The sequence below is a fragment of the Aquila chrysaetos genome, chromosome 17, assembly GCF_900496995.4.
Source record: "Aquila chrysaetos chrysaetos chromosome 17, bAquChr1.4, whole genome shotgun sequence".
Lineage (NCBI taxonomy): Eukaryota > Metazoa > Chordata > Aves > Accipitriformes > Accipitridae > Aquila > Aquila chrysaetos.
Window position 1 is genome coordinate 14,546,267 of NC_044020.1, and position 243,793 is coordinate 14,790,059.

Consider the following 243,793-nt stretch of genomic DNA (forward strand, 5'->3'; position numbering starts at 1 on the left):
TGCATGTCTAATCATTGCAAAGTGTAGACTTCAGTAAGAGATTGACAGTTGGGGTATTTTTGATGAAAATAAAATAGCTGAAGAATGATTTAATAGTTGAGATAATATTCCCAGTGCTGACAATTTTTGCTGTGTTCAGTAGTACTTGGTGTTGACATAACTCTTCTTCAGCCCAGAATGTTACCATGTACTTGCAGAAATACCAGTGGTGATTTCGCTTCAGAGGATTACGTATTTGTGGCAGTTGTCATCTTTCCAGAGACAAGCAGATCTGACGACCACTTATGTGTATACCTCAAGTCTCCCTGACTGCTACTTCTGCATTTTCTTCCCAATAAAGATCATGAAGCTGGCACTTCAAGTTACCTCAGTATTTCAGGTAGCTACATCCTTGAATATGAAGGTGGAAAAGGAACTGCAAAAGTGTGTAGAACAATATTATGGGAACTTGACACACTGTCTGGAAAATATGTCTGGAAAGCTGTGGGTTTCCTTTTTACTCATATGTCTCTAAGTGGATTTGCTTTATTGCAATGCCAATAAATAATTTAAGCCATTTATATTAGACAGCTTGTGATCCCATCCATTAGGCTAGGTTTTTTTTCTGTTTTGGTAGAAATTTGCTTTTTTTTATCTAGTAGTTCTGTCATGGATAGCAATCCTCTACAGTTTTTTTTTTAGTCTTAATTGGATGGATGTCTTGTGCCTTACCAATGGTCTTGTAACCTCTGCTGAGTAGAGCACCCATAAGAGTCTGTTACCATCTGTAATGGAAGAGATGAGTAGTCTTGTTGCCATAGTACGCAAGATAGGAAAGTGGGAGTTTGTTCCCAGTTCTACTAAAGATTTCAGGAGTAGTCTTCAAGCTCTTTCAGTATCTGAACCTCTTTATTTGCAGAATGGGTGTAGGATCTTTACTTTCTAGAAAGTTTAGAAAAGCTTTCTGGATAGAGGTTAGGAAACTGTTCAAGAATGCTTGCTCTTGAGAATCTTTTCTGGAAATTGCTCTATCATTGCAAAATACAAGGTTTTTTTTTTTTTTTCCAAAACTGATATTGCTATATATTGACCTTACAACATTTTGTTGCTTGCCTGTATTTTTTGCTTTTTTTCCCTACTTGGTAACATCTTGAGGATCAAGAGATAACAGTATCATCCCCAGCATCTGATTTTTTTTTTTTTTTTGGTAGCTTGTTCTGTTTTGTAACAGTTCAAAAGCAGTGTTTCCCCACCACCATCCTTCTTCAGTAGTGACTAAATGATGGGGTGGTTCTAATTGTTTCTTCACCTCACCTAAAGCATAAACTTTGCTCATGTCTAAAGCAGGATCTTTCACCATCCAACAAATGGTCTAATTTGTTATGACAGATTTTATGTTTCTATCCAAACTGCAAATTCACCATTTTCCTCTTCCTCTTCACACACTCAGAGCAATGCACACGGTTCTCATTTGTCTATATATACATATATATCTGTCAGGTTCATTTCTGCTATATTTGTCATAGTTGTCGTCTCTGGAAATGCTAGGATAATCTATTCTGGTTCTGGGATGGTGAGGAAAGAGGAGCTTTATTAGCTCTTTTGAGTGAGAGACAATGCATCAAAGTCGCGTTGTGACAATAAAAATGCGCTAGCATTCCTGGTGGCTCTAGCTATGTCTAAATATAGCTTAAAAGCCTATGCAAGATTTGTGGCGAGCTAATTAAAGACAGTATGGCGGAAAGCACTAAAAAGCTGCCAGTCCCAAGGGAAAGTAAGTTATCTCAGTGTTTGCAGTGTTCTTTGGTATTCCTGTTTACCATGTAACTCTTAATTACTGCAATTAGGGAATTGTTTGAAATCTGAAGACTTACTTTAGGGCCTGACCTCTCAGTGAGCTGTGTGTAAGCAGATGGATCCTGCTACTTCATATGGCTCCCCTGAATTCCACAGGCTTATTGACAACTCAACATAACTTCGTTGCTGGTTCAACACTTCTGTTAGCTGAGCAAGTTCTGAAAGGCCATTGTTGTGCTATCCTGATTTAAAAGCTCTTTTGTATTTGTTACTGTCTTAGAGAATCTTGTTTTGCCTATTTTACCTTCTAGATGAGGTACAAATATGTGCTATTCCCTCTAGTAAATTCCTGTTGGCAGTATTTTCCTTGTTGTTTATGTTGATTAGTGTTTAGATCTCTGACTTTTAGCTGAGTAGGAAAGTAGCTAAAGTGCAATCAGATCTCTGACTTGGTCAATTCAGTATGTTGCTGTGCATTTGGATTTGATGGAGGGATGTGAATGCAGTTGTGAACCCACAGTCTGTTCCAAAGCTCAGTGAAGACAAGGATTTTGAATCTTTAGTCAGCTTCTGTCATGATCAGTGAAAATTAAACCTACTTTCTTCTGTAAGAGGAAGAACTCTTCTGTAAAGACTATATTTCTGAGTGGTTTTTTTCTGACTTTCATGGTTAAATGCAGTAAGATACTCTTAAGGTACCTACAATTTTTTTTAGATTTGGATAGCTGCTGAAATAAAAAGCCAAAATACCTGAGGATAGCTATTCTCTACTCAGGGCAATATGTGAATAAAAGACTAAATGAAGTAGGAAGGAAAGGTTGTATATCCACATAGAGCTTCTCTGGTTACCCTATCTGATTTCCACAGGCAAATCACAGTGTCTTCTCACCCTTTGCACAGTTTCAGGTTTGTTTCCCATGTGACCAGAGTAAGAGTGAGCCACTTCCAGCTATCTCTGCTGCAAGAAGGCAGTGGGAAAAGCTCCAGCCTGGCTTTAGAAAGCATGCTATAGATATGTCAGTTGTCAGCAGCTTCCTCTCCTCTGATACCCTACTCCTCTCAGCCCTAGAAAGCCCTTTCCTGAGTATGCAGTAGTGTCTGTTCTCTCTCAAGCAAATGCAACTGTTGTCAGAAGCCCTGGAAGGGAGATGATCCTGTCTGTTGCCCTGATGGGCTGTTGGGGTAAATGGAAGGAGTTCCTCTGAAGTCACTGTGGCTTTGCTGATTTACATGCAAATAATTTGTTGACATATTTTCATAGACTATTTCCATGTTGTGTCTGGAAATAAGAATGATTAATATGTGTGTCATATTTCCTGCTGATACTTGCTGACTTCACCTCTTGTGTTCTAGTTATGGTAATCTTCTCCCTGCAAGACTAAGCTGTTGTAACAATTTTCCCTTTTCTCTTAGTTTTTCTGAGTTAAATGATCTCCTACAATAAGGGCATTTTTGTTAGGACTACAGAATGTTTTATCCCCAGTCTTTTCTCTTTCTTCCAGAAGCTGCTGATTTGTGTTGTTTCTTACCCTTTTGCCTCTTCTCTTCTTGGTTTATGCCTGCTAAATCCCACTTTGCATTACTGTCGTGAAACAGCAGAAGCTGTGCCTGTTCTGAGTCACCAGTGTCATCCTCTTTTATTGTATCGTTCAGAACACTGAAACAAATGGTGAAAATTTTTTGGTTGATGTTTCACTTCACTCAGCGTAGGGTCCATTGCTTACTCTAATGTTCTTCTTGCTGTACTTCAGGGCCCAAATAAGTATCTAGATTGACTTTCCTGTTCCAGCATTCCTCTACAGTCAATAGTACTTCGAGAGGAAGTCTTTATTCCAAAGTAGGATGAATAATCCTCAGGAGGTGCCTACCTCTCTTAAACTGAAATCTAGGACAGCTGTCATCCTATGGCGGGGGGGAGAGAAGGGCACATGTCTGGGATTTCACACGGTAGGAAAATCCTGTGAGAGCTGTTGCCATAAGAAGTGAGTGAAAGGCCATAGTGTGGATCAGGATGCACAGAACCATTTCAGCTGTTTTCCAGTTTTGAGGTACCAAGGTGAGGCACTTCATTATTTTGGGGAAGGTGCTTATAAGGTTTCCCTGAATATAATAAGAGTTTATATCGCTCTGCATGTAGTCTTGCTTATAATAAAGATAAAAATGCAGGGAGAAATTGCTGATTGTATAATCAGGAGTTACAGCATGCTGTGAGTGCTTAGCACTTGGGTCTCCTTAGTCTGCTCCATGTGAGACAGAAGCATTGCTGGCTCTCATGGCCAAAGGGTGTTGCTGTGTTTGAACAGAGCATGCAGTGTGAATAATAGCAGGAAATGAGGAACAAAGAGCATTTGAACTTCTGATAAGCAGTTCAGCTATGCACCAAAATGTAAACATTTGGCAAAACTGTCTGGTGCACATGTTTTGTATTTCAAAAGATGAGTTACAATTTCTAAAAGCTTAAGGGCTTTGATGTTCTCCAGTTCCTTCAAGATGAATTCCTCCTAAATGAATCTGTGAGGAATGGATTCTCTCTTCTAAGAACTTATGAAATATTTTGGAATTTTTACTTTTGTCTTTACTAAAGCAAAGTGTTGGGATGTGCGAAACAAAAAAAAATAGAAATATACAGAGAGTATCCAGGTTAAAGCTTACCAAAAGTTCCAGAGTTCTTGGCTGAAGACAGTTTCCATACAAACAACAGAAATTAAAATTAAAAAAGAGAATATTAACTGTCCAGGATCACTGGTCCTTGATCAAGTAAAACTACACGTACAACAATTTTGCTGAATAAGTTATGAATGCATCAAGTCCTTGCTGTCCTTCATAGGAGGAATTGGAGAAAGGTCTACCCAATGTTCATGGAAAAAAAACCCCCACAAGAATATTTCACATTGGTTATTTTCTCCATGAGGAAGCACTTTAAGACTAAAACAAAACAACATTGCCTGACTCTAGTGCTAAGCCATTAGGAAAGACCTTATATCCAGGAAAGATGTGTCATGTAGAAGTGTAGGCAGCTTTTGCTCTACCAGCACAAGGGATCTGCTGTCTTCTACAGGGCAGTCAAACCCAATAACTTTGGGCTGGGCTCCTTTCTTTCTTATCAACTTGAACCTCAAGGTAGAGCCCTGAGAAGGAAATATTCAGTACAGTCTGCTAGTGCTGACTCTTTCCTTTCAATGTATTTCCAAATGATAAGGGAAATCAGTTTGATTTTGGGCCTGGGATACTGATGGTTTCCCTTGAATCCCCAAAGTTGAACAGATCCAGAGGAAAGTCTATATGTGGGCAGTATTTTGCTACATTTTTTTGGTGATAGCTGTGCAGTGGAATTCAAGGGAAAACTGTAATTATCAATATATTGCAGTAAAAATAATTGCAACCTTATTTTACCACCAATCTGGAGATAACACAGTATCAGACACAAACTTAGTGGGCTGCCTTCAGTGCAGGCAAGCTGATAGACTGAGGTGTAAAAGACTAGGCATGCTTGAAACTTGCACCCCAGCTAACATGTGACTCTTCCTTTGGCAGAAACTACTAGGTTCTTCTTGTGCCTAAAGATCCTCTGCTACGGACTTACTTACCTGTTCTAGTGCTTTTAATCACTACTTGAAAATAAATAACTGACAAAAAAATACTCAGCCTACCTCTGTAGCTTGGAAATGCTGCTAGTTCTGTGTGCAGTGACAGTGAAAGGTTTAGGCTTTCCATGGAGAGGAGCCACAAATGAATATACAGAGTATTCCCCAGGACAGACTAGCAGAGAATGCTCTCTTTACTTGAAAAACGTCTGAGGTCATTCAAAGACTGCTGAGGATCCCAAGCCAGCAAGAACCATCCTGTCTGGCATCATGTGGTAAAGTGAGAATTGTGGTTCAGGACCAAAATGGGTTTTTAACTTGTACTGGTGCTGAAGTCTACTGAGAATCTGCCCAGAGTAAAGGAGGTGGGTAAGGTGATATCCACAATAGGTCCAGGTGTTTAAAATGCTTTTTTTCCTAACATGTATGTTTTTTTGTCATAGACTTTCAGTGTTATATGTAGGGGCAACTCAGAAGAATAGCATAGAGCTGCTCTCATACAGCTAGTTATGTACAATGAAAAAAAGGTACCTCTTCTCTAATTTAAATTGGTCTTTTGCTTGGGAAGTAAGTAGTCATAAGCAGAACCCCCAATATTTAGTCAGTCTCAACTCATCAGCTCAGCAGCAGTGTCCTCTGACGGCAGCCCCAGCTTGCTTTGCAGGCCTGGCTACAGAAGCAGATTCCAAAAAATTAGTTTAGCATGTCAGTCCAGCACAGACCTCCAGGCTTTGAGGGGAGGAATGAATGGAGGCACAGTTCTTGTGCAGACCATGTGGATTCAAGACAGCCCTCTGATTTACACACACACTGAGCTCAGGGGAGCTGCACAGGTGTACGTGAAGGCAGAAACAGGCATGTTTGTGTTTGTTTTAAAAGCAGTGCAGAGCTGGACTACGCAGCCAGTTCTGTACTGCTCAGATGCATGCTTTATGTCCAACCAGAAGCTAACTTCATACCTGAGGCTAGATTACAGAATATGTTGTTAGTTCAAAGTGACTTTGTACTGTTGCCAAACAAGGAACAGGCTCATTGCTTATTCTCCAAATCAAAAATATATTGTGAAAAGCAACATAACATGGAATTAGGGTTGCATGGTTTAAACATTAAATAGTCAGCAGAAGCAAAAGGAAAGATTTCTGCAGCAGTGTTAGCCCTAAGCCAGGCTATTTCTGTTACTGTTTTTCCAGCTAGACATGCAGCTTACTACCTGCGCTTGCTCTTGCTGAAATCAGCAGTGGCATTTTTGTGTGATGGGAAGCAAATGGAGCCTTAAAATGGGCTGGCATGAAGCGGTGCCAACTTGTGACTGTAAACCTCACCAGTGTGCATCTGGTTTAAATTGTAGCTTGAACTGACCTAAAACCATTTCACAGAATGAGGGGTGTCTCTAGAGGTGGTGTTTATGCTGTATGGCTGGACACAAAAACCGTAGTTTGGTTTCCTTAGAGAGATAACACTTGTAGTATCTGAATGACTAAGCCCAAAGTATGTGTGCAGATCTGTCCAGAAGTTACAGAAACTAATTTTTTTTGTGTTTAAGTTAATAGATATAATTTGGAGGTATTGAAACACAGTAAGTATGGCTGCCTGGTAATGACAGCTGCATCTTGAGCCCAGCCCTACTCTTCTTTTTCCAGCCAGATAGCTGAGCTGACTCTGGCAACAAGTTCAATTTGACCCTAGCAAAAGCCAGGCTGGCTGGAAGAATTAAAAACTGACTGATCTTGTTCATGCCCAAGAAAGGTCGTAACTGAACTTCAGGGCCTTCAGTGAATTGAATTGCACTTACGTATGTTAACACAACTTGAGACATTGACAGTTCTTTTAAGTATTTCAGGTTTTTATCAGTGAAGAGTTGGCCTTGCCATGAGTTATGTAACATGCTTCTAAGACGTGCTCTGTAAATTGGTTTGAGAAGCATGAGCCACAGATTGTAGATCTCTCCCCAGTCACTGTAAACACTGGTTTAAGTATGCAGTGCTATAGATTTGCAGCCCTGTAGTTGCAGCTGGTCTTGAAAGCTGGTCAAGAAGAGCAAGAGCAAAAGCCTACATTTGGCAAACACAGCCAAAGGCTCTGCTTCACTGTTACTTGCAGATCTTATTCTAGGCCCTATGGGTTTGACAAACTCATAATTTAAGATTCCTGATTAATGGTCCAAGAAATAAAGTTTGTGTTTCTTTCTCTTCCTGTTCTGTTCCATGCTGCTTATTTTCATTTGGAGCAGATCTTTTTCTCCTGGGGGGGGGGGGGGAAGCCAAATCTGGAAGAGTCATGGCTGCTAAGCTTGTACAGTAGCTCATGGATAGGGGCTGACGCTGCAAAACTCTGATGTGGGCAATGTAAATGCCTTCAGGAAGCCATCAGATGTGTTGGGCTGTGCTGCTGCAAAGAGCAGCCTGTGGTAGGAAAGCAGGAAGGGACAGAGATGGGAAAGTGGCAGCTTCAACACTTTGAAATCTCTGAAGATGGAATTTATTAAAAGATATCAAACCCCAAACCCCCTTTTGATTATCAGTCTGAGGAGATGGACCTTGAGGATGAGTATTGGGGTAGAAGATATTACTGTTAATCCTAGCTTAAGCATGTCAGTTTAGGAGCAGTAGGCTTTTTCTGAGACTGATTTGATGAGTTACCATTTCTTTGCTTTTTCTGTGCTTGCTGTGAAGCTCAGGCCAGGTTGTCAGAAGCCATGCTTTGTTCCTAGTGAAAGTGGTTGCAAATGGTTTCTTTCTCTCATCTCTTTCATTGAGACAATCGGAAGGAACTGCTGTGTGTAGTCAGATTCTTGTTAGCACCTTGCTCTGATAGTCAACCTCTCACTTGCAAGACTTTGAGTGAATTAAATTGGGGTGATTTTCCACGTGGATGGGAAAAGCCCAGATGAGGAGTCTGTCTTTCTATCAAATATGAAACTTCTGCTCTGAAGCCTGGAGCTTCTCTGTGAAACAGCTATAAGAACATTTTTCATGTGGTCCAAATATCTTTTGTGGTCTAACATTTCCCTCTAACTTTTGGAAGCAAACCCTATTTTTTTCTTTAAATTAAAAAACAACTCCCCCCAACCAACCAACTGAAAAAATCTCCCCCAAAACCTATCATCGGGTAGCATGACACAGATGCATAGCATGGAAACTTCTACTCAAACAGTTAATAGTGAGCAAAGTTATAAGCTACTGCAAAGGGGGTGTCCTGTAATGGAAAATGTTATGCAGGATGAGCTAGATGTGACGCTGCCACTGGTATGTAGAACTGTAAGGCCATGGGTGGCTTGTTTTCCCTCTGCCTTCCCATCTGAGTTGTACAAGCAGTATTTGTAACCAAGGTTATTTTTGCATAAAACTTCAAACTAAAAGTAGAATTTATGAGCTAGTTTTTGGTTGGGTTTTTTGTTTGCTGGTTTTTTGTTTTGTTTAAATTATAAATATACGTAATTTCAAGTGGGACCTTCCAAATTTCATGCCAGGGGAAATAATTCATACTCAGATTCTGCAAAGGGTCTTTTTTTTTCTGAAACAGGGAATCAGAGCTGACATTTTACATACTGCCTTTTGCTCGGTCACTAGAATTACTCTCAAAGGATGGTCTCATCCTTTTCACCTCCAGGAAGACAAAGAGAGAGAGACAGATTTTACGTGACCTATTTTTCCGGTCTAGCAGTCTGCAGTTTCAACCTCTTCAGCTCTTGCCTGTGAACCCGGAGAAGATAAACAGTCCAGGGCTTAGGGACCCCTCGACCCTTTCTGCCTTCCCCTCAGCAGCTCCCCACACCACTGGACAATATATCTAAGGAGATGGTGGCAGAAGAGCAGCTGTTAGGGAAAAGAGGTCCTGGGGTAGATTGGAGGGCCTGAGTATCTTATTTGCCAGAGAATCCGAACAGGCTTTCAGCTGCCCTGCTCCTCCCCTCTTTTTCTTTCTGGTCTCCTCCACAGAGGGTGACATAATTTCTCTGCAAAGTGCCACAGTGGCCATTTCTCCAGCACGGTTCCTTCTGGGAATTTTTAGACCTTGTTTGAAGACTCATAAAGGTTCCATTACTCTTCTAATTAGGAAATAAAGAAGGCTCGTTATTTTGTAAGTGGCAAAGGACTTAAACCTTTTAAGCAATTATTTCCATGGTGCAATACTGCCCATAATTGTGAAATTAAAATTGAAGCCAAAGAGATTAAGATCCCAACAATTGGTTTGACATGAAAAAGAAGGGAAAAAGCCCACAAGATTTATGATTGCCCCTTTTGTAGTAGTCCTTCTTGCCAGGATGCAAGAACTCCCAAACATCTGGAAGAATTAGGTTAGCAAGAGTGAATGAAAGAATTTAGACACACATTAAGGGTTACAATAACAAGCAGAAGATTATTCATAGAAACTGGATGTGCAAAATGCCCTGTGCATATGAACTGGGAAGGAGAGGAGTAAGAAAACAATGACCCAGTTCTGCCAACATCTTCAAATTATAGGAGTGAGGAGTACAGATATTGCTTAATATCAGAGCTTTCCTAGTTTATTTCTACCACTGCACTAGGTAAGTCTGGCTTTCTTCCTCTGCTGCTTTTGAGCATAATGAGTTACTTGCACAGGAATACAGTGACGCTTCCTTACTTTAAGGGCACAGGAGAATCTAGGAAAGGGTAAAAATCTGTAGGATGTCTTCAAGCCTAGATGAAAGCTTGCTGCTTATCTCTTTTTTTTTTTTCTCATCTGTACAACTTCCAGTAACAAAAGGAGCTGATTTAAAATTGATCATAATAAATTGATATATCATTGACTGATTCAGGAACCAGCCTTTCCAGTTTACTTCATAAGAAAGAGTTTGAAAGTGAAAAAGGTTTTTCTGGCCAGCCACTTCACAGTGCAAGCTGTACAGTGAAAGCTGTGCATCCACTTAAGAGAACATGGTGTAGCCATGCAGAAACTGCTGCCCACCAAAATCTGTAGCTCTTTAGCCATGGAAAGACTTGCACTTGTCTCTCCTGGGTTCAGCTCACCCCCTGAGTTCAGCAGAGCTCAGAATCCCCATGGGGGTTTCACATCCCTATTAGCATCCCTCCACTCTTTTAGATGGCTATACTTCTCAGTGCTATATGTCGAAGATGGTAAAATAAGTTGGTCCAGTAGTTGATTCTTTGATGCAGTGGATAGGTGTGAAAGAGATAACAATGTTGTTGGCATTGAGCAGAAGAAATAACATCCAATTTTATTAACAGGATATGTTTACAATAATTAAAAGAATTGGTCTAGGCTCTGCAAACTCAGATGGAAGCTGCATGGTTTATCTTTTCTTTGCAATCTCAAAGTATAGACACTTGGTTTTTTTGCTTTTTGTGGGTTTTGTTGTTGTTTTTTCCCCTCCTGTTTAAAGAGAGGCTTGCTGAGTCTAGAGGCTCTGTGTAAGGCCTGAAGGATGTCCTGGAGAAAATTAAATTCATGGTTAAGTCCTAACTCTGGTGTGTGTAACTGCAGTCCCCACCATGCACTGTAGGGTATCCTGTTGGGGCCTGCACTGAATATAAACATGTTTGTATGTGATGGAGGAGGAGCAAGTGTAGTGAGGATGAAAAATGGTGGATGGGACACAATACAATTGAAGGTGTTTAGAGAGCTATCTTTGTCTGGGCAGGATGCACCTTTTTCTAAAAGCCAAACAAGGTTTCGGGTGGCTAATGTCTGGATGGGAGACCACCTGAAAAGTCCTATAAATCATAGATGCTCATCAAGGTAGGTTTCAAAATGAGTCATCTTGAAAATCTGCATTTGCTGTTGATTTAACAGGAGGAGGAGGGGGATACTGTATCTAGAGACTTAGAGTCTGTTCTCAGCAGTTGTCATGTTTGTGTGCATGTTTTATAAGGAAGGAGTTAAAGCTGAAAATAATCTCAGGAGACTCCATGCACAGGGGGTAGGGGAAGACAAAAATCCAGCTTTCCATTTGCTTAGGAATATTCTACACCTTCAGAAGAGGGAATATAAATGTCTTAAAACAACAGGGAAAGAGTTCAGCCAGTTCCTCAGAGTTATAAAATCCTTCATCACTCACTACTGTCCCACTTGATTTACACTGCCTAAGGTGGGCCAGCCACACTTGAGCAGTATGATAGCCAAATACATAACAATAAAAAGCTAAAAAAGTCATAAAAGTTTTACACAGAGGATGTGACCAGCATAAACAGCTCACAACATGTGTCTAACTCTCAGAATAGGTGTCTGGGGCTGAGCAATCAGCGTCTGTGGAGCAAGAAAATAGCCATTGTTTTAAAAAAAAAATAAATCATATGCTACACTACACAATCTAAATGCATAATAGTTCTGACCCTGGTGCCCCCCTCTGGTTATGTACTGGGCTGTAGCAGCACAAAACAATTTTGCACCAAAATTTTGGAGTGTTTCCATTCTGGCAAAAAGTGCTGTTTGGAGGAGACAAGCTGGGTTGCTAAGGTACCGGGATGTGGGAGAGACTGGTCCAAGTCTCTGCTGCCTTCCTTCAGGTTGCAGTTTTTCTTCCCAGATTTCTCCCAGCTAATTAGAGCAGGGACTGGACTCCACTTGCCTACACTGCAGGTCAGGTTTAGAGATTTACTTCTGCTATAGCACAGAGGAAACCCAACAACATTAAATGGAAAAAAAAAATTTAAGCTTTGCTGAGCAAGGTGACATTTCAGCTGAGAATTGCCCTTTTGTGCACATTCCCACTGAAATATATTATACTAGCAAACCTTCACCCCTTCCCTTGAACGTCGCTTGTTGTAGATGAACTTACTGCTAGTGTGTTTGGGAAGCACAAAAGCCTTTATGGAGGAATTAACCCCACTCTCCAATGTTATCTGTTTACTTGGCTGAGCAGAGCCTGCTGGCTGTAGGATCTGCTGCTGTTCTCTAGGCAGAGAATACTCACTGGGTAGCCTTGGTTTGTAAGCAAGTGGACTTTGGCTAGGTGTGAGGTCTGACGTACTTGACACCTCACTAAGGACTGCGGTGATCTGAGGCACAGTGCTTTCTGCATGTCTTCATTTACAGTGCTGTATATAGAATATCCTTAGTTTGGTTTGGGCTGCAAGATCTCTCAGGTGTTTGTTATGTCCAGAGGAAGCCTGCAACACAGAAGCAGCAGAACTATGCACTTTTAAAGGGTTTAGGTGAAGGCTTTGCACCTCTGGAAAGAGAAAGAGACACAGTGGCTTAGTAGCGATGACAGCAGGAATAAAATACCGCATTTTTATGTACTTTGACAAATAGAGATTGACAGTATTAAAAAGGAAAAGGTTTGGAAATTGCCTGACTTGATTTATTCCTATTTTATATAAGGTCTAAGGGTATATTTGTAAGCACTTTCTCATATCTACTGGAGGCACTGTAAAACACTAAACTATATAGCTAGTTAGTTCTCAGTAACTGACCTACAGTCTTACTGGACCTCTTGCATTGAACAGGATACACATCTAGCTGCTGTATTGAGCTTCAGCAGCCTGTTGACCTTTAACCTTGTTGATCCTGGATGATGTTCACATTTGTTGGGTCATATGTATACATATGGCCTTTCAGCAAGTTTCTGGGCTTCAGGATCTGTCTCCAGTTCCTTTCGGGGGAGCTATGGCTCTGACATGTAGTTTTCTCCAACTTTGTACAGACTAATCTCTCTTTTTTGTGCCATTTCTAGATCTCTACTCGTGTTCTTTTTGGACTATTGTTTTGTCCCGTGGGGACTTTGTGATGAATGGTGAAAGCAAGAAACATGGGTATTTTGCAAAGGTACTTTCAAACCACATGTATGCTGTACTCATGGGCACAGTTCACGGTAGATGCACAACTATAGAAAAAAGCAAATACTGCTTTGCGAACCTGGGTTCATTTTCCTCCTACGACTTGACAGGCCCCTCTGGGGAGTGTGGTTGCCTCCTTTCTCTCCCTTCTCTGTCCTGATTTCTGTTAGTTTCTGGTAGTGGTTTTTCTTTTAGCAGCCATAAGATAACCTTTTTTTCTCATCTGCCCTGGGGATTGATCATGCTTAGCCTGCTCCAGCCTGCACCTCTTCTTTGGAGCTTTGTCCTTACTGAGTCAAGGGCTGCAGGCCAGCAGATTCTTTGGGGCTGAGGCAGAAGGACAACAGCTCTTGACAAGTGCTGTTGCTCTCTAAAGACTTAATGACTGGGCCATCTGCACCTGTCATCTACCTTTCCACAAGTCCCAGGGCCCACGTTAACTCCTGTGCCCATGCTGCACACATGACAGTAATACAATGGACATGATGTCACTTAATATCAATAGTCTAGATGTCTTCTGCAGCCTTAGCAGGTGTTAAGGTTTTGTAAATGTCTTTTTCCATCCATGCACCCCGGTAATATTATATGTAAACTTAATATCCCTGATTGCCATACAAGCTAAACAAAGATCAGGAATGATTTATGTTGGTGGGAACCCTGATGATCCTGTCTCCATAGAGAGTGGCTGTTTGGGAATATTTACAAGTTACAAAGCCAGGGAAGGTAAGAAAGAAAGATGATTGAAAACTCAGTTTAAAGAGCATATCTGTGGACACGTGGATGGATACAGTTATAGTATACAGTTTGGGCAAGTGTTTTCCAGGGACAAAAAAAAAAAGGAGACACCTGTAATGATGTTTGGAAAGTGGCATTGTGTATAAATTATCAGCACTCTTTAGAAATAATCAGGAATGGGTAAATCTGTGCTTCAGAACAGGTAGCTATGGGTAAGGCATTGCTTATGGCATGTGGTCACGTACCAAAGTCGTTACTCTGAGTCAAAATGCCATCTCCTTCTGAGGCCATGTTCCAGGCCTTCCAGCCCTGCATATACATAAGGGCTGCCCAGAGTTTGGATCTGAGCCCGTAGCAGTGTGGTGGAAAAGGATGCTTGTAAAGATATGTGACTTTAAACAGGGAGAATGCACTGAAGCTGAGTGGAAGCCAAGGAAGGAAACTGGCATTGGAAGTCAGAATGGTTATTATTGGGGAATATTGTGGAAAAGGGTAGACTCTTTCAGTACTTTTCTTGATGCTCATAGTTTTTCTTTATGAATGAATCAGAGGGAATAAAATATAGCTAAAATAAGCAGCCCTATAATAACAGAAAAAAATCAATATAACAAGACAGTAAAACTGAGACCACAAAATTCAGAAACAAGTTGATGACTGAACTATCCAAATACTTGGACTAGCTAAAATTATGTACTTTCTGCATTTGCACATTCCTGCATGTGATATTTATATCTTTGAGAATAACAGGAAAAAGAGGCTGGAGAGAGATCATGTGAGGTTGGGATTGTTTGGCCTTTTTTTTTTTTTAAAAGATTTTTCTATAAAATTCACATAAATTTCCTTACAGAAAATGTGAGGAAAACATGATTTTTGGTAAAAGTAGAATCAGTGCAAAGACTTTTTGAAAAGGTAGACATTTAAAAAATAACTGAACTTTTTAAAATTAAAATGCTTCTATGTGAGTAAAGGCGCCTCTGATGGCATGGCATTGCCTTGTAACTGGGGGAAGCACAGCCATCTGGGTTGTTTTTGTTTTGTTTGTCTGTCAAACCAGTCTCTCGTGATATATTCTGAAAGCTGCCAAATCCTCTCAAATCTTGGGTGGCCTGGGCCTGAAACAATAAGCAGTCCAATTTCCCATACTGTTGGAGTATGTAGCCACCAATATATTTTTTTTTCCTGATTGAATTTGGACATAGAGATTATAAAAAATATTCTCTTCCTTGGAGAAAATGAATCAAAATGTCTTTTGCTAATCCTTCTGAGCATATGAAGTCCATGTTCATAAGCCAGAACTTGTACTGTATGATTTTTATAATCGATCACAACTAATCTGGAAGACAAGTTGAAAAAGCAATGGGGAGATCGGTCACTGTACCAAAAAGCTTAAGCTAAACACTTTTCTGGATATTTCTCTGTGCTTCTTCACATGTCCTTGGTGGCTTCCAAAACAGACTGTGGTAGTAAACAGTGAATGAATAATATTACTGCAGGAGCTAAAGTTTCTTCCACTGGAGTCTTTTTACAGATTCTCTGAATTTCACTGGAATATATTTCACAGAAGTTGATTTGTGTCTCTTTTGATTAAACGTTATTGAAGAAATTTTGAGAGCAGTTGAAGCATGTTGTTCTAGCATTCACCTCTTTCTGATAATTTATATTAAAGTTCAGTGGGGAATTAGAAAGGATGTCCTTTAACATTGTCAAGAGAAGGTACGTCTGAAACTTCATTTAATTGGAAATTTTTTTTCTTCCAATTAAATAATGAACTTAAGGATAGTCCTGAAATGTTGGAGTTTCCCTGGAACAGACATATGGGACTTTGACCACCCCAGAGAAGTGTTTGAATAGAATTTTGCACGTTTATAGCATTGTGCAAATATTAGTTAATGCTCAGCGTGCCTCTGGCGGAGGTAGGGGATGGAACAGTTCACATCCACTGTGAGGGAGAGTATGGCTTCTTTGTGTTACTTATGTCACAACAGCTCTTCATGGCTTCAGGTGGGTGCTGAGCACAGCAAATGCTGGTGGGATTCTGCAGCTGAGCACAGTGCAAGCTGAGGGGTAAGCCCTGCTTACGTGAAGGAGCGAATCCTTTCACTGTGATGTTACAAGTTCCTGACGTATGCTGGAGGCAGGATGACAATAGTTGAAACAGAGCTATACATTCCATTGTGCGTAGCAATCCTACTGCCTAGTTATGCAGTTAGCAGCTTAATTGTTTTATAGTCTGGTTCAGGGTCTGTCAGAGGTGGTCTGGTATCTCACTGAAGACTGGTGAATTTATCCGTGATCTGATCAGAAACGGGAAGTCTCGCCAATCAGACTGTGCGGGGACTTGAGTAAGCTGTTTGTTTCTTTCATATTTGCATTGCAAGCATCTGTGGAAGGAAACCCCTTGTGATTTTTGAGGAAGCTTTCAATTGTATATAACTGCTCAGAAGCCAAGTTAAACAAGCCAAGTGTCAGTTTTTTCAATCAAATATGGAATATTTGAGACTTGCTTTGAATGCTAAAAGATGGAAAGCAAATGAAGGAATGTGTTTCTGATCCATGATCAGTTTAAAGTCTCTTTAAAAACTAAGGCCACTTCTTAGAAAACCTAGCAACTACGATTATTTTTTTTTTGCTTGTGGTGTTATAGTGTGCTAAGTTCTGGAAAAAGTCAAACTTGTGATATTTCTTCTAATGAATCCAAACAATAGCTATTAGTTAGGAATTCGTGCATGCATTCTGACACTCAGAAGCAGCTCTGGCTCGAGGCGTATGGATGTTTATCTTGATGGTTATAATATCATATGTGGTAGATGCTGGCAAGAACATCCCTTTCCTTTACCCAAAAACATTCAACAGTGATGAAAAGACTTTTGTAAAGGCAGGCATAATTCTTTCCATATTTGTGTTTAGAAAAATTTAATTGATTATTTTTTGTTTATGGAAGTTGTCTTTGTGGCTGAAAAAAATAAAGATATTAACCATAAGCCACTGGTGACTGCTTTACATCATTGGTATCTAAACTTGCAGTACTGGGAATTGCTCTTAATGGCTTGTGAGACTGAATATTAGAAATGAGAAGAATGTGGTAATGGTGCTGCCTTAATAAAGGGTAGCATATGGTAATCTATAGAGTTTCATGGAAAAATAAGTTATTTTCTTTATAGGAAAATGTAATGAATGCTCAGCCAAATGTTCTTAAAGATGTGTCTTTTCAATCTCTAATATGAAAAAGTGCAACCTTTCAAAGAGTGCTTTTTTTTGAGCTTTGTATCCTGAAATCCCTATTTTATCAGGCCAACTGCAAGATCTACTTTGAGAGGGGTACTCTGTGTATTGCATGGGCATGCCCATGCTAATTTTTTGTGGTAAAAAAACAAACCAGGAATACAGTGCTACAGAGCATGCATGACGGCAAAGATCATGCTTTATACTCAGAGAAATCTGTGACCTGCTTGCATTACAAGGTTCCTATTGACATTGCTAAAGAAAAGCAGTGCTTCCTTACAGGAGTTATTCAAGGTATCTGGAAGCAATTCTTGTGTCCACTGTTACCACTGCAAAAAGATACAGGAGCATTGCAGTCTTCCCTGACGTTATATGGCTTGTCTGAGGAAGTGGTACCTGTGGAGATACCATGAATTACAAAAGAAGAATTCCAGAAACCCAGTGGCAGCATTAGTATGCATTTCCATTCATCCTCAAACAGAATTGGAGGAAGAACATTATAAGCACTTAAGAAAAGGACTTCAAATATAAGTTCAAAGGACTGAATGGGGAAAAGATGGAATTATTCCCCCAGCATCATGTATTTTTAATTGGTGTCAGTGTACTTCATACAGCTGGCACTTAGTGCTTAATTGCTGCGAATTATTCTTGAAGGAACCAGAGAAAATCTGACTCTCTGATTTTCATCTGTCTTAAAGAATAGGAAAAAATATAGGATATTTGCACTTAATGTGCAAATTCACTGAACTTCAGAAGTTCAGAGCTTGCCACAGAAGTTGAGCATAGGTCATTCTGGAAATGGAAGGGTCAAAGAAATTGGAGCCACTCAAGAGATCAGATATTTTAATGAGTATTTGATGAATGTTGATCATAGGAGAGCCAGAAGGTCACAAAGTAATGTTTTCAGGTAAGTATGACCCGTGCCTAGAGAATTAAACCTAGCACTTCCAATTTCACTTTCTGACCAAAGGGCAGGCCAAAGTAGATTTGATATAATGTGCTCAAAACAGAAGGCTACATTCTACATCAGCCTCGGTTTTGCCATAAACTGTGGCTACACCACTTGCATAGCAAAGCACAAGGATTTAATCTCTTGGAAGCAAAGTCATTTTGAAGTGCAGAGGAACTGGAGACTGGAACTGTGAAAAACATATGAGCTGTTACTCCTCTTTTCTGTATACTTCTGTAGTTACCTCATGATGTGTTATACCAGTGATTTAGTTTATATAGACAAATAGCATAGCTGTCTGCAGTTCAAAAACCCAGCTGCCCCCTGATAGTTTCCCCTTGAGAAATTCTGTCATGCTGCTTCATCAATACAAATGATTGAGACATACTGGGAATATTAGAGGATAGGAAATGTAGAATGAAATGTAATTTCAAAATACATAGTATGGAGGCTTCTGTATTGGTCCTATTTTTTAATTCATATTTCATTTCTTTTATTTAAATGAAGCTGCTGCAGGAAACTGTCTGTCACAGTACTTTGCCCAGAGCTCTTAAGGGGAAGCTGGGTGTGTCTAGATTTGGAGAGGAGCAAATGTCATGCTGAATAGTTAGCAAAAAAGCCACTATCCCTCTCATTCCATGTGAGAGGGTGCAGGGAAAGACATTGCACTATGTCCACTATTGCACTAAATGCTGCATCCTTCAGAGAAACTCCTGCAGGTGTTCATACTTCCCTAGGATTGCTGGCAGAGAGTCCTGCCTGTGCATGAATGATTTGGTACTTGGAGATCCCACCAGTACAAGTGTCTCCCACAACCTGCTGCTGGGGTGTAAGCAGAGGAACCACCTCATGGGAACCTGAATCCTGACTGAGATTATTAAGCAATGTTGCATTAGGAACAGCCATCATTTCAGTGACGCCTATCTCGACTTTGGGATAAGACGGCTTGGCAGTATGTGCTGCTACATGAATGTCAGGGACTTTGTGCACTCCAATATCTAGTTCTCAAATTTGGTCTGTGGTATTATGTAAGCCATATTGCTAATGTTTCTTCATTTGCTTCCTCTTCTGCTTCTAATTCTTTCTTTTGAGGCAGATACTGCAGTTCCTTTTCCCTCCACTGGATAAACCAAAGGGCAGGCAGACGTTTTGGTTTAGCAAAATGCCTGGGACTGCTGCTGAGGCTCTGTCTGCCGTGCCTGCTCCCCTTTCCTATAGATTCCTTGTCACTGGTGATGACAAATTTGGCTTTTCCAAGGAAGTGGCAAAAGCTTGCTCTTCCTAGAGGGACTGCATGGCTGGAAGATTTCGGGAGGGATGTACTCTGACTGATGCGTAGCTCCTTCCACAGAACCATTGTGTTACTTTGGCACAGCTACAATCTGCTCTAGCTGTGGCTCTGCAGTTGCATCATGCAAGCTGGCAGGGTGTGATGCAGGGCACTAGAGATCTCATTTTAAACAACTTTGTTCGCAAGCACCAGTAGCCCTAGCACAGCATGCGTGTGCTCAGAGCGTGGCACAAAGCTGCAACTGGTTAATTTGTTCTGAGCTGGGACAGTGCAGCTCTGCCCTCTGTGTGTAATAGCAATAGGAGTGTGAAAGCAGAGGCTGGGTGCTCTTGTGTCTCCCCTTTTTCACCGTGTAGTTCCTCTTTGTGCTGTGTCTGCTGAGGTATCTAACAAGTCTTGTCCTGAGGCTTTTGCCATGCACCCTGTTGCCTGTTTTCTCTGTCCCCTGCAGTGTCATACCTTCTTCCTGCCTAACAGTTCTTCCTCTCCCCCTTCCAGCTCTCCAACTTGCCCTGCGCTCTTGCGGTGAGTGAAGCGACATGCTAGTAGCCTTGTGTGAGCTGCCTTGGCACAGCCAGTCTTTCAGCAGGAGATCTCCTGTCTTGATAGGGATCAGAGCAAGTTGGAGACCTTCTGGGTTCCTTTTTTGGCTCTGCCAAACAGTGACTTCATGATGTTATGCAAGTTGCTGAGAGCCACGTCTACATGGGACTGAAGTCTTAAATGATGGGGGACTTAACTGTGTAAATATGAGCTGAATGACTGAATACCTGTGTGGATCTAAGCTGGATCTACATGGATCTCTTCAGTAACTTGTTTCCCATCTTTAAAAAGGGAGCAATACTCCTTGCTTTCTAGCATTCTGGTTTTTTACCTGTTTGAAACTGAAGCCTATTACCATACAGAAACAGAGGTTGGGTTCATTGCATGCATTGTGGCCTGAACTGGTTAGAGCTTCTTGGGTCTGGAGGAGATATAAGGATATATATGACAGTAAGATATAGCATGAATAGGCTGGAAGGTGGTGACTGTATTCAAGCTCTTCCCCTTATGCATGTGCTGCATGGATAAAATGGGGACAGTAACAGATTCAGTGTTTGAAGCAAATACCAATGGAATCAGATATTCTTGCCAGCAGCCTACCAACTACCTCTACTTGATTTTGTTGAGTAAGCACAGCCTTCAGTTGCCTGAGGTGCGTTTCTCTCTCCATGGCTTGCCATTCCTAGGGAGATGGCCACGGAGAGGCAGCTGCAAGTGTTGAATTCTGTTACAGCAGCCAAAACCACACAGGAGACCTGAGTGAAGATTAAAAGTATTGTTTGCAAACATGGGCATGTGTGGGACTTAAATGGACTTTGCCCACTAAAGCTGTATTTTTCATTTGAGCCCAAGTTAATGACTGAGACCTAACCTTTGCTCATTGCCTGAGCCAAACTGCTGAAGCCGAGTAGTTTATTAGCGTCAGAGCACAAGGGGGCCTGGTTCTCACATTGCTGTAACAATAGGATATGTCAGAGAATATTGATTTGATTAGGCTGACACTTGGTTTACCCTAGCCTAAGTGAGAGGAGAATCAAGGCCAAGGAATATGCCTCACCCTCAAAATGCCTGTACCAGTAGCTGTGCAATTTGTAACCCGGTTGCAAAAGTAGATGATGGCACTATCTTTTCTGCCTGGAAAACAATACTCAAAATAAAGCTAAACTTACAAAGAAGGAGCGTGTACAGTGTAATTGTTTTGAGCAAATGCACTGATTTTTCTCAAACCAAGGCTAATTGTGAATGTGTGCAAATTTTGAGCACTGCTAATTTCATTGCATATAATTTTTCGTGGCTGGCAATGGAAAACAAGGGTGTTTGGGAAAAGATATGCATCTGCTGTTCGTAGTTTGTACTCTGTGTGAGAGAAGTGGTCATGCCCTTCAGGAAAAGGGGTGACCCTGAGGGCAGAGTTCCCCTACCATATGTTAGCCTGCAGAAAAAGTTTGTAAAAGTCCTACTTTCCAAAGCAATCTAGAAGAGCTTTTTTTTCTTTTCTACTAATGAGTAAAGGTGCTGTGAAGTCTCTGTCTTTGGGGGGCACTGTGTCCTTGTAGGTAGGCTTAGTTTTGTAGTGGAAAAGTGTAGGTATTCTGTTTTCTTTGGAATATGGGCCACTGTGTTGTTTGTTTTGCTTTTAGTGAAGTCATTGTGTCCATGATTAATTCTTTCTTATTGTGGGTAGAATATCTCTTTCCAGCAGATTTTGGGATTCTTTTTTTGTTTTGATTATTCTTTTTAGCATATAAATGTGCTTTGCGTATATTTAGCTGCCTAAACCAAGAGAAATAAAATATGACACCTAGCAGAAATGGGCAGATATGCTACACCAAAATGAATGGCAATGATACATAATTATAAGCTTACCTTTTCATTTCTTTAATCCAAGGTGAGGGAGTGCTGCTCTTGGAAATATTGGACTGATCCTTACTCTCAGAGTGCTAGGTAAGTGTCTTTCCCGTAGTAGGGGGGTCTCTTCTTTCCCAATACCTTTTTGCAAGCTGAAACTGTTTCCATCTTCTGCCCTGCATTCCTTGCTTGGTTATCATGGTGTGGACTGATGCATGGCATGCTTTTTGATTCCTGCACCTTAAACAGGATCCACTGGTTTTTTCATTTATTGCTTTTGTTAGTACCCAGAAGACTCAAAATGCCTTTCAGGAAGGAAAGAGAACACAGTCTTTGCCAGTCGTGAAGGATTTGTGGCACTTTGAGTGGGAGGCTCGGTGCCTTGGGTTTCCTACTTGTCAGTGCAGCTCTTCTGGACGTGCTAAACATCTGTGATGTGAATAGCCTGTTGGAGGGCTCTCCCTCTTCCACTGGATATACATGGATCCTAGGGAGACTGAGGCTGGCAGCTGTGTTAAAGACATGCGTTCCTCTTGGTATCTACATTCTAGTCCTTGTTACTGTGTCTAAGCACCACTAGCTTTTTATTTCCAGCTGACTGACATTGTACTGTACGCAACCCTGTGTTTGAAGAGATGCTTGTATTCCTCTGCTCTCTTTTGTGGTAGCTTTTACACCCTCTTTGAGCGCACTGGTGGCTTTGAAGTCCTATGGATTGTGCTGTTCCAGGCCAAAAGATATTGCCTGAAGCAGCATGTGTAAAATTTTCCTAAAAAGTTACCTCTGCCTCTCTAACATAGAAGCAGCTTGTCTGTGCCCAGGAGGTAATCATAAGGATGACCAAATCTGCTCACGGTGTGTGGGCTTCTCCCTCATGCACTTTGAAGCAATCCCCCAGACAGACCTGCCAGCTGGGTGGCTTGCTCACAAATTTAAGCTTACTCACCTTCATGTCGGACGTGCACAGCTGTGAGCACCACCATCTGGGCTGTATCCTCTGTATATAAGATTAGGCTGATTTCAGATGAGCTGTAGAAATGGCATAGCCATACCATCATTTAGAAATCGTCTGCTGGGTTGGGGGGAACTCACACTGTGCCCTCTTTATGTTATGAGGGGGTATGAGAAAATGTGCAGAGCCAAACCGTGCTTTCTACTCTGGGCTGGAGCACTCTGGTACGTTTCCTGCCTGCTGCTCTCTTGTGCCAAGGGAGGAAATAAACAAAATCTGCTGGAGAGGGTGCCCCTGTCTATTGCCCTGCCTCTGACCAGGGTACAGAGGGCAGAGAGCGTACATGTAAGTTGGTGTCCCATCTCCTCCACTGTTCCTAGTGCTGACCTTTCTCTGGGTATGCTTCTCATCCGACCCAGTTCCTAGGGCAGTTGTGTCCTTTGGGCGCTAATGGAGGCTTAGTCCTCATTCCTGTTCACACAAGCAATGTGCGTCTTGCCTACCCTGGTATATGCAGCAGGACTGCCTGCAAGATCTTGTTAGCCTGGACATCTTGTGTAATCTCAGAACAGTTCCCCTCATCCTTGGTCATGATGTTCCATTTAGAGAGCACTTATATTCTGGAGGGGCTGAAAGTGAAGAATGATGCAGTTATGACGGGTATTTCAGGGGTGTTTGGAGATATTAAACACTGTTGAATGTGCCAGTGTACATAGATGAGGAGCAGGAGAGGTTTGCTTAATGGTGCTAGGGAAGGGAGTCCTACCTCTCATGTCAAGATGTAGTCTTTTGATACTTCCTTTAGACTCCCTAGAGGGTTTACAGGGTAAGACCGAGGCTCTGCCCATGGCATATGCATCCACATGACCCTCCAGGGATGCATTTTGTCATTGGTAGTGTTAAAACTCCTTTCCCTCCCTGTCCTGCTCAGAGGCAAAGAATGGCAAACTTCTATTTACAATAAACAGTACTGCATAGCTCTTGAAGAGTGCTGCGAAGGGAACCTAAATGTGAGAGATAAAAGTGCTACTGGTCGGGTCCGAGGGCGTTTGCTAGAGTGAAAGCGATGTTCAGCTGTAGCTGTGGTTGCTAGGACTCAGCGGATGCTGACCCTTGCTGCTGACAGCATTATAATCTTTTGTATCTGTGACTCATGCCAGTGCTCCAGCCTGTCACACCTTTGTTACTGGTACCAGGATTGGAAATAAAGACTGCTTTTTTTGTCAGCAGGCCTGAATGCCACACATCTTCATTACCCTGGTGTAGGAGGAAGCCTGCCTCTTTGTGTCTGTGTCTGCATTAGGGAATAGGGTCGGTTACTCCTAGCATAGAGCTCGCTACTGCGATTCTCCTAAGCAGAGCTTTGGTCTCCCAACCTAAGCACAGAGCATCTGTGCTAGTTGCAGGACAGAAGCTCCTTTCTAAAGATCTCTATGCTGTGAACACTAGGACTGTTTGACCCACTGTTAGCTATGGAGACCACCAAAAAATTAGATTTTGGGGGTGTGAAGCGATGGCCAAATTGATTGGGTACAGATGGAAAGAATGGCTTTCCCCATGGTGTATTTGATGCTGTACGTGCATCTTGCTGTATTGTGGGAATGTGCAGGGGTGGTAAACATTTCCTCTTTGTTTCTGAAACAGCAGCTGAAGACGTTGCAGCGACAGTGGTGGGAGACTCAGTGCTACTCAGTAATGGCCACGTGCACAATGTCAAATAAAGAGAAGAAAAATAATTCCGGGAAGCTCAATAACAAAAAGTGTCTTCATTTTGAAAAGCAGAAGATTATCCCTCCCCAAATACCCCAAAGACTTTTTCCAGGCAGGGAGCACAGCTCTACTGTCATAGCTGCTTTGGGAAGAAGGCATTTGGAGGACTGGAACAGCAATAATCCAAGTGGCCCCTTTGGCTACTGCTGCCTGCTGAGTCTTGAGGGCTTTGCAGTGCCAAAATGGAAGTTCTTCAGAGTAGCTGTATGCAGCAACCAGACCTGCTTCCCAGGGGATGATTTATAGTGTACTTTCTAGACCACAGACTTACCTCAGCTTTAGATTGTAAATTTTGTAGGAAAAATTGATAAACCTGTAAGAGCCACAGTCTCGACAGAGATTTCCAGGTACTTCTAACATGATTTTTCTGAGGGAGTGACTGCAGGCTTAGGTCTCCAAGAACGCACTAAGTGTCTAGCATGTACAAGCACTTTGGCTCTTATCACAAGCAGTCCCACCCTTGCCCTGAGTTATTGAGCTCAAGAGCTTAGCAATGAGCACTTGCAGGGCCCTTACTTACCATGGTAAAGTATTGATATTAAAATTGTGCTTGGTTTGGGGGTTTAATTTCTGCATGTACTTTTTTTTTTCTGTCTTACATGTGCAGTCATAAAACAGGAGTTGGGTTATTCAGCTCCCAAAAATGTTTTTAGCTCTGTGCTATGATACAAAGAGTGTCTGATTGTTGAAGGGGATAGGAAGGTGTGGCTAGAGTGGCAACCCTGGTGATGAGGGCAAGGACCACCATGATAGTTTTCTAAATTCCTGTACTTGAGGATATAGGCATATTATAACTGCATGTTTACGGTAGGCATTTACAGGTGTCTCCTAGTCATAGAAGTCAAACGGGCACCCACTAGAATTTAACTCTGCATTCTTCATAGCTCAGGTTTCCAGTAATACCTCCAGGAAAACTATGGTATCTGTGCCAGTTTGTTGGCCTTGAATTTTCAAGTTGTGGAATTGAAAAGTTTCTCCAAGTGAAATTCAGCTCAGTAAGAAGGATGCAAACTTTACTTTTCATGATGTCATTTCCCCAAAGCAAAATTGGTCTTTTCTGCAGCGTTTTAATGGAAAAGTGACTTGGAACACAAAGTTTGGGATGCTTTGACAAGTGAGCATCAAACTCATGGTAAGTCTCTCAAAAAACCCCAGACAAACAGTTGCTTTTGGCTTTAGGTAGTGTATACTTGCTAGCTCCCTGTTGCAGTGGACACTGAGATTTCAGGGGTTGATGGCTATGCTGGAACAATAACCTGAGGGTACTTCTAACGTTCAGTTTTCTGTTCTGACTGTCAGCATCCCTTAATCCCATTTACTTCTCATCTTGGGTTCTTCAACGTTTTATGTTCTGAAAATCTAGGGGATGGTAAGATCCAGTAGAGATTTGTAATTTCTTCCTAAATAATGTCACTACCTCTTTTTATTTGGTCACTGATACATAGGCTAATAATTTCTATAGTTAATGGAATGACTAAGAACAAGGATTTTGTTCTCCCTTATCTAGTAAACCCTGCAAAACAAAGTTACATGTGCTGTATGTATTACTTTTAATATTTAAAACCTTCACAGCCACGTGGTGGGAGATGTCTGGCATCAGAAGAAGTTTCCAAAGGGCTGTTAAAATGAAGAAAAAGAAGGTGCCTTCCAAAACCAAACACCACTTTTTACTTCATCTAATAAGCTGTGAAATTTAAAATGATACTAAAATAATTATGATTGCTTGCTGTAAATCTGCATAGATTTAGCTCTCTTTTTTTTTTTCTTTTTAATGCTATAAAGATAAGTTTACTGTCTGTGGACTGCATCCTTCTTGCACTACACATGTGACTAAATCTGTGGGGCCCAGTGGCCAAAAAAAAAAGACCCAGAAAGGCATTAAAATAGTTTAGCCCATTTAGCTGCAAAGTCACCTTACACATATTTTCCCCCTAACTGGTTTTGTGTATATTATTGTCAAATCTGAATCTGCAGAATATCTCCTGGTCTGGAATCCTGTCCTCTTAGAGCAGTCAGCAGTTCTCCTGCAGCCTTGCTTAGTGGCTGGTACATGCACATGTTAGGACCTATGTACTGTGCTGTTTTCCCAGGCAATAATTTTCATATATATTTTCACACTTAATTAGTTTATGTAGCTCATTTGTTTCTGGCACCAGTCTGCATCTGTTCTTTTATTTTTTAAGATGCCCGCATAATTTGTAAAGTTATCAATAGCATGTGATCACTAAAGCAAAACAAACAAAAGATAAAAATTAATCTAAGCTTACTTTTATCTATGGTATTCAAAGACAGTGAAAAGTATTGGTCATACTATGTAGATGTAGGGCTATCCTCACAGTAAATGAACCAGTTTTAATGTCTAGATAAATAGTTGTATACCTATAAACTAAACCTGTGTATCCGACTAGTTCAACTTGCTAAGGATCATCATCAAAGTTTGGAATCCCTTTAAAAGTTATTTTTCAGAACACAGATAGTCTATATGTAACTTCTGTTGTACTATTTGAAATGGAAACGGGCTGCAAAGCCTGCCAACTCATCTTTCATGTGCCTTTCCCACTGGTGTCTGTCTCTCTCTGCAGAATCAAGCTTGCACAGCACAGCGTTTCTGTTCCCTTTTACATGTGGTCCTCGTTAAAAAAAATACAATGAAGTTTAGCTGTGGTGAAATTATTTATTTGATTTTTTTTTAACTGGTGCAAAAAGTAAATATGTTTACTGTGTCCCATTCCATTCAGTGTATTTCCTTTTTTAAGCTCCATTTGTGTTCAACAAGACAGCCTCTTTCTCCAAGATTAACATTTCTTATGATTGTTCCTGACAGAGGATTTACTTTCAGAGGCCCTGCTAAGGATAACCAAAAAAGGGCATGTAGCAAGACAGTTTTGGCAGCTTGCATGAATTTTCGGAGCTTTTTAGGTCTTGGTTTTCTGATGAGTGGCTTCCTGAGCATGCCTAGGGAATGACAGGCATCTCTGCAGGCAGGCTGAACCCACCTTGGCTTGTGCGTAGTCATTGGCTGCCTATTAGAATAAATTGAGGACAATGCATACCGCTGCCTGCCAATTGTAAACATAAGGGATATGTATTCACTTAGCATTGACTTTTGGGAGGGGCCAAGGAAAAGCTGTAGTTTTATTGAATAGGGCTGTGTGTGAGGCTGCTGGTGTGCCTTTCTTGCTGTGCTCCTGCCCAAGCAGCCAGTTATTCATTTCCTTCCTACTAGTTGAAAACTTTTCAGCCAGAGGTAAGGGCTTAAGATATGTATTTGTTCGGGAGTGAGCTGGTCTGACTGCATTTGCGTTACAGCTAGAGATTAAGCAGCATGCGAAATCTAACGAGCTGAGGAAATAGTGCGAAAGTGTCGGATACTATTTTTCCTCCCTTCCTCTCTCTGTGCCCCCCTTTCCAGATGTTTGTGGTGAACTAAGGGGGATATCTGTGCCGGGCGGGTGGAGGGGCTGCGTGCTTGCCCACCCCAGTGGACCCTAAAAAGGAGGTGTGGGGGCAAGGCTTTGGGTGCAGAGCAGGGTCTGTGCTGGTCCTATTCCATTTGAGATCCTGCAGCAGGCTTGTTAGGGGAGCAATAAGCTATGTGGTTGGTTGTTTTTTTTTTTTTTTTTCTTTTTTGAAAAAGCAATTGCAATGAAAAAGTTTTTAGCATGGTAACGGCTGGTGAATTGCTTTTAATTTTGCAACTTAATACCTGGGCTTTCAGAGCAGCCTGACTCTTAAGGCAGTCTCCCGGTGTAACTGATACAGCTACAGTAAAGCTCTGGTTAATGTAACTGATCTGATACTTGCTGAAGCAGATGTCCGTCATGGCAGCCTTTCATAGAAGTATTGTTGACAATAGATGGCATCCGTTTTTGTCTTCAGCCTTCAACATGCGCAGCAGCATATTGCCAGAATGTTTCTTGTGAAGTTGTCTTTCCTGTTAAAAGGGGGAGAAGAAAATGCACTTGGGTGGGACCGGAGCTCTTAAAAGTCTGGGTCTGTATTTGTGTCAGTCAGAGCGCTGCTGGGGAGAGCCAGCGAGCAGGCTTTCCTTCCCAGCTCCTTTGACATGCTCGGACAGATTGAAAGCATTGTGCAAGGCTGGCTGCTGATAGCATGATATTCTGCATAGCAGGGAATTTCTCAGAGAAAGAGCTGGGAAAACGAAGGGAGGGATGAAGTTAGCTGCAGATGGATACTTGGGAGCAGCAGACTTTGGCCAAACTAGTAACCTCTGGCGAGACCTGCAGCAACAGAATTGATTTTTCTCATATATATTGTTTGGCAGAATGGGCAAGATAACTGTTTTAAAATGACTTTTTGTGGAGTATTGTTTTCAGAGGAGTACTTATTTTCAGAGTATGCAGCTTTTATGCAATTTTGCCTAGCTGAGAAGGCTTCTCTTGCTAAAAGGCGTACAGGAGAATTATTTGTGAAAATAACACATTCCCTCCTTGGCAGCAGCTCAAAGAAAATAAGGAGGCAGAGTGTTTCTTTTGTGAGAACTGTGTATTTATTATAATTTGTCTATTTTAGGTACCATACTGTGAATGATTGTGCTTGTATGGTTTGCTATCAAAAAACACTGGGACCTTACATCCATTCTTTCTCTGTCTCACTAAATGTAGCAGTAGGTTCTGTGTGAGTGTATGCATCTTCAAACAAGTTTCATATCTTTTTTTCTCCTGCCATGGAGAGACAGGATGGGGTCCTAAAACTACATACACCAAAACCAATGAAATGTACTGTTTTAACATAAATAACAAATAGAGTGATACTTCAAGTAAGTGGTCCATTTGCTTAATTAAGTTGCTTTTAAGGTAAAGAGGGTCTGAGCTATTCTCAACATATTTGAAGAATGTACAGGTCTGTCTGTCTTTGGCAGATATCTTTCTGATAGGCAGGTATCTTAGTCAATAAAACCTGCACACGTTAATGTAATATCTAAATTATGATGGCAGGGGAGAAAGACCGGATAAGATGCCTGTGAACAAGAGACTGAATCGAAATAACTTGTATTTCCTGAAAACTCCTCTTTGTTGCAGCATGTAATGACAAGAGGATCAATTCCACAGCCTTCATTCACAGGATTAGTCTTGGTGAAATCAATACCATCATTAACAGATGCAGGATCTGATGCAAGGGGAGTCCTGTGTACTCTGAATACACTTTGACAGTGAGTGATGTAAGCATGTATTAGGAGAATAAAGGATTTTCCACAATTGTTACTACTTATGCTCACAGCATTATTCTGACACGGAGCAGCCTGAGAAAAGAGTAACTTCCCCTGTGCTTCTATTTCTTGTCCAACACTGATACACAATGCAATAGTGACACTGAAAACTAGGCAATTTGAAAGGAGAAGGGGGCTGTAAGTTCCTCTGGCTGGCGTTAGAGGAAAAAGTAAAGTGCTTTAAGATGGGAAGATTTCTTATTCCTCAAAGTCTCATTCATAGGCCCACATGTGGCATGGAGGCATGGTGGTCAGCATCCGTCTGGACCCACATGGGGTTAGGGCACAGTGCTACTGATTCCAGATGGTGCGACTAGAAAAATAGAGCAAGGCTTTTTTTGCTGGCTGCCTGCTGGGAGGTAGCTTCTGTCATATGAAGAGAAAGATGACAGGGAAGGTCTGTCAAGAAATCTTACTTGTTTCACCCTTCCTTGTGTGCAGCTGGAGTGGCCCTGCCTAGGGGGGTGATTTTTTTCATTGCAGAGAAGTGGGAGCCTGCAGGTCTTCCCTCCTGCAGGACAAATAGCACTTGAATGCCCTGGGACTGTTTAAAAATATTCTTTCTCACTGGTTGCTTACACGAGACCTATTCTGTTGGCTGCCTGAGTTATAATTTGTATTAAAGATTGGTGCAGTTGTTAACCCCTATCTGCCCAGGGTACAACTTGGTGCATTTGATTGCTGAGTGTGAACAAAGAGGGACAGGAAACCATATATGCCTAAGAAAGAGAGGACCAAGACAGCGGCATTAGCTGTCCATCTGCAGTGCTTGTCTGGACTCTTCTGAGTATCAGAGAAAGCACCAAAAAAGGTAACGGGGCAGAATGGCAAGCACAATCCTGTGAACCTTTTGTTGCCTTTGAGAGGAGCTTTATGAGGAGTTTGCAGGATTGGGCTCCAGGTGTACAAAGCCTGAGGCAGACAGGCCTGTGAATGCAAAGAGTGGGAGTCTATCTTCAAAGCAAGTTTTCATTCTTTAAAAATTGTCTTTTCTTAGTAACTACCCCCTGGCAGCTTGTAACAAGAAAGCTGCTTCTTTACTAGAGCTCTCACCTTCAGAAATGTGTGTGTGCAGAGGCCAGTTTGCTGGTTTTGTTCATAGCTCCTGGGGGGTTTAAAGCCCCATGACCTGGTGAGAATGGCTCTTGGGGGCATCTGTACTGGAAACAAGGCACCTACCTACATGCTAGCACTTACTCTCTTGGTGCTGGCGTTTGCTGGGACGCTGTAGCTGTTGCATGCCTCCAAACGGTTTGTCAAGGATTTGGCTAAGGCTGAAATTTGACTCAAAGGCATTTGAAGATCAGATTAGGTCTGACCTTTCTGGATGAAACACTGAGGTCATGGGACAGTTGAACTATGTAACAATTTCTTTTGGCCTTTCTTGATGCTCTTGTACAGTTCAGCTAGCCCAGTGGGGAAGGATGCTCAGTACATTGTAATTTGGGATCCCTCCCACCCCCAGGGGAGCTTGCTCCTACTTTTCTTGAAACAGATTTGATTAACCAAAAAGGTTAGGGCATGTAACACCGCTATTTAGCTGCCAGCCCTGGTATGTTAGCTGCATGGTTTACATCTGGTGTAAGAAAGTGCTGCTTTTCATGTGTTTTTTCTTTGGAACTGTGCTTAGTGCTGGTAAACGGTGTGGGGCTGGCAGCCTGGCTGCCAAGCAGATACCAGCGTTGGCAGCATGGTCCGTATCGTGTCCCTCTCCCTGAGCATCACTAGCTGTCCCTGCGAGGAATGCAGTCTTCTGGACTGTTTCACTTGCAAACCTCCTGGCTACTGCTTTGTCTTGCAGCAGCTGCTGTGCATCCAGCTACAGCCGTGACCAGGCTTGCTGGGCTACCTGGCGGTGAGGCAGGTGGGCTCTGAGCTGCGGTACCCACCTCTTCCATCTATGGTCAGCAACCACCACTGCTAACTGATGCCTCTTTCCCCCTCCCTGCCCCTTGTATCTGCCCCTTGAGAGAGGAAAACTGTCCACGAAGCATAGGGGCACCTCCTGATCAGAAGATCCTGCCGATAGCAGTGCTTATGGGACCTTGGGTTGAAGCCAAGAAGTGTTTGCAGGGACTGTCCTGCTGGCTTGCAGTGGGGGTAGGAGCAAATAACTGAGGAAGCAGGGGGAAGAGAGAAAGGAAAAAGGCAACCATATCTTAAGCCACTGGAGTAATTTCTCCTTTGAATTTTTTCCTGTGGTCATAAATAGCTGGTGAGTCACTTAATGCTGTGTGTCTGTTTCTGTATCTTCAAGTAAAGGATAATCTGTGCCTTTTTGTATTTAGCCTGTGGGGCTGCTGGGGCTTAGTTCATTAGTGTTCATGAAGAATTTGTAATACCAAAATGCCAAGTTTAAGCACTGGCCAAAACGTTATTTTTGACTGATTTCCCAGCAAGAACATACACTTTTTTTTGTTTGCTTGTTCACGCAGATATGTATTCTACTAGAAAGTAAATTCTTCTAGATAGTGCATATAAAACTGCTGAAGCCTAGTGAATGAGGTGCAAGGTGGGCCAGGCTCAGTAGTGACACTACTCTGCCATGTCTGGAGGGAATTTCTTGGGTGCTTGCTGCATCTGAGACAGAGCCTTCCTGCGAAGTTTTCGTGCGTGTACCAAAACCGCGAGATGGCAGCTTTTGCTTACAGACCCGCCATAGTTTCATAAGCTTGGAAGAGAAACTACTAAGCGAGCTGCTGAACCTTATCTGCTTGTCCAGTTTCATGTTGATGAGAGCATTTGAAACTGTAACTCCTGGGGCCAGGCCAGGCTGCAGTGGGGAAAATATTAGGGAAAGATTTCAGGCGATGGAAACATTACATGTTTCCACACCCTCTTGTGTACAGAATACAAATAAAGAGCATTTCCCTTGAGACTTGCTGTGGAGGGTGTGAAGCAAAGTGGAACCCACCCGTTTGCACTTTTTCTGGTTTATGTCCTTAAATGGCAAAAAATATCTTTGGAATTTATCTCATAGAAGGGTTATAAATAGATTTGTGGAGATAAAGTTTTGCTGTAAATGCTCTGGTTTTGGATCTATTCAGAAGAGTAACTCTGTAGGCCAACAAATATGAAAAGGGGTGGTATTGCTAAATGCAGGAAGACAACTTCATTGCACATAGATGTACTTGTACGTGCATGTTGTGCATGCACACCCCTCTCCACCTGCACGGACCTTCCCAATTTTCCTTCAAGTATGTGGAAATCTAAGGGGCATGGAAATCACCGTGTGCACCTTTTAAAAGTTAAATAACTTGGGGTGAGAGAGAACTAGCATTCATGATTCATCAAACTGCTAAGGGAGCCTGAACCTATGACAGCTCTGTAAACAAAGGTCCTGAGATTTGTTGGCAGCTTGTGTTACGTCCTCCGAAGCAGCTGGCTCTGGCTAGGGAGAAGCTCTGTGGGGCTGGATGAACCCTCACAGAGCGAGTGCAGGAGCAGTGGTTCCTGTGCTCCTTCAGAAGTCAAGGTTCAGTCCTGCAGGCTCGTGCCAGTTGGATTCCAGTCATCTTCAAAGGGAGCTCTGCTCAAGTGAAGGAGTCTGTGATCAGGCCCTTGTTTGTTTCTTATTTGCAAGGCTTTGATGTTCCCGTTGTCTTTCTGACTGCCACAGGGCGTGTTACTACCCTTTTCCCACTTCATTCTTTTCTTTGACAGTGAGCTCTCTAATGGTGAAATGGTCCTCCTCCCTTCCCCAATATTTTTTTTTTTTTGGGCCACAGTGTTCACCCTGGTAAAATCTCTCTCTCTCATCCCAGAAGCAAAGGCAGGACCTTTTCTAATTCCTCGCTGTTTCAGAGGACATGGCATTGCTCGTTTGATAGCCCAGATCATCACTTTCTAATACAAGCTGTTGTACAGAGGAAAACTTCTGCTCACTCTTGTGGGATCAGCTGCAGATAGAGCAAAGGCTAAGGACTTTCTGTCTGCATCTTCCTAATGACCTAGTGATAACCTGCTTTCTCTCAGCAATTTCAAAAGCCACTGAGCCAGGGGAGAATTTGGCTTTGCTCTGGCCTAGTTAAAGCTTGTAGGTTTGGAAAAGAAATTCCTAGAGCTTGGCTACAATGTTTGGAAATGGGAGCAGGCAGGGTTAGCTCCGAGATCTGGGGGAGAGTTTGGTCAGCTCTCATTTACCTGCATAGCTTAGCCTGGTGGTGCTGGAGGATGCTCCCAGTCAGCATCCTTCATGGGAGGCTTTGGAGTGCTGCACCCCTGGGTCCTCAGAGAGGAGTGAGTTTGCTTTGTATGGCTTTGGGGAGCAGCTTAGCCCCATACACAGAGCCACACCCCTGCTATGAAAATGAGGAGTTTAATTCAGATGTCTGATAAGCCACAGCTGTTGCTTTGCCACTTCAAACAAAACTTGGATTATAAAGACTGAAGTGCAGCATTTTAATTGCTGTAAATATGAATAAGAGTGTTTAGGCAATCCAGATGATACTGAGCCAAGCGTTTCTGTGGCTAATGTATATTACACTGACAAAAGCAGGCCAGCTGAGAATTTCCCTACCGCTATCCCAGTAACTTAAAACATCAATTGTCTGTTTTCTGCTGCATTGGTGAAGATGAGGGAGAAGTTTTAACCTGGGCATCAGTTGGCCTGAATCTGATCTTGCTTTCAGCAGCTGTACAGTGATGTAAACCGTATTGTTTAAAAAAAAAAAAAAATTGGGTCTGATCTCAGTTATCTTAGTGCAAATCTGTTTGATTTCCTTGAGTTACTCAGAATTCACAGTGGGCTGCTTGCTATCAGAAGTCAGTCCTTTTTGTTTGGCTTTCTACACATCCCCTGAAGGACAACAGCAGCAGGAAACTGGGTCAAAATCCCAGTAACGAGCATGCACGGGGAAATGATATTTCATACAAGAGAGGGCACTGCAAACCCAGAAAGCCAGTAAAATTCCACTGCTCGTTTGCTCCCTGGTGATTAAAAGGCCCTGCCATATATGGGAAAGGTCTGAGCTTCATTCACTCCAACCACAATAGTAAATGGCTTATTCACTGGACACAGTATGCAATCAAGGAGCAATGCCTTATGACAATAAAAATGAAAAGCAGCAACTTTTGCTTGCAGTTTGTTTGCAGTTTTCTCCACTGTGTGTTATTAAAAGCTCTGTAACTAATTTTTTTTTTGTTGTTGTTCCTTTATTTAGAGCCCTGTAAACTGCAGTCAGTTTGGTTTGCCACTTAACCCTCCCCCATAAAACCAGACACACCAGCCTATTTCCTCTCCTTCCCCCTATATAACCCAAACAAGAAAAAGACATTTTCTATACCAGTATATATATAAATGTAGCTCCTCTGTCTTCAGTGCATCTACTGTGGATTTATATGACTAAAGGCTGGGATTAGCAGACAAAATCTTATCCTCACCAGGTATAAAGCACTAGCTTTAGCAAAAGCAATGATTAAATGCCAGTATTTCAGAGAGTGTGATGGGACCACAGGAGCGAAGCAAATAGGAAATGTGTTTGTATGAATAGGGATGAGTTTGGGGGGGGAAGGGAGCAACATGCTTTGGATGAGAGTTGCAGAAGGGGTCCCTAGTGCTCCATACACCCGTCAGAGATTTTCCTTCCACCACATCAGTTTCTGCAGTGAAACCCTACACAGATGACATTAAGATGTGAAGTCATTGGAGCACAGTTGTGTTTACATTCTTGCTTTTCAGTTTATTTTGTTTAGGGATCAGTACTCTCTCTGCCATCAAAATCATGGGAATAAAGCAGTTGGTCTAGTTGTGTTTTGTTTCATAAGGAGAAAGACAGTTAAGTGACTGAAGCAATGGAGCTACATAAGGTTCTTTGCTTGCTGGAGAATTTCTAGAGGTTTTATTGTTCGTTTGTGTTACATTGAGTCCCTTAAAAATATGCTGTTTGTGTCATATTGGTAGATTTAGAGGTTATGTCTGGGATCCTACCTCTGTGTAATTTTGATGAAAACCCACATCTTTGTGGCCAGAAGGGCTGATTGATCAGTCTGATCTCCCAGACTACATGCCTCGTTGCACACCGTCCAGTTACTTATGTTTTGAGGCCACTTAAGCTGAGACAGTTAAACTGGATGTTGTAGTCAGCCACAGGACAGGTTGGTGGGATTTGAAGCCAGTCTTCTGCTCCTCCAAAATGCTGTTGTGCCTCCCAGGAAGGACCACACCTCTGTGACAGAGGTGTGGTTCAGCTTCTATTTTCATATATATCTGGGTGCCTCTACAATTTTCAACACGTGTAATTTTTGTCCATGTCAAGAAAGCAGAGTTTCTTGCGGGTGACCTGCCATGGGGTGGTAACAAATTTACGTGGCGGTTTAGGTTAGCTAGACTGGCAGTCTTCAAGTGGTTTGGCTTCTCAGTACCAGAAAAGTGCTTTTTGACACATGGCACTGCTTCTGTTGCCAGTGTTAGGGAAAACTGACCTTTCTGTTTTGTAGTCCTTTATATCTGATACCTCTCTTCAGCAAGAAGAGGTGGGTTTGGGTTTCTTTAATTATTGTTCTGCTAAAGGTGAAACTGGTTCCCTTAACTGCATCTGAAAGGTCCAGATCTTTTAAGTCAGAGAGGGAGGGTGTAAATTAGGCTGCCTTTGAGATGTTGCTGCTTTTCATTTGTGGACAGCAGTACTTCTGAGGAGATATCATTTGACCGTTACCATGAAGTCATGCTAAGACATGCCCACTGCAGGACCCTAATGTGGCCGAAAGCAGCACTGTCAGGTTGTGACAGCTGGGTAATGCAATAGTAACACACGTGAATACTTCTGTTTTCCAGCTCTTGGAAGGATCAGGGATAGTGAATTTGGACACCAAAATAACTAGATATCTAATCTCCTTCATATTTCTTCATTCAGGATTTGGTTTGTGAGAAACCTTGCATTATATCAGCTTCTTAAGTGGCATCTGGAACCTCTGGAAAAAGTCCTTGAATAATAAGCACATTGAATGCAATAAATATTATTGCATGGTTGAAAAAACTTTTTATTTTTTCTATTTTTGCTATCTTCGATCTTCCTGAGCCTGCATGGAAGATGTGAGACTGCTTTGTTTTTCTTTTGCCTCTTAAAAGAGGAAAGTGTAAATTATGCATGCTTTGGAGTAATTTTTCCCCTGCTTTTCCCTCCTCTAAGTGGTTTTGTGGCCAAGCTCAGTGTTTGTGCAACCTCATCCTGGCTACCTGTAGAGAAGCTTTGCAGAAGTTCGTGATGTTCAGCTCTGCTGCTCCACACAGGCCACAGCTGGGAGCTCCCCTTCCCTCTGTTTGTTGGGGTCCTTCAGTAAAGGCTGTCAAAGTCATCATTTTACAAGATAAGTTTTGATTTCCATTAATGTTTTTTTAGAACAACACCCTTCCCTATTGTGCTGCTTGTGAACTGCCTTAAAGCTTCAGTCCATTGTCTAATAAAGGACTTCTATGGTCAGTAAAAATGCTTGCTGCTTTACCTGTCAAACCAAAAAGTTAGTTTGTCATTCTTGGGCTATCTGCTCTAACCACCCAATTGTTTTTCCAAAATAAGCAGCATTTTTTCTTTCTATTCACTACCTTGTGTAATAGATGTGAACTCCTCTCTTGGAGTCAATATATAGCAAACTTAATATTAACAAGAGGGGAGGGAGTAATGCTGTGTTTGCCTTCTGTATCAGCATATCTGATAAAGATCAGTTCATCTTAGTAAAAAATGAAAGGAATTTACTATATGTGTAGGAAATATGTTTCATTATAAATGAACAGATTGAAGTGGTGACAGACTATGAATCTGACTTATATGACAGAATACAGTTATACAGTTCTGAAAGCCTGGAGACTGGTGTGATTAACTGGAAAAAACATTATAATCAGAGTACGTTATTTCTGTCTCTCCTGTGACCCTTCAAGGCAATGGAAAGTCACTGATGGAAAGGCTGTTGGCATTAGCAGGCATAGAATCGGTTTCATCAATCTTGGTTCAGTGCTTACAGGTCACTGAGGCTGAATTTAAATATTTACATTCAAGGTTTTCCCTGATTTAGAATTAAATACCAGAAGCTATAGGCACCCCCCGCCCCTCCCCAACCAAATCCAAAACTAAAAATGAAAACCTGCTAAAGACCTATTAGGTCATCTTGTCCCTTTCCTCTAGGCACTGCAGGATGATTCCCTAAAGTATATTCACACGTGTTTTGTCCATAAACACTTCTGTTTATTAACAAAATACAATAAGCTGTAGTTTTTCAGTGAGGATTGGGATAGTTTGCTGCACTTTCTAGTTTTTAGCAAGGGGAAATAGCTATCATTCTAAAATGTGTTTCTTGGCCCATGGATATTGCTCATGTGAATTCGAGCAAAAAAACCCTAATGAATGGAAACTTGTAGAAGAGTTAACAGCAGCTGGTTTTATTATGGACCATGGCTCTGACATGATCTCACACGAGTTTAATACAAGTGTTACCTCACTGACTTCTATGGAACTGCTTTTCATTTGCAAGGGAGTAAATGAGGCCAAAATGAGACAGAGACCTAGGGAGACTCTCTGAGAGGCTTTTAGTTTGGGGAATGTGCTTTACATACATATAAAATACATGGGCATATCTGCACATTGCAGTAAATGTGTCAGGCTGCCTGGGAGAAAGGGGCCAAATTCTGTTTTGAATAGCACCTGTGTAAATCCAAAATGAACTGTAGGGGTAATGTGCCAGGGAGGGCCAAAGAAGTATCTAATTTTTCCAAGTGCTGGGCTGAGTTTCCTTCTCATTGGATTTCTGATGTTTCCTTGAAATATGGCAGAATAAGACTGTTTTGTAGGGAGCTTCGGTTTTTTCGCTGCTTAATTTGAACCATATCAAATTAAAAGAGCAGTTGTGTTGACTATTGTGAAGCCGTCTCAGAAAAAAGCACCACACGTGCCATTATTCTGCCTTGAAACTATCAAAGGAAGCAGTGAAATAAGGACAGTACATTTCTTGAGTCAAACCTCCCTTTAGAATTGTGCAATATTACATTCTCTTTCAAGCTCAGCCTTCAGCTTAGCTAAATCTTGCAAAATTGTAGGAAGGTGGCTGTGCTCTATTGAAAGTGTAGCTTTGGTCTCAAAAGGGAGAAGAGCTTTAAAACTTCTTGAAGTCCAGTAGAGGTGTTATTTGAAAGCAAGTTGCTTGGGTGCTACAGCAACAGTCCCAACAGTGAGATGGGCTTTGCTGTTGCTCTGGGTATGAGGAAATGCAGCTGAAGATGTGACAGGTATTGATTAAGAGTGAAGAAAGGCCAGGAGCGAGGTTTTGTCATTTGGGTTTCTTGCTTCTTGTGTTTTGGTGGTTTGGCTTGCTGTTCTCCTGTACAGCAGCACCTGAGGTACAGGCACATCTGGAACCAGAATCTGCAGCCTCTTCGGTGTGAGTTTTGAAATGTTGTGGTTTAGAGTTAAACACGGCTCCCTTGATTTTAGCAGGATTTCCCGCCAGTGTAAACACTGGTTTCAGATGCTTTTTGCTTTGCTCCGTCTTTGAAATGGTGATGTTTACAGGCATATGGCGTAAAGGTTCATTGTAATGTCGTTTGCAGTGTGATGCTGTGCACTCCCAGTGATGGAGGGAAAACATTTTAAGACTATGAAGTTATGTAGTGTTAACTTTCATTTTCACTTGAAGTCTTGAAGGAGAGCAGAATGATGGTAATTTAAGCTTGATCTGTAGGCCAAAATTGAGGGGGGGAAGGCAGTAAAGTATGGGGAATGTTTTAAATGGCCCTATCCACTTGTTTAGAAGGCAGTTCTTATGGAGTGGGGTTACAAGTCTCTTCTCAGTCTATTATGGGGTTCTTGCTGTTCACTATCTGAGCCAAAGCTAGTTATGTTGTCCACAGAAAAAGTGCAGCAGAAGCTAGTGTCCCTGTGGTTCATACAACTGCTAATTATTCCCAGTGGTGATGCAGAAACATATTCTTACAGAACCGGTCTGAGATCACCAACTTGTTTCACATAGGATGCTGTTCTGCCATCAGACAGAAATGACTTCTGCTAGCTGCAATGCTTTGCCAGATTCACAGTGGTTAGCATGAAGTAGAGGCCCTGTTGCTCAGAGGATTTGTGATGAGATTTTTAGTCCTCTCTGGATCTTCCTCCTAAGCAAATTAAGTGCTGCTGAGAGAGAAACTCCAGTGGGAGAGCTCTCGTTTGAATACAGCACAGAAAAGTTTTCTCCTGCTTGCTTCCAGCGTGCTTGTGTCCTAAAGAACGCTCCCTATTCCTATTTTAATACCGTCTTTAGCTGAACAGAGCTTGCCAAATTCAACCTGACCTGTATACGTTAAAAAATGTTGTGCATGTTGTAGGTCCCTTCACTGAGACAAAAATGCCCGAGGTCATGTGGAAAGACAGTGAAAGAGGTAGGGGCAGAGACCAGGACTTCTGTCTCCTACAGCAAGATGCACAGGTCTAATAATAGACCAGGGCATATATTTGTAGGCCTACTATTTACTTACCTTTTTTCACGTAGCTCCTGGGACTACCGTATTGACCACAAAGGAATAGATAAGTAAGCAGGAGAATTTTTGCCTGTGTGAATGATTAAAATTTAAGAACAGAATGATTAAAATTTAATGAATGATTAAAATTTAAGAGCAGTTTAAATACATTTAGAGGTGTTAGAGGAGGGAAAAAAAGCCCGATGCTGAATCTGCTGAGCATTCTTCTATGAGAAGAAGACCTAAATAGATGTTGTCTAGTAACTTGGATGTCATGAGATGTGATGCCTTTCAATATATGCTGAATTTCCCCTTTGCTGTTTAGTTAAGTATAAGGCTATTATGGAGTGTTATGGTAAACCTGTCCAAAGTAGCCTGGCCACCCTTGATCAGTTTTATTTTTGATCAGTAAAAGTACAGGGTAAGAGATGCTGAACCAGATTTCTGCTGCTGGATACTTGCTGCTGCTGGGAATACTAAGATGGTCTACATCCATGTAGCTGTATTAGTACCACACTTATTGTATTGGACTGCTTTTAAGAAATTCTTTTATTCATAATTTCCTGGAGGTATTCTCAGTAAATGGGCAATAGACTCTGTTGGCAGTGCATCTGTCATGCTGGTTTCAGAAAGCAGAGGTGGCACAAGGTTCTCTGGCGCTAGAATGGGACTTCAGTGCAGGAATGAAAACTGTGGGATGGAGAGATAGCAGAAGCTCAGATGGGTGGTGTTGCATCCATTTTTTGCCATGTCTAAAAGCATCACCTTAGTTGAAATGAACATGTCAGAAATGAACAATTGCAATTTTATGCTGAAACATGTCTATGACAGAGACGGACAGGAGGCCACATGGTAATAGCTGTGTTCTCCATACCAACTTCTGTGTTGCCTGCTGCAGAAGGAGCATAAAAGTATCTTTCTGAAATACCAGAAAGAAAAGCTTTATGTACTGAATGTGACTTTGCATTTATACAGGTGCAACTGGCTTCAACTGAAGGGCCGTTTTTGATGAGAGATGGAATGTCTCATTTATATCATTGATATAAATTACATTTTGACATTTACACCAGCGGTAGAAAACAAACACACTTCACTTGTGTTGGCGTTCTTGTTGTGTGCATAAAAGACGACCTGTCCTCCTTACCCGTATACATTTTCTGTAAGGACATAATGCCCCTATTCAGTATTCATAAACACGGTAGTGGCTACCCAACTTGGCTGCTTGATGAAGAGAGGCAGTTGCAGAATTCCACCCAGCTGAAATCACTGATTTTTGCAAATGGAAATTGTTTATACATTTTTTCTTCATTAAAAAGAAATGCAATTAGTGGTTTACAATGTTTATATGGATAGCATCAGCTGAATCTTGTTCCAGTCCATTGCGTGCTGTTTTAATGTGACCTAGAATACGCATTATGCAAAACATCTGACTGGGATGCCCAATGTTAAGTGCAAATTCCCAATGCAAATATGAAGCTTTGTCAAGCTGAATTAAGCTCTGTAGGTAATATCAGGAAGGGTTTTTTTTTGGTTGTGTGGTTTTTTTTTTTGTTTGTTTTTTTTTTTTTGTAAGGAATAGGGATGGAGGAGACTGGATAGAAGTAATATGGTATGCTGCAACTCTGAAGGATTAGATCTTGAATTAGACTGTTGTATTAAATCTAAAGACTTAAATCACTGCCCAATGTTCACCTTCTCAATTTACTGATCCCTAGAAACTCTTTTGGGGAGCCAGCTGTGCTCTCAGCAAATTTCTTCCTAACAAGAAGGGTGTCAATTCAAAACTTTTGGGTGTGCCAGCAGTACTAAAAGGGCATGAACCCTGAAAAGGGCTGGTTTGTACAAAACTGAGTCACAACGCTATCCCAGATTACTTCCTCTTTTACTGGATTGCTTTATTTTGTATGTGTCTTGCTTCACTTCAGCTTTATTGATCAGATATTATTTCTGGTTTAGTAATATCACAGCAATATAAAGCTTCTGGACAACTTATTTAAGTAGCTTTTGGGCAATTGTAGTGTTTTACTGCTTATTGCATTTGAAACCTGAGCGATCTCAGGCCAGGTTTACCTCTGTCGAAGCTTATTTCATTTCTAACTACTTGTCACACTACAGCATACATCTCTGGAAGTGATGCAAAAAAAGCAACTGTCTCTCCTCTCCCTCAAGATTAAAACAAGCTATTGCATTCACTAGACTACTAAAGAAAGAGTTTACTAAAGAAAAATGCCTGTTCTGAAAATCCCCATCATGTTATTCAGAGATGATGCATACAGACAGTGAAATACCTTATTAGAGGTGTTGCACATCAGAAGTGAAAGGTACTCTCCTATTTATATTCTGAGGCATGGTATTTCCAACAGCTTTTGGAAGTAATCATTCCAATTTTGGGGTGTCCCCATGACACATGCACAATAAAATCTGAATTGCCCCAATACAGTACTTTTAGGAACTTTTAATTGTCATAGTTTGGATTGGGAGTTACTCTCATAGAAGAGCAGTTCTTTTGCTGTTGTGGGGGTTTTCATCAATGCCTGTTCAATTCTGTTTCAGCACTTCTTCTATAGCTGATGCAGGCCTCCCAAAGAAACACGTGCCTGGCTTTGACTTTTACCCATCTGAATGTGGTCAGTGGCTTTACAGTTCCTAGTTTGTAGGTGTGCTCACCACTGGTGACTGAGGGGAACAGGACCTGAAGTTTCATTTTGAATGCTGCTTTGCCATCAAGTAGTTCAGTCACTGCTCTGTCGCCAGAAGTACCAGATTTTGTTAGGAACCTCAGGTGTTGACTCAGAATAATGTCATTGCTTGTGCATAAAATTATGTGGATTGAAAAAAGCTTCATTTAAAGGAGACCAAAGATTTAGACATTTAGATAATTGCTGTCTAATTATCATAGCCTTGTTAATGTGATGAGAAAAGAGAGAAAGGAATATAAGGTACTTTGAGCTAGCGGATAAGAAATATAGATTCTCTAGTACATGCTAGCTACAGTATTTCACTTTTTAAAATGTGCGTATGGTTAGCAGCTTTAAGCACTAGATGCTGTCTTTGATTATAATAGTGCTGAACTTTATCTGCAAAATTGAAACCTCTGATTTTCTAGTACATCAGTAAGTGAAACCTAAGCACATGTAATCTGTAAAAATAAATGTAATTACTTTAGCAAATGTATTACAGCTGGCCAGGTTTAACATTAAGATACCTGTTTCTTATAGCTGACTAGTGTCAGAAGACAGAGGTGATGGCTTGAGCTGTGCTGTGCAGACAGAACGGAGGAGAAAAATTATTGCCTTGTATTCTTCTGCGTGTACATTAAAGTGAATTAAACTGAGTTGCAGTTCTGACCTCTGACATTTCTTCCCACTATTTTTTTCTGTTTAAAGCATCTTGGTGAGAGTAGCTGTTTCAATTTCAAAAGCTCTGCTAAAATTGTAGCTAAGTGGACTGCTTCAAAATTGAACACTTGATAAAATCTTCAAGAACACCTAAAGCATCTGAAAGCTGTCAACAATTTCTTTCAAGGTGGTAGTATGCTGGAGCAGGAGATGGGACTCTTGCCCTCCATTTCTGGTGCTGCTTCGGTTTTGCTTTAGCGGACGTTTTGGCCTTGTCTTGTTTACTTATGTATAAAACATGTTTCAGATTTCTGTAATAGCAGAGGGGTGAAGGACTGACTGCAGCAAAGCACTTCAGTGTTGGTCAATGATTGCTACGGTGATAACGATAAGCTCATGAAAGGCTGTGGAAGATCTCTTTCTGGTCAGACCACTGGCATAAAGCACTGCTTGCATGGGTGTAGCGCTCTTCATTATTCTCCAGATTCTCCCCAACAAACTTTGGTGTCATTTCCTATTGTGGGTAGGACCTTATTCATCTGCTACAGAAGTATACATATTTCCTGATCTTTTGGAAATTTCAACAGCTAGAAATCCTGTTTCTCACAGGAATATTGTGACTTGAGGCTTAAATTAGTGTCTACAAAGTGTTTAGAGGTCCTTTAATGAAAGATGCCCTGGAAGTGGTAAGTGCATTGTGATATCGTTGATGCCCACAAGAACTAGTGTCTAGATAAGGCTATCATCAACTGCTAAGCTTTTTCTGTTCCTACTCTTTGATCTTGCAGGTTTCTAATTCCTCCTTTTCAGCAGTTTTAAATCCCCCTTTGCAAAGAATGCATGTTGCTGAAGTAATGGGGACCAACTGATTTTGGGTCACCAATCCAAACAATCGGAGCAAGTTATTAGGTTTATAATTTCAGTCTCAACTTAGAGCACTGGGTTTTTTAGAATATGCACTCTGGGAGGCTTAACAACATTTAGAAATTACTGCCTTGAGTAATTTCAATTCATGAGTGTTACACTGGGAGGGGGAAGCATCATTCCTGCTGTGTGGTCCATACTGAGGCACAGGTGCAAAAAGGTGCAGCCAGTTCATCTCTTACCCCTACAGTAATTCTGTTCCCTGATGAGGCTTCTGTGGCAGTAACATAAGCAATAACAGTCCTTAGGGATCCCCTGTCTCTGACTCAGGGGTGCGTAAGTTGCTACGTCTCTGTCTTTGCTCCAGTCTTGGCTCTAGGACCAGGATGGACTTGGCCTCTGGTGCGTTAGAGTTGAGGCTTGTGTGGCTCATCCCTCTTTGGGCTACTCTGTGTGGAGTTGGAAGAGAGAGGGTACACATGGGACCTCGCTGAAAGGTGACCTCTTTCTTGTGCTCACATATTCTGGTCTTTCCAAGACTCGTTTTCCTTCTGTGAGATGTTACTGGGAGTGTTTTGTGGTATTAGTAGCAACTCTGTATCTTGATCTTAAGTCCCAGGCCTCTCATGCAGCATCTGGAAAGAAAAGCTGTAATGGAGGCGTAAAATTTGTGGGTGTGTTTTTGTTTTGCTTTGGGTTGCTTTTTTTTTTTAAGAAAGAAAACTGTAGTTTTTGAATGACCTGCAGACATTATGTGGGCAAAATTTCTGCTTTGAATGGTTCCCAGGGTACTCTGCATTGTATATGGCCCCTAACACCAAGCAACTTGTAGCTGAGATTTGTTTTGTTTGCTTGCAAAAGAAAATTAATATATCATGATGGGTAATGAATGCATGGCACATAAGTCAAACTACACAAACAACTGAGGATTTTTTGTGTTCTTATATCTGTCCATGGATAATATTTAGAAAACAAAGTCCTTTGAAAACCTTAAAGAATTTTGGCTGCCTTTCAGAAATGGTAAAGTCAATAAAATGCTCAGTAGAGATTGTATGTCCCCAAACATATTTTATCTTGACAGGTTATATACTATTGAGACCTGCAGCCATGACTTGAAGCCAAGTTAGGAAAAGAACACTTCTGTTACAGGGCTGCATTTGATGGGAATCTGAGGAGGGGAAGGGAGAGAATAGCGTGTGCTCTGAGAATGCCAAATGCAGAAAGCTTCTCTAAGCTGAGCTCCTCGGTTGTATAAATCATTGTAACTGCTGGCATCAGTAGGTCTTTACTGATTTACATCTCTTGGGCATCTGGTTTGTTGTTTTTTATTTTATACAAACCTAATTGCTCTGGATGCGCGAAAGCATGGGTTTTAATAGAAGTTATATTGATGGGTAGTAGCTTGGAGTCTAAGTATTAAAATTTCTAATCGGTATCATTTGCCTTAAAAAAAAAAAAAAAAAAAAAAAGGGTAAATGGGGTAATGTCTAGCCTCCAAGACCTCTGCCTGAACCAAATCCATACACCCTGTTACTCTGCACTGAGTGGCTTTATTGAAGTTTGCTCATCAAAGAGCTTGCTTTTATGTAAGAGTATGACTGGAAAGAGTAGGCTTTCTGGGTACGAGACAAGGAGTTACTAGTTATGTGACAGTAGAACAGACACTTTATTGCCCTTTGGGTCCTCCCATCTGGAAGGAACATGAAGAATTCATTCTAATAGCAGGGAGGATAAAATCTGGCTCTCGGTGATACCTGTTAAATGAAGCTCAATACATCTAGTCACACTATTGCATGATTATAAGTCTTTGGGCATATAGAGACAGAAAAGTGGTGTCTGTGTAGCAGCAAATGGCCTAATCTCTGTTCTGTTACATCTAGCCTGCAAATTAGTAATGTGAAGGCCTGCTCTCTTTTCCTAATGAGAGATCTAATGTAAAGGTGGTAGTTGCACACTGGGTGTTGCATCTATTGATGGGAAGGTGTTCACTCATCTCTTTTTTTAGGAAGATGGAATTCACTTAGCAGGTACTATAGGAAAATTATATGCAGGCTGCACGGAATATATATATGGGCTATAACAGCTTACTGTTGAGGGTAGGGTAACTCTGAAGTAAATTTGGATGGTACCTTTGACCCACTTAATTAGCAGAAAATGGAACAGTTTTGGGTTAAAGTAGTGAAAGAATTACAGAGGATTTAAACTCACTTCTCAGCCATTCTATATAAGCATTGGCAAGACTTTTAAGAACGGAGTTTAAAAAGTTTGATTTTAAGGGAAAACTGGGCTCCTGAAGGCCTTTGGTGCTTTGGGAAATCTTTAGTATTTTAGATCTTTTAAGAAGACACAATGGACTGTTGGTGGTTGGTGACTTCTTTTGCCTGTCCCCTCAGAAGCCTGACTTCTAAAAGACCCTGAGCACTCTTAATGTAAGGAAGACCTCTACAATGTGAATGTCTATCAAGCTGAGTGTCTTAAAAACAAGTATGACCATAAGTCACACAGCAGTATGTACTGCCTTATAGGGTTATGTAGAAAAGGTGGTATTAAAAAATTAGTCAAATGATATTTACTCTTATAGGCTGAATTGGTTTTCCTTCGTAGAAATACTTTGAAAGGATGTGGTTTCGTGTTGCTACTGTTAAAATAGATATTTTTGACTTTTATACTTCATTTGATTTAAAAGAAAGTTGGAGGAATATTTATTTTTTCCTCCTTAGATGTTCTGTCCTTGAGGCAATGAACAGCAGTTTGAAGCTGATAAGGGATGCAGTTGAAAATGCAGCTGTTGACTGCAGTGCGGAGGCAGCTGTTCAGAATTAAAAACCTTCAAGGGCCAGCGCTGCAGCTGGCATAAGATGGCAATAGATTTTGGTGGCTTTGCAATGTAATTCCAGTGCTCAGCAGAAATCCCTGTATTTTCAGTTCTCTCACATTTTCATTTGAAGTTATCATATAATTTATATAATTGGAGCAACTTGGTCTCTTTGGAAATCTGCTGGGAAGAAACGCCATAAGTTAGAAGCGTCTTCCTTGTCTGCTGCAAGCTTCCCAACAAGTGACCTGAAGATTACTAAAGTGTCTTTTTTCTTTTTCTTTCTCCCACACCCTTCCCCTGCATGGCTATTCGTGTTGGGCTGGTAGAAGGTTTCGTCTTTCTCTTGAAGTCTTCCTTTATCCACTTAGGTTCAGTCAGATAAATTCTGTGGGGGGGAAGTTTGCACATAAGTGAGATTGACCACTGTGAAATTAATTCTCCCCTATGTAAGAGGAGAAAGAAACACATATGACTTGGAAATGTATCTGAATTAAATATAACACATACCTGTTCATTTGTTTGGGGATGGGGGGCATCCAAAGCTGGTGGTGACATGACTTACAGGGAGATTTTAACAGGATGCAAATGATAGCTTTCCCCGCTCTCCCTGAACTCAGCTAGTGCTGTGTGGTGTGGTGTGCTCTCTCTGTGTCATGAGGTAAGTACCAGATAAGCTTCTCTTCTTCCTTCGAATGCTTATGGAGCGGGGGCAAAACTGGACTGTGCCAAAGCCATTTCACAAGGGCTGGGGCATTTGTCTTGTATTGTATTGTACTGACTTCAGCTAAAGCAGGATCAATTCCTTAAGGTCCAGGAGTAGCAATTATAGAGCATAGCATGTTGAATAAAGTGCTATTTTTTTGCTTCGTGGAGTGGTCCTCCATTTGAATGAGGAATTCTCACTAGCCAAAGACTTTATTGAATCTTCATTGGGTTTTTTTCTTCTGATGATTCTTGATCTTGAAAAATACTTAATTGAATTGGGTAACTAAAAGACATTAAAACATACCAGGAGCTTGTAATTAGATATTGCTCTTGAATTGTATTCCTGACCTCTACTTGGATGGCTCATTTTTAGAGAGATATCTGCTGAATGAGACTACATGATCTGAAGTTCTGAGGACTGAATGGCACAGTGTGGTGCGGAATTGTAAGGTCAGATCCAGCTGATGTCAGAGAAATTACCAAAAGTTGTTGCTGTCTGACAGCTCCACAGTGATTTAAGGCATGCAAAGCAATATATTCCAGCAATGTTCAGGAAATGCTTTTGAATTGAGTTCTTAGGACATATTCTTCCACTACACCCATTTATAGTCATTCTAATCATTAGTAGATTATAGCTCAGGATTTAGTTTTGTCTTTAGGGAAGCGTAATGAAATCTGCATTGCTTAGCCTCTGCCATAACTTTTTCTGAATAGGACTTCACCTTCAGGTCCATCTATCCAGCATCTTTCATCAGCACTGAATTCACTCAGTTTGTCATGCCACAGTAACCTCTGAAGCATGCATGTTCAATGAGGTTGTTTTCAACATTGTGCTGAAAGAGTGAAACCTGTAGTGCTATGAAACAGCAATATAAAGTCAGGCAGGTCCCCCAGAGAGAAAAGAGTTTATTATAATGCATGTACTTAAACAGATATGGCTATGGTTGCATAGGACATGACTGGCTGTTTTACTTTTGAAGCAACTTACTGATTTTTGTTTTCACAGTGCCATTTGGACTAATTCCTCTAAATGCAGAACTTTCCATTGTTGGACAAATTTTGCACTTGGCTAAAAATGTATGAATATTATCTGAGGCTTTCATTCCTTCACATGTTTTTTTCTTCCTAGTTGTTGAGAAATTGCACGATGCTGACTAGCAGGGTAAAGAAAATCTAAAGCAAAAAGGCTGCAGTGAATGATTGGTCTATTATTGGTACAGATTTTTAAATGTGAAAATTGCCACTATGAGCCAGCTGAAGGTAGTGCTGTTATTGCTGAAAGTAAATGAGACCATCATGAACCAGTTTAAGTGAAGTGGCATTTTGGGTGTGGAGTCAGGGTTTTTCAGAAGTCACACCTCACCAAAAGCAGACATTCTTTTTTTGCTTTATCTGGTAAAAATCCAGATGCATGTTTTAAAACTCAGTTTACTCTGGATCTGTACTCAAATAAGCAAAGACAGAATATTGGTCCAGATGGGGATGCTTAAATCACCAGCCCACATCTTCATTTCTCTTCTTTTCCTTCAGTTTATTCTCGCTTTGAAATCCTGGCCACCCAAGAAAGTTTCTGAATGCTGTGATCTGGAATATTCTCTTAAAACAATACCTGCAAAGTTATTTCAGATTGCTGATTCATTGCCATCCTTCCTAGGGTTTTTTGCTTTTCAATTCCTTCTGCAATGATTCTTGATTGTTGGCAAGTCCAATGCAGTAATAAAAAGAAGCAGCTAGTCTTTCGCTCAGTACTTGGTTGTCCTGTATACTCTAATTTCCCTCATGGCAGAACTTGCTAATGGCAAGGTACCCCGGTACTCAGCATGACCATTCATATCATGTTTCTTTAAAAATACAATTTCATGGAAGCTTGCTTATAAGTAGTGCTGGACGAGCTGTGTTGAAATGAAATTAATTTTCTTTCTAGAAGAAGATAGCCTAAACAGAAGCTTTTATCAGACTTCCCTCCTGCCCTGAAAGAGCCCAGCTGTTAGGAAGAAGGAAGGGATGCGTGCAGACTTCATACTCATGCAATGGTTGGCTTTTTTTATGCAGACTGTCAGTAGGACTGCTCATTTATAACAGCTACAGTTGTTTTTCTGGTCAAGTAAAAAACTGTCATGTTGTGTCTAAGGAAATCACGTTCCATTGGCACAAAGCATCATCAGGTGTCATGAGGTAGGTTAGAAAAAATAAATCTGCAATTTTTTCCAGCCATTTAGCCCTTGACTGTTGTTATAAAAAGACTAAAGATACTCAAAATACACATTCCATTGGGTTCTCTTTCCAAATCTGAAAAAACAAATAGTCTATCTAAAGCCTCTTTAATGGTAAACGATTCCCAAGGGAATAGAAAGCTTCTGGGTTTTTTCCAGTAACTAAAAAGTTAGCATTGAAACAGGAAGTGCATATAAATACCTACTCAGCAAATATGCTACACATTTATATAGTTAAGAGCATAGAGGTTAAGAGTGTCCAGTTGGCACTGGGAATGCTCCAAGTTCTCCAGGCTTACAGTTTCATTATTGTGTTTGAAACCTTAGGGAAAAATATAAGTACTTATCAAATATTTGCATTTATCCACCCTCTTGCAAATCACTTGCAAGAATGATATTTTAAAGTTTTCCTTGAGCTTACTTGGTGGTTGTCGAAATTCTGTGGTTTGCCCTGTCCAATACCTACAAGTTTTGGGGTTTGTTTAATTGCTACTTTTTAGATTTCCAAAATAATTCATTAGAAAAAGAAGAAAAATTAACACACTGGAACAAGGAGAGAAGCAATCTCCTTACCATGTCCCCTACTGAAAAATGTTTTTACAGAGCGGGGAGAAGTGGGGCTTGGAAGGTTTGTACGTAAAATCAATGGTGGGATATATTCCAGGGTCAGCAAAATATAGTGTGGATCGACTTCTGTAACCCATAACTCCCATAAATGCACCTTTCTGATATGAAAAGTACCACAGCTCTGGTGGGATTATTCAAGTGAAATGGGTTAGCAGGGGAGGCTTGGCTCTTTCTGACAGTAGTTCTCTTTGGTAATCTTAAAGCAGATGGTCCCTCTGGAATTCAGACGTGATTTTGGGAAACATGTATCAGACATGCTAGTCTTTCTTGAACAGTTATTATGATAACACGCTAGTACTAGAAACCTCAGGAAAAAGTAAAGCGAGGAGCAAAAGTTAAGGAGAGCTACTACTGGGAGATACTACAGCTGCTACTATTTATGATTCAGATAAAAAGCACAGATGATACCAGGATCGGGACAGTGGGGGGATAGTGAGCGGTGATGAAGATAAGGCAGCTGTATAGTGCAATCTGTATCACTTAATAAAGCGAGTCTGTTCAGATAAATTGTTGTAATGCAGCCAAAAGCAAAATCATGTATCCAGGAACAAGAAAAACAGAATGAGGGATTGTATCTTCTGTGTATGAACAATATAGAAGACTCTAATAAAAATCAAATCTTGGTGCCTCCTCGGGGAGACATATTGGCTACTAACAGGCTCTATGATTCTAGCAGAGAAAATCCTATCTAATAGCTGGAATCTGAAGCCAGACAAGTAAATTAGACACACATTTTTACACTCAGGGTGATGAACCACTGGAAGAATAAGGTTTGGTTGATTCTTCATCTCTTGGTGTTGTTAACAAAATATGACATCTGCTTTATGTTGCAATGTCCCACAATTCTTTTTCTTCTTTCTTTCAGTTCAGTAGTCCCCTCAAGCATGCTATGTAAAAAACTGATTTTGGGGCTACGTGTGCACTAGGGTCATGAGTCCTGCTAGAGAAGTTAGAATCTTTCTGATCACGCCTAAAGTGTGAGTGTGTTGCAACAGGAGTGTTAAGCTTGTTTAATTAAAACCCCGATAGGAATACTTTCTTACAGTGATTAATAAACTGAGTGATAGAGCCTGTCTGGAGGAGTTCTCACAGAAAAGTTGTCCAGAGACACCTGGAAAGACAAGTAACACAAAATAAAATGCATGGAAAATAATGAGTTCTTACAGAACAAACAGAAAGGCTGATAATCGGCCTGTTGCAAAATGGCTTAGAGGTCCCGTGCATTAGGGAACCAGAAATTGGGAGCAACCAGCCAGGTACACACTAGAGGCTTTTCTGAATGGGTGCTCTCATGGGAGTTTTTTAGACTGCACTTTATTGTAGATTTAACTTCACATTAATGACTCATATAAATTAGAGAAAGATAACAATGTAAGTGAGATGTGCTGCTCTGCTGCATCTCCAGAATGTGAGCAAGCCATTTTAATAACTAATAATGAGATAATCTCTAATTACAAAATGCTTCAATAGACAGTAGGTACCTCAGTGACATAATAGAACAAGAAACTGTTATTTAATACTTATTTTAATCTACAGCTTATACGGAATGGAATGAATTCACTTTGAGCTATCTGCACTCTTCATATTAATTTTGCTTTTAGAGTTTTAGGAATAAAGTATTACTATCTTGCACTATGTATTTATCACTAGACCCAATTAGTGACTGCTGATTAACAGTTCTATAGCACAATGTGGCCATGACTTAAAACAGAAAACCAAACCCCATTCTTTTTAGAATATATACTGTCTAACTTTTTTGCAGAAATCAGGGTGGATGCATTTTTTTTGTAGGCTTTTTCATGTGTGATATGGTCAGAAAACAGGAGTGGGTGGGAAGGAAAGCTAATTCTGCTGTGGCATTTAGAATCCCAAGTAATTGGGAAGGTTGCAAAGAAAAGCAGCTATTAAGAAGAATCAGCAAAGTTTATAGTGTGGTGCGGGTTTTTTGTGTGTTTTTGTGTTTTTTTTTTTTTTTTTTTTTTTTTTTTTAAAGATAACATTCATACTCCTGAGGAGGACTAAGAGAAAAGAAACGTGAGGAAATGGCAGTGGAATTTGGCAAGACACTGTTGAATTTGAGAGGAAAGGTGAGGAAAAAATGAAGATAACATTGGATCTGCAAGTCTGGGAGAGAGGAAGGAGAGCAGAGCTGTCAGGAGTGATGGAGAAGGCAGGCAGAAACAAGAAAGATGGGTGCAGTTTTTGAAGAATCAGTCTGAAATAATGCTGTGTAAAAGAGAGTAGGAAGGAACGACTAGAAGATGAGCAGGTGATTGGAGTGATTCATGGAGCTGAGATCAGAAATACCAGCTCTGGGCACTATTGGAGGTGACAAACTCTAACACAGATTTTGAGGGCTGTTGTATTTCTGTTTAAGTGTGGTTTTATTCAGTATGTTGTAGCCTAGTAGTGGCCATTTTGTTAATTGTGACACTGTTCCACCTGGTGGAAAATATATTTTTCTTGTTTAGCATGGACACTTTACATATCTGATGGTAAAAAGTGATTCTGAGTAGAAAAAAACCCCATATTTTTATGGACCAAAAGCAAGTCATAACACTTTCCAGTTCTGGGGAAAAAAAAAGTGCAAGACAGATGATGTTAGATATATGTTTTTATATAAATTCCCTGCTCTCTACTCCAAAAGTTTTTGATAATTATACACACTATCTTCCTACTCATCATCAGTCTTTTGATAATGTAGGTTTGTGTCTTGCACTTTTCTGTAAACTCCAGTCGATTGCCAGTGCATTACACCTGCATGTTTTGGCAGAAGTGGAGGCAATCACATTTTGTAAGTCCAGGACAACCTTTGCCCAGTGGAGCGAGTCATTATTTGAATGTCAGGATTTCCTTTAGTGTCAGTTATCTGGTTATAACTTGAGTGTGGCACAGTGGGCTTGCACTGCAATATCATCTCCGGTTCATGCTTGATGATAGCTTGCCATGCACAAGAAGTTGGAACAGATAGGCTTTCGATGAGAGAAGCTGGATACCATGAGCTTTGTCCTTGTATGTCCTTAGCATAACAGAGCTGATCCTTGTGTTCAGTGTTACCTGTCATTGTGCGCTTGGTGTATGTAGGCAGCATTAACACTTGCTATCTTCTGTGACACGTCTGGTTGTAGTTCCCGTGTTTGTAAGCTCAGAAAAAACTTGCTGATAACACTCTCTTTACAAAATTTTAGGGTTTCCAGCTTTTTCTTTCCTTGAGAAGCACTAAAAGATGTACAGGCTAAAATGTTTAATCTGTTTCTATGAATCTGGCCCCAGGTGAGTGTTCCACTTAGTTGATATACTGGACAGGACACATCATGACAGAGTATCAATCTTCCGCTCTGACCATGACTAACTGGCTAATTGTGGACCTCATGCAAAGTAACAGAATGTGGATCTGCCATCACATGAGACTTCAGAATTAAGTTTTCATCAGAGTGGTTTTGGGTTAGCTTGAGACAGACAGACCCATGTTTAATGTAGAACTTGTCATCTTCTTTGTATCTTCAGAATTTTTGCTTTCATTCTCTGCCCATGAATTTGATGAGGCTTGACTTCTCGATAGGACTCCATGACACATTTTTTAATTGTTCCCTTGTGACTCGAAGCTATATTTTTAAACGAGTGCTTGTATAGGCTTCTCTGTTGCATCTTTCATCACTTTTTCTTGATGTGTCCTTGTAAATGTCAGGCAGTTCATCAGTTCTGTGACTTCACGCACCTTCATGCAGGGCTGGTGACCTGGGATGTTCTACAAGTCTGCATATGTCTTGTCAACACCAGTCGTGCTTTGGACTGGGCCTGCTCCTAAGCAATGTATTCAGATGGCTGGGAGTGATTTCAACAGAGCTCTTGTTCTGTGCCATCCCTCTGCCTAAACTTGCCTTGTTTGTTTTGCCTACTGTTGGATCTGACAGTGCTAGTGTCCCAGGAACAAAGACAAGGGGAATATTAGCCCCCTGTGACTGTTAGTTGGATAACATGTTTCCAAAGAAGTTTCTGGCTGCTTCAAGTATGATATCATCTTAACATCTCTGTAAGACCTGTCACTCTGTTGAAACTTGTGATGCATTCAGCTTTCTGTTTGGCCATCTTGCTGTGAACTCGGAGGCTTTTTCAAGATGATTCATCTTGAATTTGTTGCACGTCATCCTCTGTTTGGTTTCAGTAGGTCATCACACAATGATTGGCAGGACTACTGAAGTGGTAACAGTGTGATAAGATCCATCTAGTCAGCGCTGCTTGGGTTCATGTGGTCCCTCTCAGCATTTCACAGAAAGCTTTGATGTCTTTGTGCTCTTTTTGAATCCTAGGTAGCTGCATGGTTTTAACCAGTTATTACCCAGTTGTACTCAATCAAATTCTCCTTGTTCTCTTCATGTATTGCCAAGCAATACATACAATTTTGTTGCTATCTTCCAGTTTATATAATATGCCTGGATCTATGTGTCATATGACATTGTAGTATATATTACAGATACATACCTTTCTAAGCTTTGTAGTCTGGCAGAAACAGTACTGCAATGTGGATTGGCTGGCGTTTTGTTGGGCTGGATGTAGCGAATAGAGACTGATCATGCGAAGCAGTGTTCTTCCTTATAGATTTTCAGTCAGGTTTGGCAGTGTTGTTTCAAGTTGAAGTAGTGGGCAAATATTTGCTGGACTTGGAGTGACTGACACTGTGGTATCTCCCATTTTTAATGAACACCTAACTACAAGGGATGAAATGGAGAAAGTAGTAAGTGTAAAAGACATGATTTCCCTCTGCTGTGGTGGTTTTCAGTTCACATAGGAACAGCAGTTGATGCTGACTGGAATTAAGCCTCGCTTAAAATTTGGACACTAACTGCAGTCCACATGCGTGGAAAAAAATAGAGAAATAAATTCCTTCATGATAGCTGATTTTTGCAGAAATGCCTTTTGGTTTAAGTACTACATGCATTTCACAAAGTTCATGTACCTCTGCAGTTTATTTTAAGAGATCTGAATGTATTTGGTGTAGATTTATTTCAATTATCTAATCAGAAGCAGACACATAACTTCTTAGGCTGTCAAAGGTATTCGGGAATGTATGACAAACTTCAAAGGAATGCATAAGATCTTGCTACACATCTTACCATACATTTTTATAGAAAAGTTAATTAAATTTTCTCTTTCTGCCCAGAAATTACTTTTAGGCTAAATTAAATATGTGGGGTTGTAAGGCTTTTGAGTGTTCTCTTTTTCTGCTTTAGCTTTGTGACTGATTAAACAGCCAAATGCTTATCTGGATCAAAGAAGTAATAAGCAAAGGGGCATCCTTAGGCCAGTTATCAGTTGAAAACAATCTTAACTGTCACGTACCCAAGTTTTAAAACACATACTCAACTGAATGGATTAAGCAATGGGGACTATGTGTAATACTATTTATTTGCAATGAAGAAACTTCCAGGGGGAAAGAAGTGCTGTTTCCTAGTGGATGTTTCTGCAGGCATGGGTTTCTGGGAACAAAAGGACTGTACCACCCTTGTGAGTCCTGCCTGGGGTGGCATGTGGTCCCAGTCGGATGAGACACGAGTTTCTTGTTATAGCACAGCCTTCTTTCCTGCCTCCAAATTGGGAATGCAGCTTATTCTTGGGTTAATTCCTGTGGAGACTTAATTTATGTTCACTCACTGGGAGGGAAGAAAAAAAAAAAAGAGCTCTGGTTAGCTAAATATACAGCATTCAAGCACGTTTGCAGGGACAATATTTCAAGTTATTAGTCTTAGCAATTTAGATAAGAACATGTACTTTCCTATGAAAGACAAGGCACGGTGTCTTAATATTAATACCTGACACAGAGTAACCCTATGTAATAAAGTGCTTAGACAGCTCAACAAGGGGTGAATTAGGAATGCCTGGGAAGATATATGATGCCATTAGTAAAACATACAGATTTATGTGTGACATTAACATCTCTAAGGTGGCAGAAGCAGAATTGTACTACTAAAGCTGCATAAATGTTTTGCTTCCCCACAGATGCAACAACAGAGGTCTCAGAGAAAGTGTTATCTAATGGGTAAAGTACTGCCTACGATTTGGCAGACCTACCATTCCTTTCAAGTCTTCCTGTGTATCCTCTGGCAAATGACTAGGATTCAAATTTTTTAAATCTATGGCTGATGGCCATAATGATAGTGACATTTTTGGTGTGATTGAACACAAGAGTTGGGTTGCCCTTTCTTGTCATTTAGATATCTCAGTACCTGATGGGAATGCCTATGTACATCGCAGGGAGAGTTAAGCAGAAAGGATGGTCCCAGAGGAACAGGGCTGGCCAACAGCAAGCACCAAGCATAGAGGTCTTCTGAAGTCCACTTCTTGAGCTCTTCCACACCAGTGCCAGGAAACAGATGAGTGTTAACTCTGCTAGTCGGCATTGTGGCGTGCTTCATCTCCAATGGCTGCAGGATCAGGGGGATGAGAGAGTTGCTGCATCCTCTCTGGATGAGCCCTTTGCTATTTTATATTGACTACTGCTGCTGTGAATTACTCGTGTTCTTTTTGTCATGCCCAGTCAGGCTCTGTTTTGCATGCCCATGGAGTGGGTCAGTAGTGACGCATCCTCATTCAGCCACGGGGCAATCCTGTACCTCCTGCCAAGAGAGAGGTTTCATTGTCTCGTATTCATTACAATACAGAGAGATGGAGCCACAATTATAATCCTCCCACAGCCCTGGAGTTTGAAAATGTTCTCTTTCCTGTTGGGAATTTCTTGCTGTACAAACTGAATTTAATTGAGCAACAACTTATTTTTTAAAAGATACTTTTTCTACAATGCAGAGAAGGAGTTAATGATCTAGGATTGTAGCTCTCACTTGTTTAGAGCCAGTGTGAAAATCAGCAGTCGGTCTGTATTGACTTAAAAGCAGAGGTATGAAAAATTGTCATGGTGCCTTGAGTATGGAAAATTTGAGGAATAGCTCAAGCAGAGAAAGCGGATTTCTCTTGAGCAGACCATCAGTCTGTGGTAAACTGAGGCATAATTATTTATTGAAATTTTTTTTCCTCTTTGAATCAACTGTTAACATTTATATATAAATAGAAGTTCTGCTGGTTTTGAGGTAAGGCAGTTTAGTTTTGATACAAGGTATCGGTCATTTGGGGAAAATAGGTGTGCACCATGTTAAAGAGTTTTTGTTGAAACAGTTGTTAAATGTCCCTGGAAATTTGGGGATCAGAAGTTAAAGCTGACCACACCCTTTCAAGCAGGTGGTTAGTTTGCTGAAGGAAAAAAAAAAAAAAATGCTGCTTATAATAAGAAAGAATAATCTTCTGGCATTCAAATATAGAGCCTTTTTACATTTGGTGAAATGTCATTAATAATACATTACATGTAAAAACACTTTTCATCTAGAAGGTCTCAAAGATCTTTACAAAAGTGAATTTTGTGCCTAACTGCATTGAAAGTATCATTTGGATTACACAGAAGAGACTGAGGCATAGTGAACCTGAGGATTTTGTCTTAATTTACACGTGAAATGGGAAAGGGAAAACTAGAAACGTGATTCAGGACTAGTAGGCTAGTTACATGGTAATCTTTGGGGGTTTTTTTCTGTCAGCTGGAAAACAACCCTAATATATGCAGCTGCTGCATACAGAAAGGGTACAGATAAGTTGACAAATATCAGAAATGCTGACTTTGCACATTTCTGATGCATTTTTCATTTTTTTTAATGAGGAAAGTTGACCAGAAACAGCTCCATGGTGCATAACCCTTTATTGTTTAGGGGTTTGTAAATTCTATTTTATTGTTCATGGCATAATTTTTTTAATCTTGTAGTCTAAAATGGAACAAAACCTCACTTTTATGATGTGTAAGCACATATTTTACATTTATTTTCATAACTTCCAATGTAAAGAATCTCTCCAAGGAGCTGTAGTTGGGTTAATAGAGCTGGAGTCTGAGGCTCCACAGAGCAGGGAAGTCCTTTAGCTCTGTTCCATAGCATGGATGGTCCTGGCTGCTTTACAGAAACAAAGCTGTAAGGGTGTAATTTGGCAACGCTTGTTCTCAGTAGTCGCAGGATGAAGGGCCTGATGGAAGGTCTTCAGTGAGTTTTGGATCAGATTGTGAAATAGTTTGCCTGTGAAACATCACAGAATTTAGATTTAAAAATAGATTTTATTGGAGACCAAGCTTTATATATATATATATATATATATATATAAACCTTAAAAAATATGGTCAAAATAAGTATGCATGATTCCTTTAAAATCAAGAAATGAAACTATTCTAATGATTTCTAAGAAAAGTGTAAGTTAGCATGTAAGAAACAGATGCTGAGTTTTTGGCCCTGTTGAAATTGATGACGAAGCTTCTCTCTTATGCATTTGTAGTCCATTCTGAGTGGTCCATTCAGTGAGATTTGGCAGTCTCACTGATTTTTGGCTGTTGACTGTTTTTAGCAATAATATCTGGCCATAATACACCAGCTTTCTGGATGTCTAGTACCCTAGGCTACTAGATGTCTAAATCCTGTATGAATGTTTAGTGCATAAATGCAGAGCGTTTTCATTTCACATCTTAGTATGCCTGATGCTTCAGATTGATTCCAATTGAGTGCAGTGTCAATCAGTGCAGTAGATAGTAATTCTAATATAGAAACATTTTGGTCCTACTTATTTTGACTTGTCGTTGTTGGCAGATTTGAGAACTCTGCACAGAAATTGCAATGGCTTAATCAAAAGTCACCATTCTTCTAGAGTAAAATGGGCCAGTTGAACAAAAACCCCATAAAAATCTTGACCCCACCAGAATGAGTGTACGTGCATAATTTAAAGCTCCCAAACAGTCTTGTTAAATTCACATTTTATACTGTCACAGACAGTCATGGGATGTAAAACAATAGTCTGGCTCTTGTGATAGGTCAAAGGTCTGTTTGCTCTTTCATATTTCTCCTTACTTAATTTGGCAAGTGGACACTCTTTCTGTCAAAGAGAAGAGACCAAAACAAAGGGCAGGTTTGTTCCAAGTTATTTTTGAAATGCCTTGATTCTTGGATGTCCGATTAGGATATTTTAGACCTGGCTGTCATTACCCTGGAAATCAAATGCTGTTACAGCAGCTTAACACAGGCAGCCAAAATCATTAAAAGCTTTTGAAAAAATTAATCTAAACATACTCAGGTTTTGTTCAACAGTGCAAAACAAGGCACTAATTATAAGCTTAACAGAGGATTCATATCTTTTCTCTTACATATAAGTTTTTAACCAAAATTAAAGTGTGTCCTTTAAAGAGCTAAAGATCGAGTCTACTGTGTTCTCCTTTCTGTTGTTCTCACACACATCCATACACCTTTTTCCATATCAGAAATCTACTTTTGTCCTTGGGTTATTTCCTCATTTATGTGTATATATAATAAACCAAATAATGAAAAGCTGTGTACTATGCTTATCTGACATTCACACAAGGCAGGGCTTGAATTCTGTGGGAGCTTGAGCTGCAGGATCTAGCCCACCGTAAGAAGCTGGGCTGTGTGCTTCCCCCACCCAGTGACGAGGAGTATTTCCGCGGGGTAGAAGCACCTTATTTGATGTGAATTTTGTTAGCATTGTCAGGACCCTAATGGTCTGAAAGTCTGAAGAAGTGAGCTCAGGTCTGTCTGATGCTGCTTTTTTTTATGCTGGTCCTCAAAATTCAGCCTGGGATTATTCATGACTTGTCACAGATCTGACAACATAGTTGCTTCCTGCGTTTTAAAGCAAATGTTGCTCTTTGAATACATTTTTCCATAGACTTTTTTTTCCCCCTCAGCATTTCTGCCATGTTTTGCTTTCTGTATCTGCCCTTGGCATAAAAACACGAAGCTGAACAACTCTAATCAGAATTATTTGTTGGGGAACTGACAAAACAACAATTTATTTGAGATATAATATCAAACTCTCTTTTAGTCCCAAAGCAAGCATTGTTACAGTGAACGTCTTTGGGTTTAGAAAATTTCCTATACACTGATGCCAATTTATCTCACTTTGGACTCCGGTAGGTCATCTTTCCTGGACTCAGGTTATCTACCTGCAGAGAATAGGTGGTTATTCTCAATAACTTTCAACCCTATGTAGCTATAATATGTTAAATAGCTTTCTTATTATTTATTTTTAAAGAAACCTTTAAAAGATACCTTCTTTCTGTAGTGTAAAATGGCATTAAGATCAAGCTGTCAGGCATTGCTTTTTCTGTATTGATCTCAAAGTTCTCTACAAAGGAGCTTGGCATTGTTTTCCCTTTTGTCAGTCTGAGAAGTTGAAGCACAAAAAAGAAAAATGACTCCTGCGACAGCACCAGGCTGGAGTTGATGCCAGTCAAGTGCTTTGTCCACTATGTCAAGCTGTGCTTTGAAGGGCACTAATCCAACAGTCCAACTAGTATCAAACATGCTACTAAAACCATTGAAATATTGTTCATCAAGGAGATAGATGGGATAGGAAAACAGGAAAAATACTTTTTACAATAGTCCATGGCCTTATAGAGCTGTAGCAAATAACAAATCTTTTGAAAAATCCAGCAAAGGACAGATTTAGATTAACTTTTAAAAAGAGATTCAAGTAATAGCATAACTTGCGCTCTGTCACATGACATTTCAGTGTGCACAAGTGAGCCAGACAACTGTGTTATTTTAACCCATATTCAACATTCCTATCAGTAAATCTGCACAAAGGGCCCCATATCCCTATCTTGTGCGGTACTATCATTAAATCTCTTTCTTTCTCTCTCTCTCTCTCTCTTTTTTTTTTTTTTTTTTTTTTGCTACTGCCTGAAATTTCATTATGAAGCATTAGTGATGTAATACTAAACCTATGGAATCTTAAACATGTCTCAAAATCTATGGAATAACGTAGACTCCTACCAAATAAAAAATGCAGTACCAACAAAAAATGCTGCATCTTTTTCAAATGGCTCATTCCAGTTTTTTCCTAAACATGTCAACTAAGATGTCTCAAAATAAACTTGCTTCAGTAGATCTGTTTTCCAATAAATGTTGTTTCTCTTTTCTTTCCTCCCCGGTTCCCAAGACACTATTTGCTGGTTCATTTAAATACAAAATGTCTGTTATATGCTGCCCTCTTTTGCATGAAGAGTGTTTGAGTTGCTTCTGGTTGCTGTAGGTGCCTGTCTTTGGATTTTTCCTGTAACTGTGGGATTCTGTGAGAGAGTCTTTGTCTCCTTATGTTCTGAGATCTCCCAACATTTCATTAATAAGTTATGTGAACCATACCAGTCTGAAATGAACAGAGCGAAATTTGTGTCTTTGAGAAGCTCCTTGGCTCACAAAGGAGGGTATGATTTTACACCATAGCCACTGGTAAAAAGAAAAAAGCTTTAAATTCTAAAAATGTACCTTTAATTATACGGGGAGTGATTCAAGGACGTTCTGGATCCTCTGTGAAATATTTAGCTGGTACAAAATCATGCATTTATCAGAAATAGGAGTAAAAATTTAAGGGTGTGCATTAAAAGCAGCAGACCTTTAGCAGCCAAACAAGAAAAGAACTGCCTGCTTCTGATTTTTAGTCTATTGAAGGGCACGTGCACGTGTTTTTTCTGGAAGTGCTACAGAAGCTGTTCTGCTGGAGCTGGTGTTTAGCAATGAACCAGTGCTGGCTAGAGGTTGAAAAGCGGGATGGGGGGTACTGGCAGGAGCGCAGCGTGCTCGGGGGCTGTCGGGGTCCTGCCAACCGTGGGGAGATGCTGCCCCATGGACCTTCCTTGCACTGTAGAAGGATGTGACGAAGGATGGACCATTGGGCAAGGGAGTGTGCCCTGCACGCTCATGCGTATACTTGACTGCTAGGATCAATCAGGAGCTATGCTTAGGAAAAATGACTCACTGCTGGCTCCCTTACCGCAATGTGTGGGAATGAGCTGAGGGCCAGAGTGGTCTCAGCCAGCGTGTGAACATCCATTAATACTCTGTCTTCAGTGTGCCCGCTGTCATATCTGCTTGTCTAGCTGTCCTCGCTCTGGAGCAACAAGTTGTAAGGCTTTGCCATCAGTTTGCTGCCTTATCTTGGGATATGCTTTTATCGCTAGATGTGTGGCTTTGACAGCTTTGTGAAAGTATTATGCCTTCGTATTGCTGACACGACTTTCAGTCCCATCCAACTCTTAGCCTGTCCTGAAGCTATGCTGGGTTCCTGCTGTCAACACAGCATTTGTTAAAATTAAGTATTTGATGCTCAGTGCATTCCCCACTTGTAGAACTGTAGTTGTCCTACTGATGCCTGTAAGATGACCTTTGCTTCAAAAACCTTATATTTTTATGAACAAAAGCTAAATTTCAGCACTGTAGCATACTCTCAGACTAGGCAAAATGTTGTTTGGCTTGTATTTTATTCCTTACGTCGGCACAGATTGAAACTCCAGAGAATTAAGTTAAGAAAATGAGGGGTGAAGTAAAAATTATGTGTTTTATCATATAGACTACTAATGGTCAGTTTAAATGTGCAGGGAGCACTCATTAGCTCTGCCAGTGTGTACCAAAGTAGGAATAACCCCAGGGACAGGAGCTGGAGTATGGGTGAGGTGTTCAGCATGGTGTGAACATGGGTGCTAGAGATCTTTCAGAACAGATGATGCTTTAAATTCCACTCTTCCTTTGCGAGCCTGATGACAAACTTGTCAAAAACAGCTTTGCAGATTTAAACAACAAAACCAAACAAAACCTTCCTCCCACAAACCCCTGTCTCTTCAACATTTTCTTTCCGTTGAGCTATAAATTCACTGCTGATATTGGCTTAGGAGTTGGCTGGCTGCCCAATACTGTTGTCCCAATACTGTCTGTACAAAAATGTACAGAATCTCTATCTTTTGGTCTCTTATAAAGAAAAACATGGAACAAAAATGTCAGGGGAAAAACGTGTAAAATAGGGCATGACCTTCTTCAGGGTAAATATATGCAAGACATAAAGGATCCTCAAAAAAGCTTTTCTTTTCTAAAATGCAAATGTTTCTGTTGGTGATTGATACCAGAATTGATAGAGGCAGTACGATAGAAGGGTGGGTGGTGGGAGTTTTAACCAAAAATGTCTGATCAGAGATTTTAAAACAGGGTTCTGTCTACACATGCAGCATTTGTGCGTTGGCTGTGTTTTTGTAGGCTGACAAGCAAACAATAGATAACCTGCATTGCTTTTTTCCTGTTATATAATTGAATATCACATGTTGAGTTGTCATCAAATTATTGTTAACACAAAATTGTAAGAAATTAAGCTTCGTGTTTGAGTTATGAAAGGGACTAAAAGCTGTACTTCGAGCAAGGATATGGCTAACTGCTTTTTTCACATCAGTGGTGAAAAGTACTGTGAAAAAATGCTACTCTAGTTCAAGTAATGGGAAAAGCTGCTTTAGGTCTCTTTTAAATGCTGTTAGAGGAGAAATTAAAGGAAGGACTTATTTCATTAGGTAAGATGCAAGTGTAAAAGAAGTTACCTTGCTGTGGCAGGCAGAATTACTGTTTTGCCACTTTAACTATGTCCTTTTTACCAGTTTATATATATATATCTCTGTGTGTATATTTATATAGCTTGTGAAAAATGAAATCTTAAGGGAGATTTTCAAAAGCACCTGAGAAGTCTAAGCGCTAACCTATTACACCTTTCTGTCACATTTCTATCTTCAGCCTGGTCAGTTGTAAGATTTGGGAATTTGCATCTGAGGATGACTACCCTATCAAGCATTTCAGGTGTGGTTGTGTATATGTGTGATTCTGCACTTGTGGATTGCTTGCTGTTAGGACATCAAAGAGGAGCTGCTGTCTGTGATGGGTGGTGGTTTTCATGTTGTCGCTTCAGGTGGTCATAAGTGGAAGATGGTGTTGCTGTACACTGAAAGGTATTTTTGCCATTTGTCTCCTTTAAAACGTCTGCAGCCCAGATCCACTTGGGTTGTGATGTCTTTTGATCTCAGGAGCTGAATAAAACCAGGCCAAGTAATCCCTGGGAACTTCTGCAGCCAGAATTGCTGGAAAGCAGGGTCATTCAGCGTATATAATGCTTTCCTCTGAATCAGCACTATACCTGATATGCTTTCAATGAGTTGCTTGGCAGTTGTTCATGCCTTCTGCTTTAATAACACCGAGTCAGGGCTCCAAAGATGTTAAAAAATCAAAGTTTAATTTTTATAGGTATTTAAATGTTTGTGCCATAATGGAGGGAGTTGTCCTCAGCATTTTGGCCAAACAAAACTTCAAAGTATATGGCATTTCATGGGTGTGGCAATGAAGTAAGGCATTTTGTTTTCTATAACCTAAATAAGGAAAGAGGATCGTGCCCCTTCCAGGAGAATGGAAGTAGGTAGCCCTTGGTGCCATTGTTTTTGTTTGCTAATGCAGGCTCTACCATCTAAGTGTTCCCACTTTAAATACTGTGGAACAGGCCCACCAGGATTGCCCTGCTGTGAGAGACTACGGTGCCTCAACCCAATTTCCAATAGGCACGTAACATCCTGACACTAGTACTTACTCGTGTGGGAAGGGACCAGTCTGTAGGCCCCCATCTTTGTGAAATGGGATGTGTGTGAAGCCCTGCAGCTTATCTTCCTCAGAGCTCAGGCCTGATTTGACAGCTCCTGTGCTCACATTGCCTAGGCTGACCTGATACTGAATAAGCAGCAGTGTAACAGTGAATGAGATCCTGTGCTCGTTCATGTCACCAAAATGGCCTAAATCATTAAAAAATTGGTCTAGACAACTTACAGGCAGTCCAGGTTTTAAGGACTAGCTCAGAAAACTTACAAATTTTTTTTGTAGTGTACCATTAATTTTTGAGGAAGGGGAGAGTTAGACAATGTATACTTGGTTGTTTCACTTGACCTATAAAGAATTATGGTGCTATACCATGTTTACACAAAGTTTATTCCAGTATGCAAAAATAACCCACAGAATCTAGCTTGCTTATTGTAGCAGTCAGGTTAAATTGAAGGGAAGGAATATCTCGAAAATATTAGACTAATGCCTTGTGGTCTAAGCTGTAATAAGTTTATTTTCTGAAAATGGTCATTTTGCCCTTCCTACGGGGAACAGAATTTCACCTTGGAAAAGAGCAATGGAAAAATATGCTTTAGTTTGCTTATAAAAATGTAAATGGTCTGTTTGTCTGTTTAGAAGTAGCCCTCTAGCTATAAAATTATGAAAGAAAGATAGTACTGACAACTCGAAGAGGAAGAGAAAGTTTGTATTTCCACAACTGTTTGGTTTTGGTACCCATACCTCCATTTCCCCAACCTGGTAATTACTTGATCAATATGTAAGTAAATATAATGAGTTGATTTATAGGAAAGATTAAAGAAATCCATTTGTATCACTCTTTGGCCTCCTTTAGGAAAGAAGTGCAAGATAATTAAGTCTCAGCTTTTCTTTAGGTGTGGCATCCAGAGATTGCTTGAGTATGAACCAGATAGATTAGTTTTATACTATCTTTTTAGTTGTTGGTTTGCCTTGACTTTGATATTTTGCAGGCTGCATGGTATAAAACGGTATAAAAGTATATCAACAAGTGGGTGAAACACTCCTCTGGCTCAAATCCTGCCTAGTCATTAGTGTTTACTCATTTGTAGTCTTTCATTTCATAGATGTTTCATTATTGTTTTCTTTTAGGAGAGAATTCAGGTTTTGATAGCTTTGAGGGCACAAATACAGATTTTATGCATGGAAAATATCATTGCAATTAGGAAATAAATGGTGTAAAATATATTCATTAATTTTGTTTCACTGAGGGATTCTTGAAGAGATGTGGTATAATGGGTTGGTTGTTTGGGTTTTGGTTTTTTTTTTGGTACTGTGCTTTGGACTACAGAATAAAAATCAGCCCATGAAAGAAAAATGTGTTCTATGTGTGTGCATGTATGTTTTGGCTCTGCCTCAACAAGTGTGTGCCTAACTTTAAGTAGGTGAGTAATCTTGTTTGGTTGGTGAGGAGCGTGCTTAAGTATCTTGTGAATGTTAGCACTTAAGAATGACTTGATGTTAAGGTATTGCAGGAAACAAGGCTAAGTGAAAGCCTTAGGATGGAAATGAGATGTTCTTCTGATTAAGACTAATTTCCACCTTTGGTGGAGCTTTATCTCTAAAATAACTCAGCAGTCAGGAAGTTACAGAATTTAATGCTGTTTAACTCTACTATATTGCACCTTTAAATTTTTATTTTCCTCATCTTATGTAAATTATAGTGTATTTTTTTTTTTTTTCATGGCTATGGTAGGTTATGTAGGGTGAGCAGTGTAAAAGCTGAATTCCTACTTGAAAGAACTAGGTCACCTCAACCAATTTTGAGTTTTATTAATGCAAGGATAGATCTAGATTTTTCTCTGGCTAAGAGCATTCAACTGCTATTGACTTTAATAGGAGTTTTACTGAGGCTGAGATAGTCCAGAATCCCGGACCTCTGCAATACTCAAAGACAATCTGTATTCCTTTCACCAGATCTCCTGGATTTGGCAAACCTCAGAAAAAATGGATATCTTCAGCACTTAGTGTGAAGCAGTCTTAGGAAGGTCCAGAGTAGAGTTTCCTGCAGGGACTGCCACCTCAGCTGGACACATCCATCTTGGTAGTTCTTGGGCCAACAAAGGTGTTTCTTGTTTTTGTAAAACAACAGGGTACAAGTTGTGTTTAGCCATGGTGGAGCACAGTACTGTATGTGTTGTGGAGACTTTGACTTCCTCATTGTGCCATCACATGCTGTCTTCATAAGACCTCATTTGGCAGGCAGTATAAAATTAAAACAACCCCCTCAAAACTCCCCAAGATAAGCACCCCCCCCACCCCCCACCCCCCCCCCACCCCCCCCCCCCCCGCCAATACTACTGCTTAGGGATTTAGAAGAAATGGCACAAAAATGCAGTGTCACTTGCAAAAGCATGATGTATTTTCCCAGAGCTTTGCCAAACCTTCTGCTCAAGCCAGTTAGTCTACTGAAGACTCTTAAACATGTCTGTTGATTGTGTTGATTAGGTGGAGAACAGGGAAGGTAAACTGTGTATTTGTCTAATTAAAGGCTGATTGTGAAGCCAGCTCATTTTTTGAGAGATCTTTCTTCACCTGGTTTAACAGATAAATAAAGTTTCTCGGACCTTGTGATACCAGCCTTTTGTCTTTTGTGAGTATATAGACATTTGGAAGTTTTGTCTTTTCACTGCTGCTGTAGATGAAAGGGGATGGGAACCACCAGAGCCCCTGAGCAGCTTCCCAGTTGGCTTATGTTACGCCAAGTGGGATATCTGAGCCTGTTCTCCCAGGAACTCCCTCCAGTTCTCCTGTTGAGGGATTGCTCAGAGGCAATTTCCAGTCTCACCACACACTGCCCAAGCTGCCATCATTTATCCTGGCTATTACTCAGAGGTGGCTGTTCTATTACTCTTAGTCAAAAAGTGGCTAAGTACATGTAAAGGCAGACAAACAACCTGTCATCAAAAACTGTGTAAATGCACTCCAGCAGCTATGCAGAAATAGCCAAACATTTTTGCATCTTTGACTGGAGGCAGCCAGCAATCAAGGAACCGTGCTGGTCTACAGCCAAAACAAATAGGGAATTCCCTCAGATATTTTTTGTGAAGTGAATCATGAGGACATAATCAGGTTTGGCTCCATATTAATCGGTGCAGTTTGGCTATTAAAATTCTTAGTTCTGTGGCTGATGCTTCCCAGGCTGTTCTCAGGATTGCATTACACTGATTGAGTTACGGTCATGGCAGCAGGATCAGGTGAATGGAGCAGTTTTCCCTGCAAGTGGAAGCAACGCTTTTCCCCTAATGGGACTTCGGATGCATAGTGCAGTCTGCCCTTTCTCGCTTGGGATTTTCTTCTTCCTCACGGAGGAGTCACTGGAAAAGAAAAGGAGCTGCTAGTCAGCTTAGTCAGTGGTGCAATAGTACCTAGCAAATGCAGCAACGATAGAGATCTGGTCTGCTTTCTAGGTCATCCTTACTCTAAAGTTGTTCTGCCTTTGGTGACCTCTTCATTCCCACCCATAAACATTTCTGTCTTTCCAGTGCCTGTGGTAACCATTTGGTCATTCAAAGAATCCCTTGGGAGCTGAAGAGGCAGCATCTTCCAGGCTCAGGGGCATCATAACTGGTGAGATATGCTGTTGATGCTTTTATATATATGTGTGTGTATATATATATTTTTTTTTTTTTTTTCCCTGGAGGTATGTATTTTCTCTTCAGTTGAGAGAATTGCTATCATGAGCAGCACTTTAGTGTTAGCTTAGTTTCCTTTGAAACTCAAGGTCTGATGTGCAAAGAGGCCATTCTGGGTGGTTAGTTTTTGGTTTAATTTAACACATTGGGAAGATACTTTATGGCAGTCTTTGACTGAAACTGACTGTCAGAAATTGCTTGGGTATTTGGGAGTCTTGCATCTTGATGTTTCCTTTTGTTAGTGTTTTGTGTGCTAAGGATTATGAGTAAGTACGTGCACGGTAATCTTGCGCTCTGAAACACTGGAAAAATTCTTCCACGTTGTGCCTCCCACGGTCCCTGGACATTACCTGAATGGAAAGGGAGCATTCCTTCCCTTGAGAGGCCTAACTCTTATTTGTCTTTGTTGTTAAACCTACATGCGGTCATCTCTGCACACACACATCAGTTGTACACACAGGGTACAGGCTGGGGTAATTATTTTAGCTCAACAGCCATACTGGTCTGTCTCCTAGTGAAAGGTTATGAATATGGAGACTATTATATGTCATTAAGATAATAATGTTGCTGAGTATGTCAGCAAAATCAGTGACTCTATATTCCCTAGGTGTTCTGGTTTTAGTTTGATAGGGACATGTAAAACAATTCTGCTTGCCAGGTGGGAGGAAATTTGCCTTTCAAAAGACTGTTGTTTCAGCACTTGATAGGAGTCTTCCTAAGCAATAATAATAATAATAATAATAAGTGTTCCCAGGTTATACTTGTTTTATAATTGCTGTTTAGCACAGATTGCTCCAAGTGAGGGAACTCCATCATTCTGACTACACAGGTGGAGGTTATGATGTCACGTACATGTGACAAATCACTGATCCAAAAGGACGGGACATTTATATAAAATAGTAATACAATACAGAGTTATAGGAGTGAAGACTAAGGAAAACAATTAAAAGGGATTTAAAACTTAAGTGAAGAAGCCAACCTTGATGAGGAGGTGAGGAAGGGACTTGCCCTGAATGGTTACCCTGTTTGTTGAACACCTCTCTGAAATGATTGGCCACTATGAAGGGCTGTGTCTTTGATGAGGGATATCACAGATCTGATTTTGAGTTTTCCCATGAGGTTAATGTTTTTGTAAGTGTCCTAAGAAGTCATGGTCATATACATGGCAGAACTGATGGGCTATTGTGTCTGCATTAACTCTTAGCAAGTGAATAGCAGATAAAGGCTTGCCTTTGAGTCGTGTTGCCTGTCTTGTACCATTTTTCTAGTCTGCCTTTTGTGATGACTGGTATTCATCAGGCAGATATAAGAGTCCCAAGCAGGGCAGAGTCCTCAGCATGTACTGAGTTTGTGTGATCAGCCGTAGCTTGCCTGCTCTTCTGGGCTCTGGCCGTCACACCTTGTGTCAGGAGATGAGGGAAAGGAGAGGCAGAGTGAGCTGGGCTAAAGCCAGGAGTAATGGAAACCTAGAAGTGATAGTTTGTTGAACAGTATTGGCTTCCAAACACTTTTTTTATTTGCACGTAGAAGTGTAAAGGCTCCAGTTTCAGTCCTTTGGAATAATTAATCCTTAAGCAGTGGAAAACAATGTTATATGCAATTGGTGAGCTGTCCTGACAAAGGCATGTCAGAGTAAAATGATTTTTTTGAGGCTGTTAACTATGCTGACTAACAGAGTTGGTTAATTCTGTAAGGATAACATTTTGGGCAAATTCCCAGCCTCCAAATGCCTGCAGGCAGACTTGTCCATATTTGTGGTATTATCTGAGGTCTAGTGTTCCTCCTTTGGGCTATATATTTTAAGAAGAAATTTTAATGGAAGGAAACATTGTTGCAGAGTAACAGTCTTCTCTGAAGCACTTTCCAAAGAAATGTTAAGGTCAAAGGCCTTGTTTTTTCAGGGCAAAAGATGTGAATCCTCTAATATTTACTCAGTTATAAATAGCGACGGGCAAGGCTCTAAGGATGGATTCCTGGGAGATTGTATCAGGGGTGGTTATTCCCCGAACTGAGCAAAGGCAGCGGTTGTCTTTAGTTGTTGCATTCTCTTTGGCAGAGAGAACAGCATTATCATTAAACAGATAGCAAATAATTATAATAAATTTGTGAGTTTTTCACTCCTCTGTTCAGGTGCCTCTTATTTCTCTTCAGTCCCAACAAGAACAAAAATGTGTTGTATTTCTAATAAGAGATAGCAGTTTGACAATGGGGGAATCTTCATTCTAAAGATTTTGGTTCTCCAGCCACAGCAGCAGTGATGCAGATAATATTAGTGTTCGGACCATGCAGATGGTAGGAGAAAGTGCAACCTGGTGCGAGGAGGCACTTAATTGGGATGCAGGAGGTGCTGCTGTTGAATGACCAATTGGGCTTGGGCAGGTAACTGCATTTATCCATGCCTCTCTTCCCCCATCTGTGAACAGAAGGGAAGATTATTACTTTTCTTTGAGAGCTGTTGTTTGAAAGTGTTCTGTTACTTTCAACAGAAACCCAAATCTGCTAATATTGCTAATAAATGGATGAATGTTAGCTAATGCAATTAACAGATCAGTCTGCCTCCCACAGTGAAATTCAGCCTCTTACAGTGCAGGTCTTATAAAGCTTAGCATGCAGTATATGCATCATCAAAGAGTTAACATGAAACCCAAGTGATGCATAAGCTTTGCTAAAGAGGCTGAAGGCCAGGGCCTTCACATAATGCCTTGACACTTCCAAACAGAGTTACAGCATTTGGGGTATGTTTATAGACTCATGGGTCTGTCTGGAACTACAGGGCAGTCCTGGTGCATGTGAAGTATCTGCCTCATTAATATGCATCACCAGAAAAATAATGCCTAGATGTAAAATTTTAAAAAATAAGACAATGCACAGCATTAATTCTTAGAAAAGGAGTGCAGTTGCTGGTTTGCTTTCTAATTTTCTGTATCAGGAATGAATGTATGGTAACTAAACTGACTGGAAAATGTGTTTGGTAGGAAATGCATTAGCTAAGACATCAAATAGCAAAAAAAAAAAAAAAAAAGTATTTTTCAAGCACTGATGTGGTTTTGTGTAGATGTATGTTTTTCTGCTAGTACTTATTGGAGAAGAAACAAAAATTGGCCTTTAATAGTTATTAGGTATCATTCCAAAATCTTACAATGTAGCATTATTTTTTTTTTCTACCTATGTAAGACAGGTATTTAACTTTTTCTGAAGTTGTGGCTAAACTCTGCAGGACACTTTAACGTTTAAGGAACCTAACAGATATCCCATTGTAACCTGTTGTGTGCTATCGACACCCAGAAAATTACAATTAATGCTCAGTACTCTTAAAAAAAAAAAAAAAAAAAAAAAAAGTCACAGGGATTAAATGACAGAATTGCTGCTTTTTTTGGTTCTTGTTGGTACTATCATAAATGCTAAAGGCATTCCAACCAAGGGCATGTGGCTGTGATAGAATTTGTTGTACAATCAGTTTTAGGGAACAGCCTGTGCCTTGTTAATATAATCCATAAAAGGCTTCCAAACTTCCTAAAACCAGTCCCTTCTGTTTCCAAGTCTGCATATGATCTCATAGGAAATGATCTGGGAGAGGCCAGCTAACCCTTTTGCATAATCAAGGTGGCATTGTTCTTTTAATGCCTAAAGTGACTTGTTTCACTGATATAAGCTCAAGGATCCAGTTTTCCACTGTTGCCAAATCCCTGTTATCAGACTTCACAATGATTTCAGTGGCATTAAAGAGTAAGTGAGAGGACTGAACTGTGACTTAAAAGACTGGCCTTGATAATGTAATTCATTTGCTTTGTGACCCTTTTTTGTCTTACTTTAAAAATCCTAAATCACTTGCTGCCCAGTGAAATTTGAAAGATGGAAATGCAAATACATAACATGAGTGGGCAAGGCTTATTTTTCAGTGGGCTCAGAGGCAGGTAAGCAATCTGCACCTTGCCAAGTTTCATAAATGGCAGTAGTAGTGAGACAGTGAGGAAAATACCTGCCCTGCATATAGATTTGATATTGTAAAAACTCATGTATACATTAGCAGTTAATATAGAAAGCGTGTATTCTTGTATTGGAGCCCTTTAAAACCTTCACTTTCTGGGATGTTTATACAAATGCAGAGTGCCTCATACAGTGTATGTTCTTTTATATCCTGAGGGTGCCCGGGATTTCCTTAATATATCTAGCCCAAGAAGGGAAACACTCCAATGAGCTTCTGTCTCTGAAAGCCTTGTACGGCAACTAGCGTTAATCTTCATTGGCAGGGAAGAGAGAACAAAAGTATCTGGGTTTTGTAACTATGCAGAAGTACAATTATGGTCTAGTTCATGTGAATAGGTAGTAACTGCACCAAACTGAAATTACAGTGAGCCTAGGCAGAGGACTCTGTGGCATTCTGCTTACTGCAGAGTTGTTAAATTTGGCACTCTGCTCTGGGCTCCAGTCAAACATTTTCTTAACCATATTAGGTTATATGGAAATTGGCCAACCAGCAATAGGCTTTTGATGTACTTATTGTTTGTGCTCATATTTTATGGAGTAGACAGCCACTGTTTTTCTTAAGAACTAGCAGGTTTAATAAAATAAGACAAATAGAACCCTTTAAAAATTTTCATTACAGTTTGGTAGCAAAAAAAAGAACATTTCCCAAGACAAAGGAACCCAAAAATTGACATTATTATAACACAAGTTTGTGGTTCCCTTGTGCTTTTCATCCATAGATCTTGATCACTCTGTAAATCTGATCCCAGTAAAAGCCCACTGGTTAATTATTATGCTGTTATTTGGGTGAAAAAGAGGAGTGGAGTGAACCTGACTGGGTAAGGCACAAGCATACCCGTTCGCTTTGGCAGACTCATCCAAAGCATGATAACCCCCAGCAGAACAGCAGGGTGAACAAGTGGATCAATGACTCTCTAAACTGTTGCAACAAGATTCGCTTGAGTTTGGCAGATGGAGTCTTTTGTGTTGAGAAGGTTCACTTTTGTGCCTGTCCAGTTTCCTGGACAAAACAAAGAGGAGAAATGGAAGATACTAAATATTGAGTTGTTTAGTTCCCTCATAATTGCAAATTATTCCGAAGCCAAGTAGAATAGGATCTGGCGTTTATTTTCATGATTGTTCTTCAGGATGGTTAGATGAGAGACAGGAGCCACTGCCCATTTGGGACATTGCTCATCAGTACATGCAGGCTGGTCTACTCGTGTCAGGGAGTTCCTAGTCAGAGCTGTAGCTTATACCAGGGTAGTGCAAAAGCAATGGGCCTGACATGTCTGTGTTGCTTCAGGGTTAAGGATGTCTGAAATTTCCCGAACCAGAGATAGAATATTCCACTGGGAAAATTTCTAAACTCATTTTCAACCTAAAATTTCTAAGTAGAGTGTTTTCAGGATTTAGCTGACAATTTTTGTGTTCTTAAAGGACAAAAAGTTGAGAAGCATTAGTGTTGGTTAAGCATATTATCAGGTCTACTCCATACTCTAGTAGATTTTGCTATTAAAATGACTTTTTTGATCAATAAATGTTTTCATAATTTTTAATTTACTACTGCTTCCTGTAGCTGTAAACTCTTGTTTCACTAATATTATTCTTTGCCCGTGGTAATGCTCTTCTAATACTTGCAGACAGTTGTCACATCCCCTTCTTAGTATTTAGTCGGTCGATGCATCATTAGCTCTTTTAATCTCTCTTTGTAAGTCAGTCCCTCTCTGCTTGCTTAACATTTTTATGGTTCTCTTGTGATCTTCCTCCGGGTTGTTATTGTCATTCAGGAAATGAGTTCTCCAGAGCTGAATGAAGTATTCCAGGTGTGATCACCACAGAGCTGTTAGCGATATTACCTTTCTGCCCTGTGAGGTTGCCTTTGTATTTCATTTAATAGTGCTTGGACTCTTTCTGCTGCCATATCATGCATTATTTGATGTGTACTCCTAAGAAATGGGATTAAACAAGGTCAACATTACACCCTTTGAGCCTTTTGATTGTGAATTTTGGTAACATCTTTCAAAGATGCAAAAATGGCTGAAGCCATGCCTGTGGCTTGTAGCTAAAGACAGCACTGTGCTGCCAGGAGGCTGGAGTCTTGTGAGTTCTGACCCTGCTTTTTGCTGATGATGTTTATGATCTTATACAACTTATTTGACTTCTTGACCCCTGTGTCTGTACGAGTCAGAGGATGATAATGCTATAGTAGCTGCTTTTGGTAAGGCTGCTGTGAGGGTTGGTTCAAGTTTGTACATGACCTGGAAAATATAAAGAAGTGGAAATGTAAAATATTTGGGCAAAGGCCTGCAGCAAACCACATTATGTGACCTGTAAGCTTATGTTGTCCAGGCTTGTGGAAATTGAGGAAGACCATAATCAAAAATACTGTTTGCACATAATAATTTGTTACCTTGTTTGCTAAAAGAAGAGGGGAACTGAATCAAATGAAAAGGGTGAACTTTATATTGAGTGTAGCCTCTGCAAAGTTCACTAGAGACCTATTGAGAATATAGTTTTAACATGTCCAAATTTGCTTTGTTGTTTTGCCCAGCTGTTGATTTTTATTTTGAGAGACCTGCACAAGCAAGTATACTATCAGCCAAAAATCTTGGAAAAGGAAGTGAGCCTGTCTTTTGTTTAGGTGTGTTTGTATCAGCACAAAATGAATGCAATATCATCAAAAAAATGTAGCAGAGCTAGGAGTGGAGCATGGAGAGAATAAAATATTATTTTTACATGTACTCTGAACTTATGTGAATGATGACACTTCACAAATGCTTCTTCTGAACCCACGCTGGTAATCCGCTCACTGGCACAGCATATGGATTTACTGGATTAAAGAAAACTGTGTCATACCCTGCCTGCTGCATGAAGCAGATGCAGCTGGAGGCAGATTTGTCTAACTCTCCTCTGCCCATCATCTTTGTAAGATACAAAGCTGGTGAAGTTTTCACTGCAGAAACATCCAGTTGACGTTCCTTTGTGAGGAGCTGGTGTTTACTGGTGGTATATACCTGGTGAGGGGTTCTCAGAGTATTGTAACATATCTGAGATCCAGGCTGACTCATGGGCAGTCTTTTTAATCAGGTCCAGTACTGCTTATGTGAGTTGAGAAATTTGCAGTAATGGTCCCTGAGGTTTACAAATACATTCATGATTTATAGTTTTAGTAAGCTAAGTTTATATTTGGAAGTGAATGCTCTGAGGTGGTTGAGGACAAACATAGCTGAAAAAAAGTTTTCTTAGTGATAGCTGAATTTTTCACTGTATGTAGCTGCTTATAGTTTGGTGATTGAAAGATTCCAAAACCACTTGTGTGAAAGTTACGGCTCAGGTGAATGTTTTTGCCATAGACTGGAGCCATGGGTGAGGACTGAAAGGTGTGTGAAAGGTTTGAAAAGTGAAAGGAGGTTGTGCAAAAGCACATGAGCTCTTGGGGCAGGAGGGAGGACGTTCTAGATGACTATTTGTGTTCTGCATTCTCACAACACATCGGACTAAGACAAAATAGATGTAAATGAAGCCTCAGTGCTGAATTCACTCAAGGGAAATGGGGGGGGGGGGGGCTAGAGAGAGAAACACTTCTGTTGGTTCCCATTTTAGATCCAGTACAGAAAGGAGCTCTGCTGTAGGGCTGTAGTTCAGTTCTTGCAAGAAGCATTTCTATGGAATTTTGGCCTTAGGTGGACTTCCCAAGAACAGCTACTGTCCAGAAGATATTCCAGCTAAAATCTTCTGAGAGCAGTTTGAAAATGTTGGCACTGTTTCATCTGAACTCAGATCCAACTTTAAGTATGAGAGGAACATAAGAGGTTCTGATTTGGATCTAAATGTCTCCTCTCTACACTGTCCAGCTTGCACATAAAATGTGCAAACAGAAGAACACCCCAACCAAGCAGCCCCCCAAATGGCCACTTATAAAGAATATGAAAGTAAAAAACGTTGTAGAGAATTTATGTTTGACTAGACTAAGGTATAGTTTTAACCACAGATAGTTATGAGCAGAGGACAGCATCTCCTCAGCAGTGAGAGGGGAGATTGTGGCAGGGTAACATGGCACAGAAACTAAAGTGACCCACACTTGCTGAAAGTGTAGCCTGTGTTTTGGCTGGCTTTTAGCAGCCTTAGCTGAAATCCTTCCTGCTATAGTATTGTTGTAGTCAGCACCGCAACTAATTCAGTTGTTACTGGCATCTGCATGTGGACCTTTCCTTGGCTTAATCCTAAACTACCAGGACTGGGCTAGTGGATTGAGCTGTGTGAGCAGAGACAGGAATTCAGCAAGACGCCTTGTTTTTCTGTACCTCAGTTTTCCTACTGGGAATAACCTGACATGGCAGAACCAGATTAGGCAGCATATGCTTGATCAGGAGGAGTATTTGTATGTCAGTGACACTCTAGAGCTCTGTTCATGTGAATGTTTAGTGAGATGCAATTCCCGCCTGAAGTATTTCCAACCTAAAATAAACAAAAATAGGCATGTGCAGAGAGGGAGCAGAGTTGCAGACTGCCTTGTCTAGGGGTCATAGAGTCTGTTTAGAAGAGGACTGGGTTTGGAGCCTGGTCCCCAGAAAGGTCTTCCAGTGGCTGACTTGGTAAACCCCATGGTGGCCTAAATATTAACTAGCCTGATATAGGCAAAAGACAGTTTTGATTTAAGTTGAGGGGATCTCGGACCCTCAGGGGTGATTTTGCTAAAGGAATCACCTGTATGAAATGAATATGCCTGTGACAGCAGGAAGGCTGGGGTGGCTGGGCTTACAGACAATTCAGGTCTTTCCCAAGCCTGAGCATGAGTCTGGATGAGCTGGCTAAAGCCTGGACCCAAACTTCAGAGTCTTCAATGAACTTCTAAATAACCCAGTAGGAGATATTGGGGTTTGATATGTTTTCCCGGAGGTAAGCCAGCAGTATGAAGCTGAGATCTGGATGTGTTCTGGATTCAGCCTCCTATTCTACGTGTATAAAAGGCAGCTATTTTGAAATACTGATTGATTATGGCCCACCTGTGTTCTTTTGGGGACAGAATCATGGTGTTTCTTTGGATGTTTTTTTCTCCTGTATGCCTCCTTCCGTATGCTTATGGCATGTAACAGAGTGAGCTAAAGAGTTACTACTACATTTACTTGTGTTTTGGGGAGAAAAGTCTTCCTATTGCTGGTTTTCCCCCCTCCTATCTGTTCCAGAATTTTAGTTAATAATCTTGCCAAGAATTTGATTAAGTAGCTTGGATATAAAAGAAGATTTTGTTTTATGGCTCTTGATGTGTAGATGCGCCTGTGAAGTTAAAGGTAAGCAGATCTCATGCTCCAGAGTGTAAGCTGAATGCTGAGGGATTCAGAAAAAGAATTCGCCTGTCTCATCCTGCTTTTTATTGCGTGATTTGATAGGTGAATTGTGGATTTGTTTCATCATCTTCTGAGTATCTCATAGCCACTGTTGGAGGCAGAATGTGGATGTTGGTAGAGTAGCAGCTACAGCTGGTATCACTGATGTTATGCTTATGATCCAAACAAAAATAACAGATCAGAGTTCTATAATAATAGGAAAAGGAATTTTATAAACAAATTAAATACGTGGGGAAATCCAAGTGAAAATAGTAGTGGTTAGGGGGAGAGTTTCAAGGACAGGAAATAGGCACTCAGTGAAAGTCAAAGCTAGTAACTGTCCATTGTATCTCTTTAAAATCTCTCTTTATATTTTCAGGTTCAGATTTTTTTGCTTTAAGGAAAAGAAATTGAATTAATGGACTTTAAAACTGTATGCTTGGCAAGAAAATGTCTGCATCTTGAGTTCATTATACTTATACAGATATCCCAATCTGGCTTTAGATTGGGGTTTTGTATGTTGATTTGATTGTTATCTATGGTTAACAGAATGTCCATAGTCAAAGTATCTTGGGTTCTGGTTTTGTTACATCTGTCATCGATTTTTGATACCTTTTGGCTATGAAGATGTGCTGACTTGCCAGTTGAATCCTTAGGAATCTTTCTCTGCAAGTGCTTCTGTGGAGAAGGTAATGACTGTGCACTTCCTTCTCCTTCCTGTGGTCTTCTGATGAGCTCCAGCTTACTGCTGTTCTTGTTGAAGACACACATATAGCACTTATGCTGAAACTGGCAGGTCGTATTACAAAATATAGAAGGTAGGCTAGAAAAAATGTTGGCACGTAATCCAGTCCATTGTATTGGACCAAACCGGAGGTTACTACTTAAATAATTTTTGAGTGGTGCATTCTGTCCTGGAAGTGTCCCCTGCAGAGCTTAGCAGTTTGCCTCATTTGACCTGTAACAGTGTTTAATTATCCTTCTCTTTACGTAGTTTCCATAAGTCTCTTAATTGATAAGGAAATCGCTCGTGTCAAGGGAGAAAATCAGTCTCCATTGCTCCATCTTAAGCACATTGTGTCTTGTCTTGCCCTCAGTGGATATGAAGAGGTCATAATTCTCTTCTTTAATATATGTGAGGAGAATTACCATGTCTTTTAGGCTCAGCAAACCTGACCCTTCTAACCTCTCCATGGAGACCATGTTTCCTAGATCTCTGAAAACTTTTGCATCCTCTTCTGGACTGTCCAATTGGTCCACATCTTTCCTGAAGCGACGTATACCTGCAGATGGACTCAGGACTCCAGACAGGAACTGACCAGTACTCAATAGGAAGGGAGTGCTGTTTGCAATTGCTACATTTCCAACCATATGACATTGTTCCTACAAGTACGATTCACTATCAGCCTGGGCTGTTGGGTTTTTTTCTCTTTTTGTTTTTAAGAACTGAGAATTACTGCCTCATTTAGTAAATCACTATCTAGTATTTGTGAAAGCAATTATCAAACCACTATCATGTTTTTTGGAGAGATTTAGCATGCAAATTTAGAAAGCTCAAAGCTGAAAATTGCCTGGCTTTGCATGTTGTTACAGTAGTCAATAGTGCTTTCACTTGCAATTCCCAACTTTTATATTTTTTAAGCTATTAATAGCAAAATATGTGTCAATGAAGAATCTTGATCTTTTTGATCAATGATTTGGGCTGCCTAATATATTCAGCCACTTCATGACCAAGTGGCTTCACAGGATAGGTCAGGCTGAAAAACAAACAGGCTGAAATAGGAAGGCAAGCCCTAGAGCAATGAGGGAAGTGGAAATGCATGCATGAAATGCTTCAGTGAGTTTTTGCAAGTGATTAGAACAGCCATTAGAGAAGCACTTTAGGAGAGCAGGATGGGTCTGGAGCCAAGTTTCTTCAACACATGTGGGCGTGCTTCATATTAATTTTTAATATCTGGGTTTAGAAACCTTGAGAAAGAAGAGGCAATGCCATGACAGAAGAGTAAACATATTTTGTTGAAAGTGGAGTGAGTCCTGTGGAAGATGTCATGTTATTAGAGTGGAAGCCATGCTCCTTTCATATAAAACGAACACTTTAAGGTGAGGTGCTTGCTCCTCTAATCCCCCTTGCTATCCCATGACTGAAAGACTTTGGAGTCTTTGAAGTGAATTTACCATAGCAGTGGGAGAATCATCCAGATCTCCTCAAGCTTGGCCTTCTGGAGGTTTCCTAGATGCCAAGATGATTGTTAATGAAGAGGACAGCTCTTATCACATACATCTCCTAAAGTAGTAAAATGACAACATCTGCAATGGTAGCAAAGAGATTGTCAGTTCCTAACATCCATTTGCCACAGTTCAAATATGCTGAATTCAGACCTTGCAGGGGAAGGTCCATATATGTTCCTGAATGGTACTGAGCCATTCATTCTATTCAAGCCAGCTTTTTCTACTTTGTAAAGGGGGGGGGGGGGGGGGGGGAGATGGGATGGGTTGAAAAAGAGTGTCTGTCAGTATAACTATGCAGTAGAGAAAAAAGCTTTGGAAATACAAGGCTAAGGAAATATAAAATTGGACTTGTTATTGTAATGAAGCATAATGGTAAGAGTTCACAATGGGTCTGTTACTATAATCAAGCAGAGAAAAGGCTCTAATCCTTTGAAGAATACAAGTTTTTTACATTATTTGCCCAGATGTGGGTGTGATGGATGGGGCCAGATGTCCGTGGCGCAACTTTGTGGGCTCCGTGTGGGTCAAGCTGAATCTGGCCAATATTCTCAGAAGAGACTTACCAAAGGGATAAGCTTTCTTGTACTGGTGACTGCCTAGCTACAGTATTCACCTTTAGAAATAGCAAAATTTACTTCTTAGGGTGATAACTGATACACTATAGTCTTTCACTGTGCTAGGAATAGGAAATAACTGCTGTTTCCAACTTTCCCATGCACTGAATGAATAGCAACATATGTTTTTAAGCTCACCACCTTGTCTTTCTTTTTGAAACTGTGCTGAAAGTTTTCTGTCTGAACCTAGGAGTATCTTGTACACATTACTGTGGTACGTACATACATAGACCTCAACTGAGTGCTAGGTGTTTTTAATAAAATTCCATTTGTGTATTATGCACATTTACAAAATGTTAATTGAAATCCATGGAAACATGAAATAGCCTTTTTCAATAGGCTCTGAATTAGAATAAACATATTGGTAACAGTCAGTTGTGTGAAGGTAAATACTTGTTTTCCTCTTCAGTGTAACAAGAGTGTAAACACATCAAACATTTACTTAGAAAAATCAAGTGTTTTCCTTTTCCCTCCCCACCCTTTCCTCTGGGGCATTGTTAGAGCGTGTGCATATTTGATCTGACCCAAACCAAGGGAACTGAAACAATTTTTTTCCACTGACTTGATAGGTTTTGGTCATTTCCCCAAGGCTCAGGCATGTTAGTCGTGTCACTTTTCTTTCCTCAGAGCTGCCTTTAAGAGTTTGTGTCTGTTACAAAGGCTGTAATGGATAGTCAAGGAACATTTAAATAAAACTGTGGAAGCTGAAGTCCCCATCTTACCAGTACGTCATGGTTTAGTGATAAAGTAAATTGTGCATTAGGGCTCCTAGTAATTGATAAGAAACATTGTAGTTGGATGGTGTAATGTAACTGTAACACAAACTCTCTCTGCTGATTCCTGTTACTAGCAAGCAAACTGACTGGTTAACTTCATACTGGCAGGATTTTTGGTGCATTAGGTACTGCCTTTGCATGCAAAGTGGGCACAGAGTTGGTATAAAAGTGTAATGCTAGTGTAAACTCCATAAGATAATAGGACAAACCTGTGATCACAGATGATCACATTTGCAGGCTTTGGTGGTATGTTTGTGCACAAACCTAGTGATTGTGAAACCTCAGTCTTAAGTGTAACTGGTCAGCCAGTTATGAATTCAAACTACCTCAGTTATCCTTAAAATTACAGGTGAACTAGTGCACTTTCAAGAAGGAGTGTGTGAATGAAAAAATAACTGCTCGCCATTACCATTTTGTACGAAGGCTGCTTCCATCTCTGCCCTTCAAGCACTGTAAACACCCATTAAAGTCTTGCTGTATGATATCAATAATATATTTTTAATGTTATTTTTCATTATATATCATGTCTACTCTTGAAATCTGGTTCAAATGACTAAAATACACATGTAAAAATGGAAAAAGGGTGAATCATTTAAAATATGTTATGAATGATAACAATGAGACCTCAGATATTGGTGTCCCTGTTTTGTAACTTATGATCTTGAAGTTTCTAGGTGTACCTGTTAGATCAGGACCTCACAGTGTTGACATAAGTGATTGCTTTTGTCATACTGAAAGCGTTGTCTGTGCTCTGCAATAGTAATGGTGCTAGGAAAAACAGAATGAGTTGTTTAGTGATGTTTACGTAAGGCTGACATTAGACTTGAGTGTCATGGCTGCTGTAGATGTGTCTTGGCCACAGGATTTTCCTGTCTCTAAATACAAATAAAGTGAAGTCAGCTAAAACACACGGCCAGTTAAAAAACCTCCAGGATGGAGTACAGCTTGGCAAATAGAGAGCTGAATTGCATCTTAGAGGACCAAGGTTATCTTCTCACTCTTTCAGACTTTTTCCATCTCTCAAGTGGGAGGGCTTTGAATAGCTTGTGTTAATTCCCTGGGATTTGATCCTGTAATGTGTCTCGGTGAGAAGCAGCTTGAAGCAGGTTTCAGCACATCATGTTACTGAGCTCTTAGTTTCTGGGTGGATTATACAGTGCTGGAGTGATTCATCCTGAAGTTTATGTCGCAGTCAGGCAACCTTTTGGTTAGTATGTTGGATGCTGCATATTTCATGGTTGATTTAGCTGGGTTCACAGAGCTTTCTGTAAACCATGAAGTTCTAGAAAGAAATTTATGGGTTTGAATGAGTAACCAGTTACATAGGGCAAATGGCACTGTCTCCGATTACTGTATGAAAGGAAGTTTGGGTTTACCACTAATTGCAGATAAAAATTAATATTTGCAAAGGAGACATATATGATTTATTTATACGTGTGTTCTGTTTCCATAATGAAATTTCCTTTGGGTTTAAGTACAGTCATTTGGAGGAAAAAGCGGAGGTCTGTGGCTCATTAGTTTCTGGTGGTTGTCATAAGCCATTAATCAATTGCCCCTTTTACCAACATAGGTTTTAATTCAGCAAAGCATTTAGGCACATGCTTAACTGTAAGCATGTGTTTCAAAGCACTTTGCTAAATCAGGGCTTTAATGTGGTTCAAGCTTGCTGCGTTTCTTTCCAAATCTAAGGTTACCTTGAAATGACAGGAGTAGCTAATACATCAGGTAAGGTGCCATGTACCTTCCTCACCTGTCTTTCTAAGAAGTCATACACAAGGGGAAAAAATGGGTCAATTTTTCCCTCTGCCCCCTTTCCTTCATCCTCTTCAAATCCTACCTCAAATGGAGGCTTCTGTACTGAATAGTAGGGCATGTGAAATGGTAACAAGTCAGGAGCAAGGAGAGTGAAATGAGGGGAAAGCAATTTCCACTTGATTGTTTTGAACTCTTTGATCTCTGTTTTTGCTAAAGCCCACTTGACTATGTGGAGGAAAGGGGAAGGCAGCAGAGCTATGTTCTGATATGGCAAGATGAATCCTGGTATGCAGGATCTTATAAGTCTAGGTAGGGTACACATACACCTTAATCTACAGAGGAGTTGTAGAGTGGGGGAAACTTGAATTGAATTCTCCCAGGCACTTCTACTCTTGTGCAAATTACAGTGGGACTTTCAGTAGTGATGAAAGGTAAAGACTGAGCATTATGTTCTCAGTCCCAGTCTTGTCCACTTTGGTGCAAAAAGGATGCAGTCCAACCACAGCTATCCTGCAGAGAAATTCCCTAGCAGAAGTAGCACCCCAAGTGGCACAATGCCAGTGTAACTGGCCCCCATGTCCACCCTTCCCATTTTTACTCCAGTAAGAGAAACCAAGGGACCTGAGGGTTTTTTTTCCTTATGTTTATTTTTACATGGTTCATAATTTAGTAGAGACGATTGAGAGCTGTCAGAAATTACAGAAGTTACTAGACCAATATGATTTTTATGTATCAGCAGCAGGTTGGATGCCTTGAGAGCAAAGGCAACCAGTCTTACAGCCCCTTCAGGATTTGTTTGGCATGGGAGAGAGTATAGTCCTTATGCACTTCTTCCCCTTTTCTGTGAAAGTCAAAGCTCCCCAGCAGTGACAGCCATGTATCACACATAGACCTCGATTCATTACGGACTTCACAGTAGGGATGCTGCCTGTTGATCATCAGCATCACTTTTTGATGAACATAGGTTTCCTTTGGATTTTCTCCTCTTAAATGTTGCTGCCACTCAAACTTGTTTTGCTTGTGAAATCTGGCATCACCCCAGCCTGAGGTTGTATGTGGGAAGGAAAATGACTTCATTGATTCATGTCTTCATTTTCTTCCCTTTCTGTATTTGACAGCAACAAGAACACGTGATGGGACACCGCACATAAACTTTGTTATGTACATTACACAGATGGAAATGAAAACCGAGCTTTGCCTTTCAGACTGAAGCAAAGCCTCCATTGCTCATAATGGACCTTGACTCTGCAACATGCAGTCAATAGATTAGTGTGGAAAATTTTGTGTGCTTCCTTTGACTTTCTATTGGTATTTTCTCTATCCCAGAGAAAATAAACCAAAACACTTTCTATTATCTGTATTAATAGTTTTATACCACACTTGTGAGGAGCTCAAGCACTGTTTATGTTGAACAGCATTCCAAGATCTCAAAGACTTAAAATCTAACCAGATGAGAATCAAAGGGCAGCAGGGGAAGAAGAAGCACTGAGGCAAACCCCTGCCCCGAATCTCACCCCAAATCACATGGCAGAGTTAGGCAGATAAGTCTCATCTTCAGTCTCAGGTCATAGCTTTCTCTTTTGGTGGAAAAAAGGGTGTCTTTCAAAGGCTCAAACTGTTTTCTGTAGCTTGACTGATGATGGTGGCAGTGGCTGTCTCCTTAGAATGCTTTTCCTCTGGGACCCTAAATAGAATTGTCACCTACGCCGGTGGTGAAATCTTTTTTATAAAGATTGTTTTGCCACCCTAGCATGAGTTACTGAGGCAGGTAAAAGCAGAGACTGTGGTGCTTTTTTTTCCAATTTGGAACATGTTTCTTTGAATGATTTTGGTTTTGGAAAGTCCAAGCAACACTTATGGAAGTTTTAAGACAGTTCTGAGTTTTCCTTCATGCTTTGATCAGGTGTTTGCTTAGAATTCCTAGTTGCCTTGTGCTTTTTTTTAATGTGCAAGAGGTTTAGGGGGCTTCACATCTGATACTTCTGCTCTATGGTTTGCTGAGCACTGTGTGGTTGGGTATTGCAGATCCGTCACGAGCAGAAGCCGTGGCCTCTGTGCAAAACTGTGCACAGGGCAAGTCAGTCCTTTATGTGTATACAACTTTGAAGCAATCACTTGTTGCTATTCGAGAATCCTTGCTCTAGAGAAAGCAGCATATCTGAGGGAAGGGATCATTAATAGTAAAATGATTAATTATTTGTCAAGATAAACCATCCAGTCCTGACAGATGCTGAGCAACTATAGGTGGCACTGGAAAGTGTGAATCCTTAGACATCCACAGAAGACACTCAATAACAGCAGAGATGTGACCTTGAATAATTAAATAAAATGCCTGTATTTGTTTCTAGTCCATGAAGTTTAACAAAAAAAAAAGTGAAAGGATGGAAGGGGAACAAAAGGAGAAATGGTGGGCATTGTGATTAATACAGATTTAACTTTGCTGTCTGTGATGACGCTATGCAGTGATGAAGTGGATGTGTTCTGTGATTTATTTTCTTCTACTTTAAAGTAGTGGAGCTTTAAAAATGACTAATGAACCTCTCTTCAAGGTTCATATCTATGACATAATTCATATGTGCAGGAATCTTCTCTTCCCCTTAACTGCAGCAGAAAGTTGAGGGTTGCTCATCCAAAGAGCGTTAGAGGCCAAAGCAGAGACCCTGGACAAGATCCAGCACAAATAGCTGCATTCCAGTGAAAACAGGAATCAGATGTACCGTGCACATGATAGTCTAATTGGCAGATGCAATTAACCATATGGTAAATAGCAAGTTGTGTTGTAAGTTATGATGTTGATTAAGGCAATAATTAGAGCAGTTCTGTGTAAGATGCTGAGTCGTTAAAAATAATTGTTCTAATAGAAGTGTTTTTATCAGGATACCATTGAAACTTATTCTTTAGATCAAAACCTTGTTAATGTGCATTGTTCATAACTTCAACTGATGCAAATTGGAATAAATAAGACTAGTTTCCACAGAGAAGTTATTACCTAACTGGCCTCTGTTGTACTTTTATGCTATGGAAGATAGTATGGTTTGTATGTTTGCACACTGTATTTTTGTGCTACGTATACTGCAAGGTGTATCAGTGTGCAGTCATCATGAAACTCTACTGTAAAGATGTATTAGTGTATGGTTATTGTGAAACTCTACTGTAAATGCAGAATCACAGAACAACTGAGCTTGCAAGGAACCTCTGGAGATTTTGTAGTCCCTCCCACCTCTGCTCAAAGCAGGGTCAGCTAGAGTAAGTTGCCCATGCTTGTGTCCAGTTGGGTTTTGAATACCTCTAAGGATGGAGACTCCATGACCTCTCTGTTGAAATCATAAGGTTCCTGTTGGACCATTTCTTCAGCTTGTTGAGGTCCCTCTGAATAGCCGCGCAACCATCTGGTGTATCAACCACTCCTTCCAGTTTTATATTGTGTGCAAACTTGCTGAGGGTGGACTCTTCCATCATGCAAGACATTAATGAAGATGTTACACAGTATTGGTCCCAGTGTTGACCCTGGTGTACACCACTAGTGACTGGCCTCCCACTGCATTTTGTAACAGTGGTATCAACCCTCTGGGCCTGACAGTTCTTCCAGTTTTCAATCCATCTCTTTGTTCATCTATGTGGATGTTGTATGTTATGAGACAGGTGTCAAAAGCCTTACTAAAGTTGTGATAAGCAACATCCACTGCTCTCCTGATCTCAAAATAATCTAAAAAAATTAGGCTAATTTGTCCATGCTTGGAGTGTTATGTCATCTTTAAATGTAAATGAGTGTAACTGGGAGTAAAAATTAGGTTATCTAAACCTGATTCTTTTCAGTCTTTGTTGAAGGAGATAGACTTTCCAAAGAAATTTTCAAAGATACAAGGTGCATAAATCCTATTAAAACTTAGAAGGTTTAGGCACTTAACTGTTATTTATGCCTTCAGAAATCTATATTTTGTGTCTCCCTAGAAACACGCATGTTGGCCAAGCCAAGTGCTTGTCTGTCAGAACTCATTTTGGAGCTTGAGAACAAGGCAAGGGTGGGCTGCAATCTTGAAGTACTTCTTCCAGGGCTCTGTGATCAAAGCTTCTCCATTAAGACCACTTCAGTACTTTATTGCCAAGTTTATTTTATAAAGGGCTGGTAAATGATCACAAGAAGTTACAGTCAAGTTACTGATATGAACAATGTATCTTATAGATGTTAGTAGAAAATCGCGTTGCTCATTAGTCATGGTAACTAACAACTCATTAACATGCTGATTTCTCTTTAAGAATATATTCTATCCCATTGTAAACTGTTTATGACTAGAACCCTGATAATTCTTAGTAGCTTGTTTATTAATATTTAATATTAGCATTATCTGTGTTTTGCTTTCTATTATGTTATCCTGCATCAAGAATGAAACTCTTGACATTGAGAGTTTGTATTTACTTTGGTGAAGTAGGTTGGACTCAATGATCTTAAAGGTCTTTTCCAACCTAAATGATTCTATGACTGGTTACCCTGGGTTTGGTCTCCTTTAAAATAACTAATTACTTGATGCAACCATCTGTAGGCATAAACAGGGATTGTTCCCTTAGTTACTAGGAGCGAATATTATAATACATAGAGCACCATATCCCCGGTGGGGATGCTAGTATACAAATGGAGCTCAGGTTATGTCTTGTAGACAAATTTCATTTATAATCTGGAGGCTGAAAATCAGTCTTTGAACTGTGCAAAGAGTGTGACAAGCCTCATGTTTTGTATTGTCTGTGTGGTGTTGGGTATTTCATAGTAGAGGAAAGAGTAGGGGAAAACTGTTGCAAGAAAAGGATCAAAATGGTGTTCTCATCCTTCAGACCAATCCAGCAGGCACAGTGTTGTAGTTCCTTTCTAGTACATAGTGGTCCCAGGATTTCTTCTTCTGGGAGACCAGCTGCAGCTATGGCTATGGTAGTTTCTGTCATTAAGGCTGAGTGGTGCTTCAGCTGTATCTCACTGCTGACACACTTGAAAGGACTTCTGTTCAAGTAGCTGGGCTGGCCACCTTCACGTGGGACATATAAAGACATCCCAAAGGGAACAGAGCTAATCATCTGATTGCAGTAATGAGCATGGTGGGGAGGTAGCAGAGAATGCAGAGGCAGGAATCTCATATGACTTTTAGCATATAGTCTTATTCTCAAAAACGTACTGAAAACCCCACTGCTGGCACATGCTTGTAGGTACAAGAGTACTCGCCATGTGTAACCACACTTCCTTTATACCATAGTGCTGAGGTTTTCCTTTGCATTTAAGTTGGAAAGAAGCTGACTTTCTATGTTCTACAGTCAAGTAGTCACCCAGCACTATGTCATTATAACGAGTTTTTAAGCTGTACCAGCAGAAATGAGGAAAAAGGCTTCTTTTTCTCTCCTTAACCCCCCCCAAACCCAAACAAACCCCCAGAACTTCACACAATCTAGTGAACAGTGTGTATTGCTTTCAGACATTGATTTATATCCATTCTCTCAAAGTGGAAGGAACTCCAAATAGGGGAAATCTCCATGTTGAAGGAGAGGCTACTTTGATTTACGTCATCTTCAAAGCGTTCGGACTTCCAGTCACACTCAAGCTCTCAAACTGAAATAACTACATCTACCCAGGGATTTGTAAGGGCTTAGCTGCATCTGTTCAGAATTGTACCTGTCATTGAAGTAGTGCAGCTTTCTCTTCCTAGATGAACCTGTTTGCATATCAGCTAAAGGCTGCAGTTGTAAAGGCAAGATTGAAGTGGTGAATTTTTATGTGATTTTTTTTTTGCTTTTCTGCTGTAGCAGGAAAGTTTACTTAGATGGTGTGGTCCATAATTACTTGGCTGTGGATATGTTACCAGGGAGGTGATGTGTGGGGCGCCAGGAGAGAGCAAACAATACTATGACTGCTATGTAGGACCAAACACTCTTTGTATTGAGGCAGGTATTTGAAAACGGTGACAAATCAATCCACAGAGAATGGAGTCATTTTTATGAGTGTTTGTCCTAAAACTGGGAAAGCTTGGTTTGCAATTGGGTGGTCTGAAGTGCAAACAGTTCAAGAAAACTTGAAATTTCAGGTCAGAGTGTAGATGTACACACCACGTACTACTTCCGAATGCACTCAGGGAATATCTTCCTCTTTAAAAGAATGAAGAAAGTAGATAAGTGGATACTTTTTAAGCTTTGCGTCCTGATTTCAAGAATCCCAGTGGGGCAAGAACCATTAAAGTCTGTTTGAAATTTTATTAGATCTATCTTGAAGCAAGAATGTTGCACAGTTTGGGGGCTGATAAATCCCAGTCTCTACATTAACTATATGTAGATTTTTGACCATGTATGATCTTTCAGAGGTTTGGTCAATTACCAAGCACAGGTGATCCTACTTGCAGTTCCAGTAGGGCACTAAAGATATTGCTGCTGTTTTGGATGCTTAGAACAAGACTACTTGGGGCTTGTCTGAAGCTTCTTCTCTTTTCTCTTTCCTCCTCCTCCCGTTATTTTTAATGGTTTGAATGCCATGTATGGATGTATAAAGAGGCTATTCAATCTGTGTAAAGTGTGTGCTTTGGTTCTGGCTCAAACAAGGAAGTTGACAGCAAGGGAATTGCTATTTCTAGAGAAGACAGCAGTTTATCATCTTCTGCCACATTTGCCACTGCCCTCTCTCCCTTTTCAGAGCATACTACCGAAAGAATTTGACAGAAACCAGTTTTGTGTTTCTAGGAAATAAAGCATTTGTTTCTTTCAGAGAAAGTTGCTTCCCCCTCCCATAAAGAAAACCAAATGGGGGGAGGAGGGAAGCTGGTCCACTGTTTGACACACTGGGAGGCACCCATGTAAGGTCTTCATTCAGAGAACATGTCTGTGACTGTGCAAGTTATTTATTTTACCTTTGTTACAATCAGCTTATTGTAAAATGAGAACAGAAATTACTGCTTTCTTCATAGGTTTGTTGTGAGATTGAAAACTGTGATTCACTCAGTACTGCAGTGGAAATCATATGCATACCATAGACAGAAACAAAAACTTTACTTTGGTTGAATGTTGACTAAAAGTGATTAGAGATATATTTGTGCTTGTGTATTGCAAGAAACCATACAAAACTTAGCCAGGGAAAGAGATAATGTATTACCTGAAGCCTTCCCTGTGTGGTTTCAACCATGTTCCTCTCATGCTGGGATGCAGCTCTTTTGATTTCCCATAGATATGCAGAGGGCAATGCTGTGTACAGAATCAGTGATTTGCTACTAGAAGGATCACTAAAGCTACTTTCCCACTCTGGCGCCCTGGATGGAAAATGCGAAGTAGCCAAACATTAACTGGGAGTCAGTCTGTGCCTAACTGGGCTGACACAGCTGCCACTGCTGTCACTGGTACTCCATCAGCTTTGTAGATCAGTGAAAGTCTTCATTCTATGAGACTGCTAATCCAACATGACTTAAAAATTTTGTAATTACTTATTTAGTTGCCCCCCTCCCCTTCAAATTCATCCTAGAAAGAAGTTATTGCTCAAAACCAGAAGTGGGAGCATACTATTAGTTTTCACAGTCTTGCTGCCAAGTGATTGCATTCGACGTTGTCGCACAGAAGGCTAATTTCTGCAGCATGGAGCTGGCATTCCAGGCATTGCACTGCAATAGTGAGGTCTATGGGAAAAAGTTGAGGAGCACTGTCTGGAGGAGTTATGTAGGCCAGTCCAAATTCCAGCTAAGGAATCCCTAGATGATAATTATTTAGAACGTTTCTGCTCTCTAGTGGGTAGAAGTCAAAACTAGAAAAATATCCGAGATGATGAATGGCTTGGAGGAGAACCATCTAATTGTTTTGACAAAAGCTGTTTTGTAGATCAGACTCAGAGCTACAACACTAGCCATCTAACTTCTCAAACCCTCATTCTTCTTTTTTTTTCCTTCTTCCTCCTCTTCTTCTTTGATTATCTATTTTTAATCTCCTGTTTCTGGAAAGATAGGTAGAATGAGGCCTGCTGCATGAAGTATTTGTTATCATAAGGCTTTTTATGCAGTCCTCCTATCTGACAGTAAATCAACACAGATTCCTTCTCTGTTGGTGTGTGGGCCTCTTTTCTAGATGCAAAATCAAGCAGTGCAGATCATCTGTCTTTTTGGTGTCTATAGAGGGAAAAAGCACCACGGAGGATACTATAAATACAAAAGAATAATGTGATAATATCTTGAACATGACACCATGTGGCTGCAACAAGCCCCACCCTTAAACTGGAGGAGCTGTAAGAGTTGCGCTGGCCTCTAGTGTAATGGACCTAGCTCAAGCCTATTGCTAAACTTGTACCTGCTAACCAGTTCTCAGTCTGGTCTCATTCCCTTTGTGCCAACTGTTCTCCCCATCATTTTCTTTGATGCTTCTGTATGACTGCTGCTCTTCTGTTTTTAACATCCTCTTTCGCATCACTGTAATTTTCCATGTCCCGTTTTCTTCCCTGCTTTGGGTGTTTTGGGCGTGTTTGTTATCTAAAGCATAGGGCAGATTTTTCTATAGCTACTCCTTCTGTCAGCTTCTTGCACTCAACGACCAGTGGTAGTGTTATTTTTAGTCTGCATAAAGTAGGTGCAAGTTGTAATAGGTAGGGTTGTCTAATAGGTTTAAAAGCATTGGGACTGTAGAGACCAGAGTTCCTCTCTCTGACTTATATCAAAACAAATGAAACTAAACTGGTGCATTGATGGTGTCATCACTAAACTGGTGCCATTGCATGATGTGACATTTATTCTGATGGTGTAGGGCTCTGCCGTTCCAGCTAGAATAGTTGCTCTCTGAACTGGGAGAAGTTGTAACTTGGCATCCATTGAATGGATGAAGCTAGGCATCATTTCACATACAAACTACTTCATTCCCAGATTTTCAGCAGGACCAGGAAAAGATGATGGAGCATTCAAATGGGAATGTTCTTTGAACTGTGGTTTTGTATATTATGTGATAGCTGAATTTAGTGGAGTGGGAGACTATTGTTTAGATTTGTATATTTCTACAACTTAAAGATCAAGGAAGTACTGAGGCTGATGAGGGTTCTGTTTTAAAATAAGAAGTACATAAAATTTAAGCATCAGTCTTCTTAAATTCCACTTAGTGGATGAATCCTGATGTCTATATGATAATTTGCTGTTTATTAGTCTAATGTGACCCTTATACAAAGGTTGCTTTGGACAAATGGCATCAAGACATAAAATTAATAAACTGTCCATGAGTGTTGTTAACGATGAGAGCTGACAATAGACAACATCAACTAATTTCCCGTGAGAAACAAAGAAATATCAAAGGGCTGTAAATAGCATTCCATTTTCTGTTTGCCAGATGAAGATGGGACATGTGGATGGTCTTAAATGTTTTACCCATTTTGGCACATGCCTGCATTTTCAGTGGCCTAGCTTCTTGGTCTGAGATTTAAAAGACAAAATAGTGCTATTATGATAAGAAGAGGCTCCCAGCCTTTTAAAACACAGCAGAATCATTGAGTTATTCTTCACTGATATGACTGCTCTTCTGAATAAGAAGGCTGTGGCATTTCTAAGTGACTTTATTGCAACTCTTCCCCACTAGACAGGCTCGCTTATTTTCCATTTGTATTTTTGAGTTTCATTTTGGTTTCCCTGTCCTCCTCAGTATATGTGTGATTGTACATACCTCCCTGCCATTTATACCGGCAATGGAACAAACCTCCCAAAGCTTTTTGCTTTGTTTTGGTTTTTAGATTGAGCTGTTGCAGATATTGAAGAACAGCAAAAATGCTGTAGGAAGGATAGTAGAATCCTCTTCAGTAGTCAGAATTAGGAAGTTCCTATTTTGATAGTCAAATAGTCACCCTATCTGGAAAAGGAAAAGTTTAACTGAGAAGTCTCTTTGACTTCTCTATTTTCTCTCCGACTTCTCTATTTTCATGTAAACCTTAGACTCAGCAAGTGGCCATCTGAAAGATAAAACCATCCCTCCAATCATGTTTAATTCAACTAAATTCTATTCTTACATGGAAATCGATGTAAAAATAAAGGAGGCTGAAGCATAGCATGTTTAGGTTCTGCCAGTACCAAGCTATTCTTCACCCCCGTATTATTTTCTAATGCTGAGTCCAATTTTGTGTTGCCACAAAAGAGAATTAATGTTCATAGAATGTTTCAGCTATGCTTCGATGCTTAATTACCCAGAAAAGTAATTCTCTGTTGTGTACTGTTGGTCACTAAGCTGTTGAATTATTTACATTTGGTTGGGATGAGGAATAACATTTGAGTTCCAAAGGCTTTTTAATTTTTTTTTTTATTTTTTTTTTACATGGTTTGGGCAACAATAACTTGAACTCTTACTAGTTGCAGCAACATTTCTTTGTGAGCCAATGTCCTTGAGACAAAACAAATACATTGCTTTGCCTAATGTGGTTTTCTTTTCTCTTCCAAAAAATATGCAAAGCATAAAGAAAAACATTTTGCAACCCAGTATCCTCTTTCTCCTGTACTTACTGTTGCATTGCAAATAATATGCGTTATGCTATTTAATTAGCTAACCTTATGTTCTGTGGTGAACCACAGATTTTCTCTGGAGTCAATGGAAGATTCAGATACTAGAGGAATCTGGATGTGAGTCAGCAGATACTGACCAGAGGTGGGTGAAAAATTGTTTCTGCCTTTATGTTTTCACAAATTCAGAATCTTTCTGGAAATGCAATGGGATGCATAGGAAGATCTCATAAGGTAGAAGAGCAGACAGAGAGACACTTTCAGTCTAATCCATTGGCTAGGCCTCCTTGCAAGACTGAAGGTTTAAATACCACTTTGTGCAGCTGGGATGGAGGTTGGGTCTTTCTCTTGTGAAAATGTGGGTGCATTGACCATCCTGTACTGTATTGTTCTGAACTCTTTCTTTTTAGAGATGCTCTGCACTGCATAAATAATTAAATATTCTATTCCCTTTGTCAGTGGACTTTTAAAATGCAAACTGGAATGATTCCAGAAAGATGCAAGCAAGTCCTACTCCAGAACAGCTCTTAGGCTGGTGACTTGCTCTGTGTGATGGCACTTATCTGATGTGCAGGAGATATATGCAAGTATTTTTACTTCACCTGAATTCTCTTTTCTCACCAGTCAACTAAATGACCAATCATTAGGTAGATCTTTCTTTGATTCAGCCGGAACTGATACCTTTACTCAGTTGAAGATGGAAATTTCTATAGAAAATTTAATTGATCTGTTTTGGGGGAGGTTTTCCCCATCAGCTCTTATATGTTTTATCAGAACAACTGCAACTGCCTCTGGAAATGTATTTCGTATGAATTATGGCCTAAAACATCTTAAACAAAACATAAATAATTAGTAAAGCAGATGGGGAGAGAGAAAGTAAAAGTTGATTAAGCAAGATAAGACTTTGAAATGTGATATGGAAGCAGTGTGGAGAAATAATTGCCATAAGGCTGGTCTGTGGCTAAGACCTCAGTAGAAGAAAGCTTCTCTGAGGTCAGGCATAATAAAAGCACACGAAAAATGTATAAGGTAAATGAATGAAAAACATAGGTGGGAGAGGCTAATGAGGTAGTCAGCCCTTAAAAGTAGTTAATCTTTGAGTCCTTGGAATGTCTGAAAAGCCTGAACTGAATCTTTGGAGTCTTTGGTTTTTCTTTGCTAGTGACTTCACACTCCTGTTTGTGAAGTGAGGACTGCAAAGAGACAGTGTAAGACCTTTAGTGGTCTTGGACACAAGCAAATTCCATAAAAACTAGGACAAACCACTATCCAGGCATGAATAAAAGCTAGTTTAGTATTTGATTGAAGAGAAGCAAGGCTGAACTTAGAAGGATTAATGTGGGTCTGCTGACACCTTCATTAAAAGGGCTGTCTGAAGAGGGCCTTTATCATTTACACATGTGCAGTCTCAGGCAGTGCAGTCATGCATAATTGTATTACTAGCAAGGAGGTCAGCAGTGAAGATGAAATAATTAACAAAATTAAAATGATAATCTCTGACTATTTTTAATCAAGGAGGCATTCATGTGAGAGAAAGAGAATGCCTTAAAAATAGGTGGCTCTGTGCAGTGCTGCATGCTGACCTAAATTTTATGACCATGTTTTTTTTCTGCAAAATCTATAAATACTTTGGGGGGGGGGAAGGAAGGGGCAGAAGAGGGGGAGGGAGGTTAGGAGGGGAATCAGAATGAAGTAAAACAAAATTCCTTCTTTTTCTTTTTTTTTTTTTTTTTTTTTCTTTTTAAATGGAATGCTAACCAATCCCTTGGCAACAAAGCCCATGTTTATTTTTAATTAAAAAATAACATAGCTGGGTTGACTTCAGTTTTCCCAGCTGCTATTCTTCCATCATAACAGCTCTCTGGACTCTTTTCCCTTGCTGATTTCTTTCATCATTTGCACTTAGCTTGTATGTGTTACATGGATTTTATGTAATATTTCCTACCATTGAAAGTAAGGCTAATAGTCTAAACAAGTAGCTGGGGTTCAGTCATCTAGATTCTCATCTACAGTACCTGAGCATGCCCTTCCTTTTGGAAAAGTAATAGGTGTGACTGGGATAACTTTTTTTTTTAATGTGCACATTCCTTGCTGTTTATATGGCTGCCAAGCGAGGAGAGATTTAAACTGCATATTGCACTTGTGAGTTGTAGTTCATTAAAATAAATGGAGTGGGTTTGGCAAAGCTCAGGTATCGCTGAGCACACAGGTAGTGTTTGAAGGTTGACAAGCAGCCTTGGTGGTTTTTCTTTAAATGATCGATTGCAAACTGCCAGTTTTGCGTTTGCACGTTAGGTGAAAAGTTAGAAAATAGACATGCTTGCCATGCCTTCTCCAGCAACTTCATTTCCTTTGTCTGTGGGGCAGAACAGGAAGAAGTCAGGGTGATGATCCATTTCTCAGCATGTCGTGACAGAGCTGGTTACTTATATAGTGGAGAAGATGGTGTTCATCTGTAACAATCAGTCTGGTTTCCTGAGTGAACTAAAATTTAAGTTTTTGTGTGGACATTTAGAGGCCCTTGAGTATTCAAGAGCATCTGGTACTTTCTGCAAGCATTTTTAAGCTAATTAGAGTTGAGACAGTAATGCTGTAGCCTTAAATGTTCACGTACCAGACATCCATACTAAATGTTGCCAGCAGCAGTGGGAGCTGACAGCATCAAAGCTACAGCTATTCCCAGACAGAAATATAGTAGCTAGAATAAAAGCAGTGGTTTGTTGGGTCACTGGAACCAGACCATGAAAGAAGATATAACTATATGTATTAATCACCAATAATGTTACTGCTGGGACAGTCTTTGCAATGTGTGATTTGCAAGCTTTCCATATATAATACAGCCACTTTAAAAACCAGTTATTTGCACTGGTTATTCCTGAATAAGTGGCAGCTTTCCGGTGTACTGTGGTATTTTTCCTCTGCGGAAGTTTAGCTCTGCTTATCTTGCCTCAGTTAAAAGCCAGAAAGGCAAAGACAAATGTATATGAATGATTATAATCTGAAGAAATAATATTACCCAACAATTTTAAGGCCCCAAAAAGATTTGAGAGAGACTGGAGATTTCTGGAAACACTTCTTTGATGACTCTTATTTTATCTGGACCAGTTTGTTCTTCCCTTGTATACTTCTTGAGAAATGCATAAACAGGTGAAATATAAATAAGATGGTATATGCCAGTCTGGGCTGAGGTGGATCTATCCTAATACATGGAACGGTTGACAACTGTTGTGATGCTACTGTGAGCCTTATGATGTTTGTTCTGAGAGTTCTTAAGAAATGATTCCAGACTTCTCATTAATTTCTGATTTCTGCCTCATAGTATTTGCAAATATTTTCCCTGATCCAAAATGACCGTGGTGGAACTGAACACGTAAGTTAGAAAAAGGTGTTTGCCATGTTAACCTTTCATAGGTGATAAAGTTTGGTGTCGTGATGAACTATGGGATCAGGACAAGAAACTGAGAGGTAGCAGATATCAGGAGGCTAGCAATAAGGAGTAGGAAGAAGCAGAGCAGTAGGATCTGGGGCAAGAAATTGGTTGAAGTCTGGTGTAGAAAGAATGTGAGCAGGAGTGAGCAACGAAGAGAGAACAGTACAGTGGGGGAGGCATGATGGATTTGAAAGCAGGAGAATAGTGGGGAAAATATGGGGCAAGAAAATGAAGATATGATGCAAATGAAGTGCCTGAAAATAGCTGGGAAGAAATCGCTGCATCTAGATTACTTTGTTATTGTCGTGGTTTAACCCCAGCCAGCAACTAAGCACCACGCAGCCACTCACTCACTCCCCCCCCCCCCCCAGTGGGATGGGGGAGAAAATCGGGAAAAAGAAGCAAAACAAAACAAAAAAAAAGGGTTGAGATAAGAACAGTTTAATAGAACAGAAAAGAAGAAACTAATAATGATAATGATGACACTAATAAAATGACAACAGCAATAATGAAAGGATTGGAATGTACAAATGATGCGCAGTGCAATTGCTCACCACCTGCCGACCGGCACCCAGCTAGTCCCCGAGCGGCGATTCCCCGCCCCCGCTTCCCAGTTCCTATACTGGATGGGACGTCACTTGGTATGAAATACCCTGTTGGCCAGTTTGGGTCAGGTGCCCTGGCTGTGTCCTGTGCCAACTTCTTGTGCCCCTCCAGCTTTCTCGCTGGCTGGGCATGAGAAGCTGAGAAATCCTTGACATTAGTCTAAACACTACTTAGCAACAACTGAAAACATCAGTGTTATCAACATTCTTCACATACTGAACTCAAAACATAGCACCGTACCAGCTACTAGGAAGACAGTTAACTCTATCCCAGCTGAAACTAGGACAGTTATCCTGCCTGAGGAAAGTGATTGAGAGGGATGGAGTAAGTGGAAAGAATCACATTTTTTCCTTTTCTTCTTCCATTTCACCCATTTCTGGGAGATAGTTCAGCAAATTGGTGGGTGCTTCCTGTGTGAACTGGGATGCTGTGGTCCTTCCCTTGCTTTTGCAATGGAGTGGCATTGGCTTATTTCCAGTTTCTTGTTTTGGCATGTGATGCTTTACCCCTTCTAAAAGATGGTTTACTTGGGTTAGTACTTAAAGATTTGACAATAATCAAATAAAAGTAAATGCTTGTGGTCAATTTAATCATTTGTCCCAAGTCCTTATAAGAGATTAGAGCAGTGAAATCGTGTTTTGGACTGAGTGTCACTGCGAGAATACTAGAAGATTATCTTAATAAGAAGGTGGTATGAATTGGAAAACAAAGAAAAAGGTATTCAGGACAAACCTGAAATAAATCCCGAAGCAAAGAAAGTGGAACCAAATGTTGCCCTCCAGGAAGTTTGGGAACATTCATTCTTAGAGTTTCATTTTGACTCCTTATAGAAACCTTCCCCAAGGACTAACCTAGAACACTTGAATCAAACATTCTGCACCCAGGGGAGGGTGTTCTCCAGGGACGTCCTGTTATCCCATTTCCATGGAAAAACCCATGTGAAGGGAAGCCACAGAAGAGGTTCACATGAACCTTCCCTGCTGAGGGAATGCCTTCATTTGCACAAAGCTCTTTTCTGAAGTGCTTTATTTTTATGGGAGCTGTGAGCTCTGGGATCCACAAATAGTAACTTTTAGTGCTGGCACTAATCCTGTCAATCAGAATTCTTCTCAGAAACACCATTAATTAAACTTCCCTGAAAAGGATACAGCTCGCAGAATTTTCCCTGCAGCTCCCTCTCTCCTGATACCTATCCCAGCACTGTGTTTACATTCAATAACCGAAGAAGACACAGAAGAGGAGAAAATCAGAGCTTTCACAAGAGACGACCGTTTTGTTATTGTAGACTTATTTTAGCTGTCCTACTCAGCTTGTTTTGAGCAAATTCTTTCATTTGTCATGTTGAATGATGCTAGCAGCTGTCAAAATATGCTTTAAAGCAGCCAGTTTCCATTTGCTGTCTGTTGCAAGTGAGTATTTTCTGAATTATTATACAGTTTTCTTTATGGATTATTAATAATTTGGATTAGAGCTCCAAGCTTTCTGTGTAACCCTTTTCTGAAAGGGACAATGAACTTGCAAGGAATTTGGGATTTCTTATTAGCAGTAAGTGGTTTCGCTCAGTAGCATGCTCTGTAGCAGACGTGCCTGTATCCACTGCCAGTGATGTAGGGAAGCTTACGTTCAATCTCCAGATGTTCAAAAAGGGATATGGCAAGCCTTGGTTTTCAAGTTTTAAAATGTTTGTTCTTCCAGGTCACAATTTGAAAGGGGAAAGCCCTCCTTGAATTGTCTTCTCCTTGCTGTGCATGTCGCTGTTCTATTGGGGAGATAGGTTTACATGAGGACAAATGGCTATCCTGGAATAGGCTTGGCCTGTTCTTGCTGCCATTGATGTTCATGTGAGCACAGCAGACCCTGCGTGGAGCAAGGGAAGAACACAACCCTCTGTTTATTCCTGTGGGCAGTAACTGCTGATCAAAGCAGGAAGAGATGAGGAGTCTGGTTTTCTGCTAATGTGAATGCCACTGCTGTGTGGTTAGCAAATGGGTTCTGCTTAGTAGCATGAACGTGTCCAAAGAAGGAAGCAAGTGCTATATTTGCATGGCTGAGGATGATGTTCCAGCCCACAGCTGCTCAGATGCACACATACTTCGCCTATTTCTTGGCCTTTACTTTCAAGAATAACTATGCAAAGATCTTGCAATCTACTTCCACTCGGTATGAGCTGTATCTAGTCCTCCTTTTGGTTGTCTTTAATCTCAGGAAGCAGTTCTCTTTCTTTCCTGTCTCATGCCAAGACATGCAGAATGAAAGCCTGAATGTAGGGCAGTCATTGTATCCAAAAGTTGTTCACTTCTATTGAGGGAATATCACTGTGCGTGTGAGAGGAGTGACTGTTCTCCAAAGTAGTAGTGTGCTGTACTGGTGAGATCAGTGTAAATATAACTGGCGTTTGAAGATGGTGAAGAAGAAATATGCCATTTTCTGAAACTTTGTAGGTCAGAGGAGTTGCCGTTTAGAAGGATATTAGCAGCTTGGCTGAAGGGAAGGTACAGATCTTTCTCCTTCACAGACTTTCTCCCCTGATGTGTATGGCTGCCTGGCATTACTTTAAAGGCCAATCATTATTATAATCGCTGATTCAGATTTGTAATAGTGAACATTAATTGAGCAGCTTAGTACATGGAATGGGGTGTTCTCAGGGTGCCCCCAAGTCCTGCTATGGAGAACCATTCTGTGTACAGCTACACCCATGGCATTGGGAGTGGACTGAAATTGGTGTCCAGTGAGCCCCCGAGAAGTAGAACTGCAAAATGTGGGTTGATGTTGGAGAAGGATTTATTTCCTCCCTGCTCTTCAGATCTCCAATATATTCTGCAGGTGGGCTGGAAGAAGCACTGCCGATGGCATGCTTTTCCTCTCCCTGACTCTACCTCCAGACCTTGACCACATCGGGACAATCGGAACTGTCAGACCTGTACGTAATGCAGCCTGTGTGGTTCAACCAGAAAATACGATGGGGTGGGAAACTTTTTCCTAAAGCTTATATTCTCCCTATGAATCTGTACATAATGATACTTCTCTGCATCACTGAAATCCTCGTCAGATGAGACCGCAGAAACATGAAGCTGTAACGGTCCGAGTGCTTCATAACATTTGAAAACTAACAAGGGTATTTACATGTACCTACGTGTTTGAAAGATGAAAAGTATTTCCTTGAAGACCTGTGGGCTGTGCCTTAATGGTCATTCCTCAGCTGAGATTAAGATGGCCTTGAACTCTAAACACTTTCTTTAATATGTTAACATATATAGCATGTTGTTATATTAAGTTCATTGAGAGTAGCTATTAGATCAGTTTCTAATGTGTAGCTTCATCCCTCTTGTACCCGGATAATAAAGTCTTTGGGAGTAAGAATTACCTTTTTGTCCTACTGTTTGTATACCACCTAGAAAGCTGGGTCTTGGTAATACTACCACACTCTAACACTGACAGAAAAATTGATAATTAGGAAATGGCTGCAGCCCTCTGGGAAGTAGAGCTCAGGTACAGCAAACTGTCCCTGTTCAGCAGAGCATGTAAATGTGTGCTTAGCCTGAAGTCAATAGGCTTTGACTATGGTTTTTAAATTAAACTCTAACTTAAGTATATTGCTGCATGAGAGGTGTATTTATTTATTTTGAATGCTGATGTTTTGTACTGATAAACTGCTTGTAAGTGGTTAGGTGAGGAGTTCACAGGAGGCAACACACCTCCCCTTTTTAGGTCATCCTAGAAAACAAATTCCTTGGGTACCTGTTTAGACAGTAATGGATGAGTTCAAGGCTTCCTGTTCCCCTCTTCTGTTGGCAACACTTGTTTGCCAAATACTAATGAAAAGTCTTTTTTGGGCACATAGCACATCTGAGGAAAAGTTGAAAAGTTTTATTTAGGTGCTCCCTCTGTAATGTCTTCATAAGTAAATAAACTACATGGCAACCCTGACAGCATAAAAATCAAAAGGAGAAAAGGAGATCTGGAAGAGATGGGTAAACAAAGAAATAGTTCACCTAGACCATTTTTAAAAAAGGTGGTTTCCTGCTCTCATTTTCATGACTCAAAGAAAAAAAATAATTTCCACAAGAGCAAATACTGAAATCTATGGGTAAAAATTCCTAGCTGTAACTGGAATGAGATTCAAGTTTAACCACCACTCTATGGCTGTCACACACTGTGACTATGAGAGGGGGGAAGGATGATGACAAAAAAGACAGAACCAGACTCTTCTCAATGATACTCAGTGAAAGGACTTGAGGAAAGGGACACAAATTGAAATACAGAAAAATCCATTTAAATGTAGGGAAAAACTCAGTTACTGTAAATGATCAACAATGGAACAGATTTCCCAGGGAGGCTGTGGAGTCTCCATCCTTGGAGATATTCAAACCCCAACTGGACATGATCCTGGGCAGCCTGCTTTGATCAGGGAATTGGACTAGATGATCTCCAGAGGTGCCTTCCAACCTGAACTGTTCTGTGATTCTGTGAAATTATTTGCTATTTTTGAAGACTGGAGGAGAAATCCTTCTTTTATCTAATAGATTACTAACTCAGAACCCATTAGGTAGACTGGCTTGCCTCCTTTGTCCAAAAGAACTGTAAAGTGCACTCTCCAGTTATTCTTCATGGTGCTCCCACTCTCTCCTACTGATGTTATTTCACTTTCCTAAATGATTAAATATGTAATTGGGACTGAAACCCAGGTGTGCTATTTCCAAAACAGCTTCTTAACCACCTTGCTGTTGGATAATTTGGGATTACTCCATTATATGTGATGCAATGAGGAATACTTCCTATGTGAATACCACACCTAACTGCATTAGGTGAGTGAGCCTTCAGCTGGGAAGTAGCATAGCTGAGTCCTAGTGTCAGTCTGAAGGTTTAATTACTTGTCCAAAGTGAACTATATCTTCACATAGCACATAATTAAGTTGTGGGACTCTGTTATGGGATTTTGCTGAGTGTTGGCAGCTACTGGAAATAATAATGGAAAAAAGCTGCTATGGAGATCAGTAAATACACAGATTCCATCTTTGACTCAGGCATTCTGGAAGTCATAAGCCATTGTAGAGTATTTGTGGGAAGCATCATTATATACTTTCCCTGTTCTTATGTTCTACCCTAAACATCTCATATTGGCCACTGCCAGAGACAGGATACGGAGCTAGTCAGACCTTTAGTCTAGCGTGTTACAATTTCCCTTATACTCTTAGTACCAGCACTGGTAGGAAAGGATGTGGAAGAACATCCTAGCCCTAGAGTGTCCTTTGGAAGATGCAGGCTAAAATCCCTGCAAGAAGAGATGAGATCTGAACCCTGTCGCAGACCTAGCTGTTGAGCTATTGGATAAAATGGAGCAGCACGTAGTTTTGTTAACTGGGTTCCATAACTTTATTTCCATTCAAAGCTGTCTGGTATAATGGAACCAAATTAATTAACAGAGTAGAGGGGAGTGAAACCATGCTTTTCTTGTGTGTGCGCGCATATATTTTTAATAAAAAAAAACACATTTAAATGTCACAGGTCAACTTCTGAATGACCTTGGATGTGATTTGGTTTCTCTAGTTTCCGTAATCAAGATGTTAACAACTTCCTCATTTCTTAAGCCACAAAGTACTTCTGATAAAAGCACTTTCAAGATTCTGATAAAAGCATTTCTGTTATTAAAATTGCATTTAATGGATACTGACCTATGTTAGCTGAGAATCTAGTACCTTTGTTAACTGGAAATTGAGTTCCACTGTGTGCTTGAATGTGCAGTGCTGGGTGTGTGCCTAGGTCTGCAATGCTGTCAATGCCATTGCGTGAATAAGAGCAGAACATGAACCCAATGTTTATGGTCAGGGGAATTCAAAGGACTGAAGAATCAGTAAAAATTGTGCCAATTTTACCACTGAAGATTACAGCCCAAAATGTGTCCAAACCCTAGTGATGTTTCTTGGACTGGAGGGTTTACATTTATGGAGTCTGGTTTTCGACCTGAACCTGAACTTCCTTCATGCTTAAGTTGTATGGAAATTTCCTGTTCATTAAATTGTTCTTAGCCCTTCATAGTCAGCTCACAATGGAATTGCGGTGTGATAGATATTCTTTTGGATAGCAAACAGTGAGAGAGCATATTTCAGTCATTTCATTGATATTACAAATTATGTTGATCTCAATTCAGAAAAATGTTGCTTTAGGACAGAGCAAATACAAGGAGAATAGCGGAAGAGGGCTTTGTGACTGTGGGAAAGAAAAGGAAAATCTTTTGGGGGTTGTCTCCATTTTTAAAAAAACTTTGAAGAGATTGAAAGAGAGCAAACAGTCTGAAGCAGAAAAAGACTTTTAGACCCACGATCCTCCTGATGCATGACCTGAATGTCATGAAGTTATGCCTGCTGAGAGTCAAGTGGGGCACACTAAACAATAGAAATGGGCGAAGTCAGCTTTTCAAGTTACTGAAAAATTTTGAATGAATTCAGTGACCTGGAAGGACTTTCATACTATTTGTGAGTTGGAGCTCTGTGGACTGATAAAGCCCAGCATACTCTTGCTGTAAGTGGGAGTAACCAATGAGAGGAAGATAACTTGAAGCTTGGTGGCTCTTTTCAGACCTTGGTGATTAGGAATGTCCTCTTACGTTGCTCTTTTCTGCGATGTGATACATGCTTAGTAACACTAAGCATCAAAAGGGGATTGAGATCTCTTTTGAATCTAATACTGAAACTTCTAATGGAATGAATCAAAATCTTGGCTTTGGCCACCCTAGGGTTTTCAATACTATAAATCACTAACAGGTGTCTATAAAACCTAGAGACAAGACTGTAGAATTGTTTTTGAAATTGCTGAATAGTCATTTACATCAACAGTCCTCAAAAGTCCGTGAATTTCCAGTGAATAACCAGAAATTAATACAAGTAATGGCCCCATACTATGATCTTAAATTACTGAAAATAGGCTTCAGTGTTTTTTAAATAATCCATTTCCTCTGTCGGCACCAGGATGTTCTGTATGAAGGTCCTTGGGTCTAAAGAGGATGGACCATTCAAAGCTCTCTGAAGAAAGCTTACGGTTTTTATTTTTATGCTGGTGGGTCTGTATACTACCTAGTGGAAGCTGAATGCAGAGTGAGTCTTCAGGGAAAAAGAACCCATTTCAATGAAGTTCATTCTTACTGTATTTCCTGGTATCCATTATGAGTTTCTACTAGATCACCCACAAATTGTTGTACTGTCTTTGTATAAGGGTGGCACCTCATTTGTCCTGCACTCTGAATTGACATTTATAGAATTGTTGTCATGCCAGGTCAGAGCAAGGGCCCACCTAGGTTAATATCCTTTGTCTGACTGAGACAGTCACTTACAGTAAAGCAAGTAAAAGCAGATGAGTGTGCAATGACTCTTCCTATTATGTGCTCTCCCAGAGTCTGGCAATCTTTGCTTTGGGACTTTCTAAGCTAGAGGTCACATCCAGACTATGATATCTCATAGATGATGAAACTGTCTTCCTTTTTTTTTTTTTTTTTTTTTTTTTTTTTTATTCCTTCTTGAATTGTAGTTCTTGTACAACAATAAATAACATTTACTGTTTAAAAACTATTCAGGACCTTTCTCGTATCCTGCCTCAATCATCTCTCTTTTTCAAATGGAAGACTCATACTCTAGATAGCCTCCTAGATGGGAACTGTGCCATAGCTCTGATCATTATTGGTGTCCCTTCCTCAGGCTCTTCTTGAGAAAGGGTAACCAGAACTTCATGCAAAACTGAAGCATAGATATAACTTATATTTATATGTGTGACCTAGATAGAACTTAGATTTTTCCCTAATGATTCTTAACTTGCCTTTTGACAGCTGCTGGCTAGTCAACTAGTATTTTCAGAGAGCTCTTCCTCAGGCTCCAATATGTCTTTTCTGAGTATTATTGGTTCATTTAGAGTTGATCACTGTACATATACAGATATAAGGTTTTTCCTCCCTGTACCTTTACTTATGAACACTGAATTCAGTCTGCCCGTAGAAATCCATTACTATGAACTCTTTCCCCAGTTCTTTGTATTGACTTTAGATTTTATGATAATGAATAGTTTTGTATCGTCTACAGACTTTGTCTTCTCACTGTTCAATTGGTTTTGCAGAGTGCCTTTATGAATATGTTGAATACTACAGGTCTCAGTATAGATCCTTAGTGAGGTACTTTGGAAACCTTGCTCTGTTATGAAAACTCACCGCTGGTCTGATGCTTTGCTTCATCTCTTACTAATCACAAGAGAATGTTCAGCTTAGCCTGTATCAGCTTCACTTCTTAAAGAGGTTTTAGTAAGTGACTTTGCTGAGAGATTTTGGGAAATCAAAGTCTGCTTTGTTAAACTCTAATTTATAGAGCTGTTGATAGTGGGTTTTGTCAGTCTCTTGCAAAATTTTTCTGTTTTATTCCATACTTTAAAAAAACTTTGCAGGGGTGTTGTTAAAGATGACTTTACCAAAGAAAAATGAAGAGTGCACAACAATTATGCCATTGGTAAACAATGTTCTTTATTTTCTCTTTCTGTACAGTGATCACCTCTATTTTCTGGAGTCATCATTTTTATTTCATCAGCAGCTGGTTTGTTACTGAAAAGCTCCAAATATTTCCTCTGATTGCCTTCCTGTGAGTATGATCAAAGTAGTTACCTCAGATTTCCTTGCCTGAATACCAGAAGGTTTTTCTGTATTGAGGTTTGGTTTTTTTCATACTGAGGCTTTTATATTGGATTTGCCCCCCCCCCCCCCCCCCCCCATGTACTTGCTTGATTTTGGGGGGCTGATCCAAATCCCTCTGAAAATCAGTGGACAGCCCTGCAATCAGACTTTTGACTCCTATTCATCTGGGGCCGCAGTCACCAGGGATTACTTTCTTCAGAACTGAGAGTAGATTTAAAGGATTTTATCTTGAATTTTATCTTCAAATCAAATAAAAATCTTTGAATTTCACAGTAATAATTTTGTGGGTGTATGGGCATTCTTCTAATAGCTATATTTATTTCTCTGCTGGATTTCAGCAAGTTTTTCGCTTGCAACGGGAGTCTTAAATCATACTTACTTGTGTTAAGATCCTGTGTTTGTGTGTTACTGTCCTGCTGTGTCTTCTGTTCTTTTTAGAGCGAGCAGGCTCTGAGGAGTCTGTGAGAGTTCAAGTAACGGTGTTTACTGACTATTTACAACGTGCAAGACTTTGACGTTTTTTACAAACATTGTTCTTTCACTGCCAGAACAAGTGAGGACTCACAAACCATTTAAAGGAAGTGTTTATAATGTGTATAAACTTTAGCTCCTCAATATACGGAAATTCCAGACTGGAGACAAACTGAGGACTGGGTATATGTTTAAGCAGTGCCTATGACAACAGACTGATGGGGTCAGAAATATTGCACCAGGGTCAAGGCAACTCCCTTAGATACCATCATCTTCAGTTAATTCAGGGTACAGCGAACTGCTTATTTTCACTGATGAGTGACCATGTTTTCTGTGTGCCTGGACCTCCTCTGTACCTCTGCTCCATTTCCCCTCTTTTTGGCAAGAGCAGTGTGGAGGAGGATAGGCATGGTGGCAGGCCGAACACTGGTTGCATTGCCTTTCATTTCCAGCAGGCTCCCCTCCCACCATCAGAAATGCTGGGTCTGGGCCCATTTTAGCTGTTCTTGTTATCATCCTTGGGGAAACAAATTTAACTTTGCCTACAATTCCGAGAAGGTTTGTGCAAATGCTGAATGCACTGATAATTGTTGCGGGCTGTTCTCTGCCCTGGTTGCCGTTTTGGAGTTCTGCATTGCTTTCAAGCCTTTGCAGGGGGAGTACTTAAGACTGAAGCCAGATACAATCTGGGATTTCCAGTTTGTAGGAAATGTTGATATTCTAAAATTAGGATTTCTTCCTTATTCAGAACCAGCCTAAATGTTCTAAAATTTCCCATGAAACACTTCTTCCAGTGAGATCACTGAATTTAAGTTCCCACATGCTTCCTTGTGTGGTGCATTCATGAGGTACCTAAATGCCTTAAAAATTTGACCCAAGGAGAGGGAGGCCATACTGTCCAAAAGCAAATGGGATCAGAAACGCAAGTGCTCTCCCCCTATGCTTAGGACAGGATATTCAAAGAGAGCAGTGACTGCCCTCCAGAGTTTTTCTGACAGATCAGCAACTGGAATTATATTTGTAGACATGTCTGAGCATGCAGACTGTGGTGTTGAAAGAAGGCACTTCAGTCCCTCAAAACTGAGACTATGCTTCAGTGTGTTTCTGAGCTGGTGCTGGTGTCTTATCTTGATGCATAAATTGCATCTGAAAATCTGTCCTTCAGGGACTCAGTCATCTACTCCAAGTGTAGGATGCAGGACGAGTGTCATCTGTCTCACGCTGGAGTCTCCATGGTGCTTGCATAGCACTTGTCAAAGCGGTGGAAGAATTATGTCACAAAGAAGGAAAGGCAAAGTCTGATAATACTTTCCACATTTAACCTCCTCTTTCACATTGTAAAGCTGGCCGAATAGGAGGATAGTCTTCAGGGGACATGAATGAAAATACCATGAAAAAGGCCATTAGTTGCCTTTAGAAAATCTAAAGCAAATGGTGTGGACTAATATGCTCATTTGGAAAGGAGAAAAACCAAGCATTATCTCTGTAAAGTACTGGAAACAAGGCACATGTCTTTATCTGAGTATAAAAAGCAGTAATATAGTTTAGTATTATCATGACAGTCTTGTTACTCTTCTGTTAGCTCTTGAACACAGCCAAATCTGACTTTGGAAGACAATCTGAGACATGCTTATATAAAATACTTCCAAAAATAAGTGGTACCCTATAAGGTTAAGGTTCAAAGTCACTGGCTAGTGGTGATTGTTTTTTATCTTCCTTGGAAACATACATTTTGTTAAGTCAAGATGTTCACCATTAGGAAACATTGAGTAAGAAATGCTTTGACCGGTTTTCTCTTAAATATTCAAGACTGAAAGCATTTCTGTAGAGTCTCTGAAGATATTTTTCTATGGCTTTATTGTGATGAGTTAAACTGAGATGAGTGTAAGGTCTTCCTTCTCTCATCTGTCCTCTCTGCTGCTTGGAAGAGGAGGTGCAGCACTCAATCTTGCCTGAGTTTCCCTGTAGCTTCTGGGACTTCAGGTGACCTGTACATGCAGCTGGGGCACTTTTTGGTAAAAGCTCTTCTCTGAGAGATGAGAACCTGGTGGGTTTTGAGTTGCGTTGCATTCTTGAAGAGGTGTTAAAGACAACTGTTTGGAGTTTTGTTTAGTTTAATACCAGGGGATCAAGCATGGGAAATAGTAGCGTTGATCTTCCTGATGCAATTCACAGTCCCATGAAAATGTGGTGGCTGCCTTTGGCTGCCGAGCCCAATTGGTGGGCATCATTTGCTAGAAAACTCTTATTGCTTTTAAGAAATTTGGAGCTAACAGGCAGCTGAAACAAAGAAAACCACTGCATCATTTAGATATAGAAATTTATGCTTCATTTAAGGGTGAACCAAAACAAATAAACCTGCTGTGATTCATCCAAAATTTTGGATGAAGAACATTTTTTATTTTCCAGGAATTACACCACCTAGGAATTGTAAAACTGACACACTGAGTAGTTGAAGAGAAATCTGCTTCTAATAAACCATGCCTTGCCAGACAGAGGTTTAAGAACATCTTAAAAAAAAAAAAAAAAAAAAAAAAAAAAAAATCCGAACAAGTACAAGGATCGTATGTAGGGGCAGAGTCACTGCTGTGCTCAGAGTGAAGGGAGTGGAGTTGATTATCTGCATCTTCCCAGTAGGTAGAGAGCAGATATAGCGCGCTGGAGAGGATGTGGCAGGAGCACGCTGTGCTTTGGCTCTGTTTGCTGGCAAGGACTACATCAGACAGCAGTGCCAAGCACAGCTTAGGCACAGCAGAAGCTGTATCTTACTGTCTTCTGCGCAATATTAACCTTCTAAGGCAGGAAATGCGTGTGCTGAGGGAAAGATAGGCTGGGAGCTGGGATTCTTCAGTCTTTGTTGACAACTGCTCTTTCTCAGCTCCATTACAATAAGCTCTCCTGTCACTTTAAAACTGTATTACTGATACTGCTGCTTTGAACTTCCCAGGGATGTTCTTCACTTGGTGTGTGCAAGTTTACGGAGCAGACCGATCTCTTTCTGATAAATGGGGCCAATTGTTCAGAACAGTGATAATCATTATACTGTGCAGCATTAAAAAAAAAATTAAAAATAAAAAATTCCCTACTTCCCAGGACATTGTGAGATTTTTCCTTGCCTACCTTTCGGTGATGCTTTCAGATCATGGGATGAAAAAGCCTTGGTCAAATACTTCTAGATGATCTGGAAGTGGGAAGTAGCTAAAATCTCAAAAGAATATCTTGTCTCCAGCTAATGTTGTGGACTCAGGTGCTGAGGAGGGTAGCCTCAGAAGTGCACCAGCACTGTTAGATGTTTATCTGAACTGAGCTTGAACTTCGAATCTCTGGAAGTTCCCCCATGCCTGTTTTCCAAGAAGAGCCTGATCTTTGCAGCACTTTCTCACACGAGCGCTGCGGGTTTGGAGCTGTTAAGTCTTTGGCCTGACTCTCACTTTCACTAAAGTCCCTTTACACAGTTCAGGCATTCTGCTTCAGGGATCTTAAAATGAAAGTAGATGACATTTAATAGCATAAATGAGAAACAGGTCCCTTAAAAAAAAAAAAAAGAAATTGGTCTTCTGTAAATTTTTGAGTGCTGACCTTGAAAAAGCCCTTAAATTCTCTGCAGGCAGACTGAATTTTTTTAGGTGAACAGATACCCCAAACTGCAAGAGATTACCTGAGGCAAGTAAGCTGTGAGGTTTTTTTTTTCGTTTTAAGAGAAAATTCTTTTCCGTTACACTTGGTACCCACATGTCTGTCTTAAAGCACTATTTATTTTTCACAGAACTTCAGAACTGCTGGTGCAATTGTCTCAACCTTCTTTAGGATTTTTTTAAATTTAGTAGTTTTAAACATTTTCATATATTCTGGTTATGTGAAACATGTTAAGATTCCATTTGTATTTCGAATATTGACGGCTTTTTTATGTGGGAGGCAATGTTTAAATATGTTTTGAGAAGGGGGGAGGCAAGAAAAGCTGTCATCCATCAACTAGTATTAAGTCCAACTTTGAAAGTTTGATACAAACTGAATCTGACTGTTAGTGCAGACATGATACAAATTAGCTGTGACTTTATGATACCAGCTGTTTCTCTGACAGGGTAAAAGGGCACATAACTAGAATAGCATCTTTTGTTGAAAGCAGTGTTTCCCTTTGTTAAATGTGGGAGCCTCAGGCAAAAAAATCATAGTCCTTAGTTATGTGACATGTGCAGTCTGCAACATGTTCATGGAGCCTGGGGGGCTTTTTACTGTTTTTCAAAGACAGGGTTATCATAAGCATTCTATTTTTGCTAGTTTTATCACTGAAAGACAAATCTCTGTCATGTCTTTGCCTTGTGTTAAGACTGAGGATAATCTAAGTGCTATTTTCCTTACAACTACAAAGAAAATACTAAACAGCAAAGCCTGAGAAAAGTCTGCAAAAAAGAAATCACAAATCTCAAAGTAAAATTTAATTTCATTAATTGTTTTTATTAATTGATTCCCTCCAGTTATTTTTTTCTTACTAGAATTTTCAGGGGTTTTTATTCCATCCAAACTAAGTCTACATAGTCTTTTAACAGACTAAGAATCAGTGTTAACTGGATATTTATTGAGGCAGCAGATTAGTCCTGACACAGATGAAGGGACACTAGAGCCACATCTCTGCAGTCACATCTTGGGTCTTGACTCACTTCTGGTGCTAGGTGGCTGTGCACAGCTTCCTTAGCGCATCCAGTGCCGGAGTGAGGAGGATGCCACGAGACTAGGGGATGGAAACGCAGAGAGTTGATGCACCTGAGGAGCTTTGTGTGGAAGCAGCCAGGGGGTTCCCTTGTTACCAGAGCTCATAAAGCCTACTCATAAACTGAAATGGCTCTGAGCAAAGCCATTTGTGTGACTTTACATCACTGTACATCTGTGTCCCCACTGTGCATCTGTATGACCTTAACATATCCCCTGACTACCTCTGGCAACTTAAAGTTGGCTGTAGCATGTAACTAAACCGAAACAATGTGATTTATTAAGAAATCAAATTAATCTTACTTCTGCCACTTGACTAAGAGCCAGTAAGATTTCAAAGTTTATTACCACAGGTAACAGACACACTCCATTTAATCAATTAGGAAAGAGGCAATATTAAGAATGGAGTTCTGTTATTAGTATACTAGTGTCTAACTAGGAGTACTGTGAGGAACAACATTTAGGCTAGAACTACTAAGAGAAGAAAAATTCAGGCTGAATATCTTGTAAAGTTTCTTAGATTAATGGTTATCAGCGCTGATGCTATACTGAAAAAAGGAAGTCTCTCAAAAGAGGTACCTTTCGGAACTGGATTTTTTTTTTTTTTAAGATGCCATGCAGTAACTTTAGGACTATGAGCAGTGTGAAGGGCATTGCTCCTTCCAAATTTTAAGTGGGACTCCACAAAGGAAGGATGTCACTGCTAAGGTGATGGTGGGAAACTTCTCTGCTAAGCATAAATTCTATTTCAGACAAGTGAAAGTTAGAATGACTTGATGATATTTTGGCCATGGCAGAAATGATCACACAAGTCCTGCACGTCTTCCTACATGGAGTAGAGAAGCCTGTATTGTGAGCCACTGTGTGAGATGGTAGAGCAGACAAACCCAAACCCTACTGAAGATGCAGAAGAGAAAAAAATACGTGGACATAGAATTATAGCAGGCATATGGGTGAAAGGGCAGAGTTAAGAGTGTTGAAAAATACTAAATTCTACTCATAAACTTCTTGGAGTAAATTTAAAAAATAAATACATTTCAAAAGGAAAGTTTAGGATGTAATAATTGTTGTGTTTTTCACGCGTTGCTAGTGATAATGTGAAGCACAAAATAGAAAATTCCAAGCACTAATAAATAGCTCTTGGCCATTTCTGTTGCAAACATGCAATTTTACTATCTATCATCTGTTTTTGAAATTATGTGAAGTATTTATTTAAAATGTTTCACCATGATAGTCTAAGTGACTAGAGAACTTCTTGCTTTCATGAATGTGTAGAGTCGCATGTCAACAAACAAAGGTCCATACATGACACCTGAAGAGCAAAACCCAACCACAAAATTCTAAATTCTGAATTGATTTTTTTGTTATGCAAAAATCCCCTTGGCCATCTTTCTGGTTGTGGTCATATCCCTGCAAACCTGGACTATCTCCAAAGAGAGCTTAACGTATCCCTTCCATTCATGCAACCATGCTGAATATGGGAGCACAGGGCTGGCTATAGATGCAATCAAAGTAAAAATGTGCAGGAGATGCTGGATAACATGTTTATCGCTAATGTGCAGTAACCATCAAGAGGAAAGAGACGACATGGAAAACTTAAACCTCTAGCATTATAGCAAGCAAATGTATGATAGCTGTAGAAGCCATCATCACAGTTGAATTTTATGGCCATGATGTCAGAACCTCTATAGTCTCTTGCAATATCATATTCAGAACATCTCATAATAACTTCAATAAAAGAAGGGATGCTAGCCCTCAAATCCCAGAATTTAAATTAATCTTTTTATTCTCTGAAAGTACATTACTTGTAATGAAAATGACATTTTTCCTCATTTTGTATTCTAAACTATTGCTTTATATTGTTCTGAACTTCAGTCAAGTTTCCATATTTCTCTCCAAGATGGTTACATTCAGTAGTGAAATGATGCTGGCTCCTTTGGGTATTTGGGAGAGAGCAGACAATATATTGTCCTTGGCTGGGCCAGCTGCCTCACATCCTCTCAGGGGAGAGGAATTTGTGCAGTGACTGACTTACAGTCAGATACTTGGGTACCATTTCAAGAACTTAAGGAGGCCTGGGACTGCTGGAGAACCCTTCACTCACATGGCAGATGGGAGGGTATTCCTCATGTTGAGTTGCTCCGGGATTCATGGTTTATGATAAGGAAAGTCCTGTTACTCTAAGTGCCTGCTGTTTTGTAGATGCTAATTATGCAAAATGACTTACTGGGTGTTTCAGGCTGTTACCTCTCTGGCTGGCTCACTGCTACCGTCATATTCCTTTGTGTCTCAACTTGATTAACTCATAAGGGTCAGCAATCATTTACTTCCTATGGTTATTTAGTACCACACTTGGACTTGTCTCTTTGGAAGACTCTGCAGGCAAAAGCCCTATTCTGTGTGAGTAAAAGAGGCAAAATTTGACCTTGAAAGTGAGTAAACATTAAGGACTTGCTTCTGCCAGACAGTGGCACACTGAACATTAGGTTAGTCCTTTTATAGTTGTGTTGATGATATGCGTTCTTTTCTTTTTCCCTCTTTTCCTTTCTTTCCATCTCTTTCTTTCAATTTTCTTTCTTTTACTTCCTTCCACCCAGCCCAAAGCAAAGATTTATAAGCAATGATCTTGTTCAAAGTACGGAAGCCGGCTCCAAAACCAACCAGATCTAACCTTCCTTCAGTTTTAAAACCTTGCTTGAGGGAGCCAGAATCCCTTTACTTAAATAACTTAATTTTCAAGCAGTATGAATCATGCAGCAACTGTACAAGCTCTGGCTAGAATATATTGTACATATGTTTGTTCTTTAGGCAGCAAGAAGAGAATACAGAACTGGAGGTCATTTGAGTTACAACTACTTTGGGGGATTTTTTTTTTTTTTTTTAGACATTCCTTCTAACAAATGCAGTTTAAATGGGTTTGTTTATATGGCGTGGAATTGGAAAGGCCCAAACTAACCAGGCTTCACACAATATGGCCTTCTTCCAAATTAATCTAAAATATTTTAATCCCTCTGGAGTTTCTTTATCCTCTGCATCTGTGCTATAGTGGAGACACATTTTTAACATTTCTTTGAGGAAAATTACCTTTCTTTCCCTCCAACTGTACTCAGCAAGGTCAATGGAGCACTGTTATATGCTATTTAAACATCTGAGATTCATCATATATCTGCACAACAGAAAGAATCATCATAAAAGGTCTAATGAATCCCGACTGCTAGCCAAGCAAGGGAGTCCCCTTATGGATACTGGGTATTAGAAACAAAGAATACATGCAAAATACAGTTTTTACACTTTAGCTTTATACAATTAAGAATTAAACTGCCCCTTAAGAAGGGGACAGAGAATATTTGTGACCCCCAGAACAATTCTGGCAAGTCAAACTCTGAGCCAAATTCTGAAGTCGTTGGATGGGCCAAGACGGTTGCTGAGTCGGTCTGCCTGGGAGTTAGGGGCCTGCTCGCTTTGTGGGACCAGACGGGGCCTGAGAGGGAGCCTGGAGGGGCTTCTCCCTCCTGGGGAGGGACGTGCTCTGAGTCGTGGTCAAGCTCCAGAGCTGGCTATCTCAGGCTCTGGCTGTGTGCCTGTACTTGGTTTCAAGGCCTTTTTGTTTTCTAGTTCAGTAGCAATTTTATGGGACTGAACTCATTTTACTACCCAGGAACTGAAATACCGAGGGAGGCCTAGGTGGTGGGTTTTTTTCTGTTTCAATTTTTATAAAATTATTTTCCAGGTATTTCAAAAGCCAGTGCTCCTCCTTCAGCTGCCTGTAGTTCCAGTCAGTCTGAAATTGCCACAGGGAGCAGATACAACTCTGATCTTTTGGAAGTTTTATCTGGAAAACTGTTGTAGGGGGCATTTTTGTCTGAAATACTGTTATATAACTCTTATACTGTTATAAATTACACTAGGGCTGGTTTAATACCAGAGTTTATTCTAGACTCATTCTTCCTTTGAATACTGCTAGGTCATGAAGTTCAGATAGCTTTAGTGAAGTTCAAATAAGCTTTTGAACCTCCGAAGGAAAAATGATATGTTGAAGGGCTCTGTTTTGTGAAGGCACAGGGTTTTACCAGGGTTTTTTTTCTCATCACTGAAGTCCTGCAGGGACTGCAGAGAAACGAGCTGCTTTGCCAACCTGCTCCAGGTTGGTCTTGGCCTTCCCCTTAATCCTAGTGTGCTCTGCTTTTCCCAACTGTAACGTGCAGGTAACTGTGCTTGTCTCCTGCACAAGGGGCTGCAGGGCATGGGTTGTGGGGTGGCATGCCGGCATAATGATGGTCTGAATGAAATCATCCGCTAAGATCAATCACCCCAGGCTGTCCCTGCTTTTGAATGAAGAACCATACCTACCCCAAAGACACTTTCCCTGTCTTTTCATGTAGGCAGAGGTATTTTGGGATCATTGCAAGCCATACAGTAATGGAATAAATTCCAAGTGCAGCAGGAGACCACATTGGAGGAAAAACTCATTAAGTGCCAAGGGCATTTCTTTTACTTTTCTTACTGGGACTGGAAAATATTCCCTAAATAATACATCTGGATGTAGAGGAGTAGAGAGGGAAAAGATGAAAAACAATCCTTTAAATTCAGTAGGAGCCTACTTTAATGGCTTGTTTAATCTGCCAGCTGGCACAGCGTTGACTTCTTGCTACACATACTTTAAGGAGACCTATGTAGCTCTTGGAACCAAGTTCATATTAAGTTGTAGAAACTTAAATATTAATAAATTGGCAGGACTGCTTCTTGGTACTTAATAGAAATTGAGAAACTGCTTAGTCATCTCCAGAGATATTTCTGTCTCCTTTTTAATGCGAATACCAAAATAATATGGACTTAAAGCAGTAGAAAAGATAGTAAAAATTCAGATCTGTTCCTGATACATGCCCTGCCTGAAGTACGTACACATCCTTCAGACTTTGCAATCTTATGTATTCTCTATACAACACTGTTTTGGGCAGAGTTTTTCTAATGTCATTTGTGACACCATTTTGTTTGAAAGAAGTACATTATGAGTCTGCGTCTTCTCCAACGCTCCTTGGCCAGGAGAAGAACTGGTGCCATTTTTATGTGTTTTTTTATTTGGGGTGTCTTGCAAGTGGTATCACTTAATAGTTGCTTTAGGGTATATTGCACATGTATTTTATATGACTGTAAGTGTTCATGCTTTTGTTTTTTACCTGGATTTGTGTGAAGGTATATGGGTGCAACCGAGTACAAACTGGAAGTGCAGTGTCAGCTATATAACTAACATTTATACTTTCGGTTCCTAAAAACGTTAGGCTACATCAAGAAGCATGTCTTCTGTTTTCAATTACTTTCAGCATTGGAAAAGTAAAGGAGAAAAGATGTAACTGCAGACCAACCTGTCTTTTATATTTAGGGAATCCTTTAATAATATCTTAAGTGACACTTGTCAGTATTTACAAGTTGTAAAGGTTTTATTTGGTCCAGGTAAGCACTGAAAAATCTGGCTAGTTTACTCAAGTTTATTTATGAATTTCAGATCTGGCTTTTATTTCCTTTGTTCACCTTAAGAGTGCAAGCTATTTTCAGGATTTTTATCTGGGGGTATGGATTGTAAAATTCCTCCAAGTTTGCAAGCATTATGATCTGGGATTTTAGTTTGATCTTTCTCTGTACATCTTTTCCAGAGTCCATTTCTTTTTTTCAGACCTCTTTTCCCATTTTTGCCTCTGTTCCCTTTCTTTCCTAATGATTTTTTCCACATACTTAATAGCGTATCTTTGGAGAGGTTGTCTCCCTAGTTGTACTCCACTCCTGTAGAGCCATCAGATCTGGTGAGTTGTGAAGCATCACCATCGGGAGGCCTCGGTGCACACATGCCAGTCACAAATGCAATTATTTCTGCTTTATTCATTTTGAAGAAGGTGTAAGATTTGAAGGCTGAGTTCAACATTTTTTTTTTTTTTTCTAGCTAGCCCATAACTAAAGATGACGTGACTGAGTTATGAAAAACAGTTTGCTTCGTAAACATAGGCTGCTTTCCTATTTGTAGAGCATTTACAAACAGATTAGAAGTTGTCCTCCCTTCCCTCCCCTTCCACCTTTGTATTTCTGGTTTTGGCCAACACTTTGTACACATACAAACCTGCTCTGCGGGTTGACTGTGAAAAATGTGCTTCATGTGCCTTTGGTGCCCAGAATTTAGACTTTGACTAGCCATGTGTGCTCTGTGTCTCATTCTGAGCTGGGTGGACCTAACATGGCAACAAGGGAGGCTGGAGGAGACCCCATAGGAGCTTTGGATCCTTACAGAAGAGGACTTAGGGAAAGGTAGCAGATGACGTGCGGTACAGGGATTTTTTTTTTTTTTTTCCCATTTATTTTTTGAAGGGAAATTAAACATTTTCATTTCTGGACCACACAGATATTGTCTGAGGCACTGTTCCTAAAAAAGTTAAACAACTGCAAAATTTATTGGCTTGATACAGTGCTCAAGCGTAACTTTCCTTTGTCAAATTAATACAAAGTAAGTATGTGTGTCTGTGTGCTCTCAATACTAAGTGCACAGGATACTGTCAGGTCTCGCTTGTCATGTTTAATTGACTCTGAGCCAGGCTCTGTTAAAAGTTTTGGTGATGCTGTTGCCCTGCAGGGTGAAGCAATGCACAGTCACATACAACATTACCAATGTAGCCATGTACTGCTGTCATGGTATTTGCTGGCAATAAGTGTTTGTGCCTGAATGTCTAGATAGCAGTCAGATTATTGTCAAGACTCTCTGTGTGAGTCTCATGAGGCGAGCTGGCAATACTGTAATCTTGCTGTGTCAGGTTTTACGCTGGCTCATGTGCAGCATGCAAGTGTGTTATCTTGCTTATTGCTTTTGTTGTAACAAAGGCTCATTGCTGTTGGGTCTTCTGGTTTGGTGACGTCGTTGTGTTAGTGTTTCCTTACTTTCAGCTAAACTCAGCATAAAGTGGGGTCTATGATGTAAACTTCAAATATGGAAAATAGTTTGAGAAGCATCTATTTTGTCGTACCCTGTTTGAGTTGTCCTGTTGAAAGGCTTTACATTGTTGCTGCCCTGCTTTAGCTCTTTAAAGCTGGCACTGACCTCGTGCTTCAATTTTGAACCAAAATCACACAGAATTGCTGCTCATTAGAGATAAATTGATAGAACTACTTGGCAGGAAACAATCAGGGTTTCATTGGTAAAGATGACTTTAAAAGTGTGAGCTAGAAAAGTCCAGTAGAAATTTCTGCATCTAGATTCATTCCTGGTAGAATTCCACAGATTTCCATGATGTTCTGTCATTGAGTAACTGGACTTACAGCTGCAATGTATCTATCATGGTGACATGCATTGTGTCTGTGCAAAGTAAGTGTACAGATACTGGGAGGGAAGATTAATTCATTAAAGTTCAAGAGCAACAGGCAAGATCTTGAAAATTTATCATTCATTTCTTCTGAGGAACTGGTTGGATTCAAAATGCTTAGTGTCTCTTAGGGCACAACTAGTAAGATCAGCAAACCTAAGAACTTTAGGGGTGTGTTTTCGTAGCATTTATTTTATCTTTAGAAATGCAGGGATGACGACTAAAACTTAGTGTTGTTGCTTATTGCTGGTTCAAAATAGAGCAAGTGAGACCCCTTAACTCTCATTAGAGTTTATGATGCTCAGCGCTAGGCAGAGCTGGATCCTAGGGCTGCATGTTTTAACAGGAAGAGAAAAAGGGTTGAAAATACAAAAACAAAGCCACAGTAAGCTGGCTGCATTGTATCTCCATATTATTTTCTATTACTTTTTTATGACTATGTAGCTTAATATATCATGGTTTTGTATTTTGAAATGCGTTCCTGAAAACATGTGGAGTTTGAAGTCTGGCTGAGTGAATGTTTCTGTTGGAACCTTACCTTAGACTTGCTTGAACATTTTATTATTTTTAGCGGCATTACCTTAGCTTTTTAATTCAGGACCTGAGAGATGCAGAGAAAGAGTGTGAATAAAGTGCTAAAACATTCATAAAACCTGCTTGGACACAAATAAGTTCAGACAACATGTTGTTGAAATATTGTATGGGAGCATGAAGGTCAACAGGGGTGTTGCAAGGGTAGGACAAGAGGGGAGCACTAAATGAGAGGGATGGGAGCAGAGTAGAAGTAGTCAGGAAGACAGAGGGGCAGATGCTTCCCAGCCTTACTGGTCACTGGCCCTGATCAGCTCCTTGCCTGGAGGGGAAAACCCTTCTCTCTAGCGGAGAGGCAAGTATGGAGAGCTGCACTGCTACTGCTGGCTTCCTTGCCAGTTCTGGTGCAGAAGAAATGCTTGTGCACTTGGACAGAGCAACATCTTCCCTGGCTGATGCCTGCTTTGCTCCAAGCCCAGATCCTCTGCCTATTGCCAGAGCTGTGACTGCTGCTCCCAGTGTGAACCTCTGCTTGTCATGATGGACACCAGACCGCTGTGTCTTGTGTTACTCCTGCCTGCATCATTGGGTGACTAACTTCACTAGGCAAGAGCCCCCAGCATGCTTTCTGATCCCGTGGCTTGTCCTGCTTCACTGTGGTGGTATCTCGTCACGTGGGCTCATTGTGGCTTTGCACATCGAGAAGAGACTAACAGCATCACAGTGATTAGCACTCAGTGCATGGTCATCAGCTCCTATGGGCATTTCTGTCCCGAGCTGCATCTCCACTGCACCTAGCTCCAGTTCAGGGTCAGGCTCTGCTCCTCTCCCAGATGCTTGCTGTCCTGGCTGACACTTGTGTTGCTACATGTCTCCCCTGATGCATGATCCACCGGGCATGCTTGCAGCTATGCCATTTCCCTCAGAGAGGCGGCAGGCAGTGGGACTAGGGCACATGGTGCATCTGTGATGTCTCCAGCTGAGCTCCCCCTCCAGAGGACTTGAAGTTAGATGAGAAAACATTGACAAGAATAAGTAATTTTTCCTTTTCCCTGTGCCTTTAAAGGCACAAACTGTATGGATATAATGTGGCAGTTTTATTTGCGTAGGCCAGAAGCTGAAGACTGGCTTTTCCATAGCCGTGGCAGCTTCTTCTGCTTGTGCAATATTCTTTCCCATGCTCTGATTTTTCTCTAATAGATATCAATGGGAGAGTTGGCGTAGGGCAAGAGGAAATGCATTCTCCTCTTTAATATGCGTTGGTTGTCTGAGCTGGACTTAACCTGTTTTTTAGTGATGTTTGTCTGTTCTTTGCTATTATTAAGAAACAAATAGCTCCTGACCGGAAGGTGTTGGCATGGGTGCTCGTTTTCTGCTCTTAGAGATTTCAGCGAGAGATGAAGCTGGCCAACAGCTGGAGCATTGCCACAAGTTTCAACAGTCAGGCCACAGATTTGCAACAAAGCGTGCAGGAGGACTTAAATGCATGATGTCGGCATTCCCGTGATTAGATTAATGTGATGAAGCTGAAGGTTTTCACTGGTAGAAGCAGATAAAAGACAAGGGTAACTGGTGAATGATATCACATGAGCCTGCTTCCCAGTGTTTGAATGCAGAGAAAAAGTGAATGCAAGTCAGAGCTCATTTTGGGACTAAGCACTTTTTCAAACTGTTTTGTAGACTATGAAATCCCTTTGATTTCAGTGTGTTTTGTCCTTTGAGGTGGGGCCTCATTGTCATTACCTGGGGTATATTAACTTATGATTAAACAGCAGTAAGGGGCAGTATAATTTTCAGCTGCCCTTTGTATCTGCAGCAAAGGCTAAATATTTCCTCAGTGATAATGATATGAGTAAAAATAATTTTTCCCACAAGTAAGCACTGCAAGAGTAAAAAAATTCTGCCTTTACGTGTGTGTGCACAAAAGTATGAGAGGACGAAGTAGCCTATATTGGCATAATCTGAGATCATACCAGTTTCTGACATGCAGGGTGAGCTCACTGATCTTTTGTAGTGTACATTAGATGAATTTGACCTGTGAGGGTGGAATCCAGCCCTGACTGAAGGCTCTGGGAAGTCTGCCAGGGATTCCAATAGGAACAGGACTTCAACTCTAGTCTGTATATGAGTAATATTTCAGTATCTTCTGATCTTTGGGGACAACATATTTGAAATACTTCAGAGGACACTTGAAGGGGAGAGTCAAGGGTCAATCTTCCTAACATGAGAACCAGTGTCTGTGCCAGCAGCTTCCAGCTATGTCTTGTTTCTTCCTTTGTCTGCTAATGGGAAATGATAGACAAATGTCACTGAGATCAGGGGTGGGACCAGTATATGCAAATCCAAATGTCAAGAGAAAGCTCTGCCTGGCCCTTATGTCAATGTGCAGTAGGAGAAAGATGAGGGAGGAGTGGAAATGGCATACCTGCACTCAGCCTGCCCAAGGGAATAAAGACAAATGGAGACTTTCTATTGCAACTGACTGGCTCTGAGATGATAGGTCCTACTGCTGCATGCTTAGAAGTGTATTGCAGTGTTAGCAGCAGCACGCTAGATGTTTGCTAACGCCTCTGGGATGGTGCAGCTCTGTAATGCTCCTTCCCCAGTGCTGAATTAGATCATGGATATGAGAGATGGACCTGAACAAGTATTTAAAGCCATGGATCTTTCAGTTGCAGATCCAAGGAGTGAAATCTGTGGCAGGGACAATGTCCTATAAAAAGCTCCCTGTCAACACTTTCACGTGGTTCATGCTGCAGCAGCAGGAGGGCAGCACAGGGCCTGGCACCTGCAAGGACATGTGTGGTACTCACTGTGGTAACCTCTACTGTAGCCAGGGTGGGTGAAACCTGTTCAGCGCCTCTTTGAATCAAGGGCCTGGACCATGGTGTGGTCCTGTGGGCCATCAGTAATCTGCAGAGCACCACATGGGATTCTCTATTCTACATAATCACTACATAGTTTTGCTCAGGATGCCACAGAGATGTTAACTAATATGTTAATCAGGTTTAAAAATGCCCCACCAATGTACATAAACTTTTTTTACTCCTGTGAAAGATGAGATTGAGAAATGTACCTTATGCCACAAGCAGAGATTTTAACAGATGGGTTTTTTGACTTCCTTGTTGAAATTCTAGGTAATTCTCTGTCTCCTTTTCATAGAGACGTGATTTGGACATACACATGTAGATGGAAGTGAAATGTTCTGAGAACAAAAATTGGGACTGAGAAACCTCCAAAGTTTGATTTTCTGATGCTAAGTATGAACCACACTTGGTTGGTTTGCCATTGATGAATTTTCCTTGGAAGTCCTAAGAAGCATGGTCAGATGAAACAAGGCTAGATTGGAATAAAACTGTGTGTTCACATGACCTAATACGTTTATTTTGCCTTGAGTCCCAAATGAGCTATTCTGTTTAGGAAGGAATAAAGCTGCTTGATAATGAGTATGTTTGTATGTGTATATATATGTATAAGAGTTCATTATCTGCAGTCAACATGAATACTTGGCCAAGCTTATGGTAATAATTGCAGATGTGGTTTTACATGAAAGGAACATTAAAAACGAATTTATGGAGGAAAGAAGATCCTCTTTAAATGTAAGCCTTACTATTGGTAATATACGATTGCCAGTGATATCCAACATCTCAGATGAAAGAAAGAGTATGCATGAGGTGTGACAAAGGACAGATCAATCCATTGAACTCCACCTTTTGACTTCAATGAAGTTCTGCCTGTTTCTGAAAGATCTGAGTGGCACTGAATGCTTCTAATGCAGAATTAAAAGGGGAGCGAGGAAAATAATTTCCAAATGTTTTCTGAGATTTTCATAGAAAACAGATTTATTTGTTTTGACTGAAGATAGATTAAGGAACTCTAATTCTCCCAGATATTGCAGTAGAATGCTTGTCATACCTGCATTTTGTGGGTGCCAGATTAAACAAGTCACACTTAGACAATGAGTGTTGCTTGCTGAGTTGCTCTCAGCTGCAAAAGGGGCAATGAAGAGGTTCTGTTTTCACTTCTGAGGTGGAGGAGGTAGAAAGAAAGGGCGATGGTAGTCTTAGGGATACAGTGGATGCCATGGCATGTAGCCAGCTGGAGCAAAATATTCTTTGTGCTTCTCACTGACCAGTCCTTTACTGACATTTGAAAGGTCTATACTTCCACACCAGGGCTTTGGGACAACTGAAGTGGAGACAGATGGGAAAATGGGACGTTTGGATTAATGGGCTTACAACTCGCAGAGCTGCCTGTAGCATCAGTTTATGTCAAGCTTTAATGAGACATTTGATCCTTTTTGTGGGAGTATTAAAAAAAAAAAAAGAGGGCAATGACAGAATAACTTAGGTCTTGTGTTACCACCTGATCCTGCAGTGAGGAGAGATCAGAAGTCAGAGGTCCATCTGCATGCAAAGGTAGAAAACCTTTGTGTAGTTGGACTTGGAAGCCTTCCTTTTACTGCGCCTCTGTAGGAAAGGTTCAGAAAGAATTTCCCTTTATCACCTTTGTTCAGCCCTTCTCTGCAGCAGATGTTTCTATTTGTAGGATACGGCTTTTGCACTACTGATGTTACAGTTACATCTAGTGGCTGGGACTGAACCAGGGGTCTGGTTGTGCCTTAGCCTTCTGCAAATGCACAGTGAGAAGAATTTACAATTGGTGGAGATAACATAAGGACTAAGAGGCACAATATTGACTGAGGCTCTGTCCCTAAGGCCACACAGTAAATCAGAGGTAGAAACAAGCAGGAGTATCCCCAGTTGCTGGGTTCACCCGAATGCTAGGCGCTGGGCCATGATATCTCATTGGCCTCCTTGTTCTGCACTGTGTTACTTGAGTTGTCCTGGAAATCCTGAAGCCGTTTCTCTTCGCACTGTTCTTGCCTCCTGCTGCTTGGGATGAGGGAGGGAGGGAAGGAAAGACTAGGAACTGGTCATGGTTTCTTTTGTGAAGAAACCTGGTATTGTCCTTTTAACTACTTTAGCGTTTTTCTGTGCTTCCTGTGAGTCCTAAAATTTCTACCAGCTCCCACAGAACAGGGGTCCTACAACAGTGCAGGATGGATCTGTGCTGGTACTCCACTTCAGTCACCAGCGTGAGACGCTTGCTGGGCTAAGGAAGGAAGGGGAGCTACCTGGTGCACAGTGCATGCGGATGTCTTTAACGAGATAAGAAAGGAATTTAGCAGAAAATCTCTCTTGTTACGAAGAAACCAAAGGCCGAATCCCCTTGCTCCCCTTCAGCCCTCATTCTTTAATGAAGAGTAGGCCAAACTGCTGAGAGGGGGTCTGGCCAGAGCTCTGATCCATGCTCTCTTGCATGGGCAGTCATCAGAAATTGCAATCTGCCTGGCAGTTGTCTGCGTGAAGCTTGCCCTGGGCATTCACAACACCGGGGCAGTGAGCAATCCCATGTTAAGGAAACAGGCATGACTTTCAGGCTCTTTGGGCCTGAAGGTCACCAAGAGGAAATCTGCAATTGTTTCATTGTACTGGGAGGGATACAAGATGGTGTGTGCTCGCAGAACGCTGTCACCAGATGTGGCCAGCGTAGAGCCCTGTGCAATACACAGCTGTGCTATATTAGGGAATATGCTCTGCCTGAAGTTTCTTGGCTCAACTAAGTTGAAGCTGGTGCAGAGACTCAGCATAAACATTGCAGTCTGGGAGCTCATACAGTGTAATGGAAAAGTGACTAGCAGGTCTTGAAAGACAGATATTTTTGTTTCTTAAAGACCTGAGTAATAGTTTGCATTTTCACTTGCTTGTTACCAGTCTAGCTCATCTGTTTTTTAAGGCCCCCTGGGTACTGAGTTGTCTCTGAAATCAGTGCTGGGAATAGAGTGAGGACAGTATTAAACCTGAGCCAGAGCAAGAGCTTATTTTGCTCTCCCTACAGATGGATACAGATTATACAGATACGTGGTTGTGTGTGTAATTCTACCTAGCCAATTTATTGTTTGCTTTCAAAGAGCATATTCCACTTAATTGCTGTTAAAATATTTTGTCATATATTTACAATTACTGTGCGTTCCTATGATTCTTCACCCTGATGAAAGCTGAAAGATGACAAAATTTTAAACTCTCTCATGGGATGAGACATAAAGGGGAGTGGGATTTGCATGCATGTGTTTTGTACCAGGAGGGATTAAATGTGGCTCTCTTTGAAGGAAGCACTTTTTAGCAAGACAATGAAAAACTCAACAAATTTTAGTAATAAGCCAGTCAGCTGAAGATCAAAGGCATTATGTGAAGTGCAGAGATGAAAACGAGAGAGACTGGCACTGCTTTCGAAATGAAGAGTGTTTTTGTGGGGAGATGGTGTTTGCAGGGCACATTACTGTGATTCTGATTCAAGTAATGTGGCAATGCTGGTAAATGTTGTAGGTAAGTTACTTTGCTTATCTGTCTTCTTTTAGTCTTAGCATGTCTTCAGGAAGACCACAGGGTTCATCAGACGTCCTGTGATCTAAAGGTTCAGTGTCAGAATCAAAAGAGGTAGGGACCCTGAGAAGACCCTTGTATATGAGGCTGTGGAAAATCTGAGGTCCTCAGCAAGAATTATCTTCAGTAGTTTTTTAAAAAAAAAAAAAAAAAGCAAGCAAGGTCAAAGATCTTTGTAATATTCTTCCATAGGTTCCTCTTCTGAGTCTGGTGGTAGAAAACTCCTGAGAGTTCGCTTCAGAGTCTTTCAGTATTATTTCAGTTGTGTAAAGGTTGAAAAGATGCTGAGGGTCTTGTTTTAAGGTAGAAGCAACAGAATGATAAATTTTGTGGTGTACCCTTTCACAGTGTAAGAGTAGCCCATACTCTAGTAATTTGCATATGTGTGTGGATGTCAGGGGAATGGAACTGATTAAATAGTTTGACATCTACTTCTATTTGCTAAGAAAAATTGTATATATTTCTGCTTCTTTAAAATTTATTGATATCTCATTGAATTAGGTGAAAAGCATACCTGGAAATAATTCAGAGAAAAAAAATTGAGATATCAAAACATTTTCCATCATACTTTGAAAACCAAATTTTTTATATTTACAATAAAATGAAAGAATTTTTTTTTTTTTTTTTTTGAGGTTGAATGAAACATTACTTTTGATTTGAAACAGTTTTCTTAAGGACAGTTTTCTTCTTTTCAGAAAAATGCAACTTTTTTGGTATGACACCAATTTATTAAAAAAGCGTAACAGGAAAAAAGAAAGATGCAGTTGAAGAGTAAAAAAAAATTTTTTTGCACACCTGGGAAGGTCACATAGAGAGACATTTTCACATTTGGCTCTGAAGGCAGGCCCTGGCGTGGAAGTGGGTGGAGTGTTACATTTTGGCCCAGGATGTTTTCAGTCATGAACAATTTTCATTTTAAAAAAAGTAGCATCAAAATGTGCATGCTCCCAAAAATGGCTTGTAGAAAATACTTCAAATAATTGGTACCTTCATCTATAAGCAAAGCAATTTTCAAATCTTCTGAGAGGCAAGAACACTCAAAGAAACTCTCTTTTTGTAGAAATAGGAAACATTTTTAGAGAGATTGATGAAGTTATTTTCTAGTAGTTTTCAGAGGCTGAAAGATAAGAACCCTTTCGGGGAAGACAGTAAACAGCACTGAGTAGCTGACTTCTTCAAGTGGACCTGCTAGGTGATGACTCATTTTCATGCACTGATATGGCTTTGCTAACTAAAGGTTGTACTGTTGACCTGACCCCTGTTTCCCGAGTGACTTCCTCATTTTTGAAAAAGGGATTTGACTTGCAAGTCATCTGAATGCCATGAAGTGGCTGGACCTCAGTTCTTTTAGAGGAGACACTATACTCTAATAAACCCTAGACACCCTCCCGAGATGTCTATCCATCTGATCTTCATCAAACAACAGAAAAGCACCCTGTAGATGAAGACAGGTTGTTGCATAAGGGAACTTCTCGTAACTGCTGTGTAATCTCCCCTATGTTCCTGGGAAGGAAGGAGGGGAGGAAGAACAGAAATAGTTCTGGGTTGTTGTTCTTATCCTCCTCAGCTTTCCTCATGAGGAAGACAGCTTGAGCTTTTGGAGATGAGAGTTGGTGCTGAGGCCCATGTAAGAGGGGAAGGGGTAGAGGTATTGGCTGGGACATTTGGAAAGGGGATGGGGAAAATGTGGGTGCACGGAGTCTGGAGCTGGGGGGTGGGAAGGAATGTACCTTAGTCAGGGGATGTGGAGAGAGGGATGTACCTGGCTGTGTAAGAAGTGATGAAGGTGCAAATAAATCAGATGTCAAAGAGTGTCTGCTATGGGGAGGTAGAGTGGGGGAAAAAAATTTTGGGATTCTCAGTTCTAGCACACAAGGTGTCAGCCTAACAGTCAGCTCTTTATATTTTAAATCCCTGATGGTGACTGTGCTCCACAGACTAAATACTGTTACCTGGTGCAGTCTTAGTTCCTGCGGACACTGTCATCTGCCCTCTGTACACAGAAGCCCAGCATGCTGCTTCACACTTGCTCTCTGTAGTGTACCATTCCTCCTTTGATCGTCGTCTCCCAGCGGGGGGAACCACATCAGTCCTGCAACTCAGGGCCCTCTAGCAAAGGAACTGAGGCAGGATTTAGCTGCACACGTAGACTGAGATGAAAACACTTCTCAGGAGAAAACAGCAGATTTGCTGTTCTGTGTTCTTCAAGGGGTTCATAGCGGTAAGAATAAACACATGATTTGAAAAAATGTCTTGTTACAACTTGCTTTTTATATATATTGTCTAATTGTGCATTAAAAAAAAAGCAGCAATTGCAAAGTCACTATTGGATTTGCAAAATTAACTTTCCCTTTGAACCTCCACAAAACAACCCCAGCCAGCCAAACACGAAGAAAGTCACAACAACAACAAAAATTTAAATCTTTTAAAATCCCCCAATCCAGGAACAAATCAGAAAGAAAAACACCCCCAGGAAAAGTAAACTAATAAAATAACCTTCGCAAAACCCCTGCCCTCAGCAGTGTTTTAATACAAAAAAGGGGGCAGAAAAAGCCACGGATTCCCTTAAGTCATGAGAGGCTTTGCTATTGCCAGTGATTTTACGGGGAGGGCACTTGGACGCTGCACCAGCGGGCAGGAATATAAAGCCGCGAGACAGATCTCCATCTGCAAACAGAGCACTTCAAATAATTTACAAAGGCACCTTGGCTTTGTTTTCCTGAAACGGCAAGCAGTTCATAAGCCACCTTTGAAAATTCCAGTTTGCATCTGCACGCTGGCTTTCTCTGCGGTGTAAATGGCTGGTCTCGTACTAACGGGCTGGAAAACGTTTTGTGGGGGGGACGTGGGGGGGTGGAAATCCTCGGAGTGCAGCGCCTAGGCTAGGATTGCAGAGGAAGCTGAGGCCTCCAGCCCTGCACAGGAAGCAATCTTAGAGCAGGCCTTAAATGCCAGATTCCAGGCAGAGTTTAACTAACCACTGACAGCTCTGTAAACAAAGCAGGGACAAAAAGAGAACAGCTTTCCCTTTTCTGGTAGTCATTTTTGGTTTGGGGGCTGCAGGGGAATTCTGTAATACTCGGCTTGATGGGATATAAACCAAGGCTGGAAAGGCTTTGTATATGAAGAACTGTAAAGGGGAAAATATTTCATGGACTAAATCATAAAGAAGAAGGTAGGGCACAGGAAAACGCGTGGATTAAACTACAAAAAAAATATTGCTGCTTCTGGTTCTTTGAGTAGGATTTATACATAGTTTGGCTCCTCCTGGGTGGTATTTAAAAGCTGCGGCTTATTTTCCTTCTCTTCTTTTTTCCTTCTCTCCTCTTTTCTCTTTTCCTTCTTTTCTCATTTTCTTTTCCCTTTTTTTTGAAGGGGGTTGGGAACGGACAGACAAGAACTAACCTTTGCAAAACTTTTAATTATCTGTGCAACTAAAGAAAATAAGAAAGCTCTTGTAGAGCGTTTTTGCTCCTTCCAGTAAAAATTGGAAGCTTAAAGTTAAAATCCTGCTCAGTTGTTGCTTTTGTTTGTAGAAAAGACCTGTGACATTACAAATAGCTAGTCTGCGGCTAGCAGATGTATACAGTCCTTACTTAAAGCATGTTGATTTAGTTTTAACTAGGAAACTAAATGCAGGCATGAGCTATGTTTATCCTACGAGGCATTCACTAATTTTGTTTATCTCAACAATACTGAGGAAGCTAAATTTTTTGATGGAAAAGAAAATAGTTACAGTGAAGTTAAGAAAGCAAAACAAAACTAAATGGACTCGGTTAAACGCATCCATTGTGTTTTCTCTCTCACCTAAGTGGTCATCTCCCTTTTAGATTTGGATCTTTCCAGAGCTCTAAACGCTTGAACACCCACCATGGATGACTTTGAACGCCGCAGAGAACTCAGGAGGCAAAAGCGTGAGGAAATGCGCCTTGAAGCAGAGAGGTGAGGTATTACGTATGGAAAATGGTGCCGGTGGCTTGCCTTTGATTAGCAGTGGCTTTGAGGACTTCTGTCCTAAATTCCGAAGTATGCTATAGCTAACCAAAGAGTCATTGCTAATGATATGTGCTGCAAAATAGCTTTAGTTAATATTGTGGGAGAGGCTGGAAGTCAGGGGTGTCTAGTGTCTAATTCCCTCAGGCTCTTGTAAATGCCCTGGCTTCTAGTTATTTTGTTATATGGATAAATGTAAACAGTGAAGGTGGACTATGGCCACGTGAAATTATTGATAGGAAAACTCATGCTCAGATGCCATGTGAGTGCTGTGCAGAAGGGATTGTGTTTGTCTCTTCAGACATAGAGCTAAAATTATAAGATATCAGTTGAAAGCTGAGATACACTTGGTATATGTAGTATAGGATATCTGTGAATTGCCTGCCATTACTGTGCAATTACTGTTGTATTTGTACTGCCTGTCACTTTTTATTCATTTACAGCTATTTTATGTGGGCAACAAGGGCAGCATTTGCTATCAGTTATTACAGGTTTACTTTGGTGCAAATGAGAACAGAACTTGATGTGGGTATAATGATGTCAATTTACGAAAGAAGCAATATGAAAATACTGGGAATAACATTTCATTAACTAACCCCATTTTACACCTGTACAGTTCCATTTGCTTTAATGGAATTTCCCATGATTTACACTGGAGTAAGCAGGGAGAAAATCAGGCTCCATTTATTTTTGTAATGTCCTCTCTGATATAAAGATTTGATTTAGTTTATTAACACTGCAGTGATTAAAAAAAAATGGAACTTAGGTTTAAGCATATTTTGTTCTCATTTTTGTATTTAATTTTGAATATGGACTTCATTTTCATTTCTGGTCTTTCCCACGCGCTGACAAAACCATGGTGTTTCAGTTCCTGAACGCTGTAGGAGAAAATACATTTTCAGAGCAGTTTTAAATGGAAGTCAGCAGAATGTAATACCGAATATATTTTGTATACCTGCTTTGAGTTTTTAATAAGGCCCTGCTACATAAGCCGGGCTCTCTGATGGATGTTGCTGAGGCTTGAGGGGGAAATCCCAGGTAGATGAGATGCAATAGCCGCCTTTCTTTCTGAAGGAAGTGTTGCCATGCAGAACTGGGTATATGAGCTCATCAGGCTATAAGCTGAACCTGTAAGCTCTGGAAAGCAGCAGCAGCGTTGCCTGCAGATAAACAAACTCATGTGAAGTGTGGTGGCCAAAAGGAAATGAGGCAACAGCCTCCCTCTGCAAAACGCAGCCGTCACCTGGTTCGTGACCCCCCCGAAAGGCAGAGAAGGAAATGTGCCATGGCACTAAACTGCCGCCTTGTTCCAGGTCTCCCCCTAGGCCTGGGGCAATATGTTTTTGTTGGGCAGCATGGGAGGGATTGCAGAGCCAGTGCTAGTGCATGGTATAGCACGTGGTATTTATATACTTCTAGTATACTTGTGCTTCAAGAAATCTTTTTAAGAAAAGGCCAAGACTTTAGGGTTTGTTGCTAACAGAGGCCGTGGGTGGCCTGTGGAGGATCCTGGGGGCTGTAGTTCGGGAAGTGTTTTCTACTATGGAAAAACATCACTTGAACTTCCCTGTGAAGGCATCCAAGCTCTTACGTGAGCGTGCAGAGGCTGTGGGGTGTTCTGGGTGTCAGTGACGTGGCGTGGCCGGCTTGTGGAGGCAGTGACAGATGCAGGGGTTTGGGGATAAGGGGCTCTGCCCTCGCCGCCGTGGAAGCTGAAATCCAGGACCTCAGGTGTATCTGTAAGTTACTGTGTGGCCTGCAATTTTACGCATGGGCCCCAATCCAGTCCCTGATCATGCACGGTGAAACTGGAGCCCTGGGCAGGCAAAAGCTGCAGTTAGCAGCTCGCCGGTGTCCCTCGAAGGAGCCCTCCCTGGGGAGCCCTGCAGGCTGATGGCGATACCTGCCCCTGCGTGATGGGGAAGCCAAGCACCTGGGCCAGAAAGTGACGGCTGTTGACATGGGAAACAGCCTCCTCCTCCCCACCCACCCACGCCTGCTTTTGGGAAGTGTTTTTGTCATGTCTGTGGTGGCTTTACTGGGATTTTGTGCGGTAACCTTTGTGGAGGAGGTGAGCTTGGTGGCAGCCTGGCCGGAGGAGAAGGGTTTGGGCCCGTGTCCCTGTTTTCTGCTGAATCGCTGCAGAAGCTCGATTTCTGCCCTTTCCCACAGATTTGAAGGCTTTTAGCAATAAATTGTTGTATGCTAAATCTTGCTGTACTCCCTCTGCTGCTGCTGCCAACTTCAAGCATTCAAGTATCATGAGTCAGACCCCTTAAAAGTCACAAGACTGCTTTAAAAATCTTGAGATCTTAAAAATAATTTAGTCTGGCCTTTTTATTTTTGGTTTGCCTTAACAATAACAGAGCCTGATTCTCAAGTTCAGATGTGACTTTGGGAGCTGGGACCTCCTAAAACCTGCCCCAAGAGGGGCAACAGCAGGGGGGAGGTGAGCATCTGCCCCCGTTGCGTTGTGCCACTTATATCGAGCTGAGGGCAGCAGCATTTGGGCAGTTGTTAACAAATGAATCTGTCATGCTGGATTGTTTTTCGTGAATTCAGATTTTTAAGGATTTGGGGATCATCTTCACCTTTGAAAATACGACTACAATGTGTTTGTGTACACATCTTAAACCACAGCAATCTGCTTGCCAGACCTCTGTCTGAATACTTTCAGGTGTTTTATCAAGTGAGTCATGTGGTCCTAAAGAGCAGCGTGGAGGCTGAAAATGCTCCATCAGCTCTGAGCACTGGTACTTGCTGCTCGGGCACAGGGCACTTCCCTGTACCCTCCCATCAGTGGGCTGTAGCCTTGCTTTTGGGAAACCACTGCTCGTTGCAAGCATTTCTGCTGGGAGATGGAGGGATAGATGATTATGTGTAGGCTGTAACATGTTTGCTAGGTCTCCCAGGCAGTGTTTAGGCTTCATTGAGTTGAACAGTAAACCCAGAAGTGCAAGCAGCCATGTCAAACAGCAGTATTTGTAACTCAGCCAGCTGGAGTGACGCATTTTGCCATTTCCTGGGATAAAGGCGCACGGAAAGCCTCTTTCCAGCCTGATGCCCATGCCCAGGAGAGATTGAGGGGTGAAGATGCCTTGTAGCATCATGGACTCATGCACCATGTGCCCGAGAGGGAGTGACTTGACCTTACTGTCTCTTCCCCAGGGGCCAGAGGCCATGTGAGAACTCGTCAGGATACATGTGCCATCATCTTCCCAAGCGTCTGTCATGCTGGAGCCACTGATGTCCAGCCACTTATGTCTAATCTTTGGAGATGCTTAGTGCAAGTTTGATCCTTGAGGGCTGATGTTAGGCTTTGTGTTTCAGTTTTTTTTTCCATTAGAAAGCTGTTGGAAATGATGGTTTGTTGTGCTGTGTAGCCCTGGTGTTCTGTGTTGATATGCTTAGGATTGATCCTGAGGAGAGGCTGGCTCTGTCTTTTAAAGACCAACAGTGCGGTTCACCCCTGGCACGTGCTTTGGCTAGTAGTTCATGCTGTGGCAACTCAGATATAGATTGCCACTAACTCAGCAAAGCTAAGTGGTTTTTTGGCATTTTAAGCTCTTACTATTTCAAGGTATCCTGTATATACTGGATTGCTCAGAGGGGCTCGCTGCACCCACCCAGAAATTTTGTCCAGCCAGAATTTTTTGACTATTTGCATTTGTCTGGGATCTCTGGAGGCCTATCAGCATGTTTGGAGTAGCAGTGCAGACCTGTGTAGGGGGCATGTGGCCAACAGCAGGCATATGGGGCTTTGTCCAGCTTTCTCCCAGGCTGTCAGATTTATAGCACACTCTCAGGCTGGCGGGGACCCAACAGCTCTTGTACCTCATGGGGGAGCAAGGCTTTCCAGGCATAGGCTGGGAAATCCAGGACAAAGTATGGCAGTGTTAACTGTACCTGTCTGCTAGCATTTTGCTTGTGGTTTGTACCGATCAGGTGTGAGGTCAGGGAAAATAGGATCCTACCAGCCATTTGGGTGATGGGATGTGCTACATGTCTAACTGCTCTGCGGAAAAGCCAAGTCTTTATCCTTCCCCTCGGAGGCAGAGGGAGTCCTGTGCCTGGGATGGTGGTTGTATAAAGCCCTGAGGTCCCGGTCCAGAGCTGGCTGAAGTCAGTGGGAAGCTTTCCACTGATTTCAGTGGACTTTGGATTAAGCCCTACCTGAGTTATTCCAGCCAGATGATTTATGAGACTATCTCAGTGGCAGCCTTGAAGGAGCTGGATGAATGCTTTGCCTTCCCAGCCACAGGGTACATACCGTGCTGGAGTATCAGGGCTGTCACAGAAATGGGTTGCACTTAACTGACGGGAAAAATCCTATATGTAATTGAAGCACAGGGGACTGACTTCTTTCAACATGGGGAAAAACAAATGCCACCTGCTGCTTTGTGCCTCTTCCTAGGCAGTAAAGTATGTTCTCTTGAAAAAAACCACCAGATTTTGTCATTTTGATGTTGTAACTGACACTGGAAGAATTTAGCCTGGGGCTGGGTAGAGTGTGTGTGTGCGTCTGGAGGGGTGGTGCTTTGTGAACCTTGCTGATGCACTTTGGTCTGTCACAGCTGCACACAGCTGCAGTCAAAAATTGAGGTGAAGTACTTCTTGAAGTGACAATAGACCTACTTCCTTGACTTCAGCATAATTGAGAGCAAAAATTGGCCCCTTGAAGTCTCTAAAGAATAGCTTTCAGGTTAATCTATTTAGCACTTAAGCCACAATTTTATGACTGGCTGACTTGCCATTGCCCCAGCAATGTGTTTTCACCCCTCCCTGGTGTTGTGGCTCTTTTAAAAATTATACTAGGAAGCTGATCCAATTTGCTTTGTTGCCATACCATCACTACAGCAGACTTCAGGAAGGTCTTAGGGTCATTGTCAGAGTGGTCTCCATTTAGCTGAAGCTTAACTTTGAACCTGAGCCACAGCTTTGCCCTGCAAAATGCTCTTCCCTAAGGGATTGCAGGTCATTTCACAGGAAAGGAGAGGTATTGGTCATACTGTTGTAAAAATACAGCAAAGAGAAGTGGTTATCTAGAATCAAATCACAAGTCACTAAAAAGACTCTCTAAAACCACCATACTACTTTGTAGGCTGTGTAGGATCTTCTGATAGGGGCCACAGTTCTCCTTATTAAAGGGCTCATCTTCTTGCAGACCAGTCAGATATTACTAATCATACCCTAAAAGGTATGTGGGTAGGGCATACAGAAAAACACTGCTATTAAGCTTTATGGTTCCTGATAGCATTATTAAAGGTGGTAGGTAAAGATTCATTTTTTTTAAAAAAGCATCCAACAGTCCAATCACAAACTCTCTCCAGACTCTCATTTAAACAGTTTTATAAGGCAGTGTGGTTCATGTTCATGGACATAGGTTGGGGAATGCTCAGAGAAATAACCCAACTTGCAGGTTGGGGATGGCAGCATCCTGCAGCAGGCTGAAAGACTCCTGGGGTGGTAACTTACCTTGGTACAACTGAAAAGTCAAGTGACTTTCAGTCCAGACCTGTGAAGTTAAATACAGAACCAGCAAGGCATTTAACATGCCTTTTACTGTTCTAGTGCTCCTGTTGAGGCTGGTGTAGCTCAGGTAAACATACATAGGGCTGATTCACCAGGTTAAGAAGGTAAAACCAGAAGGATCAGACAGGGTACATCTTTTCGGGACTTAATGACAAGCACGTTGCTTATCTTCTGGACGGGTAAGACAGGACACATTTGTTGCCACAGCATTTTAATGCTTCTGGAGCGCAAGGAAAGGTCATCCTTGTCAGCCACAGAATGAGGACAATTTCCATTCTCCTGTCCAGGACAGTTGAGGGTAAGTGAGTGTTCATGTTAGATCAACATTGAATGACCACAAATAGCTTTTGAAACTGCCTCTCATTCCTGTAATGGAGTTATCTCTGGTATAGAGTGTACATAGTGACAAGTGTTAAACTGTGTTGAGAGTTTAGGAATGAACTTAGATGGTTCCTTTTTAATTATCCCCTATTTCTTGAAACGCTAGGCCTTGCCCATGTCTTGTTCCCAAATGTCTGGTTACATTTTTATTAAGGGTTTTCAGAGACCATGCTTTGATTCAGCCTTGTGTAATGGAATGAAGAATATGATCTTAATACAAGTTTTCAAGGAGTGCATATTTAAACATAAGAGAAGCTGGATGCATATGCCTAACATGTCATTTCCCAATGTTCATGATTTATTTCAGAATAGTACTTCCAAAAATGTTGGGCCTCTGTCCTCTTGAGGGCTGCGCCTTGTCTGATCCAAGCCTCTTTTGCTATGAAAACAAGATCTACAGTGGTTTTATCTCTCCATGAACTTCCTATGTCCTGAAATTCCAAATACTTTGAGGTTTTCTGCTTGTCTTTCCATAAAATACACACCTTCTGGTAGAGCTGAGACATGACATCTTCTGCCTAGGAGTTAAATATGAATACAAGGAATAAATAGGATTCGAAGTGCGTGAGGATTGAGAACAAATTGAGGCAAAGTGCTGCAGCTGTTAACCTGTCTTTACAGCTACCTTGAGTTCCCAGACTGACAGGACATTATTTGGGTTGTCGAGGTGAGTTTGGCCCTTCACATTGCACTGATGGCTGTTCCTGCAGTTCATGTAGCTCATTCTCAACCCAGACAGAAAAGCATGACTCAGTGGCTCATTAAAGCATGCACTACTGCTGTCGCTCTCAAGTGAAGGTGGATACTAGACAAATCTTTGCTATTGTAGCATTTCAGATGCCCTGGAGGAAATAACCAAACATATGCAAAGCTGATTAAAACCTGCCACTTAATTTTACAACCATTGTGTGTTTTGCAGATTATATTTTCTTTAAAGTCCTTATGGAGAAAAGTTTTGTAAAAGAAGCTTTGTTCTTCCAAACATCTAGACATAGAGAATATAACGTTTACTGAGCTAACCTTACTGCAGCTCCTAAGCAGACAACAAAATCAGCTCTTTAGTATTTCAGATATTAATCCCATATGTATGTAAAGATCATTCTGTAATCTCTGTACTACATCTACTATACCAGCCAAGCTTTTAGGAGGACAGCCCAAATCCAGCACCCAGACAGCTGGCAAAGTGCCCTGTCTTTCACCTCTTTCAACAGAGTGGCAGGTTTGCTTTGGAAGCACCAAGGAATTTGGGAAATTCTTGGGTGAAAAGCACCCCGTCTAAGCCTATAACCAGGTAACCCACCCAGCGCCAAAGGGAAGTCTGCCCTTCTGTTTCCTACTGTATTTTTAGTAGCTTTAACTAGACCGAAGTCCTTAATGAACATTAAATTAAATGCCTAATAAATATGGGCATTGAGGCACAGCTTTTGCTGCTTGTTATTGACAATTTTAGCATGCGTATTTAAAAGGGCACCATATGAGGAGTAATACAACATGGTATTTTATTATGATTTTCAGAAGCAGACTGAAGCATAGGCACTGCACAAAGAAAATCATGAAGCTGAAGGAATGTAGCCAGGATAGTACAAATAAGTGTCAATGGCTGTCCTGTGACATTTATGTTGAAAAATAACATCTCTTTAATATCTTATGTGCAAATTGACAGTATGCAGTCAATTAAGCTAGGGTAGCCTGCAGCACTCTTGCAGCTCTGTCCATCTGTCATTGTACCTTTGAATGGTGTAAATAATATCTGCCATCCGAATTTTCTCACACGAAAGATTTCAGAAACTTGAAATGCAAAAAGCTGCATTAACTGAACATTGGCCTAAGGTTTGTAAAGGCACAGAGCCTTCAAACTTCCTGTACCACCCCCAGCGGAGCAGCGTTTTGCCTGTGACTATAGGTATGCGTGTCCCTTGGAGGCAGACACGGCACCTCAGTTTCTCCAGCAGCATTTTCTGTCCCTAGGCAAGGAGTAAATCAGCCCTTCACGTAGGTTACCTTCGGTTAACTAAGTATGGCGGAGACCAAAGACACTGTCCTAAAACAACCCAGAATAAAGGAGGTTCAGTTCTTGGTCCCTGGGTCTACTTCTGTCAGACTCTTTCTTAGGCAGGGCAATCCCCCATCTTCATTGACCTGGGCAGCCAGTGTCAGTTGTCAGAAAAACCTGCATGAACCATTGCTTAGTCTTATTAGATTCCTAATCCAGTCTCTTCATAAACAAACACAGATGATCTCTATTTCTTTCTAGACAGTAAGTGTATGATTGAGCTCTTGGCTGTTTAGTCACTTCACATGTGCCTGATATCCACAACTAGCACAAGAGGCAGGGTTAATTTAGTTCATTGTGTAAAGCCTTCTCAGGCTATAGGATTGTGCATACCTCATCGCACAAACATATATGTTTACAAATGAATTGGCTGAAAATTCTACATTAACCTTTCTTCTCTTGATTAAAAAAAGGCCTTATTATTAATAGTGCTCTGCAACAAATCTCATTTAAAGAAAAGCAAAAGGAATACTGTGTTGTTCCCATACAAAAGCAGCTGATGGTTCAATATCCCTGTATCTTAAAAAATGTTCAAAAGAATATTTTCAGGCAAATACATTGTGCATTGATACATTCACCTGCAATAATATATTCTATACCCTGCACGTGCTCGTTGCAAGTGGCTGAAGGCATACATCCTGGTGGTCCACCCTGCCCACTGAGATGGGCTTTTGGGGTCCTGGTGCTTTTTCAGGCAGAGGGTCATCACGTGTTGCTCAGACAGCTGAGCAGGTTGATTGCTAGTGCAGCCCTCTGCTGTTGCCTAAGAGGGAAGGTGGGAGCAAAGTGAGCAGGGCTGCCCTGCGCTGCCTCCCTGCCACAGCACCCGCACCCTGGACCCAGAGACTGAGCAGCTACTTATGGGTAGTGCATCTGGGGCTGGACGGGGGCTGGGGGTCCTGAGCCCAGGTCTGAACTGCCCTGCGCTCGTGGTAATACAACATTGTGTCTGGAGGAGGTGTTGAGTAGAGGCTGCTGTGGAAGGAGAGCACTGGTGGTGGTTAATTTGCTCTTTTGCTCTGAACAGAAGAGAGCAACTAAAAGCAGCCTCTAAAACTGCAGATTTCTAGGCTTGGATGGGTATGATCTCTTAGCTATTACTTTGCAATGCCTTCTTTTCAGTGAATAAGAGCATTGTTGAACTTGTTGCTTAATTGTGTCACTATTCTTCAGGGCATTCTGGGCTCAGAATGGTAAAAGTCATTTGGCATGATAGAAATTGCAGTTACTACCCTAATGTGAGACTCTTTAAGGAGTGACATGAAAATGAGTTTAGCCAGTGGATTTCTAGGGAAGCATCTGCTTCCCGGTGTAGGTTTGCATTTTATTAACATCTTTATGATCTAATATCTGAAATTAAACCAGATAACCAGAAGATTGTATTTCCCTTTAAAAAGCTGAGGCCAATTTGTTTGCAGGGATAATACATTACATGAAGTCAAACGCTAACAAGTTTTAAACATGAATAAGCATAGTATGTAAACACTATCAAATTGCTGGCAGCCTGGGCAAAGTTACCCTTTCACAGCTCGGTTCAAAGAACTATAGAGGAAAAATGTGATTTGCAAATGAAACTCCAGACTGATTTTAACTTGCAGAAACGTCTCATTTGGTCAATTAGCTCCTGCATTTTTGGCTTCTGCCTTTAAACAAAGCTTTAATTACTGAAGATAAATGTTTATAAGCGGCTTTATTTCTCTCATCATAACCTACTTATTAGCTCTTGCTAAGCAAAGAAAATCCTCCTTGACAGCAGATTGTCTTTGTGTGATCAAGGTCTTTCATAGAATGGAGGCATCGGATGGCTGTGCTTCTTGGGCAACTTAATTCATCAGCACACATCTCAAGAAATATTCCTGCCCAGAAATAAGGTCAGTAGGAAACTGCTCCTTAGAAAAGAAGTCTGGTGACAGCCCAGTCCCTGAGGATGCTGGCATGCAGTGTGACCAGAGGGTCAGGTTAACAGAAGTGATACAGCTACAGATTAGAAGGAGGAGTACTTGTGTCAGCCTTGCAGCTGAGCCCTTCTCTTCCTGAGGAACAGCGAGGGTGATGGGAAGTGGAAAAGTAAGCAGGATGCTTTTCTTTTCATTTATTGGAAAGTATAAACCAGTGGGTAGTGTATTTGACAGTTAAAGGTTAGCCTCAACTTGGTTGATATTAAGAAAATGTGAATAGATGTTGTTTTTTTCCCCTTTATGTCACAACCTGTTGGTTGGACTAAATAAACCTGCTTATTAATAGTCTTTCCTGGATAGTCTGTTGAAAAAAAGCCAGCAAGTTTGTCATGCTGACATAGAAAATCAAGGGAAGGCTGTAACTCAACAGCTAGTTGTGACTGTGTTTGGGGTTTTTTTTTAAAAAAAGATTTATTCAGGTGGTGGGTTTTTTTTTTTTTTTCTCTGACATTTGCTGAAAACATGCCTCAGTTTCCTTTAAGATAGCTCATGACCCATTTTCAATGTGGATATTTTTTAAGCCAACAACAAGGACTGCTCTAGCATGAGGTTGTCTTCTAGGCAGACTGTGTTCTTCTTGTCCTGAGGCCATAAAAGAGGTGCTGAAAATTGGTACTTAAAAGCAGGGCTTCTTCAAAGGTTTTGTTACTCCATACCTAGTACTTCCCTCTTCTACCGGCACGAGACAACATCTTGTCTACTGGTATTTAAACTGATTCACTTGAACAAGCACTCTGTTCTTTGTAAGCCCTTTTTATGTGATTTAAACCTGATGTATGTAATGGTAAATTTTTAAGTCAATTAAGTGCACAAGGTGGAAAGTAACCAAATTACCATAACTGGATTTACTGCTTGTCAGCTGAGCCTCTTGCAAGGGAGGTATCTTATTGTTAAACAGTGTGGGAGGGTAAGCCTCCATTAGATTTGGACTGGGAGGTTTGCATAGATTTAATGCGCTTGGTTTCAAACCAGGTTTGAGGCAAACTTCTGTGTACAGACAAGGTCCTTGTGACTATGGTGAGGTGCATTGGTGCTGGACTCCTGGATGAGGAGTCTATGTTGATCTTCATTTTCCATGCAATTCCTGCCTCTTCTTACAGCTGCTTGTTTCTGCTCTTAATGTGGCTCTGGTGGAGAGCTGGGTGGCACAGGTGATGATAGACAGGGAAGCTCAGACACTGACCTACCTCCAATCCCTTCATGTTACATGTTCTACTAGGTCAGGTACAGATCAAGGGAAGGCTGGTAATTAGATGAGTGAATCAGATGTTATGCACATCCACCAACTGCTACTGACCACATGCCAAGAAATGGAGAGCTCAGGGACTCACTGCAAGCCTCTGTGGAGTCAGAAAATGGCTACAGCTATTCCTGGTTCTGGCAGCTGGATTCCTGCAATAGCTTGGACTGTTACATTTAGCTGTTTCAAAGGAGTATCCTGCAAAGATGAATAGAGAGAGACTAGAAAGAAAAATCTGAGCAACGTCACTTTTAGAGTGAGAAAAGCATTGCAGGAGTGACTGAGAACATACACACTTGTTCACAAGACATACAGTTTCTTACCACAAGAGGGGTTCCTATGTGTAATAGCTTAATTCTCAGAAATACATCTCTTTAGGTTGGGGGTGTGTGTGTTGAGCAAATTTCTGACTTCAGCAAGCAGATAGTGCTTACAGGAGCACGCTGGTTTAATTTATAAAATTGCCAGCCCTCTAGTGATAAGGAGAAAATCAGATACTCTGTGTAGCAATCCTGGCTATTTCTGAAAGGTGTCATTATAATACAGTGATGAGAAAGACACAGGGGTCAAGTTGGCACCTGAGCAGAATGCTTCCTTAATATAAAAAATAAAACTTTTTCCATCTGTATTTTTGAACAGAGAAAAGGAAGGAGATAGTATAAGTGGCTTTTAGCGGAATGGACCTTTTAGTGAAAAAAAAGAAACCTCATAAATTTCTTTGTGGCGTTCATGTGAATTCAAAAACTGTTCAGCAAAAACTAGCTATCAGAATTTCACAAAAATGCTTACAGTCAATAGATAGTCAATTACCTCAAGAGACTGTCTTCACTCCTCCTACTTAGTGCTTATCATCTTGTGAGAGGACCAGAGCACAGCAGAGACTGCAAAGACCTGCTGATTATCCATATACAGATGATTTTTGTCCTTATGCCCCCTCAGGAGATGATTATACTGTTGCATTTGTATGGCACGTCATGCTATCCCTAGAGATGAAGTTCTCAACATCCAGTCTGGTTTTCTACCTTTTCACCACGCAGAAAACTTTTATGACTGGATTGAAAGGAAAAAAAAAAAAATCATATATATTTGCACAGGAATAGCATGACTGTGGTTTCTCTAGGTTTCTTTTACTAGCCTGCAACTGCTAAGCTGAACGGTCCTCACAGCTTTTTCAAGTTCATCTTCAGCCCATACAAAATGACGAGCTTTTTCTGGGCACTGTTGCTCAGAACATTCCTGAGATTCTCCAGCAGCTATTACTTCAGTGTCTTAATAAGGCAGCACCATAGCTGGGAAAGACAAGGAGATGGCTTTTCTAAACGCTGGCTACACATGGATTCCTTTTATGGTTCAGCTTGCACAGTGGGGTATTCCTCTGAAGGTCAGCGACATGGATAACAAAGTGCTTCCCACTGCAGCTTACTTTTTGGGTGCAGGCATCATGTGTCTGGTGCCACATGTTCAGCCTGCTCTAAGAAGTAGGAGAAAGAAATAGTTGGGTAGGGAAATGTAGAAAGAGGGGAAAAAAGCAGAGCATGAATTGCTGTGTATTTCATATTGATGCTATTGCTGTGCTCACTGTGGCTGCAAGATGTAGTTGTGAATACCACGTACAGGGTATGTGTGCATGTGCTGGGCTGATATTTTGTAAAAAATGCCCCTAATAAACTCCTCAGTAGGGCTTCAGGGTTCAGGTCATCCCACAGCAATACCAAGGGCCCATGAATTTGGCTTTTCATTCTCCCAACAAAACGGAATAGAGTACTAATGACCTTTTCAAACCAGTGAGTTATGATGGCTGGAGGGGTTGTCTGTACTGGAATGCCACAAGATGAATTTGTTTAAGCAAAATGTTTAATTTCTGCCCCCCTTTCTCTGTTGTACAAGCTAGTGAGTCTTTTCTCTCATTAGCATGTAATCATCTTCTTATACTGGAGGTTTGCATAAGTTCCTTCAGGGTTATTGTCTTATTTCTCACCAAAATTTATCATGGTATGGATGGGTCATTTCAATGTTCTAAAGAGAAGGAATATATTAGTGATTAATTTAATATGAGAAAACCCCCTACTAAGTAATTAAAATCTTATTGTGTTTTGTCAGTCCTGAATATATGTACAGGATATACATACATTGAATGAAGAAAATATATCTTCAAGGCAAACCAGAAATGTTTAGGCATATTCAATGGGTCTGTAATCTAATTTTTCATTTACTGATTATTGTCAGGTGGACTAATACAGTACCTAATAAACCATGAAGACAATGAAAGACTTTAACTGTGTCACCAGCTCTGACACTGAGAAAAGAGAAGCTCTTGAAGGTGTTGTTTTGGTGACTCACATCTTAAAAGTCTAACTTTCTTCATCTGTTTTCCTGTTGCTTCGCTGGCTCCATCCTGATTTCACCTATCGTGCTCACATCATACTTACAATGAGATCCTGATGTACCGACTTTGATATCATTATAGCTCTTGCATGCTTGTGGTTATGCTGGCTTTGGAGGGAATGTGAGTTCTCAGTCTGTTGGCTGTATGATTTTGCTGGATATAATATCTTGCTTTGAGGAGATAAAGGCATAAATGAACAGAAGTGGAGCAAAGATCACAAAACATGCAGTTTGGTTGTTGAAAGCTTTGGAACTTTTGTCAATGCTTGCTGATAACAGAAAAATTTTGAAATAGAAACTATTATTAAAGAATATGTTTTAAAGCACAATAGATCTAGGAGGAAAGGGCTATCCCCCAGTTAAACTCAGAGGACCCATTTAACAGGCTGTGTCATACCTTCATAGCTGTTCCATGTTATGTTGCATTCAGTGTTTTAAGGCTTGCTTTCACTCATTTCTGTCTGAATCCTGTTTTCAGTGGTTGTGCACTTTTAGCAATTACTCTGGATTTAAGGAATTGGTATAAATGAGAGCAGAGATCATCTGACCTGTCCTTATTATACTGCTGGAAAAAAATATTGGTAAGATGTCTTGGTGACTAGGAATGACTTTTCCGTCACCAACCCATCTTCCTTTATTTATTGGTTGTTCTTCCTTCAACTTGGGCTGTACCCTGTCATCAGTTTTTAAGCCAAATTCTTTATGGAAGTCAATAGGGAGTCCTGCGCAAAGGGAAATGACATAATGTTGCCCTTTAGTCCTACCTACAGAGAAACAGACTTGGGAAACATGCACATTTTCCTAATTATCAAGCACTGAATTTACAGCATGTGTTCAATTTCTATCAACATCCGGCAGCTACCCAACATATTGTAAATTGGGCCATTTGTATTCAAGACAATTGTTTTCAATAAAAAAAATATTGTGAATGTTGTCTTTATTTGGACTACATATGGTAAATGTTGAGGTCTTCACTGCTCTGAGGTAAAGAATGTGCCATTTTTATGGGAGACATTGAGTGTTCTTAGCTAAAATGTCTCCTTGTCCCACTGGAGTACATGATTTTGTAGGCTATCACCTTTTACTCAAACAGTAACTGCATTTTGCTAGAGATGTGTGTCTTTATAGTTTGTAAAGCACTTTTGATACAAAAGATACTTCTGTAAATGTAAGCTATTATCATGTCCACTGTCAGCTTTTACAGGGGATGGGTTGCAGGTTCATGGCCCACTTCTATAGTGCCTTCAAATTGTTCTGCAGGGCAGGGTAAACAGAGTTGCAGAAGGGGTTTAAAATTAAGACTTTTTAAATAGGATAACCTCTTTGCTAGTTAGAATTCAGACTTTTTAAACCTTAAATACTTAATTAGGTGGAGTCAGGATGTAAGCATAAGGGCATAAACATAAAGAAATTTGGCCAGAGGAGACTGCTTGAAAGCTAGCTGAAAAGGTGATTCCTTCTGTTGGGAATAGTAATGCCATTTAAATTATTTTCACTCCTTCCTTTAGCACTGTAGTGCCTCTCTCATAATACAAGCTGCTTTGTACATCCCCATAACCAGAGCATCTGAGATTTTGTCAATTATTTACTAAATGTATATATCCCTGCAACGTCCTTGTGATATGGTAGTGCTGTTTCTTTAGCTTTGCTGATAGGGGGTGAAGAGGGACTCAGTGGCATGGCCAAAAACCTATCAAAGGGGATGTATGAATTCTTTCTGCTTGCCTATTTGTTTATTACATCTTCTCCAAGCTACAGCTGCAGAATTTGGAGAATGATGTAGAAATTGCCCAGGCCCATGCTTTTTAGCACCATCATTTTGGTACAGGCCATTTTTAGAAGGAGAATCCATGAAAAGCAGCTTTGGCGATAGGCTTCAAGAATCTTGTTCCATAAGTTTTAAGGCCTTTAGATTGGAAGTTGGCCCACCTCTGTTGATTACATTTAATAAGAGCTCCATGTATATTTTATTGCATGGAAAATTGGATGCGGAGCCTTTTGTTTATTGCTGCCACTCACCTACTGTTGACACTTGGATGTTGATATGGAGATATTGCAGTACATGTGCTGATGATTTCCCCTGGCAAGAGAGGATGATTAGGTTGACAGCCTGATAATAATGGACTTGTTAGCTGTTGGCTGGCTGGCACTGAGATGGCATGACCTTATTTGCATAGCCTATAGGGTTTTTGCGGAGCATCTCTGTTCTTAAATCAATAAACACTTCCAGAAGCTGGAGAGGAGTAACAGCACCTCCTTGTAGGCCTTTTCCACTGGATTTTGTGGGATTTCACCTGGTATAGCTTTTATTTGAGGGTAGACTGAAGAGTCTTTCAAATGCCTGTGCAAGATTTAGAGTCACATACTGAATGGTCAGTGGATAGGGCACTTCAATATGTTGCTGAGTATCTGTGTGAGAGAAGGACATAGAAGACATCTGGAGACTTGTTCTGGCCAAAACTAACAAACATGATGCTGATTTTTTTGGGAAAGCAATCAGAAAATAGGGCAGGAGCAATACCAAACCCTTTGACTGAAGGTACTTTTCTGCTATTTGTGAACTGGATTCACCATCTGGGATAGCAGCTATGGCCATATCAGATTATTGTTTTTTCCCTGGTTTTGTCTTCCTTTTTTTTTTTTTTTTTTTTTTTTTTTTTTTTTTGCCTTCCCTTAAACCAGAACCATGTCCCTGTTTCTTGTAAATATGCTTTTGTCATCACGGGTTTAGGCTGTCATAACACAGTTTACCTCAAGCTCCATCTTTAATCACTTAGTGGCAGACCTGGGAATAGAAGTCATGTCTGAGCCACAGGACTGCATCGTCTCTCTAAGAGAACAGCTGTGAGCTTTCTTACAGAGCAGCCTGCTCTGCAGTTTGCTTGCAAGCTGTATTTTGGGCATCTCATAAACTAGGGCAAATGCAACTTCACCTTTTAATAAAGAGTGGTATGAGTCTCAAAAGGCACAGAACTGCCTGCAACCTTGTTTACGCAGAGGAAGGGAATGTGACAGTTGTGCCTGTACATTTAGTGAACAGATAATAAATTAAGACTTTTAAGAAAAAAAAAAAAGTCACTTATGTAACTCAACTCCATTTGCTAGACTTCCTCCTCCCTAGCCCCGCTCCCCATTATTTATCAATTAAATATGCTAGGAGTAGTGAGCTGCTGACCACAGAATTGGGGAGGGGGTGGGATAATAGTTATTATCTTGTTCCAAAAGCCATAATACTGGATACCAGAAAGAATGAGAGTCAGATGTAGATGATGCTGTTGAGTTGCCATTGGTAGAACAGAACATACTGTACTATCTAGCTGTGGTCGTTGCTGTGTCTAAAACCATATACTATGACTGAAATGTGGATGTCAGTCTGTAGCACTTCTGTGGTTTATAGGCTTCTCATTACGTCGCTAAACTGTGTGCAATAGATTAAACTACCATTAAAATTCCATGTCTCAAAACAGCTTATTTTGCTGCTCTAACTTTCCTCTGCTTCCACAGAGAGTTGTATGCAAGTGAAGGGGGTTGTCTTATTCAGGCAGTCAAAGGTTCCTGTTTGTTACTCCTTCTGTGGGCAAAATTCTTACTGATTTCATCCTTACAAAAAATGGATTGAATGCTTATATGCTTGTTTTTCATAAAAAACCTGTATTGGTAGAAGCTTTCGGTGACAGGGAGCTAGAAAAGAGTGCTGAAAATTGGGAAAGTTTATCCCAAACCCTTTTTTACAAATGAAATTGTGGAGGAGGGAAAGTTCTACATTTCCTGCAAGGTGACAATGAGCAGCTCTGGTTTTCTGCAGATGGAGAACACTCTCTGAAGTGGTAAATTGTTCCATTAAGAAATAAGGGTAGAGGCCTTGCATCTTAGTGCTAAGCTGCGAACTGTGTGTCCTGAGAGGGCTGGAGAGCAGGGCAACATGCTCTCTGTTTCTGGTGGAGGGCACAGGGGTCGATGTTATCACTGTGAAACATGCGCTGCTGCAATGTGATTTTCATTGCTGCTTGGCTTCTCTCCTCTGCATTAGCTAAATCACGCTTAGCAACTCTGTTGCTGCTAGGTGTACTTAACTTCAAATCAGTGGTGTTTCAGTACTATCTGGAGTCACAAATTAGAAACCAGCACCAAAGATTTAAACTGAATGTGAACTCAAAACTAGTTTAAGCTGTTACTCTTTTCTTGAACTGCAACTCAGTCCAAATCATTACTTTTAAAAATCTCTTTTTAATTCAAATCTTAACTTGAAGGAGCCAAACCAAAGCTGAGCTAAAAAATACACATTAGTTGAACTTTACGATCAGAACTGTACTGCAAAGTCCCTTACACAAATGCAGTGATGAGAAAGGCCTCTGCTCTGAAATTCTTGCAGTCTTAATTAACACAGGGTGTGCACAGCTGATTGATAGAGAAGTGGCAGAACATACAGTCAGGCAATTGCAGCTAATACAAACTGTGGTCACAACTAAGCTAATTAACTGTGGAGTCATTAGCAAATGTGACCTAGGCACAGTGATTGCATTGAAAGACAAGCTTTATAGGGAGATCTGAAAGGGACAAACCACGATCTCTCTTGCGTACCTTTGCACCCCAAGCAACGGCTTACCTGAGACCAGGAGATGAAAAAGAAGGATGTCCTTCCTGGGGAGAGTTAAAGTGGGCTGTTGGTCACCCTGTTAGACCCATCTAATGGGACACATGCACTTTATCACGCACAGGTGGTGGGGGTACAGGCTTCTTGCCCCATTAATATCACAGGTGTACCCTGCCCTAAAAAAACAGACCAGCAGTACCTGCAATCTGATATCATGAGGTATCTCAGCAAAGCCTCCCACGGATTTCAAAAGTATATTCACAAACAAATTGGGTTTTTGGGTTTTTTTTTTTCCTAGTTGAAAGCTGAAGGCAACCAAAATAGGAAGAATATATGTTGGGGAGTACTCGGAGTGATCAGCCCCCTCTTTCTTTCAAGCTCTACATGTGATCCCTACCTATCCTTCCCTTCCTCTCTGTTCCTGTTCTGTTTTGAACATCAAAACCACTCAGTACTCCCAGGACTGGGGTCAAAACCCTCCATGTGAGCCAGTGACTGCTTACTTTTACATGGCCATCTTCACCTTTCTGAAGATGTGTGGTGCTTTGGGTTCTGTTTTCTTCTAAATTAATCATGTTCCACGTATTTCTTAGCCCCCTCCCCAGATTTAAAAGTGGAAGAATAGACTAGGAAAAAGAATAAATTTTTAAAGCATCTCTCATGAGATGAGTTGCTGGCAAACTGCCACATGACTCTGTCCCAGGTGGTTTCCCAGTGGCACAGGATTGTACCCGCAGTGCCTGGCTCACGTGGGGGCCCTGGCACAGTCCATCGCTGGGTTGTCCCAGGCAATCCCAGCTCTGGGCTCTTGCTCTGTGGGAGCCCCTGGGCAACCATGGAGGTGTTGAGCAACTTGCATACGCGTTGTTTCAGCTCAGCACCTCACTTGCGGGTGCTTAGGAGTTGGCCTTTATGACAACGGGTATTTGGCTTGTGATAAATGTACCAAGGGTTTTTTTCTTCCCTTCTTTTAGTACTTAATGCTCAATTGTCAGCATCCAGGAAAGCCATGTTTAGACTGCATTGGAAACAGGTACCAATATGGCTATCTGACGCAAGAGTGGTTTATTTTCCATTTTAATAGTTATTTAAACAGGTTCTGCATTTGTATACAGCTCCTTTGTTGGAATAAAAATCTTTGTCGTAGGCTACCAGACAGCTATAAATAGCCATCATGAGTATTTATGCTGAGGATAATCTCAGGAGAAGGTATTTTTAACTTTGTACATTGTTTAGAATAGGAAATTCTTTTAATGCCCACATTTTCCATTCCTGGTGCCATTAGCTTTTCCCCACCCCCTCTTGTGATGTGTGCCTTGCTCTTTCTTTCTCCCTCTCATTTCCTTTAAGGTTCAAGGTTACAGCCAATCTGTTCCAGAGGCAGACTTGAGTTTATTTTTTTTTTTTAAGGAAAATGCTAACTTTGGCCTTTTGCGACTGTGTGGGAATTCAGTTCATTTCATGGGGCTATCAGAATGTAAACGAGATATCTCACTAGGCTGTCACCGCAAATTGGGTAATGAATGAGCACTTTATTTCTCTTGCACATGGAACTAATGCGCTTGTTAGAATAACAGTGGCCAATCTGTTTTATACTCCCACAGAAAGTATTCGACTTTTTTGGCAAGTTTGTGAGAGCTGCTACTTGTACCAATACTCAAGTTAAAGTTGACAAAAAAAAAAAAAAAAAAAAAAAAAAAGTATGCTGAACCATACTTGTAACTTCAAAATATGGTCCCCAGCTAAGCCTGTTCTCACACAAATCAATAAATAATTGCAATCTACAAAATGGTCAAATATTGTGTTAACTTGAGAGAAGGTGCTGTGTAGACTGTTGTCCAGATTCAAAGCAGCTATAAGCGGACACAATTTGAAGTGCAGCCTTTGAGAGAAGTTCACAGTTGACTCATGAATATTTGTTCAATCTAGTCAGGCCTTTTTTTTTTTTTTTTCCTTAAAGATTGTTTTTAATCTTAAAGAGACTGACACATGCGAAGCCTCACTGTTAATGGGAATTAGGTAGCTACTAGACTGGGGAAACCTAGATCATCAGCATGAAGTTTTAGCTAATTATTGACAGTGAAAATTAGGTGCCCAGAGAGTCAGATTTTAAAAGGTATTTCAATACCTTGTGAGATTGTCTTTGAAATCTCTGTTGATCTCTAATGGGGCTCCACAGGAAGCCAATCTGTGCGCGCTCTTGAAAATGTCACTCGAGATCCCTGCCACTGCCAGCAGCCCCAGAGCATCCTTTTAGCCCCTATGAGAAGGGGTGGTGTTTTTGGAGGTGAAAGATGGATGTTTCAAGCGTCGCTTTCCCTGTGGAGTTGATAAGGATACTATTTGTGGCCTGTAACTCACCCTGTTTGTAAAACAGTGCTGTTGACTTCATGGGAACTGTGTTTATGTTTTTGACAGCTCTTGTTACTGTTAATGTGGCTATGATATTTGTGTTTGCCACAAATATGTAGGTAGATGTGTACACATACCCTGCAGTTTTGAAATGCTTCTCTGGCTGAGGCAAGGGCTGGCAGCCACACAGCCCATTCACTGTGCTAATGGTAAGAAAAGAAATTGAAAGGACAGGAAAACTCACGCAAACTCTTTTTGGTGCAGACTGTACCTTGATGTCACCTGCTAAGTGAGCAATGTAATGTTCACAAAGATCAGGGCTTAATTTCCCATCTGTAATGTTGTTTGCCTGAAGATCACAGGTTATTAAACTATTAAACTTACTATTAAACAGAAAATTTGACCTTCAAGACTATGTAAAAGTTAGGGAAACATGCTTGCTGCTTGGTGACTGGAGAAAGGCTGAGCGGTTAGATACATCTCGCTGGAGAAACTGTGGTATATGTCAAGCAGACAGGCAAAAGGGCTGGCGTCTTCTGCCCAAAGGCAGCTGATGACCTACCGCAGGCAGATTTTTGTAGTCTTGGAGGGTCTTTGCTGAAAACCATCAATGATCCACCTGGGGAAGAACCCTGGGAAGTACAATAATGAGTATGCTCTAAGCTCAGCTATCCTGGGGGGACTCCTGCCCTGTGCAGGCAAAACCCAGAGGGAACAGCAGCAACTGGACAGATGCAGGACTCTGTCATGCCTTACCCCAGGGTCAATACTGGCCTTGCTATCCCAGCAGGAAGGCCAGAAAACATTGGAGGTCAGCAAGAAGAAAGGTGATGGATCGCAGCCACGTTGATGTCTCGCACTCCTACACCAAAGATGGCAGGGTGTGTCATGAATGGAAATTTTCTGCATGTGCCATAGCCTTGACTGAGAGGTGGCTTTGCTGAGTTAGCTTTCAAAGGTGCCAGGTGTAATGTGTCCACTAAAACCTGGCTGGAGACCACCAAGTTTCTGACATTCTCAGTTTATGGGATTTAGTCAAATGATTTCTTTCGCAGTTACCTTGCCTTTCTTATCTGATGAAACCATGGCTTTATACAATCTTAGTATTTTTCTCCTTTCTCTGTTGTCTAGAATGTAACTAGATCAAATTTCCCCCTTCTGTCATGAACATTAGTAGCTTAATTTTTTTTTTACATAAAGTTTTTTTCAACAATAAAATCTCTTGCAGACTGCAGTTACATAATATTCAAGGTCACAATAATCATAACAGAATCTGTCTCACTTAGTAGGACTGCACTCATGGAAATGAAAATGCCCAAGCAGGATTTTTTGCAGGATTTTTCTACTGCACACATAATTTGTGAGACTTGATCCGTGAAAGACGACGCCATTTTTAGGCCCATTGCATTGAGCTGTTTCGTGTCTTAAATTTTTTAGTTGTGAGGTAGAAGTAAAAGGCATTTGGGCTCTTCTCTCAGAGCGTAAGGGACAACGCTGTAACTGCAGAATTTCTTTGATATTGCTGTTCTACACATATTCTTAAGGGACTTTGAATCCAAAGTGGCATGAAATTAAAAACTGGCATATCTGTAGGGGTACAGGGTCTTCTCAGAGATGTTTTGTGCTCTAATTCTTGTGTTCCCTCTATTTCCTCCCCACTGTCTTCTCAGCACCAGTCTTCCATCTCTAGTTCACAGTCATCCTCCCAGGAATTATTCATGTCAGATGAAAAGTTTTAATGTTCCTTTGGTGGCTTTGCTATGGGTGGAGGAATGGTGATCTAGGAGAAAGCTGACTGGCTGTAAAACTCTCGGTGTTTTCTTTGTTCATATTTTTCTATACCTGATATTCTTTGTCCTCTATCCAGGATGGATGGGAATGTATTTTGTCTTTGAAAATTGTGAGGCCATACATGACTATTTTTGCAGAGTGTCAGGACAACGAATTTGGTGCAGTTTCACTGAAAGAAGAACCTGTTGCTAAATGGACCTCCTGTTCAAGTGAGACATGGTCCTCTGGACATGAAAATACAACTAAGTCCTCAGTATTGAAAAGTACATTGTATACAAAGAGCTCACTTGCTGCTTATGGGCTCCCCTCCATGAAGTAAACACAGAACGTGATTGCCTGGGGACACTGTCATCAGTGAAACTGCACAAAGATTGGATTTGGCTTGATCTTTGTCAGGGACAGTCTTGCATAGCTCTTTGCTAAAGGTGACTTCAGCAAACACATAGAAGCTCGCAAAATATAGTCATTGCTTGATCAAACCTTTTGTTTAGAGTCTTCAGGAGCAATTAAGGCTGGTAATGGTTGATGTAACAGCTGTGGGGTAAGAATTTGTGCTACAGATATTCTTCTGTGCTCAGTCTGTATGGGGAAGGGGAAGGGGAAGGAGAAGTCCTTCACTTGGTTAGTGATATCTCTTTAGGATGATATGTAATAGCGTGTGTGGTTATGCCTGCAATCCTTTGTGTTCCCACTGCCAACATGGTAGTGGTCCCTTCAGCACAGTCTAGAAGTCTGTTAGAAGTCTTCCACTGCTGTTGCTAATCCAGATTGAGCCTTTTACTCTTGTAAAAATACCAGCGCTTTAGTAGCAGAAGTAGATGCGTGCATCTTTGGATTGCAGTGTGTCATGAAATGTCAGCACCATTACCGTGTTTTCCCTGGGTAAGGATGCCTTCAAAATTATGTGGTGGCTTCTAATCTATCTATGTGGGCTACAACACTTGGACATGTACGTGCTCATTGCTGTCAGCAGGATTTAAGGAAGTTTTGAAGAGCTTTGCTGTGTTGGGGCCTGAATGGTTTTGAAGTGCCCCCTTGCATTTCTGCAGGAAATCTGCACAAGATTAGAGTTAAGTTTTAGTCTGTTAAGCCTGTTTTGATCAAAACAAGCACTATTTAATTCCACTGATGAAAGTGTGGGGGGCACATGATTTCTGGCACTGCAAAGGTGTCCTAGAAGAGGCATAAGGTGTGGGGAGCCTTTCTCCCTGTAATACAGCAAGGTGACAGCATACTCTGCAGTCGATTGAAATTACTAGAGAACAAACACTGCCAGAACAAAAGAAATTTTGCTGACTGGTCTGTGTTGAAGGGATGCCTGGCTATGCCATCCTAGTGCATTGGTGAGATATTGCAAATTTCTTAAAATTCTGGGTTAAATTCTGAAAATACAATCTTGGTGACTACATTTGTTTATAATGTTCTGTGTAATTTGATGGCAATTTAAAAATTGTATTAAAACCATGTTTGACATCAGTAAAAATGCTTGGGTTTATTCTCCCTTCAAAACTTAGGGGTAGCTTAACTTCAAAATTAAATGCAGGATCTTGTAAATATGGACAAAGGTAAAGGCACAGTAGAATGTCACAGTAACAGACTCAAGACTGTGCCAACAGTGGTTAATTTTGAAGGAAGCATTAATTTCCTTTTCCTGTTTTTCAAGAATTTTTATGTGTAAGAGAAATGCCTCTGCTGCATAAACATTTTTTAAAATAATGGCTTTAAAGGGCATGAACGAGAGCCTGAATCCAAATGTTTTGTTAGTACTTGAAGAATCTTTGTTTAACTCTTGCTTCCTATTTTTTTTCATGCTATAGTATGGCTGGAGCAAGATCAGTATAGGGCAGATGGGGGGAAAAAAACTGATGATGATGAAATAATATCATCATAACCCATTCTGTTTGTCTGGCTAGTACTTTGGTCAAAAAAAGAGCTAAAGCAGCAAAGGGAAGGATGATGTTCTCTTTCTGCTGCAGATATAAGAAAACGAATGAACACAACCAGCTCTTTGAGATCCCAGGTTTGGGTACACTTCTCAGTATATTCACTCTGGGTACATTTGTCATCCAGCTTCACGCGGAAGAGAGACATGAAGTGATGTTTGTTTCTGAGAATACCATTTGGAGGTAGCAATCGTGTGCTGGGTGTGTGGACTGCATCTGGTTGCCTGGATATATAGTCAGAGGAGCACAGCTGGTCTAAACCAGGGCTAAAATAGACCCATAGCCAAGAGCTGGAGCACCTGATTACTGCAAGGTGATTTGACACCACTTGGGTGTGGAATATAGACCAAACTGGAGTAACTTTCTTCACTGTTACTCTTCACCATCAACAACACCTTCTTAAAACAGACCACGAGAAATTGCTGCATTTCCTGGAATAAAGGGAATCTATAGAATTAATAAAATACTTTATGTGATCTTTCAGGCTAGCTGTTGGGAAGGTGATAAAATCTATCACCCAAAACAGAAGGACTTGATCTACCTGGGACTGCTCTCAGCCATACCCTTGCTGGCGGCATTTGAGCTGATGTGCATATTTGTGGGTGATGAGGCCATCCCTCTGCTTTCTTTTGCTGCAACTGGCAGCATTGCTCTTCCTGCCACGAATGCAAAGAGCCGGAGAAACCCAGTTGCTATTCTTAGGTCTTAGTCTGAGTCTGCAGAGTGAGTAGTGAATTTTAAACATGAGCTCTGGGACTGATCGGGACAAAATGTCTGTGTGTGTAGGTATCCTAAACTTTTAGTATCATAAATTTATTCAGCTGGTAAATAGTCCAAAGAAATATTGTGTGCTAAGTTGTGAGATGTATCAGTTGGTTTTTTTTTACCTGCACTAAGTATGTTGTTCTTGAGGGGGGCTGTTGTCAGATACAGTAGTGCACATGTAGAAATAAGGCATGGCATCTGACTGATTATCGTGGCTTTGAGGAGAGGTGGATTGGAAATGCCTTTATCCAGCCTGTCTTTTAGGGAAGAGCCACACCACATGGAAGGGGATAGCTGGTAATTTGTTTCGATTTACTCCAACAGTTTGTCTTTTGCAACCTGTATTTCTGAGTAAGCTGTTCACAAATGAAGAAAGGTAAAGCAGAATATAGAGAAATGAAATGTTTAACCTCATTTTAAATAATGGACCTTTTCTGAATTTATATGACATGTATAAGCCTCTTACGAGAAAGCAGATGGAGGGGTTCTTAACATAAGGTAGCAAAGATTATGCTTATTGTTTAGATCTTGGTCCTGTCACCTTTAATCCTACTTCAGTGGCACAATTCCCACAGCTGAGGACACTTAAATAAGTAATGATCAAGTGACCTCTTCATTGCAGGCAGTTCTCTTAGAGTCCTCTGCTTGGCTGTGACCATATGCAGCCAAGATCTCAAGGTTTAGATGCATTCAAAAGATGGGAACAAATCAGTTTTTTTCCATGTAGAGTTCCTAGTTTTCTTACCAGAAGTTTAATTATATTGTTAAAGAATTCAATAGGTTTTCCCCATTTGCTTTCAAGATCTCTGTCTATCACCATTTAGACTGCAATATTTTCTCATCCCAGTGTTGTCTTAAGGTCTATAGGAAAAAAGCTGTTGCTTTGAGGTGACTTCTGTGAAAGAACTGCCCTAAATGACACTGCCGTGGAAAGACAATGGATGGAGGAATTACGTCTGCAGCTGTGACTTTCCCTTATTACTGATTCTTCCAGTTCATCATGTTGCATACATCTGGGTTCACCAGGTAGCAAAGGACTGTAATGCATAGGGCCAAGACTGCAGAATTAAGAATGCTCTGGCAATCTGATTTTGGCATGTTGAAGCTATATTCTTACCATAACAGGTTTTTCTCCTTTGCTCTGTGCTTGATTTTTGTAGACAGGCATGTACAATGACATACGCCAGGTTGACACAAAGTAATATGGATTGTATGTGCAGGGGCTACTACTTATAAGCATGGATCGTGTATATGTACATGAAAAGAACTTGTTATATCTCTAGCCAGCCACACCATACAATTATTTCTGATCTGTCTGATAGTTGCACGTGCAAATTGCACTTGAGCTTTGTGTGTTTCACCTCTGGATGAAAGCTACTCTTCTTTATTCAGTATTAGCAGGCTCAAAATTACTAGCCTGTGCTTGTTTTGCTTTTGGTTGTTTTGCTGGGCAGGGACTGAATACTTTTTATAACTCACAATTTTTGCCTGTAGAAATTTTTGGACAGAAAGCCTTTTTATAAGGTTCTAAGTCCTACTTTTGAAACAGTGTTTCACTTCTCCAAAAGCACTTACCTCACTTAGAATTTCACATAGGTAATTATCCTTTATTTTATTAAAAATAATAGCAGAGAAAGCTGGAAGTAACTTGTTGGAAGTGGTGTAGGTAGAGCATGCTGTAGGTTGAAGTAAACCACAATGCTCTCTCTAGGCCCTTCAGCTGCTGTTTACTTTTTTAAATAATGTTTGCTCTTCCTTTCATTGTGATATTTTGGCACATCACGCTGATGGGGACCACAATAATTACTACTTAATTTAGCAGGTTTAGGTTATAAACTGTAGCTTATAAGGTGATGGGTAGAAAAAGTAGTCCTTTGGCCCTCTCTTCATTGGGGCAAGGAACTCCTGAGAATAAGGGAAGAAACCGCTGCCTGTTTGATGCTGAGCATATGGCTGGGATGCCGCCTGGTCTTTACATAGACCATGTAAGATTGGGCAAGGCTCTGAACACCCATTCCTTTAATTGTGCTTTTAAGGAAGGATCATGAAGCATCTGGCCCTCAGCTAGAAAGTCAGAACGCAGGAAATGCCTTTGCGCGTAGCATTTGCCAACTGTGGTTTCTGGTATGTTGGTGGGTGGGTTCTGAACGTGGCCATCTTGATAAGAAAATGCCTAAAGCCAGACCCTGTTCACTGTTCATCAAAGGATCATTTTCTTTATCTCTCCTTTCAATTAAATGTAGAGTTTCTAAAAACAAAAATGCACCGTACTCCTCTCAGAACTAGGTTTAGCCTCTTAGGCCTTGTCATGTGCATCGGTAGTAGCCAGGTCACAGTTAAGGATCAGGCTTATCTTCCCAGTTGAATCAATTTCCCTTGACTTTCTCCAAAGAATTTTGTATTCCCTGAAATTTTGCATGTCATGTCTTATCATAATGAGAGTTTTTTCTGGGAAGATTTTAGAGGAAAATATAACAAAAAAGGTTATAATATTTCAAAAAGTGTCCCTATTTTGATTTTGTAAATTATAAAAATGTAAATATAAAAATATTCTCCTGTCTAGGGATTATTATTATTCATGTTTTTCCTCCTAAGGAAGAATGGAGAAAGAAAACATCCCATAATTTGATTGGGTTATTTGAGAGGTATATTGTCTAGGTTTTGTTTTTTGAGAAGTACACTTTTAAAAAATGTATTTGGGATTCAAGTATAAGGGTGTGGACAAAGTTGGGTTTTGGAAAGGAATTACATTTAAGAGGAATGCATGTTTAAATAATACTGATAGGAATAAAATACCAGTGAAGGATCACACTATGCTTCTTTTCTGTACAGTTTCTTACACTTCCAAAATGTTTGCTATCTACGATTCTTTGGGTTCAGAACTGGTCTAGGCCAGTTTTTGTATAAGATACCAAGTGTTGTAGATGTTCATTTAAATTCCATCAAGTGATGCAGAAGGAGTCTTTGTCCATGATGACGTTTGGAGAGGCAGGACCTACTGTTGGTCCCTTCCCCATTGCCGAGGGGTGCCATCTCCACTGGGGCTTGCTTGAAGCCTGTGGAGCCACAGTGCAGGGTGAAGCCCACGCGACCAGAAGTGTTTCTCCCAGCTGTGTATTTCCCATCTGCCTTAGCTGCATAAATGCCCAAGCTCCTACTGTATGGCATCAGGGTGCTGTTTTCCTGCCCCATGGGCTACACGCATGGGTTGCCAGGTGCTCCTTGTATGTGAGGGTGGATGGCTGGGACACACGGGTGGGCAGGAAGGGAGCAGGATGTCCTGTGGGCAGCATCCCCTTGGCATCACCACTTCAGTTACACCGTTGCCCTTGGACAGGCTGGCCAACCTAGCTGTGAGGAAGGAGCCTGCTTGCCTGTTACAAATCCTGTGCTGCCACAATGCTGGATGTGAACCAATTAAACACCCACCCAAGATCTGTTTGGCCTTGATTACGCCGTATACTTTGCACAAGTATCAGTGTCCTTGGTGGCTTTAATGAGCATATCAGAAGTATGCATCTTGGCTCCCTCTCCCCTTTTTAAACACGTTGGGAAAGCCCAAAGATCTGTGATTGATTTCAGAGATCTTTGGTGGCTTTAGAAGCCCTTGCTGAGATAGCATCTGGATTATCAGAGCCTGAAACAGTCTTTTCAAGAGCTTGCACATTAAAAAAGAGTGAAGCTTTATCACAGAACATCTCATCAATAGTTAGTTAGCTTACTTGTTGGCAGACTGCAATGAATTCAGTTTAATGCTTCCATTCTGCTTTTAGGTTCTACCTTGGCATTTGGAGCTGATGAGATTTTTCTGCTTTCTACAGGGCCAAATCCTGAAGTCCTTGCTTAGTTTTAAGCTCAGAATTTCACAGCAGTTTCAGTATAAATGAATGAATGGTGATGAAAAAGCTGGAAACCTTTTTAGGAAAAAAAAAATTGTTCTCAAGTATTAGAAGTGTTTGAAACTCTGCCAAGTTTCTGAAAATACTTCTGATGTGTCTCTTTCATACTTCTCTGAAATGTTTATTGGAAACATGATTTTAATAGTTTTGGAGAATTTTAGTGAATTAAAATTTCTAGTGACCGTTTTAGTGCCATGTTGCTAATTATTTACTATGAAAATCTTGAAATGTTGGTCATAAGCTAAGTGCAAAGATGGTGCTCTAAGAATGGGTTTGTCTCCAGTTGCCTGTGCTTTGGAGTGATAGAAAATGCCCACTTTCCAAACGCAAGTTGTTTAGATTGGAAGGGTAAGTGCCTCTTATAATGACTTATTTTAGGAGGAAGGTTGTAATACTGCATGTGCATTAATCTCTCCAGAACCTCTAAATCCCGTAAGAGCCCATGGAGGAGGAGTTCCTGGAATCCTTCCCATCCCATGAAGTTTATTCATAAAACGTGATGCTCTGAAGCCTTCTCTCAGGGCACAAAATGTCGTTATTAAACTATAGACACAGCTCTAGAGCTCAGGCTGCAGCTTTTGGCAGATCTGGAGGGGAGGTTTGCCATTTGAAAATTAAAATAATTTTTCTTTGTAGCCAGTGGTCAATATTTCTCTATATAAGTTGGACCGCTACTGATTCTTTTGGTAGCTACATTATTTAAATCTCCTTGAAGACAAGTCTGTCAGCTGTTTTTGGGAAAAGGTTACATTTGTCTTAAGCCAATTATTGATAGTTTTACCATCTTAATATGAGGAATTGAATGGAAAAGGGAGACTATTGGTTAGTGGCAGATTGCAGAAGATGCAAGACCATCCCAGCTGGTGAGAGCTGATAAGGGCTTTTTATGTTCAGTAGTGACAAAGGGGATTTGCCTGTTACTTTGCCTAGTGAAAGAACAGCTGAGGTTCGGGCCCTTTCTTCACCATCTTGTATGTAACATGTCAAAAAACTTTACTGGCTAGTGCAAGTTTGGGGAAGGTGTATTTTCATACCCAAACAAGTCCCAAAGAACACTGTGCAGTGGCATGGGAGATCCAGGAGAATTGTACAGGGATGCTGATCCTTGTGAGAGTGGTCCAGTAATTGGGTTTTAAAGATTGTGGGAAGGAAATAATTCCATATTTATTAGTTTCCCTTAAACACAGGTGAACACTTACATCTGCTTTTCCTACTATCAAATCTATGAGGCTTTTCTCACTCTGTTACCCAGCTGGCTGACAAACTGCTTGGATCCTTACCTAGGCACATGGTTAAAGTCCTCATGCAAGCTTCTGTGTTACACCCACAGAAAAGAAGAGCTGGGGAATGCATGCTACTCCATCCCTGCTCAGATGTCCCTCAGGTTACCCTCATTGTACGATCCATCTCTCCAATCAATGTTAAGAAATCTTTAGGCTGTTGTGATGATGGGTAGCTTTTGAAGGAGGGACTTGACCCTGCTGTGACAGGGAACCATGCCCAGGTTGCAGTCTTTCAGCCTGGAGACTTCACCTGTCACCCACATGGTGCCGCTTCATCCGTCAGTCACGCGCTGCTGGACTGACAGGGATGATTTCCTAAGTCTGTGAACAATGGTGAAGAGTTGAGACAGACTCTGTCTTCAGACGGAGAGCACCGTACAGATGTTTGTTTACAAATGCATTTCTTCATGGATACCATAATGTATAAGATGTTTAAAAATGAAAACCAAAACAGACCTAGCAAAATAACAAAACAACCCATGTACAGTGTAAGGGGTTGCAGCTGCCCCTCTCCTTCCTTCCCATGGGTCTGCCTCCTGAGCAGCTCACACGTTTGTTCTGACAGGGGGGACGCAAGGCTATGCCTAGGTGCCTGGGGGCTCGAGCGTGCTCGGCAGATCAGAGCTGAGAGGCTTTCCTAACACGCTGTTACCTGTGTGGATAACGGTTCAGATGCTAAAGCATTTGGGCCTGTGGTCCAAGGCTTCCCGTCCATGGTGCCTGCTGCTGGCCATGCTGGGCTGTGCTCAGGAGGGGCTGAGCTGGGGCAGCTGTTTGTAATGGTGCTTGCACTTGTGTCCACCCAGGGCATCTGGGTAGCATGGATGAGGTCTGGAGCCTCGAGCACATTGGACTGTCCTTTTGCAGACAGGTCAAGCCCCTTAATGTGGGTTTGAGAGCGTACAGTGTAGATGGGAAGAAATCATCGTCTTGAGAGTTTGCTTAGACCTGGCCTATCCTGATAGTGTAAGGTGTGACCCGAGAGCCATTTTCCAGGAGAAGCTAGGAAGTAGATACTCAGTGCCTTAGAGTTGTTCACATGCTGTTGTTACTAAATTACAATAGATTTCAGGTACTTCAGTGCAGAAATAAGTATTAGCGCTTGGGTATGCAGAGAAATAACAAAGAAAAAATATAGTTGGGTCTTTTATTGCACTGGAGTAATTTAAGTCCCCAGATCATTATGTCCCAATGCACATGCTGCGATGCAAATACTGAACATTTATGGTGATTTCATTTTAACTCCTTGATACCCTTTTATGTGTGTTACCCTGCAATAAATTACTTTTTTTTTTTTTTTTTTAAGACCCTGCAGTGCAGACAGCAATGCCTGTACATGGCAGAGCCCCAGCTGCCTGCCTGCAGGGGGCAGAAAGGAATTTTGCTATGCAGGGAGAGCTTTGCTCAATGGACCAGGTGCAGTGTGGTTTGCCTTATTTCTTTTCCCATTGTTTTCCTCTAAAACATTAGGGGTGAGCCATGGCTGGAGGCAAGAATCCAGCCTTGATGGAGTGCTGTCCTGATCTGATATGACAGGCCTTGTGAAAGTGTTCAGCCTTGACCCTTCATTGCATTTGAGAGGGAAATCCCATTAGATAATAACTGTACCAATGAGACTGGAAGATTTTGTGTTTAGATTTCCCTAAGACCCGAAGAAAGTGGAGAAAGAAATGTTTTCTATTTGTTGGGGTTTTTTTGTTTTGTTTTGTTTTGGTCTCCTTCAAAAAAAAGGACAACTGTTGGAAAAATAGATGTTGGATGTATTCTGTTTCTTGAATAGTCCACATAGTGTTACACTTCTAACACTGTTTAATTTCCTCTTCAGTTCCTCCCTGGAAGAAGTTGGAAAGGCTTGCTGCAGAGGGAGAATAAGTTTCATGGGTTGCTAGGTCATCTTTGAAAGTGAAAACGGATTGGGACGGGAGTGCTAAGGAGATTTATCAGGCAGCAGGAGTTGCGAGTAAGTCTAAAAGTTAGGATAGAGATAAGCATGCTGAAGAAACCTCTGTTGTGAACCACAGAAGTGAAGGGATAATGGGGATGGTTCAGATCCACTCCTTGCCAGTTTGCTAAAGTGGATTTGAATGAAATTGAATGTATAACTAGCCCCTAATTTCCAAAGCATTTTTGTGTGGGTTTAGCAATCTGATTCCTGTCAAACCCAATGACTGTCATATTGACGCAAATACCAGGCAATATTTAGAAAATTTGGGAAAGGTATTTTGCCAAGCAAGAGGGAAAAAACCCCTCTCTCTTAACATGCATTCCTATAGGAATCAGAAATACAGAAGAAAGGGAAGAAACATACCGATGTGTTGACCATTCTAACAAAAATCATACTGTACTGGTCTTTTTTAGGAATGTTTTTTTAAGTTTTCCACTGGCTGGAGGCTTTTGAAGGAAAGAAAAGAAAAGACTCATCTTCTGTCTTGAATTAACTTTGTTAATGATTAACAGAGCAGTGCAGTATGTGTGGTGCATTTTAATTAAATCAGAGGAGACATGATTTGGACAAGATTTTAGTTTCACTTTGAAAGTTATTAAATAAACTGACACTGTTTGCTCTCCGAAAGTTCCTGGGAGCATCCGGTTAGTCGGTAATCCCTGTGCAGCTAGTGAAATAAAGCCCCTTCCAAAACACCTAAGGGCCGTTACCAGATATTAAAAATGAGCAGTCCAGTCAGACAGGGGTATAACTAATCATTAACCTGCACGAGGCAGGGTCCTCATCTGAGGCTCATATTTCATATTTTTAAACTAAGTGCAGGGGTAAGAAAGGCCCAAACTAGGTATTTCTAGCCGAGGTTTGCATTTTGAATACCTCTGAGCCATTCAAGTGGCATAAGCTGTTGAACAGTCGCTGCCTTCGGTGGAATTCGGATGGCTTTTGCTAGCTGAGTTTATTGGGTTGTTTGTGAAGTCGAGATCCCGACCGGGGCTTGGATGTTGTTCACCAGTAAAATTCAAAGTATCATAAGATAGGAGCTTTTGGTACAGGAACGTCTCCATAAATTGGCCCAGCAGGAAATGCTCTCCTCTTTCCAAAGCTACGTGCGTGTGTGCCTGTGCACACATTTATATAACTTCTTCCAGCAGAGAAGGATCAAGCCTGAAGCCTGGACTCAGACCATGGCTTCAGACTGAAGTGAGACAGTGGATGATCCTTCTGTTATGTGGTGGCACACAAGGGTGCATAGATGCCACGCTTCACACTTCATGAGTTTAGTGTTGTTTACTGGGGTTTCTGTTAAGGAGCTTTGCCTTAGGCATCCACCCATGCCCGTTCAGCAGTAAAATCAAGGCATAACCTGTTTTGGCTAGAGATGCATCTATCCTCAATGTTTGTATCACACCTACCACATTGTGGCTCTTTCTGGCTTTTGTGGCTAAGTTTGAAGTGAATAGTAATGTTTGGAGTATGCCTGTTAATATATTAAAAATAACATTAATAATTTTATATAAAACTTGTTGAAAGTGTTGTTGAAATTAACTATTGCCAGAAACAGTTGGGGTGGAGAGAACTTGCATCTACATCATTGGCAGCTTATTCAGCTTTCAGTTTTGTGGACTCTGCAAGTATTATCCTACAAGGCTGTAAGGAGAAGTCCTACAAGTCCAATCGCAGGTTTTCTGGGCTTTGAGTACTATCTTTCATGCTGCTAAAGCTGAAATTTATTAATAGAGTTAGTGTTCCAAGCAAGCTACAGTTCAGGTATAAATGAGAGAGCAAATTTCAAAATTGGCCAGCCAAAACAATAGATTGCTTTTTATTGCTGTGAGAACTGGCGCGTGTCCCTGAAACGCATAAAGCACAAAAGAATGGGTGCGGAATGAATGGGGAAGCGGTGGCCTTTCCCTCTGCTTTTGCTGGCAGCTGGAGAGAAATGGGCTCCTGCTCAGAGCAGGAGGGGACCAGAGTCTGTCCCTCGCTAGTGACAGTGCCAGGGCATAGGGAGAGGAGGTAAAGATAGCCTTTGTGAATGCTTCTCTCATATGGTTTCCTCCATTACAGTTGTTCAAATGACCAGAAGGTAGCCATATACTGGCTCTTATATGGAGACTATTGTTTGGATCTTAGTGTTTATTTGAAAGCAGTGAAAACATGACATAAAACAAAAGCTATGCTGTGGTGGAAATAGTCTATCACACCCGTGAAATATTATGCTGCTTTATTTCTGGATTGTGCATTGCCCCATAAGTAACTGATAGAGAATGCAAACACCAGCAAATATGTTTTTCTAATCAAGTTTCAATTTACAGTGGAAGTTCTCCTTGGAATATCATTTTAACACTTGTCTTGGAGTTTGTTTTGTTTACTGCTACAGCCATACATGCAGTCAGTAACTTTTCCATGTGAAAAGCAGGATAATATCAATACCTCAAGAACTGAGGACAGTCAGAGAAAATCAAATTCTCTTCCCTGCAGAGGACCGAACTTCTGCCTGCGATATCCAAGGCTAGCCTGTCCCAGCAAAGCAGGCATCAGATAGGATCGAGTGCTGCATGGGCTCTGTATGAGTCTTCAGTATCGGGAAGTACATTACTGAAAATGTTTACAGTTTCAGGGTTCAGGCTTTTGCATTTTGATGTACAGGGTTGTGTTTCCAATCCTGCAGAACTTGTCTATGCAAATAGTTCTATTGTCTGCTAAGGCATTAGCTACATGATAATGTATCCATGTGAGCATGCAAACTCTGTTTGCATGTGACTCCATGATTTGCACATGCTAATGTCCAAACCCAAAACTACATATTCCAATCTGAGTATGTATTTTAATACATATATCCACTTACATGGCTGGGTAAGTATTACTCAGAGGTTTCACTGAACACGTTAAAATTTTTGGCACTGCTGCTGTTTATAGGCATCCAGTTATATCTAACTGGAGGTTACAGTTAAAATATAAGGGGAGGAATAGATGTCATAGCCATAGGATGGCTTCTTAGTACTGAACCCTGTAAGAGCGCAGAAGACTTACCAGTGGGAAAAGGCAGAATCTCCGTTACTTGAGATATTTAAAACTGGATGGGAAAAAAAAAATACATAGAAAGAGACAGTTCAGCATTATTTGACGATGAAGTACATAGCCTTGTTTTTATGAGTACTCAAGAGATTTACTCCAAGACCTTATGTATGGGTTGCCAGACTTCACCTACTGCATGTGATTTAATACACCAAGTGTTGTTCATCTGTGAAATGAAGTCCCTGCTCACATGCTAGTGTCCTAGAGTGAAATCTCATGGGAGGGTGAATGCAGATGCTTTTTGCCCTGTGAGATGCATACACTGAGTTCCCTGCAGTGAACTGTATTGGGGCCTTTCAGAACAGACCTTAAAAAAACCCAACAGGGTTTGTTGACTCCATGAGAACATGAAAGAGACTGTGGCATCTTTCATTTTCCCAGGGAGGGAACAGTTAAAAATATTCTTCAAACAAGGAGCAGATGTTAATGTCATTAGAATAGATTTTCATAAAAAACCAGAGTTCTGTTTCTCTTGCAAAGTGCCAGTAGCTTTGCAAAGTTCTCTACAAGTCTGCCTACTTATTTCAGACTAGTGGCGCAGAGGAGAGGCGGTGCAGGGTGAGCTATTTACTGTCTCTGAAACGAATCAGATACATTTCTGTAAATTATTTGCCTGCCCATTTGAAAACTGCCTCAACTTGGAAAAGGACTAAACAAAGAGCTAAAAAACCATGAAGGTATTTGAATAACAGGACAAGAACAGTGAGCAGCACAGCAAATCTGCTGTTGACAAACATGTATGGAAAGGAATAGGCTACATATGGAAAGGCATGGTCTGGATGGTACGTGTACCTATGTCAGGCTCTAAATTCACTATAATCTTAAAAGAAAAAGGATTCATGGGCTGTTGTTATCAGCTCACTGAAAACTCTGCCTTGCATGCAGGAATGGTTAAAGTAAAAATAACAAACAAAATATTAAGTGGCTCTCTGGATGACCTCTGGACATTCCTATTGTTAGTATGAGTAGACATTGGAACCTCCCAGTAATAATTTCCTTTTGGAAAGCTCTTGTGTCCTTTCTCCTCCTCATTTTGCTGCTTTTAATGTTGAGAAGCTAGGAAAGGCCCTGTAATTCCTTTCACTGTTGTAATAGATGAGCCTACACTCTTATAGAGCCATTTGACTTGAGTTCATTGGTGTGAAAGACACCTCTCAAGTGCCCTAGTTTAGTTAGGGTTTGTTTACTTAGTTTTTTCTCTTTCTAGTGTCTTCCTTGGGGGTTTTGGTGTCCTAGAGCCAAGTAATAATCTCTAAAGCATCAGAACATACAAGGAAAGCAGGTTGAGACATGCATCTCCTGCCCCCACCATTTTTCATGCTTTAGATGCCCATGTGAATTTTTGAAATGATCTAGGGGAGGGTGATTTGCCTCTTCCTGCTCCATATGCAAGATCTTCACCTCAAGGCCACAGTGTACTGAGAGTGTCCCTCTCAGTTAGGTTACTGAAGTAAACAACAAACATTTGGCTTTGAAATAATAAAAGGATTATTAAGTGCAAGGATCTATAACTGACTCAGATCCTCCTCCCACTTCTTTTTAAAGGGGTTGCAAGCATGGCAAAATCTTGGCTGTCAGCCTCTTTCAGGGGAACCAGTTCTGCATTGCTGTAAACTTATGGAGCCGCTGGGTCCGCGCTGAATGCCTGGCATTGCACGCGTTGGCCTTGGCGGAACCCTCCTTTGTGTTGCAAACTGAATCACAAAACGTCCCTGTAGCTGTTGTTAAAACAGTGATGTTCCGCAGCTGAATGTGCCTTATGACTTAAATGATGGGCACAGCTCTGAGGACAGCTGAAGGTGAAGCCTCCTGGGCACTCACCAGTGCATCAGTATGCTGCGCATATGATGGGTTAGCCCAGGTCCACTTAGCAGTATGCTCGTTGTCTGTACACAGTGGATTAACATGCCTGTGTCCAGAATTGCACGTTTGATCTTGCAGCTTTGCAAGGGTGACAAATCATGGTTGTAACAATTTCTGGATGGAAAAAAAAAAATCAACACTAGTGCTGTCAAATTAAAAATTAATATGTGGGACACCAACCTGCAGAGTGCTTCGAGCAGTTGTTGACACGGGCGGAAAAGCTGATACTCTTGGAAGTGGGATTTGCTCACCTTATTTATCTTCAGTTCCAGCATTGCTTATTGTTCAATCAGTAAGCAAACAACATCTATTCTCAGTAGTGCTATAGAGGTATGGGCAAGAAGATGCAATTTGGTGTTAGAAGTCTTGCTCCAAATAAAGAATAGGATGACCATGTGAATCATTGTGTTTCATCTAGAGTGAAGGTCTCCTCCAGACTTTTATAGTTCAAGACATTATATGGAAAAGCAAAGAAAAAGAAATTGGGATTCTTATGACTGTTCTAGTCTATAAAACAGTTCTGAGGTCTACTACAAGTGCAAGAGGCTTCCCCTGTTCCTAATGACCCAACAAATAGGTCAGATTTGCCATCTACAGCCAGAATCTGCATGACAGTAGGGGCAGATTTTTAAAAAATCTGGAACTATTCTTCAAAGATGTAGAGTGTAATGTTTTAAAGGATAGTCAATTTGCTTTTATTTTTATCCTGTGTGGAAACAGTTTTGTTTGTGAGCACTGCAATTCCAGGATGGATGGAAAAGAGTGTAGAACTCACTCAAGTGGAAAAAAAAAATGTTTCTGTGACACAGTAGTAAATAAAGACCTGTATTAGAAATCTGTAGGGCTGCCTTGGAACCCAGTTTATAGTTTCATAAACATCAACTCTTACATCTGGCATCTGATTAAAATGTACATTTTGGCAGAACAGCGATACAATCTTTGTTTAACTAATGCTTTTCCGGAGGGAAGAATTCCGCTTCTGTAATTCCCTAGTAGTAGTAGTAGAAATGCATTTTCCAGGAAAAGCAAATATGACTCCCTTCTCACCAGCATTTTTTAAGGACTCTATGCATTCACACTGCTTTACATGCCCTCTTTCCCTTGAGTAAAAGAAAGGGAGATGGCCTGCCTGCTGCACCCTCATCTCATTTGCAGATGTCTCTGCAATGACAGAAATGGAATCCATGTTTTCCTCCCTTTGCAATCAGTACTATTGGCCCTTCCTTGCTCCAGACCAGAATTCCTGTATATTTTATACACTAAAAGATGGGTTTTTTACATGTACTTTAGAACAAGGGGCTGGATCTGCAGAAAGTGTATGTGAAGAAGTAGCAACTTCTTGGGATATTGCAGACCTGTTTCTGAGTGTGCAAAAACCCCTGAGCTTGCACGGTACATTCTTGCACGGGAATCATTCACCTATCTATAAAGGACAGAATTGTTACCTTTTCACGAAAATCTATCTCCTTGAAACTGTAGAGGGAGTTTTGGGGAGGAAAAAAATGCAGTTATTGACTGTAGGATTTGAGCAGAACGTAAATGAGTATCAGTGCCCCGAGCAAAGTGCAGCCATTGGTTTCTTGCAAGCTCTGAGGAAAAAAAAAAAAAACTGTCAAGGTTGATGCCTCCTTGGACATCCAGCATTCTGCATGTCTTTGTGCAGAGCGGATTACCTTTGTGCTCGCTCCAAGGTAAGAGTGCCACCTACTGAACCCAGACACTCCTTCCCACAGAATGGTGAGCTTGCCGTAGAGATTTCCCTTTGGAGTACTAATCCATCCACACCCACTCTTGTAATTTATGAGGTTTAACAAGATCAGAGCCTGGGGTGGAATGGCTGCAGGACTGCACAGTAAGCTGTTTCAGTTTACTCACATATGCGGGCTTAAAGGGGTAGGAGAGCCAAGCATGTGAAATCGTGGTAACTGATGGTGCCTCCATTTAAATCACTTTGTTTGCATTTATATTTCCTGCCTCATTCACTGGATTAGATGGAAGAGCATTGACGAGAGTCTGTTAGGTTGGCTTTAGCTCCAGCCCTGTTTTTAATCTCTTTGCTAAACACAAGATGGTCTTACCTTGACTGCAGTTGAGCTTGCCGCTACTTCCCACCTCCCCCGATTTGTTCCTGTTTGGCAATCAGCCCTCCAGTCTTTTGAGCTATCTGATCCAGCTTGACCTTTCACAAGTTAGACTGGATGCAAGCGCCTGCAAAATGCTTAGGCAATGATTTACGATCAAAAAGGAGGACTGTTTCCTGGACCATGGTTTTATATTTGGGTCCTCTCCCCTCATCATCTCTTGGCAGGCTGGAATGTGACTTTCCTACAAGCAAATACTTGTGAAGGCACTTCTGTGCAGTGTTCAGGCTGCTCGGTGCTCAGACAAGCTTGCTAAACAGAAGCGTGTCTTGTGAAAGCTGAATGGGAAGCAAGCATTTGTTGGTTAAGTTGAGCAGCTGAAAAATCTGCAGGAATTTCTGTAACTGGGGACCCAGACATAGCAAAGAGGATATATTAGAGAGAATACAGTAAAAAAAATAATAATCATATGATCACAAAACAGAGGGGGGTGAAGGGAGGGGAGGAGGATACAAGATAGATAATGAGCTTGACAACAGGCAAATAGACTGTGTCATTACGGGAACTACAGGACCGACCAAATGGTTAACCTGTGGGGTGGAAAGAGCATCCACTGAGTCTCGCATGCCTGAAAGGATAATGGCATTTTTATTATCTCATTCCACGCCCTGATCATCCGTCCATTTGCTCCCTGGAGCTGGCAGCAGTTTGCACTGATTCATACGCTGCAGACATGATCAGCAGATCATACTGCAGGCAGAACTTGTCAAGCCTTTCCAAGTGAGTTGCCCATTTATTATGATATCTGTATGGATTTAGCCTTTTGGTGTTGTGTAGGAAGTGCTGGATGGTGGCAATGGGAACGGGGAACAGAATGGTGTAACAAGTTGGGAAGCTGGTTGAACTGGGGAATAGCATTGAATGCAGACCGGGTTCTTTTGCTCCTCTTTTTGCTATATTGTGTTCTATTGTCTAAAGGAAAAGTCTTTGCATTTATGCATTTCTCTTACCTGAACTGCAGAATTTAAATTGCTTTGTTCAGTGGCAGAAGAATATGTTGGAAGGACTGGTTGCTAATTGGAGTTATGTTAATGGGAAGTTTGCAGAAGTTTCATAGTTTGTGTGAAAACTTTCGCATAACTCAGATTGCTTAATTCACTGAGTAAATAAAGTCCTCATGGCACATTCATCCCTGAATGTGGGAGGGAAGCAAGAGAAGAAAATCAATTAGCCTGTGTAATACTGCCAAAGAAATGATCTGCTTTATTTGGGTCCTGTGTTGTTGTTTTATTTGTCTGCTTTATGTGTTGAGGGGTGGGAAACAGGACACTACTATGTTTCTAAAAAAGTGTGATTTATATCAGGGTTTTGTTTAAAATTTGGGAGAGGTTTTGAAACGCAACTGGGATTTCTGGGTGCCTGTTTCTGGAGTTTCTAGCATGAAATCCTGTGCTCTTGGAGGGAGAGGGAGCTCAGGGATTTCTGAAACTCAGCCCCTCCAAGAAGTCCCTTCCAGGAATCTGAAATCCTTCATTGCGATTTCAGAAATTGGGCAATAAATAGTAATTTAACTAAGAGCGTGTCAAATGGGTTTGTTTTGTGTTGGTCTGTGGTGGAATACAGCCACAAGCCACGGTAGCTAGCCCTCCCGTACTGCTGTACGGGAATGGGGAGCAGCTGTGGCAAAGCACCAATTTCTCTGCAACCAGTGTGAGGGGAAAGCAAGGGAGGGGAGAGGGCGAAGTGGGTGAGATCTGGGCACTTTAGTGCTGATATAACTGGTGGAAACCTTGACTTTTGATACCTACTGTGGGGAGCTGGCCTTGAGTGCAGTGACCCAGGCTGAAGCCTCTGAGGTGACTTTCGGACCCTTTCACTGGTCTATATTGGGGCCAGTTTAGCTAGTTGTCAGGGTCTGGCTGTTTTGCTTAAAAAACTAGAAATCATCGGATATCCTTGCTGAGAGAGGTTCTCCTCCACTCCCCTTTGGGCAAGAGAGGGAACCAGCAGTGTGCTAACTTTATGCCTGGTGGATCTCTGAATTGTTGGGCGAGTGCTGGGAGGAATGCCCTAGCTTGTGTACGTTGTAGCACCCACAATTATGTTATGCGAAGTGAGTTCACTGAAGTCAGTGAAATTATATCTGACTGAAAACAATTCAATCCTTTTCTCTTGAAGCATGATTAGCTATTATACAGTTGGTTTCCTGTATCTTGGGAGGTTTGTGTCCTGTAGCAGCTTCTGAACAAGAGCAGACACACCTTGACAACCAGACACGGATTTTCTTTTGTCAAGACTTACAGTAGCATATTTGGGGAAGAAAAGCAAAGCTCTCTTTGATGAGGACTCTCAGGAAATCAAACGTGTGGCCAAAATTTGGAAACTGATTTATTCCCTTTTAACAAACATCTCCGTGACCTCAGGCCACAAAGCGAGGAAGACACCTTTAGCATTACCCACAAAGGCTTCTTCAAAGCATTGCTCAGTGAAATACGTGATGAAATACTGCCCTTCCCAGGCTGAGGCATAACGTAATCATTCCAAGCGCTCATGTCTTCTCAGGAGATTGCAATGGAAAAGAAAGAGAGTATTAAAATCCTTATAAATTAACCCTCTGGAGACTCTCCAGGGAAGAGGAGGCAGCTGTTATTGCACTGTTTTGAATGAGGTACAATGTGATTTTTAACTTCTTGCAAATGTCCTCTAATGGCCCCTTTATATGATCGTCTCAGCTGCATCTTTTAAAGATACTCTTTATGCTCTCGGTGTACTTGTAGAATTTGTAGAAAATTTTGTAATTGCTAAATAGCTGAATATAATCCTGTTAGTGTTTGAGACGCTAGAAATTAAAAGCAGAAGCTCTCATCGTAGCCAAGAAATCATTCCGGTTGGCCTGAAAATATAAAGACTGCTTAATAAATGTATAAGGATTGAATTGGCTCACTTTGCTGGAAACTAAAGTGTTTACTGTGCATGTTCCTAGGGAAAGCAGAAGTCATCTTTGCCAACAGGTAGAATGTTTTCTTCCAGCAAATTATAGCTTTTGTTCAAACTTCACAGATAGTTTGTGGGCAGTTTGGTTGTTGGAGGTTCACTCTTTCACAGCATTTTCTTCATATTGTAAGTTATCTTTTCTGTTTCTTGGCTGGATGTTCAAGACAGATAAACAGCTAGTTTTGTTAGGAGAAGAGAAGGGTTGAAGAGGCCACATCATAGACAGGACAGCAGCAGTGTGGGTGGCACTATGTTATGTGGTTAATTCTGCTCCAAAAATCAATGCTCTTCATTTTCACTTGAAGCCATCTCTTTCCTTTTTTCCGGTCTTCTGTGTTGGCCATGCTTTTCATTCTGGTTCCTCAGTGGACAATGGCCTGAATCCTTAATTTGTAACAGCCTTTTTACATTACTGAGGTAAAATAAGATGGACGTAATGTAACTAAAGATGAGATGCACAAAGATGTTAGCCTGTAGTGAGCCTATATGTCTCCATTTTGAAAGCTAAGAATCCCAGTCAATTTCTGAAAGTGGCTTTTCCCCAACAGTGACAAGTGTACTATGGGCCAAGAAATAGGCACTTTTCTTACAATATCCTGTCCATTTGTGAACGCCAATGTTTATATCCAAGTTGCAGTTCAGTGCCTGATGTTTAGGAATGAAGTCCAAAACACTTGGGATGGTGAGTGTTTTTGATGCAAATATGTTTATCTGTGGGTGGACCCGCATATTTATGTTAAACACTGTGGTAACAATACTCCATGTATATGAAGCATTCTTGACGTATTAGTTGTCACCACCTGAATGAAATACATGTGCTTTGGTGTCTGGCTTACACACGAACTGGGACAGTGGCTATTGAAGACTGAATGTCCAGTTCAAGATTTTGTTGCTAGATTTAGGAACTTTCCTCATGGTGGGTCAGAAGAAATTTACTGGAAGAGCTGAAACATTTTTGACTGAAATTATCTTTGGTGGAAGAAACATTATGGCAGAGAAAGGACAGGGCTATAAGGAAACATCTCTGAGATTTTGCAGCCTTCTTGCCTTAGTGAAAGATGCTTTTCTTTTTCTAGCATAAGCAAGGCATTGGGTGTCAGGAGCACAAAGCTGGATTAATCTGTGTGGAGTTTTGGGCATCCACCTGAGTCTGAAGTTATGACTCTGTGAGAATCAAATTTCTAGGATTTTGTAAGAGAGCAAGTAACTCTGGAGAGTTTCATGAAAACCCGGAGCTGAATTCTCCACCCTGCCCAAGCCTTGGTTCAAGCCAGGACAGTGGTGAGAGATACCACACTCAACCTGGTACTGCTCTCTGTGAATCCAAATGCCTGCAATGAGCTGTGAGACTTGTTTCTGATTAAAGGTAAATTTAGCAAAACCAAGAAAAATTGAGAGGGTTCTGGGCAGAGCAGAACTGATTGGGAGTTCATATCAGGTTTCTGAGATTAGCTTTGTCTAAAGGAAAACAAGAGGAAATACTTTTTAAAATTAAAGTGCTTTTTTTTTTTTGACGTTTTCTAAATAAGAAATTATTGAGCTGCATCTTTGCAATATTTTTTTTGAAATAAAACATTCTGATCTTTTTTTTGAATCTTTTGATTCAAATTGACCTACATTTTAAAGAAAAAAGTTAAAGGAAAAAAACTTGGATGAAGGATTTGCCATCTTGTTTCAGGCTGAATTAAAATAGCCCTGAACGTTTTCCATATCATTTCACTCTGACAAGGGTTTTTTCTTCTGCTTCAGCAAAACTGGAAAATTCATTGTTAGTGCAGATCTTAAACCCAGATAGTTCCTCCACAGCCACACTGTTGGCATAGGTGTTCAGCCAGTGTGGGATGGAGGTGGCAGAACTTCATCCTGCTTCTTCATACTCCTGCCTTTCCCTTTCCTGCCAAACCTGCAGTCCCAGGCCTTCCCATCCATCCTGTTCCCAGTTCAGAGTAAAACAAGAAGGTTCAAAAGAACAAAGAAAATTCTCTGTGATTATTTTAGGCCCTCTGTGTTCTTCTGTGCATATATATGCATACATGTCCATATAATGCAGATGCAGTAAACGAGATAAAGCAAAACCATACATTTAAAAATCCAACCAATAAAACCACTTCCATCAATCGTTGAAACAATTGAAACACGGAGACCTGACTGACTGTAACTTTTCACTCCTTTTGCATTTTGTTTTGTTAAAGAAAACATTAAAAAGCCTTTCTTTGCACTATTTTCATGTACTGACATTTGATTTATGTTTTGAGACATGTAAGCACTTAAGTGTAGTAAAAAAGACTCCTTGACTTCAGTAAGGCTGCTTACATGTATAAGTAGCTGCAGGGCCAAGTTTATAATTATATACTGTATAATGTTAGCCTTCATACATTTATCCATTCCAATTTTAATTCTCCATTTCATAAAATCTATGATCAAATTTTGGAGCCTGAACTAAGCTGATGTCGTCCCTTTTAATTTAGGACTCAGCCCTTTTATTCTCCTCCTGTGTTTTATTTTTATTAGTTGCTTTCTTTTTGTGCTGATGTGCAGCACATATTGTTAAAGCCACTTATTAGAGCCAGAATTTTACAGCATGGAGACTGTCCTAATAAGGGAAAAAAACCTAGCCCTTTATTGGTGAGGTAAGAGAAATCAGGCAGCGGATGAATTTTGCTGATTGAGAAGGATAAGGTGCGGTTTGGCAGGTATCACATTGGTTTGGCATTTGCTGACATGGTTCCTCTTTTCTGCAGTTCAAATCCTTTGCAAAGTAGACAGTCAGGGAGGGCTTCCCCCACACCTCCCTTTGCCTTTCCCTCCCCGCTTCCTTCTCTTTTTCACAAGTGTTCAGCATTGCCGTGAAATCTCACTCTGACACACAAACTGGATGTGGTAATGAGAACTTTTTGCAAGTCTAACAGTGCCATACTGTAATCGCCTTTTTAGGGAACAGCGGGCACGTTGGAACACAGTTTTCTGTGTGGGTTGTTCTACATCTAAAGCATTTAAACAGGTTGTGAAGTTGTCAGAAAAATCACACTTTAGTCGGAGGTATTACAATCCAGTATCTCTCTTCTCAAAAATCTGTCATTGAAGAAAAGTACTAACTACAAGGTTTAGTTGATGCTTTAAATTGCTCAGCTGTTTTTCTTTCAAATTGCTTTGAAGGCTCGTATTGAATTCCAGAGATGAGTAACGTATCCCGGGCTTAAATACAGGCTTCAGATCTGAAGTCAGTATAGTTCCTGGGGTTTTAAACTGAGTTATGATGAGTAAAGTTTCAAGTGAGGGCAGAAGCTGGTATTTAAATTCTTCCCTTATTCAGTCTCTGTTTGTCTCTTGGTAACTGAAATATCAAGCCAAATATCAGCTCTGCTTAAATTCACTCTGTGCTGCACCAGGAGACCAAAAGTGATGTAAAGCGGCTGCCCCCTTCCCACCTGGTGCTCTGGTGTGGTTCTTTGAGTGTAGGAGGAGTAACAGTTAACGTAGTCACTAAACACCCAGTTTTCTCCATCACTCGCTTATGTATTTTCTTAGAAGTATTATAAGTTTGACTGTCACTTGTGAAGCAATTTTTTCCTCTTTCCAACCCCCCCCACCATAGAGTAGGTATCCTGTTATTGTTGAGGTTAGCTTACCATAGGCAAAGGATGTGAAAGATAAACTTGGATGATAATAAAGCAGAAAGGAAAAATACACAGCCTTAGTAGCAGGGATTGGATGTACCAGTTTGCATTAAAACATACAGATGCACCATTAGGAGTAGGCTACTCCCAAAAGCTTGCTGCACAACCACTTTTTTGGGGTTTGGTAGGTGTTTTTTTTCTGATACCTATTTGTATTAAGACCCTTCTTCTTCTTCAAAGTCAGAATCTCTCTTGAAGATCAGGGACTTGGCTAATTTTGTTGTCTTTTTTTAATTTCCATCCACCACTTTTTCATATACCTTGACTAAGCAACAGCGAGAAATATTCAGATTCTCGTGAGCAAGAGCGACTCCAGCAGAACCTGGCATGCCAACCAGGGAGGATTAACTCTGTGCAAGCAGTTTTGATTCTGAACTCTGAATCTTTTTCAGATCACTTTCAATCTGCTTTACACTTCTGCTTAGGAGGATCTGCTCCTGCTGTGGGTCCTCCAGGTAAAGGTTGCTGTGTTGCAGAACAAAAAAAGATGATTCTTGTTCCAGACAGCTTAAAACCTTATTCAGAAAGTATCTGCTAACTGGCATGTTGTGCATTTCAAAAATTTGAGAAAGCAGCGGAAGCATCGATGTGCACTTGTTTTCCTTTTCCCGATACCCTAAGAAATGTGGACACCTGTCCTAGAGGTGTGTCCTTGAGACCAATGCACTTGTCACTACAGGATGTGAGATTTTGGCTTCTGTTCAGTTTGTTGTAGCCAAATTGCCTGCAGATTTTTTAACCATAAAAATATATTACATGTTTCTGAACAGGATTTTTGGCTTGCCAAATTCCATCTGCAATACGTTCAGCACTGGAGTTGCTTCAGTGTAATTACAGAAGTACTCTGTAACATCCCAACTGTTGCTGTCCTGGCACAATCCTGACTACAGATTTTTGTTGTTCGTGTTTTTTTGTGTTTTGGGGGGTTTTTGTTTTTTGGTTTTTTTTTTTTTTTAGTGGAGTTTGTAACTCGGCGGTAGCATCTTGGGATGGGTGAGCCTCACAAGGCTCAATACACTGTACATTTCAGCATCTGCAGATGATGTGGATCATCATCACACACTGACATGGCCATGGTGGAACCTTTATAGTCTGTTCATTTCCAGGTTGTTCCTGGCTTTCCAGCTCCCATGGGCTACAGTAGCCTCTCCTTTGCCATGTGCTTCCTTTCCCGCTTTCTTAGTTCTTTCCTTTCAGCTCTCTCTTGCTACTGTTATAAGATACTTTGCAAAGCCCGAATGATGTGTTCCAACCAAACTGTGTTCTCTTCCATACTAACTTCTTAAAAAATAGCATCACATTTTTAAACTAGTGTTGAATAACAGCCTTGTGTATTTTGTGTAACACCCATCTTTCCTCTGTGAAGCAGGAGATTTTTAGGATTGCGCTTCTGCAGGAGGGAAATCACTGGCATGGTTTCTGGGTGTGTACCATGGTGTTGTGCAGCTTGGCCTTAGTCATCTGACTCCTCCTGGAACAGGAGTGGTCAGACACATCATGTCAGCAGTTTTCTTTCTCAGGATTTGAAAAAGCCCCAAAGCCCAATTAGCAGAGGTCACATCTGCTTCCAAAGCTAGCTAAACTTTTACTTTAGTTAGAAAGATTAAGGCTGAGGACTAACTTTCTTCTAGTTCCTCTGTTACATTTGCCATGAAGGCTGTAGCAAAACGGTTTTGAAGTTCTCTGTAAATGCAGCTTTTCCTCAAGACTTGCCAACATACTAAAAAGCTCTCTTAACACTGTAGCAATGCTATCTTGGTATTCCTGCCAGTCCTTATCTGTATGGCTTCCCACTGACAGTGTGTGCATTAACCATCATTTGCAGCCCATCCAGCTGAGGACAAATATTCCTGTTTTGTGCATATCTGAGAGCTGCATTGGGTCCTTTGTAATTTTGGGATAACCATGGGGTTAATTCCTTACTTGATTTTCTGCATTGTTCTCTCTCTTTCAAACTCACCCAACACCCTGTGGAGTGATCAGGTAGCAGACAATTCTGGCTTGGTACCTCCCAGCCAGTCCTATGCTTATAGCCCTTGAACTTAGAAAGATGAGTGCTCTGAACCTATGAAACGATATTTGATTCTGTTACATTCTCTGTGTGCTAGTTGTTGCTTGTGCTGTTCTGCCCTGGCAATCATACCAATGTGTTTTCTTTCCCCCAAAAGGATATAATTATGGTTTTCACAAGATTATAGCAAGCAGAGATTTTGCTGTTTAGTGCCTAGTGCCTGGCTTTCGGTCCCTTCCAGCACTTCTCAAGACGCGTGACATCATTTCAGTGAGAGCCAGAGTCCTGAAAAGGCTGATAGGGTTGCAAGGGTAGGCAGTAGGGAGGTTCAGGCTTGGGAGAATTTAAGGTGCATGGCTCACAGGTCTGGAGGAAGAAGATGGAGACACCCATTAAAATGCCATTAGGTAAGGAGTGACAGGGACTGCCTGGAATGTGAGAAGAAATTGGAGAAGGAACTAGAAAAGCTTCTGGGAAGCTGAAATAGAGAAGAAAACCTAAGGTCTGTTCTCTGGTGGTGTTACTTCCAGGGATTCATCTGCTGTGCAGATACCTTGTTATAGGAGTCTCAGTGACTTCCTAAAACACTCTTCTGTCTTGCAGTGCAGGTGAGACAGGAAATGTTTTGACTTTGAAACAAGACGAAGTCCTGCAAAAGCCAGTGTTGGAAGGGTTGGGTGACATTCAGGTCAGTCCCATCTACACTGTGGGACTGAAGAGGGTGCAGTGAGAGTCATAGCGCACAGAAACCTTCCCATGTGATGTCTTCTACAGTTTCTGTAGGTCTAAAATCTCTCTGGCGTAGAACTGGTGTTTTCTCAGTCACCTTTTGGGAGTCCTACCTCACCAAGTTGGCTTTCTGCACCTGCTGAAGCTTGAGAAGCAGAAGGGTTTGGCAGCAAGCTAACTCCTTGTTTCCCAATGGTAGGGTGAGGACCCTGCACCCCATTTTCCATACTTTCAGGCACTTAAGTATATCTTGGTTCACAACACAGTGCTTCAAAAAGGTGCCAGGCTGTGTTGAGGCATGCTGACCCCTGTGCAAAGCTCGAGGTGCTTTCGCAGTGACATGGCCGCAAGATCCCTAGGGCTAAACTAGCTTTTTGCCCTTCCTTTCCCATTTCCCAGTAGGCACAACTCTTTAAAACGTAAACTACTGATTTGGAAGTACCTAGCAACAGAAGGCATTACGCAGAGGAGAGGCAGGCTATCACTTGCTCAGAGAGTGCTCAGGGGAGTATGCCTCTTTGTTCAGTATGCCAGCAAAAAAACGTCCCAGGATAATCAATTCTGCCAGTGGCTTTCACTCGCTTTCAGGCACAGCAATAGAAGTCAGCACGGCGCAGCTGTTAGAGATGGTCCTCGGAGGAAGGAGTGCACATACCTGCAACAACTCCCTTTGGAAGTTGCTGTAAAAGCTCCTGGTAGCTTTAACAGGTTTTGGAGCAGGCGTGAAGTAGTGCAGCCAAAGCAAGAATCTTATCTGCTGCGTGGTTTAGGCTAAAAGTAGTACATTCGTCTATGTCTCTGGTTTTCCTTTCCATAAACTGACATTATAGTAGTAATAATACCCACCATGTGGAAGTCGCAAGGGGTTGCAAGGATTAATTAACATTTGTAAAGCATGTTGAGATCTTTTGATGGAAAGAAGTTAGCAAGTGCCAAGTACTAATACAATGAGGGGAACATAGCCATCAGTCTGCATTCACTCCTGGAATGTAATGGATTATACCAGAAGCCTTGGCATAAACATTTGCGTGTGTGTTTAACGATGAATTTTTCAATTACCTTTTCTTTAAAAATGTCAGTTGAATCGGTAAAAAGGCTTTACTTCTTGGTAATGGAAACTTACCATCTCTTGTCTCTTCTCACATTTGGAATTAGACTCTCTTTTGCCTGCACTTGCAGTCTGTTCCCATTAGCCGTATCGCTGTCTTACCAAGGCAGCCCTTCTCTATCCTCCCCACCTTGTTGCCCGCCTCTTCTCACTTTCCTTCTACTGTTGGTCACACTCCTCCCTTCTATAGTTCCATCTGCTTTGCTCCTTCACCTTTGCTGCCCTGGACTCACCTGCCATTTCTTTTAGCACTATGATGAAATGCAGATAAAAGAAAGTATAAGTTGTGGGACATCAAACTGATGCTTTGTGGACCAGTGCTTTGGTCATGGTATGCAGAGGCAAGGACAATCACAACACGACGGCATGCCGTGCTCTCCAACAAGGGCACACTCCCTGCTATCTGGAAGCAACCCAGAACTCATAGGTCCAGCCCAGGTTAGTGCTGCTTGCCCTCTCCTGCAACCTAGGTTCCAATGCGGGAGGAGTTTGAAAGTACTTTTCCTGTTGGACAGGCTGAGGCTGGGACAACGACTGGAAAGCTTGGGGCCAGGGTTTGTACCTGTTGAACATGAAACACAGAAGGGGCTGGGGGGAGGCTGACCAGGTAGGGCAGGGGATGGCTGTTTGGCTGTGGAAGATTTGCCAAAGAACCAACAGGACCTGATCAATAACTTGCTGTGAAAGTACAGCTGGCACTACCACTCAGCTCCCTGTGTCCGTGCAGAGCTCATCTGCGTGGGGATGCTACAGTATAAAGCATTTTGCAATAGTTATTACAGACTGGTTCCCTATGTGGAACTGCCATTCCGGAAAGAAATTGAAATAAAAAAAAAAAAAGCACCATAATTTTTGTGATTTGGAAACATGCTGTGTATTGCAGAAAAGCCCCTTACTCTGGCACGGTATCTCTACAGGGCAGTTGCTCTGTTAGGTGTCTTATGTCTCTAACAGCTGCATATGTCCCATTGGAAGTTCACAGACCATGGGCATTTAGAGGGCAAGCAAGTTGTTATTTTCTTCCATTTCCTAGTTTTTATCTAGGTATTTTCTGTGAATAACATAACTTGTAGATAATTTGTTAGTGACTCTCTGAAATGGGAGAGCTTTTTCTTGGACAGTAGAGTTCTGTGAAAAGGGTTTTTTTTACCCTTTTTAAAGAACAGTGGCTTTTAGATTTGCATTTTCAGTGTGATTGATCAGCTCTCATGAACTCAGTCAGCTTTCCACAGACTTTCTCCAATAGTTTACACAGAGTGAGTTGCTTGGTAGATTCTTACAAGTAACTTCTCCTGGAATAAGGATCACAGTGGAGCAATGTAAGGGCATATCTAAGGGAAAACTAATTGAAAGGATAAAGCCAGGCTATTTTATTGTGTTTATGCGGGTGTAGTTGCAATGGCTGCATTTCAAACTTCCAGCTGTTTAAATTGCACAGTGCTGTTATACGATGCCTGCAAATCATTGTAATATTAGTGTGCTGTTCAAAGTGCTGTACGTGACCTTGCATATCTGTACGGGCCTGTTTTATGGAAGGGTTTTTTAACTTCCATGAAGGTGAAAGACACATCAGGATTAGCTTTTGGAGAGATGCATGGAATGTATCTGCCCCTAATCCTGTTAGCAAATGATGGGATCTGCACTCATAATTCCTCCGCTGTCTCACTGAAAATGTCTCCTAATCACCTTGGCTGTTGACAGTAGGTTTCTTAAACACCTGAGAAAGAGACAGATGCTTGTCCATGTTAAAAGTGAACAGCCATGAATTTCCCTTGAAACCAAATCTGCACCTGCACAGCATCCGTGAGTTGTGTGCATGGGGAATCGGTTCCAGAAAACTTTGAGACATCTGATTTTCATTAATTTTTTTCCCATTCACCATACACCATATCGCTCCTAAAGTGGTTTATTTCAGTTAGCATAAGGCTTCACAGTCCACTCTGTTTTGGTGTGTGTTCTGCTCTTACATTTCAGCTGCTTTCCTGTTTGCAGCGTTTATTTCAATATTTAGTCTGCTGGGGTATGTTAAGGCTGTGTCCTCCTATTGCATATTTTGTGTCGGGAAGAGTGGATGAAAAAAAGATTATTCTATGATTATCTGAATGATTATCTGGTAAAATTATTTTTCCAGGCTCCCTGTGTGCAAATATATGCCTTGTACTTTGTTCGTGCAGTAGTCTTTGCTGTATTTCTGAAAGCTCCAGCAGACATCTTCAGGGACCTGTCTGGCTCTGAGCAATAGTCATTTAGTTAAAATCTCTAACCCCCTGGGAAATACAGAGGAGTTTTGATGCTTCACAGAGCCCAGGCTAATGCTAACACCCATGCTAGGCTAATGTTAACACCCATACTTCTGATGTATCAAGCCATAAAAATAGCGGGTTCTGACCATTTGCAGGCATTTCAGATCACATAACATTTTAGGCAAGGCTGAAGAGTTACTGAGTGACATGTAGTCTAGGTAATCATGACCTGCTATCTTACAGTTTCCATTCTGTCAGTCATGGAGTTTTGGCTTTCCAGGCCCTGGACAGCTGTGTGAACCGGGCTCAATGCTGGATGTTGACAGCAGAGCCACTTACCCAGTCCTGGTGCTTTTGCTGTCCTTGCTATTCCCCAACAGATCTCTTTCCCTCTTCCCTGTCCTCCGAATATTTCTCCATCAACCTTTCTCCATTCGCCCTCTCATGCCCCTGCAGGGACAGAAGGTCCTCATTCATTGCTGCTGTCTGTCTCTCCTCTCTTCCCCTCCCCAGCCCAGGGAGATGTCTCAGTCCAGGCCCCTTCTTACAGCCCCAGTCTGAAAGGATCAAACTCCCAGGACAAGGGAGATGTTGTAAATACCTTAAGCACTCAACCCAAACATATGTTCCTTTCTGTTCCCTGAGAAGATGATAACTTTAAGCCTTTTTTTCAGATAAATCAGCCTGATATGTCAGTATGGATCCCTGCTTCCACATTCCTCCTTCCTGCCTCACTGGTTCTCTGTCCCAGTCTTATTCAAATCCATAATCAATTTCAGTGTCAGTCCTAAATCAGAGATGGATGTTTTGGTTACAGAGCCATAGCCATAGCCTACATGTTGATCCACCTACATGTGGCTGCATTTCAGTGATAGGTGAAATAACTCCTTTCAAGAGTCCAGCCCTTTTGGTGGGTGTTGTCCCTGATATCCATCAACATGATGCTGTGAACTTTTTTCCCTTAGGATTCACCCAGTGTAGAGTCTGGCCCCTGGTTCCTCATTACACCCTGTGAAACCTGGCAGGCAAGTGAAGAAAAAGCATGAGTGCAAAAGGGGATTCTGCTCACAGAGAAGATTTGTCATCTTCAAAAACTAAAACCATGTTTCATCTCAAATTTCACATCTTGTTTTGGCAGGGTGGGTGGTGAATAGATACATGCTGGAAGTTGATTTTGAGTAGATTGGCCATGGTGATGGAGTATTAGAATGTATGACTGAGATTGATTTGGATGTTAATCAATCCAGTGATCCTCTGAGTTAATTTTTTTAGTGTTTGTCCTTATATGATATTCAGTGGAGCAAGTACCAGTTGACACTAAAGCAGCTTCTCATGTATGAGACCTATCCTCATGGTCCTGCACTTACTTTTAAAATTCAATGCTCTTAACATGCAGCAATCCTATTAATCTTTGTGGAGGGAATGAAATGTAAGCATTGGTTTGTTAATGGGTTCGCTATTTCCTAGTGTGCTGGATTAAACAAGCCTTCAAACCAGGTAACCAGGGTGAAAGTAGAGAAGCAGATGAAATTGAAGGCTGGGTTTCCAGGTCAGCTATACATACATAATTTATAATAATTCAGTTTGTGTTTTCCTGAAGTAGTAGTTTTGTTCTTTGCTAATTTGGGAGGATACAGCACACTGTTTTGGAATAAAAAAATAACACCAAAAATAATCTTTTTTTTTTAAAAGTTTAAACATTTTTTCTTCAGAAAACATTACCTGCTGCAGTTACAGGGCTAAACAGGACACTGAGCACAGAGGAGTGAAAGCCAATTCTCCTTCCATTCAGTCTCCTTGCCTTTGTTTCTGTAGTGAAACCTTGCTAAATATCCCTTGTTTCTGTCATTGCTGTAGCTACACTAGGGTGGAAACAGTCTGTACTCTGAGCACCATGTTCTGTAAGTCTGGTTTTAGCTCACCTAGCTACTGTGCTTACAGTAGCTAGGCTTGTCTGGAAGGTCTGCTTTTTGCCATTGCTGCCCTCAGAATTGAACCATTAGGAAGAAACGCTGGGATGCTTTAAAAAGCCTGGCATAAAAAAATATTGAAGTTGCTATTGCACCCTAATCCCAAGTACAAGAAACCCAAAAGTGCAATTCAGCAGGAAGGTACTTACATCAGTCTAACAAATAAGCTGAATCTATTGTATTTTGCCTCCTCTTTTTTCATTAGTTTACCCCTCTCAAAGTATATCCTTCAGGTACAGGACTAAGACAGACCCTGTTCTGTTTAATCTGCAACTTTGAGTTGCATTTTGGGAGTCCAAGCTGGAGGAGATAAGGCTTTGTTCAATAATAGCACTCTCTTGCGTTTAAAGGGAGGTGGTTACATCAGAAAACTTGGCAAAACCAGACCATTGCTATAGGTATAGGGAAAGTGAACAATAGTAATTGGGAATCCTCTTGAAATGGATTATAATTATTGTGCTTGAATAAAAGAAAAAACTCCACTTCCTAATGACAACACAATTTCCACTCCAGCCTCTGGTGGAAAAAATATATTGCATGTGATGCAAGTTTTTTATTCTTAAATAGAAAGAAGAACTGTTTTTCATATTCATTGCTGAGAATATATATATATTATATATATGCATATAAAATATATATAGAGAAAAATTACTGTTGGGCCATGAAAAACGGTCCTGTGCTCTTGTTCAGGTTCTTCCCCATAAGGCTGCAGAGTTCCTTGTGTGTTTTTGCTCCAGATTCCCCACAGGCTGTCTTATGGGGTGTCCATCCATGCCTATACCTACCTCAGTGTCATAGTTTAATGGCACGACTAGGTAGGATGAGAAAATGGCCCAATAACAAAAGTCCTCCTCAAGCCTTCCTTCCCTCCCTTGCCTTCATTTAAAGATCTCTGATAGATATCGTAGATGGCAACGTGAATTTTGTATGTGTTAAAAAGATGTTTGGAGGAAATACAGAATTTTGTAACTTGAACATGACACATTGGAGACATCAGTTTGCCTAAAGGTGCCTGTAAAGAAAATGTAGGTTTCATTCTTCAAATCTCTTGCATATTTTCTAGGAAGACCACAATTCTCAATATGCAGGGGAGCTTTTCTAAATTACAAATGCTCATGTCTGTCTTAATTTTTAATTCCTTCTTTCTTGATTAAATCTCTCAGTCATGTCAGTTAGGGTTTTATTTGCAACGAAATATAAAAGAGGAGGAGTTAGATCTTAACTTTGTATACATTCAGTAAGCTAGCAACTTGAGGTATAAAAGTGTCTTGAAAGCCACATTGAATACAGGGGCCCAAAACCACAAGAAAGAAAATTTCTGATTTGGCTTTGTAGCAATTGTGGATTGTATATTCCGGGGTGAATCCTGTAAGTCCTTATTTATGTCTCAGCTGGGCAAAAGGCCCGTTATTCTCAAGTCATATACCTGAAATATTACTGGATAAGGCTGTGGCATAAATTAGTTTGGATTTTATATACAATAAAGCACTAGAAACTAGAGGTGGTGGCAGCAAGCAGAAAGCAATTTGCTATGGAGTCAACAAATACCACATCAACCACAGTGGTATGCACAGCGATTGGGTTTTTCTCCCACTTTTTTAAGTTTGAAAAAGTAAGTTTGTTTTGTACACTTTTTTGCATGTTTGTCATCCACCAGGGAAACAGATTTCTGGGTGAATTCCACTAAGCTTCAAGGAAAGCACTAAAAAAGTAATAGTTATTAGCTAGAAGGTACTTGGCCAATTATTGTTTTCTGCCCAGTTATTTTTTTTTCTTTTCATGTGTAACTTCTAAATTAAAACAGGTTAAATATACCACACTGCTCACTGACAGGTCAATGTCAAATCTATTGTGGATGAAGTAAAACTGCAGAGCATTACAGACTTCACATATTGAGAGAATTACATGCTTTTCCCTGGGACATTTCCAACAAGCGCTTTTATCTAAATATAATATGTTGGAGGCAAATTTGACATTGTTTCAGTAGCTGAAGGTTTTTACCCTTCATGTTAGCAGCCCTGCGTGCGATTTGTGCTGAGGTACTCGGAGGCGATTTACCAGAGTTATTTGAATGTGGTTGGAGAATCTGCTTGCATTTCATATTATGAAACAGATCATCAGTTTTCAGCCATGAGGAAAGAAAAAAAAACATAGGCGCGTGCATGAGTCATTCTGCCTTTGTGCAGAATGATGCAGTGATGTTACAGACTGTCTCTAACTACGAGGCCCAGGTTTTAGGGCTTGAATCTAAAACCAAAGGAACAGTGCTGTTATGAGCATGGAACTGCAAGAAATGAGACAAGGCTTTGGAAATCCTAGGCATCTACACAACTGAAACTTACATTTTCAACAGAAACCAGTAATTTGGGAAGCCGAGATCTGTCTTAGAGGCTTCAGTGCCATCTTCAGCAATGAAATAAAATCCCTGGCTCCTTTTGGCAATAATTACTTGGTAGTCACCAAGTATTTTTGTTGTCAGTATGGAGTCATTTTCCCTCATGGTTGTTGGCTTGCATATCACTTTTTATTACTTCATTCTTCGATATGGATTGCTGGCACCTGAGTTTTTTAGAATCAGACAGTTAAAGGGATGAGTGTACCTACTCTTTCCTTACCTGTGAAGAAACCTAAATGTCAAAAACATCAAAAGGAAAGAAACCATAAAGAAGAATGTACACAAGCTGGACCTCTCAGAAGACCTTTTCTTTCCCATACTTAATTGTTTTGTCATGCAAACATCATAACAATCTCACAGCCAGATCCTTAACCAATGTAAATAATCTAAAGATTTTCCTCAGCGGAAACAAAAAATTAGTTGTTAAAATGTGTGTTGTTTTATCTTTTGGGTATTTTAGATCGATGTTTAAAGTATGAGAAAGGCTTCTAAAGGTATGGTAGGAAATTAAGGATGCCTGATCTGACAGAAAGAATGTTCTTCTGCTAACCCATTGAATAAGTGGTTACCCAGCAGAATATTAATAATCCTTTAACTCTTTGGAGCTATGAAAAATAAGGAAGGATATTAGAAACACACAGTATGAAAATTATGTAAATGAGAAAGAAATACATTGAAAGGTGTGTTAGTCTCTCTATTTTTCCCAGAGAACTATGCACATATCTGGGTAATTTGCCTGCTCAGGAGTATAGGCTGTGTAGCTCTGGAGAATGTGTGGGTGAAAAGAGTAAAAATATTTGTAAGACAGAGATAAATTATGAGCAGAATGAGAAGGCATGTCCCTTCTGTAAATGGAAGACTGTAGTGTGTAAGTCCAGCAGGTGCTACTGTATAATCTAGTCTAAGTTTCCATACCTAAGAGATAATGGAATTTCACCAAGTTATGTCTATAATGAGCCCAAGAATTGGTATTTTACTGTAGTATAACTTCCAAAAAGGCATCCATCTTAATGTGGAGATGCAAGAGATGGATGCTCCATCATTTCTTGTATATTTAATCACCCTCACTGTTAAAAACATGTGCTTCATTTCCAGTTTTAATTTGTCTGGGTTTAATTTCCAGCCATTGGTTAATTTTATCCACTTGTCTCTCATACATTCGATGTGAAAAAAAAAATGGTGCATGTCAAATTGAGAAATATGTGAAAAATATGGGTGTTAATAACAGCAGTCATGCACAACGTTGGACTGAGAACTGTGGTGGCATGTCTGCATGTCTCCAGCATAATCCCCTGTTTTCACTCACTACGTCTTTTTGAAACATGAGCATTTTGGACTGAAATTCTGCTCGTTGCCTCATAAAAGTGAATCTTCTTGAGCAGGTCTGAGCAGAATGCTGGCAGCTCGTGTTGAATTATGGAGAAATGATTAGAAGAAACAGTTTTCCCCGCAACTGACCCCCACCATTCACCACATTTTTAGATATAACTTGAACAAAATACAGCTGACATTTGACACGCAAAGCTTGGCAGAGGCATAATCCTCTGGAAGCATGTGCATTTGTTATGTTTTTTTGAGGTGAAGATAGATCAGTTGTTTATATCCACGTTTTGAAGCATGCCTATCATAACACAAATTAAATTAACAATAAAAAAATTAAAAACATATGCAATCATAAATAAAATGGGACCAAATATCAACAGTGACACAAAGAGCACTCCTCAGTGGGTATTATAACAGACTCCATCCTCACCCCGCCCATCCTTTCAGGAAGAGCCTGGGTAAATAGAAAGGCTTTCTAAAAGCGCAGAAGGCCAACAAATGCAGCTTCTATAGACCGAGTCTGGCAGTGAAATTTGTTATCAAGGACGTTTTACTGACATCCTCCATCTGCCATCAATTTGGAGATACACAAGTCAACAGATGTCACTTCAACTGCTGTGGTGTTAGGTAATGAAGGGTGAAGGTCTTAGAAGTAGGTTAGGTTGCAAGTGGAGGTGCAGCAGTTTAATACAGGATGAATGAACTCATTTCTTGGGGTGGGCCACAGAGAAAATCAATCTGTAATAGATGTAAAGGCTTCTAGATAACAAAGTGGTGTGGGAAAGACCTTGCTGAATAGGTACAGTTGCATCTAATTGAGGTATGTGTTGGGAGGGCAGTGCTATGAATGCAAGGTGGTTTTGCAGGCAGGAGAAAGGGAGGACAGACTGGCATCTGAGTGAATCATGGGGGAAAGAAGAGGTAGATCTAGGCTGCATGTTTAAGTTAAAAATCTAATCCTAAAAGCTTTTGTCCTCTTTGGAAATTTTTCACGTATTTCTGACACCCTTGAGATAGAGTCAAAGCTCAGATCCACAGCTCTTCTTTCTCCCTGCCTCCTCTAGAATGGAGTAATGTGATCCAGCTTAAATTAGGCATTTTTTTTCTACCCCTGCGAGAAATGAAAAAGAATTTAGGTTCATCGAGTTTAGCCTACGACTCACTGAGGGCAGGTAGTGCTACAAATTATGAAGTTTCTCTTTAATCAGAATATACACTGTTTAGAACACGGACCAGACCTTCCCCCATCTTTATAAAATGCGTATTGTAGCAAGCCCCTGAGCTCAATCAGGAAATTTCAGTGCTGTCATAATTCAGATAATAATAATAATAATGTAGTAGTACTGGGCAAGAAACTCTAAAACCAAAGCGCCTTAGATAATGTTTGAACTGATTTGCAGTTTCAAGTAGAAAACAGTTGACGTTGGATTGTATGAAATGGTTTCGGCCCCATAATCATCCTAGCTACTACCAAGTTTCTTACTGGGTTATAACTTTATTTAAATTCAGTGTTTGATGTAAAATAGAGTGGGTGCCGAACCTCTCTGAAGAAGTTCTGAGGCAGGTGGCCTTATTGCCTATATTCCCAATCCAGCAGAGTTATTTTGCACTCAAGGCTGTAAAGTCCCCCATTCAGTCTGAGGGTAATGTTTTAGACTTACTCAAATAATCAGGAGATTTGTTGTTGACTTCAGCAGGTTTGGGATTTTGGTCCTGGAGATATAAATCTGTCCTACCCACTCAACAGGGCAGAACGTCTGTTGTTACTCGTTATCCCTGCGTAGTGTGGTGGGAAATGTCCTCTCACATAGATTAGATGTTCAGTCTCCTGTACTTGAGTTGTGCTGCGTGGGAAGTATGATAAACTCAGCACTAATGCTTTACCAGAACAACTTACCAATAATGCAGAGGTTATGCTGCTTTTTCTCATATCAGAAACATAGAGAAGGTAACAGGAGAAGCAGCCAACACAATGCTTTTTTCTTGTTTGTTTGTTTTATTTGACATTTAGACCTAGAGTGTGTTATCTTTGGTAACAAGGTATAGAAATGGTTTCCAAGTCATCATCTTTTCATCTGAATATTTAATAAGAGGTGTCGTGTATCAGAAGGCTTGGCATACATCTGAGATCACACTGTGCCACGCTCTCATTGCCTGAGGTAGCTGGAACAGCTAACTGTAGAGAGAGGCTTGCCTGCAAAGACTTTGAATAGTATGCGGAAGGTGACAAATGGATATAAGGTTAGTTTAATTTAGTTGTGGGGTGTGTGTGCATGCTGGGCAGCAAGGCTGTTCTCCAAGGGTGGAGAAACAACACAGGGCAGTGTGGATCGTCAGATTTCCATCTGTCTGATATACAGAGCTGAAATCTTGGAGTCATACTTTTTATTATTTGTTTACTCTTCATCTAAAGAATGTCAAAAGATGTAGGCAAGTGGAAGATAAGCTCTGAAGAGCTCTCAAATTGATTTTGCTTGTGACAGGTAGCTAGGGAGAGCTGTAGCAGTGGGAGAATGAGGGTCAGTCTTCCCACTCCCAGTGGACGGTGCACGAATTCATGTGTCTGCCTGTGGTTTACTTTCTATGTGAAATTAGTTTGACACCCTAGGCAGCAGAGGAGGCTGCGGCTCCTTAGATAACCAAGGAAAAGAGAGTGATCCAACCCAAACCAAATGATTCTAGGTGCCAGCCAAGTTAGGGTGAATGAACTCAGTGCATGAGGACTGAGAAAATGGTAGGATGAACACTGTAGTCAGAAGAGTGTATTTTTCATGGGCAGAAATGGCCCTTGTACCATCTTTCCTATGACTGAATTTCTCATGGCAAGTCAATGACAGTTAGGGTGACTGTTGAATCATTTCATAAATGATCCTGCTGTCAGTTTGCTCACACCATGGTCATTACTCATTAATTAACATAGCCAACCTGAACCTGCATTTTCAGCCTACTTTTCTGTCAGTCTGTGGTGGCTATTCCGGCCCACTCCAGCAAAGCTTGTATTTCCGAGGCAAGCAAAACAGCCTGTAGAAGTACAATCTGGGAAGTAGTGTTAACATAATTGTAAAGAAAACATAATACAGATCTATAAAATACTACTATTAGTTGTTGATATGACTGTTTCTAGATTATTGGGGATGTTTCATGCATCCATGCTGGTGAACAGAATTGAATACTTAAAGGTGATCCATAGGGGTGGAGCCCGTATCTGGTGTACTTGCTTGCTATAGGAAACCACTGTGATATGCAGTGGATGTACTTAAAAGGATATTGAGTGAGATCGTCAGCTTTCTTAACAGATGATCTATGTGATAAGTCCAAGGACAGGAAATCCATATCTGTTTTCATTTGACTTATTTAATGGATACCATTTTGTGGGAGTTTTTTTGCTTAGGGTATTTTATTCTTTCCTTTTTTAGTTTTCTGAGCAACTGGTGGTTTTAAAAAGGCATTTTAAAGAGGCTTTTAAAAGCAGTTGTTCTCCTTGCTGTGTAGGAGTGTTCTGTGTGGGTACAGAGAGCAGGATAAACTACTTCATCCTCCTGTGGTCTCACTGCAAAGACAAATCCTGACCCATAGGCACTGGGAATCAACTCAGTCGTGGCCATTATCCAGCTGCCACAGGCTAAGAGCAGCAGGCCCTCTCCTGTGCCCTTACATTTGGAGTTCAGAGCTAAAAAGATCATAGGCTTCTTGCAGCCAGAACATCTTACTAACGAGTGGGCTTTCTGTGGTCAGTTTGCTAATGCAGTTTTATTCCAGGGGGAGTCTCTTTCTCCTGCAAATTAAAGACCCCATTGGTTTATTATTGTATTCATATGCTTTCTGTTCTAGACCTAAATGAAATGTTGATCCCCCTTTAAATTGCTTACAAATGACAGGAAGTGTTTTTCCCTGCCTTCCCTGTGTCACCTCTAGTGCTTTTAATTTGTCTCCTTCCTTTCTTCCTCTCCCTCCTACTGTGATCCTTTATGGCCGTGCTGCTCATGGTTTTCACCCTCTGAGAGGAGCTGTTTCTACAAAGAAAAGGTTGCAAGCTCTTGAAGTGGAGCATGAACGTAGCTAATCAAATCCCTCAGTGCAGTAAGGATGAAAATGCTGTTCTAGGTCTGGCAAGTGGCTCAGCCATGTTGGGATTTTTAACTTCCATTTTTAATTTTTAAAGCAAAATTGGGATAATTGAATCTCTGCTGAACCTATACTTTCACCCTTCTTTCAGCAGAGAAAAGTAGTACCCGGAACAAGGTGATGGGACAAGCTTGGATCCAAAGAGTCTCATACATTACTAAATCAAAATGTTTTAGTTGCTTTTAATGTTAAAATACGCCTTGAAATGCAAGCTTTAACTGTGCTTGTTTTTACTTGGTGGAGAGCTATTTTTTTCTCTATGTGCACGGCTGTACAGCTAACTTAAATGCATGGCCACGCATGAAGGGGGACTTCTTAACCATTAGGTATCAGACCATTGCTGTAAGCAAAGTAAATAAATGTCCTGACTGGGTCTGGCACGTGTTAGCTTCCTATTTCACTTTCCATGCACAAAAAGATAAGAGGAATGCAGGCCTTTTGCTTTATCTCACACTGTAATAATGTACCTCAGCAAAGATTTGAATGGGCCACAGGATTATTAGGATTGTAATGTCTTGCTTTCCTTTTCAAGTAGGATGAAACTAAATGTAATCATCTGTTGGGTTAGATGAACACAATGGGTTCTCAGCTGTAGGCTTTCATCACAGCAGTGATCTTGTATGATTTGGCCTGGCAGGGCTCCGGGCTCACAAAAATTTTGTAGGTGTCAGATGTTTGGCACTGAGAACTGACCACTGAGAGCTGGTGTCGTACTTGTGTCTCCCTGCTTTCTAGTCTTTTGACTTTAGAATACTGTCACCATTTTCAGCGTGTGGTATTTAGAGGAGGCTAAAGAAAACCTGCTTGGCTAAGTCCAATTTCAGTTACGTGGGCTTGAGCGATAGTCTGCTCAAATGCTGCTGTGTGCATTCTGGCAGGATCATGGTGCAGTCTAGTAGGATGTTTGCTCAGCCACGGAGCTTGGGCTTTTATGGGCTTGGTGTTTTCTAGGAGCAAACTGACAGTGTGGTGTGGCTGCTGCCTCCATTGTGACTCTTTTGTCAAGTTCGTTTCCAAAAAAGAAAACAAAACTAAGCTTTGAAACTATGCATCTCAACTTCACAGCATATTTTCTAAACAGCGTATGGAGTAGCCACTGCAGCCATGCTTACTGTGCTCTGGTCAACTGTTTTTTGTAATTTTTCAGTCACAGTGTCCTATATGCTATAGCCCCTTTGTTTCCCTATCCCCAATGCTCTGTTGCAGGCTGTCCTACCAGAGAAATGACGACGATGAGGAAGAAGCTGCCAGAGAACGCCGCCGACGGGCTCGACAGGAGAGACTGCGGCAAAAGGAAGAAGGAGATCTATCAGGAGAAGTAATGGAAAAATCAGAAGTTAATGCCCAAAACAGGTAAATATCTGATGTTTACTGACAAGTCAACAGTTATTTTTGTTCAGAGTAGAGAAGTATCTTGAAGAGGTCTGTTTTACTACTTAAATTTTAAGCACCAAGTTTGGCCATCCTTGCTCTGAAGAGGACCTAACACTGTGAGGAATGCCACTGGCTGTGTCTACACAGTGGGGTGGGAGCCTCACTGAAGTTGGGCTTGGGGCTGTGCTCACGACCCATTCCCAGGGTGTCCTCAGGGCTGTCTATGGGGTAACTCAGCTGGGGCTTATGGAGGGAAATACCTCTGATGCATCCCGCTGTCTGATTCCCTCAGGCATGACCGCATCTGGCCTCACAAACCTCCACATATTTTGTCCTGCTTACAGGGGCCACAGTGTCATGGGGCCAAGGCACATGGAATTCGTGGGCACGCAGGCCTCAAGTTGCAGCTGAAACATGCATGCAAGGCGCTGGATGTGAGCGCTAGACCTCAGCCCTCATCTGACATTGTCAGGGTCATACAACTATAAACAGCAGAAAAGCTTATGGAGTGAGGTGCTACTTGTCACAAGCTGAGTGGGCAGAGCTGGCCTTCCAGTCTGTCCATCATTTATTCAGTTTCACATAGTCACAAATAATGTATCCAGATTTCTATTAGCCATAACACAATTGATAGAAGAGACCAGAAATAAGCATTGTGATACCAAGCTAATAGATACTGAGCACAAGTAGCATTCTATTAAAGACAAGGAGAATGGATATAGATAGGAAAACAACAGCATTTCTGACTGTAGATTATAATTTTTTTCTACAGTAGAGGGAAAAAAAGCTAGAAAGAGGGAAGAAACCTGCACACAGGAGAATTAAAGAGCTGAATTTTGAAGGAGTCAAAAAACCTCCAGGGACTGAGAGCGAGATCCAGTCCTGATACCTACAGGTGTTGAATAGCAGGTCTTAAATTAGGTGCTGTGCTCGCTCTGTTTTCTAGCAGATTATTGTCCCTGCACAATCACAACCTCACAGCACCCTTCATTGCCAGCCTATCCTATTATGGACTGTATCTGTGGATGTTGTTGCTCAACAGGAGTAGCTTCTTGTTCTAGAGAAGTTCGCTGAAATCAAAGTACCTTGCTTGTGTACCATCTTCAAAAATTTTGCCTGGTGGGAAGACATGTACGCCTCAGGCCAAGCTGAAGGAGGCCTTAAAGCAAGCTAAGGTTTTCCAAGTATTCTGCTGCGAGGTGCAGAGGGGGAGGATGAATTTTTTAGGGCTGTTCATATTTCAGCTGCTCCAAGTGTCAGGGACCGTTCCAGTGCCTACTGAGGTCAGTAAGACTCCTGGGGACTTTAGCGGCTGTTGGAGCTGGCCTGGAAGGGAACCTTTCCAGGCTCTGACATTGTGAAACACTGCATTCCTATACATGTAGAAATGCCAAAATTAATCCCCAGAACCATTTTGCTAAATTTTGAAGTATGCAACGTGTTGTGTTTTCAAACCATGGAATGACGTTACAGCAAGCTTTTTTTCTAGAAACAGCTAAGGGCATACATTGTTACAGAGCTTTTTAATGCAAAATTGTCACTTTTATGTAGTGTGGCAGAAGAGGAAACCAAGCGTACTACAACCACAGGGGGAACAGATGATGAAGCTGCATTGTTGGAGAGACTGGCAAGACGGGAAGAGAGACGCCAAAAACGTCTACAGGAAGCTCTGGAACGTCAAAAGGAATTTGACCCAACGATCACAGATGGGAGCTTGTCACTGCCCAGCAGGCGAGAAGTAAACAATGTGGAAGAAAACGAGACCACAGGGAAAGAGGAAAAGGCTGAAACACGCCGAGGACGCTATGAGATTGAGGAAACGGAAACGGTTACCAAATCATACCAAAGGAACAACTGGAGGCAAGATGGGGAAGAAGAGGAAAAAAAAGAAGAAAAAGACAAGGAGGAGGTACAGGAGGAGAAACCAAAGGAAGTCCCCATAGAGGAAAATCAGGTAGATGTGACAGCAGGAAAATCCACAGATAAAGAAGAGGTAGTAGAAACAAAAAATCTAGCTATAAATGCAGAGGAACACAAAGCAGAGAATGATACAAATGTTGTGCCAGAAGGGGAGCAGAGTATAACTGATACTGTAGATAAAGAGAAGCTTAGGGATGAGGAAAAGGCTGAGGAAGAAAGGGAGAAACTTGAGGCAGAAGAAAGGGACAAGTTAAAAGCAGAGGAAGAAAAGAAGGCAGCTGAGGAAAAACAGAAAGCAGAGGAGGAAAAGAGGGCAGCTGAGGAAAGACAGAAAGCAGAGGAGGAGAAGAGGGCAGCTGAGGAAAGAGAAAGGGCTAAGGCAGAAGAGGAGAAGAGGGCAGCTGAGGAAAGAGCGAGGGCTAAAGCAGAAGAGGAGAAGAGGGCAGCTGAGGAAAGAGCGAGGGCTAAGGCAGAAGAGGAAAAGAGGATAGCTGAAGAAAAGGCTAAGCTAGAAGCAGAGAAATTAAAGGAAAAACAAAAGATGGAAGAAAAGAAAATAGAAGATAAACAGGTAAAAGAGAAGAAAGTACAAGAGGAAAAACCTCAAGCAGCTTTCCTAAGAAAACAGGTACAGTAAACATTTTGCACCAAAGTAAGACACCTGTGGTTTGTGAGAAATGTAATGCAAGAAAAAAAAAAAAAATTGAATTGGAATTTCCTCACAGATCTATTCCTGCATTGAAATGACTAATACTTGTGCTCTTTCTCGCTCTCTCTTTTAAAAAATAAAGCTCCTTACTTCTGCTTACCAATAATGCAGTGCACAACATGCCTGACCTCACTCCATCGTTCAAAGAAAACCTTGCATGCAGACATCTGCATGTTTTTATGCTGCCTTTTTTTCTCAGCTGCTATAAACTGGCTTAACGCAGTAACACATGAGGTGGAGGCAGACACATCTTGGCACAAAATATAATAAGCACCTGGTAAACTGTGAGGAACGTGTGTGTTAAATGTAATCACAAGAGAGGGCTCTCTGCTGGGACATGTGAGCATGATGCCACGCAAGGGAGAGAGGCCCACATGGGGGAATGGGAGCATTTGGAGAGGGTGGAGGGAGCACAACTGCACATGGAGATGTGGGCACAGCAGCATATGATGGAGATGTGGCTGCACACAGGATTGGTACATGAACACAGCATGGAGAAACAAAAGTGCAAACAGATGTGATGTTTTCATATTAAAAAAAAAATTAAAAACCCAAAAACAAAGGGGGAAGAAAAAGAGGTTAAAGTGGAAGCTAAAAAGGAAAAGTTGCCAGATGAGAATCTCCGACCTACCTCCAAAAAAGATCAGGTAACTTGTAAACCATTGATTTAGATGTTGTAGGGAAACTTGAGATAAGAAAATAAATAAGGGACCTATAACTGAAAGTTGCTTGTTCAGCAAAGTACTTAAGCATGTGCTTCACTTCAAGAATGTGGGTAATCCTGCAGAAATAAATAGGGATGAAGCTACTTATGTGCTTAAAATGAAGTAAATGCTTAAGTATTTTGTTCTTTTGGGGCTTTCGAACCAAGTCCTGTTTGTCTTAGAACAAATACTTTAGGAAACTCAGTTCAGTCAGTAATGCAAGGATGGTTTACACCCTAGGGATGAATTTTTCAGGACTGTATCAACTAATCATCCTTCCCTGGTTTCCTCCCACTTTACTGTGAACTTTTCCCCTGTGACTGAGACCTACTCTTACAATAATAATAATAATAATAATAAATAATAATAATAATAATAATAATAATAATTATTTAGGCCCTTTTGCCACCTGACTGCCTTAACTAATGATTTCCCCCCCCAACTGCAATGCCCCATGATATAAACTGTGCATACCCAAGATTCTTCTTTTGTTTTAAAGAGAAAATCTACAAAATTTACTGCATTGCATTTCCACTGTAAACACAGGAGCTGGTGCCATGGTGTTTTACTGTATGGTAAGTAAATAAGATTTGGGGACCATTTACTCTTCAGGTTACAGCTGGACACAGGGAGCCATGTTCAATGTTGTGTAGCAACTGTGCTTTTGGTTCAATGCAGAAAGTATAAATATACCCCCTGATTCTAATCAGACATTGAGACAGGTCAGGGCCTTGGAGGTTTGGACCTATTTGGGTTCAGCCAGGTCTGTGTGGCTTAAAGGGAGCCACAGCACAGAAATCTAGTGACAGGCAGCTTGCTGCCTGTCTAGCTGCTTGGGAGCATTGGGAGTTGTAGAGGGTCTGGTCCAGGGTCCTTAGTTCTTGGATTAATTCGGAACATGCTTAACTCACCCTCAGAGAGTGATGAAGGCAGATCATGTCACAAGGTTTTATGTCCAGTTGCCTAGCTTGATCATCCAAGGTATCACATTTTGAGTAAGGTACACATGAGATTGAAAAGGCAAATGAAGTGATGAAGATGGTTGAAAGAAAGGTTCCTAATGAACAGGGAGAGAGAATGGCAGTACTAGAATAAGTTACTCTAGAAAGGGGAAGAGTTAAATGAGACCTAATGGAGATGCTTCAGAATAATGCACTAGAAAAACTAAACAATCACTCTAACCCCATTGTGAAAGCAGGGGAAACAGCTGCACAAAAAATGATGGATTATATTAAGAGTTCTTTGTAAGACAGGATCGGTGTGTAATATTCATTGTTGCACACAGTCTTTGAATATTACAAGTAAATGTAAAAAGGAGGCTGTAACTGACCACAAATGTTGATTTTGGGGGGGACTTGAGACACAATCATCCTGCTTGTGTTTATGTGGAGCTCAGTCAGCTCTTGCTGGAGCTCTCATCATGCTTTTAAACCGTAGCCAGAGGGCTAGAATATTCCATGAAATTGGTAAGACTTTTAAAACTGACTTGCGATTTTAGTGCTTCCATTTTTGGATGCTCAAGCTGAGACAATTTAAGAAAGTCCCACTTTTAGCGTGATGCTGAATAGCCATCCACTGAAAGGTAAATCTTTTGCATGTGTATCAAGCCGAACATTTCAAGTGTTTTGCTCAGCTTTGAAAATCTCAGTTGTTGCTTCTTGGCTTGGGAAGAAAAATTGGCAATCTCAGACTCCAAACCAAGTCAAGATCAGGCTCCCATCTCCACTCCTTCCCCCTCCCTTCAAGGACATACAGATTCAATGAGGCCTATTTCTGAACCATATATGCAGTTAAGAGGATGGCAGTATATCACAAACAAGATCCTGAAGGAATACAGTGTATTTACGTAATCCGATTTTGCTTTTGAATTTGCGCAACATAAGCATGTGTTCTTTCTTAATGTGACCAAAATCTGGCCCTCAAAGTTCAGGTTTTGATCAAATTAGCAAGCAAAATCTGTCTCCTTTTCTGAACTGCACCACAATATTTGGTTCTCAAAAGTGGCCTGGAAAGTTCATAAGAACAAGCTTTCTCATGATGTGAGACTCCTGGTATTTCCTGCTTCCAGTTTGGCTAGACATGCCGCAACAGTTGCTTTTCTCATGGTATTTGGGTATGGTAGTTGGCTCTAAATGGAAGTCCTAGACCCAGATGCCCACAGCTTTTAAGTCACCAAGTAATTGAGCCCAAATAAGGAATCAAATTTGCCAAATGGCCCCAACCTCAGTAACTGATTCACTTCGGTCTGAAGGTGTTCAATTCTGAGTTTAGAAATCTCGACTCTCAAATATTAGCATAACACCCTAACAGGAAAGAAGCAGTGTAAGGCAAGATCAAAATATAAATAAATAAAGCTGGGAATCAGCTAAACATGTTTTTGAGTGTGTTCTATCTTGATTTGATGGTCAAGATTTGTGAGAGCATGTGAATTGTTTTCAGTTCAGGTAATAACATCTGTCTACTCCACCTGGAGTCAGTGTAGTCCTTTTTACTGAATTCATCAGAAGCTGAATTATCCTGTAATATAGGGCAGCACTGAGACAAGCCAAAGTACTTTTTCTGTTGCCTGCCTTTGGAATGGGACATAATGGTTTCTGCCTCTGTGCTAATCAATCTCTGTTTTGGCATTAAAATTAGTAGGAGAAGGATTGGGCCCAAAAGCTGTGAAATGTTTCTGTAATATCTTGTTTTATCATCTTTTTGAATAAAGAGGCCAAGCTGTATTAATCGTTTTCTCAAATGCAGACACATTACCATAAATCCTACTGGCTTCTGAAATGCTATTTCCTAACCTATTAATTTTTAAACTATATTGCTTTAATATTAGTTTTCTCAGTGATTTCAATTAAGATCTAAGAGATATGACCCTCCCCAGTGGACTTCAGTACATCAGACAGCTGGAAGTATTGGCTTTTTAATGAGACTTAGAAAGGTCTTGATGAAAATCTCAGCAAAGGAAATCCTATGCTCTCAAAATCCCAACACAGACATCCTGGCATGTGAAATCTTGCAACAATCAACATTGCCGGTTTCAGTATCACTCTGACTGGGATGGAAGGGTTAGGAGATTGCTAACAGGCAGCAGAGATTTTTGCTGTGAACATGATCACTAGCTACAATCTTGCCCAGATTTGGGAGCACCCAAAAGATGTTACTGTCTGATGGCATTCACTAGGCTCAGTGAATAGGCCTGGTTGTCTCAGCCCAGCTCCTAGAAAACAGAAAACCATTCCTTGAGGCTGCTTGTAATAATGGCTTTTTTTGCTAGCAGTTACAGCATCATGGCCAAAGAATGTATGGTCATGGAAACTGAACTCCCCTCTTGTCCATCAGGGCTCTCCTGGCAGGTCGTGGCTAAAGCCTATCAGCAGGAGAGGGTAGGGAAAGTCTGCACTGCTGCTGCCTGCTCTTGGGGCAGAGCAAATGTCTGTGGGTTGTGTCCAACATCCCCCACCACTGGCAAATTTGCTCGAGTAGTTTAACCACCCAGTACTCACTTGTAGCGTGTGCCACCTTGGCATTGTCTGTTGTATCAGTTTCTGTGAGCAAGCAAACTGGCCTCAGGTAAAGTCAGAGGCTGACTTCGGGACTTCACTCAGCAGCTTAATTCAATGCCTTAGGAGGATCTTGACTTTGAAGACTCTGAACTCACCCTTTATTGGTAAAGATACTACATCTCCAGAAGATGTTCTTTGATGAGGAAGGATAGAAATTTGATTTGATTTAGGCATGGGTGGGTGTATTAGTTTTTTATTTCAAGGTGCAGCTTGGAATGCCATAAAAGCAGTTGTGTTGCAGACAGGACTGTTACAGGAGTTCTTTTTCTTTCTAGTTAGCAAATGGGATGGCAACAGACTTCCAAGGGACAAAAGTATTTTTTTTCTAAATGTCTTCATATGAATTTTTCACAGAAGGTGTTTCTGGCTTGCCAGCTGGAATCTTCCTCCAACATGGCAGAGCTGGCCAAAAAAAAACCAAAAAACTTTGGAGGTAAATGTTGTTGAAAGTTTATTTAGGCTGGTAGTCTAACTGAGTGGGAATAATTCTACCTGAGGATAAAGAATTTGAATCAGCCCATATCCTCCTCCTCTTATCAGCATCTAGCCATGACTCAGCATGCAGGGATCAGGCCATCTGTGGTATTGATAAATACTTCAAGCTCAAAACTCTGAAGGAATACTGGAGAGTGAAATCCATGCACTAAATATACTTGATTACTATCAAGAATTATAGGACAAAGCTTTGTAAGGATAGAGGGAATTTTTGCTCTAGTGTTTCTGGAGAGAACATTTGCTTCTTCATAGGATTACATATTTATGTCTGATAACACTATCCATGACTAGCCCCTGGTAGGACTGTGCTTTTTGTCAGAGTAAATTGTACTCTGATATAAAGATAATTTTGTGTTTTGGCCATTATTCTTGCAATATTGAAGTATCCATCTGCTATGATACTGGAAAGAGCATGAACTTTGTCGAGCAAACTTGACAATTGGTGAAGGTTATGTGTTATTTTTGTTGTGCCAGTGCCCTAAGCATTGTAGGAAGAATGTATCAACAAGCCTAGTTCCAAAGGGTTTGCAACCCAGAATCTTAATAGGCAAGAAGTGAATGATGCTGCAGTGGGAGGGACGAGGGTTGGGGTACCTCCGTGGGGTGCAGTTGCAGAATGAAGCAATGGTGTAGTATAGTCCCATGGCCGCAACAAACTTTCACAGAAGACTGATAATTTTCTTCAAGATGTTTTCATCCTGAATTCAGATCAGGACAGCAGACTGGTGGTTGGTCACAGTTTAGAGCTTTGCAGGCTACTTCTGCCATAAAGCACGTAAACATTTTGAAGGCAGTTGCTTAGTTAATAATACCAAGAAATCTGTGTTCCTCAGCTGTTATTTAGAATGCCTCATTGTGACTTCTTTTTTTGTTTGTTTGCTTCTGTGCTATGATTTATGGTATCTCCTGAGCAGGTAAAAGATGACAAGGATAAAGGAAAAGCACCCAAAGAGGAAATTAAAAGTATCTGGGATCGTAAGAAAGGAGTTTCTGAACAAAAGGCACAGAATGGAGAACGTGAACTCATTGCCCCCAAGCTTAAATCTACTGAGAATGCTTTTGGGTAAGTTTCAAGTAAGCACTGGGCTTGCTTACGTTATGCCATCTCTGGGTCTCTGCTTAATAGCCTTGTAGCAGCTGAGAAGACGACGTGGGTTGGCAAGATCAGCAGAGGCTCTAGCATTCATTGGGTTGTAGGTATGAATTAAGGCTCTTGGCCTATTTTCTAATGAACTGCCCCCACATTGCTGCAGTAACAAAATGAAGTACAGAAAGCAGATGTAAATATCCTTGCTCTCTCAGTAGAGACAAGGAGCTTATTTTTGCTCTGCTGGGGCAGAGCTTATTTTGCTCTGCTCTGTCCTTCCTTGAACGACACTTATTTCTAATATCTGCACAGAGGCCAATAACGACAACAGCCCAGATCTTGTCTTCTCTAAGTTTTAAAGTCAGATCTCAACCTTTACTGAAGTAACCTATTTCCAATTACTCACCTGCTTTTAATCAGACTCTGCATATCAGTATGGAGCACAGTCCAGCTGGTAACTCTTGAAAGAGCATCTCTCTTGATCTCAAGGCAAACCTTGGAATGAATGGCTTCTCTATAAAAATGATTTTTCAGTTAAGTGAAAACCTCTCCTAGGCAAAATGTTCTATTTTTTGTCTTTTTATAAGCTGTATCACAGTTTGATTTTTCTTTTTCTTTTCAAGGAAATATTGGCCTTATGGCTATATTGGGAAATTCAATGAAGGCAACAAATTTCTAGTGAAAAGTTTATTAAAAAAGGATTGTGCCTGCTAAAAGGAGGGGATACATGAAGCAGAGTGGAAGTTCTTCCTTTTAGCAGAAAAACAGGAATGAATAGGTTAGAAAACTAAATTTTTTTCCTTCTGCACATCTCTTCTTCTTTTACATTGACATAGGCAAAGAAAAGGTTAAGCTCTCCAGGCACTTTGAGAAATCTGTGCATGGCAGATGGGATTTGCTGTTGTATCTCAGCATTCCCCTCATGATTCTTCCGGGAAAAACAAACTTTCTCAAAATAAAGTGCAGTTCAAAAGTCCCCGGAGACACCCTGGCCTAAGGCCAAAAGACAGGCAGAGATGGAGATGGAATAGCAGGAAATTGGCCTTGCTCGGAACTGTTCTACTTCATGACTTGGGTCACATCATCAATAACATGAGAATGGTTTTCTAAAAATATTTTTGTTGTGTTTTCATTTGCTTACTTCCTGTGGGAGACAGGCCTTAGTGGCAACATGTAGATTTGAGTTTCCACTCCTTTTTTGCTTTTTCTGTTTTTCTTCTGCTGTTTCCCAAATGTGGGAAGAAGCCTGTTAATTAGCCTTTTATCAGTGGAGTAGAAGACTTGGGTTGGCAACATCAGCAGAGGCTATAGCGTTCTTTGGGTTGTTAGGTATGAATTAAGGCTCTTGGCTTATTTTCTAACGAACTGCCCCCACATTGTTGGGCTTTGTTTGGAACTATCATTCTTCTTGTTTTTACATGAACATATCAGATACTAGTTAGGAAGCACGTAACTTGGCTAACTCTCAGTGGTGAGGACTGAGAATAAAATAGGGTATTGGAGGCTAAAGAAAAATCTTATCTATGTCGTCTTTGTCTACGTCAGTAAGAGAAATACAGAATAAAACCCCATTTTATGGCTTCCCCTTCCCATCTCCCCTCCCGCCTGCCTTCCTCCCTATTCTCATACAGGACTGCAGAAGTCCTAAATATGATGTAACATGTTTTTTTCACATTGTTCTGACATTTTTGGCTTCCACAAACCACTTCTTTCCTTTTCCTCCTTGTCTGAAAGCTGGCAACCAACTTCATTTCTTAGCACCAAAGAGGTGCTTACGAAACTCTTTCTCCACCCAGCATCTCAATACTAATTTCACAACGTCGACAGAAGGGAACAGAGATTCCCAGAATCTGTTGAAAACAGAGGAGTTTGGGAGGTGGAGGAAAGTAAAGAGAATTACTGCCAGTTTATTGTCTGCTATTTTGGATTATGCAGAATCAATACTGGAAGTCCTGTAAGCTGCATGAGAATAAAATAAGCTAGAAGCTTTAAATGTCCTTCTTTGTAAGGAGGACAAAACAGTCACCTGAGGTCTCTAAACAAAAATGTTAAGGCTAGATTCTACCTTTGACTTTTATCGGTCGAAAGCTGAGAGTAGCTGTTAATTTCATTGAGGCTATCTGCACTGAAGTCACTGAGGACTAACCTTTCTTCTGTGCCGGTATAAAACAGAATGACTATTTATTGAGAGAATCTTGGCAAAAGTTATGTTCTTAGTTCTCTTAATTCTGAGGGCTGAGTATTTGCCCTTGCCAGGGATATCATTATATCTGTAAGAAGTGACCTCTTGCGTCTTCTTTGGGCCTGAAGCTTGCAGGTCTGGGTGGGCTGGTGACACAGACTTCAGAGACCAAGAGGAAAAAAAAAAGAAATAGTGAGGTTCCTAGGATGTTTGCTATAGAGGCTACAACCTTGCAATGAAGCAGGAAAGCTTTAAAATAGCCAGGGATTTCTCATGGCCTGTGCAGGATAGATGCACTGGATCCTTAGAAATACTTAGTGCCTTCTGGAGGCTTGTGGAACATTTTGGGTTCTCAGTAGCTCTGCAAACCGAATCAGAGGTATTTCAGGCTGGAGGACACCCAAAATCATACCTCACACCTCAGGTATTGTTCTTCACTTTCACCTTGAATGGGCTAAATGAAATTTCAAATAAAGTTTTCAATGTTTTCTCACAATGCTTTAGTTAATTGTATATGTATTTTTCATTTAAAAAGCATGAGTTCCTTCCTTTAATTACGCATCACTACCTGACGCAAGCCCTTATCTGTGACCACTTACATTAACTTGATGCTTACGATGGAGGGTGATCTTGTGGTTCTACTTTCATGGTTTAAGTGATTCCGCTGCAAAACCACATTCAGGAATAGGGCCTGGAGCAGAAAAGGATTGTGATAAGGTGGTGTTAGGGAAATATGTATTATGTAGTTGTAACTCTAGCTTAGAATATCAGGTATGAAAATGTGCTGCGGGTACATACATTCACAGATCTCTGGGACTTTTTTTTTTTCTTTAGCTTTGCTTTGTTATGTTACACTCTTGCATAGAAAAGACTTTCTAAAACCAAGTAAACACACTGCAAAATGAGTGCCAGGTCCACTGCTTTAGTGTTGAACTTGCACAGATGAGGTACAGCAGCTGAATTCACATAATAGTATCAGTTTGGTTATACTATTTTGCCATAAGTTTTCTAGTGATACAATTCCTAAATCATGCATGCCATGCTAGAACCAAATTTCATCCAGTTTGGTAAGGTCTTGTGGGGGCAGAGAACTCTGTGTTAGTAGATTCTGTTGTGATACTGAAACCACAGATAACTCAGCTCTGGTCCTGCAGCCTGTTTTATATGGTTAACTCCATCTAGATGAGGCTCTGAAGAGCACCTTTACAGGATTGGGTATGATCTACCAGATTGCAAATTTATATGATATTTGTTCTTCATGTTGTCATCTCTAATCTGATCATCTCTAACAGTTATTGTTATTGTTGGAATGCTTAATTTGTACTGTCTTGTGGTACTCTGCAATACTCTGCATTAATGAAATCATTAATATCCAGATTTTTTAAATGCCAACAGAACAGAGCATAAAGTTGTTTTTTTTTTTTAAATCATAAGTACATTCCCTTTCTGTCTTTTGTGAATAGCACACTGATACCTCTTAGGTACCTATCTCCTTGTCAGCGGTAATATTAAATGCACTCAGGGAGCAGACATTTGTCTAAACACTGGTGTGGTAATTGTTTAACTAGGTGATGCTATCTGATTCTGTTGAAAGTATGCACTTCACCTATGCAAATTCTTTGCGGGGTGTTTTTGGTATTCTTTCTTTCTGTCTCATATATTACAGCTGATTGGAAAACTTCTGGTTTTCTTCTGTGGAAAGTTGCCATTAATAAATAATTTCCAGTTCCTTAATAAAAAGTCATACTTTCCCTGGAAAATGTCAGCAAAAGATCTATTGTACCTTTCTGTTCATACAGGCTGGGAGAGTTAAAGTGATACATGTTATAGATGAGATAGGAACCTTTTTAGGTTTTTAAAACACTGTTGAAGCTGTAAGATTCTTTCTCCTCTCTTATCGCCTTCTGTTTTCCCCAAGTCAGGTAATATGTTCTGTCCCCAAAGATGCTTGTCTGTTTGTAGAAGGTTTATAAAAAATACTTGCCTTTGAAAACAAAGGATTAGTGCATCTTTTATTACATAGAACATGGCATAATATTTTTGCTATGAGATTTTATATGTAAATTTATCTCATTGAAAATCAACAGAGAGGAGATAGTTACGGCTTTCCATTGCTTTGTTTTCTGTATGAAGTATAATATGCTTTTGGAACTGTTTCCTCTGTAGACAAACTGCAGAGCAGAGGTGTGAAACTGTAACAGTTTACTGTATACCATAGAGATGCTGATGAGATATGATACTCCTTGCTGAAGTTACATGAGATGCTGAATATTTCCAGCTCAGTTACCGAATTCTTTTAAAAATTGAGGTGGCCTGAGTTCTCAGGCAGGGTGGTGCAGCTCCTGTGCACACAAGCACGAGAGATTCCTTCCTCACTGGCAGTGGGTGGGAAAGGTGCTCCTTGTAGTATCCCAGCCTACCAACTCCTGATGAAATTGTTTCAGGTCTGTCATAGTTTACAAAGAGCAAAAGGTCTTATAAGGCAATATCTTTGAGTGCTGGGCTCTCGCACTGCTGGTGAGCACATGGCAGTGGGTGGCTCTGGCCAGGAAGGGAAAACCCGTGGTGTATCACCTTCCCTTTCATTTCTTTCCCAGCCGCTCCAATTTGAAAGGGACCGCAAATGCCGAGGAAGCAAAGCTGGGGTCTCAGGTCGAGGCTGGAAAGCGGCTAGAAGACCAGCGCCGTCGCCGAGGTGAGAACGAGGAGTTTGAGAAGCTGAAGGAGAAGCAGCAGGAGGCGGCGGCAGAGCTGGACGAACTGAAGAAAAGGCGGGAGGAGCGCCGGAAGATCCTGGAGGAAGAGGAGCAGAAGAAGAAGCAGGAGGAGGCTGAGAGAAAAGCCAGAGAGGAGGTAAGCATAAAAGATGAAGTATTGGACTCTGTTTTTATTCCCTTGTTGTTACTACTTTACTTCCACTGGCCTTGCATTAGTTGATAACTCTTTACAGCAGTGTCTGCACAGACACTTTTAGGCAAAGAAGTCCGTGGGGCTGGAGGTCGATGGGTCTGTATTTGACAAAAGGACACAATGAGGCCGTGGGAGACTGGCTCATAGATGAGGAAGGAGCGTGTAACAAGGAAGACAAGACCAAACACAAGCATACAGGCCAAAGTGTGCTTCTCCTTCTTGCATCTGGTGTTGCTGTATGGGGAATTGCTGCTGTGACTTTGCTTCAAATTGTACCCTTTATCTGGTCCCGCTGAGTTGCGTGCTCTTCTGGGCGTCACTGTTTCTTAGCATCTGTCAGGAGATGGTCTGTCACAACAGACCTTGATTTCAAATATGCTACCCAGCATTAAAATCACCCCATTTTCTAACTTTCAGATTTAACTGCAAGTATGCTGTATTTGTTATCAAGTGACTACATCACATAGATGCTCTGGTGAGGATCCGAGGTAAAACATGCAGTCATCCAGGGTAGAAAGAAATGTTACAGTTCTAGCCTCAGGAAAGACAGGGCTCTAATATATGTCTTCACGAGTCAGGATTTCATCTGCGATAGTTGCGCATTTCTTATCTTCTTGGAGATGCAAAATGTTGGGGGTGGTGTTACAGCCACACAGTTCTTAATTTATTCGTGATGTCTTTTTGACACTACACAAATTGAATTGCAAAACGCATGTCAAAATTCATCTGCTGCAGATGAGCGGGAATGTTAATATTATATATACTTATGGTGGATCACATTAGGAAGATCTCATTAGGAAGATATTCTTGTCTATTTAAATATTCTCATTAGGAAGATGTTAGGAGCTCATTAGGAAGATATTCCTGTCTATTTAAATAGTGAGTACCCAAGCACATCTGTTTGCTTGTACTGCCTCTGCCAAGGGACTCTATAAATAGGATTTAAAAATCTCTGGTGCATCATTTAGGAATCTTAGTTGTTTGGAAAACAAATGGTAGATGAATAATAATAGTGTTTGGCAGCTGAATGCCAATTGCTTTAATATACTAAGCTCTTTACAGTAGAACTTAATAGATGCTGAGATTGCACAATTCCTTGCTGGGCAGACCCTGCTGACCAGTGCTTACAATGGTTGTGCTTTGAGGGCTCCTGGTTTGACTTGTAGCTTATGAAGTAAAAACTCATGTTACCTCTTTGGAAGGAGAACTGTAAGCATGTAATCTTTGCTTTTTTTGGGCACCTATTGATTTTTCCTTGTGAAGTATTAACATTGGAACAACAAGCGACAGAGTAGATGGACAGAAGAACAGTACAAAGATGATACATGAGGATACATAGAAAATGAATTTGCATATTTTTATAAATGTGCTTTGAGTGGCACTATATGGCAATAAATCTGGTGACCTCACTGTGAGGAGACACTAAAGCAGCACAGACTAGCTGTCTTCCCTACTTCCTTAGCACTGTGATGGATTAGCAGCAATACATTGCTAGTTTTCAGATAGGTCACTGAACTTTTTTGATTGGCATAAAAATCTGTTCTTAGAAAATTTGGTAAATGTTTGAAGGACTGCAAAGCCCTGTAATGGTGAGGTAGTTTCTGAAAGAATAAGTGACCATTCATATTTTTTAAGGAGGAAAAGAGGAGGATGAAGGAAGAAATTGAAAGGAGAAGGGCTGAAGCTGCTGAGAAACGTCAAAAGATGCCAGAAGATGGTGTATCTGAAGACAAGAAGCCATTTAAATGTTTCAGTCCTAAAGGTTCATCTCTCAAGGTAACGTACACACTAACATCTATATAGTACATAAAAAGTAATGGGAGTTGCGGTCCAAACAAACAGCCAAACACCAAAGCTGTGTGGAAGTGCTTGAAATCAGACCTGGGACAATGCTCTGAAATAGACTGTAGCCTGAAACCTTTAGCTGAAAGACTTCATTCATTGGGATGATTGAAAATTAGAGATCCTTTCTAAAAATAGAGTCTAGACTGGGAGTTACCTGTTCTTGTTCATGAAAAATGTCCAAAAGGGAACTTCATCTTCAAGAAAAAAATATTTTGGAAATTTAGAGCTGTATTACTATGTTGATTTTCAATGTTAACTTATTATAGGAGTGCTTTGTGAACTGGAGTAGATAAAAATCACAAATATTCTCTCTCTCTACTTCTACGTCCACAATTACTTTCTTCCTTGCCAGATTACTTTGTCTTTATGCATATTTAGCCTCATCATCATTAATTGAAACTGCCCCATATGGGAGTTCTAGCTTATGTCTAATCCCCCTAAAAATAACATCTAGAAGTACTGGGGTGGATTTCATTTTCTTATGTAACAGGGAAAAAGCCCCCTTCTGTTGCTGCAGGAATTTCTAAGTGGTCTTCTGTGGCCTATACTGTATTGCAAGTCAGATAAATCAATCAAATGGCCCTTCAGCATGGAGGTAGAATCCTGCCCCCCTCCTGAAATTATTGGGAACTTTGTTTTGGTATGCAGTTCAGTTGCTTTCTCAGCTCAAGCTCAAACTACAGATCTATTAATTGTTTTCAGCTATCTTCTCCTTTTCTCATTTTGTGTCATTAGTCACTTAAGAATCCAAAATGTTTGTCCAAAAAGGCCCCTTAGTGGGCACTAGGAGAGAAAAGAACCACACAGGAGGTTATCAGGTAGGAGCTCATTGAACCATGAAGTGGATCTTCATGGGATTAAGAATTGTATTTGTTGAGTGACAAACTGCATTTGGTCAAAATTACATTTCTGCTCACGCTACACTTTGAACCGATCTGGAGCTTCAGCCCTATGCTGTTTTGGGTCCAGTTCTAGCAAATACAGTGTCCAAATGCTTTTGACTGGACTTGCCTTTGACTTCTCAGACACATCTGAGCCTGAAATACAAGGACAGAATACCTACAGCTGTAAACAAAGATTGCCAAGCTTCACGACTTGCTCCTGTTAGATAAACCTGGTCTTGCCATTTTGGTTGCAGAAGACCATGTCAGTAACAGGCACTATAAATGTACAGCTTCTTCCCAGCCCTCCTGGGAGGGTTTCCTTTTCTTCTTTCTGTTTATTGAGATGCCTTTTATGACATACATTTGGAACTTTAGTTCACAGATGACTCAGAAGAGAGGAAATTATACTTGAAAACACATAATAGAAAGATACAGATCATAATTTTGGGGAGAGTGGGGAAAAAACACTGGATTTGGCAGGAGGTTAATAGCTTTCAGAGAACTTTTGGACTGATGCTACACTACTCTACTAAGTGTATTTTTAGAGGAAAGCTGGAATTTTCCAAATGTCGTTAAGCATCCAAGGTCCAATTTTTTTATGATGATAATTGCTGCTGGGTTTTATGGCTTGTTAGGTAGAAGTTGTTTGTTACAAAAACTGATATATGCAACTCTGTACATGTTTTTTCTCTTTCTCTGTGTGTCTCTGAGAAATTGGTGATACCGTACATATTCCAGTCTGGAGTCTGTGGGTGGCCAGAGTAGATACATAATGCTGTTGAACTTCACACCCTAAACTGTTTCTTGGCCTTCTGTGGTCAATAGCTGAGGAGAGATTAATGTCTTTTTAATAACCTGATGTCAAATTCGATGTCAAACTGCAGTTTTTAGAAGACAGTATATTTTGTTACCTTTCATTTGGTCAGACTTCTCAGGCTGGTCTAACCTGGTTGGGACACAGCTTTCTCATTGCCTGTTATGCACTGCCCAAGTTATCTTTTGAGTTATAAAGCATCTGGCACATATTTTCTCCCTTGATGAATGTATCGTCTGGTTAGATGTGTCATGGGTCATGTGAGAACCCTAAATGCACAATTGTGGGTGGGAGGTTGGAATTAATAATGAAAAAAGGGAGGCTCAGTATTAAAATACTGTATGGTATATGTGCACATTCTGACTTCTCCTAGATCACAATGTGGCAAAGCACCCTTTTCTCCTTCCTTGTCCTTCCTGATGTGATAAGTTTTGCGGGAGAAAAAGAAGTTCCTAGGAGTGACTTAGATGAGGAAAGTAGGGGATGCTGTTTACAAAGTGAACTACAAGAACAAAGGACAGAAGGGAGATAAACTGAAAAGCAGCATGGCATATTACCATCTTATGGACACTGCGTTTATCCATCAGGCAGGGCATGGAGTAGCATGACATGCAGACTCAGAATTGAGAGACCAAGATGTGCAACTCATCTCCATGTATTACATGGCTCATGGATGCACACATATAAATACATGTATACAAACATGGACATAATATACATACATGCTTGTATTTAGAAAGAACTACTATGATTATCTAGTCTGGCCTCTACTAAATCACAGCCTACACAGTATTGACAACTCCTGTTGTTTTAACTGTTAAATACAATATTTCCCTGAAACCTGAGACACTACTTCAGCAGAACTACTACGGCAGCGTGGAGTCCTCCCATGTACAGCTTGAGGGCTGGTCCTTTCCGAGGGGACAGTGAAGAGGAAGCATGCAAAGTAAATACAGGCCAAGTTCATCACTAGCTAAGGAACAGAAGCAGCTTGGATTTCTCAGGGCTGGTGGACTCCCTGTGGGCAGTAGCAGCAGTACCAAACCTCTGTTCAACCTCTGCCCTCTCACTCCCGGTGTGTTTTTTTTTTTTTTTTTTTTTTTTTTTTTTTTTTTTTTTTTTTTTATAAGGACAAAGACTGGAACAACCTCTGCTGCTCTCCCATCCTGCTCTAGCTCATGCTTTCCCTAGTTTAGTTCACACAAATGGTGCTGTGGTAGAAAAATGAGATTTCCTGCATAATCTTTGTTCATTTTCCTTTTTAGACAAGTTCATTCCTCATGTTTTCTTTGGGAAGGAGTGTTATTGACTTCTTGTATAATTATTCTCTAGGTTAATGAGGAGAGAACAGGATACTTCAATACTAAGTCTTCTCTTGGGGGTGAGCTCCACCACTACAGAAATGCAAAAGCAGTTAGACATTGAGGGAAGGAAGCAATGGCAGAAGGCCGGGAGCCTGGGATATCTTCTGCCTTTGCAGAAAATGTCTCCTGGGAGACATGGGCTGATGTGGCAGCCTGCACTCTCTGCAAGGCAATACTGACAGCTAAGCCAGAAGATAGGACTTTCAGGGCTTTTTTTTTTTTTTTTTCTTTCTTTAAAGACCTGTCTTATCCTATCTCATTATTGCTTTCAATACCTGACAGCTGGAGCAGTGACTGGAAAGAGTTAGAATCCACAAAATCAGTTCTTCCTAGATGAGCTACTTTTGCAGCAGAGGGAAGATAGAATGGTAAGAACAGGATTTGTGACTTTTGTTTTTCCCCCATCTTTGATGCTGATGGAAGCTCTCTGGTCTGGCAGATAAACTGGAGTCAATTGGTGCACTCTGCATAGATGCTGCTGACAGCAGGAAAAATCCTAACTGTGCTTAATGAAGCAAAAGAGCACGTGAGTCACTCGGGAAGTATAAGGAGAAGCCACTTTACTCCCAGGGACTACCACTCTAAATGGATTTCCACTAGGTTCTTCCACCTGTTGGATATGAGGCAAAATTTTAATGCAGGGATTTCTGTTTTCTGTGTGCATTTCTTATTCCCCTTCCTCCTTGACCCTTTTTTTTTTTTGAGAAAAGCTTTTATATATATCAGTTCACAACACTTTCTGTTGCATGATATCTAATACACAGTTTAAAATTCTGAAGAATCATTTAATACCTTTGTATGAAACAAGTTTTACTGGGCATATCTTGATGGGTTTTTTCCCCAAGTCACTGGCTCAAATTGTGTGTTAAATCATTCCTCTTCCATTCTGTTCTTGGAGAATGTGCAGACGGAAGACAATACACTGTGACATCCACAATTTAACTGCATTTTTAATAGGCAAGACATTTCTTGCACAATTAGCAAACAAAACATGTCTATATAATATTGAGTGTGGATAAATGCATACATATATCTCTGTATAACATCTTGCTTAAGTTATTCCTTGCCACCTGTTTGTGCCGACTCTGTTGAGTAAGGCCCTAATAAGGTGTGAGAATCTGCATAGTTTTGATTTATGTCCATTGGTATCATTTCATCTGACTTCACCAGCAGAAGTGTAGGTGTCCATCTAAGTATTTCGTTGCCTAATCTAAGCTTCTTTGGTAGTTAATAGAGAGAGAGCCACCCTCAGTGGACAAGCAATCCTACCTTTTCTAGGGTGAGCTCCTCTGCCTCTTCACTGACTATAGAGGGAACCAGAATGAGTAATTTTGACTAAATGCTTAACTTTCAAGCAACTGAGGTTAGGTGGGAGACATGCAGCCTGAGATGTTGTGTTCTTTCTCTCTGGTCATAATTTAATTGGAGGCCAGCAGGCTGCCTTTTTGGAGTATGCGTGTGTTCTGTGTCGGAGGCTTTGGAAAGTATTCCATGGTGACAAAACATAGTCCAAGCTATTTAACCAGATCCTCTTAAAACGAATGCAGCAAAAAGATTATTCTTATTTCCTGGTCTCAGTTTGAGGAAATATCTTGCATTTTGTACTAACCACCTTGCTTTGCCTGTTTCTCTTACAGATCTATTTTGTAATACTGTTTACTGTATGTGCCAAACATTTATAATTCTTTGCATGGACTTTGTGTGGTGTGCAGTGGATAAATGGCCTTTAGATGTTGCCGTGCAGTCTTAATGTATTTGACCTGTATGTCGAATACACGTGTGTATACAGGTGTGTTTGCTTTGTTTGCTTCAAGTGCATTCAACGTATGCTTCTGTTTCATGCATGCTGTGTTTTGAGGAAGATGCTCTAGAACAAATTCTCATATAAATGTGCAGAAAACTTGTTATCCATCCACACAAGGCACCTGCTTCCGTGGGAAGAGGACCATTTTCAGCTCTGAGGGTCACTTCCTAACTGCTTTCCTGTTTAACTTATTTTCTGGTTTGCTTCCTCACTCTCCTGTTCTGAACAATCCACGACTCATTCCTGATACCACAGCGGGTGCTCTGAGAACTGCTGTTCCCAGTCGCTAAAGAATGACCCCATGCCTTTTTACTCCAATAATGTAGTAAACCGGAGAATACATGTCCCTCTTCCCCCCAACCTATCCCCCTCTTACACCAGTGCCTACTGAAGCCAGGTTTTCCTGCTGTGTAGAAACATCTCTCCTTCCTGACCGTAGGAAGACTATAAAGAGTCTACTGTTGGTATCTTTTAAGATCTGTCCCTTTTGTAAGATTTCAAGTGGATTCTCAGTTCATCTGAACTAGAAGAGGTTGTAAATTAATTATTAGATGGTTACCTTGAGTCCTGGTTTTCTGAGATAGTCCATATTGTTTGTCCTTGCTGCCGGCCAGGGTTTCACTGATGCAGTGAGGGAACTGCCTGTTCATTCAGTGCAGGGGAGAAACCGGCGGCTCTTGTTGGTATAACCCATCGTTTTGAAGCATTGCTGGTTATGACCCAGAAATCAGCGTTGTGGGAAACTTTTCCTACTATACCATAGTCGAGGAGAGGTGACGTGTTTTAAGTTACCGTCGTAGATCTGTGTCGTGACGTGTTTTAAGTTACCATCGTAGATCTGTGTCGTCACGTTTAATCAAATAGTTTACTTGCTCGTTTTATGGCAATGCCGACTTATTTCCTCCGGGTGAACCGAAGCGGTGCACCCCGAAGGCTGGCAGAGGGAGCTCCGGCCGTGGGGTGTGCACGGCTCTTCAGCTCCTGCCTGGTGTACTGCTGCCACCCTCCGACAACAGTGCGTTGAAACAGTTGGTACCTACCCGAGCAAAGCCCGTCTGTCCACTCAGGACCGTATTTAGATCGTGTATTGGCAACTAAAACTGTTAACGTACATTACTCCGTAAATTGCACATACGTTTTTTTGAGCTTTAGAGGTGCATTTGAGCTGGATTGATGCTAGCTGGAGTTCCTCCAGTGAGCTTGTTTGGCAAATCCTGCACTGAAGTGGACTGCCTGACTTTTTGCTTGTCTGCGCTTGAGAAGTAAAACATGCATGCCCTTTGATGGGGTTGCTGTGGGATTTAGTATTCCGGTACAGCCTGGATGCTAAGGGCACCGAGGAGAACCATTTAAAGGAATGGCTGTCACTGCCTTATTTTAATAAGGCATGAATGCCACAGCAGTCACTGTTAAAGTAACCTGAAAATGGATGACCCATACTGAGACGGGAATCCCCAGGAATTCAGCCAGGCTTGATTAATAGTCATTTCTATCCCATGGAGCTGCCTGTGTATATTTTACTCTTCAGTGAAACTGTAGAGCCTGGAACAAGAAGTGGAACAATGAAATGTGGAAGACACTTGAGGAAGTTTGATTAAAGTATTTCTTGACCCAGAATGCAAATATATACCCCCCTTGCATCGTGAAATATTTTAAAACTTTATTCAGGGATGGAGTCCTTTTGTTTTAAAATTATCAAGAGATTTGGCATAAGTCTTACGAGACCTTCATGATTCTTTTTCCCTGGAAATATTACAATATTTCCGTACACACAGAGTGGGAAATATAGATCAAATGTAAGATACCGGTTTGTATAAAATAACAGCTGGTAGATATAGCAGTCACCCTGCTTCAACATGAGCAGAGGACAGTCTGATTGGTTTTTTGGAGCTCAGATTAAATTGTCAGTGTCCTACAAAAACAGGCGTGAGATAGGGTATGTGGCTGAGCTCCAAACGTGGCCTAGCCTGATGTCTCAACTCAGAAAAACCTTATTAAATTTACTGTCTGTCTCAAGAGATACATACTTGCTCTTATGTGGGAGATATGAGGAAATTTGACATAGATTTTGTGAATATCAACACCTTTCATAAGACAAACTTCTTCCTTTTTCTTCTTTCTGTATTGGTGGTTTATTTTCTTACATATGCCTTACAAATGAGGCATTGAAGAGATATTCAGGATGCAAACATTAATGCAGAAAAGATATCCACCTTTATGTATATGTAGTGTAATAGGCTCCTAACTATAAGACCTCTGTGTGTGTCTGTGGCGATTTCTGTTGGAATGCATCTCTTTCAGATTGATCTTTTGACATTTAAGATGACATTTTAACCTGGCCTTGCACAGGCTGCCTTTTTATTAACTTTAAACTTATAGCTCTTGTTTGTCTCTTTTCTAGATAGAGGAGCGAGCAGAATTTTTGAACAAATCCGCTCAGAAGAGGTAAAGCAATAAAACAGTAGGTTCAGTCAAAACAGCAGTGTTCAACTGGAGGGAATAATAGTTTCTTTCTCTGTTTTTTCTACTTCTTACAGTGGTATGAAACCCACCCACACGACAGCAGTTGTCTCAAAGATTGACAGTAGACTTGAGCAATACACTAGTGCAATTGAGGTAAGTTAATTCCAGGTCACAATTGCTCTAGTTACTAATGGCTTTTGGGACTTAAGTCAGCCTATGTTTTACTGTTCAAGAATTGCAGGGATTTTTGGTCACAAACTTTTTTTATGCGACTTCAAAGAACTTTGTTCTTGAGGCACACCCATAACCAACATCTAGATATGTATCTAAACAAAACCTTAGATGGTGTCTTCTCTTTCATGCTACAATGTACTCTGCTTTGTAAGCTTGGAGTAGCTCTTGAAGGACTCAGTCAGCATCTCTTGAGTGACGGTCGCATCCTCTTCTTCTTGGCTGATGAAAGTACTATCAGCAGAGAGCTGATAGTCATCCTGAGCAAAGCTGACTTAGCAGCTTATTTAGCAGAGCAATGAACTGGGCCTGTGTTCCTGGCTGCCAGTTCAGAGTGAAATTCCTTGGCAAAGACAGACACTTTAGCGAACTAGGGAGTTAAGTAGTGACAAAGGAAAAACAGAATCAAAATAAAATCCAGAATTTGACCACAGGTGATGTTGACAAGTAGTGGCTAATAATGTGCCTTGAAGCCAGAATTGAGGGGTTTTCTTTTCTTGGTCCGAGGAAGAATAGGTGTTTACTTTTATTTTGGGGGTTTTTTTAAGCCTTTTTTTATAAATCAGTGAGTATAGGCAATGTGAAAGCTACTGGTTAATATAGCAGGCCAACTGGACTGGGTTGGTAAGTGTCATGGGAATAGAATAGTATGAAAAGGGATATTATCTTGATAGCTGTGATTAAGGTCTGGCACTTCTTCATTCCCTGCTGGATTTTTATTTCTCCTCTTGTTCACATATAGAGTCTAAGCATGCTATTCCATTAAGGTATTAATTGGTTAGGCTTTATTATCCTTTAACTTAAATGAAACAAGTACTTAAAGATCAATTAACAAAAGCTTTTTTCTGTGACTGCTGTTCGTTTAACCTTTCTGCTAGGAAGCCTATCAATGCTGGAGAGTTTTATACTGTGTGTCAGTTCCCGATGAAAAAAGCGCATGCATGACAGTGCTGAAGGCTCAAGCTTGCCTCCAGTGCCTATGTCAAGCTGAAGGTAGCTCAAACCCCTCCATTAGAGATGAATGTCAGCATGGCACCCAGTAGTCCCCATATCATCAAAGTAGGAGCATACAGCTTCTGTCCTCCTGCTTCACTCTGCGCCTTTTCTGGATGAGACGTAACCACCCTAGCATGACCAAGGGCTTTAATTTGGCACTGGGGTTTGGTGTTAAACTCCTTAAAAAGAGTGGATGGGTTGGAGGTACAGCTCCGTCTGCCGTAAGAAATTTATGTAATAGTGAACTCGGGGTTTGTCAACCTGTAAACACTGGAGCAGCCCACTCAGCAGCTTATATTAGGTTCTCCAGTATTTTCGGTAGGGCTGTGCTAAGGTCCTGAGTCTTTATGCTCCATTTAGATATTAAAAAGCATAGCTCTATGGCAAGGGGCAGGCAGGCTGTGCAGCTTCAGAACTATATACAGCTCTCATCTGACCCAAAATTATTCTTTTGCTGAGTTTCTGATTTTTCCAGAAGTTGCCAAATCTGCCTTGCTTTGCAACTAGAGAGGCAAAGCTTCAGCTCGTACAGGTTCTTATTCTCTTCAAATCTGTCTTATGTAAGATGTACAAAAATTTTGAAAAGAAGGAACAGGAGGAGTTTGGTCCAGTGTTTTTGGTAACAATGCAAAAGACACACTGCCAAAAAAACCCCAATCCCCCACTCTTTAAAAAACTACCTCATTCCAAATATACTGTAATTGCTGAAATTTACCCCTAGAATCCCAAGTTGTGAGCTTAAGTTGTCTGAGACAGATGGAGCAGAGTCCGATGCTGAATGACAGGGCAGCCTTTTCCCCCTGCCTCCGCATAAGGATTTCCTTAGCTGTGTCCCTGAAGGAGCCATGCTTACATGATGCAGATGCTAAGACTTGAAGGAGGACAGATGAAAGCCTCAGAGCAGTTGTGCGCAGAGCTATGGTTTGCCATGAGCTTTAGAAATGTAACAAATGCAAAATATCTAAACAATTGCAGTTTTCATAGCCGGTCGTGTCAAGGATGCAACTGCAAATCAAAAGGGGGAGAGTCTCAGTGGCACCTCTTGAGTTGGGTACTCCTTTCTGTCTTTGCATGGTCATTGCTAGAACCACTTACAGCTGCTGCATTCCCCAGCACTGCCCCAGAGTCAAACCGCCCTGCAACTCCAGCTCTTAATGCCAAACACCAACTGGCCTCAATTCTTCTGCAGGGCACAAAGGCTGCAAGACCAGCTAAGCCAGCAGCCTCCGACCTGCCTGTTCCAGCTGAGGGCGTCCGTAATATTAAGAGCATGTGGGAGAAAGGGAATGTTTTTTCATCACCCTCTGGGACAGGAACACCAAATAAGGTACGTGTTAAATTTTACATAGTGATTATAAAGAATTATGTTATAGACCTGACCTTGCTATTTGTGTTCCTATGAGTAAGCCTGGCTGCTCCTGTTGACATCACTGGTGAAGAATATCCCCAAGGATCTTGAGGTCCTCAGAAACCCACAAAAATGTGTGGCTGCAATATTGAGTATAGCAGAAGAATTTAGTGACATACTGAGCTAAGTTATGAGACATTCCAGAGCCACATCAGATATCTTGGACAAATATATCTGGGTAGTTCAAGCAGAGTACAAAGAAATTCTTTGTGTTGGGAAAGATTCTTTTGTGGGGCAGAGGGGGGCAAGATAATGATGATGTTTTATAGATAATGCATAGAAGCATTTGTGAGATGTTTGTCTTTTCTACGTAAATCCTTAAGGCAATATTTCCTTTCTATAAATTGATGTAAGTTGATAAGCATTCATCATAGCCAAAAAACTGAGCCATGGATTGAAGGGGATTATTACAGATAGCCATGAAGTTTCAGTAATTTGTTCTAACCTTTTAAGTTTTATTTTAATGATTTAAATTGTAGACCACTTAACTCCTCTGTTATGTGCTTTTTTGAAAAATTTTAGTTTAACAGAACAAAGATGTAGACTTAGACTGGTGTCTCTTCTTCTTTAGGCTAAAGATTTTTTCTCCTTGGAGTTTGGGGTTATGACAGAAACAGCAGGTTTATGTCTAATATTTATTCCTGGGTTAGCACTAAAGTGGAAAAGATTTTGTCAGCCCACTTCTATCATTATTGAGCTTAGTAGTACTGTGTAGTTCATAGGGACAATACCTTCAGAGCACCCAGGATGCCTCTTAGCTAACCATAGTCTCAGTGAGGACCTCTATATTAAACTCAGGCTTGGCTTTGTTTTTAAACCTAAACTGCGGAAAACATAGCAAAAGCTATTCTTAAAGTCTTCTGATTAGATTTTATTATTTTGCAGGAAACTGCTGGACTGAAGGTTGGTGTCACCAGTCGTATCAACGAGTGGTTAACCAAGACCCCAGAGAGCAACAGATCACCTGCTCCAAAACCTTCTGTAAGTAAACTTGCAACGGCCATCTCTTCAGTAGGTTGGTTCTCTCCTGGGGCAGAGGTGGTGGTGGTGCTTCCTCAACCAGCTGATAGTCTTTGGAGGAATCTTGCTGCATGTCCTCTCTTGGAAGCTCACAGAGGCCCTCTGGCTGCTGACTCCTGGGTAGTCAGAAAAGGGGGAGATGAAACAGGGCAGTTCTCACCTTAAACCTTAGGCTGGCTCTAAAAAGAGAGTACTCAGAGAAGCGCTTCTCTGGTAGAGAAGGACATTAATTTACCACCTGTGAAAGGCCTACCATTAATTTAGAAATTACCAGCCATAGCCTTGGATGAAAACAATTGTGCTTTGTCCCTTGCCCTGTAAAAATCTTCCAAGTATATTTTTAAACACAGCTGAAATACGTTAATCCTTTAATAGCCTAAATGTCATTTCTGATGAAGGCCCTTTAGCATGCCCACTACTTCAGCAAGAATCAGAGTAGAAAATGCGATCAAAGTAATAAGTGGGAGTGTGGGAAGTAGCAGTGTGGATGTGGGAAGGAGCAGAAACAGGTAATTGGGGGGTGGAGAAGGGTAGGGGTGAGGAACTGGAGCTGTAGGTGTCCATATTGGAGAACGGCAGGGCATCACTCATGGTGTTTATGATTCAACTTCGGGATTTTATTAAAGAACTGGTTTCTTCCCATATCCTTGTGTTGTGTTTTTCTGCCAGTCCACTTGCCCTTTATAAAAGGTGCAGCTTGAAAAACACTTTCTCAATTCACACTCCCATTTGTCTCAAATTGGAGCTTGAAATTTGCAATGTTGTCCCTAATGTCAGTGTTTGCTGGTAGCTACATGGAGATTCCATCCTTATGGACATGAATATAAAACCAACAGAAGTCATTGTGGTCGCTGTATTTAATCACAACTGCTGAAAACCAGCACAGAACCTGCCTCCAGATTTTCCTCTCTTTCTTCTAAGTTGCATCTTTTACATAATGTAAAACTAACCTCTTGTTTTCCCCTCATCCAACTGTTTCTATCTATGTCTTCATTTCCCTCTTTCTCAATAGATTGTTCTTTCTTCTTTCAATGTATCTGCTTGAAGGAACCTGCCCTCCTCCTATTCCTCTCTGGGGGTCTGTTTGCTAAGTTGGTCAGGTAAACCTGTTTATGATTGACTATGAAGAATGATATATATCCATAGTGTGTGATTTTTACTTTTTTTTTTACCAGGATAAATCGAAGAGAAACCTAGAATTTCTTTGTTAGCAAATAACTTCCTACCCTCATCACATTCTACCAAAATAAAGAATTGTTCGAAACTTCTGCGACCATCAAGATTCTTGTGGGTTTTGAACAACTTTCAATTAAAAGTAGAGGGAGCAAAGATCTCAATTAGTTTTATAGTGAACCTAAATCATAGATCCCAAATGATTTCAGGATTATGGAAGTGGGTTTGTGATAAGGTCCACTGCAATTTCGCTGTTTTGTTCCTTCCTCTGTTATTGCTGAACTCACTTTTTGAAATACAGAATTGGCTTAAAGTATTAACTGTCAGCAGCCCTGTTTGGCCGTAAATTATGATCAGTTCTAAAGCATCTCTGCTGAGTGCAAATACCTCTTGCAGAAATCACACTTCCATTCATCACTGGGCATTTTTCTATCCAACGTTAGAAATTCTCATGTGTAGAAAACTACCTATCTATGGATGGCAACAACAACATTCTGGAAACTGTGCAGGACTTGAACACTTTTTGAAAATGAGAGTACTTATGTCCAACATTGTTTCAAAAGTCTTTTGTTTGCCAACTATAGAGGTAGATACCAATCTGTCTGTCCTTAAGCAGGTGCATTGCTACTAGCCTAGCATATGTCATCTTGATTTGTAGTCCTGCTTTTCTTCAAGAAGCAGCTTGAAATTTTTATTGAGTTTTGCTTGAAGTCTCCATGTACTCTCATTTTCAGAGAATACTGTTATTTTTTAATGACTTTACCTCACCTGTTTTTTTCTGTTGGGCGATTGGTACATGCTAAGATCTTAAAGGATGCAATGGAAATTCAACTGGATATGAAAGACTACAGTGTTAAATTCTGAAACCTATATTTAAGAATGCAGAGGAGGATCTGCTTTTCTGTTGTATTAGAAATCCTACTCTTTTTTTTTTTTACAGTTTTTTTAACAAAATATTTTGTTCCTGGTCTAAACTGAGACAAGCTACTTTGAATTCCTCCCTAATAGAAATACTATTTCTGAAAAAAATATTCTTTTCTGCAAAAATTGGAATTGTCCTTCTTAAAAACCTGATGGTGCAGTAACTTTTCAATCCCTAGGATGAACAAAATAAGTTATGGCCAGTCTGTGCAATACTAAATAGGTATAGCAGGATTGGTTTTTGTCGTAAACCATGTATATGTGTGGAGTCATTATGTGATGTGTCATTCTGAATAGCTTTATAATTGATAGACAATGTAATATTTACCACCGGTGGATGGTCCTCAACTTTTCTTATGAGGAAGTCGCATTCTAATGTTTTCTCTAACAAATTAAAATAATAAACCTGAACTAATGTTGGTTTCTGTTCTCTGACATTAATTTAAAAATACAGGATTTAAAACCAGGAGACGTATCCAGCAAGCGTAATCTCTGGGAGAAGCAGTCAGTTGAAAAGCCAGCTTCTTCTTCTTCTAAGGTAACAATTCAGTCCATTGTTAAAAGGATAATATCTCTGTGGGAGGCTTTCTAGGGGGAAGGTACCGTTTGCCTTCATACAGTAGTCAGTTGGAATTAAGCCTCTACATGTCTTTTGTTACTAACCTGCCTTTTAATCTGTAAAAGAAAGTACGATGAGGCGCAGGAAGCCATGGGCAGCGTCTAACTTTTATATTCCTATTTGGCAGAGCTGTGTTGTGCGTGGAAATCTGTCCTTTTCATGGAGTTGATTTTTTTTCCTGTTAGAAATAGCTATGTTTTCCCATACTCAACTTTAATAATGGATTATTACTTTTTCAAACAGGTATCAGCTATGGGAAAAAAATCAGAGACTAATGGTAAGTAATTCTAATAATACACCTGCATATTAAATAGAACTATTGCCAAATTTTTGCACAGGGATATCTGTGTTTTAAAATTCTACAGCTGTTAATGTTGATGCAAAAAACAAAAACGCTTTTTGCCTTTGCCTTTCAAAAGCTGCATTGCAATATCATCAAAACATGAATGTTTGAGAAATAAACCTAAATCATCTTCCTAGGAGGACTGAGGATGAACAGTGCTCCAGCCGTGTTTGCAAAGCCTTGTTCAAGTGACACGTGTAGCATGTTTGCTGTAGCCGGAGAGTATCATTAACCTGTGTGAGATCTGAGGAATGGGATGGTCATTTAACTAATTACAGTAAATGCAAAGCATCTGGGAAAGGCTCTTTTAAAGGCTGCGGCGGCAATGGATATGCCTTTCATGAGGGAAGAGGGACACCCCAAAACCCGAGACTGTTGCAGCAAAATTATTTGAGCAGAAATAGAAGATTTCAGTACTACTGAGAATGAGTCCGGCATCTGATTTTAAACACTGCCACTGGGTAATGGTGAAGCCTGATGAAAATTCAGCAGTGTTGATTTTTAAAAATAATTCCTCTGGCTGGTTGTCAGTCTTATGTGCTCCTGCATACCCAGACTGGACTGGAGTTCAAACACACTCAGTGGCAGCACTGCTTTTGCTGGAGCTGTGCATTAGTGTCTTCTCAAGGCAAAAAGAGTCTAACTACTGTCATTTTGAAACTACTAGCTTGGGAAACACAACCTAGTTGTACAGAAAGAAATCAACAAAATTACCCTCCTAGCTTTTTTTTTTATTTTAATCTAAACCACTCCAAATAAAACCAATTAAAGGAATTATGTGCCTAAGGACCAGTGGGGAAGAATGAAAATTCACTGATCAATTTAATAGCTTTAAAGATGCCTTGCAACATCCCTTGACTCTTCTCTAAGAATGAAATGATCAAATATAGAAAAACTTTTGCTTTTCTACACATTAATATGTGTACACATTTTCCTTCACATTCGTATGTGAAGCCAGAGGAATGGTACGCCTGTAAACTTTTCTTACCAGTTTAGAGTCACGCAAAATGGAATTGTCTTCCTCCTGTTCTCCTTTTTTAAACCGAGCTGTTAGGACAGGGGTTTTCAGACTCGCCTAGCGTTGGCACAGCTCTGCTCCCTTGGAAGGTGTTAGCAGTCGCGCATCATCGCCCACAGGAGCAGACCCCGCTGAGCGGTTCGGACACCGCCGAGCCTCTCCTCTGAGGCTGAGTGGGATGAGGGCTTCAGCAGAGGGGTTGCAGGAGGAGGCTCTCGGGAGCCACCTTTCAGTCTTGCTCTGGACTTGGAGTTCAGGCACCAAGCACTGCAGCAGAGCCTGCCTTAGCAGGGCAGCCACCCACGCGTGGCTGGGGAGAGTGATGGGTGCAGCACCCCCAGAATTTCTGGGTGGGAAGCTCCTGAGCTGTCCCTGAGCTCCTTCCCGGGGCTGTCAGAGGCAAGAGGGGTGATATCCTGCTTGTCCTCTTGGAGATCACCTCTGAGCAATCCCAGTACACAAGCAGAGCAGCGTACAGCTTGTGTCCTGCCTTCTTATGGGCTGTGTGTTTAAAGCCATGTTTTCTCTATTTAGAGATACATTTGGGTCATTTCAAGCCATCTTTAATCTTTCTCTTTCTCAGCAGGTTTGAGACAATTTGAGAAAGAACCATAGAAGGCCACTAAAGACGCTGGACCAATCGGGGGAAAACAAAAAAAAAGGAAAAAGTGCTAAATTGTTCTTTTTATATTTATGTTTATTTACCAAAATGTCTTTTTGCATTATCCCAGTTAAAACCATGTATATTAGCACTGTATTTAATAATCAGTCTAGACATTCATCATAATAGTACTGCCTTTGCACAAGAGCCTTTATTCCTAAAGAAACCCATGCTGTGAAATATATAGACTCTTCTACTGATAGTCATAACTAACTATGTATCTGAACAGTGATTTCAACTGGCATAAGAGGTCAACCCAAAATGCATGTAAAGTGAAGTTGCTTAAGAAAGGTGTGCAGTAAACCTATAAAAACAATGGTTACTTTTGTAATACAGAAGTCTTTCTTTCTGCACTTTAGACTAAGGCATGGAAGAAATATCTTTAGTTGACAATGTAATATTTTCTGTAAGTTGCCCATGTCATGAGAAATACTGCATCAATAACGTGTTTTAATTTTTTTGTTTTATACTTTTTTTTAAGTATCAATTTTTCCATTCTAGTTTAAGTTAATACCTGAATTCGGATGATTATGTTAGCTGACAGCGGTACTGATATTTCTTTTTGTTGTTAGTGACTAGTAATTGAATGCAATTTAGAATATATACACACATAGCTTTACAAAGTTTAGCCTAAAGGCACTACTAATGGTAGAATGCTTTAATACGTGCTAGAGTATTATATTTAGTAATAAACATACATAACTAGCCAATATCACAGCTTAAAAAAATAAAGACAAAATCACACACTTTTCTATAGTAAGGTTTCATAAATGCCATTAGAGGTATGGTGAGATAAGTATTAAAAAATTTTAAATGTCAGTTGCCCAGTAACGGGTAATTAAAAAGAAAGTATAGTTTTTAAAAGAGGAAAAGGTAAGGGTATAGAGGGTCAAAAATAGGTCACTTGTATAAAACATTGTAGTTTAATTTATATAAAACTACCATAATTAAAAAGAAAAAAACCTAACCACAGTTGGAGCTTGTTTCAAATGACTGTACACTAAATCTTGCCATCCATCAGTGCCGTACACTAAGTCCACCTAAAATGAAGTAAACCTCTATCTTTATAGTGCTTCTTCTTAACTCTCTCTCCCGAATATCTTATTTACAGATGTTTTCATTTGTATATAGTAAACACATGGCTATAAGACGTCAGCTTGGTTTGAATTTACATGCCATACAGTTTAGCATTTACATCCTACAGTGTATGGGTGGCATAAACTGAGCAACTAAAGTAGCCCCTGAGCATGTTGTTAACAGCTTTGGTGTGCATCGGAACTACCACAATCTCCCTTTTCACCACTTCCATCTCTTACAGCATCTGACTTCTTCCTAAAGAAGAATAATGCTATATATCAACCTAAAGATGAGCTCCCTTGCTTGGCTGAAACATCTTGTTTACATACAGAGATGCACATAGTTATCTGTAGGGGGTGAAATTGTGCCTGACATTGTCTGTGAGTTGTCATGTTTTTTGTTGGGGGGTTTGTAAACACTCCTCTGAGTCTTTCAAATACATCCCATAGCTGCAATAAAAATGATTTGTTCAAACAATGTATTCTGAAACTGCATCCACAATAAATGGAATATTTCCGTGAGCAGCCCCCTGTTTGTTAATGAGTAGGAATAAGCCAGTTGTTGTAACTGGGATAGGAATCGTGCTACGGCCGTGTAAGATAAGGTATCATTGCAAAGAAGCTCAAAGGATGTCTCTCCTGATGTACTATCCCACAGTAAACAGCCAAGTCATAAAATAAGCAGCTTTAACCTACGTATTCCTAAGGGGGCAGGGGGGGGGGAATCTTAATTGTCGTGCCTATCAGTACAAGATGGGAGCTGTGCATCATGCAGAAGTCAGCGTGCTCAGCAAAATAGGTTCTGACCTAGCGGTCAGCCGTCTGGTCCCCTGCTTTGAAAAATGTTTTCTGTGTGAGAGCCGTTGTGCTGCTTCTGTCTGCCTCGGTGGGATGTGCTTCCAGGCTTGGATGATCACAGGGACCGAGCCTGGGGAGCTGCTGACTCTCCCGTCGCCCTCCTGTCTCCTTCATTTTTGCTCTAATGGTCTAACCAGGTCATGGTCATCGGAAAGAGGCCCCCCGGGCTGCTGCCAGCTCCACGGGAAGCACAGGGAAGGCTGCAGCAAGCACAACTTTCTGAGCTACCGGAGGAGAAATGGTCAGATGCTGCCTAATTTAACCTGAGAAGAGCTTGTGTGCTTGAAAGCGTGCCTGTTCTCCTGCCTCGCATTGACTGACTGCGTTGCTACATTTCTCTGCAAGCTTTGCTGAAGTGACGCTTTTCCTTGTTGATGTAGATAAGTTTCTTTTGCTCCTGGTTATTGCCTTTTCTGAGAGCGTGGAAGCCTGCTGGGCGTGATCAGTTTTACTTTTAGGGGAATACTGTAAAGTGGTGTGGTTATGGTTTGTTCCCACCAGCTGGCACCACCTCCTGGCAGAATTTGCCAAAGACAAATGCTGGTGCCTGACTTGGCAGTGCTGCAAGTTTTTTTGGTGTTTCAACACCGTTATGAGGTGATGATTTTTCAGACAATACCAAATTGTCACCTTAGTTTCTGGTCATGCTTTCCTGCAGCTCACTCGGCATCCTAGCCAGACTTTCTCTTGTCATTGTGCAGGATGCCACAAAAGAGCCTTTTTGAAGCCTGCCTTTGCTTTGGCCTAGCGTTATCAACCTGAAAGTACTTTAAAGCAATTGTATGTCTACCTCAGGGTTTGCTTTGGTGTTTTTAAAAGTTTTTTCCATGTTTTCCTTAGATAAAGCTAACCCTTGTCTGGATAAATTGTTCTGAATGCTGACAGCAGAATTGCAAAAATCTGATTTTGTGTTTGAGACTTCCAGAACAAGTCAGTCCGATTTTGGAGGTAGCCCTTATGTTGGGCTGGGTCAATTTTGATATGTGTTATCACTGCATATGACGCTATCTTCAACTTCTCACCGCTAATCACACAAGAGTTCAATTTCTAGGTGTTCAGAGGGAGGGCTATGTGAGGTAATACGTACAACTTTGTTCTTTAGGTTCTAGCTAGAGCACGATCCTGTTTGATGCATAAGCCACAAAGTAGTCTCTATGTATTGTCCTTGTACAGGAATTATAGCAGCTCATTTCTATCTGTATCAAAACTTAAACAGACTTCAGGTATGCTTTTATAACTAAATGTATGAAACAATTTAAGCACTACACTGATTAAGTTTTGTTGTTGTTCAAACTTTATTAATATAAAATTTTAAAGCATTAGAAATTCACAGTATAAAAATCACAACTATGTAAAAAGCAAAACAATTAAGGACAGCATTCCTTGACAGCAACTCATGAGCCAGTATGACTGACTGCACTGGAAATAACATATAAAAAAAAAATCATGTGAATAACCAGCGTTTTTTGTTAAACATGTCTTTAATTAAGGAAAACAAGGAAAAAAGGAAATGAAGAGACATTGTCTTTTTACTATTAATCAAAACCAGATTTCTGCTAACCATCTTTACAAAAGACCCATCCCTATTGATGCATTCTTATACCAGCTAGTGGTCTCCTAAAAAAGGAGGACAAGTAACTGCTCGTAATGATTGTCATGTACAGAAGAAGAAATCAAGACCATGCTGCAGAATACATCTTCTAATCTGGAAGGAGTTACACAGAGGTCTCGCTGAAACCACTGGTATTAATATTCTGCTTTGAATGGGTAGTCCTTGTGATTGACAGCTCTGAGAAGAGAAAGAACTGGTTATTTAAGTATTGTAGAAAGTATCTTCAGCAGCATTTCCCTACTGCAGTGTCCCCTGCCACTGCCGATGTACTCAAGTTTTGCTGCTGTCATTAATTTGAACACAGGCTTGTGAGAAAGCACATGCAACACCAAGGTGCTGAAGGGAATGCCCTGAATGAATCTGCCTCCTGCTGTCAGTTCCAGGACATGTCTCATTACCTAGGGTCCAGGGCTTAAGATACAAGCTCTCTCTGGTTTTGGGCATGTGTGTTTTCAAGATATGGGGGATGAAAATACAGATAGAGATAGGCCTAGTGGATAGTAAGGAACATACTTGAGCACTGGAACTGCCCTCCAGTTTCTGTTAAAGCTGAGGATGACATCCATCTCCTTTTTAGACAGTTCAAAGTCAAACACCTAGCAGGGAAAAAAAAAAAAAAAAGCAAGCCCTTTTTACTTAGGTTCATAGTTAGCTACAAAGTGTACTTCATGCATTTATGACTTGAGGTAGGAACATACTGCATCCACACTAAGCATACTTAAGAAATCCTCTTATTTCTCAGCCAAATACCGATTTACCCTTGAAGTTATCAAGGCAGTCCTTTTCTCTCTGAGGTGCTGTTCATAGCAATGTCTTACAGTTCTGGGTGGTTGAATGCAAACACCACTGCAGTTTGTGTTGTAATGCACAGACAGAAAACTTAAGGTGCTAAGGATGGATTACCTGATTTGTCACAAACACTGGAACTAGCAGTACATATTTCTGGTACGACAGAGGACTACTGGGTACCAACTGCAAATAGTTTTCTCATAGTTAATCAATCATCTAAGAATTCTTGCTGGTGGTTCATAGGAAAAATAAGTCCAAAATGTAGCAACATGAATTGAAAGTAACACCAAGATATCATCTAAGATGCTAGGCCTTATCAGCAAGCATCCAGCTGAATCTCCCTGCCAAGGGGAACCACAGCCTCCAAGTGAGACATGAACCCTAAAACAGGCCTGGTGTTTACAGTTTGTTCTTTTACACCCTAAAGAGGGGCTCACTAAGCATTTCCCAGAGGGTAAGTCCAAAACTGGGATTCCCTTTCCAGGGAAGCAGAGCTCAGACCACCCTGGTGTAACCTGTTTCTCTCCTGGCAGGAACAAAATGCTTTTCCCCAGAGAACAAGTGTGGATGATTAGGTAGTGCTGAGCCCCAATCTCTCCATCTCTGTGCTCCCCTTCCAATGCCTCTTAGGTGCTGCTTGAAACAGGGAGGAGATATGGGTGTGGGTGCCTATCCTGTGTAAAAAGGTCGCAGCAGTCCCGATGGAAACTTCACCTTGATGTTTTCCTCAACACGCTGTGGTTTTTCAGACTTGGGAATGACAATCACGTCTCTTTGGATAAGAAACCGGATCAGAATCTAGGAAAGGGCAAGGAGGAGCATGAACACAGGGGTACCAAGACATCTGTTCAAAGGCATTTCGTGTTCTCTTACCTGTTTTTTTTTTTTCATGCACAAACCAATTTCTTTTTCTACAACCATGTTCACTCTTTGGAAGACTCTACCAGTTTGCACGCAGGAGTTTGATGTGCCAGCATTTGCTTGCAGTCTACTGACAAACTATAATTTTTTCTGGCCTATGTTGTTTCTACATCGTTGCTTCTCCTGGATTTGTTTTGTTTTCCTTTATGGTAGGAGGGGAGGAGAGAGATGATAATGCTTCTGGCTTGCATTATATAGGTGCTCAGACCAAATGAGCATAAAGATACTGCAGATTATTTTGGGCTTACCAGTAAGTACCTCACCTAGGTTAAGTTTTGTAAAGTCCTTAAAAGGAAAAACATATTTATAGATTTTAAAAGTTTCTCTCCCTCAAAAGAGGACTGTTGCATACAATTTTTGGTCCTGCTCTGCCCGTCTTAAAATATGACTGTGGGTGATTGCTTGTGAAGATGTGGGTTTGAAGTGGAGTTTCTGCACACCCTGGGCAAGAACTCATTTGTGTGACTAGCAACTAACAGAGAAAAAAACCATTCATCTTGAATAATCAAGCAACTTTCAATGATTCTTTATGAACATGAGCAAACAGGGAGCAATCAAGTAAGTCAGCAAATTACAGGGCTTCTCTGAAGAATAACTTAGCTAACTTAGCTGGAGAAAGGAATAACAAGTTGGCTTGATGATTTGTAAGTAAACCTCAGAGGAAAGGGTTTCTCCAGGAGCAAGCGCTTCTCTCTGGGAGCAGAGGAAATCGCCCTAGGAAGGGGAACGCTTCAGGTAAGCACGTACCACTGCTGATCAGCCCCCCCAAAACTCAGCACTCGAGACCTGTTAGAAAATACCTGATAATTTGTATGAATGCTGGTAAGAACTGGGGCAGTATGAAGAGTCAAGCGCAGTGCAGCCCCATTATACTGTATCTCTAGAGAGGGCAGCATCTGCTCAGACTGGCCATCAGCCTGTAAAAATGTCTGAGGAGGGGGAATAGTGTGCCCTGACAACCCCACTTACCTGGGCAGGGGTTTTATGATGTCTAACTGCAATCTCTTTAATCCTGGGATCATCCAGGAGCACAGGTTCCCCTGGCTTGGCCCTATTAAAAACAAAAGCTAGGATATTGATGGTAGAAAGATATTAGTTTCCCTGCAGGAAGCCTGACATTTTGTGTGAAATAATCTGCAACAAGGCAACAGCACTTTTCTCATTATACCTGCATTATTTGCATCATTTGCCTCAAAGATTCAAGTTGCAAATGCATTGTTTTGTGTGCAGAAAGGCTGCAATGCTTTCTTACCACGGGCGGTTAGGAGAGCCAAGGGGGCTGTACGCAGTCACAGCAATCCCTTTGGATTTACAGTACTCGATCAATTTTTCCTGGGTTAGGTATGGATGACATTCGATCTGCAAGCACAGAAACATGAAGGTTGCTACAGAGGCAGACTGTACTGGGCTTCAGAGCATAACATTTTAATTCCTCTTAGGTCACAGAAAATGTGAAGAAAAGACTCCCAATACCATGCCTAAAATCTATCTTATAAAAGTTATTCACATCACAGCAATATCTAGAAGCCTAGCACAGAGAATAGGGCTTCCTCATACTACATATTACACAAAGATAGTGAGAAACAGATGAGAAGAGTGGAAGGGCTATCTGTGTCAGGAATTGGGGAAATCAGTCTTCCTGGACTACTGCAGAGCAGGACTGCATCTTCAGAGGGGCAGCTCAGAATAGCTGATGTTTAGTTTCTGCTCTGAGTCACCCGACCTCTCCTCTCCTCAAGGAGTCTCCCTGATTACTGAAGAAGCCTGTGTAGATGAGCATCCCTAGGCCAGCTCAGATCATGTTGTGACCAGCCATTCGGGCAAGACATCCTTTAACTGGAGGCAACAGGAGCCTATATGGGGATGCTGCTCAACTTGTCACAAGCCACAGGATGACCACAGGGCTATGTCTACACTGCATAATGTGGCATCATGCACATATCCAACCGTTTCTAAATGCTATAGCTTTGCTACCAGGCATGGTGACATGAAATCCACGTACAGTAATTTATTTAGACCCGAGCTAGGTTAGGCAACTACTGTAACAACGGCACGTGGCACCGGCACACCCATGGAGAAGCAAACTGGAGTCAAAGCCTGAAGTTCTTCAACCTGTTGAAGTTGGTGCAGCTTTTAATGCGGGCTTAGTTGGGTCCATCCCCACCAGAATTTTATAACCCTCAGTAAAATCTTTCCAAGTTCTATGTCCCCCTTGTGCTAAGTCTGGCTGGCATACACACTAGCCCCAAGTCCGGCACCGCAGCACAGGCAGCACTGTGCCTGCACGGGACCCAGTGTAGAGATTTCCCTGGATATTCCCAAGCTGGCAGAGATGTGCGTTCAGCACCCAAGTGCAAAGAAGTCACATATGGAAGAAAGTCAGAAGATCCCGATGCCCCTGCCGTCCTGTGATTTCATTCATGAGGTATGTGGCGAGAATTTGTTAAGTAATTGTATACTTCAACCCTCCTTTCTAAAATGAGCTTCAGTGAAATGGTTTATTTTATGTTGAAAAATAAGAAAGTCCAGCGAATGAGTTGGAGCATTCTTGTACATTCTTATGCTGTGCAGTAGCTTGCAGTGGGGATTTTGCTGGTTATCCCAAGGCTGGAAGAAATGGGCCTGTGGCAACTTGGGATGTGACATCCAAGTCAAAGTAGTACTTGGGAGTGTGAAAGAAGATGCGTAGCAGAAAGTCACAAGGTCCTATACAAGTTAATGGACACTTTCGCTGTTTTCCAATGTCTAAAAATGAAATATTCTCATCTGTTTCATATTACTGTGATATGCATAATCCATACTGTTTTGTATGATAATGCTCTCAAATCTCCACTGCATTATATACACACAAGTCTACAAAAAATGTTTCTGTTGAGATCCCTGTCAGATAAAAACCAACAAGACTGACACTGTACCAAAGCCTTGCATATCACAGGCAGCACTGGCTTGAAGGGTCTTCCAGTCAACCAGAGATACCTAGCACTTTGTGAAATCTTTTCATGGCACCAAAACTATTTACAGGTCATGGCAGAAGTCAGTTTTAGAGCTGAAGTGTAGCATGAATATATTTGGGAATATTCCAAGGTTAGTTGACACCAATGGAAACAAAAATCTTACCTGGTTATTTACTGGCTTGTATTTCAGTCCCGGCTTGTTCAAGATTCTTTCAATCTGCTCATGGTTAAAGTTGGAGATACCAATGGTTTTTACCAGACCAGCATCCACCAGCTCTTCCATGGCCTAATGAGTAAGGACAACCAATGTATGTTTATGAGGTGGTATTACTGTGAACTATACTATTTTATTTCCCTAAAGCTAGTGGTAAACCAACAGACAACTCACACTAGATTAAATAACTGTATCTCAAATAATAAAAAAAAAAATAGTCTTTGCAACTTGTGTAATCTGTATGCTTTATGTCCTACTGCAAATGGGAAAGTAATATAAGAAGAATGGCTTAGCCAACCATTTTGTAGTAGGAAGTGAAGTTCTTTCGCTTTGGCTTCTTTGGGGATCATTCTACCAGAGCTAAAAAAGCAAGGGAGACCTCTCCAACTCCTCCCCTACCTTCACACTACCTCTGAGTTGGCAGAACGCAGCAGGGAGGATGGTAGCTTAAACTCGGTTACCTCAAAATACTTCATTGCAACTGTAATCTGCTATTGTAGACAAAACTATTAATTCCTAGTTAATTCCTAGCTGCAGCATCACAGAGGTAGAGGTAGCAGGAGCAGTCCCTGAATCCTCCCAGTCCACGAGGAAAGGAGGATTGAAAGACAGCCTGAGATGCTGATGCCCAACACTGAAAAGTGTGAGAATTCCCTATCTGTATGAAATACTCAGTAAATTAACAGCCACACCTGGATTAATCCATGCTTCGGTTCTACCATTGTGTGTATTCATATATTATTTTAGTGACAGCACCCCCTCTGTAGTCTTAGTAAAGACATTCCCCTCTTTCTCCCCCAAACAAGAGGTAGCAGCAGCTCTGGTCATGAAATACCATTTTATGTGACTATCCTCTGTACCCAAACCTATCCCTTAATTTCATTGTGCACACAGATCTCTGCTCCATCTTTAGTGCTGACACCTGCTCTGAAGAGCAAACATTAACTTACCTCCCATGTGTCCAGGAAATCTGTATCACTGGGGACACTCATACCCTTGTCATCCACAGGATGCAGTTCTTCACCAGCCTGTTATTTCAAGGCAGATAATACACAGACCTTCTTTAAGAGTTGAATTTCCTACTGTTTACTAGCCCTTCTGACTGGATTTATAGGCAGCAAGTTAGCAGATTATTTAAATACATCAGGTAACTAAAAATTATGCATGTTCATCCACATTCTCTTTTGGATGAGGGCCATATTTCTACAAATCAATCCCTGCAAATGAAGAGCGGGGATTAGTAGTAATTATGTAACTTAGGCAGATCTAGAGAGGAGGGAACAGACATCCCCCTACCTTTATTCTACAGTTTTTATTTATTTTATACAGGTGTAGATTGGGGTAAAAAGAAGCATGTTCTTTCTGCACTGTGCTTAGTTTTTCACTGTTGGTTACTCTAGATCAAGCCAGCACCTCCAAAACCTGGGATGTTCATCTTGTTTTGGCCCAGCAGAAGGCCAGGATCCCAAACTGCGTTGATTACAGTTTCCCTGAACACCCAGCCGGCTCCTTAGCAGTGCTCATACCTACGACTATCTCACTCCCGCAGGCATGGAAAGCCAGACCCACATGCTGAAACATACCACTACCTAGTTAATGCCTGAATGCTTGCTACCACCAGGCTCAGGGATGAGCCAAATGAACCACAGCATATCCCCGTGCATAATGCAGATGCTCTCAGCATAGATGAGCGAATGCACCATGTTTCTAGCCAGGTAAGGAGAAGAGGGATGTAGAGCAGGACTACCTTGAATCCCATAGGGAAGTGTATCAGGTAGAGGTCAAGGTAGTCCAGTCGCAGTGCAGCGAGGCTCTTCTTGCATGCTACCTTAACCAAGGACCTCTCGTGAAACGTGTTCCACAGCTGTGGGAAGAAACCAAGCCCGACCGTGACTCTACAGCTTCCACAGGCCAGAAGCTTCTCCCTCAGTGGTCTAAGAGGACAACTCCCTCCCCACCTACTCAGTGCATGCTGAAGACAAGGGTGCCAATATTCTAATGGTAAGGTAGGACAAACATACCACAAATAAGGGAGTCAGTCATGAAGGTGGACAGTCAGTATTCCTAGTTATGAAAAGAGATTCTCAGAAATAAATGTAACACTCTGCCAGCTGTATCTGGCACAGCAAAGCTCTTAGTGTTAGTATTTAATTTTTTTTTCAGCCTAAATTTTGAGTATCGAGCAACTCATAGCTACCCTCCTTCTGTCCCTTTTAACTGGCCACAGTGAGAACTGTTGTCAATTTTACTTCATTTTTGAAATGAAAATTCAAGTAATTTAAATAGAACTTGCAAGCATTACTCAAATTAAAACCCATTCTTTAACAAAAATGAAGAGCACATGGAAATGCTTAGTTATACTCAATGTTTTCTGGTTTTGCTAGTGAAACCCCCAAGTCATAAGTTTTCTAGTTGAAGTGTTCTTACTTTTTGGTAAAGAGCATTGCTGAGACAAGTGGGTGAGATAAAGGAATGGAGTAAATACATGTAAAATACTTCAGACTGAAGTCCCATACTTTAATTTCCATTCCTTTTCAGGCTTACATTTTGTACATTACACCATTTTCAAATGTCTTGCACACCAGTAAGTAGTACAGCACCTTTGAATTCAGACATCTGTCTTGTCTTTTTTTTCTGATCTTTTTAGGGTGTGTGCAAATGAACCTTCAGTATAATTAAGTGACTCAATAGATGCAAGGAAATTATTATATCAGCAACAGCCACACTATCTTTCCTAAGTTATCAATGTTTCCTGACAAAGCTCAGTCCAAATTGCAAATAAAGGGTGGAATTTATAGCACACAACAAGACAGCCATGAAGTGAACGTCAGAGAACGGAATAGGTCCTTGTGTTACTTTACAGATGGGACAACGGTTTCTCTTCAAGAAAAGCTAAAACCCCTAATAATCCTCCAGCCTTGTACCTTAGTGACAATGAAGAGGTCTTCCCGTTTCACAGCCCCTTCCTTGATCTTCTGCTGGATTGCATTCCCTATTTCATTTTCATTCTGGTAGAAATAGGCACAGTCAAAGAGGCGGTAGCCTGCATCAATAGCAAACTTCACCACCTCTTCCACCTTTCCCGGAGGAGCCTGAAAGCAAACACAATTAAACCATGAGCTCTTCCATGGCCTTCTGCCAGCACTCGCTGCTGCTACAGCTCCACAAAGTCCCTGTTTCCAGCTGCTGCCGCAGTCTCCCTGTCACCTGCATTTAAAGAGAGCTTCAGCTTTCCAGGCAAACAGCATTTTTGTAGGGAAAGGGAGCAGAGCAGAAAGGACTCAGTTCCTGCGAGACCCTTTGACTCTGCCATTTCCAGCAGCGCAACGCCCACTATCATTTCCCCTCATTTGCTCTCAGTGTTGCCCAACCAGTTTTGCCAGTTTACTTTCCCCAAACCCTTCCCCAGGAAGGCAGTTCCGTGGCACAAGGTTCCCATCAGCCAGTGACCCCATCCATCCCAGGGCTGCGAGCTGCAAGCGCCGAGCCAGGCAGCCTTTCGCAATCTACTTTTGGTCCTTTTGTTGTTGTTGTTTCTTCTTTTGCATCCCTTCCTCTTTTTTTTTTTCCTTTTTTTTTTTGCCTCTCTCCACCTTCTTCAACCCCTGTTTTATTTTTTTGCCTTTTTTTCTCTCTGCTTTTTGCTCCCCGAGCCCTCTTCTCCCCCCCCGCCGCCGCCTGGCCGTCCGCCCGGTTACACAAGCGGCCGCCATCGCGGGGCGGCGAGACCGACCTCCCCCGGGGCCCCCCACGCAGGGCCGTGGCTTGCGCGGCAGCCCCGGTTCGGGTGGCCGTTCTTCTTCTTCTTTTTTTTTTTTTTTTTTTTTTTTTTTCTTTTTTTCTTTTCCCCTTCTCATCTCCGCACCGTCCGCCGGCCCAGCGCCCTCCGGCGCGCCCCGGTACCTGCCAAGTGCCCAGCCCCAGCGCGGGCATCTTCATCTTGTTGCTCAGCTCCACGCAGGGGCTCGCCATGGTGTCTGCGGGGGTCGGTCGGTCTGTCTGTCTGTCTGTCTGTCCGTCCGTCCGTCTGTCCGTGCGTGCCCGCCGCGGCCCGAAGGCGCTTTAAGAGGCGGGGCCGCCCCCCCCCCGGCCGCCCCCCCCCCCCCCGCCTCCGCCGGGGTTCCGTTAGATGCGAGACCCGAGGCGCTCGTGATTTTGGGGTTTTGGTCGGCCACAGAAGCCTGATGGCGGGAGGATGGTTGGTTGGGTTTGCACCGAACAAGCTAAAAGCAAATGCCTCAGTGAGGAACTTGGTGCTTTGCGTGCGTTCTTCTGCCCTGGGGAGAGCCTGATGGGTGAATTGCTGCGTGAGGCAATGGGTGTCCGGGCCGGTGAAGGATTTTCTCAGTTACTCCAAAGTGGTGACAAATGGACTGAAATTTCCGTCTTTTATCCTAGAAAACATTAGGCTCACCCGCTGTTTGCAGAGGACTTCGTTAAAAGGGAACGTGGTCTTACCCTCACATAGATTCTGCGTTCCCTGTCTTTGCAGAGGGGTGGGCTGCGTGCTGCTCCCCGCCTGCGTCAGTCCGTGTGAAGGCATCGGTTCCCTGTGCTCAATTAAAATATCAGCCAGCATCAGTAGGGTGTCGGAGGCTGCAGAAGGGATTTGTGACCACAGCTTGTCTGCAGCTAGTGCTTTAGTCCAAATAATCCCCCTGCTTGTTATTTTTAGGGTCAAAATGCATTCAGAGGGCTGACTTTTAAAGGCTGCAGGAAGCTATACAGAGTGCCTCAGAAATCAAGAGCCAGGGGCCTGGAAGGGCCAGGCTACTTAGCTCTCAGCTGTCTCAAGGAAAAGGTGCTTCATGTTAGAAAGCTAATTTAATTTCAACACCCTACCTTAGGCATCTCACAGGTCACAGGACCTACGCTTTGTGTCTATCGGAGTAGGGATTCTCTGCTTCTTGAATCTTCTTTTTTTCTTTTGCTTATATTGCTGTAAACTCCTTCTTGCTCATTGTTGACCCCTGACTACCAGTTTCCACGTTGTGCAAGTTCCACTGGTGTCTTCTTGTGAGTTGTACAGTGTGAGTGAGGGAGAATCAAATATTTTATGCTTGGACTGATAATGTTTGCCTGTCAAAATATACAGGCAACTGTGAATTATTGTGCCACTAGTGCATTCTAACCACAATGTTTGATGTGACTTGTTAAAATTTTTGTTTGTGCACTTGCATTATTTAAGCTGCTTTTACAGGACAGTATTTTCAGTTGATTGGCAGATTCACATTCTAGGTTTATATTTGAACAAAATCTCTTCTTGCTCTCCTTGGCCTGGTTTCTAAACCATTGGCTTAACCAAGCTTTACTGTCATCTTCCAGCTGCCTTGGATGTCATCACACTTTGCAGAATGAAAAGGATACCAAATTGACATGAAGCAGAGAGAAAGAAGCAAAATGTAGGCAGGGAAACAAAATTTTCAAACTGACATGACAACTCCTGTATGCTCAAGCTAGAGCAGTGGGAGGAGGTCTCCTATTGAAAACACATATGAAAAAACCACCAAACCAACCCCCCAAAAAAAAAAAAAACAAAACTACTGCAAGAGATTGGAGGAATTTGACAGAAAAGAGAGAGCAAGATCTACAGAAAAAAGACAGAAACAAATCTGTATGGATTTTATAAAATCGGTAATGGTACATTGATTTTAAGGCCAGAAACGACCACACTACTCTTCTGCACTGGCCTCTGATTACATTGATAAACTTTTACAGCAAACCTATGACATATACCTATTGCTTAATTTATTATTAAAGACGCGAGTGCTACAGCAATACAGGCTGACTAAAAGCACATAGCACACTAAAACAGACTAGAAAATGTTGAGATTGAGCTATAACTTACCTTTAACTACATCAAATCTTGGTCTGAAAGGTATAAAAAACAACCATAATTGGCCTTTTCTTTTCTTTTTTTTTTTTTTTTTTTTTTTTTTAACCAGGTGCCTAGACAGAGTCTTCAGCACTTTTCCTTCCTCTAAACCTTTCTTCTAAGACCTTAACAATTTTGGAGTGAAATTCCTGGGGGCCAAGGAGGAGCAGGGAGTGATTTTGGCAACTCAGCCACAGCATGGGCTGTCAGGGCAGATCTGCTGGAGGGACACAGTTACGTGTACAGGCTTTTTGTTTAGGCGTTTCTGTTCTGTTTTACCAGATTGCTTTATCTGCATGCAGAAAGATAACTATCATAATTTATAGCCATATAAAACCTGACTTTATGGGAGTTGAAAAGCTCGTGGGTTTTTTTTTTTTTTTGGATGCACTGTGGGTCACGACTGAGGCCCATCTACCTCAATGTTTTAGCTGAGTCATGGTCTTTTTACTCCCTGGAAAGCCTGGCAGCTCCCTGGAGCAGCCTGCCATGCTGTTGCATGAATCAGGGTGTGCAGATGCAGGATGTGACTTGTCTGTAACCTTGTTAAACGTGGCCGTGGTTTTCAAGCCATTGCTATCACCTCACTGGATGTTTACCAGTGTCTGGTTTTGAGTTGTCCTTCCTTGAGGGTGACTCTTCCAGAGAGTAATGGTGCTTCTTCATGGTCAGCCTTTGCTAAAATACTGAAATGCAAAAAGCAAATCTCTTCTGTGGCTAGTCCAATGTTACTGGAAACGGTTTTGTTCAGATGAAAGTACTTACTTAGAAAGCCCCAACAGGAGGCAGCCTTGCTGTTAGTGTTCCTCGGGGAAGCAATGTGCATTATTTTCTTAAACTAACACTAAGGAGCCTGTCACAAATCTCTCCTCCTGCAGAGCTGACAAGTGAGTAGCCACATGCAATAAGGGAAGGGAATAGGAAATGTGTTCAGGATGTGGATTTGGGGGTTGTCTTTGAAGAAAGATGTGGAGAGTCAGTTGTGTCAGAGAGAAATGTAAAAGGTGGTGCAACAGTCTCCGTTGCAATGTATTGATTGCAACAATAATGGAGTGACAAGTGTGAAATAATGAATAGTAAGAAGGTAAGTATTGCCATTTATATTTAATAAAACCTGTTTTTTCCTGAGTCTAAAAGCCTCCTGGGCATCTTTGCAGAATTCAATATGGGTGAAGATTGAGACATATCCACAGAATCACAGAAGGGTGAGGTTGGAAGGGACCTCTAGAAGTCACCTTGCCCAACTCCCCTGCTCAAGCAGGGCCAACCAGAGCAGGTTGCCCAGAACTGTGCCCAGACAGCTTTTGAGTATCTCCATTAAGGGAAACACCACAACCTCTCTGGGCAACCTGTGCCAGTGTTCAGTCGCCCTCACAGTGGAAAAGTGTTTCCTAATGTTCAGAGGGACCTTCCTCTGTTTCAGTTTGTGCCCAATGCCTCTCCTCCTGTCACTGGGCACCACTGAAAAGAGCCTGGCTCTGTTCTCTTTGCGCCTTCCCTTCAGGTATTTATATATATCGATAAGATTCCCCTGAACCTTCTCTTCTCCTAGCTAAAGAGCCTCAGCTCTCTCGGCCTCTCCTAATACAAGAGATGCTCGAGTCCCTGAATGCTCACCTCAGTCCGCCTCTGTGCTTTAGCTGAGTGTCCTGGTTTCAGCTGGGATGGAGTTAATTTTCTTTCTAGTAGCTGGTATAGTGTTGTGTTTTGGATTTAGTATGAGAATAACATCGATAACACACTGATGTTTTTAGTTGTTGCTAAGTAGTGTTTAGACTAAGTCAAGGATTTTTCAGCTTCTGATGCCCAGCCAGCAAGAAGGCTGGAGGGGCACAAGAAGTTGGGAGGGGACGCAGTCAGGGCAGCTGACCCAAACTGGCCAAAGGGATATTCCATACCAGGTGACGTCATGCCCAGTATATAAACTGGGGGGAGTTGGCCTGGGGGAGTGGCTTGGGAACTTACTGGGCACCGGTTGGTGAGTAATTGTGTTGTGCATCACTTGTTCTGTATATTCCAATCCTTTTATTATTATTGTCATTTTATTATTGTTGTTATTATCATTATTATCTTCTTCCTTTCTGTTCTACTAAAGTGTTCTTATCTCAACCCATAGGTTTTACCATTTTTTCCCTATTTTCTCCCCCATCCCACCAGGTGGGGAGCGAGTGAGTGAGCGGCTGCGTGGTGCTTAGTTGCTGGCTGGGGTTAAACCACAACACTGAGTCATGTCCCTGTCATGCCTTGGACAGCCTGGCAGCTCTCCTGGGGCACCCGGCCCTGATCACCCGCAGGCTGCAGCATGTGGATGCGAGCGGGGACCTACCCGCAGGAACAGCAAACACGGCAGCGGTGTTCAAAGCACGGCTGTCACTTCACGGGGTGCTCACCAGCAGCTGGTTTTGAGCTTGTTCTCCTGGAGAATGGCTGCCGTAGTCCCTCGCGGCTGGCATTTCAGCTGTGCGTTCTGCAGGTGTGCGCCTTGTGCTCATTTGGAAATGATGATTACGTTTTGCTAAACTGACAAGAAGCAGCCTGTTGCAAATCCCTTCTCCTGCAGTGAGCGTGGGGAGGAGCAGCCATGGACCTTGGGAGCATGTTTCCTTCTGCTGTTCTCTGGCCGTGCTACCTGCACAGGAGCTGTAACAGTGCTGAACCCTTCCCTGTGCTTCTTGGGGGCTTCCTTTGAGCAGCTTTGTGATGCAACCTGTGAGGTGTTTTGGGGTGTCTGGAGGATATCTCCAACAAGCAGTGAGCGGTTCTTTCTATCCTCTCCGCATGTAAGATACATCCCTTTCTGGTGTGTGTTCAGAGAGACCTGGAGAAGGTCAGCCTTTGACCATGGTGCAGATGGTAATGCAGTTCTCTGTGTGGTTTAGGGTTACCCGTTGCATCGCTTTAAGAAGAGCCTGAGCTGTGTGGAGGCGGGTGGAGCTGGTCTGTCCCTGATGGAGGTTTGGTGGCTGCTCAGCTGGGGCAGGCTGAAGGGGCTGCAGGGCTGTGCTGGGCACCATTGCTGGGCATGTTGCAGCCAGACAAGACTCCGGGGAGAAGCAGGGTCTGGCCAGCAGCCGGCCAGGCCTTGGGGATGGTTGAAAGTGCTTCCTAGGGATGAAGGTGCAAAGTCTAATGTAACTCAGAAAGCTACTGAGCTTGCAGGGAGTGGCACAAACTCATTTATAAAGCCTTTACACTTCCGTTCTACCTAGTTGCGTGATCTCTCTAGAAGATAAATATTTTTGTAAATACCCTAATAAAACCTGTTTTTCTAGGAGTCTAAAAGACTTCCGGGCTTTTTTTCAGTGCTCAGTACAGGTGAAGAAGATCAAGCCGCCTCTGCCTCTGTGCTTTAGCTGAGTCACGGTCCTGTCATGCCCTGGGCAGCCTGGCAGACCTGTGTGGCTGCCACCTTGCCGGAGGTGACTTTTTTGCAGGTGGCCTTCCTGTAGGATGCCTGGGGTGATCAGTGAAGCCAAATTATTGCCCTTCTATGTTACGCTCTGACGCTCCCAGTCTTCAGCGTGTTTTTGAATTGTTGTTTACTCTCAGCCTTTCTCTAAAAACAAAAGTAAGCAAACACCGATAATTTTTAGCAGGAAATGTCCACTCTGAGACAGAACTACTTCCATTGGTCTTACTTGTACTGTGTAATGTTTATCGATCTGGCAATGTCAGTATGAAGCAGTACATCAGCAGCCGTGAAAGTTGGGTATGTGAGACAGACATATCTAAAACGCTGTGATTGATTCTCGCCTCCTTGAGTGCAATGGACAGTACACAAATTTAGCAGCACATCATGGATTTTCCATACTAACTGAAATCATCTACCTGCAGCAGCTGCCTTTGGGAGGGGTTGCAAGATGCCAATTTTACCAACACTGAAGTGAAACTTTTCACCAAAACTTTAAGACCAGGGTTAGAAATTCATTGGGCCTGAATCACCAGAACTCCACTGAATCCCAAGACAAGTATGTTGTGTTTCTCCAGAAGCATGTACTTTAACTGCGTACAGAAGAGCCTTGAGTTAAATCCTATGAAGGCTTTCTTCAATTCAACAATTGTGCAGTCTGATTGCTGCGTATTCCTTGCTTGTAGGGCCCTTCCTCTCTTCCTTTCCTCCTTTAAATTTCGGAGCTCTTCCATTACAGTTCACTTCAGAAAAGAGCTGAGACAGCATCTTTGATCCAGATAAATACCCTGACAGCTCTGATTGCCTGAGCTGAGCAATATGAAGGGAATGGAGGCGGCTGGCCATGGAGGAGAGTGTAGGAAAGTTGCGGTCTGTGAGGAAATGTACTGGTGTGGCAGTGATTCATCTCTTTGCACTCTGAAGTGTTGATAGTGATTGTCAGATACCTGTCAGCTCAACCTCATGCAGTTATTTCTGAATATGAACAATCAGATACGCCTGGGTGGCATCCAACAAATTACCTGAGAAGGTATTTACACTTAGTAACTGGAAAGAATTACTTTTTAAATGCCTTAGATAATGGTGCATTGCTGTCATTGCTGCTACAAGAGAACTGACAGTCTTTTATATAAAGACCTTATTAAAATAGATGGACTTGTGTCAAGAAGAAGGTGTGCTTAGAAATGGCAAGCTAACCATGTTTGTGTAAATAGAGTTGTTTGCTTTTATTTCACTGTTACACTCAATTTAAATTTTTGTTTTCTTGTTCATCTTCAGACGTTTTAAAAAAGACTTTTTAAAATCAGACTTTTCTAGACCCTTAAACATGATTGGTGTTCATGGGTAAAGAGGAAGGGTCCTGTGACTCTCTGCAGATCAGCTTCCAACTGCAATTTTACAACCTCGTTTGGCAAGAGAAGACAACCATGTGCTGGAGTCAATTCAGGATAGGTATTACGACAATTTTATTTTCTTTTATTCAAGAAATCAAATTATTAACAAAGCTGGACTGTGCTAACAATCCCATTACCCAGAATCCACCTTTAAATAGCTTTAGGAAGAACAGCCAACTTCACCATGTTTTAAGTAAAGAGAGAAAAATTGGGACTTTTTTTCTAAGGAAATTATTTTACTTGGTCATTTTGGGTGGCTTTATGTTTCTTTTCTACATTAGAAGTATAAGACAGTTCGAAGAACTCTCTGGTGTTAAGATGGAATGATG

At 41.1% G+C, this 243,793-nt stretch overlaps 2 protein-coding genes across 23 annotated transcripts; one reads left to right on the forward strand and one right to left on the reverse strand.

Annotated features, from left to right (window-relative positions):
• Positions 1-27,475: 27,475 nt before the first annotated feature.
• CALD1 (caldesmon 1) lies at positions 27,476-225,960 on the forward strand. Of its 18 annotated transcripts, none has more exons than XR_005934246.1 (18): positions 27,498-27,677; positions 68,668-68,752; positions 106,508-106,601; positions 129,980-130,091; positions 193,067-193,213; positions 194,786-195,782; positions 196,427-196,510; positions 201,534-201,682; positions 206,486-206,741; positions 208,434-208,574; positions 215,911-215,954; positions 216,047-216,125; positions 218,389-218,526; positions 219,493-219,588; positions 220,640-220,727; positions 222,176-222,259; positions 222,584-222,617; positions 224,285-225,960. XR_005934246.1 is itself a non-coding variant. In XM_030040313.2 (18 exons), exons 5-18 carry the CDS (start codon positions 130,021-130,023, stop codon positions 224,314-224,316), a joined length of 2,352 nt encoding a protein of 783 aa, XP_029896173.1. In that variant the 5' UTR covers positions 27,499-27,677; positions 68,668-68,752; positions 94,026-94,098; positions 106,508-106,601; positions 129,980-130,020; the 3' UTR covers positions 224,317-225,960. The 18 variants fall into 18 exon arrangements, 16 of the variants coding, with proteins under 16 accessions (XP_029896178.1, XP_029896186.1, XP_029896173.1 ...); XM_030040313.2 differs by lacking the exon at positions 220,640-220,727 and adding an exon at positions 94,026-94,098 and having other exon boundaries at positions 27,499-27,677; XM_030040312.2 differs by lacking the exon at positions 220,640-220,727 and having other exon boundaries at positions 27,499-27,677.
• Positions 225,961-227,572: 1,612 nt separating this feature from the next.
• LOC115352325 (aldo-keto reductase family 1 member B10-like) lies at positions 227,573-236,893 on the reverse strand. 5 transcript variants are annotated; one of them, XM_030040334.2, is made up of 10 exons: positions 236,690-236,893; positions 235,711-235,878; positions 234,534-234,650; positions 233,737-233,814; positions 232,736-232,858; positions 230,871-230,977; positions 230,588-230,669; positions 229,412-229,495; positions 228,422-228,504; positions 227,573-228,085 (listed from the first exon to the last, which is right to left on the reverse strand). In XM_030040334.2, the coding sequence occupies exons 1-10, from the start codon at positions 236,756-236,758 to the stop codon at positions 228,043-228,045; spliced, it is 954 nt and encodes a 317-aa protein (XP_029896194.1). In that variant the 5' UTR covers positions 236,759-236,893; the 3' UTR covers positions 227,573-228,042. The 5 variants fall into 5 exon arrangements, with proteins under 5 accessions (XP_029896194.1, XP_029896198.1, XP_029896193.1 ...); XM_030040338.2 differs by lacking the exon at positions 229,412-229,495; XM_030040333.1 differs by lacking the exon at positions 227,573-228,085 and having other exon boundaries at positions 228,092-228,504.
• Positions 236,894-243,793: the final 6,900 nt, after the last annotated feature.

Coding starts and splice junctions, on each gene's coding strand:
- CALD1 (XM_030040318.2), top strand. CDS start 130,021: ATGGATGACTTTGAACGCCGCAGAGAACTCAGGAGGCAAAAGCGTGAG. Junction 130,092..193,066: donor ATGCGCCTTGAAGCAGAGAG/GTGAGGTATTAC, acceptor GCTCTGTTGCAG/GCTGTCCTACCAGAGAAATG. Junction 219,589..222,175: donor CACCTGCTCCAAAACCTTCT/GTAAGTAAACTT, acceptor TTAAAAATACAG/GATTTAAAACCAGGAGACGT.
- LOC115352325 (XM_030040333.1), bottom strand. CDS start 236,758: ATGGCGAGCCCCTGCGTGGAGCTGAGCAACAAGATGAAGATGCCCGCG. Junction 230,978..232,735: donor ACAAGCCAGTAAATAACCAG/GTAAGATTTTTG, acceptor CTGTGCTTGCAG/ATCGAATGTCATCCATACCT. Junction 228,505..229,411: donor GTGTTGAGGAAAACATCAAG/GTGAAGTTTCCA, acceptor TTTCCCTGCTAG/GTGTTTGACTTTGAACTGTC.